Source organism: Mus caroli, unplaced genomic scaffold, assembly GCF_978045245.1.
Source record: "Mus caroli unplaced genomic scaffold, Mus_caroli_1 scaffold_2, whole genome shotgun sequence".
Classification (NCBI taxonomy): Eukaryota; Metazoa; Chordata; class Mammalia; order Rodentia; family Muridae; genus Mus; species Mus caroli.
The window spans coordinates 107,189,961-107,478,318 of record NW_028227257.1 but is presented as its reverse complement, the minus strand read 5'-3'; the positions used below and the strand labels follow the sequence as shown (position 1 = coordinate 107,478,318).

Genomic DNA, 288,358 nt, shown 5'->3' with positions numbered 1-288,358 from the left:
TTGGTTTAAATAAGCAAATGTATGCAGCCATTTCATTTTTGTTTCTGAATAGTTTTAAAGGTATAAATATATTTTATATGTCTTGGTTATAGATTGTTGGCTCATAAGTTATTGGTTATGATTAAAAATTTGTACCATTGGTTTCAGAAAGTTGGCTTAAAACTGGTAACTCTGGGTTGGAGTAATTTAGAACTACAACATGCAGCATGAGACACCCTAGGAAACAGGTCTCTAAAAGATACACCTAAATTGGGTAATACTCTATGTAATTCTTATCCTAGAAACCAGACTTATAAAAGATAGGATTTAGGGCAGTGTCTTTTTGAAGTATTGGGGGCTGCACCTTCTTGCATTTGTGTGCAGGAATAGGCAGCCAAACTTTGTAGCAAGTAATGTTTTTCGTGTTGATTTTTAAAGAAAATAGATTGCTTACACTGGTAAAATTGGGTTTTGCTTCCCAAAATTGTGGTTGTGCTCTGGTGTTACAAGAGAAATCAAAGTGAAGGCTTCTCCCAAATCGGAGCCACCAGCTAATCCATTGGCTCCACTACCTCCCCCTTATCCACAGCCTCAACACCCACCACAGGCCTTTGCGATGCTTTGTTTTAAACAGTCAGATTCCCCCAGTCCGCACCAGTTCTAAGTCAGCTGCTAGCTCACGCCTATGGGACGGGTGAAGGGGAAGGGAGAGGGCAAGGTCTTGGGGCCTGTGCCAGCACCCACTGGGCTCCCTGGGAGCGGCCTGGACATCCACCGCAGCTGAGGCCATCCATGGGAAGGGCCCAGCTCGCGTCCAGAGTTGCTACTGCACATTCCCCCCACCCACCCCCAGTGTCAAGGTGCTGAATCCCTCAGGGTGGCGGGAGGCAGACCTGCTGGGAGTACACTGAGCCAGAGAATGCAGAGTCCAGACAGACTCCAGTGTACCCGCCCAACCTTCAACCCCTTCAGTACTGGTCATTTTCCTCTGCTGATCTTATAACTGGGAAACTAACCACCCCCTTTTCTCAGAGGATCCCCAATGCCTCATAGTGTTGGTGGAGTCCCTTATGTTCTCTCATCGGCCTACTTGGGATGATTGTCAGCAGATGTTGCAGATGTTCTTCACAACCAAAAAGCAAGAGAGAATTCTGTTAGAGGCTAGAAAAAATATCCCGGGAGCCTACACAGCTACAAACTGAGATCGACATGGGATTCCCTTTGACTCGCCCCAGTTGGGACTACAACATGGCTAAAGGTAGGGAGAGCTTGAAATCCTATCGCCAGGCTCTGGTCTCCAAGGCTCCTCAAAACAGCCCACTAATTTGGCTAAGGTAAGAGAGGGTATATTACAAGAGGGAGACAGTTACATGATCCAGTGAAAGAGGCAGAAGAAAGAGAGGCAGGAGGCAGAAGAAAGAAAAAAACAGGAGGGATCATAGACAAGAAAGAAATTTAACTAGAATTTTGGCCGCAGTGGTAGGAGAGAAAAGACAAAACCTAGACAGATAGGGAACCTGGGCAACAGAAGACCAAAGTGCTTAACAGAGTTAAGTGAGTTGGGGTACCAAGCCTCAGCTAAAAAGGCTCAGCTGTGTCAGACTGAAATTACTTATTTGGGATACACCCTTTGAGACAGTAAGCAGTGGCTAAAGGAAGCCAGAAAAAAAAAAGACTGTAACTCAGATTCCCATCCCAACTACAACAAGGCAAGTAAGAAAATTCTTGGACACCGCTGGCTTCTGCAGGCTCTGGATACCTGGGTTTTGTGACCTTAGCTGCCCCGTTGTACCCACTAACCAAGGAAGGGGAGGTGTTTGTGTGGACTCCAGATCACCAGAAAGCCTTTGAAGAAGTTAGACCCTGTTGCTAGCGGGTAGTTTTCTTGCCTGAAAGCTATTGCTGCAGTAGCATTACTTGTCAAAGATGCTGATAATCTCACTCTGGGAAAGTAAATAACTGTCGTGGCACCCTATGCTTTTGAAAGCATTATCCGACAGCCCCCTGACCGATGGATGACCGATGCTCATATGACACATTATCAGAGCCTTTGTTGACTGAACGAGGGATCTTTGCTTCCCCTGCTGTCCTCAATCCCGCTACCCTACTGCCTGAGACTGCTCACTCTTCACCTACTCATCACTGCACTGACATCTGGCAGATCTGAAGGATCAGCCTTGGCCTGGGAGTCCGAGCTGGTACGGGGATGGCAGTAGCTTCCTCGTTAAAGGTAAGCAGAAGGCAGAGGCAGCAGTGGTGGACAGGAAGCAAGTGATCTGGGCCACCAGCCTCCCTGAAGGGACGTCAACCCAGAAAGCTGAACTTGTGGCTTTGATACAAGCTCTACGAATGACAAAGGGGAAAGTCTATCAACATTTACACTGACAGCAGGTATGCTTTTGCCACTGCAAGGAGCAATATACAGACAAAGAGGGCTGTTGACATCTGCAGAGGAAGACCTAAGGTGCTATGGCTAAAGGGAATCAGATGGCAGACCTAACCACCAGGCAGGCAGCCCAGAGTGTTAACCTTCTTCCTGTAGCAGAAAAGTCCAAAACCCCAGGACGTGAGTGGCAGTACACCCTGGAAGACTGGCAAGAAATAAAAAAAATAGACCAATTCTCTAGAATCCCAGAGGGGACTTGCTAAACCTCAGAAGGAAAGAAGGTCCTACCCTACAAAAAGGACTAGAATATATCCAACAGATGCATTGTCCAACCCACCTAAGAGCTAAACATCTGCAGAGACTTGTTAGAACATCCCCTTATCATGTTCTGAGATTACCGGGAGTGGCTGACTAGGTCCTCAAACTTTGTGTGCCTTGCCAGCTGGTTAATGCTCATCCTTCCAGGATGCCTCCTGAGAGAAGACTGAGGTGAAGCCAGCCAAGTAGGGTAACAAGTACTTATTAGTGTTTATAGACAGCTTTTCAAGCTGGGTAGAAGCTTTTCCTACCAGGACTGAGATGGCCAATGTGATGGCCAAAAAGATCCTAGAAGAAATCTTCCCGAGATTTGGGATACCCAAGGTAATAGGGTCTGATAATGGACCTGCCTTTGTTGCCCAGGTAAGCCAGGGACTGGTAAAAGATATTGGAGATTGATTAGAAGTTACATTGTACATACAGGCCCCAAAGCTCAGAACAGGTAGAGAGGATGAATAAAACCATTAAAGAAACCCTTACCAAATTGACAGTGGAGACTGGCACTAACGATTGGATAGCTCTCCTACCCTTTGTGCTCTTCAGGGTTAGAAACACCCCTGGACAGTTTGGACTGACCCCCCTATGAATTACTCTACGGCCCCCCCCCCTCCACTGGTAAAAATAGCCTCTGTACATAGTGCTGACATGCTGCTTTCCCAGCCTTTGTTCTCTAGGATCAAGGTTCTCGAGTGGGTGAGACAGCTCCAGAAGGCCTACTCAAGAGAAGGAGACCTGCAAACCCCACATCACTTCCAAGTTAGAGATTTGGTCTACATTAGATGTCGCCGTGCAGAAAACTTTGAGATTCGGTGGAAAGGCCCTTTTCTTGTATTCTTGACCACCCTAATTTCTACTGTTATGGGACCCCTTTTGATTTTGCTTCTGCTTTTAATTATATGTCCATGTGTGTTAGAGAGCAAGAATTAGTGCAGTGCAGCTTTTAGTTTTGAGACAACAATACCATGCCCTAAAGGAACAAGTGTGTCAGGGAGAAGATAGTGTCTAGTTGCAAGATTAGAACTACTAACAAGTAGAAGTGGGGAATGAAAAAAACAAAAAAAATGCTGGGGCGTGGTGGCACATGCCTTTAATCCCAGCACTTGGGAGGCAGATACAGGAGGATTTCTGAGTTCGAGGCCAGCCTGGTCTACAAACTGAGCTCCAGGACAGCCAGGGCTATACAGAGAAACCCTGTCTCGAAAAACCAAAAAAAAAAAAAAAAAAAAAAAAAAAAATTCTAGGCCTTTAGGCCCAGGTTTGAGAATGTGACCTTTATGACTTAATGCTCCAATGTATGCTAATCATAAAACAGATAGAGACATCCCTCCACCCACTCGCTTCCTGGGTTCAGGGAGTGTTCCTTCAAAGAAAGTCACCCTGACCCACTCTGACCATTGCTGGAACCCACTATGCAAATGTGCTATTGTGAGAGACTCTGTGGCCAAACTCAGAGAAAGGTTAGGAAAATGAAAATGAGAGCGAGAAGCTAATGAAGCATGGTTTGAAGGTTGGTTCACAAAATCCCCATGGATGACTACTTTACTCTCTGCCCTCATGGGCCCCTTATTAGTTTTGCTTCTTTTATTTACTATAGGTCCCTGCATAATTAACAAGCTAATGACTTTCGTCAGATAGCTGGTCAGTGCTGTACAGCTTCTTATGTTAAGCCAACAATATCAAAATGTAGAACAGGCTGATATAGGCTGTACTGAGTCAGAGGTTTAATTTTTCTAGTTCTATGACTAGAACTATTTACTAGAAGGAGTGGGGAATGTAAGACCCCAACTCAATGTGTTTCTTAGACCCCTAGAAACGAAGCCCAGCATGGAGTTCTGTGTTCTTTAGCCTTCAGTCTGAGAGATGGGCTGTAACTCACCATCCCCATTCTTATGATGTTTACTCAGCTTCCCCATTCTTTGTGGTCTTATCCTCCCCTCACTTTGCGGTTTATTCTTTAAAAACCCTCGACTGCAACTGCTGCGGGTTGATCTCCTCTGACCCTGTGTGGGTTATGAGCTCGGCCTCAGCATGCTGATACTCGAATAAACCTCATGCAATATTGCATCAAGAACGGTTTCTCTCGAGTTATTGGGGCGTCGGCTCATCTTGGGACTTAAGCCAGAGTCTCCCCAGAAACGGGCATCTTTCAGCAGAATGTGTTCAAATAGTACTCCCTGAGTCCTTTTTTGTAAGCAAGCTACTTTGTTAAAACTCCGGGTCCTTGTTGGCTCCATCTTACCCCAAACCACTCTTTGTCAGAGACTACAGGAACGAATAGGGGGCTTGCAAAGAGGATAGGTGATGCAGGCCCTGATTTCCTGCTTGGTATTATTTTTATGGGTTTTTATCTGGGAATTAGGAGCTGAAAATAGTTGATAACTTTTTGCCAGTGATAATAATTCAAATTTAAGTGCATATTGTGAAAATTTGTAAATCTCTGCTCCGGATTTCAAGACTTCTAGACTTTCAAACTGCAGCGTCTCTCAATTGTAGAAAATTGTCTTACTTGTCAGCAGATCAGGGAACTGATCTCAAACAGAACCAGTTTATAGAATATTCCTGGGAGACCTTTCAAGGGTTCTGAACTGTACCATGTCTGCGGAATGAGACCTCCCACAGCCTTCTTCTGCTCCACACACTATGACTGGGTCTGTGAGTGGTGTTCATTGTTTTTTATCCTGCTCAGAGTCTTCCTAGCCAACCTACACAAGCCCACCTCCTCCCCATTTCCCCTGGTTTCTCTTGTATCTTCATCTTTCACTTGGCTCAGCACTATCTCCAGATTTCCCAAGCACTGACTACCAAGGCCCGAGTGGATGGAGGTTCTGTCTGTAGCTATGTATTATAATGCTAAATTCTGTACCAGAAAGAAGGTCTAGTTGCCTACCAGAGAATTCACACGGTTACCAGCTTTTGTTGTACAAACCTTGTTCCTTAATTTAAAACTACTAGTTAAATAAAATGGTATAGCCATTTACTGGAGGGATTAGAGATAGGCAGGTTTTGAGTTACCTGGTTGAAGGTTGCAGAGGGAGCCAGGGAAGACTCAGAGAGAGGAGGAAGCTGCTATGGGAGGAGATGGACCATGAACACATGGCTGGGAGAAATAGCAAGTATTTGGAATACACCGCTGGGGAAGTAGCCAGGCCAGCAGTTAGAAAAGTAGGTTAGAGGCTAACCCCTAGTAATTGTCAAAGCCAAATAAAATGACCACAGTCTGAGTCTCATTCATTCGCAAGCTAGATAGGGATACGTTTTATTTGGTTCAACTACAGGAGTGTATGGCTCAAATTTCAACGTTCTCATGAAAGCAACCCACCTCCTTTTGACAGGCAGTGGCTTTATTCCCGGTTTCCCTATTAAGCAATTCTGCCTCCACAGGAAAAACTTTAGCCACTGATGCTTTAAAATCCAGATCATGAAAACAGTGATAATAAATGAAGCTGCTAACCCTGAATGTCGCTATCCCAGCTCACCAGACAATGAACAGTAAGTCCTTTCTTAGGAGGAAAAAAAAAGTTTAAAAAATAATGTCTTTACAAAGGAAAAAAAAAATGGCTTGCGATGTGAAGCAGCAAGAAACACTTCCCATTTCAAGCAAAAACAACTCAGCCCACTGAGCACTTTGGTGTTGCAATCATTGCTGCTTGTTAGGGACACCGGTTTATGGCCCCATCTTTGCTCAGATGCTCAGGTCCAAGGCTTGTTCCAGAAACAATCTATCCTGTTAAATTGCTGCAAGAAGTGGGAGCCCACATTTGCAGGCAGCCACAGCATGCCAACACCTCCTTCACTTGTCCCCGTGTTCATTTTTACCTGCTTCCTCTGGGCATCCCTGTATCTCACCATCACCCCAGCTGCAACCTTTAACAGTGAAGATGACGTGATGAAGTCGCTTGCCCACAGTTTGTGTATAGGGACTGGAATGGGGATGCAGCTTGGCTTTTGTTTGTTTGTTTGTTTGTTTGTTTGTTTTTCTAAACAGAGTATTTCTAGGTAGCCCTGGCTGTCCTGGAACTTGCTCTGGAAACCAGACTGCCCTCAAACTCTGAGAGCTGCCTGCCTCAGCCTCCTGAGTCCTGGGATTTAATGGTGTGCACCACCACATCCCAGTTCAACCTGGCGCTCTTGACGGTACTCTTTTGCCCAAAATTACTAGAATATAATCAAAAATTCATCGATCCACCAATGTCTCTCAGCAATACCCAGTCTCTCCCAAAGTCTCTTTCCTCTCCACACACAGCAGGGGAGACCTTATTGCTGTAGCTTCCATATTTGTCCAATGTCTCTTTTCCATCATTTGTGTGAGAGATGCCTGCCCTCCATAGAAGGCTGATATTCAAGTTACCAGGTAAGGCCACTGCCTAAGTAAAAGAGACACTGGCTTATTGCTGGATCAAGGACGAAACCCCTTCCCCCTGAAATATGTCCCATTAGCTGCAGGTTAGTGGAGATGGCAGGAGAATCTGAGAGCTCCTGTCAAGAGGCAGCTTATAGAGGGCAGGGGGGTGAACTCATGAAGGTAGACACACTAGAGAGGGAATAAGAGATGCTCAGAGAGCTGTAGACAGAGACAGGAGTGTTTGAAAATCAGGTTTGCCATCACCTTCATGTCCAGTCTTCTGCAACTTGTACATACAATGTGGAGAATATTATCAGAAATACAAAGCCAGTCAGACATGGCCTTGTTACCTATGTGTTCCTGGTAGAACAGACAAGTTTGCACTGCACAGTTGTTCCCGTTAAAGATATGACTGGAAAAACAGGTGTAGCCATTGGAAAGGAGGAGCAGTTATTTTCTCAGATTATAATTGTAAATTCTTAGCAGGCTGGTCTGAAGGACACCTAAGGTCACCTGTAGCTCAAGTGCTGATGTCAGCATCCAGTAGATGTGGCTGATGGGTAAGAGGGAGGTGGGCTATCGCTGCTGCTATCTCTGTTCAGGATCTGCTTCCTAGAGTCCTCCCACTTCTAAGTCTGGCCAGGGACCTTCTTATCACCATGTGTGTTAACAGCCATCCTAAAGAAGGCACAGGCATTTACCACGCAGTGGGGTTACGTGTTCTTTCAGGGCTTGGAGGGACCCTTGAAGAATTGGCAATTGAGTGCTACCCACTGGGAACAGCAGGCATTCTCACAGATTGCTTGGAGGTAACCCAGCCAATGCCTGGCCCTAGTCCAATCTGGCAACCGAGTCTGGAGGGAGTACTTGACTGTGGGCTGTGGGTGCTCACTGGTTCCTAGCACCAACAAAGCAAGAGCCTGGAGGTGGGTACATGGGAGAGGAATGTGTGACACTTGGGCTGCTGAAGACACAAATGAGGAAGTGTCCCCGACTTCTGTCCATTGGTTGGTTTTAAGTATACATCTGTCTCTGTCAGCTGCTTGTTGGGCCTCTAGGAGGACAGCCATGCTAGGCATTGATCTGTAAGCACACCATCCCATCAGTAATAGTGGAACCACGGCTTTTTCATTGCTACCAATCTGTTGCCAATTGATGAGGCAGCCATCCACACAGTCCCCTCCTAAAAGCGCCAGCTTCTATGTGGCAGGTGTGTTGTAATTAGGTAATCACACTGACTGAGCTTAGATCTGAAATCAGAGATTTCTCTGATCCTGGCTAAGTCCAGAAATGACTGCTTTTGACTTGGTAGAATACAGATGGCAAACAGCAGCCCATACATCATATGGGATTTGCTATGCTTGTTGGTTTGGGCTTTCCTCTATGGTAGGCAGGTCTGTCTGCACCCCTGACAGTGCTCTAAGGAGTCTGCAACTCCACGAGAGAACAATTCAATGAAATGGAAGACACATTCAAGGGGAAGGGGATTGGAGTTGGGGAGCGGCCTCTGAATTCTTAGATTGGTACTGGAGGGACTCTGAAAGGGTTTCTCAGATGTATTTGGGACAGAAAAGGAAAGAAATGCACCTAAGACAACTAACTATACCCCCTTCCTCGGAAAGTACTCGACACGGACAATAGGCCTAACTGTAAGATGCAAGTTATAAACTACAGAGGGAAGAACCATAAGAAAAACCCAGATGCTGGGCGTGGTGGCGCACGCCTTTAATCCCAGCACTCGGGAGGCAGAGGCAGGTGGATTTCTGAGTTTGAGGCCAGCCTGGTCTACAGAGTGAGTTCCAGGACAGCCAGGGCTACACAGAGAAACCCTGTCTCGAAAAACCAAAAAAAAAAGAAAAAAAAAAAAAAAAGAAAGAAAGAAAGACAAGACAAGACAAGACAAGAAAAGAAAAACCCAGATGGCCTTAGGCATGCTGGTCCCACGCGTGTCGCGTCTCCTCCCCCCCTCCTCCACACATTGCTCGTATAGTCCTCCTTTCCCCCTTGTTGTCCTCCCCAACCCCAGTCTTTCAAGACAGGGTTTCTCTGTGTAGCCCTGGTTGCCCTGGAACTCACTCAGTAAAACAGGTAAGCATCCAATTTAGAGATCCCCCCTCTCTCTCTCTCTGCCTCCCTAGGGCCAGAGTTAAAGGCTTTCACCACCACAGCCCATCTAGTGAGAGTTTTTAAATACAATACTGTAACAGTATACTTGATTACTGTACATAGAAAACCTAATCATTAGCAAAATATAAACATTTAAATAGATATTGCACTTGAAAGATGCAGTTAGGTGCGTCCTGAAGAAATGCAGATTGGGTGTGCGTCTAAAGGCCTACATAGATAAGAATGCTAAAGAATGGAAAGTTCCAGCCTGTTTTAAGGTGTGTTACTTAGAGATCTTGTGCTATTTGCTCTATGACCCGAGGCAAATGGTTAGGCCCTTACTGACTTGGCTTGGAGCCCCACCCCCCATGACTGTGATTTGGTTCAGCCTACCAACGGTGCCTGGGAGGAGCTAGAGACTTCTTTGTATAAGCAATTGGACTTTTGAGTGAGCGCTCTGTTTTGGCTTGGAAGAGCCTTTATGGATGGAGCTCCTAGTGAGAACCAATGATTGAGCTGGAGGGGTGGTTTAGCGGTTAAGAGCACTGACTGCTATTTTGAAGGCCCTGAGTTCAAATCCCAGAAACCACATGGTGGCTTATAACCATCCTCAATGAGATCTGACACCCTCTTCTGGTGTGACAGCTACAGTGTACTTAGATATAATAATAAATAAATCTTTTTTTTTAAAAAAAGAGAGAAATGGGGATTGTCTCTTTGGATTTACAGGAATAAGGGAATCAGCAGACAGGACACAAGTGAAACAGGGTTATATTTAAGAGAGCCAAGGAGTCATCTTGGATTTGAAGAGGCTCTAGAGAAAGGTAGACTAGCTCAGTCAAATGACACAGCGAGAAAGGTTTCTATAGAACTAGCAGCTTAGTTGTAGAATCAGGCGTGTAAATAGACATTTTGTATATACAGTTAAGAATATAAAGTTACCTCGTTGAGCTAGCAGGTTTCACCTCCCATGTCTTTATTGGTATAAATATTAGATAATTTAAATGGTTACACAGTACCACAGGCATCCATAACAGTAGGTTATTGTCCATCTGAGGGCTGGAGAGATGGCTCAGTGGTTAAGACTGCTCTTCCAGAGGTCCTGAGTTCCAGTCCCAGCAACCACATGGTGTCTCACAACCTTCTGAATGGGGTCTGATGCCCTTTTCTGATGTGTCTAAAGACAGCTACAGTGTACTCATATAAATAAAATAAATAAGTAGCATTCCTCCATGGCTTCTCCATGAATCCCTGCCTTCATGTTCCGGTCAAAGCACTTTAGTCAGGATTGTAAACTCAGTAAATGCCATCTCCCACAAGTAGATTTTTAATCTGTTGTTTATCACAGCAAATGAAACCAAACTAGAACAGCATCTTCTATAAAAGAAAGAACTGCTGTATGCTGTGGCTCACACCTTTAATCCAACTGCTTGGGAAGCAGAGGAAGACAAGATTTTTGAGTTCGAGGCCAGCCTGGTCTATATACCAAGCTCCCGGACAGGGCTACATAGAGATTCTCAAAACAAAAACAACAAAACCCCATTAGATTGCACTTTACTAAAATTCAAACATCTGTTCTTTAAAAGACACTGTCAAGACAAGGAGAAAACAAACCATAGTCCAGGAGAGAATATTTCCAAAAGAACATTATGAAAAACTATTATCCTCAACAATAAAAAGAAAGAAAACAAACCCAGTCTAACAATGGATCAAATGTCTTAACCAGCATCTACTAAAGACAAAATATAGATGACAAATAACCATAAGAAAAGCTGTCCCACAAATGCCAAAAGCGAAATGCAAAAATAGCAGAGTGTAGTGACTATGCTTTTAATCTCAGTACTCAGGAGGCAGAGGCAGGCAGATCTCTGAGTTCAAGGCCAGTCTGGTACACAGAGCGAGTTCTAGGACAGCCAGGGCTAAATATTGAGGCCCTGTCAATAAAACAAGCAGAGCCAATGAGAAGGAATGGAGGAAAAAACAAAGATATCCACACATTTATTCAAACAGGCAAATCCAGAACATCAAATGAGAGGGGAATAGCTGGAAGGCTCATTCCTTGCTTGTAAGGAATACAAAATGGCACAAACACCTTGGAAGGCAAGAGCAAACATTTTCCCACACACCCTACCAGTTGTATTTTCATGTGTACCCAAAGGATCTGAAAATCTGGGTCCATACCGAACCTTCACGCATATTGACAGTGGTCTTAGTTATAATTGTCTAAACTGGAAGCCAACTGTGATGTTCTTCATTCAGTAGGAGCCTTACCTGCATGTTAGTAAGTGAAAGAGGTGAATTTGAAAAGCCTACATTGTGTATGAGTGCAACTGTATGATGTTCTGGAAAAGCACAGACTATGAAATAGTTATAGATAGGTGGATGGATAGATAGATAGATAGATAGATAGATAGATAGATAGATAGATAATTTCTAGTGCGTAAGGAAGAGATGAATGATGCAGAACACACTTTGGAGGCATGAAAATGCTTTTTACAATGCTGTAATAATGGGTTTGTATTTATTGTCAAATCCTCAGAGTGCACAGTGTCAAGACTGGGTCCTCATGTAAACTTAGGGTGACCATGACCCATCAATGCAGCTTCCTCAGTTGTGACAAATATCACCAGGGAGGGGTTTTGACAGGGGAGGAGGTTCTGTCTAGGTGGGAGCATATGTACAGCTCTGTGCTTCCCTGTTTAATGTGCTGGGGCCCTACAATTACTCTAATAAAGTCTTTAAGACGGAATTTAGGGAAGCAATGCAACTTAGAGGCTTCTCATTCGAACCACTCACAGACGCAGTAAACAGTGCACTGGATACAAACCACAGAAAAAGCGAACTAAGGGCACTGACTGGTTCCTGTAATTACAAATGCAGAGGTAGCCTAGCCCTGGGGCGGAGCCTGTGACTCAGCACTCTCCTCTCGATCAGCTTCTTTCCGCCACTCCACTCTGCTAAACACTGCCTTGACCCCACTCTCCTGCTGGCCGGATCGCAGGCATTATGTGGTTGGCAGAAACCTTCAAGCCACAGGCTTCATCACTAGGTACTGTCTCTGCTCTACATTCCAAGCAAGCATTATCAGATTTACCCTGATTAGAGTCTATCTCAGGATCTTTTTTTTTTCTAGTATTGGACATCCAACCTGTTAAAAAAATCAGTTCTATTCTCAAAATATATTCAGAATTGAACCACTTCTCCACTGCTACTTGCCATTGTCAATTACAAACATCCCTCATCTGGATGATTGGAGTCACCCCTAAGCAGTCCCTTGGTATAGATTTAACCCGACAGTAGACTATGCTGAGTAGTATTGGTTTGCCTTGCCTTTCTTTCTTTCTTTCTTTCTTTCTTTCTTTCTTTCTTTCTTTCTTTCTTTCTTTCTTTCTTTCTTTCTTTCTCTCTCTCTCTCTCTCTTTCTTTCTTTCTTCTTTTTTTATTAGACATTTTCTTTATTTACATTTCAAATGGTATCCCGAAAGTTCCCTATACTCTTTCCCCACCCTGCTTCCTTACCCACCCACTCCCACTTCTTGGCCCTGGCATTCCCCTGTACTGGGGCATATAAAGTTTGCAAGACCAAGGGGCCTCTCTTCCCAATGATGGCCGACTAGGCCATCTTCTGCTACATATGCAGCTAGAGACACGAGCTCTGGGGTTACTGGTTAGTTCATATTGTTGTTCCACCTATAGGGTTGCAGACATCTCCTGCTCCTTGGGTGCTTTCTCTAGCTTCTCCATTTGCCATTCTTTTCTTGCTATCATTTGTCATGACTTCATAGACAGAAATGCACCAAAGAACTTCCGGTGGTGTCCTGGTGTGTTCTTGCAGCCCCCACGGCCGATTGGCTGAGCCTTGCAGTTTCTTCTAGATGGAACTGCCATCTCTAATTTATGAACAGTGTTTGTGAGTAGATTGAGCTACTGCTGCTAATTCCTGTGAAGTGAACTGCTGATATCCTGACGACTCAGACGGGATTCGCTCCAAAGAACTAAACAGGTCTACCTCCCACTTTGCCCTATTAACCTTTCCTGTTCACTGCCACTGGTGGGCTAGAAGGGAGGTTAAGGCACTTAAGTACACTTAAATATTTGAAAAATATAAACCTGCAAAGTACACTTATTAAAGTGAGAAGGCTAGGCTGACTCCGTGACTAGGCCTAAATCTCTGAGGAACTCCTGGCAAGTCCAGGCCTCTTGAAGCTACCTGACGCCTGGCCCGAGGCAAGGACAATGGGTCAGCAGCTGTTTCCAGACGTCCCCAGCAAGTTTCCAGCCCCTACACCTGGGTAATGGAATGTCCCTAGATATGGACCAAATAGATTAACATACAGGTCACCTACTCTGGAATTCTCTAATGACTTTAAATCAGGCCTGCGAGCTCACTTGGGTGTCTTTCAGTCTTGGTAATGGGAGACCCAGCGTGTTGGACTTCTGCACAATGAAACACTCTTTGCCTTCGCATACTATTTGAGTCCAAGGTGTCATTCTTCCATGAATCATGGACCCTTACAAAAGTAGGATTTGAAAAATGCAAGCCTACACATCCAGTTTTTGGATTTGAGTTAATTCCAGATGTAGTCAAGTTAACAACCAAGAATAGCCTTCTCACAATCACATCCTAGGGTTGGTTCCATGCTCAGGAGCAGTTGGCTAATACCAAACAATCTCCATCTTTTCCTTAGTTTCTCACTGGTTTTTTGGGTTTTGTTTGTTTGGTTGGTTTTACTGTTTTGTTGTTGTTGTTGTTTTGTTTTGTTTTGCTTGTTTGACTTTTGTTTATGTGTAGGTGTTTGGGTTTTATGGTTATTTGTATATTTGTTTTTGTTTTTTGAAAGAATATAAAATTCTTTTGGGAAACTGGTGGGGAGAATCTGGGAGTTGAGGAAAAGGGGAAAACATAATCTAAATATATGAAAAAAATAAGAAAAAACAAGAAAATAGAGTTTCAACATACACATACACACACACACACACACACACACACACACACACACACACACACGCGCGCGCGCGCGCGCGCGCGCGCGCGCGCGCCATTGCTCAAAACTCTTCAATGGCTCCCTGTCTCAGAATAGAAGCCAATGATCTTGGTATGCCCTTGTAAGAGACAATAGAATCCCTTATAACCTTTCTTTTTATTCCCCCTGATAGGTTAGTTCTCCTTCACCAAAATGAGCCAATTCAAACCAGATTAGATTATATTAAAGGCAGGTTTATTGGGAAACTGCATCCGGGCAAGTTCACTGGCCCAAGGACCAAGGCCAGGGGAGTAACCACAGGAAAAGGGGTAGGGTGGGGTGGGGGAGAGAGGGGAGCTCCAATGAAGAGAGAGAAGAGAGAAGGAGGAGGAGGAAGAAGAGAAGGTGGAGGAAGGAGAGGAAGAGGAGGAGGAGGAAGGAGAGAGACCAAAAATGTCTGGATTATATAGGGAGGAGCCTCTGGGGAGAAGGGCAGCCCAGGCCTGGACTGGAAAGTGGAGGGTTGGGGGCAGAGTATGCCAGGTAGGGAGTGAGGGATGCTGGGAGAACCTGGAGTCCAGGCCTTACTTTTTTTTTTTTTTTTTAACTCAACATTCATTTCACTTAATTTACCAAGTCGTATGGCTCAAAAGAACACAAACAAATCAGAAAACTTCGACTTAAACTAGTCTAAGTGGCTGGGCCAAGCTCCAGCCGTTTCCACATCCTCTGTGTCTGCAGAGCCAGGCCTGCCTGAGGCTCTGATTCCTGCTGTGTGTACACTTTTGCCTTTCCTGTTGAACATGAATAAATTTCTCTGAACATAAATTAATTTCTCTGAACCGACAAAGACGTGAACTATTACAGGATATGGGCACTTTATGTTTCCAGTTTTAAAAATCAGCCAAGCAAAAACTATTTGATAGAAGTAACTGACCAAAGACCATGTTAGCTGCTCTGGCTTTAAGATGTAAGAGACATGTTCTGATGAAAATAGGGTCAAGCAGGTAAAGCAAACAAGATTATCTGGGATTGATGGTCATATTTGCTTTAAAAAGAAAAGAAAAGAAGAGAAAAAGGAGGAAGGAAGAAAATGACTTCTTGAATCCAACTTAAAGTTCCTTCAAAAATACTTAAAAGAAAAAAAAACAAAAACAAACAAAATCAGGCTTGGGTGATTCCTCCATCCATCAGAACTAAGATTAGTCTGGGGTCTGTGCAAATCCTTGATGAGCAAGACAGGGATGCTGGAGGTAATATATACCAGAGTGTGGTTAAGAGAACCGAGGCATAGCAATGACCTTAACATCACAGAAAGGTTTCTTGGATTTTGAGGTGAGGGTGAGGGGGAGAAGAGGGGAGGGTGGAAATAAACCAACATCTGGGGAATGCTTTTCTGGGACTGGCTAAGAAACAAATAGAGAACCAATAATTTTGTCACTAGACAAGAGTCACAAGGTCATTTGTCTAACTCTGACGTGTAAACAGTCCTCAGAACTGTCTGTGTTAGTTAGCTAGGGCTGTTGTAAGAAAATACCATAGACTTGAGGGCTTGGACAATTTGCTGTGTCACCGTGCTGTAGGCTGGAAGTCCGAGATGAAGGTTATCAGTAGAGTTAGCTCTTGACAGACAACTGTGAGAAAAAAAAAAATCTCTTCCTTGCCTTGTCCCACATTGTCGGGTTTGCAGCAAATTTTGGCTTAGAGATCATCACCCACTCTCTGCCTCCTCTTCACATGGAGACCATCCTCTTGTGTGTCTATGTCTGTAAGGAACAAGATGTAAGGGGACGATACCATGGATGGATGTAACTATGGAAACCAAGCCTGGAGTGTGTGGATGAGTATGATAACATTGAAGTAAGGTAAACGCCCGTTGAGGTAATATGTGAATGCCTAAATTATGATTGGCTAAGAGTAGCTTAAATACCCGAGGCTGACCAGCGAGACTCACTGGCTCCCAGAGTCCCATAGAGATGCTGATAGATCCGAGTCCACCGACCCGACCCTTAAACCCTCGGCCGGGCCGAACAGGATGAGCCAGCACCTCCGACTGAGCTCCAGCTGAACCGGAAAGCAGAAGGACACATTGAGAACCTTACCTGGCACACCGCCATCAAGCCAGGCTATGACATCGGGCCAGACCGGAGGTTGGTGGACTGTGTGTGTGTGCATGAGAAAGAATATGATCCCATTTCGCTATTTGCTATTTATGAATAAAGTTGTTATAACCTGACCTCTGAGTCTGAGGCTTCCTTCTTGCCTCTGTCCTCAATCCCAATTCTCGACAACACCCAACTTTTTCTTTCCATGAGGAAAACTCACCAGCAGTCATATTGAAACCAGATCCATTCTACTTACGTCTGATCTTGCTCATCTTATCTAATTACATCTGCAATGACTGGATTTCCCAAGAAATTTATTTTCTTTAAAAAGAAAAACCCACATTAATTTTAATCTTTTTTTTATTTGTATGAGTGTTTTGCTTGCACGTACGACTGTGAACCATGCGCATGCTTGGTGCTGAAGAAGTACAGAAGGCTACCAGATCCCTTGAAACTGAAGTTACAAAGTGATTCCCCATGTGGGAGGGGAATCAAACTTAGGCCTTCCGCAAGAGCAGCACATGATCCCAACCTCTGAGCCATCTCTCTACCCCCTGATAAATTTATTTCCTAAAGTACTAGGGGCTAAGATTTCATCATGTGAATTTGAGAGTCATAGAATACCCATTTCTCTTTTCATATATGTGTATGCACACACACACACACACACACACACACACACACAGACGCACACATATATGTTTGCTTGCTTATTTTGGTTGGTTTGTTTTTCTGAGACAGGGATTCTGTGTATCCATGGCTGTCCTGGAATTAGCTCTGTAGACCAGGCTGGCCTTGAACTCACAGAGATCCGCCTGCCTCTATCTTCTGAGTGCTGACTGGGGATCAAACGTGTTCACCAACACACCTAGTTCTCTTTTCATATTTTGAGATCTTCAAACAACTTCCGAGGTTGGAGGTATGGCACTCTCCTGGCTTGTGGAAGGCTCTAGTTTCCATCTCAGACAAAACAAAGAGAACTGAAGTTATGCTGGTCATTTTCTAGCTAATAGGATGTTGTTGTTGTTGTTGTTTTAAGCACCTAGGATTTAGCAGTAAGGGGCCTGGAGAAATCACATGAATTTCTTGGTTAATTGAGTATAAATGTCTGTGGTGGTTTGTATAAGCTTGGTTCATGGAAATGGCACTATTAAGAGGTGTGGCCATCAGGAGGTGTGGCCTTGTTAAAATAGGCATGGCCTTGGAGGAAGTGTGTCAGTGTGTAGGTGGGCTTTGAGGTCTTATGCTCAGGCTCTGCCCTCTGCAGAAGAGAGCGGCCTCCTAACTGTGGTGAGTCAATCTCCTCCTGCCTACCTTCAATATATAGAACTCTTGGCTCCTCCAGCACCATGTCTGCCTGTTTGTTGCCATGCTTTCCACCATGGTGATAATGGACAGAATCTCTGAGATTGTAGGGCAGCCCCAGTTAAATGTTTTTCTTTAAGAGTTGCTTCGGGGAAACCCGGAGCTCTAGCCTGAGATCCGCGATGTCGGGTGAAGACGTCCCGCACCGGGCAGAGTCCTCCGAAGCCCGTGCGGCTGCGGTCAGCGACATCCAGGAGCTGATGCGACGCAAGGAGGAGATTGAGGCGGAGATCAAGGCTAATTACGATGTCCTGGAGAGCCAAAAAGGAATTGGCATGAACGAGCCGCTGGTGGACTGTGAGGGCTATCCCCGGGCAGATGTGGACTTGTACCAGGTCCGAACAGCAAGGCACAACATCATCTGTCTCCAGAATGATCACAAGGCACTGATGAAGCAAGTGGAGGAGGCCCTGCACCAGCTACATGCTCGGGACAAAGAGAAGCAGGCTTGGGATATGGCTGAAGCCCGAGAAGAGGCCATGAACCCCAGGCTGGCCTCCAACAGCCCTGCCTTGCCCCAGGCCTTTGCCAGAGTGAACAGTATCAGCCCTGGTTCCCCAGCCAGTATTGCGGGCCTGCAAGTGGATGACGAAATTGTGGAGTTCGGCTCCGTGAACACCCAAAACTTCCAGTCACTGCAGAACGTGGGTACTGTGGTGCAGCATAGCGAGGGGCTGCAACATTATTCCTCTCCAGAGATGACTGTTTCCTGGGATCTGCGGGAAAGCTGCCTCGGCTGGCCCTGGGCTTGGGCCTGGAGGGGTTTCCTCATTCTCTAGGCTCCCTCAAGTGTAAGGATCTGGAGGAGAATGGTCGAAGCCTGGGCATCGGGTGGAAGAGACGCTTTGGCTGCCTGATGTAATCTCTGGGTTGAGGCATTATTAAAAGTGTGATTTGTGCCTAGCTACGTCTTGTGCAAATTAGGCCATAGCCTGTCTGGGAATTCTCTAGATTATGAGCCCGTGAGTGCGGATGACTCTGGCGAGTAATGATTTGATGTCATTTTCTTGTTTTTTGGTTTTGGTTTTTTTTTTTTTTTTTTTTTTTTTTTTTGGTTTTTCGAGACAGGGTTTCTCTGTATAGCCCTGGCTGTCCTGGAACTCACTTTGTAGACCTGGCTGGCCTCGAACTCAGAAATCCGCCTGCCTCTGCCTCCCAAGTGCTGGGATTAAAGGCGAGCGCCACCACCACCCGGCTTGATGTCATTTTCTTTTTGGAGACAGGGACTCAGTGTGTAATTCTGACTATCCTGGAACTCCCTGTGTAGACCAGGCTGGCCTTGAGCTGACAGAGATCCCCCTGCCTCTGCCTCATTAGTATTGGGATTAGAGGCATATACTGACATGGCTGGCTAGGCTCTGAGGAATATGTATTATACATATATAATTTATACTTATTTTTGAGAATTTCGTACATGCACATAGTACATTTCTATATTTCCTGTCATCTCAAGTCCCTCTCAGACCTCCCCTCATACCCACTTCCCAGGTTCTTGCCCTCTTTTGTTCTTTTTCTTTTTAAATAAATAACCTACTAAGTGCCAAAAAAAAAAAAAAAAAAAAAAGAGTTGCTTCGGTCATGGTGTCTGCTCACAGCAGAAAAACCCTAAGACAATATTCTTATTCTGAACTGGTATTTTATTCATTTATGAATGTTCAGTGAGTCCCATACCATGCAACAGCCCCAGAGAACCTAGTCACTCTTCACACTGACAGTGTGAGGTCTGCAGACCACAGATCTTCCCCATTAAGCTCTATTATTGTTTGTATTTCTCCAAGATTCGAGATTCAGGAACTTAACCCCCAAATTTCTGCTTATTAGCCTTTGGAAGTAGGGAAACACGTCTGACAAATAATCAGGTTGAGATGAGGGTGAGTCTCCATGACGGCAGTGGTGACTTGAGAAGAAAAGAGACTGAGCTTGCATGCATGCTGTGTTTGTCACATGGTGTGGACTCCCCTCCATCCTGTGATGATGCAAAAATACCATCCTCACCAGATGTCAATGTCTTGTTCTTGGATTTCACAACCTCTAGAATGCTAACCCAGATAGACCCTGTGTGATGGCTATTCCAGGTTGTCAACCTGACTATCTGGAATGAACTACAGTCCAGAATTGGAGGGCTCATCCATGATCCAGATCTTGAGGCTGAAAGTTTCTGACCTGGATCTTGACATGGAGATCTTGAGGTATAGTGGCCTAGAAAAGCTTAGTCTCAGACAAAGATTAAAGGCATATACTAATATGCCTTTGATTCCAGGAAAATGAGGCAAGGAGATCTCTGAGTTCAAGGTCAGTCTGGGATAAAGCAAGTCCCAGATACAAACATGGTACACACCTTTAATCTGGGCCACACCTTCTGTTGGATGCTTACATAAGGACATTGGGAGAAGGAAGACTCACTCTTCTTCGCCTGCTTGCACTTACTTGCCAGCACATCTGTCGGAAGCTACTTCTATAGAAGACCGGCTGAAACAACTAGCCTTGTGGGACTGAGCAAGTACTAGATTCTTAGACTCCCATTGACAGCTGACCATTGTTGGGGAGTTGGATTACAGACTGTAAGTCATCACAATAAATTCCCTCAATATAGAAAGACATTCCGTAAATTCTGTGACTCTAGAGAACCCTGACTAATACACACTGTTACCCTGTATTAGTTACTATCCCTGATACCCTGATAAAATATACTAACAATAGCAACATGAGAGAGAAAGGGTTCACAATTCAAAGCCCTTGGTGGCATGGGAGTCACTGCAGCAGAGGCAGAAGCAGCTGGTCACATTGTATCTATCAACAGACAAGAAGCAGAGAGCAAGGAAAGCTTACACTCACCTTCCACTATTTTATGCATTTCAGGACCCCACTCCAGGTCTTGGTACCTCCTACTCTGAGCAGAACTTCCCACTTCAAGTCACCTACAGGATTAATACCCCAAAACCATGACCAGAGGCAGGCTGTGTGGTCCCAGATCTCATCAGTTAACAATTGAGGTTAACCATCACAAATCCACCCCTTGTCAACTTGAAACCCAAACACATTGCTTTCAATCCTAACCTTCTATCACTCATCCTCAAAGTCTCCTATTCATCCTGTAATGCAGAGGACAACCCAGCTTGGAAAGTCCCCCATAGTCATTCGCGATTACAACAGTTTAAAAGCCCAAAGTCCGCATCTCATTTGAGACTCAAGACAGTTTTGTAACTGTGAGTTCCCATAAACTTAAAAAACAAATTACACACTTGAACGTACAATGACACAGAATAAATATTCTCATTCTAAAGTCTCCAGGGCATAGTAAGGAATAAGCAGAACAGAGCAAACCCGAGTTCCAGCAAGACAAACACCAAAACCTGCAGCTCTGTGCCTGGCGCCTGGGACTCTCATGATGAAACTAGCTTGGCTCCACATGCCTTAGGGAGTCTTATTCCTCCAGCTCTGCTGCTGCCCGAAACACACACACATAGCTTCTCTTTTAGGCTAATTCCATTCCATGCCTGAAGCTTTCCACCGTTGCTGTCCCATGGTGCTGTAGATATTCTACAATCCTGGATTTTCACTGAAACTTGATTCACCTTCACAGTTTCACACAGTGCCCTGTCAGGGCCTCTTTGAAGGGTCTCTGACCTGCCATGGATTGCCTGGCTTCTGTTGCTCTCTGAAACAGAATCAAGGTTCCATGACATGTCAACCTTTCATGGCTTCAAAACTAATAATACTGCATGTGGTGACACTGCAAGTTCTGCCGCCTGCATGAGATGTAGCCTGGCCTCCTTTGACCAGATATGTGCTGACTCACACATCTTGGTTCATGGAAATGACACTATTAGGACGTGTGGCCTTGGCAGCTAGGCTGCTGCTTTAGAGAGTTCTCTTTCTTTCTTTCTTTCTTTCTTTCTTTCTTTCTTTCTTTCTTTCTTTCTTTCTTTCTTTCTTTCTTTCTTTCTTTCTTTGGTTTTTCGAGACAGGGTTTCTCTGTATAGCTCTAGCTGTCCTGGAACTCACTTTGTAGAGTTGCTGGCCTCGAACTCAGAAATCCGCCTGCCTCTGCCTTCCGAGTGCTGGGATTAAAGGCGTGCACCACCATGCCTGGCAGTCTTTATTTTTTTATTGTATTTAAAGATTTATTTATTATTATACATAAGTACACTGTAGCTGTCTTCAGACACACCAGAAGAGGGTGTCATATTTCATTAAGGGTGGTTGTGAGCCACCATCTGGTTGCTGGGATTTGAACTCAGGACCTTCTGAAGAACAGTCAGTGCTCTTACTCGCTGAGCCATCTCTCACCAGCCTTGGTTCTCAGTCTTTAAATCAGTTCAGATCTTCACAAGATGGACCTTCTGCTGGGCAGAGTTTTGTCTTCAAGGCGTTGTTCCTATTGTCTCAGCACAGCACAGCACAAGAGGTTTCTCTTGGGTGATGATGTCTTTTTTTTTTTTTTTTTTAAGTCCCAGCCGGAATATTCTGCTGGCTTGAAATATCCTCTGCCAAACAAGTTAGTCTGTTACCCTCAAGTTCAACTTCATTCAGTTTCTCAGCGTGAGAACAGGATGGGACCAGACCCTTTGCTTGGCTTGTTTTCCTCTTTTTGCACAGTTCAGGAGCCTCATCCTAGGGAATCACTCTCCACTTCAATGAACCCAGTCAAGATGAGTACCACAGAGGCAGACCCAAGGGCCCATCTCCCAGATGACACTAGATCTCTTAAGTTGTCTACTGAGATTTACCATCACAAGAAGGAAATAGGCGAAGAAAGGCCCTGTGTGTAGAATTGATTGGCTTCTCTCTATGGCATTATTGGTACCTCTCTATAACCACAAAAGGAAACTCCATCTTAGAAAATTCATAAAAAAGAGCACTCAGGAGATATGCCACAGTGCACATCTCTCACTAACCCCTAGTCTCCAGAATCTCTGCCTTTTAAGGCTTTCCACCTAACACCCTTAGAAATGAAATCTATCACAGGAAGTGCCCTCAATTAAGAGGATAGAGGTAGGATCCTTAACTTTTCTTTTCTTTTCTTTTTTGAAACAGGATTTCTAAATGTAGCCTTAGCTGGAACTCAATTGGTAGACCAGGCTGACCTTAAACTCAGAGATCCGCCTGCCTCTGCCTCCCAGGTGCTGGGATTAAAGGCGTGCTCAAACATAGACAGAGATCCTCAGTGTGTAAATGATTTATTCTTAGATTTACGTTTGTGTGTGTGTGTGCTTGTGAGTGTGTATATGTGTTAGTGTGTATATGAGTGTGTATATGTGTGTGATGTGAGTGTGTATATGCGTGTTTGAGTGTGTGTGTGTGTGTGTGTGTGTGTGTGTGTGTGTATATACAGATGTACGTGTAGGTGTCCATGAAGTCCAGAGGGCAGGATCCCTTACTTCTGGAGCGCCAGGCAGTCGGCAGCTGCCTGACATGATGCTGAGAACCAGCCCTCCAATCCTCTGGCAGAGCAGCTTGCACTCTCAGTGCTGACTCACTCAGCCCAGCCCTCAGAGGTGTCACAGCTGATGATCCCCCATCCACTGGCCCCACCAACCCAGAACAATAGGATTCCCGAAAAGGGATAAACTCCGTAGAGCTCAGCCTACAGACCAGGTTACATAAGCTACCAACCTAGGAAAACCTGGCTTTATTCTGCTGTCTGGCAGGATACTGCTCCACCCCCACCACACCACACACACACACACACACACACACACACACACACACACACCTTTCAAGTCTGGAATCCCTAGTGAAGAGAAAGAAGGTCTTAGTTTCAACCTAAGTATTCTTTCTTGCCATATCCTTTTCTGCCTCCACCAAATACCTTTCAAGTTCTGTGTGGTGGAGAAAATACATTGCTACTACTTAAAGGGAGGTTCTTAGAGTCGGCTAACATTGTCCTGTGCTAGGAAAAATGTTTCTTTAGATTAGCTTAGACACTCTCACAGTCTGTCTCCTTGTTTTATCTACAGGAAAGGACATGCTCTAAAGGCTTTAAATTGGCTCAGGGATGGCTGATTAAATACGTAACGTGAACTTTGTGGGCCATTAGCACCAAGTGTAAGCCTGAGACCTTTAGATACAGGCCAGGTATCTTTAACACTCAAACCATAAAAGCCAAAGCTTAACTGCCCTGAGATTTCCAAACGCTACTGGTGGACCCAGAAATGCAATCCAACATCATATTACTACACTAGAAGCTCCCTTCTCAAAGCCCTGCCGAGCCAGCTCTGCGTGAACCGACATCTTCCATTTTCCTCCAGCATCACTGATGCCAGTGTGCATCCCAGAGCCAGGAGACTGCTTTTAATACAGCCATTTCCAAATTCCAGGCTTTTTTACCAATTTAGTAGAGTAGGAATACACTTACTGGGTCACGACTAGTGCTTAAAAACGAATACAGAACACCTGGGCTGTGTGTCTAACGCCACTTGTTTTTCTAAGACACGTTAATGTTATTACTTTGCACGGTGAAATATGAATACAAAAAAAAAAAACCCTCAACAACAAAACAACTTCAAATTATGAAAATGAAGTTAAGTGCTTTGAGAGGGCTCCATAAAAGCAGGCAGGCCCCTTAAAAACTAAAGAATACAAGCCCTTGTCAAATTATTCATAGACTACATAACTATAAAAGATTAGGAAAACAAATTTCAAAGCCTAAAATAACTCAGTACTGGTATTGCAGTTCTCCACTTCCTATAAGAAAGCAAAACAAGATGGCTCCGTGGTTAAGAGCACTAGTTGCTCTTCCAGAGAGCCTGGGGTTGATTCCCAGCACCCACTAGGTAGTTTACCACAATCTGTAACTCTAGTCCCAGGGGATCCAAATGCTGTCTTCTGGCCTCCATGAGCACAGGATCAAATAAATACATTTTAAAGAAAAAAAAAGAAAAAGGCTAGAAATCGCTAACCAGTGTATCAAGAGTGGGGCAAATTCACCACATACACACACACACACATACACAGACACCAGTTAATTTTAAAATGCCAAAGGCTTGCTCAAAGGCTGGGCAGTTCTAATCCTCCCTGCAGCTAGCACACATTTCCCTCCTGTAATCCCGGTTTAACACTCTCTAATTCTATATTTTATCTTTGTTGCCCTGGCTCCTTCTGGGTGGCTCCTTAGTCTTTGCTGCCCAAGACGCTTCTGGGCACCGCATTCCTTCTCACCTACATTTTGGATGATTTTCCTTCTGCAGCTCTAAAACTAATCCATCTCCCCCTGAGATATGGCAATCTCTCCTTCTTCCTCTCTTCCAGTTCCTAGCCCACCCAGAGCTAAAGGTCCTGCCTCAGTCTGCCTGCCCAGCCATTGGCCGTTGGCTCTTTATTGATCAATCAAAAACCAACTGGGGACAAGGACCTTCAGTGTTTGGACATACAGATTTCTGATTGGGAGGGGGGTGGATTAATTCAAAGCATTGGAACCAATCCCCAACTCCTGGGAGTGAGTATAATTATCCACCTGGTTTAAAAAGGAATGGTTAATGTCCAAATCTGATAAAAGCCCGATTTTTTAATATGCTCAATTTTAAAAATGCAGTAGGATAAGATGAATTCTTTTTTTTTTTTGGTTTTTCAAGACAGGGTTTCTCTATGTAGCCCTGGCTGTCCTGACGCTCACTCTGTAGACCAGGCTGGCCTCGAACTCAGAAATCCACCTGCCTCTGCCTCCCGAGTGCTGGGATTAAAGGCGTGCGCCACCAACGCCCGGCTGATAAGATGAATTCTAATTCAATAATTTGAGTTGGGTAGTAGTGGTGCAAGCTTTTAATCCCAGCACCGGGGATCTATCTCTGTGAGTTCGAAACCAGTCTGGACTATATAATGAGCTCCAGGATAGCCAAGGCTACACAGAGGAATCCAGACTAATTAATTAATTATAATTAGTTAAATGATTTGAATGTTATAAACTTATTGCATTGATTAATGAAGAAAAGTATCACAAAGTATGTCCTTAGTTTGTTAAAAATTACAACCAGATGGCTAGTATTCTAACTGGATTAGGACAAAGCATGAAAATGTGTCTCATGTTAGGAAGAACTACATACTTAAAAACACTGAAGATTCACCATCAACCCAGAGAACTAGCCATCAATTAAGCATTTCCTGCCTCTTTGCCCAGTCCTGTCTCTCTGCCTCCTCCCAGTAGATTCTCTGTGCCTGTCTTCAGTAAATTCCTGAGACAATTTCTTCTATGTCTCCTTGCACAAGAGTGTCCACCCTGAGCTTTAGGCCCTCTGTGGAGTCCCTGGCATCAGCACAAGGCCTGAGTCAGTTGATAGGACATTTTTGTTGAGGAGATGATCCTGTATACAGACTAAGCAACACGTCCTAATTTTCAATATAAATGGAAGGTAAGTTTGAAGTAAATGGTAAATTTGGAATTTTTTTTTCCTTCTTTTTCTAGTACTAAGGGTCAAACCCAGAGTTTCATACGTGGCAGGCAAGCACTCTACCATTTGGCTATAAACCCACTTAAGAAACTTTGAAAAAGTAACACGGTAATGTAAATGATTGCTACCCTAGAACCCCTCAACCCATTTTGCCTTTCTGGATTTAACAGGAACCTTCTAGGATTTTGATCCCTTGTCTTAGATACTTTTGAAAGAGTGTTTTATCTTTGGTCTTTGACAATTCCGTACATGTATACAATGTACATTGATCATATATACCCCTGTTCTCACTTCCCACTCCTGCCCAATATCTTGGCACTTTAAAGAAACTCTCCTTAGATGGGAAAGATACTGTACCTAGTATAAACGAGGTGTCTTTATCCTCCAAACAGCAACAGAGTGACTTCCTAGTATAAATCAGTAAGGACTGGCTGAGCTCAAAAAACAGTGAAGTTTTAGAAATCTTCTAAGGACATTTTTTGCCCTCTAAAGGCCTTTACATCCCTCACTATCAAAAATAAGGTCTCTCTCTCTCTCTCTCTCTCTCACAAACACACACACACACCTGTATATGGATACATAAATACATATATGAAGATAAATAATTTGAAGTAGTTTTCCAAAGCAACATTTAAAGTAGGTTGGGAAAGGACCAAAAGTGATAAGACAGAAAGTGGGGAACATTTGCCACAGCTCTACTACACTGTGACAGCCGCTATTATTGTCAGCCTGCTCTCTTTCAATTTTATTTCTTAAAGTTTACATACTTGAGATTTTTTTTTTTCTTTCGAGACAGGGTTTCTCTGTATAGCCCAGGCTGTCCTGGAACTCACTTTGTAGACCAGGCTGGCCTTGAACTCAGAAATCTGCCTGCCTCTGCCTCCCAAGTGCTGGGATCAAAGGCGTGCGCTACCACACCCGGCTCATACTTGAGATTTCCATACACGGTAAACGCACTTGTGTGCCTCTAAATTAGCAAGGCACTTCACATATTGTTTTCTTCAATCCATCTCGCCTGGTAAAGAATTTTCCATAACTCTGAAATTCCTATAAAAACCTTTCTCTCGATATCTGTGAGCTTTTCATGACCATTTTGTCTTAGGAGCCAGGGCCAAATAAGGGATTAGGTGTGGAGGTTGTGTGTTTACGAATGGATGAATGTCCTTATCTCGGAAGCGTTGTGATATAAAACTGAGCCAGACCCTGATGTCCCTCTGTTCTCTTGTTTTGTCCTTATGCCTTCTGCTATGGAGTGACACAGCTCTCAGTCTCTTGCAACATGCCTGTGGCTTCACATCTTTCAGAACCTTGGGCAGACCAGCCCCTCTTCTCTTATAAACTACCCGGTATCGCATTGCAAAACAGTCTAAAACTCTAAATAAACTCTACTTGAATCATTCCGGTTAACCTTCCAGTAAAGCTTGTGAGGTAGACACTATTTTTACTCTCCTCACTTGATAACAGGGGAATGAGTAACTTCCAGGAAGGGCTGAGAACTAGTGTGAACCAGAGCTCCGATTTGACTCCTAAAGTCTTTCTCCAGAGGTGGGCTGCTAACTGTGACTTCTGTGTGATGTCCCGAGGCCCTGAGGAAGTATCCAATCCTTTGTCACTAGAAACAAACTTCCGAGTCTGCAATCTGGACTCACAAGCAGTGAGTGAGGGGTAAGAGGAGAGTGTGTTTCTCTAACAACGAATCTCAGTGTCTCCAAGGGCAGGGCGGGAACAGAAGGCGCTCTCTGGAGCAGTCTGACCACCTCAGCACGTCAGTCACGATGCAAGACTGAGCTTTGCTGTGAATCACAGGCCTTATGGACCCCAGCAGAACAGTCAGTGCCTCTGCAGGTACTTCAAACTTCACACCCCCAACATGGAACTTTGGAGAGAGCGATGCCGGAGCCTAAGACCTTCATCCTTCGTGGGTGTTCACTCCAGCGAGCACCACTAAGGACAGATTTCCACAGTCCCCTTCCTCTAGTTATGAAGCAAGACCCACTTTCAGAAGAAGGGACTTTTTGGAAGGGTTGATGAAAGAATCTGACCCACCACCCACCCACCCAGACCTTTCATAACAAAACCCCAGGAATTCTCTTGATCTTTGTTTTCTAAGGCGGGGCCTGACCTCACTCAGCCCACAGCCCAGTAGGGTCCCGTCGCCCCCAGCTGTGTGCACCACAGGGCTGGCGTGAGCTGACCTGTCCTAGGCGCAGTCCTCCCTGGGTCTCGTCCCACCCCGGAGCGCCCAGCAGAGAGGGCCGCAGGGTCAGCGCTGTGCCTTCCTGGGACTGACTTGTTGAGCCCAGGCCCACCCCCACGCTCTGGAGGAGGCTCCAAGGCAAGATGAGCCAAGCACAGGAGGGGCGCCTCCCAGCCAACGGGAATATCTGCGGTAGTATGCAGCACCCCCACTCCCTGAAAAATGTGACGCAGTTGGGCAGACGTGGAAAGAGCAGAAAGACTTGGACGAGGGGGGGTGGGTGGGGAGTCAGACCCCATTGCACAATGTGAAGGATTTCTTGGTGCTTCTGTGTGGCCCCATGATGGCCCTGGCGTGTGCTGCGGGCTGTCGATGACTGAGAACCTTGGTTAACATTTTTTCCTGGGGTCCTCAAGGCTTCACTGTCCTCAGACAGTGACAGGAATGATTGCTAGTTTGAGGAGTTGAGAATAAAGTCCCGATAGGAATTTACAGGCAACATTCTAACTTAACTACAATGGGAAATCTAGATAATGTGATCAAAAAACCACATCACCTCTCTCTGTCTCTCTCTGTCTCTGTCTCTCTGTTTCTCAATCTCTCTGTCTGTCTCTCTGTCTGTCTGTCTGTCTGTCTCTCTCTCTCTCTCTCTCTCACACACACACACACACACACACACACACACACACACACACATACACACACGTTGGAAGTCCCATAACAGAGTAATTTCCCTGTACTTAGAGTTACTATGGGGGGGAATTGAGATAATGCATTCCGTAAAAAACAGTTAATACAAATTACAAATATAAGCCATCACCTCATCATCAGAGATCTGTGAAAGAAAGAAAGAAAGAAAGAAAGAAAGAAAGAAGAGAAGAGAAGAGAAGAGAAGAGAAGAGAAGAGAAGAGAAGAGAAGAGAAGAGAAAAGAAAAGAAAAGAAAAGAAAAGAAAAGAAAAGAAAAGAAAAGAAAAGAAAAGAAAAGAGAAAAACAGCAGGACTGCATCGCTTCGACAGTGGTTTTCCCAAGCTGATTTTGACACGGGGAGAGACCAGGAGTCCACTGGACTGTCCAAACATTCTTGCAAAATTGTCTTAAACCACGATACTGTTAGTTCACTGTCATTAAAAAAACAAACAAAAAACAAAAAACAAAAAAAAACTAGCTTGCTGAATTTTACTAAAATATATCTGGGAAGAGGGATGTTACAAAATCAAACATCAAATACTGGGTGTCAAAATAATGAGAAAGGAAATGATTAGGAAACCCTCGGTTAAATGGGGTAAAACAGGGTACCAGGATCTTGGTTGGTTTACTACAGAACCTCCAGAGCCTAGGCTATGTGCACTTTGACCCTGAACCATGCCTGTCCTTACTCATTGTCCTCCCAGCAGCTTGGACTGATCTCCTATTAGGGTGCCTGGAACTTCAGGCCACCTGCACACAGTATCACGTCAACTTCTCAGGGTTAAGACCAGGGTAAGGATGTCCTATCTGGCCTCTATGAGCTCAGTATATATACCATACTCATATCCTACGCTATACCACACACACACACACACACACACACACACACACACACTCTATGATAATAGTATGTGCTGACATCTCTAGGAAAAGGTCTCACTATTTCAATTATAATTTCTGTGATGACTATAATTTCATCAGACTACTGTATTTTAGCTTATTTATAAAAAAAACAAACGGCTCTTTTTTTTTTTTTTTGGTTTTTCGAGACAGGGTTTCTCTTTATAGCTCTGGCTGTCCTGGAGCTCACTTTGTAGACCAGGCTGGCCTCGAACTCAAATCCGCCTGCCTCTGCCTCCCGAGTGCTGGGATTAAAGGCGTGCGCCACCACGCCCGGCTCAAACGGCTCTTACAAGCATAAAAAACTTGAAGTTCTTCAAAAGCAAATGAATGTAAAGCTTTGCTAAATAAAAAAAAAATAAATAAATGCTGTTTAATGAGATAGCAGGATGGCACATCTGGTAAAGGCTCTTGTTAGTACACATAAACTGATACAATTGCTGGTCCCATTTTGAGACTGTTGCCCACTGCAGTTTGTGTTCACTTGGCCCATATATCAACCAGTTACATTTTGGTTTGGATTTCTAAGGAACTGAAAGCAAAGATGTTAAGGGTGAAGAGGAACCCACTCCTGTCCAGCCGCTGATGCTATCATGGTGGCTGAGGGTTCTTCAGGGAGACCACAAACCAAAGAAAAGCAATTGATCTACTTGGTCGAGACTGAATTAGCCAGGATGCAGAGATCAGACGTCAATGAGCCCAGGAGGTAGCCAGCCAACAGAATGGCCTCAGAGGATCCCTGTAAAACAGGAGCATGAGGGATGGACCTTCTACATACCGATGCCTGTTCTGTGTGATTCTGCTCATTTCCAGTACTGGAGGATGAGTGTGAACATGCTATGCCTACAAGTGAAAAAGAAATCCTTTAAAGGGCTGGCTGGCTGTTAGCCCCAAATCTAAGGCTAGATATAAGATTGTGTGACTGTTTATCAATAAAAAAAGAAAATAAGCCAGGCAGTGGTGGTGCACACCTTTAATCCCAGAACTGGAGAGGCAGAGGCAGGAGAATTTCTGAGTTCAAGGCCAGCCTGGTCTACAGAGTGAGTTCCAGGACAGCCAGGGCAACACAGAGAAACCCTGTCTTGAACACCCCACCCTCACCCCCCAACCCCCGCAAAACAGAGAAAGGAAATAATATTTAAACACCTCAGCTTCTTGGGAGCTTGAGGCAAGAGGGTTGTAAATTTGAGGCCAGCCTAGGCTACTTAGAGTCCCCTTGTCTTAAATAAACACAATAAAGTTGCCCCCAATTTGTCTCTCAATTAATAAACAGACAAATGATTCTGGGTTTTGTTTTGTTTTTAAAAAGGAATAAGGTGCAGATATAGAGTACAACATGGAGAACCTTAAAAATATTATGCAAAGGTAACTGAAGGTCATAAATATATCATGAAGGTCTAGAATAGGCAAACCTGTGGACACAGACGATTAATGTTAGCTAGAGCTGATAATGGCTCTGAGAAGTTTAATTGGTACATATTTTCTGTTGGAATGATAAAAATACTCAAGAATGAAATAGTGGTGATGGTTACAGTCCTGGGACTAAACTAAACATCGCCAAATGTTGCTCTTTAAAATGATTAGCAAGAGCACTTACTTTTCTTTTCTTTCCTCTTTCCTTCCTCCTTCCTCCTCCTCTTCCTCCTCCTCCTCCTTGTCCTTTTGAGACAAGATCTCAATGTATAGTCCAGGCTGGCCTCAAATATCCGCCTCCTACCTTAGCTGTTCAGGCCCTGGGATTACAAACACCGTTAGGCCCAGTTCATGATTTTTATATTAATGTGAATTTGCCACAGTTAAAAACAATCTTTCTTTTGTTGAAAGAAAAAAGAAGCTAACCCTTGTTTCATTCTTTTCTTCCTGGATGAGGTCATCCAAGCCTGTAGTTTCTAGTGCTATCTGGACTACCAGAATGGTGAACTCTGAGTCAGTGTGTTCAGACGTATAAGTTCCCTGAGGCAAAGCCTCGGTGAGGAATGACAAGATGATTGCTGACCCAGGTACGGAAACAGCTCCCAGCATCCGGGAGGGGACTTGAAAAAGACTGGCCAAGTAGCACGTAGAGATGGAGACTTTTTAAATCCTAGGCTGTGAGCCAATTTGGTCCTACCCACATGTAAATGAGGCACTGAGTTAAGACTAATGGAGTTGGCTAATTTGAATGGATGTGGGGAATTCTGATTGGCTGATGGTCAGCTTGTGCCTTGGCTTTTCTTTGTCCTTCTACCATTGGGCAGTACTTCCATAAAAGAGAATGATAATAAAAGGAGATTGTGGGTTCTGAAAAAGTGAGTAGAGAAGGCTGGCTTTAAAGACAGAGGGGGAAGTAGAAACAAAACAGAAGTTGTCTCCCCCCTTCCCCCCCTTAAAGCTTAAAATAGAATAACTTGTTAAGCCAGCTAACGCGGCTTGTTTGGGAATTTGACTATTAACTTCTTATTTCTCCTGATTTCTCTGAAGGTCAGATAATTCCCCAGTGAGAAACTCCGGCATACTCTTTGGTCAACTGGGCCTAGTGCAGATGGCCAGAGTAAATGAATGGCCCAATAGAGACATTATTTTTAAAACCTTGACACAAAAAGGGCTCTGTCTTTCTTATTATAAAAAAAACAAAAACAAAAGCAAAACCACCCCAACCTGGCTGGAGTCTTCAGTGGCTAAGAGCACTGACTGCATTTCTAGAGGTCCCGAGTTCAATCCCCAGCAACCACATGGTGGCTCACAACGATCTGTAATGAGATCCGATGCCTTCTTCTGGTATGCCTGAAGACAGCTACAGTGTGCTCACATACATAAAATAAATAATTCTTAAAAAAAAAAATTCTCACCTAAGGACCCTTTGAGGAGTACCAGGCTTCACACAGGTTGCCAACTCACTCATCTGAACTGTAGGCACTTTCTCTGCACACTCATTGTTTGTCCTCCCCCTCCAGATGGCTCTTATTCAAAACTTCATCCTTGCTTTCTCAAGCACCTTGCTTTTCATCCTTGGGACCCTCGAGAACCCTAATGGTTGCCAACAGTAAGCATGTGAATGTCCCTTAATGCTACGTGGGTCTGCTGTCAGGGTTAGTAGTGTCCCCTGCATCCTAACAGTTCTGTCATTTACTCTGCTGGTCCCACGAAACAAGTCCCTCACTGGCCATTTGGACCTTATGCATCAACAGGAGGCAAACGGGACCCGAGAAAGTCTGCCTCAGCCATCATTCTCTACCCTGGAGGAAAAAGATGTTAGCAAACCAGGACAGTCATCAAAGTTCTTAGGAGTCTGTCATGATGGTGCACGCCTTTAATCCCAGCACTCAGAAGGCAGAGGCAAATGGATCTCTGTGTGTTTGAGGTCAGCTTATTCTACAAAGCAAGTTCCAGGACAGTCAGGGTTACACAGAGAAACTCTGTCTTGAACAAAACAAACAAGCAAACAAACAAAAGTAAGTATGAATTTGAAGTTGATATCCCTTCTTCCTTTCTAAAGACTGAAATCATATGATCTTAACCAGCTATACCAACAGTTCTCAACCTGTGGGTCTCGAGTCCTTTGTGGGTTGACTAACTCTTTCACAGGGGATGCATGTCAGATATCCTGCACAGCAGATGTTTACATTACAATGTATAAAAGTAGCACAGTTAAGGTCTGGAGAGATGGCTCAGTGCTTAAGAGCACTGACTGCTCTCCCAGAGGACCTGTGTTTAATTCCCAGCACCTCATGGCAGCGCACAACTTTCGGAAACTTTTGTTCTTGGGGTCTGTATTAGTTAGGGTTTTACTGCTGTGAACAGACACCATGACCAAGGCAAGTCTTATAAAAAACAACATTTAATTGGGGCTGGTTTATAGGTTCAGAGGTTCATTCAGTCCATTATCATCCAGGTGGGAGCGTGGTAGTATCCAGGCAGGCATGGCAAAGGAGGAGCTGAGAGTTCTATGTCTTCATCCAAAGGCTGATACTGGAAGACTGACTTCTAGGCAAATAGGGTGAGGATCTTATGCCCACACCCACAGAACCAGGTTCCATTCCAACCAGAACCCATTCCAACCAGGTCACACCTATTCCAACAAGACCACACCTTCAGATGGTGCCACTCCCTGGTCCAAGGATATACAAACCATCACATTCCACTCCCTGGTCCCCATAGACTTGTTCAAAAACATGAGTCTATGGGAGCCATACTTAAACATAGCATAAAGCAAAATGCATTTAGTCCAACTTTCAAAGTCCTCATAGTCTATAGCAGTCGCAAAAATGTTAAAAGGCCAAAGTTCAAGGTCTCTTCTGAGATTCATTCAACTTAATTAACTGTAATCTCCAAAGCAAGGCAGGAAACCAGCTGGGCAAACTCCAAACTCTGCATCTCCATGGCTGATGTCAAAGTGGTCTTCAAATATCCACTCATTTTTCATCTTTGTTGACTGCAACAAACTGCTTTCTCCTGGGCTGTTTCCACTCCCTGTTAGCAGCTTTCCTCAGCATGTATCCCATGGCTCTGACATCTTTAACATCTTTGAGACTCCAAGGCAATTTCAATGTTACAGCTTCTTGTTTCAGTGTCTGGGATTCCACTTGATCTTTTGGACTCCTCCTAAGGGCTGACATCACTTTTCCAGCTCTGCCCTCTGTAGCACTCTAAACTCAGGTTGATCCACTCCACTATGGCTGCAGTTCTTGGTGATCACTCCATGGTACTGACATCTCCAATACACTGGGGTATTCCACTCCAACTAGGCTTCACCAATAGCCTCTCATAGGCTCTCTTCAGGGTGCCAAGCCTCAAATCCTTCACTGCCTAAGCTTGGCTATCCTGGTTCTTGCTCTGTAGATTGACCTTGAATGCAGAGATCAGCATGCCTGTCTCCTGAGATTAAAGGTATGTACCACCATGCCTGGATTTAATTTAGCTGTGTAGGATCTTGCCCCAAGGTTCCACTCCCTTAATCTGTTATCTCCTAGAACACAGGAATTTGTTCCATTTCACTTCCTGGTACCCCTTTAATACTCGAACCATATATTTTATATTTTTCCTTTCTAAGCTTGCTATGCTTGTTCAAACTTCTCTTCATAAGACTTAACCAGAGAACAAAGTCTCTGCTGGTCTTTTTTTGAAACTTCTTTTGTCAATGCAATTAAACCAAGTCTCTTCACCTTAGCCTCAGGCAAACTTTTCAGACAAGGGCAAAAAGTAGCCACATTCTTCACCAAAATACCACAAAACCAGTCTTTATGCCACATTCTGAAATTCTTCTCCTTTGAAAAATCTCTTGGGCCAGGTCAACACAGTTCAAATTACTCCCAGCAACTAAGTCTTCCATATTCCTACTAGGATGACCCATTAAGTCCCATTTAAAGCATTCCATTGCTTTCCAAATACAAAGTCCCCAAATCCACATTCTTTCAAATAAAAGCATGGTCAGGCCTATCACAGCAATACCCTACTCCTGGTACCAACTTCTGTATTAGTTAGGGTTTTACTGCTGTGAACAGACACCATGACTAAGGCAAGTCTTATAAAAAAAAAAACAACAACATTTAATTGGGGCTGGCTTACAGGTTCAGAGGTTCAGTCCATTATCATCAAGGTGGGAGTGTGGCAGTATCCAGGCAGGCATGGCACAGGAGGAGCTGAGAGTTCTATGTCTTCATCCAAAGGCTGCCAGTGGAAGACTGACTTCCAGGCAAATGGGGTGAGGATCTTATGCCCACACCCACAGTGATACACCCATCCCAACCAGGTCACACCTATTCCAACAAGACCACACCTTCAGATGGTGCCACTCACTGGTCCAAGGATATACAAACCATCACAGGGTCCAACACCCTCACACAAACATATATCATACATGCAGGCACAACACCAATGCATGTTATATATATGTATGTGTGTGTGTGTGTGTGTATATATATATATATATATATAAACAAAAGAGTTACAGTTACGAAGTAGCAGTGAGAATGGTTGGGGGTCACCACACCACACCGTGGGGAACTATTTAAAAGGTCACAGCATTAGGAAGGTTGAAAACCACCAAGCTGTGCCTTTGAACTTCACAGAATGTTTTAAAAGATTTCTTTATCTTAAGCACATGAATATTTTGCCTGCATGTATGTGAGTGTTCCATCTGCAGGCAGTACCCACAGAGGCCAGAAGAGGATTGTAGATACCCCAGAGCTATGAGCTGCCACAGGGGTAGTGGAAACTCAGCTCTAGGTCTCTGCAATAGCAGGAATAAGAGCTCTCAAGGCTGAGGAATCTTTCCAGCCTCTTAAGTTTCATAGCTTCTTATGGAAGGAAACAAGATAGTAACCAGAGGTTTTTGTCCGCAATAGTAGTAATAATGACAAAACAGTAATTGATAACTCTAAGTGCTTCCTGTATGCCAAATTATGCTAAGTGATTTGTGGGTAATTCTTTTTTCTTTTTGAGATAGGGTTTCTCTGTGTAGCCTTGGCTGTTCTGGAACTCACACTGTAAAGTAGGTTGGCCTCAAACTCAAGAGCTCTGCCTGCCTCTGCCTCCTGAGTGCTGGGATTAAAGGTGTCACCATCACAGCCCAGCAACCCTGGGTAACCTCACTTTTCCGATGTGACAATGATGCAGATTTTCACTGAAGATACACAGCAACCAGTTCCCACCCAGAATCCATTGGACACCAGAAATAGGGCATCTTTGTTACCATCAGTGAAGTTCTGGGTAAAGAAGGGACAGCTCTCCACTGTCACCCTTAGGGTTGGAGGAGCGTTGCCTTAGGCCAAACCAGGGCTGTGGCTTGGACATTGAAAAGAATTTCAGGACCAGCCATTTTATGAAGTCAAGTTGTAACTTTTATTAACGATATTAAGCATGAAGGTTGGGAAAGGCAGGTTGGGTGGGACTGGGAGGAGCAAAGTCCATCCAAGCCTGCATAGGGCTCCTCACAGGAAGAGGCAGGGTCGTTGCTTTGACAATCCTCCTATAAGGAAGTTGAAATCTTATCAATGGCTGGTTTCTGGGGACATCTGATAGGATTAAGACTGATAAAGTAAGCATCCACCCCAATGGGTTCTAGTGAAGCAGGCAGTTCTACAGTAAACAGGCTGGATAGCAGCTATTTTCTTATACAGGTCTGCGAATGGAAGGGAGATTAACCGTATCAGAAACCTTGACAGCTGATGGTGCTGGGGCTTTGTTTCCTTGCTTGTGAGAGGCTTCAAAGCAGACTCTGGGGTGGGGTTCTTCTACTTTCTTGTGATTCCACAATATCCCTGTCTTTGTTTCCTACCTCAATGTGACAAGCATGAAGCTGGCTTCATCTCTGTTTACATTTAATTCTTGAAGCCACCGCATAAAGAACCATACATCTTTTACACAGAAGATGTGGGCTTACATAGGCAAGTTGCCCAATGCTACATAATTTTTATGTGCTAGGAACAGGGACAATTGGGCTTTCTATCACTTAGACTATTGCTCCTAAGAAAAGGGTCTGATCCAGGGTTTAAACAAACTCTCTAGCACAGCAGTGGGGAAAATTTAAATGCCCTGGGAGGTCCTCTGAGAAACAAGACATTCTAGGATTTCAAACAGCAGGGTATGAAAATACATGATAGACTTGTCAAATTCCATTCTGACCGAAAGTAAAACAGTGCTCAAAACACACACACACACACACACACACACACACACACACACACACACACACACACATACACATGCATATACACATGCACACACAAACAATTCACATACACATTCACACACTCACACACACATGCATATACATATGCACACATAAACACATTCACACACACATTCATACATGCACGCATGCTCACATGCACACATATACTGAAGTACAGAAAGATATTTTTTAAGTGGGTGAAGTCATATTAAAGGCCACTGAAAAGCAGGGTATGGATTACACGTGTAAGTTAACACTTGGAAGCAGGAGGATTGCTGTAGGTTCAAGGCCACTATGGGATATATAGCAAAATCAGTCTCACCTGGGCTACCGAGTGATACCCTGTCTCAACAAATCAAAACAAAAAGCCACAGGAGCAAACATGAAAAAGCTTTCAAATACCCATTGTTAAAATGATGTGAGCAATAAAATAAGGGTAGTAATATATTATGATAAGGATATTCTAGCCTAAAGGATAAAATAATTATTTGCCGGTACACATTGATATAAGTAAATGATTGGGTAAACAAATAAATGAGTATAAAAGCCAGAATGCTCTTCCAGATTATAAATATAGACCAGATCAGAAGACCCACCACCACAGTGGTCTGTGGGCAAAATTCATGCATGCACTCGAAAATTAGCAGTGCAGAAATACTGTGCAGCTTCAAAATAGCTACCCTAAATATGAGTGCGCACACATGCATATATACATCTATCCTGCAGATATCATGTACCCCCCAGTGTGTTGCCAAGAGAAGAGCAGTTCCCCTCTAGGCTAAGCCTGAGAAACTATCAGACCCAAGAAGAAAGAGTAAGAATACAATGAAACCCTGTGTGTTGTCCTGAATTGGAGTCTGAGACTAAAAGAATGAGGAGACTGGCGAAATTTAAATTGTTTAGGTTAAACTATTAAGTCTATCCTTTCACATCATCCAGGGAGGTAGCACACATCTATAGTTCCAGCTCTTATGAGGCCCAGGTAAGAAAACCACAAGTTCAAGGCCAGCTTGGGCTACAGAGCAACCAGGGTCAAAGATAGAGCTTGTATACCTGCCCTGCAGAATGGCAACAACAAATGAAATTTCACATCAATGTAGTCTCTAGTCTCTCAGAATTTATAACGGAGCCCTGGCTATGTAGGATATTAACATCAAGGGAGCTGAATGGAAGTCTAAGGGCATTCTTAGTGATGGTTTTGGGAGGAGGGGGCCACAAGTTGAGAGCTGTCATATTAGTCAGTTTTATCCTGAAACAACTAAAGAGAGAAAAAGATTGGCTTTGGCTCACTGTTTCAGAGGGCTGTGTCCAGGGTCCCTTGGCCCCATTTGATTGGGCAGGGCAGCCTCAGGAGCATGTAACAAGGAATGTTTCCATTTTGTCACAGACGAGAAGTAGAGAAAACGGACAAGAAGGGGCCAGGGACAGACAATATACGTCAAGAACCTGCACCAGTGATCCATTTCCACTACCTGGCTTCTACCTCCTCAGGTTTACAGAATTCCCCACAATAATTTCTAGCTGCCGTCCAAGTGCCCAACACTTAGACCTTTGTGGGGTGAGAGTGGGGTCCCTCATAATCCAACTGCAGCAGCCAGGAGGAAGCTACTGAGCAGGTTTGACCTTTGTCAAGTGTCTCCTAACTGTCCGATGCTTTGATATGTTTTGTTCTTTTTCAGACCCTTCATTCTCCAGATTTGGGATTTCCTTCCCATCATCCTAGAAGGAGATTAGAGAAGACAGCTAGCTGGATATGGATAAGGGAGACACGTAGACAAATCCAGTTACTGGGGAAAAAAAAAAAACCAACAAGATAATTGGAATTAATAATTCGGACCTCAGTTAATCATGTATCATTGTTAGTATACTAGTTATAATTCATGTCCCACAATTGTGTCAAATTCTAATAATAGAAAAAAATTAGCTATGGGGCACGCAGTGTTATTGTCTTTAAATTACTTCCTATTTTGAAATAGGCTATTCATAAAAGAAATTGTCCCATCCCTGAGGTAAACAGAGGGGCTGCCCTGGTTTGTTCTGGCTCCAAAGGACTTGGAGCGTATCCAGGGAGAATACAGAGGAAACACAGAGAAACAAAGGACAGAGTGGTGGGCACAGGACCCTTCCTAGACAAGCAGGAAAGGGAAAGGACAGAAGGACAGAGGAGAGACACCAAACAAATCCTTGTTTGTCCCCTGACCTGACCCCTCTGCTAACTCTGTACCTCTTAGCTGTTTGTTACTGGCACCCCTTCCCTTCTCATAGTATGGAGGACTGTGTTACATCCTCTGTCCCTCTGGGTTCACTATGCTTCACCCTGCTTCTGGCTCCCCTGGGGCTTGGCAGGTGGAAGGCAGGAACAGGAGCATTGGGAAGGGATGAGAATAGCCATGGAGTCTGTAGGACCCTTATCCATCAGCATGCTCCTAGGTGAGCATGTCTCTAACGGAAACCATAGTTCCGAGGGTCAGCTTTGTCCCAGCAGTTTTAACTGTCCCTGCTTTTGCCCTGTCAGGGCTGGAGAACAACTGGGCCCAGCTCCACTCCTTGATGCTCTCCTTAATTGCTGCTGTTGGTGATTCCCCCCATTATGAACGTCTTAATTACTTGGAGCTTGTCATTAGTTCCCAGCCTGGACCATAACTATTAGCAAAAGCACCTTACTATTATGATGGCTAGTGCTTTTGCTAGTGTCCTGATCTACTCAGCTTTAAATTTTTTTCTTCTTCCAGAGGACATAACCCTCAGGAGGCAGAGATACTGAAAACTTTGTTCACTGTCTCGGCATGGTATAAATAGCTGTGAAATAGAGAGAGCCTTGAATTTATGTTGTCTCATACTGTTGTCACTAGCTGCATGTGGCACATGAAATGTGACTAGTGAGAATGGAAAAGTTTTTTGGATGGAGTCATGCCATGTAGCCCCAGATGGACTCACATGACTGATTCTCCTGCCTCACTCTCTGGTGCTGGGATTATAAGCATGCACCACCATGCCTAGCTTCAATTTCTCTCTCACCCTTCCTTCCTTCCTTCCTTCCTTCCTTCCTTCCTTCCTTCCTTCCTTCCTTCCTTCCTTCCTTCCTTCCTTTTTTATTTCATTTTAACTTTTTTTTTTTTTTTTTTTGGTTTTTTTTGAGACAGGGTCTCTCTGTGTAGCCCTGGCTGTCCTGGAACTCACTCTGTAGACCAGGCTGGCCTCGAACTCAGAAATCCGCCTGCCTCTGCCTCCCGAGTGCTGGGATTAAAGGCATGTGTCACCACTGCCCCACTTCATTTTAACTTTTTAAAAGATGTATTTTTAAACTCATTTATTTTGTGTGTTTTGCTTGCACTAATGTCTGAGCACCACTCGAAAGGCTGCTTGGTGCCTGAGGCGGTCAGAACAGGTCATCAGATCCCCTGGAACTGGAGCTACGGACAGTTGTGAGTTGCCATGCGGGTGCTGAGAATCAAGCCTGCGATACTCTGCAAGGACCACCAGTGCTCTTAACTGCTGGCTGGCTTCCACCTCTACATACAGAGCACCTATGCTAATGGTTACGATGCCTGTCTGAGTCCCTGTCTCCATTTTTAAGGTAATTGGATCACTTCTAAAGCTCACTTTACCCCACTAGGGGTTAAGACCACTGTTCAAGGCTGAGGCAGCAAAAATAACTATCTGGTTATGGTGGTTTCTATTCTCCTTAGGAACTGGGATGCTGGGCTTTCTGAGATCTCTTTGGATCCGCACATTTGAGAGGTGGTGTCCTACGTTTAAGCATTTCCATTTTAAAATGATCGACCAGCCCCAGTGTGCTCACTAGGCCTTAAAAACTTGCAGCTTCTCGGAGCTCTGGCCTCAGGCCAGTGGAGCCTCCAGCTGCTGACCGACCCTGCCTGGAAAGTCAACTTGGAAGAGGCACAACCGCCCTAATCCTCTTGCAAACCACTCTAAGAAGGTTTAGCCAGTGACCTGTAAAACGAAATTAGTAAAAGGGACACTTTAATTCCAGCTCGTTAGGGAGCTTCTAAAATCTTTAAGAAAGCCAGCGCAGCAGATTCTGTGCTGGGGGAAGGGGGACGAAGACATGCCTCCCACTTTCAGAGGCAAAATATCCTTGCTTTTCAATGGTGATTCTGCACACTGACTTTTTTTTTTTTTTTTTAGGCCTTTCTTAGGAATCTCAGCGAAGGTGGGAAGCGAGTTTTGAGAACAGGATGACAGCCCAACAGGGTCAAACGAGCCCATCTCACCCCACCACCAAATTGGGCCAAGTCCAGAGGCACTCTGGCCTAACTACAGGAGCCTGCCTATTCTCACCACTCTTACAACATCTCCCTGGAGCTGGCCTATTGCACAATACCAGGAAACAGCCCATATGAAACCTTGGCCCGCAGAGTGTACATGTTCTGGTTTTTATTCTGCAGCTCTTTTATAATACGTGTTTTCCTTTCCCATAATGTCATCTGGAAGCAATTCCTCCCAACAGCTGGATCTGCTTTCAGAATTGGTAAACACGTAAAATGGAAGGCTGTGGAAGATTCAGAGACTCGGCAGAGGAGCTGCGTCTCCGCCTGCTTGGCTCGCGTTCTGAGGCTTATCTGGGGTCTCCTCACAAGGCTCATCAAAACCCAGAGTGTCTTCAAACAGGCAACCCGCGCCGCATTCCCATCTTCAGAGGGTCAACATGTTCTCTGGTGGAGAAATTTTCTGAATGCCTTGCTGATAAAATTGATCAGATGCAGGCCAGATCGCCAGTTGCCAAGACCTGCAGGCTCCACGTGGAAGCCAGCCCAGCAGAACATTCCCAGCATCCCCACACCTTCCTGCGGCCAGCATCTTAGGGTCTCCTGGGATATCTTCCCAAGAGCACAGCTTTCCGGTGTCGCTGTCACCAACGCCCATCAAGCGAGGACCAGAGCCAAAGACTAAGTGGGTCATTAAAGGGGACCATCCCACTTAATGTGATTGATCCTCAGCAACAAGTTTCCACGCAAACACAAGACGAGACCTACCCGGCTATGGAAAGGAGCCCAAGAACTCAGCTGTCCACCCTGGGTTCTCTCTCTCTCTCTCTCTCTCTCTCTCTCTCTCTCCCTCCCTCCCTCCCTCCCTCCCCCTCCCATTCCCCCACCTCCACCCCCAGGGAGCAGGGGCTCACTAGCATTGCTAGTTCTGGGCCAGGGAGTCCAGGGGCATGTGTCAGCCTGAATACAGTAAAGGGGACAAAGTTTAGGCTCTGTATCTTCTACAGAAATGCAACTCTTTTGATGGACATTTCCAACATGGGGAGAGGGGGGACGTCGGGACGATGACAAGCTGAACACATGGTCCACTTTCAGAGGGAAATGGAAAAGTATGCCTGTGAACACCTGTCCAGCTGCAGAGAAGGTCACACACAGGGCTGGTCCTCTTCTGGGCTGGTACAAGATCACTTTGAATTAGAGGCTAGCTTTGTCTGGGAGGCTATTTTCCAGCCAACCAAGACTATATAGCAAGACCTTATCTCATAAAACAAAATAAAATAAAATAAAATAAAACAAAAATCTGTAGAAAAATAAGTAACTAGAAGCTAGTAGCTAAGCTAAGCGAACAAGAAACATGCCTGCTTTTGTTTCTCTCTGCTGGTCACAATCTTGACTGTGTTTTCACCTTGACTTCTGGCTACGATGGACTGTAACCTGGGCTTATGATCTAAAAAAACAAACCCTTCTCCGCTAAGTTGATTTTGTCAGGAAATTTGTCACAAAGAGAAACAAAACCAGAATAGATGGGCGGTCCTTCCCATTGTTCAGGGACCACGGTCAGCAGGAAATTCTAAGGAACATGACTTCCCAGCTCTGCAGCACCAACCACAAACTGCTTCCTCCAGAGAAACCGCGGGGTCGACACCTACAGAGCGCATTTGCTCTGCCTAACTCTCCGGTGCCCCGCTCCTGTCCCCTACTCTGGCCTGGTAGAAGTCCAGGAACAGAAACAACTTCCCAAGTTTTGTTTTGTTTTGTTTTGTTTTTATTTCCCAGATTTCATGGCTTCTTGCCTGGACCTTGAAAATCCAGGAGATTTGAGTTTCATGCCAAAGCTCGCTCCCTCGGGCCCTGGCTTTTCTGGGTCTGACTTTGTGGATTACTGGGAGGGGCTTGAAGACTGAAGCTTAGGATAGGGTGATGATGGGAGCGTGAAGGCAGCCACTTGGTTAATACTGCAATCTGATTGCTCAAGGAGCCAGAGACAAAGCAGACACGTGCAATATGGAAACCTTTTTTGGATCCTAATTTAAACCAACTGTGAGAAGATATTTTGAGATGATCAGGAAATTTAAAATTGGGACAGTATATTAAAAATATTTTGAGATCATTAAGTTGTGTGTGTATGATAACGCTATTAGGATTGTGCAAGACAAAGGCTTTTGAAAGGCATATGTGCAGGGCTGGAGGTGACTCAGTGGTTTAAGCATGTGCTGCTCTCCCAGAGGACCAGATTTGGGGTTCCAAAATATGCATCAAGTGTCCCATAACCACTTGTAACTCCTGATCCAGGAGACCTGACACCTTCTAGCCTTCCTGGGTGCTTGTATGTGTTCACGTGCACATACACAGCCAAGAAATACACACATATATGCATACTTTTTAAAATAAAATGTTTTTAAAAGAGTGTGTGTGAAAATATTTGACGATGAACTACAATGTCTGAAGTCTGTTTTTAAACGTTTCAGGAATTAACAACAACAAGAGATAAAGTGAGAAGTCCGTGGTGGCGACCGGACGATCTGATGAGAGAAGGCTCTTTGGCAGCCGTCTCTCCGTGTTTATGTACCATGAAAATGTTTTCATCATAGAGTTTCGACTACAGTCTTATAGAGAACTACACACCTGTCTCTGAGCTTCTGTGGTAACTGAATTCTGCACTTGGGTTTACACTACTGAGTGACAACCGAGTAAGGTTGCTCTATTGCTGTCACACCCCAAGACCTCTGCACTGTCCCATCAGTGTGCTGACTGCCATCTCCACTGACTTACTCAACAGACCATCCTCCAAGAACAGCCAGATGCTCACCTTCTGCCAGTTCAGATGGAGGCTGGAAGCTGTTTTTCCAGGGTCACAGAGAAGGCTTCTTGCTAGAAGTATTAAAGCCATGCCTGGCACACACGTCTTCTGTCTTCCCTCCCTGGTCTCAGCACCGTCTCTCACTTCCACTCTAGTTTGGTCTGTGGCCTAGTCAGAAGGATCAGCCTCTCTGGTATCTTCAAGCCTTTCTCTGAAAGCTTCAGTTAAGAGCTAGGCTTACTGTTATTTTTCTTTTTCTTTTTTCTTTTTTTTTTTTTTTTTAGAATATGAACTAGTTATCAATGGACAAGCACTTGAGGGTCCAGATACAATACACAGAAGGAGACTGGCGAGGGTGAATGAATGAACTTCAGAGGTGAGAGATATTTGAAAGCCAAATTCAGCAGCTTGGTGTGATAGTGAGCTTGGAATGTTAACGCGTGAGGTGGGAGATGATCCATCATCACGTAGAGGGGCTGAGGTAGGAGATCCAGGCCACAGGTTCCGTTTCTACTTCTTTTAAAGCCAAATTTATAAATGTTGAAACTGCTGGCCAGCCCTCACTAGACTGCAAGTCCTTGCAGGGATAAGTACATTGTATACATTGCCAGAGCTCAGTGCCTAGGGATGTGGCGCATGCGCAGATTTACTAGATGGATGTTCTGAGGAGCCTTAAAATGTCCACTGCACCCCGTGTTGTCGCTGCTATCTTTTACTCGAAGGCCAGATCTTTTTTAAAAGCAGAAATAAATTTCTTTCTTAGGATACATACCTCAAGAAAATTATCTAATTTAGCTAATAAGTAAGCAATTTGAAAAACAACATCTCAGTTAGGCCATGAGAATCACCATGGCTCATATAGAAGAAATGTGTGATTTCTAGGCCTCCCGGGGAGGCTGTAAGGACTAAGTGGAAGGGAAGTAAATTTTCTGCCCCAGAAATCTAGCAAAAGACCTCATCTGAGGATTGAAAACTCAGAGACAAGACCTAAGGAAGGAGGCAGAGAAGGGGCAGTCTTTCCTGGGGCTCAGAGATTAGGAGTATTTAGACCCTACTTAGGAAAAACACCTGATAGTGTCTGGGTTTGTGCTTTAGTTTGACCGTGTCCTTGTCAACGTGCTGACAGAAGGTCAGAAGGCCCAGTGATCACCACTGGACAGATTCAGAGGCATTATGCTCTACTCCCAATTGAAGAGAGAACAAGTTCCGTTTTCCACGACTTGGTGCAACTTCTTTTGAAGTGTGCCATTGTCAAATCAAAAAGGGGATGGAGTCTGAATTTTATAACAAATGAAAGTGAAATAAAAGGAGCTCCATGTCCTCTTAATGAAAGCACATGCCACCCGAGCAGGCTCCCTGGCTCGTCCCATGGCATTGGTGACTCAATGCTGAGAGTTACGGGTTTGTTAAAGAAGATGGGTTTTGATCAAGTGTCACATCTGTGTGACAATGATGTGACCTGCTCTTTATCATGGCAAAGGAAGATGGGGGCCATGGGAGCTTTATAGTTAGTTCCCAACATAAATTAGGAGTCTTGTGGAATGGGCGCTTTTGCAACTGACCTTGACCTTTCAAGGGCCCAATGGACATGTGTAAGCAAGGATCCGCACACATGTGCGAGTACGTTTGGAGAGATGGCAGAAAAGGCCATTTCCTAGCCTGTGCTAATGGGCTGGTTTCCCCTCTCAGCTTATTATTGTCTCACAAGCCTGTGGTGCTAAACTTAACCTTGTTCTTGAAGTGCCAGACAAAGGTCTCCATGCCTTTTGCTCCTTTGGGATGTCAGTCAGGGTTGCCACTGCATAGATCCAAAGATGGAAAACAGAAGGAAGCACTTGAGGTGCCTGGTACCATTTCTATGGGGGGAAGGAGTGGTGAGGAGGGGAACGGTTGATGTTGGAGTCTCGCCAATAGGCAACACGCCTTCAGGTGTGAATTCTGATGAATTTGGAGCAATGACAGTGGAGGGAGAATGCAACACACAAACACCCAAGGCTGTCCTGGAGTGGTCACAAGACAAGCAGACGGGATGATCAATGGTCAAGGAGAATATCCCCTAAGAGGCAGCCCCCACCTAGTGCCATGCCCATGTCCAGAGTAATCGTCCCACAGTGTCATTTTTACTGGGTGATGGCCCATTCAACAATTTTTTTCAATGCTCACACAGGAACTCCACCCTGGCACTATCGGCCCATCCTGGGCACTGTTCAACCCAACTGTCTTCTCGCTGTCTCTCAAACGCCCAACTATGGGCCTTGCCCAGGTCACTCCCTACCTGGAAAACTGCTCTGTTTCTCTTCCCTGTGGTGGTGGTGGGGCTACTCATCTTCCCTAGGCTGGAGTCCCATTCCTGTCTCAGGGAGGACCAAACGCCCACTGCTGTAATCTTAACCCCCTTTCTTTAAAGCAGAAGATGAACTGGGAGCCTGCTGGGCATGGGTCAGGGCAAAGCAGATCAGGACGTCTGCTTTCAAGAAGGCCATCTGTAGTCCTGGGGGTGGGGGATACTGACAGCAAGCTGAAACAGAATGAAGAAGCAGGTTGGGATGTAACTGAGACTTGTCAGGGAAATGGAGAGAGAGCGGGAGCTCAGATAGTGTGGGGCAGAGGCGGCTGCAGGGTAGGAACCTATTGACCTCCAGGGAGGCTGTAAAGTCAGCCAATCAAACACCTAGGAAGGAGAGGAGTAAATCTGGGGCAAAGCACGGGCCTCAACGGTTTTCAGGTCTCTCGAGGATACCCCCTCTGGGTTCTGGTCTTTGAAAGCTGTGGTGATTTGAATGATAGAGGCTCATGCGTTTGAATGCTTGGTCCTTAGTTTGGTGGAACTGTTTGGGAAGGATTGGGAGAAATCCTTGTGGCCTTGCTGTAGGTCATTGGGGGTGGGCTTTGAGGTTTCAGAAGCCCACCTCAGCCTAGCCTCACTCACTCCCTTTCTGCCTTCTGCCTGCAGCTCAGCATGGAAGCTCCCAGCTACTGCTCCAGTGCGATGCCTGTCTGCCCGCTGCCATGCTCCACGCCATAATGGTCATGGACTCTAATGCTCTGTGACTGTGAACCCCAATAAACTCGTTCTTTTATAAGTTGCCTCAGTCATAGTGTCTCTTCATAACAGTGCAAAAGTAGCTAAGCCAGGAGGAGCAGAAGTCTTTTTCTTTGATTTCTTCTCCTGGGAACTCTACAGTCAGCTAGGGTCTGGAAAAGGGTGTAGCTTAGGAAAAGAAAACGAAAACCTTTTTAGTTGAATACTGAGTACAAAGGTGTATATGGTGTGTGTGTGTGTGTGTGTGTGTGTGTGTCCATACTCCCACACACACATACAGATATACATCCCTTAGCTTTTACTTTGTTGACCTATCACCCCCGACCCTAAGAAGCCACTAAGAAACACCACCTGTTGCTATTAACCATCTTCCTGGACAGTTCCCCAGCCTTCCTCTCCCTCAGATGCCATCTACCCTTAAGAGTCTGGATCCCACAGGGCAGTAGTGGTGCACACCTTTAATCCCAGCACTCGGGAGGCAGAGGCAGGTGGATTTCTGAGTTCGAGGCCAGCCTGGTCTACAGAGTGAGTTCCAGGACAGCCAGGGATCACAGAGAAATCCTGTCTCAAAAACAAACAAACAAACAAACAAAAAGAGTCTGGATCCCTATTCCTTACTTCCTCCCCTCGTGACCATGGACACGTTCTTTAGCCAGTCAGGGTGCCAGCTGGCTCATCTGTAAAATGGGTGAGCATTCTGTTGTTCTGTGATTCACTTCAGATAATCCATGAATAGTACTGGGCACAGGGCCTAGTACATCTGTGATCCCATACAACTGCCTGGGGAGCGCTCCTCCTCCTGAGTTTCGTGACCCTGCTGCAAATGGCTGCCTTCCTCTTTTTGCCAGGCGTGCCCCCTTCGATGCTTCTGCCCTCCCCACACGTGGTATTGTTTCCTGTGGTTCTGGCTTCTCCTTCTGACCACACTTCCTCTTCTTAGCCACTCCCCATTTGTATCAGTTGCTGCCACCTAATTTCTCTTATCCAGCCACCTCCCCTCCTCCCACTTCTCTCTACTTCCCAGTATCCACTAACCCAGGGGATCAGTGCCTCCATGCAAGCCAGCCTCCTTGACCTCACCTTCGCCCCTCCTCCTACCCTTCTCCTGTTCCTGTCTAGTGTTCCCACAGAGACTGGTTCCAGGGGATTCCAAAGAGTCTGTGGAGGTTCAAATCCTACGTATCAGATGCTCATTGCATACACGCCAAGCACATCTTTCCATACACTTTAAATCGCCTCTCAATTACTCGTATTACCCAATACGCTGTAAGTGCTCCATCAATAGTTGTGTTCTACTTGAGGAGGGAATGACCAGGAAGAAGAAAGTCTGGGAGTTTCTGTTTGGCGTAGATGCAACCCTCAGCCTGCCAAGGAGGCCTGGAGAGTAACTGAAGATCTACAAAATACTGAGCCTGGATGACAGGATATTCCTACACAGAGCTGTGTCCATGGGTTTCAGCTTAATGTTTGCATCCTAGGACCTTGAGTTCTGCCTTCTGGAATTTTTTTTTCCTGGGTGTTTCCATTGGAGGTAGGTCATATCCATGGGTTCAGGCCCTGGAGCCTCGAAAGTGCTAATTGTGAGCCCTGTCCGCCGATTCCCTTCATCTTGCCGTTTCTCTCTATTACTGATCCAAACCCTGGAGCATCTGCAGCACTGCTACCAACGTCCTTAAGAAGTGCTCCCTCGGGCTGGAGAGATGGCTCAGCAGTTACAAGCACTGACTGTTCTTACAGAGGTCCTGAGCTCAAGTCCCAGCAACCACAGGGTGGCTCACAACCATCTGAAATGGGGATTCAGTGCCCTCTTCTGGTGTGTCTGAAGACAGCGACAGTGTACTCATATACATAAAATAAATAAAAATAAATCTTTAATAAGCAGCTGCTCTCATGGATATGCAGGTGTCCCATCCCATATCTTGGATACCTCAGGGATCTCCCAGGGCAAAGAGGAAAATAATTTGACAACAGCTAGAACGGGCATTAGGCTAGGAGGTAGGTAGAGAGAGGCTTGCCTAGCTCTAGGCTCAGGAGTTGTTTCCAAACAGGGCTGGAGGAGCCCAGGCAGGATTGCAATAGCCATGAACCAGAATAAGCAGCCGAGGGGTGGACTGGAGAACTCCTAACTAGACATGCATTGCTCAGGAAAGGAGACCAAGAACTTGGTTTGCAAGGTCTACTCTCACTCAGCCTCTCTCCCCTTCCAGCAGCCATTAAATAAATGCACACCAGTTCCGCTACCAGTCTTACATCATCATATTCCTGATCCTGTGAGCCTTCATCTAGGTTTTTTTGTTTGTTTGTTTTTTGTTTTTTTGGCTTTTCGAGACACGGCTTCTCTGTGTAGCCCTGGCTGTCCTGGAACTCACTTTGTAGACCAGGCTGGCCTCAAACTTAGAAATCCGCCTGCCTCTGCCTCCCAAGTGCTGGGATGAAAGGCGTGCGCCACCACCACCTGGCTCATCTAGCTTTACTTTAACATTATTTGACTACCAAAATAAAACCAACTAATAATAAGCACTGACTATGATTTCTTCCAAGGTCATAGATAAAAAAAAATCTAAGCATCAGATTTTTACTAAATGTAATATGAAATGTTTGTGTACTCAAAGCTAGTAAGTAAGGATGTTCAGCTGGACAGAGTGATCTAGCCTGTAATCCCACTACGTGAGAGGCAGGAGAATCATGAGTTCAAGGCTATCCTGGGCTACATAGCAAGTTTGAGCCAACATGGGCTACTGAGACCTTGTCTTAAGAACCACACAGAAGCAGACTACGGCTACTGGAGAAATGTACATTTTATGCCTCTGAAGCAAATACTCCTAATTTCAGCTTTGCTGTGTGCTTTGGAGCTGAGTCTCTTCGAAGCCCATTTCAGGTGTTTCTGTGGGAACCAGGTGGGCTTGCTGTCCTGCCGGGAAGCTTAAAGGAGCTTAGGTGCCTGAGCTTAGGACTGTGCTTGTGTCTGTCAGGCTGTAGGAAGGGTCATGGAGGAAAAGTTAAAGCCGATGGAAGACATGTTGGCATGAGCCTATCAACTCAAGAGTACTAGAAGAACCCCTAAGAGAAGTTGTCTAGGGGACTGTTGATGAGGGAGAAGAGGTCCCGAGGATAACCCACAACTGTTATATGAGTAGTGACAGACAAGCATGGTGTGGACTTCTGAAGAGCCAACACAAGACCTCCTCTACCACTCTTGGGAAGGCATGACCATCCATCACTCCACAGAATACATAAAACTGTGCCGCAGTTAGGGAGGTGAAGGGACTGATCCAGGGTCACACAGATATAGGTCACGGCACTCCACCCTACTGAGAAACTTTCAGTTTGGAAGATGGGATGAAACGGGAAGGCTTACAGAAGAAACAGTTCCATAGAAAATGCCTAGGATTTTCATTGTCATGGAGAAAAAGCCACCAGACAAGAAGGAGGACCTGTAGAGGACCTGCCGGAGATGCCTTGGGGAGGGTGGAAGGAGGACAGACAGAGCTGTGACTGAGAGGCCTCTAACGTGGCCCTGGAAACCTTTGCACACCCAGAGGTAACTCAGTGTGGCTCTTCCAAGGTGAAAGGAATGCCTGAGGCTGCCTTGCCGTCGTCTCTTTCCCCAAGCTGGGTGTCACTGCTCCTGCTGCGCCCCCACCAAATTGTCTGTGGCCCAGAGTAGCTCAGGATTGGGGGTCCCTAGTGAGGACAGGGTCAGGACAGTAAGTTCAATGAGGGACAAGAGATAGATTTTTAAAGTTTAGCAGAAACATGTCTTTCAAGCTGCTCAGCTGGAAGGAAATGAGGAAGAATGCTGCCTGGAGGGGGGCAGTATGTCAGGGACCTCCCCAACCTGAAAGAACCTCAGCCCAGGACCTGATAATAGAGCAAAAAGGATGTTGAACTCACCCAGTTACCCACCCCGGTGTCTTGCCTACTGTATCAACCACCAACTGTAAAGTCCAGCCCAAATTCCCTATATTCCACCTCTCTGCTTCCTCAAGAAGTGACCTTGAAGAAAGAAGGGAGCCAGGTAGGCAGTTTGTCCAAAATAATGCTGTTGGCACACATGCAATGTGACATTAGGTAACCAAAGTACAGTCTGCTGAGGGTGTGGGGACCCAGCACAGTCTGAGGGCATAGCTTTCCAAGCTGCCTTTTAAGCAGAAAGCATTTGTGAGGTTCACATACATGGCTTGCTCTCTGAAAATTCTCTTCTTTACCAAAGCAACATCAGTTTCTTTGAAAGCCTGTCTAACAAAAAACTAAAATTGAGCCGTTAAGGGCATGTACTGCCCTGGCAGAGAATCCGAATTCTTTACCCAATGCTACTATTGGGTGTCTCACAACTGCCTGTAACTCCAATCCCAGGAGACCCAATATCCTCTTCTGGCTTTCATGGGCACTTGTGTTCATGTATATTCTGCGCACACGCACACACAAATAAAACAAAATCTTTAACAATTTAAAAACACGAATCTTCAAGCTCATAGGCGATGTTCCCCACGCATGCGTGCATGTGTGCTGACTTAGGTAGGAAGCAAGCTTGCTTCTCATACTCTTTACAGTGCATTCAGAAAACACACTTCTATAAAGAAATCCACTTTCCTTGACTGAGCCGTTAAGGGTATGTACTGCCTTGGCAGAGAATCTGAATTCTTTTCCAGTGCTAATAGTGGGTGTCTCACAACTGCCTGTATCCGATCCCAGGGGACCCTTCTGTGTAAATAGCACCCACCTCATCATCAGAACCGATATCGTCAGAACCTACTCGAGGGTGTTCGCCCTCCTGCCTTCCCACCCCGCGGGTTGGTTTTGTGAATGGCTTCATTAGAATTGTCGTTTCCTGGATTACCGAGGAACCGACTGTTTGTCCAGGTCTTAGAGAATGCACTGTAGTTCCTCTTTCAACAGTCCTCATCTTAGGTTCTTTGTCCAGGAAATGTTCGGCTCTTAAGCAATGTCTACTTTAGCTATAGTGTGTTTGCTCTTCTACAGGCTTGCCTGACAATCCAAAGTCTGCCGTTACCCCTCTCCGCCTGGAAGCAGCATGGTGCCTCTCTAGGTGACACCTGGCAGGAGTCACTTTTCAGTGAGTGGCAGAGCTGAGCCTACATAGATAGACCCTGATGTTCGTTCAGTGTCTATGAGAATTACAGAAATAGGTCACTGAACCTTTCAAAAAATAGAATTGACGCATTTCAGGAAAGAACTTTTTTTTTTTCTGCTGAGACAGCATACAGTACAAAGTGAAACAATCTTGAGGAGAAGTAGAATTTTTAAAACCTTTTTTTTTTCAGTTTTATTTACACTGTGTGCTTTACTGTGTGCACGGATGCGTGGTGTGTATGTGTGCCACAAGTGGGCCTGGTGCTAGAGGAGGCTGGAAGACAGTGTCAGGTGCTCTGGAGTTGTGGGTGGTTATGAGTCATTTTGTGGGTGCTAGAAACTGGTTGAGCCCAGGTCCTCTGCAAGAGCAACAGGTGCTTGTAACCATTCCGCAGCCCCCAAAAGTAGAATTTAGGCACTTGGCTGTTTTGTTTTGTTTTTTGGTTTTTTGAGACAGGGTTTCTCTGTATAGCCCTGGCTATCCTGGAACTCACTTTGTAGACCAGGCTGGCCTTGATCTCAGAAATCCGCCTGCCTCTGCCTCCCAAGTGCTGGGATTAAAGGCGTGCGCCACCATCACCCCGGCTTTTTTTTTTAAGATTTGTTTTTTATTGTATGTGCATTGGTGAGTTTTGCCTATGGCCTATGTGTATTTCTACAAGAGTCAGGTTGTCAGATCTCCTGAAGCTGGAGTCACAGACTATTTTGAGCTGCCATTGGGTGCTAGCATTGAACATGAGTCTTCCGGAAGAGTAGCCAGTACTCTTTACCACTAAACCATCACTCTAGCCCAAAATTTAAACATTCATTTTTTAAAAAATAGTTATTTATTTTTATTGTATGTGCTTTAGTGAATGTGCCTTCGTGTATGTCTGTGTGAGGGTGTCAGACCTTGTAGTTGTGAGCTGCCATGTGGGTGCTGGAAATTGAACCCTGGTCCTCTGGAAGAGCAGTGAGTGCTCTTAACCACTGAGCCATCTCTTCAGGTCCCAATTTAAACATTCTTAATGACAGTGACATACAGTTTCCCCACTGTGTCTTTGCTAAGAACCTATACAGCCGCCTTGGCAGCTGAGCCAGCTCTGAGGCATGAACAAGTCCTTATGAACCCCTGCCCAGCCATTTGGCAATGGTTTTTGATGGAAAAGAAAAGCCACACCATCAACTGTTGGCAGTACTTGCTCTCTTGCCAAAGTCAAGATCTTCATCTTACTTGGGTTTGCCTTCTTCCCGTGAAGTTACATCACAGTCCCCCAGATAAAGCTTGGGCAATTATCAAACACACAGCAGCTTTCTAAGACACAAGGCGACCATATCACCATCAAATAGCATCATTTCAACTCTTCCAAGCACTTAGCTTATCATGGTTGGGACAGTCATACTCTGTTTTGCCCAAGGCTCCTTAAGACCAGCTGAAGTCCCAGTTCTGTTCTGTGGGAGGCTGTGTGTGACTTGCTCCTGAGCCATCTTTAGAAAGCTCTCTCCAGCTGTTACCCGCTCCCACCTCACAGCAGTATCTCTGTTTCATTCAAAAGCCCTCAGCTTCAGGGGGGAACTCAGGTCTCCTCTGGATCTCTAAGGAGCTGCTCACATCTCTATACTTGAGTCTGATGCAGAGATGAGCATTGTCCACTGATTAGGAAAGCCAAGCCTCTGGTGACCCCGAGAAAGGTGTTAATTTCAAGAACAGCAGGAGAAGGCACAAGAGGGACTCAGCTGTCCCAGGAGAAGGAAGTGAGCATGAGTGAGGCTGGTTGCAGGCTGGAGCAAGGTGGTGTACTGTTCCTAGCATGATATTCAAGCAGCAGCCAACCAAAGCACAAAATTAAGGGTTTTGAGTTCGAGGCCAGCCTGGTCTACAAAGTAAGTCCCAGGACAGCCATGGCTATACAGAGAAACCCTATCTCGAACCCCCTCCCCACCCCACCCCCAAAAAGAAATAGAACAAGGAGAGGCTCCGGGACCAGCCGGCTCCTTTTCTCAGGGTTATGGTTCTTATGCACCTGGACCCATGAACCGCTTCTGCCATATGAAATCGCAGGAAGGAAGGGTTGGCGAGGTAAGCGAAGCTCAGCAAGGACACTCTCCTAGGGCCCGTCAGCGGCTCTTCTTGAGGTAGCCTGTTTTCTCCAAAGGTTGGGTTTGTTCTTCTTTTCTTTTTTCCTTTTTCTTTTTTCTTTTTTTTATTTTCTTTTTTTGTTTTTTGGTTTTTTTTTGTTTGTTTGTTTTTGTTTTTCGAGACATGGTTTCTCTGTGTAGCCCAGGCTGTCCTGGAACTCACTCTGTAGACCAGGCTGGCCTCAAACTCAGAAATCTGCCTGCCTCTGCCTCCCAAGTGCTGGGATTAAAGGCATACACCACCACGCCTGGCTGGGTTTGTTTTTCATAAAAGGATAGAGGTGCAAAATTGGCCTTTTAAACAGGAATCACCCTTTAGTCAGCACATATATATATTACACACATACATACATATATATACACATACATATATATTCCATATATTTTTATATATTCCATATATTCCATATATATTCCATATTCAAGAGAGACACACTTATACAGGACAAAACATAATATAATGATGGGAAAACACGTTTGTACAGTGCCTCTTACATTACAACACAGGGATCATTTTATCCCTTCCACATGCTTTGCACTCAGGCTGGGCAGACGTTGCCCCATTTTATTTATGGGGAATCTAAAGGGCAGGTGGCCAAGCAGATGCCTGCAGTAACTGGGCCAGCTGGTAACTACCCTGAAATGGAAGCCTACATTTTGTCATTCCCAGCTCCAGCCTCCTCAGAAGTTCAGGGCAGGGCAGTTAGCATAGTTATTCCTTCTTATCTTCTCTATCCCCTGGGCCTGGTGACATCCCTGCAGGGCAGTGTCCACACACTGTGGCCCTTGTGGCCCTCTGGTGGGAATGAAGGTGTCGGGGCAAAACCTTTCCAGTGTGGGGAGAGAAACACGGAGCTTCCCTGCAGAATCTAAGGCTCTTACGATGAGGGGAATGTTCCAGAATGGCTTCCTCTCGATCTAAGGCTCTTACGATGAGGGGAATGTTCCGGAATGGCTTCCTCTCGGTCAGTTACACCTAGAGTCATTTCCTTTATCTTTGAAGACTTAGATTTCTTGTCAACTTCTGCAGAAACGAACCTGAAGGACCGCCACCTAGTGGCCTGCACCGTAAGGACTGACACTCATTCCCCCCACCCCCCACCCCCCACCCTCAGTTCCATGGGGTCACCTTGCCTAGAAAGCTGGGTCCATAGGTCTTGCCGTTCACCAGGATAAAGTCCTAATGGACCAGGAGTCCTGATGTGAAACATGAAACCATACAAACGTTAGGGCACACTTGGGTGGATTTATTTATATCCTGGGCGTCGGGGAAGTTCATGACTCAAAGTCTGTGTGTGAATCAGGGGCATTTTGGACACCTGTCAGTCCAGATTACAGGGATGACCTGGCGTGACCTGAGGTACATCCTCTCTAATCAGCGCTAAGCTCCCCAGTCTAGGCTCACTTCCTTCGAAAAGGAAATGAGATGAAAAACCAACTATGCCGGTTGGGCCGGCTCCACACATCGCCTCTTCAGCAGGTTAAAAAAATACACCTTATTGTTGTGCCTATCAAAGGGAGACTGTTTGTTGGGAATGGTGATACACAGTCTCATCAGAGGACACTGAGGCAGGGTCGGAAGTTTGACAATGAGCACTGTAGAGAAACCTCTTCGTGAGTGGAAAAGAAAAAAGGTACAATCTCCGCAGGAAGAATTTGGAAATATTTAGTAAAACCATTGTGTGTTTACCTTTGAACCCAGCAATCCTAACTCAAGGAATTTACCTTGCAAGTGTGTGTCCACAAAGTAAGAGATCTTCAAGGTTGCCATTTGTCACAACAAAATGTTGCAAGCAACCTAGGTGCTTGGTCTAATTGAAGTAAATGACGCCATGTTCCCGTCATGAAGAGCCCCACAGCTGGAAGGGGCAGATGATACAGTGCTTGTAAGGTGCAGTAAGTGGAGGAAAATCGAATCAAGAGCAGATGTAGCACACTAATTTCATACAAACAAAAGATATACAGGAAAAATAAACTAGAACTCCAAATGTCTCTATAAGACCCACTTCTTTGTACAATAATTATAAGCTAGTTAAAAAAAAAAAACTTAAAGGAATAAACAAAAACCCAGTGAAGTTGGTTGCATGTAGGGATTGGTAGGGACCTTGGTGGCATGTAGGGATTGGTAGGGACCCAGTTGGGAGGAAGGGCTGAGGCTGTAAGGAAGGCTAGTGAGGACACCTTTAAATTTACATAAAATATAAAAGTTTCCCATATTTGAAATTATTCTCTTGTGGACTTAAAAAAAAGATTCATTTTATGATTTCTTTTTAAATTTAGTATGCATGCCTAAGTCTGTGTGCAGATATTAGCATGCGATAGCCCACGTCCATGGAAGCCAGATGCATAGGATTCCCCAACCCTGGCGTCTGCAGTTACAGGCAGTGGTGAGCCACTGGACGTGGGTGCTGGGAACTGAACTCACATCCTCAACAAGAGCTTCATCCCCCATGTTCTAAATTATCTAAAATGTAAAAGATGCAAAAGAAAATAAGAAGACCATAACACTAAGTGAAAATAAAACACAAGGGATATAATTGTATGCGAGATCGATTATGAAACCACACAGGAGAAGAGCAGTAACACATAGCTTGAGAACACAGCATTCTGACGTCACGCCTTTGTGAGGTCTGTGCGCAGAACAAACAGAAATACAGCATTCCGGATGTTTGGGGCTTGGGTGTTTAGTTTTGTTTTCAAGACAGGGTTTCTCTACGTGGCCCTGGCTGACCTGGAACTCTCTCTGTAGATCAGGCTGGCCTGGAGCTCAGAGATTTACCTGCCTCTGTCTCTCAGCATCAGGATTAAAGGCCTGTGGCACCATGCCCGGCTTGAATGTTCTTAGAAGGTATTGATAGTATTGGAGTCATAATTCTGAAAATGTTTAGGGCAATTACAGGCTAGAGTGAAAGATTAAATATTTTTAGGAAGCAGGGTTGTCACTGTGGAGGGAAGTTGTCGAATATAGAATGGGAGGGTGAGGGAAGAAACCATAAACTGGATTTGAACTGGAGGAAGTCTCTCTACAAAAAAAGCACCTTCTTACTTATCTATTTGTCTTTATGGAATGCATCTCCTGTGTCTATACACTTACAGGGTCTGTAAGCTATGACATCCAGGTGGCAATGAGCACACCTCTGAGAGTCTCCTGCTAAAATAAGCCTTGGAGACATGGCTGGTCGCAGCTCTGGCACAGGGAAAATAAGGACACCAGTCAGACATCAGGTCAGACTGTAGTGCATCAGAAAGTAAGGACACCTACAGATGTCACATTGAAGGAGCCTCCACTAACTAGTTATGGGGCAACCGGGATATCAAACACGGCGGTGATGTCGGTATGGAGGTGCCACTTAGCGATAGAATATTTGCCTCACATACTGTAGACCCAGGCTCTATCCCCAGCATCACTAATAACAACACAGACAATAATAGCAAAAATCGGGAAAGCACCCACACTGGAACTGAGCGGGAAGTTCCCCCCGCCCCCCCAGCTGGGCAACATAGCCAGAAGTGCATGCAGGCTGCTGGGGGGAGAAAGTCTAACCCAGTGTGACCCTGGAGAGCTGCAGCATGACCTTGCCAGCTAGGGTGTGCCCACTGTGCACTAGCAACTTGAACATCCTGCTTAGCCAGCCGGGAGGAGCCTTCCAGCTCAGCTCTAGTTTTCTTTTATGCCCTGCAACCATGGTTGTCTTGCAAAAAGTTCTTATCATCTAGTCATGGCAAGCAAGTCAAAATAGTTGCAATGGCCCATGCTTGTGCTGTTTCTTTTTTGGGGGGTGTGGTCTCTGAAGCCTCCCAATCAATAAGGAGGATTCTACAGCTAACACTGGGATTTTCATTTAGTTGTCAATAGATTTTGGGAGCAACATCCTGTCTCCTGTACCCATGCAGAATCTCTGTTTTCAAAATTGTCTTGTCTTCTTCTTCTTCTTCTTCTTCTTCTTCTTCTTCTTCTTCTTCTTCTTCTTCTTCTTCTTCTTCTTCTTCTTCTTCTTCTTCTTCTAATTTTAATTTACTTTTACATTTTAAATTATCTTCAAAATAATAGGTCTCCATATGGCTTTTTCTCATTGATCCTTGTTTCAGTTAACCTAGTATACCCCTCTCTAGTTTTATATGGCATGGCATATTTCATGTCACACTATGCATTTCCCCTCAAGGCCTCCTCCTCCCACCCCAGGGGTCCCTCTCTAGCTTCCTGGACTCTACAGACACTCCAATCAAGCACACAGGTCTAAAACTCTGAAACAAGGATCTTCAAAGAAGAGAGAACACATGATGGTTTATCCTTATCGTAATTTTTATACCTTACTCAGTATAAAATGTCCAAGTTCCACCCATTTTATTGCAGGTTTTATTTTTATTTACAACCAAATAAAACTCCTTTGTTTATGTGCACCGCGTTTTCATTATCTGTTAATCATCTGCTGAATGTCTGCTGTAGAGCAGCTACACACAATATTCCATACATTTGAGTTATTCTACTCTCTGGAACAAGTCCAACTCACACTGAAGGAAGAAGGACACAAAAGGTGTAAATTCCACCGTCCCAGGATCATGGACCACACCACTCACCATGGAACAGGCTGGCATTATGTACCTCCAGGTACAACAGCACTAGAAAATATACATCACCAGCTATGTAGTGAAGTGGAAACTTTAAGGGGTTCTTTGGAATGTCGGTGGGATGGTGTTTTGCTGGACAAACACGTGAAGGAGTGTTTTCCTGAAGTGGACACTGGTGAAAGACTAAGGCAGACTCGTGAAGGAATGTTTAGCTGAAGCAGAAACAGGAGAGAGGATGTTCTGCTAAAGCAAGCACGTGAAAGGACAGACCTGGACTCCAAGTCTTACACTGTTACTTCCTGGTTGTGCAACTTTGGGGAGGTTACAAAACTTCTCTGACCCTCGGTTTTGTCATTTACTAAAGGAGGAGTGATGGTGCCCACTCTGCATGACTGTGGTAGTGTCCCAAGTAGATACTTTCTCTTAGGCCACTTCCCATACTTTGGATTCATCCACACATCATTTTGCTGTGTGTGCTTGGGGAAGCATACACGGATGAGCCAAGTCACTCCAAGGAACTCCAGCCATCAACTGGGAGAGGGAATCCATTTGGTCAGTGCTAAAAGGGAAGTGCTGGGATTTTATGCAGTGAGGACATCACGGAAGGTTTCACGGAAGGCTGTGGAGTTGCGCTGTCTGCAGTCACGTGAGTTTGGTGGCCTGTGCTGTTGAGAGAAGAGAGTGTGCTGTGGCAGAGACACTCCGGGACAAATGTATTAGTACTTTAAGCATCCAGCAGGTGGCTAGACCTCCTTGGAAAAAGAGCTAGGCCAGTGGGCAGGGCCATGGTAAGGAAATGGGTCACAGGCAAGTAGTATCAGGCTTTAAAGAAACTTTCCGAAGGCCATGTGCTCCCGATGTGGTAGCCGTGAAGTCTGATTTAGAAAGCAGTCGGTGTTGGGACGTGGGTATGTTATATTGATAGAGGAGCATGCGATAATTGATAACTAGAAGGAAATGCTGGGCCTTAACCTTCTCCCAGCCTTCTTCCCAAAAGGGGAAGAGAAAGCCAGGCTGGGAACCAGGCCCAACACTAGCAGGTGCGGAGGGAGGCTTGTAGTCATCTTGCTACTGTTTCATCTGGTCCATTCCCCACGGTGGGCGCCTAAAGCCCCATCCACACCGCGCACGCGCGCTGCAGAGGTCTCAGTATTTTGAGGTTACTCTTTTTTTTTTTAAGTGTAGTTTTATTAAGTACAGTATGACAAACCTACACAAGAATGCAATATATCAAACCAGGTAGCCTGGCGGTTTGTTTTTGGGTGTGTGTCTTTTGACTTTGTTTTTTGAGGTGCTTGGGATGGCACCAGGGCCTCGTGCATGCCAGCTCGGCCCTCGGCACAGAGCTCCATCCTCAGCACCCCAGCCAGTCATATAAAAACACTGATACTAGAATCTACTCACACCTCTGGTGAAATTACCCAGCCTCCTTCTATCCTGCCCACTACACGGTATGAAAGAAATTCTGATCACACGTTTCTAGTATACGTTTTTATCACAAGTATACATGACATTTGATTTGACTTTTTAAAAAGATTTATTTAGTTTATGTCTGAGTGGTCTATCTGCATGTACACCTGCGTGCCAGAAGAGGGCACCGGATCCCATTATAGATGGTTGTAAGCCACCATGTGGTTGCTGGGGATTGAACTCAGGACCTCTGGAAGAGCAGACAGCGCTCTTAACTAACTACTGAGTCATCATTCTAACCCCTGGTTTGTTTTGTTTGTTTGTTTGTTTATCTTTTAAAATATTTCCATTATTTTAGTGTGTGTGTGTGTGTGTGTGTGTGTGTGTGTGTGTGTGTAACTAGAGTTATAGGTGGATGTGAGTAACCCCACGTGGGTGCTGGAAATAGAACTCAGGTCTTCTGGATGAACAGTAGGCTCTCTTGATCCACCCCATGTCCTCAGCCCCTGATGGTTACATTTTCTTTTTTAAAGGCAAAGGAGCCAGAACTCCATCATCCAGGTCCCATAGCAAACTAAGTGTATCTTCTTCCTAGGATCTCTTTCCTGCTTGCATGACCCACCATGGCGCTCCATGTCTTCTTTCCATTTCTAGAAAACAAGAAAGAGAAGATAGCATCCTGGTGGCTTTGAGCAGGCCAATAGGACACCAGACCTATGTCAGCCCTTGGCTGAGAGCTCAGTGCTCCCTGTCACCAGGGACCTGGCCTCGTGGACCAGGGAGTCTCAGCCTTGCCCACTGCACACATGCCTGTTGCCTCGTTCCAAATCGTTTTTTTCTAAGAACAAATATATGCACAAATAAGTATTTCCATCTTTATTTCAAATTCTAGGTTTCAACGGCAATATTAGTGCTCCTCCGCAGTGCTGTAATAATATATCGTTATTTCTATTTTACAGTTCTTTCCTTAAAGGAGCAAAGCGAATGTTTAAAACAGCAAAACTCGCAGCCCCACAATTCCCCATTCAGGCTCAGAATCTGTACTCCCCTTTCAGAATCGCTCATAATTGAAAACAATGCAGCCCCCTGATGTGCTAAATGCCGCAGTCATTAAAGCATTTTTTTTTAAAAATAATTTTGGGGGGATAAAAGATCGTTCTTGTGGTTGGGGTTATTATTTATTTATTTTTAGAAACCCCAAACAGGCTTGCTTCCTGTTCCCAGACTGACATCTGCTGGGGACCACAGGCTGGAGGACTTGGGAGGCAGGCCCGCAGCCGGCTGCCACTCGGCGCCCTGGGGCTCATCAGAGCCATCCGGTGAGCCTGCTCGCCGCTGGGGTGGGATCCAAGTTCAGCAACCGCCCGGGGAACCCACTTTCTCCGCACTTTCTAGCAGCTGAGATAAGGCCCAGAATGACACAGTCTTGACACAGGAACTCCAGGTTAGTGACTCTGGCAGGGAATTGGTTGGACAGGAATAGGAGCTTGGGCAGGATGTGTGACCCCAACGTATGATCCTCGTCCTGGTGTCACTGGGCCAGTGAATTGTTTCCTGCCTCCTTCAGGATGTGTCTGCGTGTATGGCTCCTTTTTTGCATTGGTTCCTCTGCTCTGCGCATTCAGTCCTATAAGGGAGATCCCCGTTCCACTCTCTTCGTATTTTACAACCAGGAGCCAATATTCCTTTGCAGAAGGAGGTCAGAGAGGGCCCTGGCCTATTTCTCATTCTTCTTCTTCTTCTTAATTTATAGCAGCCTGGCTCCTCCCACCACTTGACTCTAGGTCTGTCCCCTCCCCACCTTGGGAGTGAGGCTTAGAAGGCTTTCAGTGTGGAAATTTCTTTTGCCCTCCTCATGCCCACACTGCAGTGGGCCGGATTCCCTGGCAGTCTCCTGTTACCTACATCAGACCAGCCCAACCCTCCTGTCTCTAACCTCTTACGGAAATGTTCCTCTTCCTTCTGAAAAACGATCTTTGTAAGATTTGTCTTTGTTATCTTTAACTGTAAGTATATGGGGGTGGGGTATGTGAATGCGAGTGCAAGTGTGGGGCCTTGACCCCCTTGGAACTGGAGGTTCAGGCAAGTGTGGTGCTGGGAACTGACTTCCTGCCCTCTGCAAGATCAGCAAGCACTGCAGTGCCAAGCCATCTCTCCAGCTCCTTCTGAACTATCTTGCAAGGCAGCCCCGAGCCCATTTAAGTACCTTTAGAGGAAACCCACAGACGTGGAAAGTCCCTTAGCCTGATGCTATGTCCCAACCCAGCAGATGGGGGTAGGTAGAGGGAGGGTGTGTCCCAATGCCTGGGAGCCCGTGGTGGGGACCAGGGAACCATTCAAGAGGTGATGATAAGGACTAACTATGGAATTACGGAGTAGGATGGCGAACGTGAGATGGGAAGTCTGGCTCGATGCTGTCTTTTGTTGTTGTTTAATTTTAGAATAGGGTTAGACTTAACAGAAATTTGCAAGTACATCCCATAGACTATTTTCTCCTTCGTTTGCACTGCTAGCCAAGGTGCTGAGCCCTCGCTGAAGGCTTGGGTGATACTCTGGCAGCATAGAGAACACTTCTGCAGAATGACCATGGCAGGGAGCAGCAGGGCTCTGGAGACACCTCGGGATGGTATCCAATGAGCACAGTTTCTGTCACCTTCTAGTTCTTGTAAGTGATTCTATACGCAGATGGAACACCAAAGAAGCCCCCAAAAGAAAGGGTTTGTGTAAGTTTGAGCAAACCATATGTACTCTTTATCCTGTTTGGCATCAATATTCATATCGGCCTCTGAGAGCGTTCATCCATTCTCTTGCCCTGCAGGGGTGTTCTCTGATGTAGGGAGAGCATCATACTTTATCATCTGCCTAAATAAGAAAAAAGTCTGTATTCCACACCACATCTGGCACTTTGAGCTTTCCATCCGTGACTGGAGTAGAAAGTTCCTTGTAAGAATACATTTAAGTAAAAAGAGCAAGCATTGCCCTGTGATCCAGTTGCAACTCCTTGGCTGGTATTTCTCTGTGAGATAGACCTTCATGCTCCCTCAAGCCAGACCTGCCGTCCCTAGCACAATAGGGCTTGCTCCTGCCCGAGGTCCTCACACATTCTGTTCTGTTTCCTTGAGGCTTCCTCTCTCTCCCTTCCCTGTTACTTCTGGGCTTCTTCTAATCTCTGCTCAGATCTATCCTTTCCAGGGAGTCTTATGTGGTCAGCTGTAAGGTCCCATGATTTGGGGTCAGTTGTCCCCTAATTAAGCTCACGGAGCTTAGTTGGAGTGAGCAGCGGCAGGCCACTCCATCCACTATTCTACGCCTCACAGCAACGCTGACAGTGTTGAGATCCCCTGGATCAAGCAATTGAGGGTCAGAAATAGAAGTTTCCTTCCCCAGGCTGCACGAGGCAGGAACTGTCAGGATTCCTTCACCCTTCCCTCTTACTCTCCACTACAAGGACTGAACACCATGTGAACATCACAGGGTTTCTGGGACAACAAGATGGTTGGGCAGGGCATTTTCAGAGTGCCACCCTGGGTACAGGAGCTGCCTGATCTGCTCTGTGGTTATGTCAGTCAGGTGCCCTGTAACAGGCTGTTCTCTGCCTCCCTATTCATTTTTATCTCTGCACTGGAATTCTCCTGTCTGGCCTAAGCTAGGCGAGGCTGACCTATGCTGTGTTAGACTCTGATCAGGGTTCACAGTCTGTGCCTCTTTTTATGAGCTCAGCAGAAATACGTTGCCAGCTTATGTTCTTTTATCTAGCATCCTGCACACGAACTGAACCAAGAGAACTTGATAAGCATGAGGGAAATAAATGATTGGATGGATGGATGGATAAATGGAAGGATGTGTGGATGGGTGGATGGATGGATGGATGGATGGATGGATGGATGGATGGATAGGTGGGTGGATGGGTGAGTGGATGGGTGGGTGGGTTGGATGGGTGGGTGGGTGGATGGATGGATGGAAAATAACAAGGAATCGACACATTTTTGTCCTTAGACATTTCTAACACATTTGACACGCCATGACTGAAAGAGAGTGAAAACTAACGCTTTCCAGATAATACTTCTCCAGCCAGATGTTCAGAGACGAAACAAAAAAGGGAAGAAGAAGAAAAAAATAACCCTTCACACTGCTTTGCATTCTGTGCCCACATCTCTAGAAGAATAATGTGGCAGTCATGTTCAACATGTACGGTCTGCACTTGGGACGAAATTAACTGGGATAGAATAAACACCATGGTCTACATGGTATAGAAACGCCAACAGCATCGAGGGAACAGCAGGTAGAAAAAGTGCCTGGCCAGGACCACACAGTCCAGATATGACAACTGCCACCTATCAGTGTTAGGGAAGTAGGTTCCTAAGGGAGAAGTGAAAAGATGGTCAAGTGCGGTCTGGAACCTTACATCTGTGCAGCTGTCCTCAGTAGCTGTGGGATCTGCATCCATGGCTGCAGTTAGTGGGAAGAAACTTGCTCTGTACTGCACATCGATGGCTTCTTCCTTGTGTGGACCCTACACAGCACAATAGTGTTTGCATAATATTAGACACTAATAATCTAGAGATGATTGAAAATACACAGGAGGGTAAGTGCAGGGTATATGCAGATTCCTGTCATTTTATCCGAGGGGTCTGAGTACACATGGGTCTTGGTGTCCACAAGGCTCCTTAGACCCAATCCCCATCAGACATAGATAGTCTGTATTCAGTGACTGTCATGGACATTCTGTTTATCAGAGTGTATATGGCCTTATCATTTCTACTTTTCTAAATTCATCAGTAGACAGATAACATGTTGACTAACGAGTCTCATTTACAAGCCAAAATGGCTACATATGGATGAGAGGACACTATTTTGCCAGAGGGTACAGACCAGCCTAAGAATCTAAGGACCTGTAGGCACTGCCATTTAAATTATAAGCTATTTATTTGTCTCCTTATTTACAATTAGCATCTGGTAATGTGCTGATCTTATGGAGGTGCTTAGGATCTGTTACCATGGTTACCACCAATGTAAATGCTACACTATATAAAAGAAACAATTTAGAAATGGCTGGCTATTAAGACGAGCCTATTTAACTGGTTTGGGAGATATTTTATTCTGGTGGAGTCCTTGCATTTGGGTCCCACTTCAAAGTCAACGCATTAAGTTTTTGATGGGCTTTAAGATGCTTTCAGAGCCTTGCGCTCGCACAGTAGGGAGCTGAATGTTTTTCAAAAGAGCCCTGAAGAAAGTGGTGCCTGGTAGAATACAAGTGCAATGGGTGGAGAGCCCGGCAATCTCACTTAAAAAGTGTTCAAACCGCCACCAAGAATAGCAACATCTCCTCCCACAAGCCCGCAGGCTCTCACTCCAGGCCCAGAGGTTTCCAGCAGCTGTGCCCAGGCCTTTTGTGCCCAGGCCTCCTGTGCCCATCCTCCAGTGGGGCAGACAGGAATGTGCAGATGAAAGGGTCTCCCACTGTCCTCCTTTCTGTCACCGGACTATAGGCTGTAAGGCCACCCTCTTGACATTCACCTGGCTTCTTAGTAGGCTATTAGGAAGCCATTTGCAGAACCACTAGACTATGACCCACAAAATGATTCCGTTAGTAGGATGGGTGACTGGCATTTTCCGATGTGACCACTCCACCTGTTTCTCAGTGTGTTTCTCCACGTAAGCAAGAGGAAGCACAGTGAGCACTGCTAGGGAAGCACAGTGAGCACTGCTAGGGAAGCACAGTGAGCACTGCTAGGGAAGCACAGTGAGCACTGCTAGGGAAGCACAGTGAGCACTGCTAGGGAAGCACAGTGAGCACTGCTAGGGAAGCACAGTGAGCACTGCTAGGGAAGCACAGTGAGCACTGCTAGGGAAGCACAGTGAGCACTGCTAGGGAAGCACAGTGAGCACTGCTAGGGAAGCACAGTGAGCACTGCTAGGGAAGCACAGTGAGCACTGCTAGGGAAGCACAGTGAGCACTGCTAGGGAAGCACAGTCAGCACTGCTAGGGAAGCACAGTGAGCACTGCTAGGGAAACACAGTGAGCACTGCTAGGGAAGCACAGTGAGCACTGCTAGGGAAGCACAGTGAGCACTGCTAGGGAAGCACAGTGAGCACTGCTAGGGAAGCACAGTGAGCACTGCTAGGGAAGCACAGTGAGCACTGCTAGGGAAGGTCTCTGCTGGGGCGGGAAACAAAGCAAACACTTGCTCCTGGCTTCTGTTTCCCAAACCCAAGTCCTCGGAGGAATTCAGGAAAAAGAGTTTGAAGAAAAGGGAAAGGAAAGGAGAGATGAAAGAAGGGGAGGGAAGCAGGGAAGGGGAGGGAGGGTCAGAAAGTGGGGAGGACAGGAGTGGAGGCTGTGGTTCAGCAGAGCCTCAGGCTGGCCTTTAAGGCAAATGCCAGGGAGATGGGGAAAGAGTCAGCAAGGCCACCTGGACCAGGGTTGCAATGTAAGGTCAGGCCGGATGGGTGACACTGGCCTGAGGGAGAGCAAGCAGTATGGCCTGGGTCTGGAGAGGGGGCTATTCCACCCAAAGCCAGAACACCCCCTTGGACTTGAACAGATTTCAAGAGGCAAGCCAGGGTCCCAGACCCGGCAGAGTCATGGGCAGGGATTTGGGGGGCATCTGATTAGTACCTATATGTGCTGAAAGGGAGAATAGGAGGGGACCCCAGAAGTTGGGCATAACCCTGGGGTAGATGAGAGAATTCCACTAAACAAGGAGCTGATTACGGTCTTTCCCCCATTAGTCTGGTGAAAGGCACTTCCAATCAAATATTAGTTTCTCATAGATTTCAGTCTCTGGGCAGGGACTTGCGTTCATGTCATGTGTTTGGAAAATGCTTATTTTAGAAAGTCACCCAAAGTTCTTTATTGTAGGATTTCTCAGAAATTTAATATTTGAAAATATTCCCTTCCGGGTCTTCAAGAAAGGCGTTTAGTAGATCACTGGTGTGCTGGCAAATGATTAATAACCAACTTGAGAATTAAATCAAGGCTTAAAAGCCTTGATTTATAGTGTCACAACTCCCATGTTGTAAACCGAGAAGTCATTCCAGTTTCAGAGTGTCCCTCAGGGCTGCAGAGGACTTTGTTATTCTGTTAATCTGTGATGCCAGTCCCAGGCTGACATCCTAACAAGCAGGGATGATCCAGAGGGCTCCTCTTCAGGACAGAGTCAATGAGCTCACATGCTAAACTCTACCTTGGAGATGCCTGCCAGGAACGTGGCTCCAAGTCCCTGTGCTCACATCTACCAAACCACCAGCATGTTGGCTTACTACAGTATTTCCACAGAAGTGTTGGTTTGCTGGGAAACGCTTTCACTGCATAGACACACTGGTCTTGAACTCCTGCGGTCACAGCCTCTGGAGTGATGGAATGGCAGGCATAGAACACCATGGAGTTAGGTTCTTCTAAGTGATCATACTCATTCAGACATGAATGAAGAAAATCCAGGCGGTGATAACACACACCTTCAATCTTAGACACTGGGAGGCAGAGGCAGGTGAATCTGTGAGTTGGAAACCAGCCTACTCTAACAGAGTGAGTTCCAAGACAGCCCGAGCTACACAGAGAAACTCTGTCAAAACAAACAAAGCAAAAGAAAACCAAAGAATCCAGAAAGGACTGGATTCCTGTGTCCAGTTGACTATGGGGGTCTCCAAGGACCCTCACGTAATTCCTGTGTACCGGTGGTCATGCCTCTGCTGAGGGCTGTGCAGCCAACAAGATGGTTGGAAAAGGGTGTGCGACTTTGAGGCCTACACAGCATGAAAGACATGCTTGTTCTTGCCTTGTTCTTTCTTGGGCTCTCTCAAGGCAGGTCGGGATGCCTGTCACACTTGAGTGTCTCCTGGAATAGAGCTCTGGAGCCCAGGTGGCAAGAACCTAACCAGGAGGCTCAATTTGTCTCTATGCAGACGACCCCACCCCCGCCCTAGAAGCCGAGCCTCTGGCTCAGTCGAGCCCATCCATGGCTGCAGCACAACCACGCTGGAGCTCCGGGCTCAGAGAAACTGCTAGATAATGTTGTTTTAAGATGCTAAATTTGGGGGGTAATTTGTTACGCCACATGATATAATTAATGCAGAACCCAATCTGTAGGAGGAACGTTTTAACTTAAAAGGGAAGAAAAGATGAAACTGTATATAGAGAAATATACAGTGAAACCAAGCAGTGTGTGGATAATTACAGACTGATTGTTACCGAGTTCTGAGAAATGGGGTGGGGGAGGGGCGGGGAGGGGGGAGGACGCAGAGGGGGCTGTAGCACGGGGAAACAAGAGGCTTATTTAGGAAGAGTTTCAGAGGTTAATTTAGAAGGAAAGGGAGCCTGAAGACAGGCAAGACCACATCTCTCCTTTGAGGACAAACCAGAACTTGGGTTCATCCAAATGGTCTTTGCAAAAATGGAAACTCACTTGGAAATCAAGAGTCTATCTCAAAGTCCGGCATGGTGGCACAACCCTGTCGCTTCACTAACTTGGGGAGCAGAAGAGGAGGAGGATCATGTGAGCTCAGGTGTGGGAGTGGATGAAGTCCTGAGTTAACAACATATGTTGTTGATGTGAGTGCAGCCGTGTCAAGGACCCTAATGCCTCAGACCCATGGGAATAGGTGAGCCCCAGTGAGGTGCAGAGGGATGGGAAAGTCTTCCTCTGGTTCAAGTACCAGTGTTTACAAAGACTGACCAGTGGGAACAAGAACTAGCAGTTCAGTTGTCTCCTGGATGACCGGGGGACTGCTCCCTGAGAGACCTCCCACCCAGGTTAGCTAACCTTCCTCCTGTGCTTTGCGTAATAACCTCCATCACTACGTTTCCGCGTTGTATGTCTGGTGCCCCCTTTGAAAATGAGCACAGCCTAGCTGGTCCCAGCTTTCCTGTGTGTGTCTGTCATTTCTTCAGTAGCTGACATTTCTTCATTCCCAAAATGCCCTGTCAGGTTTCCGGGCACAAGCTGGGCAGGACCTAGCATTCAGAAGTTTAAAAGCAGCCCGTACACCACCATGTGATTCTGTGCTACTAAACAAAATGTGAATAAGTGGCTGGGAGATAACAGCCAGGCCAGCATGGGCACCAGACTTCCAGGGCGCTGGCAGTGAGATGGGAGGAGAATGCCTAGAAGAAACCTGGTTGGTCTTGAATACTTGGGGCAGACAACAGAACAGTGTGCCTACTGTGTGGAAGGTGAAGGCTGCATTAGGAATTGCTCTCCTACCTCCACAAGAGAGCCACGGGAGGGTCTCTATCTCTCTGCCTCTCTTGTCTGTCTGTCTGTTCCTCTCTCTCTCTCTCTCTCTCTCTCTCTCTCTCTCTCTCACACACACACACACACACACACACACACACACACACACCAGATCCAGATCTTTGGAACAATAGATGAAGAGTCAACTTTTTTTTTTTTTTTAAATTAAGTCATCCAGACTTTAAAAATTATCTAAAATTAAAAAGCGGTTTACCAGTCTGTAATCTATCACCACTGAAGCTGGGCAGAGGAAAGCGGGGTAATTATTAGGTTGGCTTAAATCACAGAATCAGAAGATTCAGGGCTTGGGGAGTTGGTTTCCACTCTGGGAAAATAGATGCTGTTTAGCTGAAAGCAACAAACAGACAAACCAAAGCCCCCCAGCCAACCAGAGGAAATCCATGCCTTTCCACAGCCTCAGCAAAATGTCCGCTTTGCTTTATCAAGGAGGTTTAGACCCCTGGTAGAAGTCAGGGTGGTGTGGAGGGGCTGGCTGCAACAGTGCTCCCACAACAAACAGTGCTCCCACTACAGTGTTCCCGCAACAGTGCTCCCACAAAACCTTCTCTTTACTCTTACTCAATGCCGTGGGGAAGCTAAGTCGAATAGAAAATTAAAGGGCAAGGATAGGCAGCCTAAAGAAACAGGTTAATATGTAAAAGGCACAGCCAGCCTTACCACTAGTTACAGAAGCACAGAATAAATAAATGCAAGGAGATTGAATTTCTAAAAACTTTCTAGATGGGCAAGGTCTAAAAGGTTGTTAGTCCTCAGCGGTGGGAGGCAGGGACGCGGGCAAGTCACAGGCAGCTGAGATTGAGCTGGCAGAACCATTTCGGATATCCAAGAACCCTTAGTACGATGTTCCGTGCACACGCCCCTTGTTCTAGCAATTGTGTTCCTTGTGCTTTCTCCTTGCTATGATTGTACAAGGAAGTGCAAGTTCAGGACATTTTCTTTAGCCATTTGGGAAATCATATAAAAGTTAGACATGTCAATGTATACAATATGAGGTCAGCTAGAAAAACAAATGGTAGCAAACACATGTAATGTTAGCTTATTTTCTATATAGTTATGAAATGGTGAGATCTCTCAGTAGCCCTTAAAGTTGATTCCATCTTGTCTTATGATGGAGCAGGCATAAAAAGAAATACCACTCAGCCAGCAAAAAGCTCAGAGGTAGGTCTACACGTGAACACACAAAGAGCACTCATAACATAGGAAAGTTTCAGGCAAGGACAATCTTATAAAATAGTTTCCCATAACAATATGCAGACATATATATTTATATTTAAGCAAAAAATGTTTGCTGCAGAGATGGACTAGAAATAAGCAGCTAACAGAAAAACCACAGAGGGAGGAAGAATATTACTTTGTTTATTATGTATTTCTTTATTCTTTAGTAATGTTCAGAGTTAGGCCATTTGTAAAGGCTGAAGTCAGAGTTTTCAAGCCTGCTTTCTTCCTACACAAATCACGTGCCTGGGGTTTTAGTCAGACCTTTCTGACACAAATAAATTATGGGACGAAAACTTATGGTTTCAGAGGCTCATGGTTGCTGGGCCCATGTGCTTGAGCAGTGCAGTGTATCATAGCATCAGGAGTTTATAAAAAGGGGCCTTCTTCACCACTGAACAGGGCTAGGGAACAGGGACAGTTTTCAAAGTCATGACCCACAAATGAGGGACCTCTTGTCGTCAGCTGGACCCCATTCTTTAAAGTTTACAGAACCTTCTAAAATAGCAGGGACTAAGTGTTCGACACATGAACCTGTGGAGAATGTTTCATATACTCCATAAAGGAGTGTGCGTGTGTGTGTGTGTGTGTGTGTGTGTGTGTGTGTGTGTGTTGGGGGGACGGGCTGGAGAGATGGCTCAGGGGTTAAGAGCACTGACTGCTCTTCCAGAGGTCCCAAGTTCAATTCCCAGCAACCATGAGGTGGCTCACAGCCATTTGAAATGGGATCTGATGCCCTCTTCTGGTGTGTCTGAAGAGAGTGACAATATTCTCACATATATTAAATAAATAAATAAATAAATAAATAAATCTTAAAAAAAAAAAAGGAGACTGTGGGAACTAACCTCAGTCTCCCAGGGTTTCAGGACAGACATCATGACCACAGCAACTCTCATAAAGGGAAGCATTTAATAGGGTTGGCTTGCAGTTTCAGCTTTAGCCTACTACCATAATGGTGGGAACATGGTCGCATTCAGGCAGACATTGGTGCTGGAGAAGTAGCTGAGAGTTACCCATGCAGATCCTCAGACAGCAGGAAGAGAGAGTGACACTGGGCCTGGCTTGAGCATCTGAAACCTCAGCGCCCACCCCTAGTGACATACTTCCTCCAACAAGGCCACACCCACTTCATAAGGCCACACCTCACAATAGTGCCTCTCCCTAGGAGTCATGGGGCCATTTTCATTCAAACACCACCGCACCTTGGATAATTCACTAAAGAGACACACTGAGCTCATCAAGAGCTACACACTCATACTTCTAGTTTGTTCTGGGGAGAAGATAAAGATAGACATCAGAAGAGATGCATACCACAATGTCTGAGACACTGTCTTTTGTGTGTCCTGTAGGCTTGTTGTTCCAGGGTCTGGGCAAATGTTTGATTATGAGTGCTTTGCTCATTTCAAAACCTCAGGGCTCTCTGAAGTTGCTTTCTTCCCCAATTATCTTAATTGTGCAGGCAGAGATGAAAACTGAAAACCCAGCAGGCTGAGAACACCCATTTGGTAGTTGATTGAGTAAACCTTCATGGTGTTGTCTCTTAAACCAACCTAGTAGTCACTAAGTTTGGCTGTGTTCCCACATTTACAGGGACACAATGAAAGGATGCAAATGGGCTAAAAAGAAAAAGCTAATGAAAATATTATATACAGTCCTGACTGATACATCCTAAGGATCATAGGGCAGCATGCACACCCATGTTGCATTTACTGCTGCATGCTCACAACAGCCAAGATAGGGGGCCAGCCTAGAGGTCATCCAGCAGGTGATCAACACACACACACACACACACACACACCACACATCATTTTGTCCTAACTTGGCCTTCCATTGACCCTTTGCCTCCCTAACCCAACTCTTTTAGTTAAGCACACACACATCTGGGCACATGTACATGTGCATGCATGTGTGTGCACAGGAAGGCAGAAAGGGAACTTTAAGCAGGGAAAAGGTGATCTGGAAGGAAGGCGAGAGGGGACCCGAGCAGGGAATGAATGTGTATCCATGTGATATGAACAGAAGGAGGGATTACTTGAGGAGGAAGGAGCATTGAGGAAAGAAGGGTGAGAAGGACGGGGTGGGGGTGGGGTGGGGCAGTAAAAGGATAAGTATGTGTGTGAAAACACTACAGTGGAAAGTATTACTTTATGTGTCACCTAAGAACTAAAAATAAAGTAATATAGAACACACTTAAGCCGGGCGTGGTGGCGCACACCTTTAATCCCAGCACTCGGGAGGCAGAGGCAGGCGGATTTCTGAGTTCGAGGCCAGCCTGGTCTACAAAGTGAGTGCCAGGACAGCCAGGGCTACACAGAGAAACCCTGTCTCGAAAAAAAACCAAAAAAAAAAAAAAAAAAAAAAAAGAACACACTTAAGCCTCTAGATATGAAGTGGCCAACATACTAAAGCTATAGACAAGAAGAACGGAACAGACACCAAGTCTTAAAGATCAGCGGTGCTCTGGTTTTGACAGTACAGATATGGTCATACAACAGTGAAGAGGAAGCCTGACTTGGGCACTAGCAGAGGTTACCACTAGTGGCTTTCTAATATTTCCCAAAGGCTGACTCAAGAACTCAAATTCCACTGGGCATGGTGGCGCACGCCTTTAATGCCAGCACTCGGGAGGCAGAGGCAGGTGGATTTCTGAGTTCGAGGCCAGCCTGGTCTACAAAGTGAGTTCTAGGACAGCCAGGGCTACACAGAGAAACCCTGTCTAGAAAAACCAAAAACCAAAAACCAAAAACAAAAAAACAAAAAAAAAAAAAACAAAAACAAAAAAACAAACCTCAAATTCCAGACTAGAAAGCTAAAACAAAAACAAACCCAAAAAGCAGAAAACCAAAACACTGTAAAGATGAGAGCTCTGGACTGTCTCTAAAGGGACACTGGTGCCCTTCTTGTGCAGGTGACTGGCTAAGCATCATCTGTTTATGACACTCTATTTAGTCTACATGTGGGAGCAAATTGGAGAAATGAAAACACCTCTCCCTTCAACAGCACTCTTGGCTATTCAATGTACTTAACAAGCAGTTAAGGAACCGGGGCTTGACAAGCCAAGCGGTGGCCAGAGAATTGTTCTCAGAGAAGCAGGTCGCAGAGCGATAGTTAGGGGCCCTGTAAGTTCTGTGGAGTCAGGTGTGCAAGGAGGGTTTCAACTGCAAATGACAGAGTACTCAGCTAAAAGTGGCTTCAGTAATGAGGGTGCTTAATTCTAACACAAAACAAGAAGTCTGTTGGGAGACAGCTTCATGCTGCGAACTACATACTTACAGTCTGGAGCTGCCTCTGTCCTAAGCCTGCTTTTCTTTCCCAGAACTCCAGAGATAGTTCCTCACTTACCCATCCCACACACCCCCCCCCTTCTTCCTTCAGTTCACAAGCCTTCCTAGCACTGACCTCCAGCCCTGCCTCCAGCCATCTATTTTCAAACAAAAGACAGAATGTCCAGAGAGTTCTAGGATTCAAGTCTTTACAGGAGGAGAAGAGAGAGTATGATATCTTTCATCAGGGAGGGAAAGTTTTCTCCAAAGTCCTTCCCGGACCCCTCTCCAGGTCTCCCATCTCAGGCTGGAGCAGGCTCATCAACCTTGCCTGCCCCTGGCAAGGACAGGGTAGAGTTATTAGGAGCTGGGTGTACTCACTCACAGAATGAGATTCGGTGAGCAAAGAAACAGGTAATATGTAAGTGAGGTGGTTCGGGGCAAGCAATCACCAGAGTTGGTAACATTTAGAGGCATTAGCTCAAGAAAAGTGAGACACTGGTCCCAAAGCTGTGTGGGACCGTGAAAGGCAGCCTGCTTTCAGGTCGAGCTAGGTTTAAACCCCGGAGACCCAGCAGATAACTCTGCAAGAGATGGAAGGCCCATTTGCCATGCTCCCAAACATAGGCTCCTGATAGGAGGCCACCGGGCTTCATAATTCTGTGGTCATCAGTCATGTAGGCTGTCCAGACTCCACCCCTGCAGCTACCTGGCAACAGCCAGGTATGATCCACCCCACAGTTACCTGGCAACAGCCAGATAGCCCCAGTCCATTATAAAAGGAACTGCTTCCCCCTCCCCCCACCCCTTTCTCCCTCTTTTACCCTCTTGTTCTTACTCTTGCCTTCCTTCTCCCCCTTCCTTCTTCCCTCTCTCCACGTGGCCATGGCTGCCCTCAGCTTCTCTACTCTCTCCCTCTCTCTGCCTTTCTACAACAAACTGCTTAAAACCATGGACTGCCTCTTATCAGACTCACCACGCTGGAGCAATGGAGCAGGTTTACCTCCTTCCTCGACATACTGCAGCATATGGGATGTGCGAGAGTGAGAACCTGTCGTCCCTGGCCTCCGTGCAGCCCAGAGACCCCAGAACTGGCTCTTCTGCGGTGCCCAGCGGTCTGTGGTGCCCGAGAGTCGGAGCCCAACTCTGGCAGTTCCTCTGGGACCCCGGACTGTACCCTTTCCTCAACCTCAGAGCAGAATCCTACGGCTTCTCACAGTCCAATGCCTGTCCAGAGGTTCTGTGGGGTCCGAGGCACAGTCAACCCCCCTGCATGTGCCTCGCCCAGCAGCCCTAGTTCCGAGTGGACACGGGACCCCACTTTTCTTACCCCACAAAGCTGGAGCTACTCATTACTGTTCAAAGACAGAATAGGGCAAGACCTTTCATTTGTTGTATTGTTTAAAGTAGCTGAAGACCTCAAGCCTAGCACATATCCTGTGAAGCGTAGTGAGAATTTTAGTTCTTAAAAAAAGAACCCAGTTATATCATATGAACAGGTTTTTGTTTTAATCCCAGGTGTGGGATACAGGACTGGTTTAGATTGTCCACAGCAGCTGACTATGATTTATCTCATGTTCTGGTGGGGGCATGATTCTGCCAGCTGAAGATAGTTTATGTTTGGAATTCTGGGAACTCTTGAGAAGGTATATGAAAGACCAGAGCCGTGAGAGAGGCGGCGGCAGCTGCTGCTCCTCTCGCTGCTCCCTCTGCTGCTGCTGGTTCCCTCTGCTGCTATTGGTTCTCACTCCTGCTGGTTCCCTCTGCTGCTGGTTCCCTCTGCTGCTGGTTCCTTCTCCTGCTGGTTCCCCCTGCTGTTGGTTCCCTCTCCTGCTGGTTCCCTCTGCTGCTGGTTCCTTCGCCTGCTGGTTCCCTCTGCTGCTCTTGGTTCTCACTCCTGCTGGTTCCCTCTGCTGCTGGTTCCTTCGCCTGCTGGTTCCCCCTGCTGCTGGTTCCTGCTGTTACGTGTACTGCTTTGGCTGTTTGCTGAGTTGCTGGTTGGATGACAAGATTGGACTTGCCCCTAGGAACCTGATGCCCCTTACCAGCAGGAAATGGTCTAAAGAAATCAGTGCCCTTCCTTCCCTTTAACCTTCTTTCTTGCCAACCTAGTGTTGGGTTGGAAGGCATTGGAGTGGATGAGGGTGGTAGGTCTAAGAACCCAATAAGGTCGCCAAAATATACAGTTACAGTGAAGGCTACATTTATGTTTTAAGTTAAAAATTACTGTGCTTAAGAGATCTATAAAACAAAAGACCTCTAACCTGTAAGTCCCACTTGCCCAAGGACAGATGACTTCCTGGAATGTTGGGGCTGCTGTTCATGGTAGATAGCAAGCCACATGTTTTCACTTCAGTAAACAAGCTTTGTTGCCCCAACTACATAGGATGTGCTTGATCACATGTAGGCAGGAAGTACATCAAGACATGTGCATGCCCCAGATTGGATGAAGCGGGGAAGTAAGTAGCATTGCAGGGTTTGCCTTTATAAGCACAGGACTAATGCAATTCAGCCATTCTCTGGAGACCCCAGGTATGGACCTGGCAGAGTCTATTGTCCTAGTCACTATTTCATGAAGCTTGCTTCAAATTTGGCTCAAAAATTATGTTAATGATCTTATTCTCACCCATCGGGATTAACAGTAGCTTATGGTTTTAGGGGAGTTAAAGAAAGATAGACTTGGGAATTTACCTTGCAAGGTCTGTTCCTTAGAAATAGAATTCTTCATTAAATCTATTTTCAAGCTTAAAAAAAAAAAAAGAGGATTTCTCACATGGGGGATGACCGGAGTTGTATTCGCCTGCCTGGCACAGCTAGGAACAGTATTTTACCTGTTCTGTGCTGTGTTTCCAAGCCTGTCATTTGTGAGTCATAGATTTCTGGCTGTGCCAAGCAAACAGCCAAGACTCCAAATGCTGGAAAAATCGGCTAAGTTCAGAAAATTCAGGTTGTTTAGAACAGAACTCGCTGCTGGAATTTATCTTAATTATTCACTCCTGATAAATAAACGGGACAACTGATTGGTGTCCCTGTAATGTTAGGATAATTTGTAGTGCGACTCGAGCAAATGTGCATTTCCCAAAATAAAAGATACCCAAAAATAGTATGCAGGAGCTGGTTATGTTTTGCTGTGTATCTTGTGTTCATTGTAAAACAATTGTTCTAATGCACCTGCAATACATAAATAAATGAATAATGTTCCAAAGTCCCTGAAATAGACTCTCAAATGATAGATACAAAAGCCAACTGGCTGAAAGCACTAACCCACAACTTTTGACCAAAGTAAATAAGCTTGCTCTCACCCTGTGTTCAGAGAAGTAGAAGAGGGGAGGCTTTGAAGCCATGAAAACACTGGATTCTAAATCAAGGGTTCTTAGAGCTGGAAGGGAGATATCAGTAAATAGGGATGAGTTAGTCCACCTGGGCCAGAGACTCTCCAGTTCAAGGGGTGGTCTCTTTCATCGGCGATTTCTTGGGATTTCACAGGATTGGAAGGCAAGGCTGTGGTGGCTCACACACACAATCTGTGGCCTTGATGGCAGCAGCTAGACTGTTTAGATTATAGCAACAAGCGACTGACTCTTTTTGAATAGTGACTGGTGATTTGAAGATGCCAGGCACTATTAGGAGATGTGGCCTTTTAAAAGTAGGTGTGTCCTTGTTGGAGGAAGTGTGTCACCATGGGGGGTAGGCTTTGAGATCTTCCTCCTGGCTGTTCGTGAGCCAGACTTCTGTTCGCTTTCAGGGCAAGATGTAGAACTCTCAGCTCCTCTAGCACCATGGCTGCCTGGATGCTGCTGTTTCCTGCCATGATGATAACGGACAAAACCTCTGAACCTGTAAGCCAGTCCCAATTAAATATTGTCCTTTATGAGAATCACCTTGGTCATGATATGTGCTCACAGCAGTAAAAACCTAACTAAGACAGTGATCCCCAAAGCTCTCGGATTTGAAGGGCTCTTGAGAACAAGAACACGGAGCTAGGAAGATAAGAAGTGGAACCGACTGAGAGGTCGCCTTGACCAGGAGTATCACTGAGAGAGGCTGGTGGACGCTGGGCGGTCAGAGCTCATTTCTGGGCAGCTCATTGTCTAGGATAATGAAGTATGATCCAGCATCTCCCACCATCCAGGAACTAAAGGGTTAGTGAATGGAGGTGCGTGGGGTTCCGAGGCAGCTGTTGGACCTTAGTCAAATAGCCGAACTGGAGCTAGCTGAAGAGGGCCTCATTATGCTGCCACTGCCTCTTCAGACTCTTGTTGCCAAGGGTTTTAGCTGAAACTTCACCTAGAAACAGCAGCTACCTTCTTACCACCACCCCTCCCCCATGCCCGTCCTTCCCTGGCAGAGGAAGCACTTGAGAAAGGCCAAGGCTGCATGGCCTCTGCCCCTGCAGCTCTCTCTGCTCTCTAGGCTGTTGGCCCTGAGCTCTATTCTTAAAAGCAGGTTTTATCAACATCCGAATGTGCTCGGCACTCTCCAGTCCATGAACTAACTCAACGGAACAGCAAAACCCCTTTTGCTCCCGCAGTTCCTGGCAGCTTCTCCCAGTCAACCCTATCTCTGTGTGATCGACCTTCCCAAGGGTATTGGAATCTTTTCCTTGGTGAAGCAACTTGCGATGCGTGATGTCTTTCGATGGCTGGTTAGCCCAGCTTTCTTCCTGTCTCACAACGTCGCTCCAGCCGCCTGCTCACAGGCCGCCTTTTTTTAGATGCCTTTGCACCAGGCAACTTCCCACTATCTTTCCATTTGTTCTAGACCAGAGGTTCACAACCTGTGGGCCTCAATCCCTTTCAGGGGTGGGGGAGTTGAATAACCCTTTTACAAGGGTCAGTCGCCTAAGACCATTGGAAAACACAGATATTTACATTACAATTCAAAGCAGTAGCAAATGACAGTTGTGAAATAGCAATAAAAATAAACTTATGGTTGGGGGTCACTGCAACACGATGAACTATTTTAAAGGGTCCAAGAAAGCATTGGGCCACATTGTTCTCGACCTTGCCCTTGTCCAGCCCTCAGATTGTGAATACTATCCCTTGAGTACTGATTCTGAGAGCATATACCTTCATTCTCAGACCTCTGAATTTCTTATGCATGTATCTAATGGACAACTTGGTATCTACACAGGGTGTTTAGTGGCCACTCTGAGCCTTCATTCAAAGCTTTTGAAAACAGGGGTGGGGGTGTAGTTTGTTGTTTCCTTATCAGCTTTTAAGAGTCTGTATATTTGGAGGAGTAGTTCAGACACAATCTTTACAAGACACAGCGCAAACATTTTCTTCCCATCTGTTGTCTTCTCACGTTCTTGACGGTACCCTAATGTTTCTGTAGTTTCAGCTATCAATCCTTTCTCTCAGGGACCACGACTTTGGCGTTGGATCTGAAATGTCACCTAGGCTTTCTCTTACCCCCTGGCTCTGTTGTTTTGTGTTATATATATAGGACTATTATGCATTTTGAGATTTAAGTGAATTTTTGAGAAGGGTGTTTAGATCTTTTTTAAAAAAAGATTTATTTAACATATATGAGTACAGTGTACACTGTCTTCAGACACACCAGAAGAGGGCATCAGATCCCATTACAAATGGTTGTGAGCCACCATTGTGGTTGCTGGGAATTGAACTCAGGACCTCTGGAAGAGCAGACAGTGCTCTTAACCGCTGAGCCATCTCTCCAGCCTGTGTTTAGATATTTTATTTTATTTTTCCAGTCCAGTTGTTCCAGTACCATTTGTCAAAGAGTTTTGCAGTTGTTTGTTTGAGATAAGGTAGCCCTGGCTGTCCTGGAATTCACTTTGTAGACCAAGATGGCCTCAGACTCAGAGATCCACCTGCCTCTGCCTCCTGCATGCTGGGATTAAAGGTATAAGCCACCATACCTGGCTGTCCTGTAGTAGATGCTAGAAACAAACAACAAAAACAATCAAACAAACAAAACCCCAAAACAGTTGACTAGTTATTGGCTGTGAACTTGAGAGGAACTAGAGTCCAGGAGAGAAGTCACTGGGCATGTCAGTGTTGACTAGTTATTGGCTGTGAACTTGAGAGGATCTAGAGTCCAGGAGAGAAGTCACTGGGCATGTCAGTGAGGGAGTTTCCAGAATGGGAGCAGAAGCTGAGCTATTGGGATAGAAGAGATACCTTGACTGTGGTAGGCTGGATCAATAGGCTGAGGTCTCAGACTGAGTACAGGAGAACTTGAGCGGTGCACCAGCATCTGCCCTGGCTTGGGACTACACATGGAACGTGAACGGATGCTGCCTCAAACTCCCGCAATCGTGTTTCCATGACAGACTGTAGCCTATCCTCACAGCAAGAGCCAAAGCAAATCTTTCCTTCAAAACAACATATCCTCTGCTGGGGGCAGCGGTGGCGCACGCCTTTAATCTCATCACTTGTGAGGCAGAGGCAAGCAGATCCCTAATGTAAGGCCAGCCTGGTCTATACAGTGAGCTCTAGGACAGCCAGGGAAAAACGGAGAAACCCTATCCCAAAAAACAAGACAAATGGACAAAAATATCTTATTGTATTTTATGTGTACGGGTTTTTGCCAGCGTGTATAGTCTGTGTACTACTTGTATGCCTAAGGACTTCAGGGGCTGGAAGAGAGCGCTGTATCCCTTGGAACTGTAGTAATGGTTGGTTGTGAGCTGACACGTGGGTGCTGGAAATTGAACAAGGGTCCTCTGGAAGAACAGCCAGTGCTCTTAACCGCTGCCTCAACTCTTCAGCCCTAAACCCTTTCTTTGAGCTGTCAAGGCAACCAGAAAAAGTAACTAGCTCAGGTGGATCTGTGTCTGGGTTTGATTTTAAGTCTTTCCTGCATCAATACCATACTGCCACGAACCATAAGTCTTAAAAGGAAACAGCCAGTCTGGGGAATGTATTTCTGATGAGATGTGGAGGCCAAGTGTGGCTGAGGGCGCAAGTTAAAGTCCTTTGGAGGGAAGGTAAAGCCCTGGCCTTACACAGTCTCATACGACGGAGCTACTGAGCACTGGGAATGTACCCGGCATGTTGTGCAGTGTGGGGTGGGATCTGAAGGGCTTAGCACAGTAGCCCTTATCTGAAGTACTTAGGACCACAGGTGTTTCAGATTACAGAGTTCCTCAGAGTTAGGAATATTTGCATAGACCTCACTTGATTGAACATTTCTAACCCTTAAATCCCAAATGGTTCAAACCCAAATGCCTTTCACATCAGTGCTCAAAACATTTTGGATTAGGGGTGCTTACATTGTGTGAAAGGAAAACATCTAAAACATATTAGTGATTTTAAGGTTGGTCACACATTGAAATAACAGCTTGGGTATCCTTGGTTAAATAAGAGACATTATAAAGATGAATTTTGTTTCTTTAAAAATGTGGCTAGTAGCCAGGTATGGTGGAATACACGTGCAATTCCTGCACCTGTGGTTGTCAAAGACAGGAGGATTCCCAAGTTTGAAGCTAGCCTGGTCCTTAGAGTGAGTTTCAAGTCAGGCCGGGCTACACAGTGAGATCATGTCTCAAAATCCGAAATAATCAGAGCCAAAGTGGCTGTTAGAAACAGACACCACCCCCCACCACTTCTTTTGGATAGTCAGCTGCAGTTCTGGCCTCTGGCAGCCTGCTTCCTGCTCCCTCCTCCTTCCTGTGGCTCTTCTGCACCATGACCAGCCTGCTCTGGGCTGGGAGCACAAGGCATAACAGCAGATGGGGCAGTGTGCCAGCCGACCTTTTAAAATCTACATCACAATGCATGGCTTGTTTGAAAACTAAGGGCTTTCCACTTGAGCCAGAGTGAGATGCAAAGTCCTGACTCCCGTGGAGGTCCTCCTCAGTACACCCTAGCCAGCCACCCGCAGCTGCTGTTCCACAGGGCACCGGGCTCTTGTCAGAGCCTCTGCATTTCCTGTTGTGTGACTGCCTAGTTACTCCTGCCGTTTTTTATTTCAATATTATTAATTTATGGTTTTAATATTATTTTAGTAAAGCACCTACATTTTTGCACTGACAGCTGCATCCTTTCTCTCTTCAGGTCTTGGCTTACACACATGCAGGTATGTCCTCAGACATAATGTAGTTCTAGACAGTTTTACATTGCTTTCAAATGGGCCCTTCAGTGAGAAAGTCACCTGATAATATGTATGAGATGGTCTCATTTATGCAAAAATATATGTAGAATTAGTCATACATGTAAACTCACGGTTAACTATTCAGGAGGACACATACCACACAGTTAACTGAAGTTTCCTCTGGGGTCCTTCTCCACACATTGTTCTGTGACTTCTCTCACAAAGCAATACGAATGAGCAATTTCTCCATGCCAGCTCATATAGATGTACTTTTATTCTTTTTAATGGCTTAAGGCACCCTTTTGTATGGGTGCATTATAATTCACTTTGCCATTTTCCTAAATTGATAGATATTTTAAATTGTTTCCAATTGTTTTTGCCGTTACAATTGAATCTTATTACAGCTGACCAGATTTCAATTCTTTGGACCCCAGAAAATAATTTCGTTTCTATGGGAAGCAGTCCTTTATCATAGCTTCTGAAATGACACATACAGTTAATTCAGTTGTGAAATGTGGCTGGCTTAAGTACTAGCAAGTTTTCATAGGCAGCTTGTATGTTGTGATCTTTACCATAACTGACATGTTTACAGTATTAAAGCTCATGACTATTTCCTGAAGACCTACTATGCATAATAATGTATGGATAATAGCTCTACCAATTGCTTGAAAATGCAGTTTTCTTTTTAAAACTGAGGTATAACATTTATGGTAAAGTGCACAAATGTTGATTAATTATGTGTGTGTGTGTGTGTGTCTGAATGCACGTGCCCACGGAGATCAGAAGAGTGTCAGCTTCCCAGGAGCTAGAGGACAGGCTGGAATGAGCAGCCTGATGTGGGTGCTGAGAACTGAATGTGGGTCTTCTCCAAGATCTGACCTCAGAGCCATCTTTCCAGAATGTGTGCTGTGAAGAAATAATGTTTGGGTATACACATATGTAATATACGTATGTTTAATACACACACACATACCCGAGTAACAGTTTCACAGATAAAAATATTTAACATTTTTCATATTATTTGAGGAGCAGATTTTTTGGTTTTTGTTTTCTTTTTTTGGAGGATGGGATCTCTGGTGTCCAGGCTGACCTTACATTCATGTGCTCAAGCCTTCAGTGTGCTGAGACAACAGCAGGTCTAGACAGGTACAGTACATTTTAAGTAGGACACTTTAAAAAGTTTTCTTCCTTTAAATTTCCAGTTCATATTCTTGGGACAACTTCTTCTTTATGATTCTATGGTTCCAAGTTTGGAGAGTCAGGACATTCACTTTATGTCCTGATCACAGCCCCTCCCTTCTCTCCTCCCACTCTTACTGCTATAAATCCCTCCTCACTTTCTCCCTAGGGAAGGTGAGCCCTGCTGGGTACCTCCCTACTCTGTGGGATCTAGTGCTAGCAGGACTAGGCACATCCTCTCCCACTGAGACAAAACCAGGCAGTCCAAGACAAGGCAGCACACCCAATGTCAGAGAACAGACAGCCCCCATGCCACTTGTTAGGGGAACCACAGGAACAACAAGCTGCACATTTGCTACAAATATGTAGGGCCTAGGTCCAGCTCCTGCATGATCCTTGGTGTCTTTAACATTTAATTGGGCTTTCAGGTTCAGAGGTTTAGTCCATTATCATCAAGGGATCCACAAGGATGTTCATAATTTCTAAAAGTCTACATAGCTTTTTTAAAGGGCTGCTGACAGGCAGCCGAATGGGAAATCCTGTTTTGCCAAAGCCTTTCAAATTTATCCAACCAAAATCAATGGAATTCTCATTGTAGTCTCTCAAATGTGATACTTACCCTTGGAAGGGCCATTCAGTGCAAACAGTTCCTGTTCTGCACTAGTTTTAAAATTTTATAAATATAACAGGAACTAGTGAGCTGTGTATGCAATTTTGGTTAGGGAATGTAATTCTGTCTGTACAAGAAAGAGCCATGGAAGAGATAACAGCAGATGGCCTCCATCACTGAGCTGAGAATTTGAGACTCTGTTTCTTGTCCTGGCTGCTGAGGGCCCCTTCATTACCACAGTAGCATTAATGTTGAATAAAATTTTGGAGGTACCCTAGAAGTGCTGCCTCAATTTCAAGTGATAAAATTAACTCTAATTTTCAAATACTAAGCTATAAACTTTGGAATACAACTTATTAGTTCATAATAAACTAATTCTGGGTAGCTTCTGTAGGACAGATCTTTAGGGAATCATAGAAAAATATATTCCATAATTCTCTTCTGTGTGCACTACATACAGGTCTGTTTTGGACACTGAGTGGCTCTCTCCCCAGCCCTTCCACAGGAAGCCATTTAACCTATTAGTGAACCAGTGTTATTTGGTTACACCTACAAAGACCCCGAGGCTGGAAGAGTAACTGGCATAGGCTGACATCTAAGTGGAATCCAGATCTGATCAAAAGTCCACTCCATTCTATTGCACTGCATTCACAGTATAGACCAGGAGCAGCAATGCAGCCAAGGCAAGGAGCTAGACTGTTACTGCACAGATATTAGCTCAGACACAATAGCTTACACTCATTTTTCTTTTCATGGTAAGCAGCCAGAGTAGATGGACACCCCGTGAGATGCAGGTTCCTGCCATATTGCTCCACTGTTCGCTAGGGCAGTAGTTCTTAACCTTCCTAACCCCGTGACCCTTTAATATAGCTTCTCATGTTGTGGTGACCCCAACCATAATATTACTTCATTGCTACTTTAGAACTGTAATCTTGCTGTTACGAATCGTAATGTAAATGTGTTTTGATGGTCTTGGGCGATCCTATAGGTTGAGAACTGCTGCCTCAGGGTGTTGACCTTGTGCGTATGATTAATGAGTCCTCTCAAAGGAAGAGCAGGGAACACACATCCAAGTTGCAAATAACCGCCTTTCAGCAGCAGCAGGCAGCTCTGACCCCAGAGTAGCTTTTTAATGGTACTGCACAGAGGACTAGGAAAGTATGAATAGGACATAACTTATAGATGTGACATGTTGTTGACACTCAGAGGCTACTAAGATGGCACGTCACCAGACTCACTTCCACCTCTAAAAGAAAAAAGCAATATGCACAGAAGAGCAAAAGAGTCAAAGAACACAAATATCATTGTCCTTTTCTCCCATATTTGGTGACAACAGGATGTATGACTTTCCTGGCTGGCCTTTGGACCTTCAATCACAGCTCATATACTGTCCCCAACCTAAAGGCTTCTTCCTTAGCTGCTTGACACAGTGTGAAGGAACTTGTCCCTTCACAATATGAAAGCAAAGACATGCATTGGAGATGGCTCTGGAATAAAACCTTCTTAGCTTGGGACATAAACACAAGAGTGAAAAAGACAGATCTGAGGACCCCAACTCCACGACAGACGGGGTTCCTCCTGCTTCGTTAGGAAATCTGCCTCACCCCAGAGCCATCTTCTGATGCCAAGCAGGCGGTGTTGGCTCTCTCTGTGCCTTTTGAAAAGATATCTGTAATTATCTGTGTACACCACTTCACTGTGACCTTCTAATGGCGAGGTTAATAAACTGACTTACTGATCAAGACAAATGCGTCCTTACTAGAGAGCACCTACTCACCTCATTTCCAGCTCTACCTGTACCAGCAATCCCCTATTGCATAACTTTGTTGAGTGGATGTGGACACAACAAAGTATTCTAATGATAAAAACTGCTAATGCCAGCAAAAACTTGTTAGGTACTGAGTGGTGTGTGACATTTTACCATCTAAATTCAACACTCACAAAAGGCCTACATTGATTTAGACTGATTAAGGAACTAACTTGTCTAACCAAGGTCATATCACACAAGTTGGAAGCAGAATGTACAGCCAGGATGCAAACCCAATCTGGCTTCCTTAGGCCAAGGACCAGGTCATGTTTTGGGGGGGGTGTGTGTGTGTTGTGTGTGTGTATTTATTTTCAGTTTCCTATTTGTAACCCAGGGCTTTTCACTGAGATGCTAATTTTTAAGTGGTTCAGGGTATTTATAGATCACTCAGGTAATCCAAGAACTGCCAATGACTCTTGTTTTTCGAGACAGGATCTTATTCTATAGCCCGGGCTGGTCTCACACTTGTGTACCACCCAACCCAGAAGGAACTGCCAATAAAACTTTCATTTGTGTGTGTGTGTGTGTGTGTGTGTGTGTGTGTGTGTGAGAGAGAGAGAGAGAGAGAGAGAGAGAGAGAGAGAGAGAGAGAAAGAGAGATCATGCATGTAGGGCCCAGAGGACAACTTACAGTAAGCAGCTGTTTTTTCTTTACATCTTATGGGTTCCAAGGACTGCACATGTTTTGCCAGATTTGGCAGCAAGTAATCTTTCCCTCAGAGTCATCTTTCCAGCCCAGAACTGCCAGTTTTTATAAGGGGCCCCCAAGCAATTTAAGGAGGAAAAAAAGAAAATCACTCAAAAGCCAAATCCTTCTTTTAAGATATTGTGTTTCTACAAGCTTAAAAATATGTCAAGATTCTTTTTTTCTAATATGAAGGATCAGTCATAAGATCCAACATGTCTGAAGGGTCAGAAAAAATGTTAAATGAGTAGACTAGTAAGAAAACATGACACAGTAAGAGATTTTGCCCTGTGACACAGGGTGTCTGAGGCAGAGTCACAATCAGAACGCTGAGACCATCATAGGGCCAGCAAGAGTGGTCAGCAGTGTGGCATCTTAATACCGGAAGTTGATAAATCACTTGGAGGGACGCTGACTCCAGCATGATGCTGGCAAGTTATATGAGAAAAGAACCTTTATTCAGAACTAGATAAGTCATGAGCCATGAAGAAGACTTGGCTTCCTCAGAAGCCCTGGTTCTGATCCAAGCCATGCTCAGCACAATGCAAAAGTCAGAAAGGCAACATGAGAAAATTCAACCAAAGGCTATCAAAACATTTCTCCAAGCTTTTGGCACATATCAGATCCCTTGAGTACAAATTTGAGATGAACCTAGAGGCGCAAAAACATTTACTTAAAATTTTAAAACCATATAACCTATAGTTTATACATATACACCAGTGAAAACATTTCAAGGGCCTTTTGATCGATAGGCAACAGTTCCTAGAAGCCTCGATTTGTGTACAACACACAATTTTGTACATTGCACATTTTTAACATCTAATTTTAGCCTTAACAAATGCAGTTATCTTGGATGGTCTCCTTTCTCCCATAGTGTGCAGCCATCACATTAGAAGCTAGACAGCTGAGTTTGATCATCTTCAAGCTTTTAAACATACTGATGCATGTACCCAAATGCAGACACAGTAAGGGCTTCTCAGAGCAGGTGTGGCCAACAGCACATGTGGCTCTGCTCCACTGCAGTCACCACATGGTTCCAAGTCCTATCCACTACCCCACAGTACCCCTATCTATTGCTTATTTATAATTCTCTAGCCCAGGCTGCCTGTAGTATCACTGCACAGTCTTGGCTGACTCCCTGATTTCTACCGTCCTCCCACGTGCCGGTGGTGAGCTACCAAGTCCGGCTTCACTCTGTTTTTTGAGACAGGGTCTCGCTTTGTTGCTCAGGAGGGCCTTGAGTTCACCATCCTCCTGCCTCAGACCCTGAGTGCTGGGACTACAGGCCTGTACTACCATGCCAGGTAATGGAGTCTGCTTTAAAATCTTTCCTCTGGGCAGCTGGATCTCCATAAGAAATACCATTCCTCTCCTTTTGGGTCGCACAGGACACCCTAGTACAGTAAGCGTGATGGCTGATCCGGGTATGAACCTTCATTTCATGCAGATGGCAGATGGTTCTATTGCACTGTGGAGCACAGAAGGGCTCACCAGAATGTTAACACGGAGGCAAAGGGTTATTCAGGAAGGAAGGAGTTGAGGATATCTCTGTCTTGGGAGGGGAGTGGCATGGCAGATGACCCAGAGGTCACTGAGTGGCCAGCACTTGCTCACCTGCTATGCTATGAGTCTACAGGTTCCTGACTCATACATATGCCCAATTTTCAACTGGCTGCAAATATTTCAACAGCAAAGGAAGTTTAAAAACGATCAAAGTTGAATTATTTTTCAGTATTAGAATCAGCATACGAATCAGAATTGAAATAAAGAAGCAACCCCTTAGAAACGAAATGGTCAGTTTTTACAATTTAATAATTTTAAAGAAAAGTGAGAAAAATGGCTTCCACTTGGTCAGAGAACTAACAACAATCAGAATTCACTGGCGTTGGAGACAAAATGGTTTTCTTTCTGACCAGAGTCATCTGTTCTCCAACCTCTGCAGTATCACTGCTGTCATCTTTCAATAAATGTCCATCTACAAATTAATTAACTTTTCTGAGACAATCCCAGGCATACTCTTCTTCTAATTCCCATGAAAGACTCACTTTTAAGATACAATTGCAGCTGCCCCGCACTGCCAGTTCCTGCGTCACACACACGCCTTAAAATTCTGTAATCAGCAGCCAGCAGGTGCCATATCGCATTCAACACACCACAGTCAGTCAATACAGACATCCCCAAACACACCAAGGCTGGTTTTGTCAAATGTTTTATTGAGTGTAGACATCTGGAGTACTGTAAAACATGCATTATCTTTAGATTCAAAAAGGAGCAAGCCACATTGTCTTCACTGTCAAACGTGTCAGGCCTGGCATACATGATGGAGATTAATGAAGCATCAGGAGAGTAATATGGCTTGAAAAGCCTCTACAGTGTGCAGTAGGGTCTTAATCACGTGAGAAAGCAAAGCTCTTCACGCTTAGTAACTTGCATTTCATTGGAGGTACATAGTATTTTACAATCTTAAAACAAATAAAAATAATTTGTTTGTAGAAGATTCCCATTCCTAACTTTGTCTCTTTAGACTTCAGAAACTTTAATTTAAAAAACACCCACCCCCCAAGCCCCAATATATGCATTTTAGAAGTTGTACGTCGATCTGAGCAATAACTGAATTTATTTCTTTTTTGGTTGCTGAGGTGTATTAAATTTGAAGAAGATAATATCTCCATCTTCAACAATATAATTCCTGCCTTGTTGTCTGTATTTTCCAGCAGCCTGCAAATAGGAAAAACAGGAAATGGCTTATTACTTATAACCAAATACATAGGAACAAGAGAGGAACTGGCTTATTGCTTATAACCAAAATACACAGGACAAGCAGGAGAAATAAATGGCTTATTACTTATATCTAAACTCTCAGGAAAAACAGGAGAAATAAATGGAAGGAAATATTCCTGGGTTATGTTAAAGACATAATGAAAAAGAAGAGATGTATAGGAAAGCATACAAGTCCTTAAGAAAAAAAAGATAAGCAAAATCCTTCTGGTTTGGACAGGACTAGGCTTCCACATATGTGTACCAATCATACTGCATTCTCACTAACTGTTGACACACGGATGTAAATCATACCAATGTCATTAAATTTCATTACATGGTACCTTTCTGAGGTGTCTGCAAACACCCAGCAAGTCACTGTAAGAGACTGATCAAATGAGGCAGAAAAAGCCACACGTGCTTTGTTTGCTTAAAGAAATTCTTTGGTGACCCTAGTGATGTCTTAAAGACAGTTTGCTCTAAGAAAAACTGCTCAACTGTGCTGCACGCGTTTGAATTTCCTGACATTGGCACTGGCATCTGTGGATCCTGAATGTTATCTTGGAAGTTCTCAGACAGTGCTGCTTCCAAGCAGACTCTTACAGGTTGGACCTGCAGACAGACATTTTCCCACTTGTCAATCAGTCAGCAAAGAAATGATTCCACCTGCCAGTGTGCAGATCTAGACATGCTCTTGAAAATTCCACACAAACAAAGCAGGTTCACCCATGGCACGGCACACACTTTGGGCTCCTGGGCACTCACACTTACCATGCACACAATTATCAGCCTCCTGTGGCCCCGGCACCAACCATTCAACAATGGGTACCCAAATTCTCAGAAGTGTTTTTCTTGAGAGCATGAAAACTTTATTCTCAAGAAATTTAAGATTACCACTTCCCTTTGACAATAGTGAAAGAAAGATCAAAGTCAAGTGAAATTATATTTATCAGTAATAGAAACACTAACAAAGATCATACATCTGAAGTGTGAATCAACAAACCAGATTGAAGAATCCTCCTAAGCATATTTTTGATACAAAGGATTTTTGCTAAATAGCAATATGCTATTAACAGGAAGTTTATCTTAAAAAGACAATGTACTCCCTCATTCTAAAAGACATACTAAATAAATAGAGAGTCACATGATTTTTGTAAAGATGTAATGTACTGAAAGCCATATGGTACTTACCTCTAGGATCTAAGCCTACTATTATAAAACTATACATACAAGTTAAATGAAATACACATTGACATGACATATTAGTGTAAGTTTATATACTTTATTACACTCAAGTTTACTATTAATAGTGACAGTGTTTCTTTAAATTCTCTAGAGACCATTTAATCCATTTCCACTGCTATCAGAAATACTGGTTGAAAAAAAATCAATACCCATTTGTGAATCTTGAGTATGTATTAAACAAGACACGTCTAACCAGTTCATTTGCACTTGAAAGCAGCCATCTGTAGAAGGCAGCTTTGCCTAAGCAGATATGATTGCTAATAGTGTGATATCCCTGTAGACTACAAAGCCCAAAGCTATTCAGTATATAGCTCACAGCACTGCACTGAATTAGCTATGCTGCACTGGTGGTAGAAATAAACACACATGCACACGCGCACACACACACACACACACACACACACACACGTACACATGGTCCTGTTTGCAACCTCAAACCTCCTTATCATGTACAAGTAAACACTGCTGGATAAGGAGCACAAAGCAGTTCATAAATTCTTCATTTATCCAGAGTTCAAAATTTAAACATCAGTTTTGGAAGTTAAAAATAAATGAGGTATTTAGTGGTACTCTAGAAAAAGCCAGAAGCTGATCTTTCTTAGTTTATGATATAAAGTACTCAGCCTTACATATTATTATAGGCAGGAAACATTATTGTACTGGAAATTATAGTTTCTGGACTGTTAAAGTATTTACAATCCGTCTTCTCTTAGGTTTATTGTAACAAAATAAACTAAGGTTTGTAAAAATTGACTCAGCATATATAAGTATGACAAGCTTCCATCTCTGGATTCTACAAACAGAATTTCTTCATTTTAATTTTTTATATGAAAAGATATATGCTAACATGATATAACAAGTTGACAAAAGAAATCAGATATTCTCCAAGTCTAGTTAGCATTCCTGATGGTGTTCACCTTCAGTCTCTGCATACCTATCTATATCAATACAGATGACACCAGTGAAAGCAATGCATTTCTTTAGTTGCACACTCTTAACTTTTTTTTGGCAGGGGTTGGGGGAGTCATAATGGCTCTCAATCAGTATCTAACCAATTATATGGACATGTTTTCCTTTCTGGTTCCAAGGTTCCAACAGTCCCATCAAAGTCCCACTGTTCTAATAATACTGGCAAGAAAAAACCAAACTTGAAATATCTTTCACATTCCTTTCAAATTAGGAAATAGTCAAGATATGAGTTCTGTTTGAATCTCTTAACATTTTCTATGACAGTCTTTAAATTAAATTAAAGAAGCTTCCTACAAGGTCAACTTTGAGTGAGGTGAATTACCTACTTCCTGGATATTAACAAGTTTGAATTTTGCAGTGGAACTTAGATGAAATCATTTGGTAGTAATATTTAACAATGCTTCACTGTGAGTGTCTGCAAATCAAATTCCGTTATTAGCTAAAATAGAGCACAATTTTGGACCTGCCCTCTAGTGTTGAAAAAGCAAATCAAATTTCCAAAGATCTTTTAAAAAAAAAAAAAAAGGAAACCCATAAAGTTTCAGCACCCACAGGTCTGTCTAACCAGGCACCATTCTGTTTACCCGACTCCCCTATACTGTGATTTCTATTCACAGATGCAAAGGCGTCACTATGACTTTTCATTAGCTACTAGTGAAAAAATTGTATTTTGTGTAACTTAGAAGTTTATTTTTATTTTCAGATAGAGAGAAAAAAAAAAAACCAACAACAACAAAAAAAACCAAAACCCCAAACAAAAAACCCCTCCATACAGCTATTTAAAATTGACTTGAGACGAGAGCACATGAACACAGATAGTGCCTCATCAGTGCACTACGTTGGTCCTAACAAGCTGACAGCGTGCAGTTTAAAGACAGCTACAGTCTACCATGCGCATCTTCATGTGAGTGCTAAAATTATAAAATTTGCAAGTAACAAAATATCATTCCTTACCTTGACTGCGTTTTCAGAACCCTCGTCTTTAAAGTCTTCATACTTCATTACTTCAGCCATAATGAATCCCTTTTCGAAATCTGTGTGAATCTTTCCTGCAGCCTGAGGAGCCTTCGTTCCTTTCTTTGAAAAGGACCAGAGAAAACTAATTGCATTTAGAATGACTGATCGTAAGCATCGAGTTTCTTTTCTCTCATCTGCAGTTGCCTCAACTCAAACTTAAGTTTAATGGGAGTTAGGAAGTCTGCTACACAATTAGTGCGTTTTCACCAGAGGACACTGCCTGTGCAGCAGACTGAGCAGGCACATCAGCAGGTGTTAAGGAGCACAGCCGAGAGCTTTGTTTTTCCTAACAGTCATCTACGGTTTTATTGATTGAGATGCAGTGGTCTGGTTTGGTGTGGGTTTCACTTCGATTTTCTATTCTTCACAGTGGAAAAAAATAAAGATTTTTAAAGTAACTTTCAAGTTGAATTATCAAAGGTTTAAAAAAGATAAAAAGTCCCCCAAAATTCAGCTCATCTAAACATATAAAAATTGATATATAAAGGGACATTTCTAGCAAATCAGATGAGCTACAGTCCAGTCGGCAAGCAATTCTGAAATAATCAAGAAATGTTAACAGTAAGATTTAAAAAAAAACAAAAAAACACTTTGCATAATACAGCTTGCTTCTAACAATCTATGAAGGAAATTCAAGTCAAGATAGTAAGAGAAATGTCTTGTAATTACCCCATATGTAAAATTACAGGAACATACATTCCAGACACACACAACCACAGAAAGAAATCTGAGAAATAATGGTAACCTATAGGCTGCTTAATAAAGCATGTTAAAGTGATAAGGACTCTGACAGCACATAGCACAGTTTTTACAATAAAAGATGTATCGGGTCAATGTGGCTACTCCCTGATGCTCACCTGACTGAGTGTCTTACACATTAAGTCATGGCACTAACAATCAGTCTTAAGAGAAACCAACTTTCACATTTCAAACCTAGCGATGCTCTTCCCTGCTTTGCACACTTCAGTTTGAAGTTTTAAGACTCTCAGTTACATCTTTAAAATATATAGTAACAATAAACACTGACGATTTGTTTACTGACTTAGAATTGCTTTGACATTATTTTTAAAATTTATAGGAAAGGCCGGTGTTAGAAGACAATGAAACACTTCTTACAAAGGGGGCAGATAAAAGGGAAGTGAGTCTCGCTCGGGTTCATGAGGTGTATCTAATTGTGCTGACCACCTTCATGTTCCTTTTATTGATACTAAATAAAAATAAATGTAACAGCAGCACTGAAAACACAAGTCAGGATGGACAGCACTGAGCTCAGCACAAAGCATGTACTTCAAACAGCATACTACAAGACTCCCCGAGACACTGAATCTAAAAAGTTCTGACCTTTTTATATTCTGTAATATATAGTTTAGGACTACATATATTTCAAAGTATTTTTCAATAGGAACTACTATATTACTATAATATATTTACATTCAAAAGCAAACCATTGTATTTCAGTCTATTGTCTTCTGGGAATAAATTAGTTATTCTCCCTAATCACATTCAGTATACACTAATGTTTAAAATATGTCACAGTCTTGAAGAAGTTGAACACGTAACAGTAAAAAATAAACATCACTTCTATGAATTCAATAGAAAGGAATGAATTATTACACATCGAGTTTAGCTTTTTGAGCCTGTGTGTCTATGAAAAGCATAATGATGTCATATTGCTTTTATTGCTGAAAATGTAATCCGAGCAAAGCAAGGGAGGAAAGAACCACCCGCAACCCAAACAAACTTAGCGACTACAAAATGAAAAGCAACATCAATTTCACTGCAGACAAACCCAGTCACACAGATTAAGCAAGCACAATACTGGTGCGTCTTATCTCTGACCACAGGAGGAGGGTAGACAGATTCTACAGGATGAAGAAATTCAGACTATGTAATAGGCAGAATCAATTGTTACCTGCCTCAATCAATGCCGCTCCACTTTCACTGTTCAGCAGATCACAAATAATTAAAGTTATCCTGGACAAAAACCTCATCTGTAATGACTAGCTAACCGCCACCATGACAAACTTCAAAGTCAGTGATATCAATCTGAATTCAATAGTGTGGAACTGGGGAGAGCTGATGAATAAGTATGAAGCTTACCCTGATGGTCCATGCACGCACTTCATCTGGGCCTGCAGTGAAAAAGTATTCTAGTTGGAGTGCTGCAAATCCAGCCTTAATGATCTTTGGCAAAGCACTGAAATAAAATGAAACAAATTCACTCAACATTTAAGTTGACTCTGCCAGGGATCCATCTAGAACTAAAATTATTCATCTCAAGCAGATAATGGTGAAGATATTAGTAAATGACCATTCATCTTTCACAGCACACTGGAAGAGGTCAGGCAGCAGGGGCTATTTCTTAAAAGACCCCTTCTAAAATCAGTTTTAATTGTATTAGCCTGAAGCATTTTCAACTGTTTACTACTTAAAAAGAAAATTTATATCTTCTGGGCCTATGACTATTTTCAACCAATATTAATTATTCCAGAACTTGAGCCATGGAAGCAAAATTATTTGATTGAAACCCAATCTTCTAACAATATATTATTGTTACTCAGAAAAAAATTATGGCAAGTGATTCACCCTTTCCCCTCCCCCACTGAACATGACGAAAGAGTTTTGGCGATCATCCCTCCTCAAAAATATACATAACTAATACCTATGTTATAATTAAAACACTGTACGGAGATGACAGATGACAGTTAAAAACTTAATTTAAAATAAATCTTTTCACTCTGTCTCATGGTAAAGAAAGGAGAAGATTCCCTCTTTATAATGGTAATTACTCTGTCATTTATTATTCTATCAGCGCAAGCAATTAAATTACTGCAAGGAAATAGTTGATAATAAAGTGTAGGGAAAATGAATGCTAATTAACCTTTGTGTCATGTTCGCTTCCAGATACTTCTGTCTCTCCTCAGCACTCAATTCTTGCAACTTGAGTTCCAAGGCCCCACTAAAAGGAATGACCAAGGCGCCTGGGTCATACTTGTCCACCCACTCTTTAATTTTTATCAACCTGTAGACAAAAAAGGGCACAACATTATCTTGTAGTGCATGCATGACTGTACCACATTCATTATTATCAAGTAGCACATACATATTCATAAGAACTGCACGGTTTTATGATGCCATCTTTTTGTGTATAGCTTTCCAAGGTCAAGGCATTAGCAGGCAGCAATTTCTTCAGGTACATGCTGGAATTTTCTATTACAGTCTAGTTTTAGTTTAGCATATTACCTATAGGAACTGTATTACAAATATTATCAACTTTTAAAAGTTAAATTGAATTTGTTCAGTATGAAAACCTGGACCGCTGAATAATACTATTTTATAATGTTAATGTCCTTTACAAAATAAGTTTTAGAAAATAGAACTCATAAGGCTGCTTATACAGGAATCACAATTAGAAATGCCAACTAATTTCTGAAGCATCTCTGAAACATACATAATTTGCCCCATCCAGATGTCTACTGACTGGGCTAGCTTCTTCCTGAATGAACAGAACCAACAGTTGCCATTAGTTTCAAGGGAAGCTTCTGCTCACATTAGCAACAACAATAACAAAAATGCAATTCTTCCAGATTTATAAATATAGTCAATTGGGTACAGGCTGTTCTTATAAATCCAGATTATTATAGGATCATGAATAGAAATGCAGAGGAAATAAATTCCTTTAATCATAAAAGTTATGGGAAGCCAAATCCACTAAGAAACATCCTAGATGCTGCCTAGAAAGGCACTATTGAGTTATTCTCCCTCTTCTAAAGGGAAGGCTTGGAAAAGCAGTCATTAGAATTTAAGTGACACAAAGGCAGCAAATATAATTAAAAGGTTCTGCTCATAGTTTCTTATTGCTGGGTAGGTACCTGTTTCTAAGCCTGCCTCCCCATTTGCAAGAATGGAAATAATAACAGTACATATTATATTGTAAAGAACCTAGGGAAACTATACAGACAGTAAACGGGTAACACCTGCCTCCCTCTCAGATCGTCACAGCATGTTCCCTCTGGTCATGGTTTACCCAGGTCTGTTACAGGTCTGGATAGCGACAAATGTAACTGGGGCCTAACAGCATCCTATTAGTATGTGTGCTTTACATTGGTTTTTATTTGTGCGCACAGACTTGTACCCACATGCCATGGAGGTCAGAGGACAACATGAAGGAGTCAGGACTCTCCTTCCACCATGTAGGCTCTAGGAACTGAACTCAGGCCATTACGCTGTCAATACACACTTTTTCCTACTGGGCCATCTCACTGGCCCTAGACTCTTGTAATCTGACTGAAGTTTAATAGGCATTATGGCAAAATAATGCAGGAGAAATCTGTTAAATCAACAATGTTTTAAGTTACTTTTAAAAGTAAAGAAAAGGAAAAATTAAAGACAAAATTCATCAAAACTCAAATGTCAAAAAAAAATGATGAGAATTCAAATAGCTATTAGAAAGTTAAGAATATAGCCCAATGATAATGGCACATGCCTTGATCCCAGCATACTTGGGAGGCAGAGGCAGGTAGATCTCTGTGGTTGGGGCCAGCTTGGTCTACAGAGTGAGTTCCTGGAGAGCCAAGGCTACACAGAGAAACCCTGTCTTGAAAAAAAACATTAAAAAAAAAAAAAAAAAAAAGACTATGATCAGTTGTACAGGATTCAAGATAGAAAAAGAAACAAAAATTCACCCAGCCATTTGCACATGTTTCCATGCAAAGGTAATCGTCTATTTAATATATTAGTGACTTCTTTTTTTAATAAAAGATTTATTTTTTTTATTTTATGTATATGAGTACACCATTGCTCTCTTCAGACACCCCAGGAGAGGGCATCAGATCCCAGGAGAGATGGTTGTGAGCCACCATGTGGTTGCTGGGAATTGAACTCAGGCCTTCTGAAGAGTAGTCAGTGCTCTTAACTGCTGAGCCATGCTCTAGCCCCTTATTAGTGACTTCTGATCATAATATTTGTATCCTTTTATTTATATTCTAAAAAATATACTAAGCCCTAAGATTTAGTTTAGAATAAAGTATATGGCCTTAAATTATGATTAAAACTTGGTATTTTCTTGTAGAAAAATTATGAAGGATATAATGAGTTTTTGCCTATAGTAACATCATGGAATTTTAAGTTACTTTATAGACATTATTCAAATCTGTATATTAAAATGTTATCATTAATGGCCTTTATAATACATGTTAGAGTCAAATATATCATTTAACAAAGCACAGGAAATATAGTTTCAGTGAAAGGGAAATAGAACAAACCCATGTGCTAGGATAATGAAAAATGTCATACATCTATCTTGCAAGTATGATCAATATAACCAATAAAGCTAAAACTGTTAGGAAACAAGATAAGAAATAATTACTTTGGTTAAAACCTCCGTTCAGAATAACATTAGTTTTACCCTGCCATTTCACAGCCTTTCCTGCAGAGCCTTTCCTCAGAGGGGTTATTTGCATTCCTCAGGTGTTCTATTGTACAATTCAGATGAATAAAGACTTACAAATCATTCCTCTACCACCAAAGTAAGGCTTTGATCTGGTGAATACACCATTGTACCGTAACTATAATTGGCAAAAAACCTGACAGTGCAGAGCATCACACGCATAATAAGAAAGGGGATCTCAGAGTGTTGACAGATGATCTTCATAATGCAGAAGCAGAGCGGGCACATTTTAGCGGTAAATGAGCACTGAGGTCTAAAGGTCTCTAAAGTGACTGACATCAGACCTGCTACAGCCTCACTGAAGAAAAAGGTACCGTCACACTCTCCGTAAAGTGAGTTCCGCTCTTTTCCTGCCAGCTTCACTTTTGTGACTTTCACTGTCACAGACAACACAGGGAAGATGAAAAGTGACTTCGGTTCTTTGGCTGCCTGCTTTACTTTTGTGACTTTCACTGTCAAACAAAAGTGAGAAATGTCCCAAAGTGATTTTTAATTGCATATTTGAAATAAGCCTTGGGTAATTAAAAAATTAAACTTAATTTAAGATTACAGATGAAATACATATAACATGCCTATTAGGTCTGATGGTTTCAAAAGTGTCATAATGAGGCTAAGATCACAAGTTTGAGCCCCATAGGAACCTTCTGCAGAAAGAAATGTCTATTCTCTTGCTGCAATCTAGGCCCCAAGCCATAGCCAGCCGTCTAGAAAATGCATGCTATCGGCACCTGATGGACCCAGAAAATCCAAAGTGGAGCTCAGTTGTCACCACTCAAACACATTTCCAAAGAGCCTAAACCATAAACTGTCTGGTCAAATGGGGGGCTGGCGGGGGAGGGCAGCAAGCACCAGTCACAGCACCCGAGCCATCAAATCCCCTGTGCAGATTACCGCATGGGATCTAAGCTCTGATAAAGAATCCAATGGCTTAACTTCTTCCAAATCCTACTGGTGCGGGAAGAGATGCAGTTACAGGCACTGTGCCCTGTCAGTCATCACACAGCAAGTGGACAAGGACGGGGCCACAAGAGTTGAGCCTACAAGGGCAAGGCCTTGACACACACCATCAGGCCGTCACCTGTCAGAGTAAGCTTTCCAGATTTAAATTAGCATTTAGACTAAAATCTACCTCTTATATTATAACTTAATCTTCTTATTTCCATGCTGAAATTCTAGGTTCCAAAATTTGAATTTCCCCTGGGTTACCTTTATACTACTTAAAACGACTTTTCCTAGATATTAGTTTTATTCTTTTGTAATGATGGTGGTGCTGGGCACTGAACCTAGGGCCCTTGTGCAGTAAGGCAGATATTCCACCACTGTGCTACAATATCTGTTTTAATTTGGGGGTGGGAGGAAGATATTGTTGTTTACTAAATTAATTGTTCCTTTCAACATAAAAATTCCTCCAAATTCCTATTTACATCTCGCAGTCAACTTCTAAGGGAGTATGGCGGTTGGTCCCTGGAGTGAGAGGCATCTATGGTGTAGTAGTTTCGATTTTTTTAAGAAGAGACTCCTTGAGCTAGATGGCTCAGGTTTAAGAGGACCAGATGATCTTCCAGAAGTTCTGAGTTCAAATCCCAGAAACTACATGGAGACTGACAGCCATTTGTAATGGAATCTTTTACCTTCTTCTAGTGTGCATGAAGACAGAGCACTCATATACATAAAGTAAACAAACAAACAAATAAATCTTTAAAAGAAAAAAGAAAAGATCCCTTGGAAGTCCCAGGCTTGAGGTCAGGTTGGGTTTTTTTTAAAGGTTTATTTCATTTTATTAGGTGCATGAGTACTTTGCCATGTATGTATGCATGCATGTATGCAATCATGTGCGTGCCTGGTGCCTGGGGAAGTCAGAAGGTGTTGGATCTTCTAGAAGTGTGGAGTTACAAATGATTGTGAGCCATGTAATAAGTTCACATGCTCCACTATGTTCATAGCAGTCATATTTATAATAACCAGAAGCTGGAAGCAACCCAGATGGCCCTCAACCGAGGAATGGATACAGAAAATGTGGTACATTTACACAGTGGAGGATTACTCAGCTATTAAAAATAACGACTTCATGAAATTCGCAGGCAAATGAATGGAATTTGAGAATATCCTGATTGTGAGGTGACTCAGTCACAAAGGAACAAACACGGTATGTACTCACTGATAAGTGGATATTAGCCCAAAAGTTCAGAATACCCAAGATCCAATTGACAGACCATATGAAGCCTAAGAAGAAGGAAGACCAAAATGTGGATGCTTCAGTGCTTTTTAGAAGGGTGAACAAAATACTCACAGAAGGAAACATGGAGACAAAGTGTGGAGCAGAGACTGAAGGAAAGGCCATCCAGAGACTGCCCCACCTGGGTATCCATTCCATATACAGCCACCAAACCCAGACATTATGATAGATGCAGAGAAGTGCTTGCTGATGGAAGCCTGATATGTCTGTCTCCTGAAAGGCTCTGCCAGAGCCTGGCAAATACAGACACAGAAGCTTGCAGCCAACCATTAGACTGAGCTGGGGGGAGGGGGTATCCCCAATAGAGGAGTTGGAGAAGGGACTGGAGGAGCTTAGGGGGTTTGTAGCCCCATGGAGGGAGCAACAGTATTAACAGGCCAGACACCCTGGAGCTTCCTGGGACTGGACCACCAACCCAAAAATACACATGGAGGGACCCATGGCACTGGTTGCATATGTGGCAGAGGATGGCCTTGCTGGACATCAGTGGGAGGAGAGGCACTTGGACCTGAGGGTATTCCATGCCCCAGTGTAGGGGAATGCCAGTATGGGAGGGTGGGAGTGGGAAGGTGGGTGAGCACCCTCAAAGAGGCAGGGGAAGGGGGGATGTGAAACCTGGAAAGGGGAAAACATTTGAAATGTAAATGAAAATATCCTATCAATAAATAAATAAATAAATAAATAAATAATTGTGAGCTACCATGTGGGTGCTGGGAACTAAACTCAGGTCCTTTGCAATAACAAGTGCTCTTCACCACTGAGCTATCTTCCTAGCCCCGGCTTTTCATTTTAAAGCTTAGTGTTTCTGTACTTGGCTATGGGCAATGTCTCTTTGGGTACAGGCCAAGTGTCAAGTTACTGAGCTCTTGTTTAGAAGAGGTGAGGCTACCTCCTAGTACCTGGCTGTAGAAGGTCACCATCTTCCAGCTTTGTATGTGAGCTGACTGATCCAGTGAGGACTGTGCACTGTTACTTGTGCCCCTATTGTCACTGAGCTGCTTTTTTGGTATTGGTTCCTAGAGTCCCAGTTTTCTTTTCTTTTTTTTTTTTTAATTTTTAATATTTTTATTATATATTTTCCTCAATTACATTTCCAATGTTATCCCAAAAGTCCCCCATAGCGCCCCCCACTTCCCTACCCACCCATTCCCATTCTTTTGGCCCTGGCATTCCCCTATATTGGGGCATATAAAGTTTGCAAGTCCAATGGGCCTCTCTTTCCATTGATGGCTGACTAGGCCATCTTTCGATACATATGCAGCTAGAGACAAGAGCTCCGGGGTTCTGGTTAGTACATCATGTTGTTCCAACAATAGGGTTGCAGATCCCTTTAGCTCCTTGGGTACTTTCTCTAGCTTCTCCATTGGTAGCCCTGTGATACATCCAATAGCTGACTGTGAACATCCACTCCTGTGTTTGCTAGGCCCCGGCATCGTCTCACAAGAGACAGCTATATTTGGGTCCTTTCAGCAAAATCTTGCTAGTGTATGCAATGGTGTCAGCGTTTAGAAGCTGCTTATGGGATGGATCCCTGGATACGGCAGTCTCTAAATGGTCCATCCTTTCATCACAGCTCCGAACTTTGTCTCTGTAACTCCTTCCCTGGGTGTTTTGTTCCCAATTGAAAGAAGGGGCACAGTGTCCACACTTTGGTCTTCATTCTTCTTGAGTTTCATGCGTTTAGCAAATTGTATCTCATATCTTGGGTATCCTAAGTTTTGGGCTAATATCCACTTATCAGTGAATACATATTGTGTGAGTTCTTTTGTGATTGTGTTACTTCACTCAAGATGATGCCCTCCAGGTCCATCCATTTGGCTAGGAATTTCATAAATTCATTCTTTTTAATAGCTGAGTAGTACTCCATTGTGTAAATGTACCATAATTTCTGTATCCATTCCTCTGTTGAGGGACATCTGGGTTCTTTCCAGCTTCTGGCTATTATAAATAGGGCTGCTATGAACATAGTGGAGCATGTGTCCTTTTTACCGGTTGGGACATCTTCTGGATATATGCCCAGGAGAGGTATTGCTGGATCCTCCGGTAGTACTATGTCCAATTTTATGAGGAACCGCCAAACTGATTTCCAGAGTGGTTGTACAAGCTTGCAATCCCACCAACAATGGAGGAGTGTTGCTCTTTCTCCACATCCTCGCCAGCATCTGCTGTCACCTGAATTTTTGATCTTAGCCATTCTGACTGGTGTGAGGTGGAATCTCAGGGTTGTTTTGATTTGCATTTCCCTGATGATTAAGGATGTTGAACATTTTTTCAGGTGCTTCTCTGCCATTCGGTATTCCTCAGGTGAGAATTCTTTGTTCAGTTCTGAGCCCCATTTTTTAATGGGGTTATTTGACTTTCTGGAGTCCACCTTCTTGAGTTCTTTATATATATTGGATATTAGTCCCTTATCTGATTTAGGATAGGTGAAGATCCTTTCCCAATCTGTTGGTGGTTTTTTTGTCTTATTGATGGTGTCTTTAGCCTTGCAGAAGCTTTGCAGTTTCATGAGGTCCCACTTGTCAATTCTCGATCTTACAGCACAAGCCATTACTGTTCTATTCAGGAATTTTTCCCCTGTGCCCATATCTTCAAGGCTTTTCCCCACTTTCTCCTCTATAAGTTTCAGTGTCTCTGGTTTTATGTGAAGTTCCTTGATCCACTTAGACTTGACCTTAGTACAAGGAGATAGGAATGGATCGATTCGCATTCTTCTACATGTTAACAACCAGTTGTGCCAGCACCATTTGTTGAAAATGCTGTCTTTCTTCCACTGGATGTTTTTAGCTCCCTTGTCGAAGATCAAGTGACCGTAGGTGTGTGGGTTCATTTCTGGGTCTTCAATTCTATTCCATTGGTCTATTTGTCTGTCACTATACCAGTACCATGCAGTTTTTATCACAATTGCTCTGTAGTAAAGCTTTAGGTCCGGCATGGTGATTCCACCAGAGGTTCTTTTATCCTTGAGAAGAGTTTTTGCTATCCTAGGTTTTTTGTTATTCCAGATGAATTTGCAGATTGCACTTTGAGTCCCAGTTTTCATCTTCAAGTTCTTCTGTGTGCTCTAAAACCAACAAAACACTCCTACTCGTCCCTTTATTTTATACAGGATGAAAGTATATATATACTTAGGGCTGGCCTTAAACTTGAGATTCTCCTTCCTCACCTTCCTGAGTAGTAGTGTTGTGAGCACACGCCACTCTGTGACTGAAAACTCTAGACTACACACTCATTTCACAGTGCTCTAACACCACAGCCTCAGGTTTGGCCGTGCTGGAACTTGCTATCTAGACTAGGCTGGCCTTGAACTCACAAGAGGTCTTTGCCTCCTAAGCTGGGATTAAACACACCACTGTGCCTGGCCCAAGCTATTCTTAATGCCAACATTAAGAAACTTATTTAAACATGGAGTACTGAGATACTCTTTATATGTCCAAATGGAGGACTCACAAACAATGCTTTTCCTTAAAATAGAGGAATAGGAGGGTCTCAATCATATTATTTGATAGTTTCCATTAAAGTAAAATTCTTGCAACTTGAAACGTTCCTGAGATAGTCTTCTCTAGCATATTTTAGTAAGGATTTTATCTTCTTTTCTAGAACTCAGATCCCTGTAGCTTTTCAACTCCCTCCAGCCCATTCAAATTCAGATTGTATTTTCTGAAAATACCTGAGATCAGCCCAGCCAAATTATATTGCCAATTATCACATCTTTGCTGAACACCAGAACTTCCTAAATTTCTTATTATACGTCACAATATCAAAGTTTATTTAATTTAAAAAAAAATGTAACAATCACTCATACTAGTGCCTCAACCTATGGGTTCCCAACCTACAGGGGCAACATATCAGGTATCTACATTATGGTTCATTATAGTTACGAAGTCGCAATGACAGTAATTTCATGGTGTGGGGGTCACCACGACATGAGGATCCGTATTAAGGGCTGCAGCATTAGGAAGGTTGAAAAACCACTGCCTCATATAGTTTGTTTATGAACTTATGTCTTTTAAAAAAAGATAACACCCTACTTCTGACACAAAATAATGGTAGTGAGAACCCAGGCCAACAATCAGAAAACGCTGCTGTTAGAAAGGAGAGTGCAGCGACTCGTGTGGCCAGGGCTCTGCCAGCTCCAGGTACCCTCAGCACGGAGGTGCTGCTCACGCAGGCACTGGCAAACATGGAGGTCATCCCGGCGCCCACCTGCAGCTTCTATTACTGCTCTTACTCATCTCAGAGTCCCAAAGCATGCCTTCACACAAGACTGTCCCTTCCACGCTCAGACAGGACCACTGCAAAAAGGCTTTTTACTGGTGTTCTAAAGCCAGAAAAAGACAAGGGCCATTATTAAAAGGTGAAGTTATTTTCCTATGCAATATTTTTAAACAAAAGACAACACACTGGGTCTGCAATCTGATTTGTACAAGCAATATAAAAATTTGAAATGTGTTATGTATTTATGACATGTGACTTTTAAAGTTAAAGACTTAGCTCTAGAGATTCAGACATTAGCTTTCCCAAAACTTCTATCTAAGTAAAATTACTCAAGGATGACTTGGTAAGCAAATGGAGGCTGCCAAGGAAGTCTGTAACTGAGCCTGGTGACACGGGTCTGTAACTCATGGTACTCGGGAGGCTGAAGCAGGAGTTCAGGGCCAACTTGGGCAACAGAGTGAATGCCTAGCTCAAAAGAAAAGTATGAAAATTAGTGGTAGAACTAATTTTCTAGCCTAGCACGTGTGACTCTTTGGGTTTGAGTTTTAGCATTGAAAAAACTACTACTACTACTATGTAATTGAAGTCTTTAGTTTGAAAAATGGTAGGGAGGAAGAAAGAAGAAATAGAAAGTAAATTCTAGTTTTGACCAGGGCATAGAAAAAGTCTACATAGTGCCTGAAAACTCACATCCTCTTCTTAAAGAGGGTCTCATGTTGTCATAGGAAGTTTTGATGTTGTGGCCGGACTTTATGGGGCTGTAAGGGTAACAATGACAATTGTGACTCCATCACTTAAGTGGCATGTTGAGAAGGCAGAATCTGCATTTTAATATGACATCCATGTCATACTACATTTTCAGTAGCACTGAAACTAAGGATTTGAAAATAAGAGCATTTAATCCAATGTATGAGACGATGTAGAGCAACAAACAAGGCAGCCAGACCAACAGCCATCCCAGCACAGCACAGGAATGACAGGTGAATTCCTGCTGATCTGTCTCCTGGGTTCAAAACCAAAACAGAAACAGTCACTGGTACTTCAAGAAGTCTAAGAAAAGTGTTCTGTCTGAAGCCCATGGCATGTCAAGCACGTTTCAGATTCACAGTTAAAATGATGACCCCATTCAGACACAGGGATGGTGAGCAGTCTGTCCTCTGTTGAGACACAATTATATGCCTTTCATCTCCTAAGAGCCTCAATACCTGGAACAACATCTGCAGTACATTAGCTTTTGGGTCCAGATTCTTTTAGTAGTGATTTCAGCCAAAGCGATTTCATTTGGTGAAACAAAAGGAATACTGCTACAAATTGTTTCCTAAGACTTCATGTGTGTATGCTTGTGCATGTTAATTTAAATCAACAAATTCTATAGAAATCGGTGTTCATTTTGCAGCAAATAAAAGTCCATTTTGATTCCCTTTTCAAGGATAATAGGCCCTTTGACTCTACGAACAACTAGAAGGCTATCACAATAATCAAATAAATTAAAGGTGTTAGGATCAGCAGGCAACTATAAAAAGCAAGCAGAAAAAATTAGAATATGCTTATCCTAAGCCTTTGACTTCACTATGACTCCAGGATTCAGCTATCCCTCAATAAACTTAAAAAGTTTGTGATGGCCTTGTAACTGATGTTTGAAAGTAGTTTCTTAGTTTAGCAAAAAGGCTACATTAAAAAAAGTTCTTCGATGGTTTTGTGGTTAATAGACTTGCTGCTCTTCTGGAGAACTGGAGTTTGGCTCCGAGTACCCACACCGTGCAGCTCACAACTCTCCGTAACATCAGCTCTGGGGACCCAAAGCCACTGGCCTCCAAGGGCACTTGCACACACTGGCACATAACCACAGATAGGCATATACACCTGCACATAATTTTACAAAGTTCCTAGCAGTTAGTAAGCAAACAGAAAATACCACAGTAAATTCAAATCAACTCTAGCCGGTCAAAGCTCTGACTTCTGAGTACACACAAGCGCGTGCACATACATACATACATACATACATACATACATACACACACACATACACACACACACACACACACTCTCACACTCCTAGAAAAGCCAACCAGAGAGCTTCAAGACAAGGTTTCAAAATATTCATAAAGCTCTTGAAAACAGAAAAGTCGTTCTCTGAGGGGGGGGGGTGTCACTGATTGGGATCTCACCACTTAGGCACACTAGAAACTATCATGTGAAGGGGGGTGACTTGATACTTGGTCTTGACAGCACAAGACCACTGAAGGAACTCTCTCAAGATACAAACTATGTTTGGTCTTCCTCTATCAGGACAGTACTCATGTGTGCTGGTCAGCGCCCTGATACTGCTGCTTCCTAAGGAATTCCCCTTATTCAAGTGACTACAGGACTCTGAAGCAGAGTAATTTTAATGTATTCTTTAAGAGATATTCCTCCTTTCAACAAGTTTCCATGTGAGTAAGAGCTAGCTCACCATTTATTTTGCCCCTTTCCTTGTCTCCCACTATAGAAAAACGATTGAGGAGAGGGGCAAGGTCTTGTTATGCAGCCCAGGTTGGTATCAAACTTGTGATCCTCCCCTCCCAAGTGCTGGGATTACAAGTGTATGCCATCAAACTTGGCTTCAGATGCCCCCACACCCTTAGAAGGAATTGAACAAAAGGCTTCATTGCAATAAATAAACACACAATTTACCACTGAGTTATATTATAAGCCCTTTCTTTTTTGAGACCTGGTCTTATTAAGTTTCCCAAGCAGCACTTGAACTTCTTGAGTAACTGAGATCAGACATGTACCATAGGCAAGGTTAGGAAACACTTAAGGTTAGAACTGGGTCTTTGTGTCTTGCCACCTCTACCTAAGCACAGTACCTGGCACACAATGGATATTAAAATAGTCATATCAGGCTCTGATATCCAAACCTTTTGAGTTCCATGATGCTCAGAAAGTTTCAGGACGACGAGCACTTTAGATTTTGGATTAGGGATGTTTAATCAGTTTCTACAAATATAACAAATCTGAAAAACTCTGAAATCTAAAAGCACCTTGAGAGTTTGGGTCTCAAGCATTTTCATTAAGGGCTACTCACCTTCTAAACAGTTGAGTGACTCCAGGGCTGTCTAATATTAAATATTAAACCATTCTGAAGTTCACTGATGAATGAACTCCTTCAGATGGAAACCTCTGTTGAGCCAGGCCTGAGCCTGGGGTATGGAGGAGACAGCACTGACATCTTCAAGCACTTCTTTCCCATTTCTGCTCAAGTGCACTTTCCCAGCATCTTTTAAAATAGCCTCTTTCCCCTTTCTGCCACCCTCTACACCCACACCTTGACTTATTTCTCTTTACTGCACTTACACTGTGCCCTTGATAATTTATTCTTATATCCAGCATTGTTGGATCCATTTGTACAGTTATTAAAGCCAGGAAAATTTTGAATATTTCATTAGTTATCGTTAACATCACCTGGAAAAGTGCCTATCACAAGATCTTCAATAAATGTGGGTGAACCAATCAATAGAAATTAATTAAACTTTTTTCTAAGAAAAAAGAAAAGAAAAGAAAAGAGTAAGAGCTGAGGAGATGCTCTGTAGATGAAAGTACTCTGTGTTCAAGAATGGGGGTGGGGCCTGAGTCTGGATCCCTAGCACCCATCTAAAAGCCATGTGACTGTTAGCACCAGCCAGGGTGGTGTGGTAGTGTACACAAGAAGATCACAGGAGCCAAAATACAATGAGTTCCAGGGTCAATGAAGAGACCCTTTCTCAAGGCAGGAGAGTCGCACAAGATATATCTTCCTTTGACTTTCATAGTGATACACTGGTACAGTCAACTACATATACATACATGTGCAAACACATGCACACACATGAACAACTAAAATAATATTCTGAAGGATACATAATTCCTACAGATTTTATTTAGCTATCTTCTGAAAAATTAATGCTTAGAAAATATTAAGCTATAATTGGAGGTAGGTTTGTTTTCCAGCTAGAATGTTAAGTGAAAATCACAGCAGAACAGGTTAACTAATTGCTTGAGGCTCTATCAACAAAAACAGATCCTTAGAGCCACTTTGTGAAAAGATGAAGACTAAACAGTTGTCTATGTTGTCAACTTCCTAAGTTTGTCCATAGAGAGCCTTTAAGTAGGAGAGTTAGAAACAGAATCTCTTTTCTTCTCTCTCTCCCCTTATCTAAGGTGATCAAAACAATACTACCGATAAGACAGACACTCACTCGTGAATTCCTGTGTATGTTACTGGAATCCCAACACTTTCGAGGTGGCAATCTTCTAGAAGTATGCTCAACTAGAGGTTTCTTCTTTGCTCATGAGAGCTTTGACCTTTAGTGAGTACGTTTATGAGATATGCCTGGGCTGGTCAAACAGGAAGGACAGCCTTTTAGATACCTGTCTATAGAGACAAATGTGAATCAAGGAAAAGCAGTTGTGAGAAAATCCATAGCAGAGAAGTACCAATCTCTATTAGATCGAGCCTGGCTTTTAGCAAGATTATTATGTAAAACTGTATCATTACGCTACACAGGCTCTTCCTCTTCCTGCTCCTATGGCTTACACAGTGTGCCCTCTAAATGCCACTGTATATTGGGAAACCTCTTGAAGAGCCAGAGTGCTCCAATTTTAAGAAGAGGATCTTCTTCCAAGTCTGGAAAGTTGAAAGCAATAACCTTCAGACCATTTAGACTGAGCTGGTCCAGACAAAACACAAAAGTAGATTCTCCACTGGAAAGCCTAGGAGAAATGAAAACTAATGTAGAGAAACAAACAAGACGTGCCATCCTCATCTCTACTGAGATGAAGAACAAAACCATCAGAAGAGAGCAGAGCGGTACCTCTGTGAAGACAAGATGAATGTGGAGCTGGAAGGGATGGCGATGAAGACAGAAGAAGAACAAAGAGCTGGCGTGGTTCAAGGATGAGGAAGAGGCCGAGCAAGGCGAGGATGAAGACACGGTGTGGTGCTAATGGCGATGTGCCTCTCAAGCTTAGATTCAGAAAGCTTACGCCACTATTTCTGTACCTTGCTTCCAGTCCCTCCATGTGCTCACTGATTTTCCTGCACCTAATTCCTTTTTATTTCTTTTCATTTTGTTAGTAGTTTTGTTAAGTCTTACCCTGTAATTTTTGCCTCGTTATGACTTAATAAAAAAAGATGTTGGCCTTTATTTTATACTAGAATAGGCCAGGCAGTACATGCCTTTAATCCTGGCACTCAGTAGGAAGGGACAGGCAAACTTCTGAGTTCAAGGCCAGCCTGGTCTACAAAGCAAGTTCCAGGACAGTCAGCGCTACACAGAGAAACCCTGTCTCAAAAACAAACAAACACAAACCCCCAAACAACAACAAGAGAAGTAGAACAGCAGGGTCAAATCCATTCCTAGTCTATGTCTGCAGTTGGAATCATCAAGTTACTAACCATATTCTCTCACTGCGCACGTATCAGAAGGAACAGTTGGTTACCGGCTGTGTGCTTTGCATGGACTTCAGTGATGGGCTGACTGGGGCACTGTACAGAAAAACTGGGTTCAGGTGGACCGGGCTCCTGGACTGAGAAACCTCAGCACTCCAGAGGGCTTAGCATGATTATTATAGACTGTCAATGTATATATAATAGGAAGTGGGGTTATTGCATACAGCTGAAGAAAGAGGTCGGATTATTACATACAGATCAATAGCGAGGAGGGTTTCTGGGATAAAGCTGGATCAGGTAGCTAGGCTTAGCTAATTTTGTAGGAGCAGTCTTAGTCAACACTCAGAGAGAGAAAGCTAAGGTGGGCATTTTCTGCATAAACTATCAACAGCCACACTCAGACCCTGTACAATGGCTTTGCCATGTCACTAAGCCTTGTGGAGCATGCTGATGCTCTGCCACTTTTCCTGCAGTACTTGGTGGCCACGCCCATCCCAACAGCACACACTTTCTCAGGGCTTCCTCCACTCTACAGTCCTGAAGTTACGATCTGTGTTGATCATTAGTGACCCTCAGAAAAGCACATTTTGAGACTTAGGGGTGTTTCTCAAAATAGTTTGTCTACAACCCGTGAAATAGTGGGATTTAAAAATTATCTAAAGTTATAATCTATCAAAGTAAGAATTTTTAAAACTTTGTTCTGTGGTGTGTGAGAGGCACTACTGAGTCTGTATTTTGTTTGCAATATTATACTCTAATTTTAAATATTACCTATAGATCAGTTCTACAATCACAGTTGTCATGAGTTATGAAACCCATATTTATACGATGAAACTAAAATACCCTGTTAGTTATAAGAAATTTTCCAACTATGGTATAACCTTATATAGGATAAAACTATTTTCAGCTCTGTTGCCCCTGATTAAACCTCTCCAACCTTTCAAAGAAGTACAGTGCTAGGATATACAAAGAACTTTTATTGTTATAATTTAACAATAAAAGACAGAACCTGAACAAATACAGGCATGAGACTGAATAGACATTTCTCCAAGGAGCATATATACACAACAACTAGCAATGCAAATACCATCAACACTAGTTATTACAAGAACATAAACTGAAACCTTCATGAGCCACGACCTCACAGCTAGGAGGAGAATACAAATAAAAGCTTTGAGAACAACAAGGAGCACACCTAGAAGAAACAGTATTATTAGACAACAAGAGAAATGAATTATTTTAATACATGCCACAATACAGATGAATACTGACTGAAACAGTATACTAAGTAAAATGAGCAACATAATGTATGATTCCAATAACATGAACTAGGCTTACTAGCTGAGTTCAAATAGGCAGAGAGTAGGTGAGCGGCCGCAGGCAGCACTGGAAAAGGTGATGGGAATCGCTTGCTGATGGGCATGGGCTTCTTTTCAGTGCTATCAAACTGTCTGGATGGCGAAACATTGTGAGAACACCAAAACTTCAATAAACCATGTACTTTCAGAGAGAATTGTGAGTTTGTAGATTATATGTGTATAATTCACATACATACATACGAGATAGATTTTAAAAAATCCTAAAAGTAGACAAAACTGCTCCGAAGATTTAAAAAAGTTATAGGAGCTCCATATTATGATTCTATGTTGGACTTCACGTGGAAACAGTACAGTCCTGTCAACAAGAACGCCACAGATCTGAAGGAAGGCAAATGGCAGTTCAAATTATAGTTCAACTACATAGTAACTATGGGATCCTGGGAACATCATTTAAGGTTTCTGACCCTCAGTCTAGTTGCCTACTACAAAAATAACATCTACCTTTGTAGGCCAAATTAGTGATAAAGTGTACTTTCATAACCGAGCCTCTAGTATCAGTGGCGTGGGTCACTCTAGTTACTGGAGAGTTAAAAATACTGTTAGATTGCCCACAGGTAAAGAGTGGGAACTGTTTTTAACCAGGTTCACACTTCTAAGAGAGCTTGCCTAATGAATCTGTATAGAAAGAAAGGTGGCTAGTTGAAAATAGAAATATATGTTGAACAATTATGTATAATAAACAAACATTATGCCAGAGCTTGGTGAATACAACTTTGAGAAACAAATGTAGGGAGCATGGACAAAAAATATGCAAGAAACTGCAAAAAAGCATGCTAAGTTTAGGACAGGGGCAGTAAGGTACCTGAGGTATAGAGAGGGGAAGCAGCACACAGAGAATTGAACCAACAAATGTAGTGATCCTCTCAATTACATACTTAAAACACCGAGGTTAGATATGAAAAGCAGCAGCAGCAGTAATAATAATAATAAATTAAACAAAAACAAGCTAGAATTTTATGGGGCCAGGAATAAAGTAAGGAAAACTAAAGGAAAAATAACTGAGTATTCTTTCCCTGAGATTCCCTAAGTCAACCACTAAGATGGTTCCTCACTCTGACCCACACATGCACACCCTCTACTGACAATGGGTCATCTAGGAGCTCCATAAACAGTAGACACAACAGTGCAGCTTGTGATACAACATTCAGTTGCTTCTGAAAGATGAGTTAGTCTCAAATAGGAACTTTTGTCTTCATTTAGTACATATGTACATGTACAGTACCAACTGGTATGTAACGAAAAATTGTGACAAAAGAAAAAAATCATTGGGAAATACATAGAAGAATCCTAGTTACCAAAGGTCTTAGTTTATAGTTTATCTGTTTTATTGGAGATACTAAATAAAAAATAAGAATTTATAAATAAAATGAAAATTTATTTTTTTCCCTAAAATTTTATTTTATTTGTACTAGAGTTCTGCCTGCATTTAAGTCTATGCACCATGTGCATGCCTGGTGCTAGAGAGGTCAGAAGAAGTGTGGCCTTGTTGGTGGAAGTGTGCTACTTGGGGAGGAATTTTGAAACTCAAGCCAGGCCCAATGGCGGGTGTCTCTCTCCTCCCCCCAACCTACCTGCTGTCTGAGGATCCCAATGTAGAACTCTCAGCTACTCTCTATCATCATGCCTGCCTATGTATCACCATGCTCCCCACCAAGACAACAATGCACTAAACTTCTAAGACTGTAAATAAGCCCTAATGAAATGCTTTCTTTTATAAGAGTTGCTGTGATCATGGAGTCTCTTCACAGTAAGAGTCAGTTTGCAGAGGAGAAGTATACAATATGTAGCTGCAGAGCAGGGCTAGACAGAGAAGCCATGCTGGTTACCTCGGGGAGCCTTCTGAAACCTCAGCTCATGTAGACAGACAGACATCTATCTGCTTCACAGAACAGATGCCAAGATTAAATGAGAAAGTACATACACTCTGACAAAATGGAAATCCTTAACGCATAGTAGGCATTACTTCTTATAAAGAAAGGATGGCTTTGTTTTTTCAGAACACAATTTCTTGCATATCTGTCTCATATCTACTTGTGACCTGATAATAATCAGGTTTATTTGAGAAGGCAAGTCACAGCACTATCAACTTCAAAAGCATTTTTTTACTCCTTTGTTTTTTTCTGCTGCATAGACAAATGCAGAATTAAGCTATTTCTTAAAAAATGCAGGTCACTCTCTCTTCCTGTAAGCAGTCAGAGGTGACCTGTGAAGATGGTTCGCTACTCTCTTGACCCAGAAAACCCCACAAAATCATACAAATCAAGAGGTTCAAACCTTCATGTTCACTTTTAGAACTGTCCAGGCCATCAAGGGTATGCATATCCGCAAAGCTACCAAGTATCTGAAGGATGCCACTTTAAAGAAGCAATGTGTGCCATTCCAGCAGTATAATGGTGGAGTCGGTAGGTGTGCCCAGGCCAAACAGTGGGGCTGGACACAGGGATGGTGGCCAAAAAAAAGGGCTGAATTTTTGCTGCACATGCTTAAAAATGCAGAGAGTAATGCTGACCTTAATGGTTTAGATGTAGATTCTCTAGTCACTGAGCACATCCAGGTGAACAAGTCACCTAAGATTCGCCAACAAACCTACAGAGCTCATGGCCGGATTAACCCATACATGAGCTCCCCCTGACACATTGAGATGATCCTCACTGAGAAGGAACAGATCGTTCCAAAGCCAGAAGGGGAGGCTGCACAGAAGAAAAAGATATCCCAGAAGAAACCGAAGAAACAAAAACTCATGGCACGGGGATAAATTCAGCATAAAATAAATGCAGATAAAGTAAAAAAAAAAAAATGCAGGTCAAGTGTGCTGAACAAGACTTGGGGGTTGTGCCATCTTCAGTTACATAATGCTTGAGGTTAGTCTGAGCTACATGAGACCCTGTCTCAAAAGACCCAAAATCATAAAAATAACACCTTTTTTTTCTAATGAAAAAAAGTAATGAACTTTTAAAAAGGTTTTATGATTTATTTATTTATATTTCTTATTTTATGTGCATTGGTGTTTGTCTGCATGTATGTCTGTGTGAGGGTGTCACATCCCCTGGACCTGGAATTATAGACAGCTGTGAGCAGCCATGTACGTGCTGGAATTGAACCCAGGCCATTTGGAAGAACAGCCAGTGTTCTTAGCCACTGAGCCCTCTTTCTAATCCCCCAAATAATGAATTAATAAAAAAGGAAATCAGGGGGATGGAGAGGTGGCTCAACAGGTAAGAGCACTGACTGCTCTTCTGAAGGTCCTGAGTTCAATTCCCAGCAACCACATGGTGGCTCACAACCACCTGTGATGAGATCTGATGCTCTCTTCTGGTGCATCTGAAGACAGCTACAGTGTACTTACATATAATAATAAATAAATAAATAAATAAACAAAAAAAAAAGGAAATCAGGAAAGAAATTCCACTCACAACAGTTTCAAAACAGAAGAAACAAAATGCCTCAGTACTCATTTAAAAAGCCAGGCGTCTGTGATGGTGCACTCTTGTAATCCCAGTGTTGAAAGGTAGACAGACGGATCCCAGGGCTTCTTGGCTACTTGGCCAGGCTTACCAGCAAGCCCAGGTTCCAGTGGTTAGCTGGTTTCTACACCATCCCACTCACTCAACCACATCAAAAATCCCAGCTGGGGAGAAGACTCATGAATTAAGAATATTTGTTTTTCTAGTATGGGACTCAATTTTGTTTCCCAGAACCCACAAGGCAGCTCAGTAACTGTCCATGTTGTTCCAGTTCCAGGGGGTTCAGTGCCCTTTCCTGACCGCTGTGGATGCCAGGCATGCCCCCAGCCCTGCTTGAGCTCGCAAGCGTGCACACACTTGAGGATTACATGTGATCTTGATTCAAATGTGTATGTATCTAGAAGTGGTCGTGTGTGGGGGTAGTGGAAAGGGTACTATGGGAGGGAGAGGACATCTTCAAAGAGTTCTGAAGGGGAGAAGATGATACTGGGATCTATGTGACATGGGAGCAGAAGGGAAATGAGGTGGTGAAGGGGAGGAAGCAGGAAGGATAGGTGTGTCTTGCTCTAGTTAATGTTCTAGTACAGTGAAGAGACACCATGGCTAAGGCAGTTCTCATAAAAGGAAGCTTTAATTGGAGGTTTGCTTAGTTTCAGAGGTTTGTCCATTATCACCATGGTAGGGAGCAGACAGGCATGGTGCTGGAGCAGCAGCCAAGAACGTCACATTCTCATCCCGGCAGCAGACAGACACTGGGCCCGGGGTGGAGTTTTTAAAGCACAAAGCTCACCCCCAGTGTCACACCTCTTCTAACAAGCTACAATTCTTAATCCTTTCTAAACAGTGCATCCCCTGTGGACTAATATATAAGCCCCTGGGGACCATCTTCATTCAAACCACCACAGTGGGGAAAGGGATGAATAAGAAAGAAGTATAACAACACATGTATGAAAATGTCATGAAACTTTCACTTTATATGTGAGCACAGAAAATAATTAAAATAAAAATGTTCCTAAAAATATTCTTAAAGCTTCTAAAAAGAAGCTTTAAGAACTAGCCTGGAGTTACAAATACCATACAAGAAAGAGTTGGGACAAATCCGTAGGAAGTTCACTTGATTTTGTTCCATGTCCTGATACAGCATCACTCAGTACCATCTGCTACTGATTCTGTGCACCAAGAGTGGTTTCCTACATCCTATTCTGTTTCCATTCCTGGTGCAAAGATGTCACTCTACACAGTCCTAGGGTTTCTATGCTGTGATAAAAACAGGACTACCTAAAAGCAACTTAAGGTTTATTTTACCTTAAAGTTCTACATCATAGTTCATCCTTGAGGAAAGTCAGAGCAGGAGCTCAAAGCAGGCCACGGAGGAATGCTGCATCCTGACTTGCTCTGGATAGCCTGTTCAGGCTGCTTTTCACCTAGCACCCAGGACCACCTTCCCAGGGTGACAGCACTCACAGTGAGCAGGTTCCTCCTACACCAATCCAAGAAAATGCACCAGAAGCTTGGTACAGGTCCCTCTTCCCAAATGACTGTAGCTTGTGACAAGCTGACATAAAACTAGCCAGCACTACTATCCTGTTACACTGCCTCTCACTAACTCAACTGAAAAGCAACTGCCAAAAAACGTTGTACTGAGATATATTATAATGAAATGAATATTCTTAGGTGATTTCTCTTTCTGTAACATTTCCACTTAAAATGATAACAAAATAATAACAAATGAGAAATGCTATGCAATTAACTTAAATTCATTTAAAACTTTTTTCTCCCTAGTAGAGGCACAGAACAGATTTCCATCTTTTAATAATTTATATTACAGTTATTAAACATACCATCTCTCCTTTGTGGTCCGATAAACAATAACAAAGCAACATATGATTGCATGTCTACTTGGTAAAGATGAAGACAGCAACAATTCCCAGCACTACGCGGGGCTGGGGCCAAAGCATTTTCTTGAACAGCCACACGACATTATTTAGTACACTTTGTTTTTAAGGGGAAAAGTAAGAAAGAAAAGCACGGGAAGACTTGAATAAATACAGTACCTTAGTGTACTACCTACCACACAGCAGTCATACACAGTACTACTGAGAATATTCAGCCACACTGTCATTTACTGTTAATTCTATATGTCAGACATTATGCTAACCAAAGACAGTGTCTTTTCTCCATGAAGGTTACCCATCTACCCACAGGACTATACATCATACATTCTCAGTTTGTAGAAATCCATTCTGTGTTTGCAAGCAATGAAATTGCCTAGCTACACTTTCCTCAGAATGTCTCCATTGCTATGCCATGCATGACTGTGTATTTACACAGATGTGACAGAAACATTTCTTTTTAAAATTATTTTAATTTGAGGCAGAATTAACAAAGATTTAAAATGCAAATATCCTAGATCTTCAGTTTGATTAATTATATACATATACATATATACATACACACACACACAACTTGTCCCATAAAAAATTACACAGACCATTTTCTCTTTCCAGTATGTTTTCCTAAGGCCCACCTGCAGTTCCCACCACTCTCTATGCTCTCAGAACCATGCTCTGTAAGGAGAAAAACATCTCCTGCAAGTTGTCCACACACACACTATATTGCCCTCCACAGAACACAAATACATACATAGATAAGTAAATGTATAAATGTTTTTGTTTTTAATATGAAAAAAAATCCCACAATCTTTTTGTTTGTTTTTGTTTTATTTTTTTCTCACCTGGGTTTCTCTGTGTAACCCCAGCTGACATGGAACTCACTCTGCAGAGCAAGCTGGCCTTGAACTTACAGAGATTCCCCTGGCTCCTGAGCGAGTGCAGTCCCTGCCCAGCTAAGACCCCATGGCTTACCTACTGTACTGATGAGTACACATGCTGTTCCTAGTTTGGGGATATTACAATGAAGTTGTTCTTCATAGTCTTAGACAGACAATAAAAACATCCATTTTGTATAAGTACATACCGAAAGTGCAAAGCTGGAGTCACTGCCTCACAGTGTAGGCACATGCTCACTTGAAAGAAACTGTACACTTTCTAAGGTGCCTGTGCTCTTATTTATTCCCAACAATTTGTGACCCTTCTCCCTGTCCTCAAAGCCAAACAGAACAAAATGCCATGAAGTTTGAGTTTGATTTATTCTGAGAAAGAGACAAGTATCAGAAGTACTCCTTTATCCACAATGTACTTTGCATACTAGCACTAATAATACAGATACACAGTGATGTAATAACATTGATTTGAAAGGGAAGAGCTGATAGTTTTTTTTTTTAAAGATTTATTTATTATATGTAAGTACACTGTAGCTGTCTTCAGACACACCAGAAGAGAGCGTCAGATCTCATTATGGATGGTTGTGAGTCACCATGTGGTTGCTGGGATTTGAACTCAGGGCCTTTGGAAGAGCAGTCAGTGCTCTTAACTGCTGAATATCTTTCCAGCCCTGAACTGATAGTTTCTTATCTTTGTAATTTAATATAAATATTATATTACTAATTATATTGTTTAGATAATAATGGTGGGGGGGAAAAGGTTTATACATGTTTGCTAGAGATACAATTTAAAAAATATATATGTATATATATATATATACATATATATATATACATATATATATGTATATATATATATATATTTGAGACAGGGTTTCTTGTGTAGCCTTGGCTATTTTAGAACTAGCTCTGTAGATTATTCCGGCCTTGAACTCACAGAGATTCATCTACCTGCCTCTGCCTCCCTCCCAAATGCTGAGATTAAAGGCACGCACCACCACTGCCTAGCTTAAAAAATAGATTTTTAAAAATCTATTTTATGTAATTCATAGGTAGAAAATACAGATAGGGAAAGGAACTGTAGTGTAAAAGACAAGTGAGGTTAAAACAAATTTTTCCAAAAAAACTGGCAAAGTAGGGTCATGGTTACATGCTTCATGAAAACGTCTAAGGAAGGAGCCGATGATTCAGAAAGCCATTCAGTAGATGAACGAATGGGGTCACAGCATCCCAGGCATGACAGAAAGGCTAGTTATGGCTAGGAGTAACTTGGAGCTAGCAAATCACGGCAATGTTTTGTTTTGTTTTGAACACATTATTAAATGGCTTCTTAAAGAAAACAATAATTTATGCCAGTAATTACATGATCTTCACTCAAATTTCAGGACCTATAAATGTAATTTTGTTGGAACAACGGTATGTCTGCTGGTTCCATGCTGTCTATTACTGCTTTCACTTTACAATGACAAGGCTGAGAAGCTGGAGTGGACACAACATGGTCCTCAAAGCTGAGAAGATTACTCTCTGACTCACTGGAGAGAATAGACTTTGCCTTGTGTTTTAAGCCTTAGATCTATCTAAACAGAACAGACTAACTCCAAGTCATCTAGACAGTTTATTAATGAAGGCTGAGAATGAGTGTTGATATGTCTACATCACATCCCTCCCCTCAAAGCTCAGAGGATCTACTCAAAAGATGGGGCACAAAGAGCCAGAGGTGGTGGCTGACTTCAAGGACACAGCAGGGCAGATGCACATGTGAGCGCAGAGATCATGACAGCATGCATAAGACCTACACAAGCTCAAGAGAGACAAAGTCGCAGCATGGAGGAAGGGAGGTGGGTAGGAGGCCCTCGACCTAGCTGGGGAGCTACTGGCAGTTGACTACCACCTGGGAGAGGGCAAGTGGAGTTTTCTTCAATGGAGACTATGATGTTAGGTAATCAGGAAGATGAAGGAGGATCTGGGAGGAATTGGGAAAAGGAGGTGAATATGACCAAAATTCATTGTATGAAATTCTCAAACAGCAAATAAAATATTCCTCTTAAAAAAGTGTTGAAATAAAGGAAGAAACAATGGATTTTTGGCTGAGTGTGGTGGCGCATACCTTTAATTCTAGCACTTGAGACAGAGGCAGAGACAGGGACAGAAGGTATAACAGTGAATTCCAGGCTACCCATGGTTACATAGCAAGACCTTGTCTCAAACAAACAAACAAACAAACAAACAAACAAACAAACTACCAAAATCAGTGGGGTTTTGGTCATTTTTCATTCATTCATTACTTACTGAGTTCATCGCCAAGCACCGGAAATATAAAACAAACAAGCAATCTCCCCCTATTCAGAGATAGACACAAGACAACTAAGCAAGATCATATTGCTGTGATAAAGGTTCCAAAGAAAACACACATGAAACCATGATGGACAGGGAGCTTAGGAGGACTCTAAATACCTCTTTTGAGGAAGCACTGGGAACCAGCCTATGGCTTTGCTAAAGCTGACAATTCAGTATTCTTAGACTTCCACAGACACAGAAGCAACCCAAAAGAAATGACACTGTAAGGAGCACATGTTCAGACTACCTCCCCGTACTTTTTCAGTGGTATTTCCTACTACAAAGTACACATGAGTGTAATTATGTGATAGGTTCAAATGGTTCAGAAACAAAATAAAAATAATAAAAAGTGCAGCATCATATCATCACTTTATTACTGAGCAACAGGCTTGGTTCCAGAACGCCATTTCCATTCACTGTGTTCTATGGCAACAGTTAGTTTTTTCCTACAGTGGGAAAAACATTCTGCTCAGTATAAAATGTAGGACCCTGGTAAATCAAACACGTCAAATGAAATTTAAGTAGAAAGTATTGCTTAAAGTAAAATTAGGCTTTCCTTCTTTTACACTATAAACACAACACAACAATTAAATAAAAAAATAACCATAAAAGGTAAATAATTCTAGAAACAGTAGGACATTCTTTCGTTGTACTCAGTGCAGCCTAACGCACAGCTGATGCAGGTTAATGTACCAGTTGAAGCTTGAAAAAAAATGATAAGCTATAAACTCTGGAACATGAGCTGCTGTCATTTGGTCATATTCCAATATAACTTGAAAATAGAATCCATACATTTTCTAAGTTGCCTCTGCAGTCTGTTTTATGCCTAAAAATAATTTAGAGTACAAATAACTTTCTATTTAAAATTTAAGCAAGTTGAAGTAACATGAAAATCAACTGTTCGGTAATCTTTTAGACATTTTTAAAATAATCAGGCAATTCTAGTTGATTTTTCCTTATGAAATGTGAGAAAACATGATTACCAATCCATTGAAAAGCCAGATACAGGTCTATCAAAATGTAAGGTAGAGTTCAATGTAATGATTCATAGTGTCTCTAATAGAAAGATTCAGCAGTTCTCAATCGAGGCCTTTATTTCTTCTCTGAATAAATGATGCCTGAAATTTTTATTCTTGTTCTAATGGAATTTCAATGGCCTTCACTGCAAATCTACTGGAAATTTTTGCATATTAAGTGGAAAAAATTAAATGATGTTAACCACATTTTAATGTGATTAAGGCTGACAGGGTCATTATTTCTGCTAATCACTCAGTTTAAAAAGCTCAAACAAAACTTTATAACAGACAAGGTTTTTAATTTTATGTATATCTTGTTGAAATTAAAAAAAAAACTGTAGAAGAAGAGGGAAAACCCCCATAGAAAACACAGTCTTAGAAGAAAGGAAACCAATGAGCAGCTCTCTGTTTGCAGATGGGTTTCATTATACTTAATCTGTGATGTAAAAACAAAAATGCAAAACAATCTCATGCCGCACATGCCCCTCTGGTCTCTTTCCTTTTAAACACGGAGTGGGTAAGAAATGTACTTTGTAGAATTTTGAGTTCTGTGTTTCCTATTTGCTGCTAAATGGAAACAAATATCATTTTTTCCCTTAGATCTTATAGCAAACTAAAAACAGAATTAATGCATAATACCACCTCAAACAATTCTTCATGTTCTGTATTTTATTTTAATCTATTCCATACATCATGAATATTTCAGATATATACAGATAAACTAAAAACCACTGATACAAATCTCCAGGAGGAGTGACACTAATTGCTATCAGCAGAATAACAGGGATTTTAATGACCAACAGTATGTACAGATAATTTGTCTTTTCTACTTTCTGGTACAAAATTTACTTTTCTTACTGGTCATTCTATACTAGAAGCCAAATACTAAACTAATCCTTAAAGTTCATGGGCATATGGAGTAACTTTGGGGCTCCATTTACAAAAGGACAGTTATGATGTGACAGCACATCATAATATTCCCAAGAAAAATGAGTAGGAGCCAAGCTCAAGTAACTTTCCAAGCATTTCAGTATTCTCCATAAGAAGTAACCTGTAGCTAGGTACGTAACACATCCAACTACACAGGCTGCACTGATACGCACTACCTCTTTTGTTGGCTGTAAACCGCTTAACCAATACTGGTTGCTGAAGATTACCTTTCAATTACTAACAATACTAAATTGGTAATTTCAACGAACGGTCTGGGGAATATGACTCATCTTGAGATATAAATGCAATGTGAGCAGCCTTAACCTTGGAGTTATAATTTTTACTGAAATAGATTTAGCTTTTAGAAGACTGTGATGAGAAAGTGGTTTTTGAAAAGAAACCCACACCTGGAGTTCAAGCAGTCTCATTCTTCTGACTCACCTCAATCGAGTAAACTCACATCAAATTCATTAAACTAAAAACAAACATCTCATGCACAAAAAGATTAGATACATTTTGCATTGTAGTTTCTTAAAGCATTATGATCATATCCAATAACAAAGCAGTAATTATAAAAAGTCAGCTACAGGTGCAGTACCTTATCAAACATCGATTGTCCCTTTCAAGGCAAATTACTCAATTGCATGCAAATAGAAAACTGAGTTTACCTCAGTGATCACACTCTAACAAAAGCAGAGAGCCTGGCCATGTGTTAGTCCTCGGAAGGTAATTTATGCTAATGTCTGAAAAACTGCTCTTCTACTTTCCTATTAAAAACCACTAACAACTACTCCTCAGTAAGAAGCTCAGACTTCTGCCCACAGAAGTGATTAAAGTCTGAGTAGATTATATAAATATCGAGAAAAAAATTCAACTTGAGTGCTGCACTGTGCCGTAATCCTTCTTGTCCACAGAAAGAATTAATATCGTTGAACTTTTTTAGAGTGATGCTATGCACTGGTGCATCAACTAATAACCCTCCAGCCTGTCTCTGCTCATCTAAGAAGAGTCCCTGCTGAATGTTCTAATGCATCTTATTGTGAGTCTTCAGCAAATAAAACTTCATGTATGAGCTCATGATGTGCTCTGCTGCCGGAAAGTCGCAGGCTCTGTGGGAAGCTCTTTATCTTCCCAGCAGTCAGTTCTCCGAGAACATCAGTGCAGCGACTGTAGTTACCTGTAGCCGAATTACTTGTATTTTCTCACATCTGTGTCCAGCAATCTAAGCCATGATGATAAAGGGTCATTAGGTTTTGAGTGAGGAAGGGGGTGGACTAGACAATTTGCTCTGATAAGCTCCTTGTTGGGAGCTCCCGTTTAGAATGTGAAATGTCGGAGATACACAGTTTTACACGAAAAGGGAAAAGAATTTCACTTTTCTGCACAAACAATTAAAAACAGAGCAGTTTAATGCCTCATTATAGTCTGCTGACTTTCATTTTACTTAGGTGTTTCTCAATTAAAGGCATTTAAGACAAATAATTTTCTGCTTTTAAAATAGAAATCCACACTCTATTAGCCACAAAGAATTCGGGTACAATTACTAAGATAACTGCTGTTTGGTGCACAGCAAAGCAATTTCCCACAGTGGGACTTACAGTTCAATTTACCAGTTGGGCAAATATTTTGTGCTCTGTAGTGGCCTAGAGAGTTAAAAGCCATAGGTAACGTCAAGAAGTGTTATACTTGGAGAAAAGTTTCTTCAATACAAATAGATGCTTTAGATTTCAAAGTATCAAGGATATTCTAAAAAAAAAAAAGAAAAAAAAATCCCCCAAATTAATAGTTAAATTTAAAAAGTACCACAAGACACAACTGTTACATACACTACCTAACACAAAGGCTGCAAATGTAAAACTCACTAAGGATAATGTTATTTTCCTGTTTGCAGTGGGCTCTAAATCATTCTATACTTAATCATATTTTCGCAGTAATCAGCTCATAGAATGTTACAGTCTTGATTAGATTATGAAATAAGAATGCTAATTACTTAATTTTAAATGGTTTAGAATAATTGTGTCAAATTATAGGAATACGTGTTTAAAAGTTTGTTCTATCACCGTCCTTTAGATAACTATGCACAGAGAGAGATGAAACGGAGATACATATTGCTTGATGAAGATATAGTCCGCTGGAGCACTAACTTACTACTGCTAGCTAGGTCTGATTACTTCAAGGCACTGTTATGTCTCCTTCTGAAAGGCTATTGTAAGAGAAAACAGTGACTGGTATAAATAAAGTGCTGCCAGCCTCAAGGAACTACACTAGAACAACAAAAGTATGGGAATAAAAGCATACAATTTCTTTTTTAAATGAAACATCAAGTAGTGACTTGAGGCTTTGGGGGGGTTAGTCTAAAAATGGTATTTATTTGGATTGTTTGAAGGTTTTCCAATGTTGCTGGAGAAAAAAATAAAAATACTATTTTCAAGGTCACTTGCTAGCATTAAACACAAGCAAGCAATATTTTCTAAGATTAAAAACAAACATTTAAAAACTCTCATTCTGTCTTTAAATACACAAATTACCAAAAAACCCTCTCACCAAAGCTGGAGTATAGGATACTATCACCAGTGTACAGACATTTCCTAAAATAAAGATGGTCAGAAAATGTAACATTCTGGGGAAGAAACACTAACATCCCAAGGCACTGTGAGAACACAAATCCATGATAATTATTCATGCACCAAGCCACTGTAAACCTACATCATTTCTCAGACCTGGATGTGTCAGGAACTTTGACAATTATGACTGGAGCCAGGAAACTGTAGCACTGCAGAATTTCTTATGAATTTCTCCAGTTACTTTTTATAAATGCTGTCTTGGATGACAGCTTAATGTGTACCACATGCAATATTTATTCTTCTTCAGTGTCAGACTGTCTAGCCATCCCAGGGAATACAAAGAATGTCACTTATTAGGATAAAAGCACAAGGAAGGTAATCAAGGACACATGTAACATCAGCCAATCATGCCCCATTTCCACAGCCTCCTCCATTCATAACAGTTCAACAATTATTTGCTTGCTGATAACTTGCTTTCAGGCTGTTTGCGTTCACCATAATGGTGGTTTGCATTTATTTTGCTCTTTAGAATTGGACACTTGCTGTGCCATACGTATTTGTCAAAACTTTATATCTTCTGTCAGAAATGGATTAGAATATAAAATAATTTCTGTTTGTCAGGAACCACTAAGACAACAGTCAGTAACCCTTGATGTCAATAGGCCACTAAAATAAACTATAAAACTGCAAACCACTACTATTAAATATTTCATAGGGAAGACAGTCCCTAAGTGATACCCTGTAAGAAGGCAGGGATTCCCAGCTGAGCCACTCGCACACCTCCGGCACAGGGCTAAGGACGCAGACGAGCCTTGCTTTTCCTTTTGTTTCACTTTCCACAGCTTATGAAGCTTACAGAATCTGCCAATCTAATTCAGTGATTTTGAAGCTATATATTCTAAATGTCCAAGTAATAAGTCACAGTGAAGTATAAATATTTGACAGTCCATACGTACTTTAATTAATAACATTTGAAATAAAATATCCTAGCACTACAATAATCATGCTTTGTGTAATTAAAAAAACACATAATTCCTAAACCACATTTAGTTCAAAAGCTGTATTTACTCAGATATGGTTTTGCAGCTGTATTATAATAGCCTTTAAAAGCTCTTGCTGCAGACAACCACATGTTATCTCTGAATATAGAAAAGAAAACAAATGGTTGCTATCACTGTATTCTCTTGTTTTGTTCCCTTTTGTCTCTGTTATAGATCTGGCCTGAATTAGCTTAAAGCTCTATGATATAAGAAATTGTTATGTAAACTGTTCTATATAACTCCTTAAGATATAATTGGGGGGAGCACCCATTTCCAAATAATAACGTATGCTTACAGATTTCTCTTCTGCAGTCTCTATTTAAGAACTGTCTTGTAACATAATTTAGTTATTTAATGTATTAGGCGATTTACTTATGGTTATACAGTCATACAACATAGCTACTGACTAAAAATGAAAATATACAGGACAGAGTCTCAAAACTCCACTTGGTTAGAAATGTATAGGGACAAATCTTAATGAGTGAAAATGGAGACAGAGCAAGATTTTCTAAAGGCTGCCATTCTGGGTAAGTCCTGAACATCTATAGGACAGTAAGATTCAGCTTAGCATTCTGTCTAGGCAAGGACTGGCTCAGGGGAATTTACTACGTAAGGCAGGGTCGGGCATTGAGTAATTACTTTACTTATGTTATACACACACGTGTGCTTTTCTTACAGAATTAGAAAGACTGCATAAAATCACACTTAAAGTGAACCTATTATATCATAGAACAGTTCAACTTAGTATGCTGGACATAGTATTACACTTACTTTTGACAGATCTTTAAGAAAAGCACTCTGACAGGTGAAGGGCTGTAAGAAAGCTAACCAGACTGTGTTGCCATTCTTTCTAAATTTCACAATTACATGTGTTCTCTGGCAGATATGAATTTTTGTATAATTTTCAGTAGAATTTAAGCAACATAGAAAATTCTTTGCATGGTTTTTTGCATTAAAATGTGCTATAATGCAAAAACATTTTATACTTTATTTCCTGAGATCAAACTAAAAGAAATGTTGCAAATATTTAACTAGGTTTCTTATTTTACTTCTCTAAGTCTTAAGCTGTCCTAACTAACAGGTTGTATTTTGTCTTATGAGGCTGTTAGAAAGATGAAACACAACAAAGTACATATGTAAATGCCCCTAAGTCAGGTACATAATAAGCTTTTAATTAATGGTAGTTATTTCTCCCAGTCTCTCCCATTCATTCATACACACACACACACACACACACACAACACACACAACACACACAATGTTCTTTTCAATATACTGCTATGTAGTAAAATAGCAATTACCCAGAGCAATACACAAATCATCCACTTGTAAAAGAGACACACAAAGTCAGACAGACTTGAATCACTATTTTTTTTTTTTTTTTTTTTTGGTTTTTTGAGACAGGGTTTCTCTGTGTAGCCCTGGCTGTCCTGGAACGCACTTTGTAGACCAGGCTGGCCTCAAACTCAGAAATCCACCTGCCTCTGCCTCCCGAGTGCTGGGGTTAAAGGCGTGCGCCACCACACCCGGCATTTGAATCACTATTTTTAAAGTAGTTCTCTAAAGCAAACCCTTACTAATGATGAGAATGGAAGTAGTTGAGCAACGGTTGGTTAATACCAAGTAATCAGCCCAGAAAACATACACTGAAACAAACTGCACAGTCTGTGTTATGTACTAAGGAATGTGTGTGTGCAGGCATGCACACACACACGTATGTAACAATTAATGGCAGATGAGAAGATGATGCCATGATTTGAAAGCGAGCAAGGAGGAGTAATGGAAACCTCTGAAGGGAGGAAAAGGAAGGGGTAAACAATGTCATTATATTATAATCTCAGAAATAAATTAACTAAAAATAAAATAGGAAGACAAATCCTTATTGAGAATGTAATGAATACAGTGAATTCGCATGTAGTTCCAAGCATGGGCTGGGGGCAGTTTGATGGTAGAGCAGCCCTGTGGCCTGGGTTTGAACCCAGGTCCTCTGTGTGTGTAACAAATACCTTAACCACTGAGTTGACATTCTAGCCTGAAAGCAGATGTCTCAAAAAGTGAGTAAAGACATATTTTCCACATAGAAACAGATAAACTATTTTAATGTTTGTCTCTGTAAAGGCTGTTAAATTGGAAAAGTTTCAGAGGTAAGTCCATAATATACATTTTTTATGTTCTTTTCAGTTGCACTTCCTAATTGTGTTATGGTAAATATCTTAATCTCAAATTTTGTTTAAATCTCTCTGTGTGTATACCTTGTATGTGCAGATGCCCACAGGAGCCAGGACACATGGGAGTTAGGAACTGAGCTTGGGTTCTCTGGAGAAGAACAGATGCTCTAGCTGCTGGATCACTTCGCCAACTGTGTGTATAAGGTGAGTTGTCCAACAATAATAAAGCTTTACTGACAAAAGGTGCAGGACAGGACCAGGTTGGCATGGTACATATTTTCAGGTCCTGTTACCTTGGCAGCACTCCTGACGGTCTGCCGCTGTCACTGGATGACACGGCTGTGAGAGAATGAGTGGGCTCTGCGGACGAGCGTCTTAGGTTTCGATCCTAACACTACCCGGTGCTAGAAACTCTGGTCATCTTCAGTAATTCCCTATGTACGTGTTTTCTTTTTCCAAAGGGAGTGGTAACAGTATCTACTGTATAAGGTTGTTGGAGCTCAAATACAAGCGGAATGTAGTTAGTGTAGACTGGCATGATATCCACTCCCAGATCAATATTAGGCATACAAATTATTTGCTATAACTTTAGTTGGTAGTATTTTCTCCTACAACTTGCTCAATCTGGCAGTAAAGCATTGTTTTTAACAGACAATAGCTTGCTATTTTTAAAAAAGGGTCAAGTATTTTTTTTTTAATATTTTCTTTATTACGTATTTTCCTCAATTACATTTCCAATGCTATCCCAAAAGTCCCCCACACCCTCCCCCTCACTTCCCTACCCACCCATTCCCATTTTTTGGCCCTGGTGTTCCCCTGTACTGGGGCATATAAAGTTTGCGTGTCGAATGGGCCTCTCTTTCCAGTGATGGCCAACTAGGCCATCTTTTGATACATATGCAGCTAGAGTCAAGAGCTCTGGGGTACTGGTTAGTTCATAATATTGTTGCACCTACAGGGTTGCAGATCTCTTTAGCTCCTTGGATACTTTCTCTAGCTCCTCCATTGGGGGCCCTGTGATCCATCCAATAGCTGACTGTGAGCATCCACTTCTGTGTTTGCTAGGCCCTGGCCTAGTCTCACAAGAGACAGCTATATCAGGGTCCTTGCAGCAAACGCTTGCTAGTGTAGGCAATGGTGTCGTTTGGACGCTAATTATGGGATGGATCCCTGGATATGGCAGTCTCTAGATGGTCCATCCTTTTGTCTCAGCTCCAAACTTTGTCTCTGTAACTCCTTCCATGGGTGATTGTTCCCAATTCTAAGAAGGGGAAGTATTTGTTTTTTTAAAACTGATTTAGGAAATATTTCCTTATCAAAAACATTAGTCTACAAGAAGAACTACAGAACCTCTCCCCAGCAGCTGAGCAAGATGCCCAAAGGGAAGAAAGCCAAGGGGAAGAACCCCGTCGTCAAGAAACAGGAGGCCAAGAAGGTGGTCAACCCTCTGTTTGAGAAGAGGCCCAAGAACTTCCGCATTGGACAGGACATCCAGCCCAAAAGAGATTTAACGCGCTTCATCAAATGGTCCTGCTACATCAGGCTGCAGCGGCAAAGAGCTATCCTCTACAAGCGGCTCAAAGTCCCTCCTGCCATTAACCAGTTCACCCAGGCGCTGGACAGGCAGACAGCTACTCAGCTGCTTAAGCTTGCCCACAAGTACAAGCCAGAGACAAAGCAAGAGAAGAAGCAAAGGCTACTGGCCCATGCTGAGAAGAAAGCTGCTGGCAAAGGCGACACCCCAACTAAGAGACCGCCTGTCCTCTGAGCAGGAGTCAATAGAGTCACCACCTTGGTGGAGAACAAGAAGGCTCAGCTGGTGGTGATTGCCCATGATGTAGACCCCATTGAGCTGGTGGTTTTCCTACCTGACCTGTGTCCAAAGATGGGGGTGTCCTACTGCATCATCAAGGGAAAGGCCAGGCTGGGGCGCCTGGTTCACAGAAAGACATGCACTACTGTTGCCTTCACACAGGTTAACTTGGAAGACAAGGGTGCTCTGGCTAAGCTGGTGGAAGCTATTAGGGCCAATTATAATGACAGATATGACGAGATCCGTCGCCACTGGGGAGGCAACGTCCTGGGTCCTAAGTCTGTGGCTCGCATTGCCAAGCTGGAAAAAGCAAAGGCTAAAGAACTCGCCACTAAATTGGGTTAAATGTACACTAAATTTTCTGTACCTAAATATAATTACAAAATTAAAAAAAAAAAGAATTACAGAAGCTTTGTTAACTTGTATTGTAGTAGAAATAATACAGTTAGCACAGACATACTTTCATATCTGTGCCCATTGCTGTTACTAGTTTTTACTTCTGCTGGAAGATAGGTTCATCTCAATATATAAAAACTAGACTGTTATATTTTGTGGAAGTCTATACTGTGACAACACCAATTATTTTAGATTTGGCAATTTTATACAATTTTTAGTTTTTGGTAGTATCCACAGAGTTTTCTCTACCTGAACTTTATAGCACATGCCTACGAATGGATGCTAAAATATACTGCTTTTGCCTCTTAGCAGTAAGGTATTGGATAATTAATAAATGTACAAGGCAAAGGTAAACCCAGCAGCCACAGAAACATATCCTAGGAGGGGCACACAGTTCTCAGGTTGGTGGGAATTTGTAATGCATACTGTACATGCCACCTGGCTTGCAGCTATCACACATGAAACAGGCATAAATATTCAAATCAGCTGGACTTATTTTATCACACACACACACACACTCAAGTATATAGGCATATTCTGTTATCTTTCCAACTGTCCTATCTATAAAATGTGCATAATATTATAATTTATATAAGCTTCACGTTTTTTATTAACATCTTAGCAATTTCTGAGCTTCAAGTGCCTGTCACACAGCAGGAACTTAAACAAATGATGATCTACTGTGTGTCTTTTGGTTTGGCATAGGAAAAGCTAACCAATGACAGTAAATGTAGGAAAAAAATAAAGAATTAAATTTTAGAATGCATATATTTAAAGTTTATTGAATTGCAGTATCTTTAAATAAGAACCCCTAAGTTGGGCTGGAGAGATGTCTCTGCAGTCAAGAGCACTGACTACTCTTCCAGAGGTCCTGAGTTCAATTCCCAGCAACTACATGGTGGCTCACAATCATCTGTAATCGGGTCTGATGCCCCCTTCTGGTGTGCCTGAAGACAGCAACAGTGTACTCATATATATTAAACAAACAAACAAACAAAAGCCCTAAGTTCTTTTAAGTAGTTTCTTGAAGCTCTGTAAGATAATAAAATGTAGTCTCACACTGCCTCCTAGTTAACTTGCCCCATGCTGCCCCACACATTCTCTGTCCCTGTTCAGATCCTCGGTACGCCCTTTCTTCCTGAGCCTGAGGCCTTCCTACCTATGTTAGCTAAGATAGCATCACCATCTGCTTTGCTTTTATTCAGTGTTCTAATCACTTCTTGACATTATGTCTAATGTCTTGTTGAAGGCTATTTCCATAAGACAATAGCCTTATGCGAACAAGGGCCTTTTCTATTCATAATCTATACAGCTATAAGAATCACAGAAGGCATCAATAATTGCTTAGAAAAGGAGTTGGAGCTACAATTGGGTCTGAGCCTTCCCCATTAGGGACTCATCTCTCACTTTCTGGAAGAACACCAAGCACTCTTAGACCTTAGTCATCTTTCCCCTTCACTAAATATCCATTTTTTTTTTTTTTTTGTTTTCGAGATAGGGTTTCTCTGTGTAGCCCTGGCTGTCCTGGAACTCACTCTGTAGACCAGGCTGGCCTCGAACTCAGAAATCCACCTGCCTCTGCCTCCCAAGTGCTGGGATCAAAGGCATGCACCACCACTGCCTGGCTCACTAAATATTCTTAATGATACTTTTAATGAAATTAATGTTCTCATTGCTATATTAAAGTATTTTTTAAAAGACAGAATGGATACCTCCCAATCTTATAAAACTTTGAGGGTGAACTCAAAGTTTTTATGTCAACTATCTCAGAATATATTTTTGAGCAGAAAAACTGGTAACAAAAATGGACACAGACACCAAAGCATGTCTCACTTAAACTGAACTGTCTGCTACAATGTAAATTAAAAAAAAAAAAAAGCTTTTATGGTGTATATCACGGCATTAATGTTTCTGATAAAAAGATCCTTTCTTGGAAACTTAAGAGAACACAATAGGTAGTATTACTAGTCTTGACTATTGATATGCCAATTCTACATGTGTATTTTATTTTCACATACACACATTTCTCCAATTATAGCCAAATCAACCACTTCCCACCTTGAGGGGAGATGGTAGGACTCAGGACAACAGGAGTAGGGGAAAGTCAGGGCTTCTCTCCAGCCTTGCGAGAAAAGGTGCCCCTACGCTGGGTGATCAGCCTACAAAACACTCCATGAAATGCCAGCCAGGGAAATTTCTACAAACCAGAATGTGAAGATGCAGAACCACTGGATATCTGCACAAACACGATTTTTGTTTTGTAAATTTATAGTATTTCATTTAAAAATCATAAAATGTAGAGGCTATATAGCTTAGTAATAGAGCACACGCTTTGCACATGCTAAGCAGAAGTGAAAGAAAGCAGAATATTCTACTGTGGGAAGGCGTGGCTCTTCAGGGAATCCCCTCCACGCAGCATGCAGGGATTGAATCCTTCATCCTTAGCCTTCACTGCAAGCAGAACCAAACACACGCAGAGACACAGAGAGATGTTTTAAAAGGGCTTTTAATAGAACACATTCCTAATATATTTTTAAGACAATTTTAATGCAATGACAATTTTTAAAATTATACTAATGGAAGCTAAGCAGCAACAATAAGGTCGTTTACAAACAGTAAAGCTGTAGGGCCACGAGATGACTGTGAAACTTGGAGTCTCACTGAGCTCATGAACACCCATGACATGGGATGCAGTTTGCTCCCTTACTCATGCAACAGAAGAAAAACTAAGGAACACATCTAGGATCCAGAAGACAACTCAGGACAAACAAGTCCCTTTTCCTGTTACTAGATATCTTTTGAGTTATGATAATTAAGTCTGGAGAATTTTGTTTATATGGAATACATTTTATATGAACAATAGAATGAACTGCTCTCTATCAGGTGGCTTATGTAATTTGCATAAGTAAAAGCCAAACCAAACCAAACCAAACAACAAAATACTGAGTAGCAGAGTCCACAATATTAGTACTTCAAATTGTACTTTCCTTTTGTTTTTCTTCCTGGAGACAGTCTTTCCATGTTTCTCTGGCTGGTTGCACAGAGATCTACCTCTGCCTCTGTCTCTCTAGTTCTGGAATTAAAGGTGTCTGCCACACTTGGCAAAGCAATGTTTTTCTTAATAAATCAAACTTCTTGTAAAAGCTATTCCCTCGTTTAGAACTAAAGCATATTCTTGGCCTTTCTCAGAGTCCACTCTCCTGCTAGATACGTTACTAATGGTCCATTCTCCTGCTAGATACGTTACTAATGGTAGATAGCCATTTTGGGTTAGCCTTCAAAAAGTCTGGTGAACTACAACTGTAAATGTACACCTAGAGAATATGCAGCACGAGGGCAAAGGTCAGAGAAAGTAATTCTTTCTCTTTTCCTGCACAGATCGGGCAAAATGAACAAAATACTGAAATAGTCCAAAGTAGTGTTCTCCTTTGTGTTGCCCCAGGCAAACGTGTACACCGTCTAAGATGCCACGCTAGTCACACAAGGCTGTGTCAATTCCAACAGTCTTAAATTTTCTGAACTTCAAAATTCTCCTCCACTTCTACCAACCACTAGTCAGATTCCATTTTTTATTATTGTTACTATTTTTTAATGTGCATGGGGTTTTCCCTATATGCATGTCTGTGTACTGTGTGCATGCCTGATGCCAACAGAGGCCAGCAGAGTGTTGGATCCCCTAGGACTGGACTTACAGATGGTTTTGAGCCACCACCATGTAGGTGCTGCTGGGAACAGAATCCAGGGCCTCTGGAAAAGCAGCCAGTGCTCTTCACCTCTGAATCATCTCTGCTGTCCCTAGAATTCCCATTCTTGACTATAGCTTATCTTAAGCCATTGTTTTGGAAACAAAATCAGATCTGAGGCCATTAGTCTCTAATGTATGGGTTTTAAAGGAATTTGCCTTGAATTACTCTCTAGTGAGTAGGGACAGGCATCAGGGGGTTCTTCATGAACCAGTGGTAATTTGAAGAGCACTGCAGAATTATAAACAAAATTCCTTCATTTTTTTAGATCGCATGTGTATGTCTGTGTATGACAATGGTTCTCAGCCTGTGGGTCACAACCCCTTGGGGGTCAAATGACCCTTTTACAGGAGTCACCTAAGGCCATCAGAGTACACAGATATTTACATTATGACTCATAAGAGTAGCAAAATTTCAGTTAGGAAGTAGCAATGAAAATAATTTTATGGTTATGCCTCACCACATCATGAGGAGCTATATTAAAGGGTCATAGCATTAGGAAGATTGAGAACCACTAGTATATGAGGAAATGCATAAATAAATCATTTGAGAGAATTCTATAAAATACCTGCTGTCTTTAAATAGGGCTTAAACTGTTTATTCTCTTGAAGCTAAAAAAAATTATTTAGTGCTTATTGTTTATAGAAAAAAACAATCCTATACATTTGATGAATTATATCACTCAGGAATCACTCTTAGGAGATGATGCTCATGGAAATGACAACGGATGCTCCTAACATAGTATTTTTTTAATTTACCCTACAAAGAGAAATAATGAGCCATAAATCACATTGAACAAAACAGGCAACCAGGCTTTCACATATGCATTTATTGTGGGGCAATAGTCTTTTCCTTACAAAGAAAGATACGCTTCTATAATCATCGTCCTCATGATGTGCACTAGTATACTATTGCCACTTGATAAGAACTTGAAATTGCTGAAAGAGTAACCAAAAACCAATTAATGAAAACCAAACGGAAGTCTGGCTCACTCGTACATAATCCCTGGGCCTTGATGAGGCAAGAGGGTTGCTTCAAGTTCAAGGCCAATCTTGGTTTCATCAAAGAACAACCACCACAAACAAAACAAACCCAGAAATTCACAAATATTATTACACGAAAACACACACATACATGTGAAATATGATTCAGAGGCTGGTGAGGTGGCTCACTGGGTAAAGACACTTGCCACCAGCCTTCATAACCTGAATTCCATCCCAGGATTCATATGGTGGAAGGCAAGAAATTAAGCTGTTCTCTGATGACCACAAACATGCTCTAGCATGTACTATGTACATACATATGCAAATGAATCAATTACATTTATATTAAAAATAATTTGGTAAAGTAGGAAAAGAATAAATCTATTCCATGATTTTCCCTACACCAGGTTACACAATATATATCATTTTGAATTTATTTTTGGTTTCGTAACAAACATCAAAAACTAACAAAAGCAGAAAGTTGGGCAGAAAAAAACCTGAATCAATGACTGATGTGGTGGAGCACACCTTTAATCCTAGTGCTAAGGAGCCAGAGGCAGGCAGATCTCTAAGTTTGAGGCCAGCCTAGTCTGTCTACAAGTTCCAAGAAAGCCTGGATTATACAAAGAAACAATGTCATGAAAAGCTAAAAATCAAAACACAAAATGAAACAAAAATAAAAAAACTGAATCATACATAATATGTATACGGTTTAATAATAATGTTTTTGTGAGTTTAAAATTTTGTGACCTTGACATAATCTGATTGTTCTAAAGCTTGAAAAGATTCCCAAATATTTTTCTATGAATCTCAAAACAATTTCATTATTTAAAATGATTCACTTATTAACCAAGATCTATGTAAAAAGTGTGCCTGTTTTAAATTTTATTTGTATTTTTAGATAAACATCTAATAGACAAGACCTAACTGTCCTTATCAGTAGTTTAAAGAACGGTCAGGACAGGGAAACACATGAGCGAAACATAATTGGTAGCTCTTAGGTGTAAAAATATCTAAAATTAGTTTGTTCTACTGATTCCGTAATTGGACAGCATATATTACTAACAGAGCCGCAAAGGTACAAAGATTGAAATTTAAACCTCCAATTAAGCAGTGGTTTGACAGTTTGAATGTACCATACCTGCTTGACACCATGACTCACTAAGCAATCTAAAGTGAAAGTTAACACTGGGAATAATCTTGCTTGTAACAACTGATCATGTTTAGAAATTGAAGTGTTCAAAAATCACTAGCAACCACCAAAATCAACAAAAATTTCCACATAGTTTTACTCATTCATTTGTAATTATAACACTAATGTTTTCTCTAGAGTCTGTTCCAGTATCTTGATTACTGTCATCTGATCATAACACAACTACTGCCAACTTAGCTGCCACACCAGCTTCTCTTCAGGACTTAGGTCTTACTCACCCATCAATGAACTAATGAATTCAGCACTGTTAACACAGTGGACAATCAGACCCAGTCTAGCTTTTACCTTTCAAAAGGTCAGTTCGTATACAATAGCCTTATCTACCAAAACGCTTTTTTTTTAAAACAAAGCTTAGAATTAAAAATATAATACTCTACCATTTAATGTGGATTTTAGCCAGTAACCAAAAATGTTTATCGCTCTAGAAATGTGACCTGAAATACAGTCTTCCTCTTGGGGTCAAAGTCACAGACCTTTCTTGATCTTTTCTAACCACCAAAAATAGTTTTCTACATGTGAAACACAGGGGTGTGTGTGTGTGTGTGTGTGTGTGTGTGCGCGCACACACACGCGCATGCACGTGTATCACTTCTTTTCCTTTTGGTGCTGGAGACAACCCAGGGCCCTATACAAGTTAGGCAAGTGCTTTACTCCCGAGCACCTTTATTACTGCTCCTGTGAGTACACTTACTACTGTACTGCTTCCCACATCAGTCCTATTTGCTACAGTAATATCACATGCTAACCTTAAAACAAGTTTGTTTGCTTTCTTGTTTGCAGGGCATGTAAGGGAGCAACTGATGCAACTGGGGCTTAGAAACAAACATTATCAAGAAGCAAGATGCTAACAGAAGCAAATGGATTTAAGAATTACAATGAATTTTAACTATTTACATTTGCTTGCAGTATTATGCACGATGAAAACCTAGTGTGTTTATCTTTCATAATAAAAACTCCTTCTGTGCTTTAATATGAAGGCTATGTTACATAAACAGAGGATTTAAAGCTGCAGCCAAGTGCCTGGATGGAAGGAGAGCGGCAATCTTTCTGGCTCCAGTAGATGCCATTCCCTATCACACAGTGTTTCCCACTCATAAATACATGACAAATACTTCCTCAATCATGTTTTACGAGCAGGGATGCACAGGGGGTAGTCAATGGCTAGCTTGAGGGAAAATAGGAACAGCAGGCGGCAGAAACTGTACAGAAAATGGCTATGTGGTAAATTCTCTTCTGGAACATCACTCAGTTACCCAGTCTTTGATCTTTCAGCTACAATTACACTAACTTCCACAAGATCTGGACACCTCCCCCCAACACACATATCCCAACGTCAGACCAGATCATTAGCTATACATAAAACCTACAAAAATTTGGTTTTATAAATAGAACCATTCATACATCTACGTTGTTACAAATTAAAATTTGTTCTTTAGACAAGAGCAGTTTCAATGGCTATAACCATCTCATCATCACAACTGGTCTCACAAGAAACATGGGGTGTCTGGCGACAGCTAAATCACAGACTGGCGTCTCCTAAGCAGTCTGTCTACCATTAGGGTCTGGGAAATGGTATTTACTATACAATTAGAGCCAGGGAGTTCTACCTGTAATCATCGAAATACAGGTGTGAGAAGCCCCTTTGGGCAAGGAAACTGACTCATCCCTTTTCATGTAAACTTTGATGTCTGTATTGTTCTACCCAGCCTCAGGAGAAGTTACCATTCATACTTCCATGACAAGATTTATTAACTGAAGTCAAATAATAAATTTTAAAATTCTTTCTTAAAGCAAACAATTTTTAACACATTAATCATCAAATTTATTAGAGTTTGAAACAAGATGGAACTGATTATATTTTAAAGTTAGTTACTTTTTAGAGGACAATGACCAGCCTGAACAACATTTTTATGCTAAAGTATTCTTTTTAGAACATTGCCAATAAAGAGGTTAAACTCAGCTTCCTATCAGGGACACAGAATGTCTTACAGTAATATCAACAGGGCATTTTTAGTTGCAGTAATTTCACAGAATTTATTCTAATGATTTATTGGAGTTAACCATCTGACATTAATTATTGTTTTGGCTTCCAGTCTATGAATGTTTATTTTTCAGTTTAAAGCCTTCTCACTCTTTGATATCATATGGAAATGAGAATTTTTAATGGAAAATTGAAACCATGTGCATCTAAGTACTTAATGAAGTACAGGGAGAAACCGACAATATATTTTAGGAGAATTCAGATCTTTTTCTTTGTATAGTTTTGATTTGTTTCTATGACTTAATAGTATAAACTGCTGAGGGTCTAGTGAGGCAAGTCAAAGCGAGCACTATGCCAGATGCCTCCATGTCCACACCAGCACAAGAGCTGTCTCTGAGCTAACTGTAAGCAAGGGTGATAAGTCGCGCACATTTTAGTTACATATTAGAATGGCAACACACAAATGCAGCTTTTACCTTGATACACTTTGGAAGTTTCAAGCCAGTATCTCAATCTTTTCTACACCTAAGTTTTGTGTCTGTCTGTCTCTCTCTCAAACTATTCAATTTGGGTTTTAAAATGTTATGTCCAGCTGCAATCCCTAGTAGTGGTCTTAGGGCCACCTGCAGTATTAATGAGGCTACAAGATCTCAGCTTCAAACACTTTACTGCACCAAATACATTTACTCTCATTTTGTAACAAAACTAAACAAAATATTTTAAAAAGTTAAATTTGATAAGTAAATATGTATGATTCAAAATTTCCCAATTTAATTCAGTTTGTATTGTTCTCTTAGTGTAAATCATTTAGGAGACTTACCTTTTAAATGTAACACAAGACAAAACTTTCTAATTTTAACATTTTCTGAGGAAAAGATATTAAAATCAAACACATTATTCACACATACCTATATGCTTCTGTTAGTGATACATATGTGGGAGTATCCAGGGAAAAAAAACTTACCATTTGTTTTTCTTTCTTATATAGTCTTTTTCAGAAAGATTCACCAAGTAGACCATTGGTTTTGAAGTCAAAAATAAGTGTTTATTCAACACTTCAATCTAGAGTAGGAGACAGAGAAAGAACCCTTTTAAAAAGCTTATAGTAAATATGGAGTAAAACATTGAATAATTTGAACATGAAAACTCTGAATAAACATTTTCATTTTTATAATACTTTTGTTTATAAAGGGTTAGATGTTATGAAATATTTAAAGTGGGAGATTGGAAAAGGGAAAAAAGCTTAGGAATTTACACTGGCTGACAGAAATAAAAGTAACTAGATATTACTAAGTATAAGATACTGAGCAGCCCAATGTGCTCTCTAAGCAATCAGAGCTCAGGCAGTAACAGACACAGTATTTACACGTACCTCCTTGTCATTCCAGTCATGATAGAAGCGAACAGGTTTCTTTTGATCTATAACCCAAGACTTGACTTTGCACATTATGTCCTGTACACAATGAAGGGAAAAGTAAATACAAAATGAGCAGTAAGTGCTGGACACTAAGTGCTAAAAGTTTTAAGTCCTGAAAATAAAGATAACACTTGCAATGAACAGAAATACATGTTTTGTATCGCAAATGAAAACCGATGAAATACTGATGGAACATGAAATTCTGAGTGTACAAAGTCAGCAAAATTAGTTAACGTAACAACATGAAAAACTGCAAGACAACTCAATCACATCAAAGATAAAATCTCAGAGTCAATGTTATCTAGTGATGTTACATGCTAGTATGAAATGGGGAGTATCCTGAAGAGAGGCTAAAGTACAGCTTTTCCTTAAAAATATAAACAAAATAACTAATTGAACCTATGACTGATTATTTACTACAAAATATTAAATGAACTGACCCAAACCTTTTTTTCTTCTGAATTAATTTTTTTGCCAACCCCTTCTCCCTGTCACTTCTCCACTGCTCCCCCCACCCCAACCTGCCAAAGCCTCCATTACACAATGGCAAGAGCCCTGCACTGGTGACCTCCAACCAGCTGCATTCACTTTCAGAACATCTCTCTCTGCTGGAAATCTAAAGGCCTTTTAGTTAGCAAGCTAGTGTGCATTCAGAAGGAGGAACTGCGGGAAGAGGCCGGCGGGCTTTGTTTCTCTGGCCTTTCTTCACAGAAAGATTAATCATCTGTGAAATGGAAACGCCAAACAGCAAGTGACACAAACTGAACCCTTCAAGCCTGTCCTCATCAGTTCTGTGGGTCTGAATCTAAGAGCTGCGTGTGGCAAGGGGCTCCTTACAGGCAGGTGTTAATAAAAGGCTCTCGGGGCTGAAAGGTCAAACTGAGCTCTTCCAGAAGAGGCATATTTGAGAATCATCTGGGCCTTCTGTTTTGAGGAAAATTTTTTGTTTTGTTTTTGTAAAGATAATTTATGGACCTGCTTTAAATATTCATTTCTTAAAATTTGTTGCAACACAATTATTAGTAATAGATTTCCTGAGAGTATTTTTATATTACTATGACCAGTTATTCTGTTGTAAGTGTCCATTTGTATAAATTATCTCTATATTTAGTATACCTTCATTGCAAATCTTACTGTTACCAACAAGAAAAATAAAGAAAAGGCCCTATATCCTTCGATCCTGATTTGAAGCCCCCCAGGGAAAGGACTTCCCATGGATTTTAACAAGGAAGGGGCAAGACGAAAACTTTTAATGAAATTGAACATGTTCTGCTTAAGAATAATCACTTTTACTCTTCTATAACTGAATTTCACTCATAAATGTTTAAAAGTGGCTAATGTAACACCATTTCCTACAAGGAGAAGATCAAAGTGCTATATTACAAATGCATTATGATTAAAAAAGCCCTGTGCAGCCTTGCTATTAACTGTTCTTTAAACCCTAAAAGGCTTCCCATAGATCTCACTTGGCACTGCATATACAACCTTTGACAAGTAATGTAGACCATTTTTATTCATTGCCTAAAATTGTAGGCAATTATGTGCGTCACACTGGCCACCTGCAAATCCTGAATGCCTGCTGCAGTTGTCAGTGCAAAAAACTAATGTCGGAGGGGATTAATCTAGGGGGAGAGAGTCCTCTTTAATGGCTCCAGCAGGTGAAATGGCCCAGCTGGTTACTATGATGAGTGGCCAGAACAGCTTATGTAGAGACATGCAACAAGATTATACAAAGGAAGGAAACAGAGGTACCATCTTATACTTCCTTCCATTCATCCTTTTCAATTAAAAAAAGAAAATAGACAAAAGAAAGCCAATTCAAAATAAGAAAGGGAATTAAATTTTAATCATATAAAAAGTATAAAATACTTTTGTGACAATAAACATTTTCACAAAGCCACAGGGCCTCAATGAGTGCTGATCACTAGTGAAGGAATTTCAGGGTTTCTCTTCATTTAAAAGTAACTCAATTCTTGCTTCAGGCACAGAGGCTGTATCACCGAGGTATTTTGGCATCCGTTTTTTTTGTTTTGTTTTGTTTTTCCTTTCATACTATAAACTAGGAACACTGCAGTTTTACCTAAAGAGAACCAAGTCATACTGAAGTCCACCAACAGTATTTTCCTTAGAAGCTACTGTTGTTTTAGATTACTGAAAGATGCCAGTTTTATCTAAGACAAACCAGAAGTAGGTTGCAGTCAGATAAGATTATCTCATGTAAATATTCAGTAGATGCTATATTTTCAGTATGTTCTTTTCTTATATACAAGAAAAATTAATTCTAGTAAAAAATTAAAATCCTACAGTTGATCTGAAAAACATCTAATTGGAGCAAAAGGGGGTTATCTAGATATAATAAATTATAGGCTAAGTAAATGTTTCTCTTATGGTTGCATACGTAAGCATACATATTAATAGATATAATATATTAATAATACATATAAAAACGAGCAGTCAAAACTTCCACTTAAATATATTTAGTTGAAAAATATATACTTTACTTACTTTCGGCACAAATGAGTAAAAACATTCTAATCCCTTTGCATTAATCTTTAATACATTTTAGCCATTTGAGATTTTATATTTCTTTTTAAAGATTTCTATTCATGCGTGTCGGCTATGTCTGCCATATGTGTGCAGCTGCCTACAGAGGGCAGAAGAGGGCATCGGATCTCCGGGATCCAGCAGTTGTGAGCCTCCTGATGTTTGTACTGGGGCTGCATTCAAGTAGTCTGGGAGAGCAGCAAATACTCGTAACCACGGAACCATCTTTCTAGCCCCTGAGATGTCATAGTTCTTATTTATGAGTACTTTGCCTGCATGTGTGTCTGTGTGATATGTGTGTGTGGTGCCCATGGAGGTCAGAAGAGGACATCAGATCCTTTGGAACTAGAGTTACAGATGGTTATGAGTCACCACAGCGGGTGCTGAGATCTGAACTCAGTCCTCTGTAAGAGCAGTAGTGCTCTTCACCATTGAGCCACCTCTCCCACTAAAGACCTCATACATTATAAAGAAATGCAGATTTTGGAACATGAACCTGGACTGCTTATGAAACCATCTAACATTACTAACTCAGAACCCCTAGATCTCTCAGACACAAAGCCACCAACCAGGCAGCATACACAAGCTGGTCTGAGGCTCCTGCCACATATATAGCAGAGGACTGCTTGGTCTGGCCTCAGTAGAAGATGCACCTAACCCTTGAGAGACTTGAGGCCCCAGGGAGCCGGGAGACCTGGTGGGGGCCGGGGGGGGGGCACATCCTCTTAGAGATGGGGGCTGAGGGAGAGGAGGAATGGGATGAGGAACTGTGGGAGGGCAGACCAGGAAGAGGACAACACCTGGACTGTAAAAACATAAAAGTAATAAAAAATATGAAAAATATATTCTCTGTATTATAAAGGATAAACCTGTCTGAATTTTATATTAGCTTGTAGTTTTATGGGCATTCTAATCATAGATCTAACAATCTAATGCTTAAGTATGGAAACAAATCCTAGGTGTAGTGTTTATGATGCAAAGAAAAGGATTAAGGATTACCAGGAGAAGCTGGGATGGAGCTCAGAGGTAATGACTGGTTAGTGTACACAGGACCCTGGGTTTGAGCTGGCACATTCACTAGGAAATAATGGAGAAGGTTGGGTTGAGGCAGTGCTCTTGCACTTGGATTTGGATACACTACCATGATATGTTTGAAAACCCAAGAGGAATCAGCCAGGAATTAAATATACTCATTTGGAGCTCAAAGGCTAGATCAAGGCTAGGGATACAAACTTAGAATTTACCTATATTTAGACAATTAATTCTAGCCATGGATAGGGATTCTACCACATAGGGAAAGCTGTTATGATTTAAATGTGAAACATCTCCCACAGGTTCTCGTCTTTAAACACCTGGTTCCTAGCCTACCAGTGTTGCTATCTGAGAGACTGTGAACTATCAGAAGGTGGAGCCTCCCTGGGGGAAGTGGGTCATCAGGAGAAGGTCTTACAGTTTTATAGCCCAGATGTGCTTCCTGTCCTCTGTTTCCTTCCTGCTGCACAAAGCTGTAAGTAGCCTCCACTCCTGCCAGTGTGGCCTGGAGCTGGTCCTGCTGCCACACTGCCCCCATTATCACAGAACTAAAATAAATTCTTAAAGTTGTTTCTTCTCAGGGTTTTGACTAAAGCTTTAACAAAAGTAATCAGTACACAAAATTGCCTCATCATGTAATCCGTAAGTATTTGGAACCAGTTTACAGAAGAAATGAGGAAGAGTTCAGAGCTGCAGGCTAAAGCAGGGTTCCTAAGACTTCTCCCATTAATAACCTCGTTATACCTGAGCAAGTTTTAATGGCCCTGTGTATAGAGGTATATGAAATATGCAAATGAACCAAGTATTTACTGATAATAAATTATACAAATTTTATTTTAAAATCATTTTTGAATGCATATATTACCATTTATTAGAAACTAGAGCAACTTGCATACTATGAGATGGGGGTTTACATAAAGAATTAAATGCCGGCTGAATCTTTGATACTGCCGAATGTACAGCACCTTCAGTGTTTCAGAGTTGACTGCCAATGCTGAGAAGACCCTTCACAAAAATACAAGTACAAGATGGCAGAAGTCACTTTAGGGCCATTTCTTTCTTTTTTTTTTTTTCCGAGACAGGGTTTCTCTGTGTAGACCTGGCTGTCCTGGAACTCACTCTGTAAACCAGGCTGGCCTCGAACTCAGAAATCCACCTGCCTCTGCCTCCCAAGTGCTGGGATTAAAGGTGTGCGCCACCACCGCCTGGCTGGGCCATTTCAAAAAAAGTTTAAAATTCTGTCTTAATTCCAAGCCCAAACTCTTCATTTGATAAAAAACAAAAACAAACAAAAAAACTACAAAAAAACCCCCACCTTTCAGCCAGCAAGCTGAACAATTTAAAATCAAACAGGCGAATGCTGTCAGAAACACCTTGTATTCATTACATGTTTAATCATGAATAAATTTTTGGCTGCCACACACTTAGAAATCTTTTTAATGTTGCCATGTTTTTCACAATTCTCTATGTTCAGTTATGAGGGTTGTGATTTGTCAGGCATGGTGCGTGCCTTTATTCCCTGCACTAGGGAGGCAGAGGCTAATGGACCTTTTTGAGTTTGAGAGCAGCCCAGTCTACAGAGCAAGTTACAGAACAGCAAAGGCAAATAGAATCCCTATCTCAAAAACACAAAAGTCATCACCATCGTCATCCTCACAGCCACTCATCATCTGTGAGGTACATAACCCTAGCATAGACCTTAGTGGGCCATTCTGGTGGGAGTCAGGCTGATAAATGTGGACCACAATGATCATGCTAATCAGACTGGACAAAGAAACCAAAATCTATTGGAAACTAAACTTTACTGGTTAAAGGTCAGGTCTCTTAATATCTTCCTCCTAGCTCTTAAAAACTTGAGTTCGGCTGAATTCAAGTCATAGACAGTAAGCAACCGTGCAGGTTGTGGCAGTAGTGCAGCCATGAAGACTGTAGCAATAGTGCAACCATGCAGGCTGTGGCAGTAGTGCAGCCATGCAGGCTGTGGCAGTAGTTTCTGTTCACGGCTTTTAGTCAGGGTTACGGAAAAGAAGGCAACAAATAGAAGAGACATATATATTAAAAACAAAAAGCTAAACAAAAACAAAAACAAACCCCTCCAGTTTCATGCCAGGTGAGGAAGAACATGGATATAAAGTTGCTATGAGGTAGGGTGCAGAGTATTTGTAAATGTTAAAGAAATTGCTACCATTAAAGACTGTAGATACCACTAACTTTCTCAGAAGTATTTAATGATCGTAAAGAAAAGGCAGTTGTGTCATCAAGATGGCTTGAAGCCTGGAGAGCTGAATCCCAGCTCCAGAAGCAGTTAGAGGTGGATGAGAGAACTGACTTCACAAAGGGGTCTCCTGACCTTCACATGCAACCCTGTAGCATGAGCATCCTCACACACACAGTGACAATGAGTAAAAATTTAAAATATACATGTAATTGAGGGAGTACTTAGAAAGTTGTAGCACCAAACTTTTTATTTGACAATGAAAAATCTGGAAGCTGCTTAAAAAAATCTAGTTTGATAGAGACAAATATTATATAAAACTGAGAATTCTGTGCTAGGCATAGTGCCACACACCTTTAATCCCAGACAGAGGCAGGAAAATCTCTGAATTCCAGGCTAGCCTGGTCTACAGAGAACATTCCAAGACAGCCAGGGCTGTACAGAGAAACCCTGTGTAGGGGGACGGGAATAAGGGTGTGGGAGGTTGGAGGGTGGGAGGCATAAAACAAACAAAACCATTGAGAATTCCCAATTCCAAAAACCTGGAGACCTCCACAACCTCCATCTTTCTGAATAATGACATGAGTCCACAAGTGAGAAACCCCACATCTGATCTCATGGGACTAGTGGCAGTCAGAATGAAGGAGTTCTAATGAAGGACTGCATTAGACTGTCATTACACCATAAGCATATACGCATATACACTATATAGGAAACATAAATGGGTCTGTGTTTAGAATTTGGATCCTATGCTCAAAATATAACAAGAGGCATGTGCAAATAATGAAGAATAAGAAAAACAGTCCACATCAGAAGCACTTCTGCTCCAGTAATTTTAGATACAATGTAAGCAATCTGTACAGGGAAGGAGGGAGGGAGGGACAGATGGGAGGAGGCAGGGACAGACAGAGGGAAGGAAGGGGTATTGCTGGACAAAACATAATTTTACAAATATACTAAAAGTCCATTGAAATGTATACTTTTAAAGTGCCAATATTCTAGTATATAGTTGAACTGTCTAAAAAATGGTTTAAAAGCAACAGAAAAAAAAAGTGTATGGCAGATAAGAAGAGTAAGTCAGCTTCAGGTTTGGTTGGTGGAAAATAAAATTATTTCTGTCTGCAGATTTTTATCTTGGTCTTTGGAGTTGGGGGCAAGGTCATCTGGTAGAGGTAAAGAATGCATGGAATTACAGAGTGAGCACAGTAACAGGTTTGGGGAGCATAGGGGAACAGCTACAACAGAGCAGAGCAGAGAAGCTAGATACTGCTAAGGGCCATGGAGATCATATGCACAGGAATGTCTTCTTAAAAGTCTTTTCTGTGTTTGGCAGGGTATTGGAAAAGAAAAGGTGAATAGATAGATAACAGACAGACAGATAGATAGATTGATAGATATTGTGTGTGTGTGTGAACATCTATGTGTGGAGATCAGAGATCAATGATGGGTATGTTCCTTGATTGTTCTCCATCACCAAACACAGCTGTCATATTGGTGCTGGGAATCCAAACTCAAGTCCTCAAGTTTGCCAGTAGGCATTTTACAAGGTAGGTTATTTTCCCAGCCACAATCTAACTCTCAGCTATCATTTATTGTTTGTTTATCTTTAACAAGTTCCCATGCTGTAGAATAGGCTACCTAAGCTTGTGATTACCCTGCCCCTATTGCCCGTGCACTGGAAGCACAGGTGTGAGCTAGCATGCCTCTGGTTTTTATTTTTAATTTTTCCTGCTGTTTTGGAGACAGGGTCTCACTATGTACTCCTACATGGCCTTGAACTACAGGCATATACCACCAAGCCCAGCTCTGGATGGAGCCGCTGTTTTTGATGCCTATACATCCTAGACAAGTGTTCTACCACTGGTGTATATGTGTGTATGTGTGTGTGTATGCATATGTATATGTATGCATATACCAGTGACATATCTAGCCTTTTCTATCAGTTCTTAGATGAATTTACTTCTCTCTTACGTGCTATACCAACTGGTGACCCCAAATCAGTCTAATCTTTGCTTTATCTTGAGAGGAGTCAAATACCTTTGCACTTTCCAACTTCTATCCTCAAATCGAGAACAGGGTGCACTAAGACTCATACCATTTATGCAGTATACGGAACACACTATCCACCATGCTACTGGACTCTTAATCCTTTTCCAAAGTAATGTGGCTCAGTCCACAACTTCTGTTGAGATTAATCCCAATGCAGTGGTGTCCTGTAAGAGCTCTACCAAAATGGGGGTAAAGGCAATGGGATGCTCATGCTCGACTTTGGATCATAAAATATACAGAGGAAACATAGAAACCACGTGAAAAATACAGAAAGAATACAAATAAACCTCCTGAAACTGAGCAAGCTTAATTAAGTAAAAAAAAAAAAAAAAAAAAAAAAAAGCAAAAGTCAGAAATAAAAATAATACATAAGGCAAGATGTAAATCCTAGCAGCAATAGAAGGAAGGAAGGTTCTCTGTGGTGGCAGAGAAACAGCACAGCTGGTCTATGATCGGCAGAGTGCCAGAGAGAGAGGTGCACAGTGCTAAGTCCTGGAGCTGCTCTGGCATGGCTTACAATCCAACTCCAAAAGGCATGTGACTATACAACAAACCGTTCTCAAATATTTTCTTTATTTCATTGTATTTACTGCCTTGTATTTTAAGAATAATACCCATTTCTTAAAATAATATTGAGCTGAACCTGCCCCTTACAAATAAAAGCTTCAATTTAAAAGTAAAAGAAAATTTCTGAGAGTAAATGACAGAAGTTTTTCTTCTCTAGCAATTTTTAGGTTTATATGCTTATATGCTTATATGACCAAATATGAAGTCACTTTATTCTCTAAAACCTAACAATAGATCTTTCCTAAATATGACTGTAAATTAAGTAAAATATAGTGTTAAGAAGATTATTTGCTTAATTGTAGTCGTAGTCAGTTATGCAGAGGTTCTCATGCATAAAGCAAAAAGGGAAAACTAGCTCAACCCTCAACCTTTTCCACTGCTGCTTAAAAGCATCACTTTTCAAAGCCCTCATCAGTATTTAGAATAATTACTGCTGGACCCATGAAGTAGTTCAACCTACCATAGTATGGTGGTCTAAATGAGAATGGCCATAAGCTCATGTATTTGAATGCTCAGTCCATGGTTGGTGGAATGGTCTTGGGAAGGATTAGGAGGTGTGGCCTTGTTGGCTTTCAAAAGCCCACACCATTTCTAGTTCGTCTCTGCCTTCAAGTTGTGGATAAGATGTAAGCTATCAGCTACAGCTCCTGCACCATGCCTGCCTAAAACCTATTCTGCCATGATGATCATGAATTAACTCTCTGAAACTGTGAACAAGCCCCTCCAATTAAATGTTTTCTTTTATAAGTTGCCTTAGTCATGGTGTTTCTTCATGGCAATAGACAAGTAGGACACAAAGTTTGAGTCCCACATTATCACATCAAATTAAGAATTTTATCATCCTCATTTTAAAATATTATCTTTTAAAACCTTTTGAATATATTATATACTTTTGAATTTATATATTATTTGAATGTATGTGTTATGTACATTCAAATAATAAACCATAATAATCTATCTACATTCCTGATTAATACACATTTTTTCAAAAAAGGTGTGTGTGTGTGTATCCATGTATGTAAGTGCCTGCAGAAGTTAGAAGGCGGCACTGGGTCCCCACAAGGTGGCTGCTGGACATGAGTGTTGGGAACTTCTCAAAGAGCAATAGGCATTCTTTATGACTGAGCCATCTCTCCAGGCTCATCACTCTTCTCTATGTGTGTTTCTGCTCATGTAAGTGTTCATGTGATGGCCAGAGGACAAACTCAGTGTCATTCTTCAGGAGCCTGGAGCTTACCACATAGGCTGGGCTGGTTGGCCAGTAAGTCGGAAGAATTCTGCTGCCTCTGTCTCTGTAGTACAGGGAATATAAATGTGCTAGAACACCCTGCTTTTATATGTAGCTTCTGGGGATCAAACTTAGGACCTCTTATAAGCATTTTGCCAATTTAGCTATCTTCCTAGTCTATGCATTGTGAAGTTTTAAACTGATTGATCTACTGAAGTGTTTATTTAACTTTAGGTTTTGATTTCTATAAACTTACTTTATAGTAGCTATAAAGGGTCTAGAGCAGTGGCTCAGAGGTTAACAGTACTTGCTGCTCTTACAGAGAGTTCAGTTCCCACTCATATGCTGCTCGTGTCTAGTTACAGGCGGTTCTGAGACTTTCTTCAGGCCTTTATAGGTACCAGGCACTCACATAATACACATACACATAAGCAGGCACTCACACACACACATAAAAATAAATACACAAATAAAAGGATAAAAAAGTAGAAGCTTACCTAAGCATCTGACATTCTTAATGTATTATTTTAATGTAATAAGCCAAATAGAAAAGAATAAATACCATATAATTATATTTTATAAGACATCTAGGCTAGAGAGGGCTCAAAGGTTAAGAGCACTGACTGTTCTTCCAGAGGTCCTGAGTTCAATTCCCAGCAACAACATGGTGGCTCACAACCATCTGTAATGGGGTCTGATGCCCTCTTCTGGTGTGCCTGAAGACAGCAACAGTGTACTACTCATATACATTAAATGGATAAATAAATCTTTAAAAACAACAACAAAAAAGACATCTAGAATAGGCAAATCTTTGGAGACAGAAAGGAAAACAATAGCTATCAGTAGAAAGTAGGAAATCACTGTCATTTGTTTGAAGACAGGGTTTTCTATGTAGCTCAGGCTGTCCTGGCTCACTTAACAGACCATGCTGGTCTCCAACTCACAGGCAGCCCCGCCTCTGCCTCCCAAATCTCTGGGCAGAGGAAGGCGTCACTAATGCTACCTCACGGAAAGTCACTGTTTAAAGTCTACAGAATCTCGCTAGGAAAAATTCAAGGGAGGACTACTCAATACCACTGAATTATATACCTAAAACTGGTTAATAGTGAATGTTATACTATGTATAATTTAACATGATAAATGCCATTTTTAGAGCAGGAATCTTCTACTTCAGCACTTATCTTAATGGATAACTAAGACATTGACTGTGGGGCAAGATGGTACGTGCCTGCAATTCCAGCACTCAAGAGATGGAGATATCAAAAAAAAAAAAAAAAAGCCAGGTGTGGTGGCGCACGCCTTTAATCCCAGCACTTGGGAGGCAGAGGCAGGCAAATTTCTGAGTTCGAGGCTAGCCTGGTCTACAGAGTGAGTTCCAGGACAGCCAGGGCTACACAGAGAAACCCTGTCTTGAAAAACCAAAAAAAAAAAAAAAAAAAGAGAGAGAGAGAGAGAGATGGAGACAGGAGGTTACTGTGCTGTTACTGTACAGCCTGGCCAGTACAGAGGAGTGGGGAGAAGGACAAGAAAAATGGAGTATGGTGGCTCACACCTGTAATTTTAGCACCCAGAAGGCTGAGGTGGAAAAATTACCATGAGTGTGAAACCAGGTAAGTCATGAGTTCCAGGACAGCCCGGACTACAGGAACAGACATGGGTTTCATTTTAAACAGCTTGCCTTCGTTAACTGGAGATTGTACAGGAAAATGAAAGGACACTCTTCAGCATCAATAACTACTTCTCCTCATATCTTTTCCTTTAGAAATGATGGTTTTAGGGGCTGAAGAGCTAAGTCAGATGGCAACATGATAGCCTAGCATGAGCAGAATTGTGGGTTCTATGCCAAGCAGAACATAAAGCCAGATGCAGAGGCACACCTCTGAAATCCCCAAACTTGGAAGATGGAAATAGGAGGATCAAGAATTAAGTGCATCCTTGGCTCAGAGTTTGAGATATATAATCATTTAAGACTATTCCTAGCTTAAGCCAGGTATGTTTTTACATACCAAAAATCCCAGCACTTGGAAAGCCAAGAGCAGGATGATCACAGTTCAAAGTCAGCCTGGGCTTCACGTTTCAGGAATGTCTCGAATTCATCCTTCAAGAAATTCTATTTTGGGCCTGGAGAGATGGTTCAGTGGTTAAGAGCACTGACTGCTCTTCCAGAGGTCCTGAGTTTAATTCCCAGCAACCACATGGTGGCTCACGGCCATCTAATGAGATCTGATGCTTTTTTCTGGTGTGTCTGAAGACAGCTACAGTGTACTCATATAAAATAAATAAATAAATCTAATAAATAAATAAATAAATAAATTCTATCCCCGCCCCCAGACTTAGTTAAAATAAGGCCACAGTAGAGTAGAGTGGGTCTTTAGTATGACTGGCAACATTTTAGCAAGCGTGCTGTTAGGACAGAGGGGACAGAGGAAACGCAACTATATAAAGGCTATGATAAACGGGATCACCACTGTTGCTCCTTGTGATGGTTTGTATTTGCTTGGCCTAGGGAGTGGCACTGTTAGGAGGTGTGTTCTTGTGAGAGTAAGTGTGTCACTGTGGGCATGGGCTTTAAGACCCTCATCCTAGCTGCCTGGAAGCCAGTATTCTGTTAGCAGCCTTCAGATGAAGATGTAGAACTCTCAGCTCCTCCTGTACCAAGCCTCCCTGGATGTTGCCATGTTCCCACCTTGATGATAATGGACTGAACCTCTGAACCTGTAAGCCAGCCCCAATTAAATGTTGTCCTTATAAGAGTTGCCTTGGTCATGGTGTCTGTTCACCATGACCAAGGCAACTCACTCTTCTAAGGACAACAGTAAAACTCCTGTACACTGTGCTATCATCTGCTAATCCTCATCAAACAGCTGAGATACCACAGAGCTCTTTGAATTATGACCAAGGGAACATTCATTGGAGTAGGAAGAGAATTATTTTAGAGGGTGTTGACATTCCAAATGAGGGACAGAATCTAACTGAATAACTACTCGAACACTACTAAAAACAATATAAATCTCAGACAGATTGCAAACTTAAATGTGAAAGGTTAACAATAAAGCTTGTATAAGACAAGATAGGAGATATTTCAAACATATATTTATGCACATAATGGTGTGTGTGCCACTTTCTACAGAGCACATGTGGTCAGAAGACAACTATGTTAGTTAGGTTTCTTTCTCTCACCAAGTGGACTCTGGGGAATCAAACTCAGACCGTTAGACTTGGGTGGCCTTGTCTAATGAGCCACCTCACCACCCCATTTTATTTATGAGACAGTTTCTCTTGCAATGAGTGAGGCTGGTCTTTAACTCCTTATCTTCCTGCCTTGGCCTCTCAAGTACATTACAGGTATCTGCCACCATGCCTGGCATCTGTGCATGTGTGTGCTAGGGATATACATTCATGTGTGAGGGTGTACATATATGTGTGTACATGTGCTAAGCAAGCAGTCTACTATTAAGAACTATCCTTATCCACAGGAATGCTATTTTTGTGTCCTTCATAGTGTTTTTCAACATATTTTATATATTTTATTAATTCTTTCAATAACTCATACAATGTATTTTGATCATAGTTACCTTAACTCCTTTCAGATCAACCACCGCAATTTTGTGTCTTTTTTTTTTTAAATAAATAACCCACCAAGTCACTTTGTATCGTCAGTTTGGATCATCCACCAGAGCACAGTCAACCCGACAAGAGATAGACCATTAACTATAACATGACTCTTCCTTCCCCAGAAGCTGTTAAATGTCAACATCACTTCACCTGGGGTGCAGGCTTGCGAGCCCTTCCATGCTCCATGCTGGAACACAGACTGGCTTCATCACGTACAGGTCTTGTGCCACAGCTGCTGTGAGCTAATGAGTACAGCTTTCCTGTCATGTCCAGAAGACACTGCCTCACACCAGTCCTCTCTCCCAACCCAAGGAATATTTTTATACCCATTTTCCATTTTCTTCTCTATTCTAACCCTCATGTGACTTCATTAGCTACCTCTCCATTCTCTGCCATGTATAAATAGGAAGTGAGCATAGGAAATAGGAAGTATAGTACACAAAGGAAACGGGCAGCGCACATTTCTTCCAGTCCCAAGTCAAACTGTTTTTACTGTTACTTGTTGATTGTGTCCCCAAATTCAGAAGGCAAGTGTAGGATCTTTCTTTCCTTCCTTCTCAAGAAAAGTCAAAGTTTATTAAAAGAAGACAATTGTATTAGAGTTTAAAAGAATACCCCCAAGGTAGGCAGCTGTGAATCTCAGCAGCCGCCTGGAGGAAGAGAACACAGGAGAGAAACAAAAGACGTCACAGAAATCAGCTGCATGGCAGAAAGGGGAGCTTAAGAGGAAGTAAGAAAGCCCAGAGTTTCAGTAAAGGCCTGCTTACATCAGATATACAAAAAAGAAACATGCTCTTTTGAGAAACTCAGAAGAGCAGGCAGACTCAGGAAGCAGCATGGCTGTGCCTCTGCAGACTACTGCTGCTTTCTTTCTAAGTAGTGTAGTTTTATAAACACTGAAAATAAATGTGGGAGGGTGAAATGGCATAATCAGTTTCTGAAAACTAAAACAAATATTTGCAATAAAAATTAACACAAAGCCAGGCGGTGGTGGCACACACCTTTAATCCCAGCACTTGGGAGGCAGAGGCAGGCGGATTTCTGAGTTTGAGGCCAGCCTGGTCTACAAAGTGGCCAGGGCTACAGAGAAACCCTGTCTTGAAAAACCAAAACAAACAAACAAACAAAAAACATAAAAATAGAAAAATTTCTACAACAAAGTTGCATATAAAGCAAGAACAGTTACTAGAAGATGTTATTATGCATCTCTTTTTTAAATGAGAAGTACATATAAAACTTCGAAACTGACATTTAAGCATCTACCATAATGCTATAAATAATAATTCACTAGTGTGATTAAAAATATATCTGAGTAGTGGAATAATGGTGGCTATTTCCTCTCCATAAAAATTAAATTTTTGTCTACCTGAAAAATGTGTTCATTTGTGGCTGGAGAGATGGCTCAGAGGTTTAAAGCACTGGTTAAGGTCCTGAGTTCAAGTCCCAACAACTACATGGTAGTTGACAACCATCTGTAATGGGATCTGGTCTTCTGGAGTAGCTGAAGACAGCGAGAGTGTACGTATACAGAAAATAAGTAAATAAATATTTAAAGAAAAAAAACATACCCAGGAAGAAAAGAACCTTCTAAAAAAAAGTATATTCATTCAAAGGTGGCATGGTAGCTCATCTCTGTAATTCCAGTGCTTAGGAGGCTGAAGGCAGGAGGACCACAGCTAGTTTGAGAGCTGCTTGGGTTACTTGGTAACTCTGATGCCACACTAGCTTACAAACTAAGACCTTAGAGATGGCTCACTAGGTAAAGTGCTTACTACGGAAGCATGCAGCCTCAAAGTCAAATCCCTAGAAGCACAAAAAGCAATGCATAGTGGATAAACATCTGTAGTCCCTGTGCGCACGCGAGAGAGCGAGAGCCAGAGCCAGAGAGGGAGGGGGGGGGCGGGAGAGAGAGAGAGAGAGAGAGAGAGAGAGAGAGAGAGAGAGAGAGAGAGAGAGAGAGAATGAGAATGAGAATGAGAATGAGAATGAGAATGAGAATGAATGAATATCCCCTGAAGTGGATGGGCCAGCTAGCCTGGCACATAAAATGGCAAACAGCTAAAGACCTGGTTTTAAAGAAAATGGAAAAAGAGCACCCTTGAAGTTTTCCCCTGACCTCCACAAATGGAACTTCTCCAAAATAAAACAAACAAAAAACTTCAACAGAAATAAATTTTTATTCTAAAATTCAATAACAATATAAAATAGTTTATGTGCTTACTTTTAAACCGAGAAAAGCATACGTAAGTATTTCCTTCGAGCTAGCTGTAAATGCTTACTTACATACTCGGGCTTCAGTTTCTTGTCGCCTCCCCTCACGGCCACCTTCTCCAGTTTGTCTAGAATGGGCCCGATCGCCTCCTCGTCCTTCAGCTGAAGCTCCTCATGGATTATCTCTATGTCTCGGATGGGATCCACGCTTCCTTCAACGTGCGTGATATCGTCATCTTCAAAAGCACCTAAAACAATGAAGAATGGATTCAACTAACAGATGATACACAAGGTGATTGTAATCACAGTAAACAGAGTGGAGGACTTTTAGACAGTGCGGAAACAGCTCCAGAGTTCTTAACTCTCTTCAAGCAGAACACAGCACTTCTCTCCATTGAGTAAAACTTAACAAATAACCACAGACATGGTAGTTCAAGAGCGTCAACATTTAAAAAACTGATACAGACAAGTAAAATAGGAAAACAAAATTTTATTCCAGAACTACTGGTTGCTCTCAAGTTTGGCATATAAGAGATACTGAATGCAAGGCACGAAAGCCTCAAGTTTTAAACTGCACTATTAGGGTTTCCAAGGGAAACCAGATTTGGGGGGGTGGGGGGCTCAAATCATCTGGCAGACCTCTTCTCTGCTTCAATCTACTTTATCACTGTGGTTCTGACGGTGATTAGATAATGAACCACTCAGACACACAATTTACACAGCAGCTAATTTCATCGGCCTGATTTGAGGGTATGGTTTTTAGGGGGCTATCAAAGAAGCAGATGAAGGTGCATTTGTCATATATGAGTGACAACCATTCACACTATCTGAACAAAATGGTGCTGGCCCTTATTAGAAACACATGCTATTATCACATATTTAAAGTGCAGTTGAAGCCGTAATTTCAAATTGCCAACTAGAAACATAAGGGTAAAACAACCGGATATTACTGAAGCATGTGTACTGACTTTATGCCCTTCTGAAGACATAATGTGGCAACATAATTCTATTGGGATTTACTCAAATTACCAGATAAAGAACAGTATCACATAAAAAATGCATAAATGCTATGAAATATTATAAACAGAAATCAGTGATACAGGTACAAAACAATAAATACTTATAAACAAATTAATTTCATAAAAATCATCTACTTGATTATATGACCTAAGAGGTATTTTAGACAGAAGTATTATAGAAATCATGAGTTAGCATAAATTTGATAAAGAAACAACAGCAAATATAGTTAATTTTTATGCAACATAGACTAGGATATTCTTGTTATGAGTTATAAAGTGTTCTAAATTGCAACTGCTTAGTTTTAAAAGTCATTTTTAATACTAATGTGGACTGTTCAGTAGTAAGCCATAAAATATAGGTATTTAAATATTTAAGTGCTTTAAGTATTGAACTGGTGTATTAGATGATGTCAAATTCATATGAACAAAATAATCAAAAAACAAAAACAAAAACTAAAAGTCTCCTAACTTGGTGTATTTCTTACTAAACACAACACATACGCCCTACCCGCCCGCCTGCCCACGGGCACAATGCTCTTTCTTGCCATGATTGACTTTACAAAGAGACAAGAGGGCAGCACATGCAGCACCCATCTCAGAGACAGACGGCAGAGGCACGCAGGAAGCCCTGGTTTGCTGCTCAAGAGTGCTTAAACTAGGTGTATTGGGACACACCTGCGACCTTAGTACTCATGGGGCAGAAATAAGAACATCAAAGGTTCAAGGTCATGTCTAAGGACACAGTAAAAGAAGAACTAACTGTATCTTCTAGCAGAGTGAGAAGTACCCTGAACAGCTGTCTTTCTATAGAGGCTGACAACTGCACTGATTCAACAACACCTCAAAAAGCTGAGCACCCAGTGTCGACAGCACAGGGGTGCAATAGGCATACAAGAGCATTTCCTACTTTACTGCAGGAAGAAGGAAATGTTGTATGAAAACTAAAGTGGTAGCTGGACCTTCACAAATGCCAAGTGTGTTTACCAGAGTGGGGTGGGATGAGATGCACACAAGCAGGGGAGACAGGCTTGAAATGAAGATGTTATTAAAGCAAACATGACAGGATTGCTGGGTAAGAAATCCTTGTGGTGGAATCCAATTTAGACCTAGTTTTAAAAATGGAGATTTGTTGTATTTAATATTTCAGACTCACCCGCCTCCCCCTCTCTACACACACACACACACACACACACACACACACACACAGTTGGGCACAACATACAGATATTATGATTTTTCTTGTTCTGGCTAATTACTGTAAGATCAAAATTGTAACCAAACTTAAGATACTATTTTGAAAATTAAACTTCTTTATTGTGTTTTAGAAAAGAGTAGCTTGTTTTTATAAAAACTGTTCTTTGTGGAAAGTTTAAGTGAGAAAAACTGATAAAGCAGCTTAAATTAACATTGATCCTATGCTTCTAACAGAATTTCAAACACCAGGTTCCTCTCCAGGATCTGCTTGGATAAAACTGAGGGTTGTAATTAAGAAAGTACCATTGAAACTCTCCTAATGCATTTACTGGAGGGATGTTGTTAAGTAATCACTCTAGTTACTGGCCTCTGTAGAAATAGACAATTGTATAAGACATTTTTCACTGAGTAGGCCCCTCCCTCTCTTCCTGTAAATGTTTGCTCCCCAGACTTCCTTTTACTTATCAAGACCATAAGCTATTATGTCTCTCTCCTGTATTAGTACTTCTACCATTTCAAGAATTCTTTCCCTTAAACATTTCAGTAAATTTAAAATTCTCTATTAAATCAAATATGTCACTCATTCCAGGACATTAATTTCATTCTAGTTACAGCTTTCCTTCCCCTAGTTCAGAGCCAAACATTCTGAAAGCACTGTCTATGACTGCTAATCCTCCACGTCTTAACCTTCTTGTCATTCAAACCATGTGCCTCCATTACAGCAAGGATCACAGGCACTGGCCAGGAACAGCAGCAACCCATGGATTCCTAGTATTTGAGAAATGGAAACAGAAGGTATGAGTTTGAGGTTCTGACTGCTCTGCCAGAGGACCCAGATTCAATTCTCGGCACCCACATGGCAGCTCACACCTGTCTGTAAGTCCAGTTCCAGAGCTTCTGACACCTCACACAGACATACACACAGGCAAAACACCAATGCACACGAAATGAAAATAAATTATTTTAAAAATGAAAGTTGAAATGAACAATACTTAGTGACAAGAAGTTATTCTGAAGAATAGAAGATAAGCATTTGCTTCTCAGATAGAGGGAGATCATAGGAGTTATAGATAGATATCAGGGTCAAGCATGGACTTCGTTGTCAGTCAGCAGGAAGTCAGCATGGCTCTTATGCCAGTGAGTGATGAGTGTGAAGAACACTGTTAAAGACTAACCAGGAATAGGAACTGCACTCCAAACACTATAAGAATCTCAATGGATATTTAGAGGACGTGTAAAGTGACAGATACAGAAAACAACTTCATCTGGACAAGAACAGTAATGGAGTAGGTGGAAGGCAGAAAGAAGAGAGATCACTATGAAGTTTCAAGCCAGAGGATTTTTATGTGAATTACTGTAAAGCCAATATATATATAAATTTAAATGCTTAAACCAGGTACAAAGCCAAAAGGTATTATATAACCAAAATGCATACTTGCAAGGACAGCAGTTCTCAACCTGTGGGTCACAACTCTTTTGGCAATCCTCAGTCTTCAAAACTATTTACAATTCATGGCAGTAGCAAAATTACAGCTCTGAAGTAGCAACGAAAATAATGTTACGGTTGGGGTCAGCACACCATGAGGAACCGTATGAAAGGGTGCAGCACAGGAAGGTTGAGAAGCAAAAAGAAACACACACAGCATATAGTCCTATTAAATCAACATCAAGACATTTGTACACTGGACTGTTTCACTTTACATTCCAGGTTCTTTCAAAGTAATTAGCAAGTGTCCTAAAAAAAATCTACATTCTGATTCATTCCTAATAAAACCACTAGAAATTATGAAGCCACACTTTGAAAGGTTAAGAAGACATATTACAAAAATGCTTTTATTTTTAAGTCAACATATAAAGTGATGAGCTCATTATAGTACTGTGGTCCCCTGCCTGCTTACAGTTTTCTCATGCTTTCATTTATTATTTGTATATGAGTGAGGGCACATAGACGCCACAGTACACATGTGGCAGTAAGGGATAAATCTGTGGAGCAAGTCCTCTCTTTCCACCATCACATGCTACATTAGTTAATTTCCTATAGCTGTAAGGAAACACCACAACCACAACAACCCACAGTTTCAGAAAGATGAGAGTTCGTTAACTTGCTAGCAGGGAATTGTGGCAATAGCAGGCATGATGACTAGAGCAGCAAGCTCAGAGCTCACATCTTAAACCACAATCACAATGCAGAAAGAGTGACCCAGGAATGGCATCTGGCCTTGTAACTCTCAAAGCCTGCCTTTAGTGAGACACTTTCTCCAACAAGACCACACCTCTTAATCTTCCCCAAACTGCATTACCAACTTAGAACAAGTAGTCAAATGTCAGGGACTATGGGGGACATTTCTCCTTTAAATTATCACACATGGGTTCTGGAGATCAAAGTTATGTTACCAGGCTTACCAACAAGTGATTTTACCCATTGAGCCATCTCACTGGCCATAGCTTTGTAACTGTTTTGATCAGTTTTAGGAATCAAACCCAGGGCCTCTGCATGCTGGGCAAGAGCCCCACTACTGTATTACTAGCCTTTCAGCTTAACTTTCATCTTGGGATCTTGAGCATACTAGGCAAGTATCTATCATTGAGCTACAGCGCCAGCCTTTTAAAGCAGATTTCTCATTAAATATAAAGTTGGAAATCAAGACAAGAATATAATTTTTAAATTTTATCTTTTCAAATTTCTAATCACATCTTCAAAATTCCATGTATGTCAAACCTCCATTTACAACTTCTTTATACTCTTTTCATTCTTTCTATCCTGGAACTCACTTTTGCCGAAGTTGGACTCAAACTCTTGCATTCCACAGAAACACCCCCTCCTTAGGCTTCTGAGTAGCACAGTTAATAAACACTACAAGGCAGCGGCTTTTGTTCTTGTTTGTTTGATGGTACTAGGATCGAACCCAGAGAGACTCGCATATTCCAGGAGGGCAAGTGCTCGGAGAGAGGTAAGCTTGTATGGGCAATTCTCTCACATTTTTATGGCTTTATTCACAAACACTGGAAATGCAAGGTACCATTTATTTCTCATAAATAACACAACAAAAGTGCTTCATTGAATAGGAGAGGAGAGGTAGTTGGGGGTAGGAGCAGTGAGCTATTTAGTGCATACTCTAAATGTTCTGACTTTAGAAGTGCAGTTTAAACCCCAGCTTAGAGGTCCACTGAAATTCTAGCCATGATCTATGGAAAGGACCCACCTTGACAAGAAAGCAGATTGTAATTTACAGCTAGACCTCAGAAATTGTAATTCTTAACTATGGATTACATAAAATAACTATTTTAAATTACAAAAGGAAAGACAAGCACTTTAATGTGTTCTGTTTACTTTTAAAAGCCCACTCATGGGGCTGGAAAGAGCCCAGCACATAAAGTGCTTGCTGCTTGAGTGTGAGAGCTTGAGTTCAGATTCCCAGCACTTAGGTGAAAGCGGGACATAGCTGCACCTGCCTGTGACTATGTGCAAGCCAGGAGGAAATGGGAGAGGAGATGGACCCCATAGTCTTGCTGGCTAACTAGTCTAACCAACACTACAAGCTCCAAGTTCAGTGAGAGATCATACCTCAAAAAATAAGGTGGAGAATGATCAGGAAGGACACCTGACAGCAACCTTTAACCTCCACATTGGAAACACATGCATACACTCACATGTGAATATGTACACATACATATTAATAAATAAGTAGCTCATTTGTCTTATTTAAGAATATCAGGGAACAAAACAAAGAAATAAAGAAGATTAACAAAATTCTCTTTTAAATGCAATTTTAAGTCTTAATCTTCAAGGTCTAAAATACTTGAAAATTTGTGTCACTCAAATTATAATTACTTTGGATAGCTATATTTATAATCTTTGAAAACGAAAATATTTTGTAACCAGAAACATAAAGTCAAGTAATAAACTGCTAATCACTTAACACAAAAGCATGCATGGAGCAGCATAACTGGGTTGGATGGGTTGTCCTTAGGCAAAATAACCAACAAAGGATGGGAGATAAGACTCCAGTCTGCCTGCTCTGCAAAAAGCCCTGGGTTTGAGCCCCTGCATCTCGTAACTCTTTCATTTTCCACGGGGAAAACCTATTATTTGAGATCCTGCAAAAAGTTTGTGCACATAAGACATGAACACAAGCACAAACGTCTACTGTCTACACTACAGGTTAACTACTCTCTGGTGGGACAGGAATTCCAACTGTTGGTAGCTGGAGTAAGGTGCACTTGCCTGAGTTCTTTCTTCTTACTCTTGTCTCTCTTCCAGCATAGGGAAAAGATCTAAAACCAAATGTTGGCAAGGAGGAAGAAAATTATCACTTCACTTACATATTCAAGAACTGATACGAGTTCTCAAAACCCTTTGTAATGGAGCTGGAGAGATGGCTCAGTGTATAAGAGCACTGGCTGCTCTTGCAGGTGACACATTTGGTTCTCAGCACCCACATGGCTTACAACTGTCTGTAACTCCAGTTCCAGGGGATTTGATGCCCTCTTCTGACTTCTGAAGGTACCAGGCACTCACATGGTACACATACACACATGCAGGCAAAACACTCAAACACATAAATTGAAGTAAAACATTACAATCCATAACACAAGTTTTCAGATGTACAGAACACCAGAAAATTCTGCCTAACAGTTAAACTAGTACTATACTTATACTGTAGATAATTATACAATCACACTATTTAAGAAATCCTTAAAGTCGCTTGAAAGTTATGAATCATAATTCAGAGTCAACACCTGTAGTTAATTATGCTCAAGGGCTTTACATGTTTAGTTGCTGTAACACAGCAACTCTTTCCAAAAAAGGAGACAGAAAAGAAGTTCCTTAATGAGGACAGGACTCGCTCCTCAGCAAGACTCCCTGCCTGCTCTACAACATATTACTAGATACTTTACATGTACAGCAGTAGACTTGGTATTTTACGGAGCGTCACCTGACTTCCAATGCTGGGCTACTTTTGCTCTACTGAACCATTCCACTAGCTTCCTAACTTCTAAAACACATGTGTCTTCTCTCTGTAGAAAAAGCCTCTCTAAAACTTTATCTTCACCATCTTCAAATCCTCAGCTGAAGCCAAACTCTTGGATCAGACAGACTCCTTAATCCTGAGAGTCCCTCAGGTTTGTCCCTGTGTCTCTCTCCTCCTGCTCCTCCTGAGCAGCTTACTGTCTTCTAGTCATATTCTGCTAAACATCAGATATTTTTAACTGTTACACATTTCCAATTGGATAACCGGCCACATTTCCCCCTCAATTTAATATCATTTTTCTTACCCACTAACCAAAGTCTTTGTAAACTCAACTTTATTTAACACCTGACTATTTTCATGTCATCTTAAATGAGAGCCTAAGTGCTCAATTGTGATCATTAAGTCTCCCAAGCTACAAGTCAGGGTTGGTAGAGAGCTCTCAGGTAGAGGAACATGGAGCTACTTAACTTAAGAATGGGTGTAGCCTGGTTTTGATGCAAGCTTGCATGGATCATTCAGACAGAGTGTAAGTGAGCAAGTGAGAAAAACCACAAGAGCACTTCTGTGGAAGTATACACAGGTGTTTTATAATCTAAGAGATTATAACCCAGCACTACCAGTCAAAAAATTCAAAGGTGAGGAGAAATTACAAGGACTTTGGTGAATCTACTAATTTATGTGTTTGATATGCTTAGCAACTGGCTTCCTTGTAATATTTGTTAAATATTTTAATGTGTGCTACAAATTTTATCTTTTGCTGTTTTAGCTTCTAACATTTATAGTTCTGCTTTGGGATTATTTATTTATTCTCAATATGAATAACTGCATTAAGAATTTGTTCATTCATTGATTCTCTAATTCATTATTTTACCTTTTACAAAGTGTCTGTATGTCAGCTCTGACCAAGACACAGGTGAAAAGTGGAAAGACAGTCAACATGCAATCTTCAAAATCAGGTAGCTAGGAATAGAACCATATGCTTCAATATTTAATGTGCATGTTACAAGTGATAGGAATAGAATGGGCATATTCTTATAGTGATTTAAATAAAGGGTATGGCCAGAGAAAGCACTGTTGTGGAGATTTCATTTCAGTGAGACTAAGGCTAAGAAAAATACTGTGTGGATTTGCTGTGGCAGGTTAGAAGAGAAAGAATATTCTCAGCAGAAACATGAATTAGAGTGTAGAAAATGAAGGATGGGAAGGCTGAGTTTCAAAGTGGGCTACTATGGCACCAACGCTAGAAAATGTACCACTCAGATTTGCTGCTCAGTCTATTTACAGAATGGCAGGCAGTTCCTGTGGCCTCTTTATTCACTGTACACAGAAATGGCAGTAAAAAACCTATTTCCACTTCTACTGCTTTTTTCTCCACCTTAGAATATCACTCATCAGAAGTATTTAAAACTGATTTTCTCAGAAGCCATAGTTAGAATATGGCTTAGGACAGTTTACTCAAAAATTATTTTATTGCATTTTATTCCAAGTAAATCTCCATAATTCTTTTGTGAGTCAGAGATAGTAGAGAATTCTTAGATCTGAATTCTTCCAGGATTGCCTTGCTGCTGAGGGGGATCAAGCTATGCATTTTAAGGATGAATGTGACTTTTTTGTTTTGTTTTGATTCTCATGTCTACAGCCTGCGTGCTGGGATGGTATATGTGTACCATCATAAAAATACACATCTTAAAAGATATTTTTTTCTACAACTGCCTATTGGATAGTGGGCAAAAAGAGTACCAGAAGCTAAAGGCACTTCTCCAAGACAAGGACTGGAGTAGGCACTGCCAAGCAGCTTCCGTGACTCTGAACTAGTCATTTCACAAGTGTAGACCTCAAAAAAAGTACACAAGGTAACCAAGAGCACAGGGTAAGATGAGGCACAGAGCCCAGACAATGAGAAATTCCATGAGAAACGATCCAATCCGAACTACCCCAACTATGAAACTAAACTACAGGAGTGTTTAAGAATGAATGGCCCCTCAAGTTCACCAAAACAAAGGCAGGAACACACAATGGAAAAGAAGTTGAGAAATGTCCAAGCTACCATGAAGAAAACAGCTTCCAAGAAGAGCTCAGTCCCCTTTTTTCTCCTTTGCATAATAAAACCTTTATAGAAAGGAGGAAAAAAACTGATAACAATTTCTGCTCTTCGAGATATTTACAATCGAATAGGAAAAACAGACCAGCACATAAATGTAAGATAGTAAATTTAGGATCAAGGATAACAAGGAAGAATCAGTGTGGACTACAAGTTGATAGCGAAAAACAACCTCAAGGTTTCAAACTGGAAAACAAGTATTATATGGATGCAATATAAAATTTAGATTCAGATTCTTAAACTGGTTTTGAAGGAAGTACAAATTATTTTTAGTGCCACATTTAAATGTATTGATGCTGTGAGAAGAGAGAAAATATTGTTGCCATTGAAATTTGAAGCCAGTGTTTAAATGCTTGAAAATGTAAACATGTAATAGCTAGTAATAAAAAAATGGCTCCCTATTAATTTTAAAAACAGGTATTTTACAGCATTTATTCAAAATATCAATGACTTTAAACTCAGTTTTCTAGTATTTGGCAGGGGGAATAGAGGAAAGAAACACACCGTTTACTTGGTATTGGAACAGGATGACGACGACCATATCTACCTTACTTGGGTCCAAACAAAAAAGCACCATGAAAGTAGTAGATATCCCCAAACCAGGCAACATATATCAAAAAATAATTGTAGCCTTGGATACATGACTCACAGTTACAAACTGGTAAATGAAACACAGGAGGAAGAGTAAAGACTAAAGAGACTAGGGACAATAAAGCAAGTGTGTCTTTTGGAAGCCAACTGTGTAAGTTGACATTCCCAATAGTCTTCCAACATAAACTCAAATCCCCACTCAAATTGGCCCAACAAGTAGGTACTGACTACTTGAGAGATTTCTAGAAGCCTACTCTGTGAGATCTCACAAAAAAACCAGTCATTACCACTGATTGTTAAGCCAAAGCAAGTACTCACCACCAGGTGGTGCCAAATCAAAGCCAGTACCAGAGCGACTCAGAAGGGTCTGTACCTTGTGACATCATCGCCCTCTCTAGCTAGTTCTACAGGTCTACCTCTGCTATTTCATACATTCGCACAGCAAAAAAAGGTCTCCATATTTTATGCAACTGGCACTTGTGGGCCCATATAGCACATCAAGGCACAGAAGGGGCATTCGTGTATTATACTTTTGGAGGATAACAGTACAACTGGGCTTACTGAAGAGTAGTTATATGAATATGTAGTTTACAAAAATTGTACTCTATTCTACTTCATATGCAGCCTTTAACATAATTAGGGAGCTATAAATAAGACCATCGGGTACAAACATTCTGGAATAACCAAGACTTCCATTAGTTAGATATGAATACAACGAAGACTTCAAGCTTTCCCCAATGGCTGCAGTAAAAACTATGATCTCCATTCACTTTAGGGTCTTCAAAAATGAGAGGACACAACAGTGACCACATTGAAAAGGGTTAAATACCCAAATTTCTACAGCACAAAACAGGGAGCTCTAGTGATAAAAGATTTTTTCCACTTGCCCCCAAAGTGGGGGAATACAAATGTTTTTTCTGAATTCCTTCAAAAGTTAGCTCAAATTTTCCAACGAAAGACTCTATGGCAAACGTGCTGACCTCCATGTCTATCCTATCCCCCCACCGTGAGATTTTTAGCACTGTCTGTAAGTTATACCTGTCAAGATCTGATGACTGTATGTTATGTATTCATCTGAACAGAACCACTACACTTAGTTACAGGCTATCATCAACCAATTCATTCTCTTGCTAAAATCAAGTCATCCAATTACTCCTTGACTAATCAAGGCTGTTTTGGCTTTTTCTTTTTTCAAAAGGTACTCAACAGCATAAACAGTTCACTTACAAGAAATGGAAAGGGGCTAATCAGCAGAATTATTGTTTTGCTGCTACAATTTGCAGTATTTAAATTTAGTTGCTGATTGGACTGAAAGTTTTATGATATAGCATATGAAACTAGTTTAAAACAACTGATGCTGTGTGGCTATATTGTCTTGCCATGTCCATACTGGTCTACTCTGTAGGAAACATTACCTAGTGTCTTTAAAAATAAGGATATTTAAGTTAGGTTTCAGTGCACTTTTGCACATAGACTGGTTTTAAAAATAAAGGTGCCTGAAGAATTAATACCTGAGCATTATCCTAAACTTTGCAACTATGTCTATCTACTCTTATAAACGTGTTTGTTACAGTGAATAAAAAAACCCAATCACAAGGAATATCCAATTACATTTATTTGACTTTACAAACTAAGATAACATCATTTGGTTATTATTTAAGAAAATAAAGTATCTAAAATAAGTATATATTTTAAATAACTATGTTATCTACATAAAAGTGAACACAGCATTTATAAAATGAAGAGTACTTTGTTAAAACTCTAGATGCACAGAAATTATAAAAAGACAAACATTAATACTGCTATACTTATCAGTATAAAAATTCCAAGAGAGTACCTAACAAGATGATTAACGCAGAACTCTAACACATAATTTTAAATAGTTTTATATTATGGTTTTACTCATTGTAAGTTATTTTCAGAAAAAGTATTTTTACCCCTCAGATTTCGAAAGAAATAGTAAAAAGATTTTATGAGATGCAATGAGATACATTAACCAAAGTGACAAATTTTCTTTTGTCATTTTGCTGTTAGGCATTATTTTAACTATAAAATAATTGTTATTTTCTAAAATGCTGTTACTTAAAAATGGCTAGTTTATTTTTTAAAAATCCCAACAGTAAACAAATTCTCTATACATTAAAACAATATTTATACTAATCATCAACTAGAACATAAACCACAGAAAGGGGAGGGAAAGCATACTGACAGAATTAAAACAAGTTCTGAGTTTTCTGTGTGTGCACATATAAGAAGACCATCGCATACACAATGCTAGCTAGGAAATCATTCCATATGGAATTATAAAAGCTGTAATTCCAGCCCATGTACTATAGGGTCAGCTAACTCAGACATAAAGATTTCAGAAAAGTCTTCATTTCATAAATGTGCTGACAAGATCTGTAAGTACTAGCACATTTCAAATGAACTATTTATATATTTTTTAAATGTTACAATTTTAATATATTTTAATTAAATCTGATTATGTTGAAATTCAAGGGAGCAAATAAATTTAAAAGCAGAGTAAATTAACAACAGAGCACTAATATTCTTTAACGATGAACAATTCTGAGAGCGGGCACACCTGCCAATACATTAAGAAAAGTAAAATCAACCACCAAGTGTAAATCAAATGCACAGCAGCCCTGACTTCTCAGGCCGCATTTCCAGAGTCCTTTGTGCTTTGTTTGGCGCCACAGCCCTTTAAGTTTTGTCTTCATAAAGCCCTAACTAGTTGTAATCATTTGCAGCCTAATTGTGGACATTTATCTGCTTTTCTTATGCATAGAACATAGCTATTAAAGCTGAATGGTGATGGTGTGAAGTATAGGTTAAATTGGGTGAAATTAAAGCAAATTACTCCGGGATGTGGAAATCTGAAAATAGAAACCACCAATGATTTGCAACCCTCTTGATGATCAGCTTCACAGAACCCTAAACGACAAGAAAACTTACATATTTTAAAGTTAACTAGGTTTTTAAAAATAATATGTATAAATGTATTTTTAACTGCATGTACTACTTATAATGGTGAAAAGATTATTTGTTTAACTCAGCTGCAATGTGAAAAAGATCTCAGACTCCTATTTTAAATAGCGCAGTTCATCTTTCAAATAAGGTTTCCTTTCCTTTATATAAATCTGTACTTATAAAATATGCTTAATTATATCAAATATGATACCATATTATTGTCAGCTAGGGATTAGCCTTAGATAAAAGTATTTATACTGGAGACAATATAAAATTGAAGTCATAATAACAAATGCAAATTAACAATGTAAGTACAAATGTATCTCTATCCTGCTGTACATATGCCAAATATAAATCGGCATGTGACTAGCATGAAGCCCTGCATGTGGAAGCCCAACAATGCCTGTAAAAGGTTAAAATATAAAAATTACATTTTCACTTATCTAAACTGACTTGCAATGCTCTCTTAGGCAGCAAGGTAAATCAGTACAAAAATTCTACCGTGTCACAGTTTATACCAGCTTACTTTAAAGCAGAAACAAGCATGAGCAATGAAACTGATGTCATCTGATACTGAAGCTCAGTAAGAAGCACACTGTAGGCGTCTGGAGAGAGAAGTAAACAGCACGATGCACACTTTCAAGACACTAACAGTCTAGGCAGGGAAATCAGAATAGGTACACATGGAACAGAGACACGGCTGCATGAATGAGCCTTCCTAAAGAGGGGTTCTGAACTCCCAGATAGGAAGGAGAGGGCAAAAGCGGGGCAGAGAAAGCAGTTCACAGAACACATGGCCCCTGCAGGAGAAAATGGTGCTGCAGCTAAGCCAAGACAAGGGTGGAATGGACAAGGTACAATCAAGACACAAAGGTTCTGTCTCAGGAAATCCAGAACTGAAGAGTATGCTAGAAAAAACATTCATTCTTAACAAGAAAGAGCCTTAAAAACTATAAAGAAATAGGAACTCCAGGAAGGTGTGAGGCAGTAGCATAACCAAGTGCAATGACTTCAAATGGTGATCCCTCTAATTCTCAACGCTCTATAGCAATTAAAGGTGATTAACACAAAAATTCTGGTGTCCTGGAATATTAGCTATATTCCCAGATGAGGTCTTTCCTTTTCTCTGTCTCATACCAAGTATGAAATTACTGCTCTCTATTTAATACATGTATGCTCATGTACTCATTATCTTTGTCTTACAGTCAGCAGAGTTAAGCTCAATAGTCATTATAATAATAGTCAGCTACTGCTAGATTTTCATTTGTGTATATTTTAAAGCATACAACAATATATCCTTCTAAAGATTATTAGAAACACATAATTTACTTTCTGAAAAACAGGGTTCTCCCCAACCCTACCAGAGTCTGGGACCAAACTTCCTGGACAGAATTCATTATGATGCGACATAAAAACTGTTGAGAACTGGAGCTAAAGAGATGTCTTGGTGGTTAAGAGCTGTGTCTGAAACCATGTTAGTGTTTGTGGGAGGGGTGTGGGGATGGGAGCTGTCCCTGCCCCTTAATGACAAGGGAGAGCTGCCCCAGCCTCTCTCCAGCCACTGCACAGCTCTCTCTTCAGTTGATGGCTTCTGGAGTGGATGCAGGTGGAGACTTATCCTGCCTGGGGGGCTGGCCTCTAGGAATCTGATCATGCTCCAGAGAGTACATGAGCAACATAAAATGAACTTATTTTTCTTTCTTCATATTTTTGGAGGGAGGGTGTGTGTGAAATCTCAGGGGGTGGGGGGCATACATGGAAAGCCTGGGAGGTTAGCACAATCACACTGCATGATGTGAGACTCTGCAAATAATCCATTAAAAACAAAAACAAAAACAAAAACAAAAAAAACTGCACTGACTGCTCTTTCAGAGGTCCCAGGTTCAATTCCTAATTCCCACAAGGTACTCACAACCATCTGTAACTCCAGTCCCAAGGGATCCAAAACCCTTTTTTGGCTTCCAAGGGCACTGTACATGCACAGTGCACAGACATACATGCTTATAAAACACGTACATACACACACAAAATAACAAAATAAAAACAAAGTTTGAAAAGAATGGCCGAGCTCTTGCTCCTGATTCTGAGTCCTCCCATCAGCCGACAGCTTGCCTGTCAGCCCTCCTCCTGCTTTAGGACTGCTAGGCTGTCCCGTGAGATTCTGTGTTAGAGAGTATGTCTGTGAGACAGACAATTCTGGATCACACTGATTAGAGAGAACTCAGTAACACTGTATCACTAAATCAGTTAAGTGGTAGTAGAAATACAATAATAAAAAGACTAACAGAACAAGATGACCCACCACCATAGCAGCCACACACAAGAACACATGAAGTCTTGTGTGCAAGGTTATCACGAGGCTTTTCTCCCTCTTTTAGAGTGCAAAACTACTTCATTTAACCAAATAAAGACTAAAAATAATTAGATTCGAACTATGTCATCCTTTAATGATATAGACAGCTCAGAACCAGAACCAACTAGTTCTGAGACCAGGGAGCCTTGAATACCACTCTGTTTTATGTTTGGTTGTCCCACAAAAGGATGTCTCTCAGCCATTTTCATGAACAATGGACTTTACTACATAGTTAATGAAGAGGAAATATTTTTATTACAATTCTAACAATGAAACTTCATCAGAATTATACTGCTTCAACTTTCATAATAATATCTTTTATACCAGTATTATGTTGTACTACCATGACAAGAAAGATATTTTCCAGTTATTTATTTATTTATTATGGTTTTTTTGAGAAAGGGTCTTTTTACATAGTCCTGGTTTTCACTCTGTAGACCAGGCTTGTCTTGAACTCAGAGATCTACCTAATTCTGCCTCCTGAGTGCAACACTACACCTGGCTTTAATTTCTAAGACACAGTTTGCTTTCTAAGTCAGCACAGCACTCAAGTTTGGCAATGGCGTGTACTGATGGGCTGTTAACTCCCCAGCTTAGCCTCTCCAGGCACTCAAGCAGTTCTTACTAAGTGACGGTTTCACATTAGATTATCCTATCTTCCTACAGTGACTACTCAAGAACCAGGCCTGAGACTTAGCCTATCTATAGTGGAGTAAGTTTACTAGGATGGAAAAGACAAAGTCATTCTTCCAAGATAGAGATGTGAACTAAAAACTCTGTGGCTAACGAGAAGCCATTGTGTATTTGCTTTGTTTTTTTTTTTTAATTAGATATTTTCTTCATTTATATTTCAAATGCTATCCCAAAAGTCCCCTATACACCCCCGCGACCCCCACCCTGCTCCCCTACTCATTCACTCCTATTTCTTGACCCTGGCATTCCCCTGTACTGGGGCATATAAAGTTTGCAAGACCAAGGGGCCTCTCTTCCCAATGATGGCCAATCTTTTTCTACATATGCAGCTAGAGACACGAGCTCTGGGGGTGCTGGTTAGTTCATATTGTTGTTCCACCTACAGGGTTGCAGATCCCTTCAGCTCCTTGGGTACTTTCTCTAGCTCCTCCATTGGGGGCTCTGTGTTCCATCCAATAGCTGACTGTGAGCATCCACTTCTGTATTTGCCAGGCACTGGCATAGCCTCACACGAGACAGCTGTATCAGGGTCCTTTCAGCAAAATCTTGCTGTCATATGCAATAGTGTCTGCGTTTGGTGGCTGATTATGGGATGGACCCACAGGTGGGGCAATCTCTGGATGGTCCATCCTTCTGTCTTAGCTCTAAACTTTGTCTCTGCAACTCCTTCCATTGTATTCCCTATTCTAGGGAGGAATGAAGTATCCACACATTGGTCTTCCTTCTTCTTGATTTTCTTGTGTTTTGGAAATTGTACCCTGGGGATTCTAGGTTTCTGGGCTAATATCCACTTATCAGTGAGTGCATATCATGTGTGTTCTTTTGCGATTGGGTTACCTCACTCAGGATGATATCCTACAGATACATCCATTTGCCTAAGAATTTCATAAATTCATTGTTTTTAATAGCTGAATAGTACTCCATCGTATAAATGTACCACATTTTCTGTATCCATTCCTCTGTTGAGGGACACCTGGATTCTTTCCAGCTTGTACAACCACTCTGGAAATCAGTCTGGAGGATCCTCAGAAAACTGGACATAGTATTACTGGCAGATCCAGCAATACCTCTCCTGGGCATATACCCAGAAGATGTTCCAACTGGGAATAAGGACACATTGTGTATTTGTTGAGTGTACCCACTCAGAGTCTGGTTCATGATTTTGAGCAGGGGGCCAATGTTGGCAGCACAGTTCAACAAGGAGGTTGACAAGCTTTTCCTGTCTTTGGAAGGAACATAACTAAAGCCAGGAATTTATGCCAATGAAAAGTTAAAGGGAAAGGAAAGAGCCAGAAAAAAAAAAAAATGAAGGAAACCCCTAAAGTTAGTGTCTTTGACTCCTATTAGAACCAGGGATAAGAAAGGCAGACTCAATGCAGATCAGTGACAGAGAGTATGAAGTGAGGCTGGAGCCACCTCCTAAGATGAGAACTGACAATCTAAGACCAATTTCTTTTTTTTTTTTTTAATTTTTTATTAGGTATTTTCCTCATTTACATTTCCAATGCTATCCCAAAAGTCCCCCATACCCTCCCCCCCATTCCCCTACCCACCCACTCCCCCTTTTTGGCCCTGGCATTCCCCTGTACTGGGGCATATAAAGTTTGCAAGTCCAATGGGCCTCTCTTTCCAGTGATGGCCGACTAGGCCATCTTTTGATACATATGCAGCTAGAGACAAGAGCTCCGGGGTACTGGTTAGTTCATATTGTTGTTCCACCTATAGGGTTGTAGATCCCTTTAGCTCCTTGGGTATTTTCTCTAGCACCTCCATTGGGGGCCCTGTGATCTATTCAATAGCATCCACTCCTGTGTTTGCTAGGCCCCCGCATAGTCTCACAAGAGACAGCCATATCTGGGTCCTTTCAGCAAAATCTTGCTAGTGTATGCAATGGTGTCAGCGTTTGGAAGCTGATTATGGGATGGATCCCTGGATATGGCAATCACTAGATGGTCCATCCTTCGTCACAGCTCAAAATTTTGTCTCTGTAACTCCTTCCATGGGTGTTTTGTTCCCAATTCTAAGAAGGGGCAAAGTGTCCACACTTTGGTCTTCGTTCTTCTTGAGTTTCATGTGTTTAGCAAAATGTATCTTATATCTTGGGTATTCTAAGTTTCTGGGCTAATATCCACTTATCAGTGAGTACATATTGTGTGAGTTCCTTTGTGATTGGGTTACCTCACTCAGGATGATGCCCTCCAGGTCCATCCATTTGCCTAGGAATTTCATAAATTCATTCTTTTTAATAGCTGAGTAGTACTCCATTGTGTAAATGTACCACATTTTTTGTATCCATTCCTCTGTTGAGGGGCATCTGGGTTCTTTCCAGCTTCTGGCTATTATAAATAAGGCTGCTATGAACATAGTGGAGTATGTGTCCTTCTTACCGGTTGGGACATCTTCTGGATATATGCCCAGGAGAGGTGTTGCTGGATCCTCCGGTAGTACTATGTCCAATTTTCTGAGGAACCACCAGACTGATTTCCAGAGTGGTTGTACAAGCTTGCAATCCCACCAACAATGGAGGAGTGTTCCTCTTTCTCCACTTCCTCGCCAGCATCTGCTGTCACCTGAATTTTTGATCTTAGCCATTCTGACTGGTGTGAGGTGGAATCTCAGGGGTGTTTTGATTTGCATTTCCCTGATGATTAAGGATGTTGAACATTTTTTCAGGTGCTTCTCTGCCATTCGGTATTCCTCAGGTGAGAATTCTTTGTTCAGCTCTGAGCCCCATTTTTTAATGGGGTTATTTGATTTTATGGAGTCCACCTTCTTGAGTTCTTTATATATATTGGATATTAGTCCCCTATCAGATTTGGGATAGGTAAAGATCCTTTTCCAATCTGTTGGTGGTCTTTTTGTCTTATTGACTGTGTCTTTTGCCTTGCAGAAGCTTTGCAATTTTATGAGGTCCCATTTATCGATTCTCGATCTTACAGCACAAGCCATTGCTGTTCTATTCAGGAATTTTTCCCCTGTACCCATATCTTCAAGGCTTTTCCCTACTTTCTCCTCTATAAGTTTCAGTGTCTCTGGTTTTATGTGGAGTTCCTTAATCCACTTAGATTTGACCTTAGTACAGGAGATAGAAATGGATCAATTCGCACTAAGACCAATTTCTAACCTACACAAGAAAGCATCACATACTGGAGAGAAACAATAGGGAATTATAATATTCAAAACAGCCAGGTACAGTCCAAAACTGCCTGTGGGAGGCCAGGCTTGTTATTTTATTTTTTTTAAATATTTTTATTAGATATTTTTCCATTTACATTTCAAATGTTATCCCCTTTCCTAGTTTCCTCTCCAAAAATCCCCTATACCCTCCACCCTCCCCCTGCTCCCCAACCCACCCACTCCCGCTTCCTGGCCCTCCCATTCCCCTATACTGGCATGTTATTAAGAGAAAAGAAAATGAATGAGATTGAATTTGGAGATGATCTAAATACTGGTAGCTTAAATTTTTTAAAATGTCCCTTGAATTTCAATGTATCTTCAATAAATCATGTACAGAACGAGCAAAAATATTCACATCCCCATTAGACAATAAGAGAGAGAGGTAGAGGAGAGAGGAAACGGAATCACAGATAAAATATCTTTAAGGAAAGATCAACATTAACAGACAGAATGATGACTGCAGAGTGACTGTTCACTCAGATGAGCAGAAGCAATGGTTTAATACAGACGAATAAAACTGACTAAAAATGAACAGAGTTCCAGTAACTACAAGACGATGACCTAATGCAACCAACTGGAGACCTAGGAGAGGAAAAAAGCATGGTAAAAAATGTTTTTTTTGAAGAATTAATAAATAAAAAATGGCCCAATTTATTCCACTAACATAATTATATATTGAAGTGCAGTAACTATTAAGAATAAACTCAAAAAACAAAGTTACAAATACAAAGAGTGAAAATGGTAATAAAAAATACCAATTTATAGCTGACATGTCATCAGAAACTAAGGTGGCAAAGACAGTAAAATTTTAAGTGCAGAAAGAAAAAAAAAAGAACCCATTAACCAAAAATATTTTCTTGGTTAAAGTATGTTTCTGAATGATTGGAAATGAATACATTTCAGATGAAAGCCGACTGAGAACCCATTGCTAACAGCCTTCTGCTAAGGGCTGCCAGGGTTAAGAGAATGGTGGTAGAGCAGACTTGTAATGCAAATACAAAAGTAGTATGACAGATTTAGGAAAGTTGCTTATGGGATGCACTAAGTGTCACCAAACGAGCACCCTTTTGAAATATGAATGGCCATGAGTTTAATCTCAATGCTTTAAATTGTATAGCTTGGGATATATATATACTTAGTATAACTACATCATAAAGAACAGACAGAAAATGGGCTTAAGGAAACGTTCAAGTGTTCTATATTTTATATGAAGTGATACAATATAAATTATTAAAAAAAAGTTAAGGACATCTGTCACAAACTAAGAAGTTGAGACAGATTATAACACTGGTGGAACTTCTAAAAATGGATGTACAAATACAGTCAATTAGCAAAATTAATATTAAGATCATAAGATATTTAAATAACCAAAAAGTACCAGACAGACAGACAAGAGAAAAAAAAAACCCTTAAGAATAAAGCATGGTGGGGAGTGTATTGGGGACTTTTTGGATAGCATTGGAAATGTAATTGAGGAAATTACCTAATAAAAAAAAATTAATTAATTAAAAAAAAAAGAATAAAGCATGGTAACAAAGCAAAACACCCACATATCAAAACTATAAATAAGACTATTAAACAACAGGCCACAGTTGAGGTTATAAGCATACATTAGGCCAGGGGCTTAATCTTCAGAATTGGTAAGGGGGAGGGGAGGAGGAATATCGATGGAGAGAACTGATATAACCATATACTGTGTACAAGATACAATCTTGGAGCTGGAGAGATGGCTCAGTGGTTAACAACACCAACTGGTCCTGAGTTCAATTCCCAGTAACCACATAGTGGCTCACGACAATCTATATAGGGATCTGATGCCTTCTTTTGGAATGTAGGTGGACATACAGACAGAGCACTCTTACATTAAAAAAATTCACCAATAAAAATTTTTAAAAAGATACAATCTAAGCATACAAGATATGCACAGACAGGGATAAGCAGATAGAAGACAGTAAGCATGAGACTACTACAACAGCTCTGTTAATCAGATAAAAACGATTTCAAAATAAAAATACTGCCAGAATAAGCATGATAAATAGAGGGATTGATATTGCCCACACTTTTAGGCACTCATAAGGGTTCTGGAAAGCATTCCTATTAGATAAGGACTGCTACTGAACATCAGCAAGAGGGGCTGCCATTGCTCTCAAACCGATTGTTTTAGAACATCAAGAAGAAATGCTAGAAACTAGGCCAAGAAAGTGAAAGACCCAATAAAGAAGTCTGGGAACAAGGCGGAAGAGAAGTGGTCCAAGGGCAATGGATGTTCAGGACAAGCTCAACAACCAAGTCCTGTTTCATAAAGCAATATATGACAAACCCTGTGGTAAGCTCTCAGATGTCTCCATTCACTGGGCCCTCTGAAATGTGCTGCTCCCTGGCCAGGCCAGCTCTTCGGGAGCTCTTCAGTAAAGGATTCACTAAACTGGTTTCTGAGCACAGAGTTCAAGTAATAACTTACACCAGAAATACAGGAGTGGAGACATCCCAGCTGCTGGCAAAGAGGCACAATCAGGTCCAATGGATAGTAGTAGTAGTTTACTTGGGGGGGGGGGGGGGGGAGAGGTCAGGAGGAACAAAAGTAAACTGACTGGGAATATACAAAGGCAGAACATGTATAGGTACCTAAGAATACTTTCAAAATATAGGACACTTGTTGTAGTATATTTGATTGATTGTGAACCCCAAGACTGTGAACTGGAAAAACCTGTTTCTTGTTGTGGTTTGGTTCAGCCCTAACACACACCTTTAATCTAAGAGCTTTCTGTTTACTCTTAACAAGGCGCTGTGGTGTGGCTCAGTCCTAGCACACACAAGAGCTTTCTGCAAACAAGAGCTAAAGTCAACAATAGGACAAGAGGCTCCGCATCCGCAAGCAAACCAGTTGACAGGGTCTCTCAAAAAGATCAGTAAAGCTGGGTAGTGGTGATGGACTTAGTCCTAGCACTCTGGCGGCAGAGGCAGGCAGATCTCTGAGTTCAAGGTCAATCTGGTCTATAGAAGGAGTTCTAGAACAGCCAGAGCTACACAGGGAAACCCTGCCTCGAAAAACCAAAAAGAAAAAAAATAATTAATTAATTAATTAGGCTGCAGAAACATTAATCAAGAAAGAACAAAAGGTGGGCTGGAGAGATGGCTCAGCAGTTAAGTCACTGGCCACTCTTCCACAGGTCCTGAGTTCAATTCCCAGAAACCACATGGGGGCTCACAACCACCTGTTATGAAATCTAATGCCCTCTTCTGATATGTCTGAAGACAGCTACAATGTACTCATATACGTAAAATGAATAATAAATAACTTTAAAAAAAGAAAGGGCAAAAGGTAAAAATTATGTCTTGCTCCAATGTCAGGACTGAAAGAGGATACATTACTGTAAGCTATACTATAACAAATAATAGATTAATAACTTTATACTAATAAATTCAACAATCTAGCTAAAACAATAAAAATTCTAGAAACAAATGAACAGTGAACAAAAAAATATAAATTTATCTTGTATCAATTCAAACTGAATTTGAAATAGAAACTTCACCACAAATAAAAAAACAAACATAAAGAAATAAACAAATGCAGGCCTTGAAATGGCTCATCTGGTAAATTCTTTCTATCATTCAAGAGGTAATGAACAAAGACCTCCAGCAAACCCACCAGAAAGTCACCTACTAATTCACAAGGCTAGTGTTATCCTAGTGTGAGATCAGATAAAGACTACAAGAAAACCAAACAAGTGACATGCCTTCAAGAACACTCATGAAAAACAAAGTCTTTAACATCTTAGCAAACCAAAGTGCAATGATCTAAAGGTATGCTATCACAATGAAAATGATCTAAAGGTAGGTACCCTATCACAATGAAACTAGTTATTCTGCAGACTAAAACATTAGGAAGAAACATATCTGCAACAAAAATGAAAGTACAAATTTAACTAGTCTGTATATTAACCTCAAAATATAATGATGGCTAGTTACCCATGACTACCAGAAATTCTAATGGTATATGCTTAAATTTCATGAAACAAAGGTCAATAAAAATAGCAATCTTATAAAAATCAAAAATAACTTAAGCCAGCAAATTTGTAACTTGTATATAAACAAACAAAAAACTAGGGAAGTCTAAAATTCTGTAAAGAAGGTCATCCTGGCAGAGTTTATATTAGAAGCACAGTGACTTCCCATCCATACCTGTCTATATACAGTTCTCAGCAGGTGTCAGACAAGATACAGAGGGCCTGGAACTCACATGCCCGGTGAAGCCTGTTACAGCCACTTTGAAAACCAGTGTGGTAATGTTTTGGAGCTAAATACACATTTTCCACACTCTTCCAACAACCTTATTTCTATGTACTTAGCCCCACCAAAAACCAGAAATTTATGTTCACATAAACACTTGTACACAGATTTCTATAAGAGTAAAAGCCTGGGAACAAATCACAAGTCATCAACTCATAAATGGATGGGCACATTGTGATATTAAGTTATGATACTGTGTGTTAAAGGCTCTCTGGCAATAAAACATCAACAGGCAAACAAACTATGCACAAACTGCAAAGTGTGCTTGCTGGTGAAGTGAAACACATATACAAACACTATATGCCATGTGACATTACATGAAATTCTAAAGTGATAAAACTGCATTGAGGGACAGTGGAAGGGATCAACAGCGACTAAACATGAAACGCAAAACAGAACATGAAAACCTTGTGTATCTTGATCCATGACAGTGGGTACATAAAACTGCACACCATATATATCTGACTTTAATGGTGTTTGGAGAAAACACCCCACAAAGAAACTTGATATACAAATGTCTTTCAGGAGGTTTAATATATGTTTACCTAAGCTTAACATTACTGACTCTTATCAAGCAGTCGATGTAATTTATTTTAAAAATTTACCGAGAGTATTGCAGTTTACTAAGTGATCATATAAATTTCAAAAACTGTTCCATTAAGTTTCTAGAAGTAAAAGTTGGTTCTGAATATTTAATTTAGTAAAAACATAAAAATCAATTTGAAGCACTGCTACAAATACATATGAGAAACAATCTGCTATGGAAAAGAAATCACATTCATTGGAAAGCATCCTAAACTTGTTCTCAATGGTGTGTAGTCTTTTCTACATGCCTCGGGTGCTCCTCCAGTTCTGAAAAGGCTATTGACAATGTGACCCTCACCATGGTGTAAAGCCTAGGACCTTAAGAGATACAGAGCATTCTACCACCAACATGTACAGGGGATTAACAAAACAAACCAAGAAACCATACTTCTATAACATTTTTATTTCCAAAAGAGACCATTTTGTTTTGACACTAAACTCACTGGTGCAAAATCTTGTTTTCAAAAGGCTTCCTCAACAAAGCAGTTTGTTCTGAGCTGCACAGTTCACTGTATTACAAGCACCAGGCTGAACAAACCTGGACTGAGAGAATCGCCTTATGCACATTGCTGTTGTCCCACATCCCTCAGAACAAACCTTTTTAGATCGCTAACTACCACAGGAGTGCTGATTACACAGGCACCAGCAATTTCCTAACCAATGACCACCTGAACAATGATGTGTTCAGCTTCTCAGACCCTGCAGCCTTTCAAAGGTGAATCATTTCACAGTTTGGAACAAGATCTCCATAGCAACTTCCCTTTGAGGGTTTTAGAATCACCATCCAGTAATTCTATGATCATCAAGCCCAACCATTCCCAATGGTTCTTTTCACAGCAGATGGGAAAGGATGCCTTGAAATTTTACAGTCTATTTCAAGCAATTCATCTGGCAGCCTATTAGAATTCAAAATATTTCGACCTTCAATCACAAAGCATGTTATCTGAGGCTGTGGTGATCTCAAGTCAAGACAAGCAGACGTTTTAGTCTAATCATCCATGATGAGAAGAGACTGACAAAAACTCTTAATTCAACCACCATCAAAATGCTTATTTTAACTGCATGAAAGTCTTTCAACAGGCAATGAAAACACACCACGCACCATTTTATCACAACCTCTGTGCAAGAAAAATATGAATTCTGAATATTGACATGGATCTCAGCACTTCTTAGAACACTTAGAAAAAGGGCATTCTTTAAGTTAGCCTAAATCCAACTGAAGAGCACTAGTATTCTCTGCCAGAAACCAGACAAATTGGTAGTGCACCTTAGGTCAGTCAGCCTAATAAAATCAAGAATTATTTGCATTTTTTGTTTTTTTAAGTACACTTCATCACAAACAATAAAAGATTAATGTCAATTCCTCAGAAAATTAATTTTGATTTATAAAAAGGCATATTCTAAACAAAAAATCGTAATTTATACAATGTTAGTAACCTTGTAACCGTTCCCCAATTACATTAATTCCCAAATAATTCCAAAATATATGAACTTGCCTATGTTTAAAATACTAGATTTAACCACTTGCTCCTAAGCTGTACTTAGTTATTTATCTAAACCCTCTGGAAGTTGGAAGTTCAACTATAAAGTAATAGGTTCATTAATCAATTTGCAGCATTAACAAGTACCAATTATAGGTATTTATTTCCAATATTTGGGTTGTTTGGCTGTTTTTCCCCAAAATTGTTTTGTTTTATGAGACATGTTCTCCTTAGGGCCCTCAAACAGCCTCTAAATTGGTGGGGTATTAGGCACACACCACACCTGGAGGTGTGTTTATTAGATATTCAGTGGGGCTCTGACGCCTATCTATGCAGAAACAACTTATTCTGTAGTTAAGCTGAATCACAATTCCTGCTGAATAAGCCGACTTTAAGAATATAAGAACTCATAAACAAGACAATTAATCTACCTCTTTCATATAGGTGCACAATAAACTGGCACCACTCTCAAGTTCCAATGATTTAGAAACATGAGATCTAAACTTAAACACAACATGAACAAAAATAAAACATTCTACCTCCTTAAGCATACACATACCTCACACAATCAAATCATGAAATTTATTTTCCAAGCAAAGTGTGCCACTAACTTCAACTTGTAATTGGACCTCAGTCTGCAGGGTAAATGTATAAGTGAACTGTTTACAATTTTCCATACGAGCTTTGCATTTGGTTTAAATGATCACAACACAAGACGGCTGCAAAATTATCTAATGCTATAAAACTGAGAACAATAAGAAAAATATAAAATCTAGATATACTGACTTCTGAAAACTAAGTAAAAACTCTGAATGAGAACAAAACTGATAATTATGTCAATGAGGTCAACCTTAAAATTTGCTTCTTCATACTACTTTTTGTTTTCAAAAGTTAACTCCCACCAGAATGAATGCAGCAATAAAGATACGCTGAGGGAGGCAAGGCAAGTCTGCACAATAATTCTGTGGCAGCCGATGCAGGAGGACTGCTGAGGTCAAGGCCACCCTGGCTTACATAAGAAGAGACACTGGGAAAGCAAAGGGAGAAACAGGGAAGAAAAGGGAAAGGACCGGGCAGAAGAGAGGAAAAGGGTCAATCGTAGTATGTTTTACTTCGAATTGGCTTACGATCTGAGCTATGTAACTTAGATTAAAATCAATTTATATATAAAGAACAAAGTAATGATAAGTAGAAATTTAAACAAAGGATAATGTTTATATTAAAATAAAGAGTAAAAAATTGCATACGTATTTTACTTTACGTTTAGGGACATATAACTAAGGAAGCAAAAATTAAAAATAATTTTAAAAAATAGCTCACTTTTGAAATTCTAATTCCCAAGTTTTATGAATATGTCAGTGTGAATAATTTCTATTACTATCATAAATCAAAGTTTAAATAAACAGAAACTTCTTAAAATGGTTACACACAGCTTTCTTTTTCCTTGAGTCTAGTTTATTAAACCAAACCATGTCCATACACTGGCTATTCAAATATATTGCCCTAAAGGTTCACTTGTGGGAACTCTATATTAACTTTGTTTTTTTTTTTTTTCAAAATACTGGTCATAATTTATTATTTTAGAGTCAATAACATCAAGAAACACAGAGAACAATCTATTTTTAAATTCTTATAGCATTCTCAAGTTAAATATGTCTGCACATATTCTTTTTTTTTAATTTTTAATATTTTTATTACATATTTTCCTCAATTACATTTCCAATGCTATCCCAAAAGTCCCCCATAGCGCCCCCCACTTCCCTACCCACCCATTCCCATTCTTTTGCCCCTGGCCCTATATTGGGGCATATAAAGTTTGCAAGTCCAATGGGCCTCTCTTTCCAGTGATGGCCGACTAGGCCATCTTTCGATACATATGCAGCTAGAAACAAGAGCTCCGGGGTTCTGGTTAGTACATCATGTTGTTCCAACAATAGGGTTGCAGATCCCTTTAGCTCCTTGGGTACTTTCTCTAGCTTCTCCATTGGGAGCCCTGTGATACATCCAATAGCTGACTGTGAGCATCCACTCCTGTGTTTGCTAGGCCCCGGCATCGTCTCACAAGAGACAGCTATAGTTGGGTCCTTTCAGCAAAATCTTGCTAGTGTATGCAATGGTGTCAGCGTTTGGAAGCTGATTATGGGATGGATCCCTGGATACGGCAGTCTCTAAATGGTCCATCCTTTCATCACAGCTACGAACTTTGTCTCTGTAACTCCTTCCCTGGGTGTTTTGTTCCCAATTCTAAGAAGGGGCACAGTGTCCACACTTTGGTCTTCATTCTTCTTGAGTTTCATGCGTTTAGCAAATTGTATCTTATATCTTGGGTATCCTAAGTTTTGGGCTAATATCCACTTATCAGTGAATACATATTGTGTGAGTTCTTTTGTGATTGTGTTACCTCACTCAAGATGATGCCCTCCAGGTCCATCCATTTGGCTAGGAATTTCATAAATTCATTCTTTTTAATAGCTGAGTAGTACTCCATTGTGTAAATGTACCATAATTTCTGTATCCATTCCTCTGTTGAGGGACATCTGGGTTCTTTCCAGCTTCTGGCTATTATAAATAGGGCTGCTATGAACATAGTGGAGCATGTGTCCTTTTTACCGGTTGGGACATCTTCTGGATATATGCCCAGGAGAGGTATTGCTGGATCCTCCGGTAGTACTATGTCCAATTTTCTGAGGAACCGCCAGACTGATTTCCAGAGTGGTTGTACAAGCTTGCAATCCCACCAACAATGGAGGAGTGTTCCTCTTTCTCCACATCCTCGCCAGCATCTGCTGTCACCTGAATTTTTGATCTTAGCCATTCTGACTGGTGTGAGGTGGAATCTCAGGGGTGTTTTGATTTGCATTTCCCTGATGATTAAGGATGTTGAACATTTTTTCAGGTGCTTCTCTGCCATTCGGTATTCCTCAGGTGAGAATTCTTTGTTCAGTTCTGAGCCCCATTTTTTAATGGGGTTATTTGACTTTCTGGAGTCCACCTTCTTGAGTTCTTTATATATATTGGATATTAGTCCCTTATCTGATTTAGGATAGGTAAAGATCCTTTCCCAATCTGTTGGTGGTTTTTTTGTCTTATTGATGGTGTCTTTTGCCTTGCAGAAGCTTTGCAGTTTCATGAGGTCCCACTTGTCAATTCTTGATCTTACAGCACAAGCCATTGCTGTTCTATTCAAGAATTTTCCCCCTGTGCCCATATCTTCAAGGCTTTTCCCCACTTTCTCCTCTATAAGTTTCAGTGTCTCTGGTTTTATGTGAAGTTCCTTGATCCACTTAGACTTGACCTTAGTACAAGGAGATAGGAATGGATCGATTCGCATTCTTCTACATGTTAACAACCAGTTGTGCCAGCACCATTTGTTGAAAATGCTGTCTTTCTTCCACTGGATGTTTTTAGCTCCCTTGTCGAAGATCAAGTGACCATAGGTGTGTGGGTTCATTTCTGGGTCTTCAATTCTATTCCATTGGTCTATTTGTCTGTCACTATACCAGTACCATGCAGTTTTTATCACAATTGCTCTGTAGTAGAGCTTTAGGTCCGGCATGGTGATTCCACCAGAGGTTCTTTTATCCTTGAGAAGAGTTTTTGCTATCCTAGGTTTTTTGTTATTCCAGATGAATTTGCAGATTGCACTTTCTAATTCGTTGAAGAATTGAGTTGGAATTTTGATGGGGATTGCATTGAATCTGTAGATTGCTTTTGGCAAAATAGCCATTTTTACAATGTTGATCCTGCCAATCCATGAGCATGGGAGATCTTTCCATCTTCTGAGATCTTCTATAATTTCTTTCTTCAGAGACTTGAAGTTTTTATTATACAGATCTTTCACTTCCTTAGTTAGAGTCACGCCAAGATATTTTATATTATTTGTGACTATTGAGAAGGGTGTTGTTTCCCTAATTTCTTTCTCAGCCTGTTTATTCTTTGTGTAGAGAAAGGCCATTGATTTGTTTGAGTTAATTTTACATCCAGCTACTTAACCGAAGCTGTTTATCAGGTTTAGGAGTTCTCTGGTGGAATTTTTAGGGTCACTTATATATACTATCATATCATCTGCAAAAAGTGATATTTTGACTTCATCTTTTCCAATTTGTATCCCTTTGATCTCCTTTTGTTGTCGAATTGCTCTGGCTAGGACTTCAAGTACAATGTTGAATAGGTATGAAGAAAGTGGACAACCTTGTCTAGTCCCTGATTTTAGAGGGATTGCTTCAAGCTTCTCACCATTTACTTTGATGTTGGCAACTGGTTTGCTGTAGATTGCTTTTATCATGTTTAGGTATGGGCTTTGAATTCCTGATCTTTCCAAGACTTTTATCATGAATGGGTGTTGGATCTTGTCAAATGCTTTTTCCGCATCTAACGAGATGACCATGTGGTTTTTGTCTTTGAGTTTGTTTATATACTGGATTACGTTGATGGATTTCCGTATATTGAACCAGCCCTGCATCCCTGGGATGAAACCTACTTGGTCAGGATGGATGATTGTTTTGATGTGTTCTTGGATTCGGTTAGCAAGAACTTTATTGAGGATTTTTGCATCAATATTCATAAGGGATATTGGTCTGAAGTTTTCTATCTTTGTTGGGTCTTTTTGTGGTTTAGGTATCAGAGTAATTGTGGCTTCATAGAAGGAGTTGGGTAGAGTACCTTCTGTTTCTATTTTGTGGAATAGTTTGTGAAGAACTGGGATTAGATCTTCTTTGAAGGTCTGATAGAACTCTGCACTAAACCCATCTGGTCCTGGGCTTTTTTTAGTTGGGAGACTATTAATGACTGCTTCTATTTCTTTGGGGGATATAGGGCTGTTTAGATCATTAACCTGATCTTGATTCAACTTTGGTACCTGGTATCTGTCTAGGAACTTCTCCATTTCATCCAGGTTCTCCAGTTTTGTTGAGTATAGCCTTTGGTAGAAGGATCTGATGGTGTTTTGGATGTCTTCAGGATCTGTTGTTATGTCTCCTTTTTCATTTCTGATTTTTTTAATTAGGATGCTTTCCCTGTGCCCTCTAGTGAGTCTGGCTAAGGGTTTATCTATCTTGTTGATTTTCTCAAAGAACCAGCTCCTTGATTGGTTGATTCTTTGAATAGTTCTTCTTGTTTCCACTTGGTTGATTTCGCCCCTGAGTTTGATTATTTCCTGCCGTCTACTCCTCTTGGGTGAATTTGCTTCCTTTTGTTCTAGTGCTTTTAGGTATGTTGTCAAGCTGCTAATGTGTGCTCTCTCTAGTTTCCTTTTGGAGGCACTCAGAGCTATGAGTTTTCCTCTTAGAAATGCTTTCATTGCGTCCCATAAGTTTGGGTATGTTGTGGCTTCATTTTCATTGAACTCTAAAAAGTCCTTAATTTCTTTCTTTATTCCTTCCTTGACCAAGGTATCATTGAGAAGAGTGTTGTTCAGTTTCCACGTGAAGGTTGGCTTTCTATTATTTATTTTGTTATTGAAGATCAGCCTTAGTCCATGGTGATCTGATAGGATGCATGGGACAATTTCAATATTTTTGTATCTGTTAAGGCCTGTTTTGTGACCAATTATGTGGTCAATTTTGGAGAAGGTACCATGAGGTGCTGAGAAGAAGGTATATCCTTTTGTTTTAGGATAGAATGTTCTGTAGATATCTGCCAGATCCATTTGATTCATAATTTCTGTTAGTTTCACTGTGTCCCTGTTTAGTTTCTGTTTCCATGATCTGTCCATTGGTGAAAGTGGTGTGTTGAAGTCTCCCACTATTATTGTATGAGGTGCAATGTGTGCTTTGAGCTTTACTAAAGTTTCTTTAATGAATGTGGCTGCCTTTGTATTTGGAGCATAGATATTCAGGATTGATAGTTCCTCTTGGAGGATTTTACCTTTGATGAGTATGAAGTGCCCCTCCCTGTCTTTTTTGATGACTTTGGGTTGGAAGTCAATCTTATCAGATATTAGAATGGCTACTCCAGCTTGTTTCTTCATACCATTTGCTTGGAAAATTGGTTTCCAGCCTTTCATTCTGAGGTAGTGTCTATCTTTTTCTCTGAGATGAGTTTCCTGGTGGGTGTCAGCCGACCCTGCGCTCTAGCTACCCTGGTGCTGGTCCGGCCGGAAGAGGCCTGTGGTCCTACTCAGGCCGGTTTTCTGCTTCCCTAACTAATGCAGTCTCAGGTCCCGAGCGCAATTGGATTGGAGCAGAAGCTGTTTTCCACTCACCAGAAGTCTTAAGGTCCTGTGGCGGGTGTTATGGGTAGCTGGCGAGTGTCAGCCGACCCTGCGCCCTAGCTACCCTGGTGCTTTTCTGACCGGAAGAGGCTTGTGGCCCTACTCAGGCCGGATTTCTGCCTCCCCAGTCAAAGCAGTCTCAGGTCCCGAGTGATTGGACTGGAGCAGAAGTTGTGTTCCACTCACCAGCAGTCTCAAAATCCTGTGGCGGGGGTCGTGGGTAGCTGGCGGGTGTCAGCCGACCCTGCGCTCTAGCTACCCTGGTGCTGGTCCGGGCTACCCTGGTGCTGATCCGGCCGGAAGAGCCTATATTAACTTTGGAATACTCTAAAACACTTCTTTATCAATAATAGAACTTATCAATTATTTTGATTAGTTATTTGTCAAACAGGAGCCTAAATGGAATAAACATGTTATAGGTACCTCTATTGATGGTAGCAATATTATAATAACCAAAATAAAACAACACATACCTTAGACTACTATAAGGTCTACTTACTAATTCTGAGTTATAATGACTTTTATAACTTATCATATTCTCCTCTTTTTGAACTTTTAAGGAGAGCTATTATTAATTTTATTAACCTGGAGCTTCCATATGACATCAGTTACTCAATAAATGCTGCTCGCAATTATTAGACAATAATAGTAGCTACCTCATGTTTCTGAAACATTCTGCACAGGCAATTAAATTTATAATTAATTTCTTGTTATACAATAAGAATAAGAAATACAAAGAGATTAATTTAATGAGATAATAGACAATGTTTTCGCATTATCTTCATTTTTTACTTATACCTTCCCCTCCCTCAAAAAATATGCACGAAATCTGCCCCTAACAGTGAGTTACCCCACAAAGTACTTTATCTAAGTGCCTAGAATAACCTTAAATTTACTTTGTAACATATAATCAAGTAACATACTGTAATTGAAGCACACTGAAAACAGCAGTTACTACTAATTATCATTAATGGAAACATTTCCCTCAATGAAGATTTTTATACTCCACAATAAAAGTTTGTTATGAATATATTTGTTATGAAAAACAATTTTATACTTGATATATCACTAGTACAATTTTTAAAAATACATTCATTTTTATTTTTATTAACAGTTTCTACATTTGACCACCAACTGCTGGAAACATTAGACTTCTCAGATTTAAATAAACATCAGAAATCCAGCCATAGAACCAGACTACAAGAGGTTGGATGCATGTGTGCTTGTGTTGTGTTTCTTCAATCAATACATAGGGTAGCTACCACAGTGCATGGCCAGACTAGCACAAAAATCTAAAGCTAGTGAGGTGGGGAGTGGAAAAGGACAACTAACATGAAAATACCTTTGAGAAAGTCATGTGGGAAGCCTCGTATTGCAGAAGCATGCATATGCATATACATATTTTGCTTAGTTATTTACCAATAACTAAATATAAATGTATATAAAACATATACATCATGGTGTTTTAGATATGCTCAGTCCATAACAAGTGCTACTACCATTGGGAGGAAGTACATCACTGTGCGTGCAGTGGGCTTTGAAGGCCTCTGGTGCTCAAGCTCCACCCCCTGGGAGATACTGCCTCCTGGTTGCCCTCAGATCAAGATGCGCTCCTTCTCCGGCACAGTGCCTGTCTGGACACTGCCATGCCTCCTGCCATAATAAAAATGAACTGAACCTCCTACACTGTAGGACATCCTCAATTCAATGTCGTCTTTATAAGAGCTGCCTTGGTCATGGCATCTCTTCACGGCATAGAAACCCTGCCTAAGACACATATATACATCGCATACATATACATATAATGATGGAGACAGAGAAGGAAAGGGGGAAGAGAGAGGGAGGGAGGTAAGAACCTATTGAAGAATCATGGACGATGGAGAAATCAAGTGATAATGACCTGGAGGTTTCACCCCCTACTGGTGGTCAACTTTCACAGTGCTAGAAGTTGCTGTCCACACCAGCAGAGAAAAAAAAATCAATAATAAATCTTATACAGCTGTGAATCCTGCAAGCTACAATAATCGCTGACCTAGCAGGATATGCCCACTGTGTAATAGTGGCACAATTATTATGAGAGTAATCAAATGACTTTTTGACAAGACTTAAAGCCCATTTCATAAGACATGACCATATGTCTGACCATAACCAGCGGCAAAACTCTGGCTACACAGACACCTTGGAGAGAACGTATTACTGTTATTCTGCTAAACGGACACAGTATTAAACCAATTCCTAACGACTTGTCATTACACCCAAAGATTGGTGAACCTCATTATTGAAGCTTTTTTGTATGCAGTAGATAGCATGTAATACAGTGACCCACAACTGGTAACATGAGAAAAAGACTGCAGGAGTGCTCAGCCCTAAACAACATCATACTACTACCTCCTCTCGAAGCACAGAGATCCTTATAGAAAAGGGAACAAAGATTTTAAGAACCTGAAAGAGTGAACTACTATAATAGAATCGTGTTTTCAGGACCCAACAGAACAACTGCACATATGAACTTACAGTGATTGTGAATATTTTGCACAAGATTTGTGCAAAATCAAGCCAGATAAAATCCCAGCATTGGAGGAAGAGAAGTTGGCCATGAGGTCCAACGCCTAGATAAGAAGCTAATGGCAACTGATAACAGCTAGGAGAGGGACAGCCGGTTTTTCTCTAGCAGGGGATGGGAGGAGAGGGGAAGGAAGGAAGTAGAGACAGAAACAAAGAGAAAGACAGAGAATCACAGAGATACATAGACACAGAGAGAGACACACAGATGGACAGAGACAGAGAGAGAGAGAGCACAAACAAATGAACACATAAAGTTAGAAGGAGGAACTGGGATGAATAGAGGTTGGACTTAATTTTAAAGAAATTTTCATTAAATTTAAAACTTTTTTTAAAAATTGGACAGGCAGTGCAGGGAAACCACTCACACACACAAAATGAAAATAATAAACTTTAAAAAAATTTATATATGTGCACCATGTGTGTGCTGTGCCTGTGAGAGCCAGTAAAGGGCTTCTATTAGTATGTTTTCCCTGGTCTCTTATGCCTCATAATTTTCTACTGGAAAAAAATACCCTGTAGGAAACAGCACAAACTGAAACACTTTTCATATGCCTTACACAGAGTAGATTTTTTTTATAATTTTTACTCTATATTTATGATGTGTGTGTATGTGTGTGTGTGTACATGTGTGTGTACCACTGCACACATGCAGAGTCAGAGGCTGTGAACTTCAAATTCCTAAAGAGGACTTGGTTAGGATGCAGTTTGGTTTATTAGTACTGTCCATCCTATTGTGCGCTGACATCTTTCCTTCGCACTGTGACTACTCTTTTTCCCTCTACGTAACTCATTAGAAACATGTTACTTTGATGGTAAACAGCAGTTGGAAGGTGAACTACGCTGTTATTCTCACCATGTTTCTACCTTGGCCATGGAACTCTGAGCTGAGAATGCATCTTTTTGAACTATCTTCATATCACTAAAGACACAGCTGTGAACCTAACAAACTCCTTAGAAAGTGTATTCCACCCACCCCAACTTTCAGCAGCCGCAATGAATTTTTACCACTGTCCTAAAGCCTTAGGGTATTCCTTTAATAACAAGAGGCAGAAGGATCCTGACTCTACCATCTTCTCTTTGGTGAACAACACACACTTGAGGGACGCTTCCCATCCTCCATCTCCATGGGTTCTCACCCTACTGCTGGAGCTGAAGAAGGTGACAAGGAACCCTGACTGTGCCACTTTCACAGACTTCACTGCAGCAGCCAGTACTCGGCTTCACTAGGCTGTGGGAAGCGCAGACAGAGCAGTCTTACCCTCTTACCTTGCCCAGCGACGTCTAGCCAGGAGAGCACCTCCACTCCCTACATCAGTGCTCATGCCCTCACATTCTGGAGTCAGTCAGGCCTTTTCACTCTCAGGAATGATACTCCTACCAGCTGTCTACACCCCAGGATATAAACTCAAAGTCCTTATAACTTTTTTAAAAGTTTGTTTTCTTTACAGCAAAGTATACTTGCTCAACAACAATGATACATTTTAGAATTATAACATATAGTAGGGGAAATGTTTTCAAACTCATAGCAAAAATTGATTTTTGAAATTTAGAATATTTCCATAAATTAAATTTTTTGATTATTTTAAACATACTTATAACAATCTTCATACAACTATTTAAATAACTAAAATTACTTTTTTAAAGAATAAAATATAGGGCTGGAGAGATAGCTCAGCAGTTAAGAGCACTGACTGCTCTTCTAGAAGTCCTGAGTTCAATTCCCAGCAACTACATAGTGGCTCACAACCATCCATAATGTGATCTGATGCCCTCTTCTGGTGTGTAGGAAGACAGCTTCAGTGTACTCACATAAATAAAATTAAAAATCTTAACAACAACAACAAACCTTAAGTAAATATTTTTTAAAAGAATAAAGTATACTGTTTGGTAAATTTGCAAAGAACTGCAGCCTAGAGAATATTGAAATAATGAAAACTATAAAATTCAGATCTCAGTCAAGTAGTGTAGGTGGTAGCACACGCCTTTAATCCCAGCACTCGGGAGGCAGAGGCAAGTGGATCTCTGAGTTCAAGGACAGCCTGGTCTATAGAGCAAGTTCCAGGACAGCCAGGGCTTCACAGAGAAACCCTTTCTTAAAAAATAAAAAATAAAATAAAATAAAATTTAAAAATTAAATAAGACTCAGATCTCCCAGTAAGGTAATATCTCCTCGTAGAAGTCCACGTGGACACTGCCCATTTAATGACTTGTTGAGCAGTGAAATTAAGGGTGATTTTTAAAACACAAAATGCATACTAATGAGTTCACACATGTATGTAATTCAACTTTCTCTGTGTCTACTCTCCCTCACCCCACTCCATCTAGGTTCCAGAGGCACCTACCTATAGTCTTGCTCTTCTTAGACATCTTATCTGCATCTAGGCATCTGGCCTCCATCTACATTTCCCTTGTTCTAAAGCCTGTATTTTATAAGACATTAACACCTATGTGTCTGCAATGTAAAACTCTTACCATAAACAACAAGTCGAAGACAAGAAGTAGTTGAAGTTAACTTACATATTGCCATTTTCCTGTATTTCTAGTCTCAAGTGTCATTACTGTAACTCTACTATTTAGATATCGCCAGCACAAATATTCCAGTTCCATGAATAAAAAAAATTTCATATGCTGTCTTCATACAGTGAGTGTGCCAAAATAGAGAACTATCCTTGTAGCAACTCAAGTCTCAGGAACAGATGCACTGATTGGAGATCTCAGAGCATAATTCGGGCTGTCTCTGGGGCCTTCTAAGCAGATGTTGTTCCTATGACTCATTTAGCCATTCTGAACCAACGTCCACTATATTACACCACTCACATCACAGCAGCCAAGGAGCCAAAAGCAAATCTTACATTTTGCCCATGTAAATAATAAGGCTTCCATGTGGATTTAGCTCGCTTCTAAAAGGATAACAAGTCTTGGTTGCGAGTGCTTTCTGTCTTTGAATCATTGAAGGCGTGTGGTTTCTATACAGGGACCAGTGCTGCAGCTTACAAAGTCTAATACATCATAAGGACACAGCACTAGCTATTATTAACATATGCCCTTATTCTGAATTAACCTTTCACAATTTATTACAATAAAAGCTAAATACTGGGGGCTGGAGAGATGGCTCAGTCATTAAGAGCACTGACTGCTCTTCCAGAGGTCCTGAGTTCAATTCCCAGCAACCACACAGTGGCTCACAACCATCTGTAATGGGATCCAATGCCCTCTTCTAGTGTGTCTGTAAACAGCTACAGTGTACTCATATATATAAAATAAGTAATTCTTTAAAAAAAAAAAAAGCTAAATACTGACATTCTTAAGGTTTTTTTAAACAAAGTACAAGCAATCAATTAATATAAAATTAACTAAGCAATTTTCAATTATTTCTAAAACCTGTTCACTGAAATAATTATCTGAAGAAAATACTTGTAAATTTAAATAATGTTAATATTCTAAGGTTCTTAACAATGCAAATAAATTAAAACCAGAATTATTTAACAAATCAAGCGAGAAATTCAGATTCAAAAAAGACATTGGTAAAGTCTCTACCCATGTAGACTGCAATGCAGAGTTAATGTTGGTGCAAGTATAAAAGAAGGTAGCTAACAGTCTAAATATTATTCCAACATCAATCTTAAACCTTAATTGAATAGTTATACTACTCTGTTTTCCCTACCAGGGGAAAAGGAATAAAAATCACTGCAGCACATTTTAGCAGACATTTGAAAATTAGAACAATACCATTAAAATGATAGTGAATGTTTGTTTAAAGCAGTAAACCCATCAGAAATCAAACTGTACAACTGAAGAATATTTCACATATGCATGTTTATAATCTGAATGAAGATCAACTTTAAAATTAGAAAAATAGGGCTGGTGAGATGGCTCAGTGGGTAAGAGCACCCGACTGCTCTTCCGAAGGTCCAGAGTTCAAATCCCAGCAACCACATGGTGGCTCACAACCATCCGTATCGAGATCTGGTGCCCTCTTCTGGAGTGTCTGAAGACAGCTACAGTGTACTTACATATAATAAATAAATAAATCTTAAAAAAAAAATTAGAAAAATATAAATAGAATAAATGTAAATATACAATATATATAAATATAAACCATGTTTTTACTTGCTACCAAAATTAGAGAATTGTTTAATAAATCTATCATGTTAAATAGCAGTCAACAGCTACATACATTTAGTCAACAAATTTGGGTCCTTCCATTTAGTGGTTGCAACTGATATTCTAGTGTGTAATACTTTAATTGTATAAAACAAAGCTGGTATCACAAATACAAAGGAACATCTTACAAAACAAGCACAAGTCACTTCTGTCCTTGCCCCAGTGACTGACAAGGGATGAGCATTTTGCTCGAATGTATACACTATGCACATAACACAACAGGTAGCTATAGAAATAAACATAAAGAGAAGCCTTTATCACTTCATAATCAACATTTTTATAATATAATTTCTCAGAATATTTGCTGTAATCTTTACACAATGAAACATCTCATGAACAGAGAAATACAGTATTCTCAGCCTACAAAAGAAAAGGCAAAACAGACCAACCAGAGTTAACTCCTGGGATAAAAGTACTTGTATGAGATAGTGTATTGACATATGCCAAATAGTCTATAATAATTCAGGCTGCATATACAAATGTTTAAAAACCACAGGAAAAGTAGCCATGTAGAGAAGTTCGAGGCCAGCTTCAACTGTAAACTCACAGCCAAACTGGGCTATGTAAGATACTGTCTCAAACCAAGTATGCTGGTGCACGCTTTTGATCCCAGCAGTCGGGATGCAGAAGCGGGTGGATCTCAGTGAGATCAAGGCCAGCCTGGTCCACATAGCAAGTTTCAGAACAGCCAGAGATATTACACAGGAAAACAACCCTGGAGAGAGGGAGGGAAGAAGGGAGGAAAGGAGGGAGGGAGGGAGAGAGGTAGAGAGGGAGGGGTTAGACGGATGGAAGGACAGACAGACAGACTCTGACTGTCTCATAAAACCAAAAACGTTAATTAACTAGTATCCGCATGCTGTTACTGGTGCTGGACGAAGCCTTCCTTTTAAAGCAAAGGAACTGGGGAGGTGGAGTAGGTATAAAGTACTTGCTGTATAAGCCTAAGGACCTGAGTGCAGATTCTCGGCAACCACATAAAGTCTAAGAGGACATGGAGACCCAGCTATATCCCAGCCTCCTGTAGGCAGGGATGGGATTCCCAGAGCAAGTTCTAGTGGAACTACATGAATAGGTAAGCTGTGGGCTCAAGTAAGAGACCCTGCCTCAACATGCAAGATAAAGAACAATCAAAGAAGACATCGATGTCAACCTGTAGCCCCAACACAAATGTGGGGATATATGCATGCCCTTCTGCACACACCCATGGGCTCATATACATAGGACCATGAATTCACATATGAGTGTACACACACAGACACAATAACAAACAAGCAAAACAAACAAACAAACAAGACAATCATAAGCATGGCCCAGCTGGAAGAGCAGCCCCGGGTAGAGCAGCAGACTTTGAAAGGGAAAGAGGTGCTATTCATCACATTAGGGACCAGGGGGACAAGAGGGTAGGGTTGCCCAGAGAAATATCAAGAAAGGATTTACAGCCTCCCCCACACTCCCTTGTGCCAGAACCCCAAGAACACTGAGGCTATAAGGACCCCTTCCCAACAAAAGCACCTGCAGCCTGTTAGAGACAGAGGGATCTGAGAACTTCACATTTTTCAGCTCAGTGAAGGAATGCCAGCAACTCAGTCTGTAAGTGTCTCTATTTTATTTCCACTCTTACATACATCTCATGGTGCTCGCTCCTGTTTGCATGCTGCTCAATTAGGTTTTAAGACTGTTGCTTATGGTTTCCACACCTTGTTTACTAGAAGGCCTTTTCAGCTGCCTCTTTCCTGCCTTCCTCATCTTGATCCACTCTGTTTTTACTTCTTAATTAAAACATTATACAACTTTAGCAACCTCTAAACCATGTTTCCTAAAAGTACCCAGCACTCCCCTCCCAGCTACTTTACCCATCTGAAATATTTTTTCTTTGCAGAGTCAATCTAATAGTTAATCCTTATTTTACCCACTATACTTCCCTTTCATACTCATCTTACTAACTAAAATCTCAATCTACTCCACCATTGGTAATCTGTTACCGCCAGCTACTTGAATCAAGGGACCACTCTAATTACTTACTACTAGAGACATCTGCAAAATGGTAATGCCAAGCAGTGTAGTTGGTCTTGAAGTCAGTGTCACCACTGCTGTAGGAGAATCACACTTAGCCCACAAAGGAGAGCTGAACGCACCCATGGGAAGTTTACAAAAGTACAGGTTACAGAGGTTGATTCCATTCACTCAAGTATAACAACTACAGACGGCACTGATTATCAAAACCAAGCCTGTTCCTGACCTAACCAATGACAGAGTTCTGACAACCAAGAAAAATGTGGTTCAAAACTTGATGCTTGAGGATCAAGAGATTCTCCTGGATGTTAGAAGCTGTTCCCACATCCCTGATGAATTGAAACTCATTACTGATACAAGAGTTACAAAGTGACCCCTACAGTTGGCTATTTTGGGCAGAGGACAGGAAATGAAACCTCCAAGTTATGTCAGAAAATATATTCAAGAAAAATAAGAACGCTCCAATCACCTAAAATATAAGATATAAGACCACCAAGGATATAAAAATATATCCAATTAAACTGCAAATCGCTAGTAGACTAAACAGTTTCATACAGCCTTGCAATTTAAAGCAGGAGAAACTATTTCTGCTATAGTATTTCCCATAGTAAACAGAGGCTGGTTACTAGAATTCCTTGTGTATGTAGATGAGAACTACTGCAGAATTATTGATTCCATTGAATTGTTCTGAAGAAACAAAGAAAACATATGGGGTTTTGTCAAATTATTTGCTGAAGTCTAATACTAGATTAATTTAATAAATACTGATGAAAAAGATAATTATAGAACCCAAGGGGGAAAACTCCATTATTTTAGAATACAATCAAAGACAACTTTATATTGGCAATTTGTGTCTAGGCAAAAATGTGTGATTCATTTAAAACTTCTAAATGACAAGCTTATGAAGGGGAGAAGGTGGGCTCTTGAAAACAGAAATTTATGTTCATGGTAATTAAAGGTGATTTACTAACATATAAACACCTAACTTAACCTAAGGGGGTAGGGCAATTGAATGAAGGCAGTTTTACCTTCTCATTTAGCAGTTCTATAAAGCAGTGGTGCCTTGAGGGCTGTAACACCAAATAAACTAAAAAGGCAACTTAAATCTGGAGCCCCACCTTCAGCTCTGTTTAGCCGAGTGCCCACAACAAAACTAACGGAGTTCTCTGGAACTGTGTTGCTAACGCTCTAACTAAACAATTGTGACATATGAAATTCAAACAGATATAGGGAACTAGTGATATAAAACAGAAAGAAGACACATCTGCCATTAATAATTCAGGAGAAAGGAAAAGGGCCTTTACTTCCCCTTGCCAAAACTTCTAACCATTTGCACAGAAACCATCTTTACATGATCTGATCTTAGCTCTGTGACCATAAGAACTGGGCTGACCAGCTGAAGAGGGGGAAAAACCAAGAGAAGTCTACTTAGCAAATGCTTGCAATCCTATTTGGAGAGGAAAGTGTTTTCTAAGGATTAAGACTGCATATTCAGAAACATAAAGAAACAGCAACAAAAGCCCAAGGCACAGGCAGGTAGTGGCAGTGCACACCTTTAATCTGGGAACATTTGGGAGGCAGAAGCAGGTGGATCTGGTCTAGATAAGGAGTTCCGGGAAAACTACCTAATAGGGAGAGCCTGTCATTATCTAAATAACTAACTAATTAATTAAAGCTACATGGCAAAACTGGCAGTTATTCTAAAATCTGAAATGCTATATTTCCTAAAATAGACTCTTACTTTATGAAATAAGCACTGAAAATAAAATTAAAAAGAATAAATTACTGGCCAAAAAGAAGTCTTGAGCTTAGTATTATAATTATTATGATATAATAAAAGCATTTCTATGTTCCAAAACTGGCACACTCTACATTCGAAGGGACACCCAGCATTGTACTGACACCCCAGCCCTCTGTGATCTGTGTAGCACTGGGGAGAGTGGAGAGGAGCTTGCCACTGAGAGGAGGAACAGAAAGCACTCAAATGGCCATCTCTGAGCTTAACACCTCTATCACCCCACCACCACCATCTTCCTTCTCCCACAAGGGGAATCTGAATTTTCTTTGCTGGCTTCAAACCTGTGTACTGCAGCTCTCTCCAATTAGCTACATCACACTACACAGCAAATGTCTGCCATCCATGGCTTTCATCCTCCCAGCTCAAAAACAATCTTTTTAAAGATTTGAAAAATGAGGATAATAGTAATGTTTCAAAACTCAAACGCTGTGGCAAAACCTGGGGGCTTCTCATCAACTTTTCACTCAAGTCTGAGCTGTGGAGCCCCCTCCCTCGCTCCCTCCTTCCCTTCCTTCCTTTCCTTTCTTCCTTCCTTCCTTCCCTCCTTCCTATCTTGAGCCTCCACACTGACTGCTGATGTTAACTGTTCATCCACTTTTAGTTTTCTTCCATCAAGTGTCTTTACATTCCTTTACATGCTTGTGAGGGCAAGAATAATGCATCCGTTACTTTAAAATATAAGTTTATTCTTTAATCTTGATATTCACATAACCTAATCCATTTTCTTTGTAACTTATTTTGATATTTTTGTCATTAATTTTATGTGGCATTAAGTTGACACTTATTACAGGCACATTTTCTGATTTTTCCTTTCGTTTTAGGTGTGTGTGTGTGTCTGTGTGTGTGTATTAAATTATGAAGGGTCTACCAGATATAATAACTAAATTCCTGTCACCTCCTCCAACTTCCTTCTCCCACAAGAGGAATACAAATTTTCTTTGCTGGCTTTTAAACCTGTGTACTGCAGCTCTCTCCATTAGCTACATCACACTACACAGCAAATGTCTTTGCCATTCATGGCTTGCATGCCCCCTTGCCCGCTGCATGCACATTCAGAGATCAGAAGCTGAGAGATGCCCTGTGCTTCTTCTCTCACCCTCTACTCTGTGTGTGTGTGTGTGTATGTGAGTGAGTGTGTGAGTGTGTGTGTGTTGCTGTAGGTATATGTAGGTATATGTGTATGCTGGTTCACATGCGTGTATGTGAGGACAGAGGCTACAGTGGGTATTTTTCCTCAATTACTCTCAACTTTTTACTTTTTAGAAAGGGACCTTGAAGCTCACTGACTCCTCTAGATTAGCCAGAAGGCAAATGAGCTTCAGGGGTCTGCTTCAAGACACTGAAAAAGGAAATCAAAAAGGATGGAAAGACATCCCGTGTTCCTAGATTCACAGAATGCTTGGGGGGGGGGGGGGTCCTATACTACCAGAGTCAATTTACTTATTTAAACTCTAATGTCACCTTTCACAGATTTAAAAAAAACAACTCAGGAATTCCTATGGAACCACAAAAAAAACATGAATAACCAAAGGTAGGAACACTGCTAAGGTATTATAATACCTGGCCTCTATTAGACTACAGAGCTACAGTGACAAAGACAACCTGGTACTGGTATAAAAATGGATGGGTAGGCAAATGGATCACACTAGAGGACCCAAAACTGAAACAACCAAGAAAGTTATGCCCACATAATTTTGACAAAGGAGACAAAAACATATGCTGGATAAAGACAGCCTATTAAATAGTACTGGCAAAGCGTGATTTCTTTCACCTTGTACAATCAATTCAAAATTAATCAAGGACCTTAATTTAAAACCTGAAATGCTGAAACTTCTAGAAATCCAAAGAAGTTTCTTCAAGACACAGAAGAAGGCAAGAAATTCCTAAGCAGAAGATGTAGCCCAGGAGCCAGCCTAAACTATAAACAGATGAGACTGCAGTGGGAACTGGAAAATGGCACAGCAGTCAAGAGCCTATACTGCATGAAGGAACTCTAGAACAGAGGTCAGCACACTAACAGTTTTAGATTATGACCCTAAGCTAGAGTGACATTTGTACCTTTCAAGCATTACAAACACACATAACATACACATACTCTCTAGTACACATAAACACAATATACAATGGAACAATGTATTTACTAACTAGGCATTACAGAAAGTTTCCCAATAAATGTTCTCCTGAGAAGCAGGAGAGACTACACATGGCTCAACTGCCAGGATGCTTGCCTAACATGCACAGAATCCTACCTCTGATCCCCAGCATAGCACACACCAGGAGTCTAGAATCCCATGCACTCACAAAGTGAAAAGGATCAGAAGTTCAGGGTCATCTTTGGCTATAGATTGAGTTCAAAGCCAGCTTGGAGCTATATGACTGTCAACCTTGAAAAAACACAAAATCAAAAAAACAAAACCCCAGGAAGCTATTGAGAAGCATTAACAGGGGAGAGGATAGGGGATTTTCGGAGGGAAAAGTAGAAAAGAAGATAACATTTGAAATGTAAGTAAAGAAAATATCTAATAAAAAAAAAAAAAGAAGCATTAGGTATAAAAGTTAAAAAACAAAAATCATAAAGTAAATTAGAACAATATTTACTTTCAATTTGTAATCAATGTATATCTATATACCCTACTATTATAGATTTTAAACCTTTTATATATTTTACAAAAATTTGTATTAGAAAATTAAAACTCTCATAGGAGTAGAAAAAGAGCCTAGATATGCCTATCAGAATTTAAATGTGTATTATATCCCTCACAAATCTTTCTGCTTGCTAAGTCTCTCTTTGAGAAATATCAAAGATATATACAAAGAAGGCAGCCATGATAACAATATTCATTAGCAACAACATCTGCAATTTTTAAAAGTTATACATAATAAATAATAGGAAGCTATTCAGCAACCCATGAACAATGATGTAGTAGTTAAATAATAATGAAATAAGTCAGTCTCAAAAGGAGGAAATACTGTATGATCCATTGACTTGAGATACTTAAGTCAAATTCAGCCTGGCAATGGTGGTACTTGCCTTTAATCCCAACAGAGACAGGTGAATCTCTGAATTTGAGGCCAGTCTAATCTACAGATTGAGTTCCAAGACAGCCAGGACTACACAGGGAAACCCTGTCTCAGAAAAAAACAAAAAACAAAAAAACAAAACAAAAAAAAAAAACAAAAGGCAATCAAATTCAGAGACAGCAGGGCAGTGAGGCTGGAGCTGGAGCGAGTAAGTACACTGTGGAGTGCTGTTGAAAAGGTGCTTAGCTTCAGTCTAAGAAGATTAAGAAGTCCCTTAAAGGGGCTGGAGAGATGGCTCATTGGTTAAGGCCATTTACTGCTCTTGCAGTGGACAGGGTTGGTTCCTAACACTCATATGGAGGTTCAAAAGCATCTGTACTCCAGGTCTAGAAGAGCTGCCACCCTCTTGTGACCTCTGTGGTCAACAGGCAATGTCTGTGGTCAACGCATGATATATGATATGTATAGGTGTTTGACCTTCATATATATATGAAGGTCAAACACCTATACAGATAAAAAGTAAAATTTGGGCGTTAGAGAAATGGCTCATCAAGTAGAAGCAGTGCTGCTCCTGCAGAGAACCTGAGTCTGACCCCTGGCACTGACACGGCAGCACATAACCACGTGTACCTGAGGTCCAGGGGCTCTAATGCTGGCTTCTGACCTCCATGAACCAAGCAACCATACAGACACAGACAGACAATGTAAGCAAAATATGCATCTTAAAAAAATCTAGAAGCATAATTAGCATGAATATTTTCTTAAAGTCTCAAAAAATGGATGGTGATACTGGTTATCTAACAATTGGAACACACTTAATACAATGAACTTCACTCATAACAGTGATTAAAAATAGCAAATATTATGCATATTAGCACAATTTTTAATACTGGGAAAAGAGAAAATATATGTCATTTAAAATCTACATTTATGCATGAGAATGGTGGCATATGCCTTTAATCCCAGCATTCAGAAGACAAGACCTCCATTCAAGACCAGCCTGATCTACATAGCGAGTTTCAAACCAGTTAGAGCTACATGGTTAAGACCATATCTCAAAAAATATATAAAATAAAACCTATACTCACAAAAAAGCAGCATTATAAACAATAGTTTATGTGTGCTAACATAAGACACCTCTTATTTCAACTACTAAATGACTATGTAGATAGTGTAGCACTGCTACACTTATTTTACATGGAAAATTATGGTTCAGAAATGCAGATTTTATTTTCAGTTTTATAACTACTAGTGGGAATCAATAGTAACAATCAGTTTGATTCTAAAACACATACTTAAGCTGAGAGGATCAGAGTATGGGCCAGTGGTAGGACTAGCATGCAGTGGCCTAGGATCAATCAGATCCCTTGATATCTCTCTCTCTCTCTCTCTCTCTCTCTCTCTCTCTCTCTCTTACATACACACTGTTCATTCAAACTATTTTATCCTCAAATGTAACTATCAGGATCATCATTTCCTTTTCATGGCATCTTTAACCGACCTTTCTTGGAGCTGGAGCAGGCCTCCCTGAGCCCCTAAACAGTTATCTTATGGAACTACTTCAAAAACTGCTCTGAATCACTTGTATTTCTGCCTCAAAGTAAATGAAGGAGTTGGCAATTTATTTTACTTTAAAAAGCTGCTTCAGTTCATGTAAATGACTAACCTAAAAAGGCATTTTGGATAATTAGCTTCAAAAGATTTAAAAATAAACAAACTGGTACAAACAGATGTTCCCAACAATAAAATCTTCCACAAAAGTAATATACACTAAGCATAAGAGACACTTATTTTATTTTCAAAAGCAGTTTAATCTACTAAATAATTCTTTGAAATAAGAATTTCAAGTGTTTTTTTATAACTACCAGACACTTTTCTTTGGGGGTAGGGCACTGCTGGGGACAAAACATAGTTTTTGGACATTCTAGGCAAATTCCCTACCACCAAGCTATATACCCATCCCTAATAAGAATTATTTTGATTTGGTTTTGGTTTTGGTGTTGTGTGTTTCTAAGATTTATCCTATTTTTAATTATGTGCATATATGCACGTATCTGTGTATGAGATCAGAGGTGTCAGATCACCTGGAACTAGAGTTGCAGGTGGCTGTAAGCAACCAGATGTAGGTTCTAGGAACCAAACGAGGGTCCTCTGAAGATCAGTACATGTCCTGAACTGCTGAACCATCTCTCCAGACCCCCAATATGAGTTTTTAATAAACCAGCATCTCCTTTAATGATTGCACATAAAGTAAACAGGCAGTCTGAATGTTTATGTGTGTATACTGGTATGTGTGCACACTTGTGGTAAGTGTTCATGTGTGTGAGGTTCCTATATAAGGCCAGTGTGTGTAAAAGCCGGAAGCTGACATCAGACAGCCTCTTCAGTCATGCTCTACCTTCTTTCTTGGATAAGGTCTCTCACTGAACCGAAAGCTCACTGACTGGCTGCAGTGGCTGTCACCCAAAAATTATGTCTGTCACCATGGCGCCAGCACAGGACATAGGCTCACACCATAGTCCTAAACCCATAAAATTATCAAATCTCATGGGTTTTGGGGGGTCTTTTTTGTCTTTTTTCTTTTTTTGGATTTTTAAGATGTGTGCATGTTTATATGTATGTATGCCACATGTGTGAAGGTGCCTGTGGACGCCAGATGAAGGCCCCAGATGCTCTAGAGCTAGATAACTGGAAGTTCTTAGGCACCGGATACGAGTGCTGTGACCCAATCTCAGGTCCTCTGAAAGAACAGAAGCACACTTAACCTCTGAGCCATCTCTCCAGCCTAAGTCATACAGGTTTCATTCCGCAACACAAATGACATAAAACAGTACACCTAACAGGACTTAAAGACTCAAAACATTGTATTTTAGCCCAAATCTCCAAAGTTTGTGTGCCATGGACCTGGCACAGACACTGAATGAAAGTGTAGTACCAAGGGTTATGCTGGTGTCTAGGACGCTATCTTCAACATCTCAACCTCAGAGCATAACAGCAAAACCCCTCGCAAGAACCCCTGCCACTACTGAACTGAAATGTTAAGGAAAGCCTTGTACAGAGCTCTTCTTACCCAAGTCATGCACAGTTCTGGGCTCAAACCAGCACAATTTTTAAAAAGTCAAAATGCCTTGATAATCCCCAAGTCAGTTCACACAGAAACACACCTCAGTTCTCTAATTCAGAACAAGGGATAACCTTCAACCAGATTGTATCATGCACTTGCTATTCAGGAACCTTATGGAGAAACGACAGGGATATTAAAGTTAGAAACAGTAAACAAATTTATGATTCAACTTGCAAAACAAAGTTATCTTCTATAAACCACTCACTTCTATTTGTGCAATATAGAAAAAATATTATCTTAATAAAGAACTGTACTTACGTGTTAGATGAAAAATCCCATCACAGGCACTAATATGAGATAAAAAGGCATTCCCCAAGCCCTGCCCATTGTGAGCTCCTTTTACAAGGCCAGCAATATCCACTACATTTAGGAAAGCAGGAATCTTGCTGAAATACAAAAGATAATTTTATTATAAAGAACCTGCTTATCAACTAACTGAATTCTCCAAACATTTCACATAGATTAACTATTTGCTTCTTGAAACAAAGTTTGGAGCATACATAATAATAACTTAACAAATTAATAGCCCCCATATAAAAAACATTATGTTGTGTCTTCTTTTACTTACTACATTATTACTTGTGTGGGGGTATGGTTGGGGGTGTACATGTGCCACAGCTCACTCTGGAGGTCAGAGAACAAACTGCAGAAGTCAGTCCTCTCCCCCCACTATGTGGGTCCTGGGGATGGAATTTAGGTTAGGCTTCATGGCAGCCTCCTTTACCTACTGAGTCATCTCACTGGTCCTCTAGATTATGTGTGTGTGTGTGTGCCTTCAAATGCATGTAGTAGCTCAAGTTTACATAGGCAGTCTTCCTCAATCATTGTCTATCATTGTGTACCTTACTCATTCAGAAAGGTCACTCAAAAAACAAACAAAAATCAAAAAACAAAACAAAAACAAAAACACAGAACTCATAGACATGGCCAGCTTCCTCGAGGGATTCCCAGTCTCTGCCTTCAATGCGCTGTTTGCATGAGTGCTGGAGATCCAACTCCAGTCCTTTCACCTGGGTGACTAACTTTACTCACTGAGCCATCTCCTGTGACCTTCCTTTTTTGTGAACATGAGTATGCATGTGTGTTTGTGAGTGTCCACATGTGTATGTAACCTCTGAAAGCCAGAGGTCATATTTCAGTATTATTCTTCAGCTATCATCCACCTTTCCTTCTTTTCTTCTTTCTTTCTTTCTTTTTTTAAGATTTATTTATTTATTAAATGTAAGTACACTGTAGCTGTCTTCAGACACCCCAAAAGAGGGCATCAGGTCTCATTACGGATGGTTGTGAGCCACCATGTGGTTGCTGGGATTTGAATTCAGGACCTTCAAAAGAGCAGTCAGCACTCTTAACCGCTAAGCCATCTCTCCAGCCAATCCAACTTGTTTCTTGAGACAGAGGGTTTTCTTTTATATGATCTGGGGCTTGCCTACTAGGCTAGGCTAGTGACCAGCAAGACCCAGAAATCCCTGTCTCTGCCACCGACTGCTGGGATTACAATTGCACCTCGTAGTGCCCAGCTTTTGCTTTGTTTTGTTTTTTTGAGACAGGGTTTCTCTGTGCAACTCTGCCTGTCCTGGCTGGAACTTGCTCTGTAGACCAGAATGACCTTCAACTCAGAGATCCACATGCCTCTGCCTCCCGGGTGCTGGGATCAAAGGTATGCATCATCACTGCCCAGCTGTGCATCACCACTGCCCAGCTGCGTCCAGCTTTTTTTTAATGTAAGTTCAGGAGGCTGAACTTGGGTGTTCACGCTTGCATGGCAAGCATCTTACCCACTGGCCATTTCCACAGCCCACATTAAGAACGTCTTACCTAGGGAAATGAGGGAGGAAACTATTTTATTTCTGAAATTGAAACTCCCATCAGTAATATTGCTAAAAATTCCATTGGCACATGCACATATCAAGTACCAAAATCAAGACGTACTTAGGATTCAGCAGAAGCTAAGGTTAAAAACGGAAACCTGATATTTATCAGCAGTTCAAAATAGTGAATAAAAATGTTTTATGAGTCAATACAATAGTGCATGAAAAGTTAGGGAAAAGTTAGAAGGTAACAAAAATGATAGTTTTAATTTGTATTGTTAATCTAGAAAGTCATTTTTTTTTTTTTTTTTTTTTTTTGGTTTTTCGAGACAGGGTTTCTCTGTATAGCCCTGGCTGTCCTGGCACTCACTTTGTAGACCAGGCTGGCCTCGAACTCAGAAATCCGCCTGCCTCTGCCTCCCGAGTGCTGGGATTAAAGGCGTGCGCCACCACGCCCCGCTAGAAAGTCATTTTTTAAGTATGCCTTTTATCTTTAATTAGAAAAAAGGAAATCTTATGAAGGCGAAAATAACATAATGCATTATAGGATATGGGGACAAAAAAGCAGATAACATGATGAGAAGTGAAAGCTATCTCTTCTCCCTGTACTCTGACAAAACAGGACTATCTACATCAAGAGGTATATTCTTCTCTACTGTATGCTGACTGTGTACACAGAAGCATGGGATATGTGCTTTTGCTAGAGTATGAATAACTTCCTGTATTATTTCTGAGCATATACACAGGACACCAGCTCTCTCTAACCCTGCCCAGCACTGTAGAGTTGAAGCTGCCTCTCTCCTTATCGTATTTGCCCCTCTCTCCTCCAACACTGAGACTCCTGGTTCCAGTGATCCTCCTTATGTCCCAGTGTGTGCTGAATCCCTCTTTATAGTCCTCCTCTTGACTCCATCAGATCGCCATCTAATTTGCAGACCTCGTTTGTCTCTGGCTATTGTAAGGCTGTGCTTCTGACAACAGGCAGTCCTTGTAGGCCCAGCAGCTGCCATGCTGCCATCTTGCCCCACTGTATTCCCCCCTAGTATAGACCCCTAGTATAGTATAGACTATATGGCCATGTGACACTGCTGAAAATTTCAAAGATATGGAGATACAATAAATCTTTTGAATTTCAAATCTGTTGGTATTAAAGGTATGAATTCCTAAAAAAAAAAAAAAAAATCCTTGTTTTCCTTTACTAAAAAAAATAATAATAATAATAATTGATCAATGGACCTTATGGAAATAAAGAAATTGAACAGAAGCCTATCTTCTGAAGTTCAGAAGGTCAAAATACTACTTGTATGAAAACACAATAGTAGAACTAAGTTAGAACCAGGTGTAGTGGTACACACATTTAATCCCAGCACTCAGAAGGCAGAGCCAAGCTGACCTCTGTAAATGTGAGGCCAACCTGGTCTATCTACACAGTGAGTTCTAGGCCAGCCAAGGCTGTATAGTGAGACCCTGTCTCAAAACCAAAACCAAACAAAATCAGCATTATACAAGCTCACATTCGACCAAGCACAGATCAAAAAAGTATCCACAAGAAAGAAACCACAACTGTAAAGAGTATGCAAGTTGATTTCTTGTCATTTTCCCTATACAATAAATTGTACCTATTTAGATAACAGTTAAGTTACCTGTGTAAGTAAACTAGAGAGGACATGAAATATATAGGAGATGGTACAAAGGCTATAAGCATGAAATAATTACAGCACTTTAGGTGAGCAGCTTTTGATATCTCTAGAGTCTAAGAACCAATTCCCCATTCATGGATACCAAGGAATTACTGATTAGTAAAAATCACCTCAAACAGCTGTAAATTCCAGGCTAAGGCAAGAAGAGTACGGGTTCAAGGCCAGCCTGGGCTACATAGGCAAACCTTGTGTTAAATAAAAAACCAAAAGAAACAAAACTCGTCTAAAAAATTCCACTACCCAGAAATTACTGCCAATAAATTCGAGATTTTCTTTACACACGTCTTCCTATGTATACTGCTTGTATATCCTTACAATATTACATGATGAAATCATCTAACATAAGCTAACTGCATTAACAAAGAAGACCCCCCTGCTTCCTTTTCTATTGTACACTGCTTTTATAATCATCCGAAGTAATGCTGCACTAAGTTTGGAAGAAACTTGATTCTGAACATATCAAATACATATATTTCCCCATCTATGAGCAAATAAGTAATTCTGTAATGTATTCCTTACCTTGCTGGTTTGTGATACTGGCAAAGAAAGTCGAACCTCTCATCTGGCACAGGCACTCTGCTCTCATTAGGATCAATAGTGCAGAATGGGAAGTTTTCTGCTGACGCCTGACTATTAGTTAATACATTGAAGAAGGTAGACTTCCTAAAATAAAGGAAAGCACTTTCAGTCAATTCTTAAATTGCAACAAAAAAAAAAAAAACCACACCTGAGGCTAAATTCAGAGTGCAGTATTTATAAGAACAAATCTGGGAAAGCGGAAGAAACATTTTTACTAACACAAAATATGAGATTTGATAATTTAAGTTTATTGGTTATATTCCCTATTTTAGTCTATTTAGAATTTGAAAAGAATGTTCTCAAAGAACCTTTGAAATAGAAGATATCTGGAGTTCCATATACTGTCACAAAACATATTCTTCCACAATGTACCATTATCATATGCCAGTATCATTTCACCCATATCTAACGTGACTTCCCTAACATGACACACTGAAAGCCAGCACGACTGTTCCCAAAGCATTCCAAATTGAGGAGCGGATACTATTGTCTCTGAAGAAATAGGTCAGAGCTCATGCTAACTTCTAATTTGAGGATTACTGGTAATCCTCAAATATGAATTATAAAAGTAAATATAAGACTTTTTTGCTATATGATTTAAATCAAGGTAAAGGTGCATTCATATGGATAATTTTTCAATTATCTGATACATATCATGATATGTACTCAGAAGATGATGCCAACCCATAGAACAGCCGTCATGCAGAGTTTTTACAAAGTGGAGTAAAGTCTGAAACAAAATGGGACTTTTAAGGATTTTGCTGATTTGCTTTGGACTACTATAGAGACCTCACTATAGTACCTTTCCCTTGCTTCAAAGAGAGGGCACAAGAAATTTAAAGTGAGAATTAATGTTCTACAATGGTTTTTAGAATTGAGGAAGTAGCTAAGGATCAGTCAGTAATTATAAAGCCAGCACTTACAAACTCTGGTTAGATGTGATTATGTAAAAATGTTTGCATATGGACTAAATTTCATAAAACAATACTCAAAAAGTATAATCGTTGCGTTACTATGTGACTTAAAGATGATGATTCTTCCTACCCTCCCCCCACAAAATTTTAAAGTGAAACTGTCTCGTCAAATGAGGTCTAATTATCTTATATTCATCAGGGAAAAAAACCATCTTAACCACAGCACATCAGATTAAACTTTTAAACCAAGGAACCAGTCTTTTTTATTTAATTCTGAGAGCCCTATATAAACAGGATGAAAAGAAAGTAACAATGGAAGCTCATCTTAGTGCTACTAGTAAGAAGTGTGTTTTAACAACAAGATACTGAACGATACCTACCTATCAGTCTTTAAATACTGAGCTTACATCACATTCAGACTAAACATTTCAGAGTCAAGTAGAAACGTGTGCCAAAATAGACACAAATTACTGCTGCTAGCAACACCACTAGTCAAATCAGTGGCTTTCAAATGCCTTGCTGTATTGCATTACAGAGGGTAACAGTGGGCACTGTCAGGCCTATTACAAGATCTACTGGTATTCAAGTCCATGTTCTAAATATGTTCAGATACATGTTATAAAGTCAAGGTTTAGAGATATGGGGCTAGATTCATGCTCAGCTAAACAACTACAAATTAATGGTGACTTCTGAAGGATTTATAGTGGCAACCTGTAACAACCTAGCAGAAGATACCCTGAATGAATGTGTATTGTTGACACCCACATAGCCATGGTAAGTAAAGATCAAGGCTTGAACCCACAGGTAAACTGACAGGCCTGTCCCTACATGGGCCAGGCTCTGTAGGATGGGAAAGCTTTCCTTGGGGGTCCAAGTGCAGAATGACCACTGTGTACAAAAATTAGCCACTACAGCTTCCTCTTCCTGAATGCTTACAGCCTGAGACCCCTGCCCCTGTGCTGAGGTTCCAGGTTTCTGAAGTAGTAGGTGTGACTCCATCAAAACACACGCCCCACCTGACCCCAGCTTCTCCTATCCACATGTGTGTTGTTTCTTTATTGTTCCTGTCCTTTCTTCATTCCCTTGTCACCCCTAGTCAGAGTTCCAGGGCCCAGGCCTTGTGAGACACAGTGCTAGGAACAACTTCAAAGCTCTAGGAATAAAATGAATCAGAGAAAATGACTGGCCTCTTTTATAGAAGTGTCCTTTAAGTTCAGTCTTAGAAAGACAGATGTCATACTACTTAATTTAAAAAGGTATAAGCCGGGCGTGGTGGCACACGCCTTTAATCCCAGCACTCAGAAGGCAGAGGCAGGTGAATTTCTGAGTTCGAGGCCAGCCTGGTCTACAGAGTGAGTTCCAGGACAGCCAGGGCTACACAGAGAAACCCTGTCTCAAAAACCCAAATTAAATAAATAAATAAATAAATAAATAAATAAATAAAATAAAAAGGTATGTATATTTATAAATATATAATCCATTTACATCCAAAAAAGATGGTAAGGCTTGAGCCAGGGAGAAGGCTCAACAAGTAGAGTGGCCTGCCACAGAACCCTGGCAACCTGACTAATTCTGGCACCATTTGTTAAGATGGATGGCAAGAACTTACCCCATAAAGTTGTTCTCTGACCTCTACACACTCACCAGGGCATGCACACACTTCCACACACATACCACATACATATATGTACAATAATACATATTTTAATTTTTAAGAGTATAAAAGAACATAATTTAAAATATTAATATAAAGACACAGAGAGCAGAGACTTTTAAGAGAATCTGCATTTGCATTATGGCCTTTAAATGTCATGCCTATTAAACATGGTCAAGACTTCTCAGAGAAAAAGCCAGTTTCAGATCTGGCACCAAAACACAAACAAACAAACAAACAAAATGTAAGATGAACTGAGTACAGCCTATCAGCCTGCTAGCACCTTCCAGGTTAAGGCAGAAGGATCTTGAGTTTGTTTGCTGTCTCAAACAAACAAGAAACAACAAAAAATAACCTGGAATCTCAACTTTTCCACAAAACAGGAAGAAGCTATTAATAGTCATGGAGCCCTATCAAAATAAATGTATGTCTGCTGTCTCAACTATTTCAGGAAGCTGAGGCAGGAGGATAGCTGATGCCCAGGAGTTAGAAACCAACCTTGATAATACAACATAATCAAGGTTAAAGAGAAAAAGAGAGAAAGGAAAAGCTATTCTGGAGCAATTGAAATGGCTGAGCAGGCAAAGGCCCATCAAGCCAATCAAAATAGCAAACCCATTTTTTTAACAAGTCAAATAATTTTAATATTCATATACTATAAATAAACCTCAAAAATATACTCATTGTCCACATATTAAAGATGCTACGAGAGACTCTGATATCACTCAGTGGCATGTACCATGACAAGACTCTGAATTCAATCCTCAGCATCACAAAAAGAAAAAAAATGTAAACTTTATCATTTAAGCCATATACCGAAATATACACCAGAAGAAACGATTAGGAACATATTCACACTCAACTTGAAACTTGAAAGACAATTCCCCATTTCTATAGACCATCTCATCTTACATAGGTTTCAAATTTAGAAACCCCAGTAATTCTACAGGCACGAAATAGGAAATACAGAAGTAGGAGACAGATGTCTAAAGATTACTGCTGCAGACTTGAGGAAAGCCTAAAGAATCCATGTCTTCCAATTTCTTTGTATGCACAAAACAGAAGAAAGGGGGGGGAGGGGAGAGAGGGAGGGAGGGAAATGAGGAGGAACTAGAAAGTAATTTAAGATTATTACTATGGACTTCAGTGGCAACTTAAGACATTTTTGATCTATTTAAATCTATTCAACCAATGCCTTTTAGAAGCAAAGAATTTAGTTTCAGCCTAAGATTGATGTGTTAAAAACCCATAGGTTTTTATATATACATATACATTTATATCCCATAAGGTTACTATTAAGGCTTAAAACAAGAGAAAGACTCAAAATTATAGCAAGTTCAAACAAGAATGGGCATGAAGGGCTGGAGAACTGGCTTAGGAGTTAACAGCACCTGTTCTGTTCTGTTGCAGAAGACCCGGGTTTGATTCCCAGTACTCACACGTTGGCTCGTGGCATCCAACTATGTGTAACTCCAGGACCAGGGACGCTCCTTTCTCTGTCCTCAATGAGCACAGTGAGCACAGGTATATTTGTACTGCACACACACATACACTCACACACACACACACACATAAAAATAAATAACCTAAACAAAAAATTGGTTTGTACAAAGGACTCTGTCAGCAATAATGAGACTTGAAGAAACACTGTCTAGTGACATATGCCTGTAATCTACAACTCAGGGGGATTTACAAACTAGCCTGAGCTACACAGTGATTTAAGGCCTGCGTGTGCTACAGAGAAAACACTATCTTAGAACAAAACCACAAACAGAAGACAATAACTAGACTTAATGTGTAGGCCTCTACTTAAGACATACAAATTTCACTTTGGAAAAAACATCTTAGTACATCAAAAAAAAATCTAATTGAATAGGTTTTAACTAAAATCTTTATGAAAATTTCAGTAGGTAAGAGAAAATATGAACACTAATGCAAATTTCCACAGCATACTGAATTAACCATTTATACCACACACTCTAGCACAGATAAAGCAGCAGATTTTTCAAACTTTTCTTTCCGTAACTATGGAAAGCCTGCACATGTGGAGGTTAGGGACAATGCCTCCCACCATGTGGGTCCTGGGACTGACTTCAGGCGCCTTTACCTGCTGGGTTACCTCATATATATATATATATATATATATATATATATATATATATATATATATATATATATATTCCCTACCTATTTTGTAAAGGAACCTAAATTCAGTAACACACGCAGGAACAATGATGATACCTAGAGATCAGATCTTTAGTCTCTTAATACCATTCTTGAATTTCAAAGAAGGGGGCAGTCTTCTGGACACAAGACCAGGACAAAAAAGAAAATGGCCTAAAAGTAATTTTTTCCTTTTGTTTTTATATATTTCTTTATTCTGAAAACAGGTGAGAGGCTGGGCCAAAGGTTCACTTGGTAAAGTCCTTGCCATACAAGCAGCGGACCTGAGTTTAGATCTCCCGAGCCCATATGAAGAGTGGGGTGTCCCTTGGCTGTAATCCCAGTGCAGGAGAGGTGGGAACAGCCCTTCTAGCTAGTTCCCCAACACAGTTAAGGGAAGCTAACACAAAACAAACTCAATTTTATTTTTGGAGAATTTTGTCTCATAATATTTATGTGGTCATTTTTTTACCTTAGGGTCTCTTGCTAATATATGGTTTCCAATTTTGTGTTTTTATGGTGTGTCTGTGTATATGTGTGTGTGTGTTTGTATGTGTGTGTGTATGTGTCTCAGTATGTATTCCTGTATATGAACACAAAGTGTTTTCTTTGACTTTTTTTCTGTTTTGTTTTATTCTGGCTTGTTTTGCCTGTTGGACCTCTAAAGAGAGAGAGAGAGAGAGAGAGAGAAGGCATGGAGTTGGATGGGTGGAGGAGGTTGGGAGGAGATAGGAGGAGATAAGGAAGGAGAAACCAGGATCAGGATATATTGTATGAAAAAAATGTATTTTCAAATTTAAAAAAAAAGGTGGAAATCAACTAAGGCAGACACTCTCCCTACATTAACTTCTGGCTTGTGTGTGTGTGTCTGTGTGTGAGTGTGTGTGTGTGTGTGTGTGTATGTGTTTGTGTATTCGTTCTAACCTTCCTTGCAACTAAATACTGCAGTTTAAAGGAAAATGCTGCTAGATTATTTGATACTTTGGGTAACCAACTGTAGGGAATTCATAGCAACCTAGGCCATAGGAAAAGGTCACAATTCTAGGGACTGCTGAGCTATACGCTGAGAAGAATCGGGGTTCCCTAAGACTATCATACAGAAGGTCCACTATGACTAAAGAACCCATTTTTGACTACAAAATGCACTTTTATTTTATTGTGTGCAAAACAAACAAACCAAGGTTATATAGAATAGTCTAACCTCCATAACTCAGTCTAATGCTACACAAGAAGATCTATCCTTGATACAAGTCTAAAACTCTAAGTAGTTTCCCCCAAGAGCTTCTAAACCTTACATTAACAATAACACACTGGTCTAACTAAAGGCAATTTACAAAGGACCGCTGAGGTAAAAAACAGAAGTAGAAACCAAGTTGCCATACTCTTACCATGATACTCTTTTTTCTGCATTAAAACATGTCTCTTTATCACTAAGCCTACATACAGTTATCAAAGATTATCCTATTCACAAATAATTACTACCTTACATAAGTAATTATTGGGTTTTCACTATTTACTAACACCAGTCTAGGCACTAGAAATATGTCAATAAACAGGAACAACACAATCACTTCCTTTTTGGACTGAAAGTCTAACCATGGATGCTAAATAGCTAATTCAATGTACAACACTCAGAACAGAGACTTGCAGATAGTACTGTTCAGTAAGTACCAGATTAGCTTTCTGGGCAAAGGTATTTACTCCTGTAGTCCTAGCATTCCGTAGGCTCAGGCAGTAAGATCCTTGGGAACTCAAGGACAGCTTGGGCTACCTAGTATTCTACATCAGCATGGGCTACAGAACAAGACTGTCACAAATGACACATGACATCAGATAATGGCACATGCCTTTAATCCCAGCATTCAAGAGGTAGAAGCAGGAAATCTCTGTGGGTTTGAGGCTAGCCTGGTCTACAGAGTGAATTCCAGAACAGCCAGGGCTACATACTGAGACCCCACATCAAAAAACAAACAAAAATATAAAAAACAGCTTAGCTATGAATATGACCATTTAGTTTCTAGTAATTAGCAGATACATACTAAAAAAGCAAGTTTACTTAACTCTCTAATATCACGAGATTCTTCAGATGGTTTCTGCCTGGTTAGTTTTATGCCAACTTGACACAAGCTGGAGCCACCTGAGAGGAAGGGACTTCAATTGAAAAACTGCCTCTATAACTGTAAGCAAGACTGCACAGTATTTTCTTAATTAGTGTTTGACAGGGGTGGGCCCAGCTCACTGTGAGTGGGGACATGCCTGGGTAGGTGGTCCTTGGTTCTACAAAAAAGCAAGCTGAGCAAAGCCATCTAAAGCAGGCCAGTAAGCAGCACCCCTGCATGGTCCCTGCATCAGCTCCCGCCTCCAGGTTCCCATCTAGTTTGTGTTCACACTGGCTTCTCTCAGTAGACTGCGATTCAGAATACATAACCCAAGTAAACCCTTTCCTCCATAAGTTGGTTTTGGTCGTGGTAGTTCATCAGCACGGCAGCAACCCTAACTAGAACAATTTCTAAATTGACTGCCCTTATTGCAACCAGTGGACTATCCTTAAGAAAACTACCCCGAACCTCCAATCTATTTCCTGTAAACCCATCCAAAGCTAGACAGATCTAACTGGCCTTTCTTGCTCAGGAATCTGTACAACAGAATAAGTATCCCAGATAAGAATCATGCAGGTCAAGAGCTGGTGTAGCTGAGTTCCACGTGGAATGACTGATCCACGCCTGCCTCACCTGAGCTCTTAGCCTTCTGATATCTAGCTGTTCGCTCCTTCAATTCTTCCAGTAATCCTCTTTTTTGTTTAAAAGATTTGTGTTTCATACAGTCAACTCTACCTGATACAGTTTAAAGAAAGATCATTCTATAAAAAAATGAATTTTACAACCAAACACAATTGCCAAAATTGAGTAAACTACTGCATTAAAATAAATGAATTTTCACGTAAGCCCTGAATTAAATCTTCTGGACCTTCTTATCAAAAATGAGAGAATTCAAGCCGGCAGGACAGCTAAGCAAGTAAAAATACCATCCACCAAGTCTGATGGGCTGCATTCAACCCCCTAAACCTAAGCCCACATGATGGGAGAACTACCTTCCACAAGTTGTCCTCTAATCTCCAATATTTGTGTCATCACCCACAAACAAAATAAATAAAATGTAATTCAAGGGGCTGGAGAAATAGTTCAGTGGTTGAGAGCACTGGCTGCTTTCCTAGAGAATTGGGGTTCAATCCCCAGCACCCACATGACAGCTCACAACTGCCTGAGACCTGACACCCTCATACAGTCATGAATGCAGACAAAACAATGACAGCAACAACAACAACAAAAACAAAAACCAAGGCATATAAAAATGTAATTCAAAATATTTTTAAATGTTATTGTGTTTAACATACCCCAGTAAAACTGAAGAGGAGGACTACTTTGAAGCTGAAAGTACTAATCACTATATTCTATTCTGTAACCCCCAAAAGACTTACACTAAAATAACACTTAGGATTTCAGATAGCCCTTTTCAATTAGTCCCATCTGAAGTAGAGATGGTGTGAATACACGGATTCCAAAGAGACGAATGCTAATATCTAAAATCCTTCTACTGGGGCAGAAAAACTCCCTGCAAACATTATGATCAGATCTTTGCTCTCAACTTACTGGCAGTACCCTACAATACTTGGCTTGATTATTTGTTTTGCTATATTTATATTTCCACTCTTTATTATTACTCTACAAGTAGACTTTAGCACAGAAGGAAGCCCCTTCAAACTATAACCCACTCTAGAAGAGGCTGAAATTCAGATAACCACACTTGTTCATGTCTTATACTTCAAGAATCCCAGAGCCGGGCATGGTGGCGCACGCCTTTAATCCCAGCACTCGGGAGGCAGAGGCAGGCGGATTTCTGAGTTCGAGGCCAGCCTGGTCTACAAAGTGAGTGCCAGGACAGCCAGGGCTACACAGAGAAACCCTGTCTCGAAAAATCAAAAAAAAAAAAAAGAATCCCAGAACTGGGAAGCTTGAGCACACCGTGCTGCAGTCACTGAGGACTTTGTAACAGGAGCTCCAGCAGGCACACAGAGCACCACAGTTGTTTTATATACCCCTGATGTAAACATCTAAAAGTACATCCCAAAATGCCCCAGTGAGCATCATAAACCCATGCTGTATCTATTACCTTAATCACTGAGAGAGAGACAGAGAGACAGAGAGACAGAGAGAGAGATTGATTGATTGATTGCTTGACTGACTGAATCTTGGTTCTGAGAAGAGGTTTTTCTGTAGCCCAAGCTAGCCTCAATCTCACAGGACTGCTCTTGCATTAGCCCCCAAAGTGCTAGGATAAAGATGTGAAGTGCCATGCCTGGCTAAGATAGTTTAAAAAAATGAAAAGAACCGGGTGTGTAGGCACACACCTTTAATCCCAGCACTTGGGATGCAGAGGCAGGTGGATTTCTGAGTTCGAGGCCAGCCTGGTCTACAAAGTGAGTGCCAGGACAGCCAGGGCTACACAGAGAAACCCAGTCTCAAAAAACCAAAAAAAAAACAAACAAGAAAGTAACCAACACTGAACATTTAAGTTACATGTGTACACAATTGTAAGATTAATCCCACATAATATCTTCTATCATTGTCTTCTGTGCAACTATATGGTATGTATGTATGGTTAACTTTAAAGACATGATAAAACCCTGTACTTTGTTTTCAGAATTCCCAAGTTTAAACACCTTTTGTGTGCACACATGCGTGGCATCCATGTGCCTGTTCAGATGTGTGCAGACACAGGTGCATGCGTGTGTGCTCATGGCAGCCCAATGCTGGGGTCAAGTGTCTTCCTCAGCTGCACACCACCTCACGTATAAAGCAGGGTCTGCTGCTGAACTCGGAGCTCACCACTGTGGCTAGACTGGCTTGCCAGCGTGTTCTGTGGATTCCGTTTTGGCTTTTAAATCTGCAGAAACAGGAACCCTTTACCTACCTTCTAACAAAATATTCAAAGCAGTTACTTCTTTCTCCAGTAAAATCTCACCTGCCAGATAACCCTCTGCTCTCAAGAGCTTTTAAAAAAGGTTTTTAAAACTATTTCCTACACTGTCCTACTGTGAGGTTGCTAGTAACACCCTAGGTAGGAAGTACAGCCCAAGCAAACAGAATATTATGCTTCTCCTAACTTTTCAAGCAACTGTAGCTGATTTACCTCATTAATATTTTAACTCTCACGGCATCTTCCTGAGTTTAGCAAAACAATGTAAATAACTCACTCCAATGTGTGCAAAAAAATTAAAATCAAGTATATAAACACATGTAAGTTAACATCTAGTTTTGTAACAATATTCTAGCCCCTTCAATTTGAATTCTTATTGCCTTGTGAGTTTCTATTTCTATAACAGGACACAAAGTTTACAAAATCAAAATAAGAAAAGTCCCAATTTCTACTTACCCAACATTCGGCAATCCAACGATACCAATTTTCAATGAGGTTCCAAATCTTCCAATAATTGGAGGTGGCTTAATTCCATCTCCTCCCTTTTTCGGGGGCATCTAAAATATCAAAATGAACTTTTAAGACTCCCCCTATAAACAAAACACATGTCTGTATACAGAATATATTACTGGGTAGTAGACAAGAAAACCTACTGTATACACCAATCCACAACTAAAATATGGGCAAAACCCATACTTTTTTTGAGGGGAGGGTCTCTGTAAACAAATCTGATTCTAAAATTTGTACATGCATCACTTCTGAGTAGTCCCAGAAACACTGCAGCAGCAGGAATCAAAGATAAACATAAAACTTAGTTCCAATCCTCCATGCTGGCTGCGGACAACCGCCTTCTTAACCTGTCATAGTATTTGAAGGAAAGCATTTGGAAGCAGGAGCAGAGACAGAAGTCAAAGGAAGCCCATTACAGAAACACCAGCAACCAAGTCACCAATCATTCCTCCACCACTTGGAACCCACCACTCTCCACAACTCAGCGTTCACCACACTGATGGTCACCACTAGGCCTGGAGGGCCTTCGAAGCCAGACCTTTTTGCCTTTGACACTGTAGGTAAGCTAACCGTCAGTCCTTATTAAACAGTTTTTGAAACCCACACTCTACACTGGATACTTTGAAGGCACTCACCTTGTTGTGGCTTTTCAAGATCCAACCAAGAGCCTTCATGTATGCTAAAAGCAATACCAGTAGGCTATATACAGCCCCATTTCAAATACTTTCAACCTTTTGATTGACAAGTCCAAACTTTCTGTCTTTTCTTGCTTGTCCTGGCTCCAAGGTCCACTGTGCAAAATTGATCTCACTTTTAACACTGCAACAGGAACCTACGAGGAACTGCAACCTTGCGCGTCTTAGAACCTGGAAACTAAAACTGTCCCTGCCTTCTGGCTGGTTGGACCTCCTAGAGCCACGCTGCTCCTCCCTCCTTCTCCCCACTCCGCCCGCTCCAGAAGTGATACTCCAACATGTAATCCCAGACCGGGAGGCCAAGGATCTCCCTTTTTGGGGATCCTGACACCTGTTCCGGGCCTCCAATGAACAGCTGCATGGGGAGAGCCCGTCCAGTCCTGGGGCCTACAAGGGGTGACCTACAAGGGGTGCCCCCGCAGTCCAGCCAAGCAGGACCCCCGCACACCACCCTTCCCCTCCTGACCCGGCATTGGCGTCCCGCCCTGAGGCAAGACTTTCCCCTAGACTGCGGCGAGGGCCAATCTCGTGGCCGCGCGGCCTAGTCCGAGGGTGCCTCATTCATCCACATGCCCCAAGCTGTCCGCTGCCCTCAGCCCGTACCGGCGGCCGGTCTCCGGCCTAGCGCCAGCCTCGGAACCACTGGCCCGGGAGCCCACGGGCTCCTTCGGGGACTCACCGTGCACCGGGCTAACGATCGCACGGGGTCCCGGACTGCAAAGACCGGTGTCGCCGGCAGCCGGAGGTGGGGAAGAAGGCGGAGAGAGCGCAAGCCCGGCCCTCCGCGGAGCCGCACGCACGACGGCAGAGGCGACGGAACGGGCGGGCCGGGGCGGCACCTGTGCGCAGGCCACGCCCCCACAGGGTCACGCCCATTGGCCCGGATGCCCGGGCCCGGATGGGCGGGGCCTGCGAGGAGGAGGGCGCTCAGCCGCACTGGGTTTCTGCGTCTCTCTACACGTGGGCTTCCACCGAGCCTCCAGGTTTCTTTCAGCTCCATTGCTCTGGTTCCGGGCTCCTGCTTCGTCTGGGATCTCTCTTGTCCCTAACTGATCGTGCCCAGATCAGCCTTCGCTACCTGCACGGAGCCGCCCTTCTCCCCTTTCCAGTAACTTCTTTCAGATGGGTTAATGGTGAGAGGCCATTAAACTTTCTTCAAGGGAAAAATGGACCAAGGAAAATTTCGGATCCAAGACGCACTTAACAGCCACAGAAGTGCATAAAACATTTAAAGAGTCATCATGTTCTTCCTCTGCGAGGTTAAGAACTATGAGAAGGAAACATGATTTCTTCCTGGTTCTAAAATGAGACTACTGCGATCCATCTCACGAGGTTATTGGTAGGATTAAATCAAATAATATGTATAAAGTCACCTTCTAACTTCACTATGAGCTCCACTGGGACAAAAAGGTGTTTATTAGGTTTTCTCCAATGACTTTCAAGTATTTGTTACAGTGAATGTCCAGAAATTATAATTTTTTTTTCAAACATACCAGTTGCAAATAAAAGGAAAGAGTGTGAATTGGTGTCTAATCCCCAATTTGCAGATGACAGAATAGTATCAGAAAAGTATCAGGCAAAGTTACACAACTAAACTAGTGACAGAAGACACATGTCAAACCCTGATCTCTCTGCAAAAATCTGAGTTGTTTATTTTTTAATTATGTTTATTGCCTATTGTATGTGTGCTTGTGTGGATTAGCTCTTGTATACAACAGTTCTAGTGAAGTCAAAGAACAGCTTGGAGTCAGTTCTTTCGTACTTTGCAGGTTCTAAGAATGAAACTCAGATTCATAAGGCTTAGCAGCAAGCACCTCTCCGGACTGAGCCATCTCACAGATCTAGATAGAACTGATCACTTTCTGTCAGAAACTTTTTTGAATGGTGTGACTGACAAGCAACAGCTGAGCCACTGTTTGTAATAAAATTGCATTAAGGTTTTTCTGTCACCCCGTGAGAGTGATCTTAGGAAAGCTTTAGAGCTCTTTTGATAAATTTTAAAGACAGGGTCTTTGTCTTTAGTTTTGCTATTGGTTAAAGATCGTTACTGTCAGAGCAGTCACGTAAGTCCTTACTTTATACAGTTACTAATGCACTACACACTCAGCCTAGTATCCTTGTCATCAATGTATGTGTAAAATAGACCCCAGGGATAAGCAGTACACAGCTTGTAGCTGCCATCGAGCTAATGCACACAAACAGCACAGAGGTCTGACACATTCAAAAATAACACTATTTTCAATTACTCTGATTTCCCCCCACACACACACATATCATGGCTTTATTATGTAGCTGTGCCTTCCTCTGCTCTCATCCCCTAGCTAACAACCAAAAGCCAACTGTAGCTCTAGACACCACTAAAATGTTAGGGGTAGAAGAGGAGGAAGCATGTCATCTAGTGGACCCCTAGGAAAAACAGGCAGCATGTCTCAGAAGCCTCTAGCTGACATCTTCTGTTTCACTGGGCAAAACTAGGTGGATCCTTCATGAGTCACAGGTGAGGGGTGTTTGGAGTGTGGCGGTGCTAGGCAACAAGATAAATGAGTTACGTGCAAGGCAGGATAGAATAAGACAGCACAAGATTGCCTAATTTTCTTCAGAATGACATGATTTAAAACTTGGCAATTAAGCCGGACATGGTGGCACATACCTTTAATCCCAGCACTCGGGAGGCAGAGGCATGGGGATTTCTGAGTTCGAGGCCAGCCTGGTCTACAAAGTGAGTTCCAGAACAGCCAGGGCTATACAGAGAAACCCTGTCTCGAAAAACCAAAAAAAAAAAAAAAAAAAAAAAAAAAAACTTGGCAATTAGTTATTTCTGGAATTTTCCATATAATAAAACCATGGAAAGTAAAACCACAAGTAAGGGCATGGGGCTATAGTACTAGAATCACCATGTCCCATTTAGGGGTATAATGGCTCAGTGGACCCAGGTTCGATTCCCAGTACCCACTTGATAGGTCAAAACTGTAACTCTGGTCCCATAGAATCCAATGCCTTCTTCTAGCCTCTGAGGGCATCAGACAGCCATACGGTGCACAGACATCTAGACATAACACCCATGTACATCAAAACAAAACTTAGAGGAAAAAAATTCTTCCCTTTTAAAAAAATATATGTATATGTTTAGGTAGGTGTGTGTATGTGTACATGATGTGTGTATGAAGGCCAAAGATTAGCCACCTTTTTTTTTTTTTTTGGACAGAATATCTTACTGGGACCTGGGGCTCACTCATCAGGCAAGGCTGGCTAACCAGTGAGCCCTGGTCTTCCTGACGCCACATTCCCACCACAGGGATTATGAACACATAACCTCCATGCCTGGCTTTTTGTATGGGTACTGAGGATCAGACTCAGGCTCATCCTTGCACATCGCATATTTTACCAAGTGAGCCACCTCCCAGCCCTTCTCTTTCAAAGACATAGTCCCACTGTTTAGACCAGGCTGGCCTCAAACTCATAGTCTACTTACCTCGGCTACCTGAGTGTTGGGATTACAGATATGCAACACCGTATTTACATAGACTGCCCTCAAGCCTTGCTGTTTGTAGCACATGAACTTTCTGCCCATAACATATTGGACCTGGGATCTCAAATCCAAGCTGAAGAAATCAAGATTCTTTTCCTTTCTGGAAGTTGGAGTCAAGCCATAATAACAAATGCTATTGGTTGCTTAAAGGAGAACATAAAATCGGGGCTAAGGACTATGTTAGGCACTTTTTTTTTTTTTTAACAGAAGGCTATTCTAAAGAAAGAAAAATAAGGCAGAAAAGGGTCAAGCAATCATAAGATGGTCCTGGAGAAACTGAAAGAGGAGAGAGCAATCACAAGTTCTAAGTGTCCAATTCCAATTGTCTAATCCATCGAATGGCCTGTTTACTTTTTAACCCCAGGCTCTCTGATAACCTTGCTTTCTGCCGAGAGCTTCCATTTTCTGTTTAAATTGGTTTACAGTGGATTTCTAATAGCCAAGCAGTATTTGCAGTGGCCAAGGCAGACAAGAACTTATAGCCTCCTAAGAACTATCATAATGTATGTCGGAGGCACGTCATCCCTCTTACCTGCAGTCTTATACTATACAACAGTTTCCCAGAGTGTGCTCTGTGTAACTGGGATTCTCCAAGAAGCTCTGTTGAATAAGGGATGCAGGATCAGATGAGTTCCAGCAGCACTACATAATCTTTTGGGAGACTGATATAATACTTTAGACAATGATTGGTTTTGTTGTTTTAGGATTGGTATAAAAATACCTCCATTTTTATTTTACTTATTGTATGTGTTTGCGTGTTTTGCCTGTATGTTTGTTGTCTTAGTTAGGGTTTTACTGCTGTGAACAGACACCATGACCAAGGCAACTCTTATAAGGACAACTCTTATAAATTGGAGCTGGCTTACAGGTTCAGAGGTTCAGTCCATTATCATCAAGTCAGGAACATGGCAGCATCCAGGCAGACATGGTGCAGAAGAAGCTGAGAGTTCTACATCTTCATCTGAAGGCTGCTAGTGGAAGACTGCTTCCAGGCAGTTAGGATGAGGGTCTTAAAGCCCACACCCACAGTGACACACCTACTCTAACAGGGCCACACCTTTTAAATAGTGTACTCCCTGGGCCAAGCATATACAAATCATTATATATGTCTATGTACCACATGTATGCCTGCGGCCCACAGAGGCCAGGAAACAGTGTCAGACCCATCTCCTGGGGCTGGAGTTTATGGATGGTTGTGGGCTGGCATGTCGATACTAAAAATTGAACCCCTGCCCACTGGAAGAGCAGCCAGTACATGCTTTTAACTGCTGAGACATCTACCCAGACCCATAAACAAACAAACAAACCCAAAAACCAAAACTCACCTATTAAATCTCAAAAGCTGGCTCAGCAAGTAAAGACACCATCAAGCCGGACCACTTGAGTTTGATCCTCAGAATTCTCATGGTCAAAGCAGAGAACCAGCTTCCATAACTTATCTTGTGCCCACTACACACATGTGCACACACATGCTCATATGTGGACATAACACATGAGAATAAGCATCAAGATGTGGTAGCACATGACTTTAATTTCAGCACTCAAGAGGCAGAGAGATCCCTATAAACTCATGATCAGCTTGATCTATTCAGCCAGTTCCTGGCCAGGCATGGATTCATAGTGAGAGCCTGCCTCAGAAAAAAAGAGAAAGAGAAGAAAGAAGCTGTCAGGAAGAAACAATATTCAGGGAACTTGAGTCAGAAGAGCCATTCCAAAAGCACTGTGTAAGTCCAAGTCTATAACATTGTGGAAAGGCACAAAGGAAGAAGGGCAGAGGGACCCAAGGCGGCTAAGGGTTGGACAGAGAGCGGGAGGGGTAACTGAACACACAGGGCATTCGAGCAATGAGATGTCCTTGCATAACGCTATAAAATAGCTGCTATACATCTATCCTAAGCCAAGGATTTACAACCCCAAAGTAAACTCTAGAGCATGGACTTTGGAGGGTAGGTGTCAAAGTTCACCAGCTGTAATAAGTATAGTGTTCCAACAGGGAGCATGGTAATGAGAATCCATGAATTGTAGGGAAAGGTGGGGCATGAAAAATCTCTGTACCTTCCTCTCCACTTTGCTATGAACCTAAGACCACTCTTTAAAAAAAAAAAAAAAAGCTATTGAAAAGAAGTGTGGAGCAGAGCAGTGGTAATGCACGCCTTTAATCCCAGCACTCTGGAGGGAGGCAGGTGGATCTCTGAGTTTGAGGCCAGCCTGGTCTAAGAAGTAGTTTTAGGACAGCAAGGGCTATTCAGAGAAACCCTGTCTCAAAACAAAAACACCCCCCCCAAAAAAAACAAGAAAGAAATAAACAAACAAAGATGTGTATGGGTGTTCTTACAGAATCAAAAATTATTTTAAATATTTTATGTATAGACATCAACTTCAAAGAGGATGTTTGGCTGGAATTTCTTTTCTTTAATCATGACCATTTCAGTTTTGTGAATGTGATTATTAACTATTGAAAGACATATCCACTCCCAGTGGTATACTTCTTCCAATAAGGCCACACCTGCTAGTTCTTTCAAATAGTGCCACTTCCTAGTGGCCAAGAATTCAATTCTATGAACCTGTGAGGACCATTCTCATTCAAACCACCACACTGAGATAAGACACCATGTCGAAGGCAACTTACAGAAACAAGAGTTTATTTGGAGCTTACAGTTTCAGAAGGTTAGAGTCCATGAGCATCATGGTGGGAAAAATGGCAACAGCCAGGCGGGCAACGTGCTAGAGCAGTAGCTCAGAGCTTACATCCTGAGACACCACTACAAGACAGAGAAAATTATTTAGGCTTGGAAACCTCAAAGCCTGCTCCCAGTGACACACCTCATCCAGCAAGGCCAGACCTCCTAATCCTTCCCAAACAGTTCCACAAACTGGGGACCAAAGAACATAATCAGTTGTTTATGGGGGCATAATCAGTCAAACCACCAAACCTCCTGTTGTGACAGCAATAGAATTCTGTAGTGCCAAAGAGATATTCCTGTTAAAGAAGTTAAAACTGAATCTAGAACCATTGGTTCTAACTCCCAGTTTACAAGAAATAGAGTGAATTAGAAGGATGAGTTAATGACGCTATGAAAAAGCAATCATCCATATCCAACAAAAGACTCACATGATTTTGTCAACATATCGATGGCACAAAAAAAAGAAGGGGCAGCAGCCAGGTAACCCAGCAGGTGAACGCCCTTGCTGCCAAAGCTGAGTCGGATCCCAGGAGTCCGCAGGTAAAAGACCGAACCAACTGCTAAAAATTGACCTCTGACCTCCACAAATGGGCTGTGCTATGCTGCGGGCGCTTTGAAACAAAAAGAGCAGTAGTCCACACCTGTAGTGCCAGGGCTCCGGAGGCGGGTGCAGGGGGATCTCTGTGAGTTTGAGGCTAATCTGCTCTACATAGAGAGTTCCAGGACCATCAGAGCTACAGAACAGAGAGACTGTCTCCAAGGAAAGAAATGTTTGTCCTAGCACCTACATGGGTGGCTTACAACCATCTTTCACTCCAGTTCCAGGGGCTCCAATGCCCTCTTCTGACCTCTTAGGGCACAAGATAAATGTGATACACCAACATACACACAGATAAAACAAACATAAACATAAAATAAGTACAAAAAAATATTAAATTCAATTTCTAGTAATAAAAAATACACACACACTGAACGTGTGGGCATACAATGTTCCCAGCACTGGGGAGGCAGAGGCAGACAGATTACTGTGTATCCAAAGCCTGCCTGATCTTCACAGTGAGTTTTAGGCCAGGCAAGCTATGACTGCATTGTGAGACAGACCCTGTCTAAAGATAATGATAAATAAATCATTTGTGGTATATGATAACCTGAAAGAATATAGATTTTTAACTACCTCCCAGAGTTCATCATAACAGCATAAATATCTCTGAGTCTTTGTAAGTCACTCAATAAACCTTATTGGTTGATTTATTTATTTGTAGACAGGGTCTCTCTACATAGCTCTGAGTGCTCTGGAACTCACTCTGTAGACCAGTCTGACGAACTCACAGAGATCCACCTGCCTCTACTTCCTGATGGCTGGGATGAAAGGCGTGCACCACATTACTTGGTCACTAGAGCTCCTTAAAAGAAGACATAAAATCATGTTTTCTTGTTGTGCCCCCTGAAGGTGCCTTTCTACAACTTGGCTTCCCCCCTCCTCTAAGATCAGCAGTCTTCCCTTTAACCATATTCTGCTCTGACAAGGGAAATGAAGTTGAATAATATGTAATTCATCACTCAACAGTTCCTTAACGCAGCATGGAAGAGAGACAGGAGCCAGTGTGCGAATGAGCCTTACAGTATCGACAAGTAGGTCTCCTAGTACCAGACTGAGGAGAACTATATCCTGAAGTGGGGAGCAATGGTAAGATGGGATTCACTGAGATGGCTGGGGGGAGTCTTAGAGAAACAAGCATTCCGTCTCCTCACAGTAAACAGCTGCACGCAGCCAGAACAGAGTATGGGGTGTCTCCTGCCTATGGACAGATGTGAGGTCCTAAAAGGACTTGCCTACCTGAATCTTCCCTCTGCTGTTGTCCCTACCACTCCTGCTAACAAATTCAATTAAGGCGTAATAAAGTCCTGACCAACTGAAAAAAATAACCATAAAGCAGGCCAAAGTGTGTGATGGCTCCGAGAAGATGGATAAAAAGACCTGATTTGCTTCCAATCCATTGTTCACATTTATATGAAACTATCCTTCTAAGACAGGCTGCGAGGTCTTTGTATAGAATTCTTAGCTAAATTTAACTACCTACTAATCTGTGAATAAACTGGAATGAGCTATCTAGGGAGAGTATAGAATTTTCACTATTCTTTAACCATAGCTTTCATCTTCGGTGTGAGGCTTTGAAGGTGTTTCATGCAGCTTGTTTTTTTTTTTTTTTTTTTTTTAATGTTCATCATCCATATTCTTTCCCTAAAAGTCAAACTTTCAGAAATGTGCCTGTCATGTGCATTTGTCTTCTGCTGCACTTAGAGAAACTTCAAAGAAAGTCTAATTCTGTGAATCGTTTCTTCACTTCATTCAACAGTGTAAAGCCAGCCGAAGACTCTCCCGAGTAACAAGATTTTCTCTTAGAAATAACGATAACAATTTGATACTGAAATAAGCAACAAAGCAAATGTCCTGTTTGTCTTAGTTGGGTTCCTATTGCTGTGATGAGACACCATAACTGAAAACACCTTGGGGAGGAAAGGGTTTATTTTGCTTACACTTCCACCTCACAGACATCATGGAAAGAAGTCAAGGCAGGAACCTGGAGGCACAAATTCCTGCAGAGGCTGTGGAGGAGGCTGTTTACTGCCTTACTCCTTGGGACTTGCTCGCTGGCTTTCTTAGAGAACCTATGACCAGTAGCCCAGGATGGCACTGTCCACAGGGAGCTTGGCCCTCCCATCTGAATCATCAATCAAGAAAAGGCCCTGCAGACTTGCCTATAGACCAGTCCTATGGAGGCACTGATAAAGATTTCTTCTTTACAGACGACCTTAGTTTCTGTCAGGTTGACATATAAACTCGCCAAGACACTATTATCAGATTATTCACACAAAAAGAAGAAATTAAGACCAATGAAAGTCTCGACACTTGAGAAAGTAAAGATTTGGAGAGATATATCCAAATAAAGCATATACATATTACCAACATACACATTACATAGTAGTATATGTTAAATAAGGATTTATTTCTACTTAAGAATATATAAGATTTTTAGAATAGGGCTCTTTAAAATTATAGATTGTGTTTTTCTCTCTGTTAAACTTTAAAATTTTTCTATTGATGTATTGGTGAATATTCTGTTGCCTTAGAACGAATAAGAGCTTTGGACCCAGACTGAATTCAAGTATTACCAATTACTGCATTACTATACAGTGTGCCCCAGGGAACTCGAAGAGATAGATGCAAAATTGTTACCTATTTGGCTAGCATTTGGAGTTTGCCATCTGGGGTCATTAACGAAGGCACCTAATTGTCCACCCATGTATCTCACACTCTGGTGACTAAAAGCATTTCAACAACAAGAGAAAGTAGAGGCTGTCCGTTTTCTTGGGTCACAGTCTAGAAAACCTGGACTCTAATATTGTCTACATTCTTTTGGTCAGCCAAGTAGAAGCAAGGAAGGGAAGTAAGTTTGATCTCTTGAGACGAGCAGGAGGAAATATATCCCACTAGAAGAAATATTTGGGGATGAGAGCAGAGGGTGATTAATCTTTAGAAACTAGCTAGTAGAGTCTACCCTCTGTCCACAGCAGTTTGCATCTCTCAATGTGAAAAATACACTCATCCCTTCTCAGACCCTGGAACGTACACCTATGGCATCAACTCAGATTCCAGAGTGATCTAAGTAAGAGTGAGAGTGAATTGGCCTCTTCTAGCAATCTCCGTGGTGCAGCAGCCTGAGCGTCAAGACCTGTGATCTAAAAGATCTAAATACCTGCTACATCCTGCAGTGAGAAATACCATGATGGAATAGAAACAAAATATCCACAACTGATACTTTAAAAGGGGAGACAATAATCAAAAGCATTGGACTCTAATCCACAGACCCTGTCCTTGTGTCCTGTTCATCCTCTCCTAAGGCCTTTCTCACCTCCGCCTTCCTGCTGGTCCCCAAACCAATGCCATGAGACTTAGATTTGTGTTACAGTGACCCCTAAGGTGAACCTAGTTTCCATGCTGTTATCTATTGCTATGTAAAAGCCCGAACTTTTAGTGACATAAAAACAACAGCAACTTTATCACTTCTCTTGAGCCTATGGATTGTTGGAGTGGAGTGGTTCTTGTTTGGGGTCTCTTATGTAGCTGCAATCAGAGCAACTGAGTTTTGTTATGGACTAAATATTTATGTCTGCCCAAATACAGATGTCTTAGTCCTACCACTCAAAAGGTTGGTATTATAAGGTGTGACCTTTGGAAAGTTATTACATCGTGAAGGTTAGAGACCTTATGAGTAGAATTAGAGCTTTTATAAAAGCTCTAACCCGGGCCTCAGTCAGTAAAGTGCTTGCTGCAGAACCGTAGAGACCCGAATAAGATACCCAGAACCCATGAAAACGACATGCTCACCTATAATCATAGGTGGAGGAGACAGACAGGAGGAGTCCTGGGGCTGGTCAACCAGGCTAGCTGAATCCAGGGAATGCAGAATTCAGTGAGAGACCCTGTCTCAAAAAGGACAGAAGCCAGGTGGTAAGGGCACACATCTTTAATCCTAGCACTGGGGAGAGAAAGGTAGCCTGGTCTACAGTACCAGAGTGAGTTCCAGGACAGGCAGGGCTACATAGAGAAACCCTGTCTCGAAAAAGCAAAAAAACAACTAAACAAAAACAAACAAACAAACAAAAAGAGGAAGGAGCGTGATTGAGGAAATAATACGACGACCTGCATATGATCAGACGTGTGTTATGTTGCGCGTGTATGTGTGAACCAGGAACATAAAGAATCTGAAAGGCCAGTATAAGAGCCCAGCTATGGCAACAAATAAGTCTAGAGCTACTCAGCTTGGTAAATTTGAAGAGAGACTTCTGGGCCCTTTTCATATGGCTGAGATTCATATGAAGACTTGGCTCTCAGAATTATGGAAACGGAAAAGTCCCATAGTCTAACTCCTGCAATTTGGAGACTCCGAGAAGCTGCTGCTGAAGTCCTGAGGACCAGAGGGATAATGGTATAAGTCTCAGAGGGCCGATGTCGCAGCCGGAGAACCCTGTCTGAGAAGGAGTTCTGTCCTGCACCTTTTTGTTCCACATCTGGCGATACCTCTGTTCATTTTCAACCATTCATCAATCGCCAGATAACTGGATTGTTTCTTCCCTTTGAGTCATTGTAATACCATGGACATTTATTTACAGCTTTATTCAATTTAAAGGAAGGGTTCTGTGGGATGTCTTCAATAAAGTGAATGTGTGTGTGCCTGGTGGGGGGTGTGGTTTGTGTGTTGTCTTCTTTCGGTTTTTAAGATTGGAATCCATATTTCAGCAAAGAAAGCCAGCTAGAAGAAAACTGATTTCTGGAGTGGGAAATTGGGGCAATAATGAATATTCAGATGGTGTGAAGTGAGGACAATGATGTATACTCAGAATGTATGAAGTGAAGCAATGATGAATACTCAGATGGTGTGAAGTGAGGACAATGATGTATACTCAGATGGTGTGAAGTGAGGACAATGATGAATACTCAGGCAGTGTGAAATGAAGCAATGATGAATACTCAGATGGTGTGAAGTGAAGCAATGATGTATACTCAGATGGTGTGAAGTGAGGACAATGATGAATACTCAGATAGTGTGAAGTGAGGACAATGAGGAATACTCAGATGGTGTGAAATTAGAAATCACGGGTCCACTGTGTTACTCCCACTTATAACCCCAGGAGGAGAACCAGAACATACAAGAGAGCCCATGCTATTTTTCAGGGCCGGGGGAATTTATATAAGAAAGCTTAAGTAAAAGTTCTCCTATTTCAAGATTTATAGGATGTATGAGCCAAATAAAATCGCCTTGTTCTGGAGATTGGTGTACAGAGCGCTTTCCTAGCCGGTTATTACTGTGGGGAGAGGTAGGCGCTCACCTCCCTATCCTGCTCTTGCTCTAAGAGTGTTTTTGTTTTTACATATAATTAATGGTCCCCAGATGTACTTGCTCTCCAGAACCCATCTTCTCACTTTCATCTTCCTCAGCTAGCAGAGGTTTTCAATATTTCCCCACACTTAAAAAGGCCCAAACAATAAAGCCGTGTTGACAGAGCTTTTAGGAAATGCTTCCTCTGGCCATAACACAAATAAATCTCTTCTGTGTCACTCGGCACATATCTCCTCTCCTCCTTTAGCAGTGACTTTAAGATGTGTCACTACTTCAGATGGCCCTTCCTCTGACATCTGCCACCAGCAACCTCATTTTTCTAGCCACTGAGCCATGTGGCCATTCATTCAGTGCATTCTCCCTTTGGATAGACCCTTAGTGCCTTAGGATTTTAGACGGAAGCCTCCTGGCTCCTTTCCTTCTTCTTATGCCTGGTCCCAAAAAGTCAGTCACCCTTTCACCCTCTCACCCTCAGCAGCTTCAGTGTTGGACTCAGATCTCTCAGGCTCTGTGCAAACAAAATTCAACTGTCCTGAACCGTAGTCCCCCAGGGCTACAGGGTAGGTCAGGAATTGCTTTCTTTCCTTCTTTCCTTTCTATTCATAGAGTCTGTCTTAAAGCTATGTTGCTTTTCTCCAGTCTCCAACACCAGTCCCTCAAGTAGAAGGAAAGGAAGGAAGGAAGGAAGGAAGGAAAGGAGGGGAGGGAGGGAGGGAGGAAGGAGGGAAGGAAGGAAGGAAGACACTCCTTTCTCTACTGTACACTTACCCACTAGACCCAGCACCGCAGACTATTCAAAGACATTTCATGATTTCAATTTTTCCAAGACCTACACCCCCAGGAGGAAATCTTCGTTAGTTTGGTGGGTAAGAACCTTAAACCTCTGAGCCCAGCCCATGTTACACTTTTGCTACAATAAACAATGATCTTATCATGCCCTTTCATGTCTTCAAGCCCCTGCAGACAGTGCTCTTTAGTATGTACTTAATGGTGTCTCCATCCAAATTCATATGTTAAAGTCTTAAAGCCCTGGTATCTGAGGATGTGCCTATATTTAGAGAGGAAGCATTTAAAGAGATAATTAAGGTGAATCGAGGTCATATAATGACTCACTCCATTTTGTGTTGCTACAACACAATACTTAATGTTGGGTCTTTTATAAAGTAAAAGAGGGCTTATTTGGCTCACAATTCTGGTGGCTGGAAAGTCCAAACAGCATGGCAGTCATGGAGATGATCCTTGGCGTTGCCATGAGGTCAGAGAAGTAGAAAGGGACCTGGCCACATGCACAAAGGACCAAGCTGGAGGGCGCTGCTCTTTAGAAAAGATGTTCCTCTGGGTGGTGGTAGCATTCGCCTGTAATCCCAGCACACAGGAGGCAGAGGCAGGTGGATCTCTGTGAGTTCCAGTCCAGCCTAGTCTACAGAGTGAGTTCCAGGGCAGACAGGACTACTACACAGAGAAACCCTATATTGAAAATCCAAAAAACAAAAAACAAAACAAAACACCCCCCAAATATATATATACATATACATATATATGTACATATATATACATTATATATATACACATATATGTATACATATACATACATATATATATATGTATATATACATATATTCATAATCCAAGGGCTTAAGTGGAACATAATCACTCTGTGCTAACACAATTGCCTAGCATGTAGCATGTGCAAGGTCATGGGCTCAATTCCAAGGTCTGAAAGAAGACCCTAAGATAAAGATTTACAACCATTGCCAGGCCGCTTAGAGTTATTTCGAGATTCCCAGAGCCATTTCCTCTAAGAGAGCAGTTTCTACAATAACAATGGAAACAGAATTCTGCTGCATGAGGTCCTGCTGCATGCCGAGTGAGGTCAGAGGAGTAAGAACGGGGGATCTGAGCCTGCAGCCACACTCCTTACAGCTGGAAAGCGCATCATAGGTAACACACCACAGAAGAGACTAGAGCGGGGAGGGTCAGTTCTAGCTTGAGGAAAGCTGGAGAGAGCAGGCTCTTGCTGCACAGCTTGAGGTTGGCATCACTCGCTGACATGCTCCAAGCATGTTTTTAGGGCAACTGATGGCTGTCAGCTATCTTGTGGTTCAGTTCTTATGTTTTAAAAGATACAAGAGTTTGGCAGACTTCAGTGGTAGAATGGAAGGGATGGCATACATTTTGCAGATTTAGAAGATAATACCCACAAAAGTCTCACCTGTAGAATCAAGGACGGAGAAGAGAATTGTGGAATAAGAGGGGCCACAGGTAGCAATCTGTGGGAGAATAAGCAGACCCAGGGTCATTTCTGCAGCAGTTAAGGAAAATGGCCCCCTTTCTTTGCCTGTGGTTACTGCTTTAAGTTACTGTCCTCTAGCCCTGCGTGATGGTATATGCCTTTAAACCTAGAACCCAGGAGGCAGAGGCAGGTAGATAGCTGAGTTTGAGAGACCGGGGTTCCAGGAGAGGCGATGCAGAGAAATCCTGTATCTTATAACAGGGAGTAAATAAATGGTTTTGATAGAAAAGCTTCACCCAGCTGGCTAAGCATCTCAGTCCTTGCCTTTCTACCCTCCTCACTAGTAATAAACCTCTTAATATATTGCCCAACTTTGAAGCTCAGTACTGTTTTTCAGATGAGTGAAAATATGCCCAGTTTTCCTACAGTTCTGGAAGGTACTTAGCAACATTGACAGAAGTGAATTGCTAGTCTGTGGGGGTAGAGAGTCCTCTAGGAAGAGGCTTTCTGTAACTGGAGGAGCCAAGAACTTTGTCAAGCTCTAACTGGGCTTTAACCGCACCCACTACTTAAATCTGAAAGAGCGTCTCACCATGAGAGGTGCTAGAAGATGCTTGGATGCCGGTGGGATGAGCCAGTAGACAAAAACTGATGAGAGGATACAATAGGAAAAACTTAGCAACAGCAGAAGAGTCCCACAGAAGGGTAAGGGCAACTCCACAGCCGAGTAGAAGAAAGAGTGTTCATAGAGATAGGGAGAGCTGCTGGCCTACTGCTGAGACGCATTGACTTCCTTTCAGAATGAGGGATGAGATGGGATGTAGGAACACAGGGCAACCAGCAGAGAAAGGCAACATCACGCTCTGGATGCCTCCAGTTAGTTGACAAATACATGCCTTGGCTATAGAATTATCATTTCTTCTTCCCACACCATGGACCTGAAGAGATACCATCATCTGAAGCTTGACCCGGGGCTAATGCATTGCTTGTTTACATGGTCCTTGGCAGAAGGCCTCAGTTACCATGGTGGTGGCTCGAGGCTTTAATCCCAGCATTCCAGAGGCAGAGGAAGGTGGGCCTCCAAGTTTGAGGTCACCCTGGTCTACAGAATGAGTTCTGGGACAGCCAGGGCTACACAGTGGAACCTTGGGGAAGGGGAAGAAGAAGGAGAAGGAAGAAGAAGAGGAGAAGGAGGAAAAGGAGGAGGAGAAGAAAAGGTAGCCTCAATTACTTGTATTGCTGTTCTTAGGGTTTTGGTTCCTTGCTTGTGGGCCTTTCCACAGGACTCCTGTGCCCCTGAGGAAATGCTGCCTTACTCACAGTGAATACTTCAAGAGAGCAAAGAAGAAACCTTAGAATCTTTCATAACTGATCATTTTCTTCATTATAATCTACTTCTCAATAAATCTAGCCAACATTCAAAGGGAGGATAATACAAATGCATGCTCTCTCTCTCTCTCTCTCTCTCTCTCTCTCCCCCCCCCTCCACTTTCCATTTTGAGACAAAGTCTTGCTGTGTAACCCGCTGTAACCCAATGTTGCTTTTCCATTGCTGTGATGAAACACCGTAACCAAGGCAACTTACAAAAGAAAGCATTTCATTGGACTTAGCATTTCAGAGGGTTAGTGTCCACAATGGCGGAGAAAAGGCATGGCAGAAGGAAGAGCTGAGAGCTCACGTCAGGCTCTACAAGCAGGAGACAGACACTAAAACTTCAAAGCCTGCCCCCAATGACACACATCCTCCAATGAAGTGGCTAATCCTCTCCAAGCAGGTCCACTGCAGAGTACTCAAACACGGGAGTCCAAGCAGATCCACCACAGAGTACTCAAACACGGGAGTCCAAGCAGGTCCACTGCAGAGTACTCAAACACGGGAGTCCAAGCAGATCCACCACAGAGTACTCAAACATGGGAGTCGGGGAAGTGGGGCGCATTCTTAATCCAACCACCGTCTCAACACTGAAATCTGTCTTAGTTTAACTTCTCCAGAGAGACCCTGCCTTTCCGCCAGTCTTCTGGAGGGTACTTGCAAAGAGCATGGGCTAACCGGCATTGCTGTCCCAGGCCTGCTTTGCCTTTCTATCCGTGGGCTGGAAACAATCCCCACCCTATGCCTCTTCCCCTCCATGCAGACTTTGCTTTGCCTTGGCAGCTTGTGAACTAGCTCAGTCCCTTGCAGTCCCACATGTTGTAGAGCTGTGGGAAGAGGGAAGGGACTTAGGGTGGGTGTCCCTTTTCCTCTGTCTTATACAGAGCTGTAGAAATGGTCATGATGCGTTGCTCCCCAGCCTTGTAAAACTAGAGGTCAGAACTCCATAAGACCAACAAATAAAGGATCATTTGCCTTTTAATGGCAAGACTGTGATAAAACTTTTGCACTATAACATTGGACTAAGTAGTCCACGTGATCACACACTTAAACTATTTATTTGAAATTTTGGAGTTATACAGGTACAGAAAAGACACAGCTACAGATTAGTAGGAACCCATGACACTTACACAGCTTCCGGAAATGTCTACACCCAGCGACAGGAAGCAAGGCTGACCCCCAGGCTGCCTGAGCTGACAGTCCAAAGGGGAGTGAGTGAGTGTACTTCAGGAATGAATCAAATCCTCATTTTTCTTCAAATGCCTATTGTCTGTTTTTATCAAAGATAGTTGATACAGACACAGGGCAAGCAATTGAGTCTCAATAAAATCCTTTCTTCACTTTCTACTACCTCATCTGCAGACTGTTGACATTTTCTTTCATTTCCGAACTGATGTTTCTCTTTTAAGCTGGGGGTCTCAACACTGATGTTGTAATTGCTTATCACACACAGCTGGCCCTGTTATGATGTCCTCATAGATGTCCCTTCATTTTCCTGATGGTCCTGTGATCCAATCTACAAACCATTTAAGAACAAAAACATTTCACATGCCGTTTTATGCTGTGGCTGTTTCCAAGTGTTCCATTCCGGCATCATTAATATTGATGTGGCCTATCCCCCTGCTTATTTCAGAAGATTTGTTGAAATTAATCTCCAGAATGTGCTGTGATTTGTTGCTGTTTTGTATGTCAGCCCCAGTACAACTTGTCTTGTTAATTTTGTTTTCCTTTATTTTTATGCGTATGCTACAGTCATTTCCCTACTTGTACAACTGGTGTGTGTTGGGTCCTTTATGGAAACCCAGTTTCATCTCTGCCTTTCACTGTGATTTTCCATCATTAGGGACCTCTTGAATAAAAATGTCACCCTTGTTGCTGAAAGAGTCTACGTTCCCTCTCTTTTCTTTCTGTGTGATTTTCCATCATTATGGTCCTTAAATTCCTTGAGTAATGACGTATACGATGAACAGATGGACAGAGCAGGAATGGCTTCTCCCGTGTTTCCAGGGTATCTGTTGGCTTTGAGGGTACACCGTGGCACTGCAGAATCTACTGTGTATGTAAGAGAATTTTTAAAATAGATTTCGTGGTCTGCTAGTGTCCGTACTATGGTGCATCAATAATTCACATTCGTGCTCATAGTATCTGCTTGTTAGAAGGCCGTTTTCACAGTGGCAGGTTGGCGAGTGGCTTTAGTCTGAATGTCTTTGAGAAATAGAAGTGCAAGGTTCTACGTGCTTTTCTTCTTTCCTGTAACATCTTCAAAGGTAACCAAGATTTTTCTTGCCTAAGAGTGCTGAATTGGAAATTGCAATCATTTAAAAAAGTGAGGCAGAAGGCCAAACTTTCCTCATTTGAGATTCTTTATGTTTTTTTTTTTTTTTCTGTTCGTTGTTTGTTTCTTTTTTGGTTTTTGTTTGGGGGGAGGTTGGTTTTGTTTTGTTTTGTTTTGTTTTGTTTTGTTTTGTTTTGTTTTGTTTTGTTTTGTTTAGACAAGGTCTTACTATGCATCCCTGGCTGGACTGGAACTTGCTATTTAGATAGGCTAGCCTCAAATGCACAGAGTTTCTGCCTCTTGTGTGCTGGGTTAGCCCGTGCCATCACACTCAGCTTTTATTGAGATTATTTTGTCTGTCAGGTTGAGTAACTTCACTGGTCGCTTCTGAATGATTCTAGTCACAAGCAGGCAAGGAGGCCTTATGGTCAATAGATGAGTGTTCTTACTAACGACTACAATTGACTAAAGTTAAGCCAATAAAAGCTATAAAATGGGAGTGTAAAATTGAAGATACTGGCCGTCCAATCACTGCTGGGAAAGAAGAGAAACCGATATTAAATTCATGCTAAAATAAGACATATAAAAATGACTGCTCACCGTTGGTTAAATATTACATCTACTTCTGGTTCCAAATACCAACTACCAACTGATATGGGCTCAAGCAGTTTGCCCTTTGAAAATGCTTTACATAGACGACCAGAAACTATAGAAAGGTAGCATTCTAAAGACCTGGGAAGTCGAGACAATTGTATCTAGAGTGCAAGTTCAGATTGCAGGTATATTTATATTGTCCCTATATAGAAAAAATTCTCTGATATTTCATCTGAGTGTATATATACATACATGCACACACATATATGTGTACACACACATGTATGTGTATATGTGTGTATATATATGTATATATATACACACATACACACATACGTACATACATACATACATACATACTTATATATACATACTTTAAAAGCCTTCTCAATGGAGTCTTACTATAAAGCTCTTCCTGGCCTGGAACTCAGTATTTAGCTCAGGCTAGCCCCCATCTCATAGCAATCCTCCTGTCTGAGCTTCAACCTGCTTTTCGGCTATGTACAATAAATGTCTGTATTGTTACAAGCATAGGTATACTATAGGCCTATCTATATAATATTGAGTGCCAGCTATCAGCCAAAGCAGAAAAGAAACACTATCTGGGGCTGGGAGATGACTTGGTGGTGAATCAAGTGCTTGATCTGTGAACATGAGTTCATTCCCTAGAACCCACTTGTGATGGTTTGTATATTCTTGCACCAGGGAGTGGCACCATTTGGAGGTGTGACCTGGTTGGAGTGGGTGTGTCACTGTGGGTATGGGCTTAATACTCTCACCCTAGTTACCTGGAAGTCAGTCTTCCACTAGCAGCCTTTGGATGAAGAAGTAGAACTCTCAGCTCCTTCTGTACCATGCCTGCCTGAATGCTGCCATGCTCCCACCTTGATGGTAATGGACTGAACCTCTGAATCTGCAAGCCAGACCCAATTAAATGTTGTTTTTATAAGACTTCCTTTGGTCATGGTATCTATTCAAAGCAATAAAACCCTAAGACAGAAGTTGGTACCAGAAGTGGGATATTGCTGTGATAGGCCTGACCATGTTTTATTTGAAAGAATGTGGATGTTGGGACTTTGGATTTGGAATGCAGTAGAATGCTTTAAATGTGGCTTAATGGATTATCCTAGTAGGAATATGGAAGACTTTGTTGCTGGGAGTAATTTGAACTGTGTTGACCTGGCCCAAGAGATTTCAAAGGAGAAGAATTTCAGTATGTGGCATAAAGACTGTTTTTGTGGTATTTTGGAGAAGAATGTGGCTACTTTTTGCCCTTGTCTGAAAAATCTGCCTGAGGCTAAGGTGAAGAGACTTGGATTCATTGCATTAATTGCATTGACAAAGGAAGTTTCAAAAAAGCCCAGCAGAGACTTTGTTCTCTGGTTAAGTCTCACAAAGAGAAGTTTGAACAAGCATAGCAAGCTTAGAAAGGAAAAATATAAAATATATGGTTCGAATATTAAAGGTGTACCAGGAAATGAAATGGAGCAAAATCCTTTGTTCTAGGAGATAACAGATTAAGGGAGTGGGACCTTGGGGCAAGATCCTACTCAGCTAAATTTAGATCCAGGCATGGTAGTACACACCTTTAATCCCAGGAGACAGGCATGCTGATCTCTGTATTCAAGGTCAATCTACAGAGCAAGACTCAGGATAGTCAATCTTAGGCAGTGAAGGATTTGGAAAACAGAAAGCCAGAGACAATGAAATAGTACAAGCGGGTCATGTTCTAATTCCTGCCAGCAGCAGAACTTGGCACCTTCAGCCATGTGGCTCTGGCTCTAGAGTTAAGAATGGAAGGAACTACTGGACAATTGATGCTGGTTATCTGGAGCAAGAAATTAGCAGTGATTATGAAGAGACCAGCATCACTGAGGTGAAATCTTCTGGGAAGTGTTTTCTGGGAGCACAAAGAAGCTGTGTTCCAGAGATAGCCAAGGTTGTACCTCGTGCTGCAGCTCGACTTGGTAATGTGTAAGAATCACTAAGGTGGTTTGAAAGCATGAAGGGGTTATGAAGAGCAGCTAAGGCTTGGGACTGTAAGAGGCCATGGAAGGCCATTAGTGAAGGTTCAGCCTCAGTTGTAGTTGATGGCTCAGGACTGAAGGGGTCATGCAAAGGATTTGAGGCTTGGCACCATGAAGAGAGTCTATGAGAGGCTATTGGTGAAGCCTAGTTGGAGTGGAACACCCCAGTGCATTGAAGATGCCAGTACCATGGGATGATCACCAAGAACAGCAGCCATAGTGGAGTGAAACAACCTGAGCTTAGAGTGCTATGGAGGGCAGAGATGGAGAAGTGATGCCAGCCCTTAGGAGGAGCCCAAAAGATAAAGTGGAATCCCACACTGAAACAAGAAGCTGTAACATTGAAATTGCCTTGGAGACTCAAAGATCTTAAAGATGCCAGAGCCATGGGATACATGCTGAAGAAAGCTGCTAACAGGGAGTAAAACCAGCCCAGGAGAAAACAGTTTGTTGCAGTCAACAAAGATGAAAAAGGAGTGGAGATCTGAAGACTGCTTTGACATCAGCCATGGAGATGCAGAGTTTGGAATTTGTCCAGCTGTTTTCCTGTCTTTCTTTGGGGATTACAGTTAAGTGATTGGATGAATCTCAGAAGAGGCCTTGAACTTTGGATTTTTAACATTGTTGAGACTGCTATAGACTATGAGGACTTTGAAAGTTGGACTAAATGCATTTTGCATTATGCTATGTTTAAGTATGGCCCCCCAATAGACTCATGTGTTTGAAAAAGTTATGGGGGCCAGGGAGTGGAATGTGATGGTTTGTATATTCTTGCACCAGGGAGTGGCACCATTTGGAGGTGTGACCTGGTTGGAGTGGGTGTGTCACTGTGGGTATGGGCTTAATACTCTCACCCTAGTTACCTGGAAGTCAGTCTTCCACTAGCAGCCTTTGGATGAAGAAGTAGAACTCTCAGCTCCTCCTGCACCATGCCTGCCTGGATGCTGCCATGCTCCCACCTTGATGATAATGGACTGAACCTCTGAATCTGTAAGCCAGCCTCCAATTAAATGTTGTTTTTTATAAGACTTGCCTTGGTCATGGTGTCTGTTCACAGCAATGGAAACCCTAAGATGAAAGGAGAGAATGGATGTCACAAAGTTGTTCTCTGACCTTCACACGCTTTCCCTGTGGCATACGTGTGCCTGCACTCCCACCTACACACACACACACACACACACACTAATAACAATAAATAAAAAATTTTGACAACAAAAGAAATGCCATACCTGACTCAAAGAGATCACTAAATTCTGATCAAATATAAGCAAAGTTTGCAACTTCCGACTTGGTCTTGAGAATTCTTGGATCTAAGCTATGTCATAAACCGGACAGAAAGAACCAGGACGTAGCAAGCCTGACCAGCTCACCATCCTTTGAAGTTCAGGAATGCTCTCCACTCGAATGTTGCATTCCTTTCTTCCTACTTCCAGCAGGCATGGTCATCAAATGAGCAAAGTCAATTCTGCTGAGCAGCTGCATTCTAGGGCTACCATCTGGGCCCATGCCTCTTGTCACAAGGTGGCAGATTCCCCATGGACACGCACCCGGCTACCAGAGCAGTTAGGTTCCCATCAACACACTCTCCTTCCGCTGTGTTCCGCCAAGTCGGAAGGGTTGCCGCTCCTTCCAGGCAGTCCTAGGAGCCGTCCACACTTTTCATTCCACCGAGGGCGCATGGGTCACCTTCCCACCAACGCAAATTTGTCCCTTGAAGGAACAATGTATGCAGAAAGTCTGAACACTGTAGTGATTTACATGACGTCGGTCCTTTCATCTACCACAAAAAGAGACTGCAGAGAGCCAGCAGCCGTCAAATTGCCATCTTATGTGGCACTTCAAAGGGGACAGGATAGTTGGGCGCAACTTCCAGAAATCCGGCCAAATCAATCCGTGGTCCTCACCCATCATCAAATGGATCTCCTGGACTCGCGTGCCTCCTGGATACAATCTTTGTGACAGCAGAAATAGAGAATGTGCAGGGAGCAATATATATTCATTATTCTTTAAAGAAAAGGCCTGCTGGGAAAGCAAGGGCTGCAGAACAGCTGTTTTCTCCCCAGTTTTACACATAAAAGAATCCTATATGTAAAACACCTGTAGAATGTGGATGGTCTAATATGTTTACCGTAGGCCCACTACCCAGCGTGCTACTTATCCTATTTTGAGTCCACTCAAACATCATAACAAATGTAATTCTGCTATTTGTAGACCTGCAGCCTAACCACTGCTGATGACCACATTCTCCAGTCTGGAAAGTCCCCACCATCATTCCTTTGATGTTGCCCATGGGAGAAGGGATTAGTTCTCTCCAGCCAGTAGAAAGAAGCCCAATTGGAAACAGGTTGGAGCTGGTGTTTACTGTTCCTCCTGGAGATGTTTAGGATACAGGAAACATTGTGGCAACTGGTTAGGAAGATAGGTCGTTTTATCTAGAAGAAGCAAATCTCTTCCTGCAAGGGACTTAACTTGAGGACTAAAGCATATCATTTTGGAGAGAGGACACACAGAAAGATGATGCAGCCATCCTCAAGGAGGCAGGCTTGGCTCATTTGATTTTTTTTTTTTCCTGTCCAAATGGGTCCTTGCAGGATGCCACCGTGTAAACAAAAGAAGAAATTCTATCTTTAATCACAGTGACTCTGCTCTAATCAGTGCCTTTAAGTCCCCCACCCTCTTGGAGCAAGACATGTCTCTCCTTCCCAGAATTTCCAGCTCATACATAATTCCTTATCTAAAACACCAGCATTCAGCTCCTCTTCACCTTCAACCAATGTAGACCTCTTCTATGTCCAGTCTGAGTTAAACACATGGTGAGGGTTAGGTTACTAGCTAAGGCAAGACCTAGGTAGACCCTACAACACCGAAACTCGCTATTCTTCATCTCACCCAGAAGCTGTCTGCCAGCCTTCATCGAAGGAGGAGAGCCCATCCTCCTGCTGGGGCTGCCAGCCACCTCATCTCATGGGTTCTGGTTTCTTGGAGTTTGATATTTAAGTCTTTTTGTCAAGTTAGATTTTGTTTGTAATATATGCTAAAGGTCCAAATTAAGGCTTTTTCATTCAAAAGTGTAGTTTTCAAAACACTGTTGGCATAACCATCCTTTGTTCTGTCACTGGGAACCCTTGGCATTCTGGTTAAAGGTTCATAGGCTTCCGCAGGGGTTTGTTTCCAAGCCCCTGTTCTGTCCCATTACTCTGTTTATCCCAGGCCAGAGTCACACTGCTTTGATTACTGCAGGTTTATAATGTGATACCTTCACGTTCATTTCTCTTTCCTGGGACACTTTGGTTGTTTGGAGTCTTTGATGGATTGATATGAACTTGAAGGTGTTTTTCTGTATCTACAAAGTATTTTAATGGGCTGCATTAAATTTATAAATTACTTCAGGCAACATAGACACTGTAGCAAAATTAACTCTTCCCAAAACATGTCTTTCCATTATTATTATTATTAATTACTATTATTATTTATCTTCCTTAAGTTCCCTCATGCAGGCTCTACAGTTTTCAGTGTATAAGTTTTGTCCCCTTGGTTCATTCCTAAGTACTTCATTGCCATTGCTATTGTCAATGGGGTTGTTTCTTTAACTTCCCTCTGAATTGTTTGTTGCTCTACAGAAAGGATGCTGCTTTTGAAAAGGTAAAGTCTTACTATATAGCCCAGAATAGCATGGATGTATGTAGCCAAGACTGGCCTTCAACCCACAGTCTCCCTGCCTCAGCAGTCTATGTGTTAGCACAGGTGTGCACTAGCACACACGGGTGCAAGTCATTTGATTGGTTGATTTTTGTCTCTTGTAACTTTACTGAATTCATTTATTCTAACTTTTTTTTGTGGAGCCTTTGAGAGTTTGTGTTTTATATAAAATTGTAGCATCTGCGGAGATAATTTTTCTTTCTGATTTGAATGCCTTTTATTAATTTCTTGCCTAGCAGCTCTGGCTGTTACTATATTGAATGCATGTGATCATAATGAGTAATAACAAATGGACTTATCAACACATAGCACTCATAGACGAATCACCAGAGGAGTCCTCTTGATGTTTGCTGGCCTTGGAGGCACTACACTGCACACGACATGCAAAGCACAGACAACAAAAGCAAAAGTGAACAGCTAAGGTTATGGCAAGCTGGAAAGCTTTTGAATAGCAGAGGAGGCATTTTAAAAACTAGAAACATAATCTATACCATTTGTAAGCCATCTATTTGACAGGAGACTAATATCTAAAATATCCAAGAAATTCTTGCAACTCAATAGCAAAAAATATAAAATTAAATAAAAGATAGATTTTAAAGTGGACCATAGCCAAAAAGATATCGCTCTATATCCATATCTATATTTACATCATCTATATCTATGTAGATGTATATCTATAGACAGAGATAAATATATGAACAGCCAACAGGCTTATGAAAAAGAGATTAACAGTTGACTACCAGAGATATGTAAACAAATGAGATGCTGCTTCACATCTATGAGCCATTATAAAAATTTAAAAAGTGAGGCTGGAGAGATAGCTCAGTAGTTAAGAGCACTGACTGCTCTTCCAGAGGACCTGGGTTCAATTCCCAGCACCCACATGTCAGCTCACACCTGTCTGTAACTCCAAGACCTGATATGCTCACATAGACATAATACATGCAGACAAAACACCAATGCACATAAAATACAATAAATAATTTTAAAACATTTTTAAAGTAACAAAGGTTGGTAACATGTAGAAAGGGAACCCTCACAAATGGTTAGGGGGAATGTAAACTGTCACGGTCCCCATTAAAAACAAAGCTAAACAACCACCATGGGATGTCTACTCCCATCCTGGAGATTAATGTCCATAGGAATAAAATAAATATCTCAAAATAATGTGTGTGCTTCTAGCATTAACCATTCAAACCAAGATGCAGAAGCAATCTAAATCTCAATCAAGAGAAGAAAGGGTACTACATGAAACAGAATGTTCCTCAGCTTATAAAAAGATATCCTGCCATCAGTGATGGTGTGACAAACCGAGATGGCATTGTGCTAGTGAAATAAGTCAGAGAAGGTCAAATACTTCATTCTTGGGGCTCTATGAAGAATTCTGAGTGGCAAACTCGTAAGAACAGAGAGTAGAGTGACAGGGACTGGAAGAAAGAAGAGATGGGAAGGTGTTTGCCAAAGTACACCAATTCCAAGCTGGACACCATGACAGTACTGGGGGCCTAATAGTGTACAGTGCCTATAGTTAACAATACTGTACCTCAAAAAACTACATTTATGTTCCTTACTCTTTAAATAGATAAATAAACGAGGTATAAAAAAGCTTATACAAGTCACAGCTATGTTTGAGTCATTGATTACGTTGGTGGCTTCACTGGTATACACCTATCAAATCTATCAAGATATAGATGTTTAAAATTATGCATCACATGTCTTTAAAAATTCCTAGCTGGTAAGGATGAGGGAGGGATACCCGTCTCCTCCTGGCCCCTTACTACCTATGGCTGTTGGGAGACCTGGCCTTTGGGTCATGAGAAAGAAGAGCTGACTCTGAGCCTCATCAGCTGGAGCACTCGGGAGAGAGTAACCCCTGCTCCTTGCCTGGGCAGCACAGTAGAGGTGGCCCTAGTGGCTGGAGCACAGGTGAACTGGCTCTGAGGGTGTGAGTGTAGGAGAGCTGGCCCCAACATTACCTGCCATGCAGTGACATGGGCAAAGGAGAGATGCACCTCTTAACCTTTGTCACCTATGGCTGGAAGGAGAGCTGGCCCTGAGGTTATCAGAGCTCGAGAGCCGGCCCTGCACCTCACCTGGGCAGCACAGAAGAGCTGACCCTGGATGGGTGTGAGAGGACCCTAGGGTGTGAGCTTGGGAGAGCTAAACCCACAACTTGTCTGTGATGTGGTGCAGCAGTGTGGTCGAGGACATGATTGTATATATCTCTAATTTCATCACTGGCTGAGGTAGGCCAGCCTGGAATTATATAGTGATGCCTTGTCTCAAGAGAAGAGGTAAACTTCTTTGGAGAAATCCTGTATGGACTGACTAGTTGTTTCTGTCACATTGATAAAGATGACCCTACACTTTTCTTCTTGGTTCCTTTGGAGTAGTGAGATTTGAAGGCTTTTAAGAGACATTTGCTTCTTCAGCAACTTCATGCATCCCAGCTTTTACACTGGGTATTCACACCAATCCAGGAAGAAGAACTCAGGATTTTTCAAGTTCAAGGTTCACGCCTCTGGGTTGGATCGTACATTCAGTTACTAGGTGCTGACCCTGAGAATTTCAAACTCTCCCTCATGTCCCTGGCAAAAATGAGAGACAAGTTTTGTTTTGTTTTGCTATGCTTTGTTTTAGTATAGAATAGAGTTTATTCAAGACATGGGGAGGGGAGTTCAGAGGGTAGTAGAGATAGAGAAAGGTGGTGGGTGGGGAGAGAGAGCAAGAGGGTACGGTGCAGGAACAGGAGAGCAATCAAGAGATGAGTTTTAAGCCTTCACTATTGCATCTGTGCACTGCTCTGTTTCTCTGAAGATCATCTCGCCAGGTGATACCGGCAAATTGCTTCTCTGAAGACATAAGGATCAAAGATTGATTCTTCCACATGCCCTAATAAAAATTAAGCAATGATACCAAGAAGATAGTCATATCATAAAGGATACCTGAAAAATAGGATGGCAGCAAGCAACAGATGAGTATTAAGGGTCTTGAAACTATGGTGGAGAACGTATATACAGGCTGACAAGGTGGCTCAGAGGGTAAGAGCACTGACTGCTTTCCGAAGGTCCTGAGTTCAAATCCCACAATCACATGGTGGCTCACAACCACCTGTAATGAGATCTGACACCCTCTTTTGGTGCATCTGAATTCAGCTACAGTGCACTAATGTATAATAGTAAATAAATCTTTGGGCAATGGTGGCCCACGCCTTTAATTCCAGCACTTTTGGGAGGCAGAGGCAGGTGGATTTCTGAGTTCAAGGCCACCCTGGTCTACAAAGTGAGTTCCAGGACAGCCAGGGCTACACAGAGAAACCCTGTCTCTAAAACAAACCAAACAAAACAAAAATAAAGTAATCAAAGCACTTGCTATATCGTGAAACTCAAGACCATCATTTGATACAGCTAATGAATACTGGACACCCAGAGCATACTGCACACCTGTGGACATACCTACAACTTAAAGAGCATCCTATATTTTTTAAAAAAATTATTGATTCTCTGTGAGTTTCACATCATGCACCCCAACCCTATTCATCTCCCCGTCCCTTCATATCTGCCCTACCCTTGCAACCTGCTCCCTCAAAGAAAACAAAAATAAATAAATTAATAAATTTAAAAAGATCTCTCGAGCTACCCACGACACCCGCCACAGGATCTTGAGACTTCTGGTGAGTGGAACACAGCTTCTGCTCCAGTCCAACCACGCGGGACCTGAGACTGCTTTGGTTGGGGAGGCAGAAATCCGGCCTGAGTAGGGCCACAAGCCTCTTCCAGTCAGAACAGCACCGGGGTAGCTAGGGCGCAGGGTCAGCTGACACTCGCCAGCTACCCATAACACCCGCCACAGGACCTTAAGACTTCTGGTGAGTGGAACACAGCTTCTGCTCCAGTCCAACCACGCGGGACCTGAGACTGCTTTGGTTGGGGAGGCAGAAATCCGGCCTGAGTAGGGCCACAAGCCTCATCCGGTCTGACCAGCACCGGGGTAGCTAGAGCGCAGGGTCGGCTGACACCCGCCAGCTACCCACGACACCTGCCACAGGATTTTGAGACTTCGGGTGAGTGGAACACAGAGTCTGCTCCAATCTTTAAACAGTGACAACGATAACAACTAACCCCAGAGATTACCAGATGGTGAAAGGTAAACGTAATAATCTTACTAACAGAAACCAAGATCACTCACCATCATCAGAACCCAGCACTCCCACTTCGCCCAGTCCAGGGCACCCCAACACACCTGAAAAGCTAGACACGGATCTAAAAGCATATCTCATGATGATGGTAGAGGACATCAAGAAGGACTTTAATAACTCACTTTAAGAATTACAGGAGAACATGGCTAAAGAGTTACAAGTCCTTAAAGAAAAACAGGATAACACAATCAAACAGGTAGAAGTCCTTAAAGAAAAACAGGATAACACAATCAAACAGGTAGAAGTCCTTAAAGAAAAACAGGAAAACACATCCAAACAGATGATGGAAATGAACAAAACCATACTAGACCTAAAAAGGGAAGTAGACACAATAAAGAAAACCCAAAATGAGGCAACACTGGAGATAGAAACCCTAGGAAAGAAATCTGGAACCATAGATACGAGCATCAGCAACAGAATACAAGAGATGGAAGAGAGAATCTCAGGTGCAGAAGATTCCATAGAGAACATCGGCACAACAATCAAGGAAAATGTAAAATGCAAAAAGATCCTAACTCAAAACATCCAAGAAATACAGGACACAATGAGAAGACCAAACCTACGGATAATAGGAGTGGATGAGAATGAAGATTTTCAACTCAAAGGACCAGCAAACATCTTCAACAAAATTATAGAAGAAAACTTCCTAAATCTAAAGAAAGAGATGCCCATGAACATACAAGAAGCCTACAGAACTCCAAATAGACTGGACCAGAAAAGAAATACCTCCCGACACATAATAATCACAACAACAAATGCACTAAATAAAGATAGAATACTAAAAGCAGAAGGGGAAAAAGGCCAAGTAACATATAAAGGCAAGCCTATCAGAATTACACCAGATTTTTCACCAGAGACTATGAAAGCCAGAAGATCCTGGACAGATGTTATACAGACACTAAAAGAACACAAATTCCAGCCCAGGCTACTATACCCAGCCAAACTCTCAATTAACATAGATGGAGAAACCAAAGTATTCCACGACAAAACCAAATTCACACATTATCTCTCCACGAATCCAGCCCTTCAAAGGATAATAACAGGAAAAAAACAATACAAGGACAGGAACCACGCCCTAGAAACAACAAGAAGGTAATCCCTCAACAAACCTAAAAGAAGACAGCCACAAGAACAGAATGCCAACTTTAACAACAAAAATAACAGGAAACAACAATTACTTTTCCTTAATATCTCTTAATATCAATGGACTCAACTCCCCGATAAAAAGACATAGACTAACAAACTGGCTACACAAACAAGACCCAACATTTTGCTGCTTACAGGAAACTCATCTCAGAGAAAAAGATAGACACTACCTCAGAATGAAAGGTTGGAAAACAATTTTCCAAGCAAATGGTATGAAGAAACAAGCTGGAGTAGCCATTCTAATATCTGATAAGATTGACTTCCAACCCAAAGTCATCAAAAAAGACAGGGAGGGGCACTTCATACTCATCAAAGGTAAAATCCTCCAAGAGGAACTATCAATCCTGAATATCTATGCTCCAAATACAAAGGCAGCCACATTCATTAAAGAAACTTTAGTAAAGCTCAAAGCACACATTGCACCTCATACAATAATAGTGGGAGACTTCAACACACCACTTTCACCAATGGACAGATCATGGAAACAGAAACTAAACAGAGACACAGTGAAACTAACAGAAGTTATGAATCAAATGGATCTGGCAGATATCTACAGAACATTCTATCCTAAAACAAAAGGATATACCTTCTTCTCAGCACCTCATGGTACCTTCTCCAAAATTGACCACATAATTGGTCACAAAACAGGCCTCAACAGATACAAAAATATTGAAATTGTCCCATGCATCCTATCAGATCACCATGGACTAAGGCTGATCTTCAATAACAAAATAAATAATAGAAAGCCAACCTTCACGTGGAAACTGAACAACACTCTTCTCAATGATACCTTGGTCAAGGAAGGAATAGAGAAAGAAATTAAGGACTTTTTAGAGTTCAATGAAAATGAAGCCACAACATACCCAAACTTATGGGACGCAATGAAAGCATTTCTAAGAGGAAAACTCATAGCTCTGAGTGCCTCCAAAAAGAAACTAGAGAAAGCACACATTAGCAGCTTGACAACACACCTAAATGCACTAGAACAAAAGGAAGCAAATTCACCCAAGAGGAGTAGACGGCAGGAAATAATCAAACTCAGGGGCGAAATCAACCAAGTGGAAACAAGAAGAACTATTCAAAGAATCAACCAATCAAGGAGCTGGTTCTTTGAGAAAATCAACAAGATAGATAAACCCTTAGCCAGACTCACTAGAGGGCACAGGGAAAGCATCCTAATTAACAAAATCAGAAATGAAAAAGGAGACATAACAACAGATCCTGAAGACATCCAAAACACCATCAGATCCTTCTACCAAAGACTATACTCAACAAAACTGGAGAACCTGGATGAAATGGAGCAGTTCCTAGACAGATACCAGGTACCAAAGTTGAATCAAGATCAGGTTAATGACCTAAACAGCCCTATATCCCCCAAAGAAATAGAAGCAGTCATTAATAGTCTCCCAACCAAAAAAAGCCCAGGACCAGATGGGTTTAGTGCAGAGTTCTATCAGACCTTCAAAGAAGATCTAATCCCAGTTCTTCACAAACTATTCCACAAAATAGAAACAGAAGGTACTCTACCCAACTCATTCTATGAAGCCACAATTATTCTGATACCTAAACCACAAAAAGACCCAACAAAGATAGAAAACTTCAGACCAATATCCCTTATGAATATTGATGCAAAAATCCTCAATAAAGTTCTTGCTAACCGAATCCAAGAACACATCAAAACAATCATCCATCCTGACCAAGTAGGTTTCAACCCAGGGATGCAGGGATGGTTCAATATACGGAAATCCATCAACGTAATCCAGTATATAAACAAACTCAAAGACAAAAACCACATGGTCATCTCGTTAGATGCGGAAAAAGCATTTGACAAGATCCAACACCCATTCATGATAAAAGTCTTGGAAAGATCAGGAATTCAAGGCCCATACCTAAACATGATAAAAGCAATCTACAGCAAACCAGTAGCCAACATCAAAGTAAATGGTGAGAAGCTTGAAGCAATCCCTCTAAAATCAGGGACTAGACAAGGCTGTCCACTTTCCCCATACCTATTCAACATTGTACTTGAAGTCCTAGCCAGAGCAATTCGACAACAAAAGGAGATCAAAGGGATACAAATTGGAAAAGATGAAGTCAAAATATCACTTTTTGCAGGTGATATGATAGTATATATAAGTGACCCTAAAAATTCCACCAGAGAACTCCTAAACCTGATAAACAGCTTCAGTGAAGTAGCTGGATATAAAATTAACTCAAACAAATCAATGGCCTTTCTCTACACAAAGAATAAACAGGCTGAGAAAGAAATTAGGGAAACAACACCCTTTTCAGTAGTCACAAATAATATAAAATATCTTGGCGTGACTCTAAGGAAGTGAAAGATCTGTATAATAAAAACTTCAAGTCTCTGAAGAAAGAAATTATAGAAGATCTCAGAAGATGGAAAGATCTCCCATGCTCATGGATTGGCAGGATCAACATTGTAAAAATGGCTATCTTGCCAAAAGCAATCTACAGATTCAATGCAATCCCCATCAAAATTCCAAATCAATTCTTCAACGAATTAGAAAGTGCAATCTGCAAATTCATCTGGAATAACAAAAAACCTAGGATAGCAAAAACTCTTCTCAAGGATAAAAGAACCTCTGGTGGAATCACCATGCCGGACCTAAAGCTTTACTACAGAGCAATTGTGATTAAAAACTGCGTGGTACTGTTATAGTGACAGACAAATAGACCAATGGAATAGAATTGAAGACCCAGAAATGAACCCACACACCTACGGTCACTTGATCTTCGACAAGGGAGCTAAAAACATCCAGTGGAAGAAAGACAGCATTTTCAACAAATGGTGCTGGCACAACTGGTTGTTTACATGTAGAAGAATGCGAATCGATCCATTCCTATCTCCTTGTACTAAGGTCAACTCTAAGTGGATCAAGGAACTTCACATAAAACCAGAGACACTGAAACTTATAGAGGAGAAAGTGGGGAAAAGCCTTGAAGATATGGGCACAGGGGAAAAATTCTTGAATAGAACAGCAATGGCTTGTGCTGTAAGATCGAGAATTGACAAGTGGGACCTCATGAAACTGCAAAGCTTCTGCAAGGCAAAAGACACCATCAATAAGACAAAAAAAAACACCAACAGATTGGGAAAGGATCTTTACCTATCCTAAATCAGATAAGGGACTAATATCCAATATATATAAAGAACTCAAGAAGGTGGACTCCAGAAAGTCAAATAACCCCATTAAAAAATGGGGCTCAGAGCTGAACAAAGAATTCTCACCTGAAGAATACCGAATGGCAGAGAAGCACCTGAAAAAATGTTCAACATCCTTAATCATCAGGGAAATGCAAATCAAAACAACCCTGAGATTCCACCTCACACCAGTCAGAATGGCTAAGATCAAAAATTCAGGTGACAGCAGATGCTGGTGAGGATGTGGAGAAAGAGGAACACTCCTCCATTGTTGGTGGGATTGCAAGCTTGTACAACCACTCTGGAAATCAGTCTGGCGGTTCCTCAGAAAATTGGACATAGTACTACCGGAGGATCCAGCAATACCTCTCCTGGGCATATATCCAGAAGATGTCCCAACCGGTAAGAAGGACACATGCTCCACTATGTTCATAGCAGCCCCATTTATAATAGCCAGAAGCTGGAAAAAACCCAGATGTCCCTCAACAGAGGAATGGATACAGAAATTATGGTACATTTACACAATGGAGTACTACTCAGCTATTAAAAAGAATGAATTTATGAAATTCCTAGCCAAATGGATGGACCTGGAGGGCATCATCTTGAGTGAGGTAACACAATCACAAAGGAACTCACACAATATGTATTCACTGATAAGTGGATATTAGCCCAAAACTTAGGATACCCAAGATATAAGATACAATTTGCTAAACGCATGAAACTCAAGAAGAATGAAGACCAAAATGTGGACACTGTGCCCCTTCTTAGAATTGGGAACAAAACACCCATGGAAGGAGTTACAGAGACAAAGTTTGGAGCTGTGATGAAAGGATGGACCATCTAGAGACTGCCGTATCCAGGGATCCATCCCATAATCAGCTTCTAAACGCTGACACCATTGCATACACTAGCAAGATTTTGCTGAAAGGACCCAAATATAGCTGTCTCTTGTGAGACGATGCCGGGGCCTAGCAAACACAGGAGTGGATGCTCACAGTCAGCTATTGGATGTATCACAGGGCTCCCAATGGAGAAGCTAGAGAAAGTACCCAAGGAGCTAAAGGGATCTGCAACCCTATAGTTGGAACAACATGATGAACTAACCAGTACCCCGGAGCTCTTGTCTCTAGCTGCTTATGTATCGAAAGATGGCCTAGTCGGCCATCACTGGAAAGAGAGGTCCATTGGACTTGCAAACTTTATATGCCCCAATATAGGGGAATGCCAGGGCCAAAAGAATGGGAATGGGTGGGTAGGGAAGCGGGGGACGCTATGGAGGACTTTTGGGATAGCATTGGAAATGTAATTGAGGAAAATATGTAATAAAAAATATTAAAAATAAAAAAAAAGATCTCTCTGTGGAAGCTGCAGTGTGTCACAGTGTGTCACAGTGTGTCACACAGTCTACTCTTTTGCCCAAACAGCTTCACTTGCAAGTGCTCATTGCAATGAGTAATGCATTGGTCTGGTTCCAGGCCTCTGGCTTCTGCTACACTATCAGTACTGGATCCTCACTGGGACTCCTCTAGGATATGAGGTTGTTGGCCTATATCATGGATTTCCTGCAACTTTGGATCTGCAAGACCAGCCCATTCAAGTGCTCCTATAAGTTGTTTTGTTTTGTTTTTTTTTAATTAGATGCCAGGTACTGTGAACTTGACCTTCTTAGAGGCTGGGATATTTTTTTATGTTCCTATAAATATTCCTGAGCTCTGCTCTGAGACACAGCTAAGTCCCTGGAGAAAAGGTTTGATCTTTTCAGGTCTTGCTTTTAAGCTCATTAGTTGGGAGCCAAAGACTTACATCTATGGCTAATTTTATTCTACCACTAAAACAAGACCCTGCATAGTCTACATTCAGTGCCCCATGAATGACAAGATTTTTCCAGTCTAGACAGCAGGAATTGACTATTTGTAGCCCTGTGAGTGCTTACAGTTAGGTGAGTCCATTACCTACAGTAGTTTCACCCACTTCTGCGGCTGGTACACCACTGGATGCTTGAGAGAGGCCCTGGACATGTGGAGGGAGGCCCGACACCTCTCTCTCTCTCTCTCTCTCTCTCTCTCTCTCTCTCTCTCTCTCTCTCTCTCTCTTTCTCTCTCTCTCTTTCTCTCTCTCTCTCTCTCTCCTCTCTTCCTCCCTCCCTCCATTCCTCCCTTCCCATCCTCCCTCCCTCCCTCCCTAGAAGTTTATTCAATAAACTCCAGTGGTTTTCAGGTTTTCATCCCTCCCTGCTCTACCTTTTGATAGCCTCTTTTTGGAATTCCTCTGTGCTGCAGCCCTGGCCTGGAAACCTCCAAGCCCTAAGCCAGTACAGCCATTGAACAGTCTGAGTTCTCTTCATTCAGAGATGACTGCCATTCGTTGTTTCCTGTTCAGAGCCTTAAGAACTAGGGGAATGGCTTGGTGGGTACAAAGCACACATTCTGCAGGCCTAAGGACCTGAGTGCAGATCTCTAAAAACCTAGCAAAAATCAGCTGTGGTTTCACTAGGTCTGTATTGCCATCTCTCTGGCCGTGGAGTGGAGACAGGAGGGTAACTGGAGCTCACAAGGCTAGCAGCAGCCCAGCAGAAATATAACATGTTCCAGGTTCAATGAAAGACCCAGTCTCAAGCAAATAAGACACAGAAGAATAAGGCAGGACACTCAACATCCTTTTCTGCCTCCCACACTCCTATAATCTGCACACAGACGCACACATACACATAAAAGGGGAGGAGCAATTGTTTATTATATTTTGTGACTTTTTTTTCAGTTGTTTCAATGGGGTCAGGAGGGGATCTGGTCTTGTTTATCCCACCCCTGCTGAGAACAAGTGTGTGCTGTATTAAAGATTTTTAATTTCTCTGGAATTTATGGGTGTTAAACTTTCTGAGTTATTGAACTTCTGAAAATGACTATGCTTTGTTCTCCGCCTTTATTGAACATTCTGAATGGAAACAAAATTCTACACTTAAAGTCATTTTTATTCCAAATATTTTCACTTGCTTTCCAAGCATCCAATGTAACTGGTAAGAGGACTGGTGTTTGTTTAATTCTTTCTTTCTTTCTTTCTTTCTTTCTTTCTTTCTTTCTTTCTTTCTTTCTTTCTTTCTTTCTTTCTTCTCTCTCTCTCTCTCTCTCTCTCTCTCTCTCTCTCTCTCTCTCTCTCTCTCTCTCTCTCTCGTGTGTGTGTGTGTGTGTGTGCAGACAAAGGTGAGCTTCGCCTGTCATTCCTCTTATACTGCCCACTTTGGGTTTGGGTTTTGTTTTGTTTTGTTTTGCTTGTTGTTGTTGTTGGGGTTTTTGTTGTTTTGTTTTGTTTTGTTTTGTTTTGTTTTGTTTTGTTTTGTTTTGAGTCAGGGTCTCTCATACAGCAGATTAGGTTGACTGGCCTCTGAGCCCAGAGAGCTCTCTGCCTATTCTCTTCTACTCAGCACTTGAATCACAACACACAGCACCATGCCTGCCTTTTTGACTTTGGTTCTTGATTTCAGGTGCTTTTTTGGCAAACACCTTACTGACAGCCTAAACGGAGTTTACAAATACTTTACTATCTCCCTAGCCACAATTCTTGCTTCTTTTTTATAACCTTTTCTCTTCCTACAAAATTATAGAATCATCTTCTATGTCTCAGGTTCTGAAATGCAACAGTGATATGTGTAGTTATGAGTTAAAATCATATCTATGAAGTAAAGACTTTTGACCTATTTTTGTTTCTACTGCACAAAAATGAAAATACCACGATCGGGAGTAGAGGACACCCATGCCATCTGACATCATCTGAACTGCCATCCATGTTATCTCTATCAAATTTGGGAAACTTGGATTTGAACACAGAATTGGAAAAAAATTACAGCTGAAGGCTTGGAAGAGTTTGACTGGTGGCAGCTCCAGGTGCACTCTCAGTGGCGGTTTGTGTAGTTGTTTCGGATTATCTAGCTAGACATGGGTCAGCATTTTTGATTAGGTGATACTACATAAACCTTTGTAAGCTGTAGAAAATAATACACATTAATCTTCTCAACAGACATAATAATAACTGTGTTGGTGACAATGCAATTGACTACCATTGTGTGACAAAATGTCAAATATTGACCAGTTTCTCATCTTTAGAATTTTTCTGGAGCATCCTTTGTTTTGTTTTCTTTTGTTTCTTTTGTTTTGTTACTATGTATTGCAGGCTGGCTCTAACCTCCAGGTGTAGCCTAGAGTGAACTTGTTCTCTTAATTTCTTGCCTTGGCCTCCCAAATACTGGGATCTAGTAACACCATATCCTGGCTAATTTCATGTCAACTTGACACAAACTAAAGTCACTGAAGAGGAAGGAGCCTCAGTTGAGAAAATGTCTCCATAAGACCTGGCTTTTAAGGCAATTACTTAGCAATTGATGGGGAGGGCCCAGCCCATTGTGCGTGGTGTCAACCGTAGGCAGTGATCCTGGGTTCTGAAAGAAAGCAGACTGAGCAAGCCATGGAGAGCAAGCCAGTAAGGCAGCATCCCTCCATGGCCTCTCCATCAGCTCCTACATCCAGGTTTCTGCCCTGTTTGAGTTCCTGTCCTAACTTTCTGTGGGGATGAACGGTGATGTTAAAGTGTAAGCCAAATACCCCCATCCCCCAGATTGCTCTTGGTCATGGTCTTTCATCACAGCAACAGTAACCCTTGCTAAGACACACCATGTCCAGTTCCATTCAGCATTAGTTTGTTTTATCATTTAATTGTGTAGTCATTTGTTTTGAGACAAAGTCTTATTTTGTAGCTCAGGCTAACTGGAAACTCATGATATACTCATGATAAACTCATGATATACTCAGTTTTGCCTCGAACAGATAGTAATTCTCATGTCTTGGTCTCCCAAGTGCTGAGATTACACAAATGAGCCTCTACAACTGGTTCATGTCAGCATTATCAACTGCTATTACATTTCTTTATTCTTTTGTTTTTAAAGATTTATTTATTTATTTATTATATGTAAGTACACTGTAGCTGTCCTCAGACACTCCAGAAGAGGGAGTCAGATCTTGTTACGGATGGTTGTGAGCCACCATGTGGTTGCTGGGATTTGAACTCAGAGCCTTTGGAAGAGCAGTCGGGTGCTCTTACCCACTGAACCATCTCACCAGCCCACATGTCTTTATTCTTGAACCCTTTCTTTGAACTTCTTCCCTTATTTTCTGTGATGATTGATAATCCAGTCTTTGATGCATTTTTATAGTTTGAATCTGAGATGTCTATATTTTCAGCATTGATCCCTGTTTTGTGGCGCTATCTGGGGAGGCTGTAGAACATTGGAAAGTACAGCCCAGCTGGCAGAAGTAGGTCAAGAGAGTTCAAACTTTGAAATTATGCCCAGACCCTGCTTGCTATTGTCCTCTGTGCTTCCTAATCCACCATGATGTGAACAGCCACTGACACAGGCGCCCACCACCATGACCTGAGCTGTTTTCCATGCCCTTCCTGCCATGCTACACTGAAGGTCTCAGAAAACACAAACCAAAGCAAACCCTTCTGTGATGGTTTGGATGCAATGTTCTAATAGTCACAGGTGTTTAAATAATTGGGCCCCAGTTGGTGGCACTGACTGGGCTATTTAGGAGGTGTGGACTTGCTGGAGGAAGTGTGTCACCAGGGCAGGCTTTGAGAGACGGACTCTTACTGTTCCCAGTTTGCTCTCTGCTTTCTGTTTGTGGTTTAAGATGTGAGCTCTCAGTTTTCTGTTCCAGTGACTAGGCCTACCCACTGCCTAGCTTCCCTACTAAGACAGTGATGACTCTCACCCTCTGGAACTGAGAGTCCAGATAAACACTTCCTTCTCTAAGTTACCTTGGCCATGGTGTTTCAGCACACCAGTAGGAAAGTGACTAATATATCCAAATCCCTTAAGTTGTCTGGGTCAGGCTTTTTGATTACACAATGTAACAGTAACTAATAGAGAAAATTGATACCAAGAATAAAGTCCTTGTTGTGGCTAAACCTGACTGTGTAATTCTTGGGCCTTTGGAACTGGTTTACAGGAGGAGTGTGTAAGAGTTTGAAGCCATACAATACAGAATCCTACAATGCTCTATGAAAAACAGTGGGAAATTCAAAAGAAGTTTTAAAATAAACTAGAATGTCAATAGAAAGGCAGGTGTTGATGTGAGACTGTACATATAACACAGGGCTATTGGAACTTGACTATAGGTCAGTCACAGATTTGAGGAAACAGAGCTGAGATCAACCACATAAGATACTGACTTAGTGAGTGTCTTAGTCAGGGTTTTACTGCTGTGAACAGACACCATGACCAAGGCAATTCCTATAAAGCACAACATTTAATTGGAGCTGGCTCACAGCTTCAGAGAGGTTCAGCCCATTATTTTCTTTTTTTAAAAAAATATTTATTTATTTATTACATGTAAGTACACTATAGCTGTCTTCAGACACACCAGAAGAGGGAGTCAGATCTTGTTACGGATGGTTGTGAGCCACCATGTGGTTGCTGGTATTTGAACTAAGGACCTTTGGAAGAGCAGTCGGGTGCTCTTACCTGCTGAGCCATCTCACCAGCCCAGTCCATTATTTTCAAGGCAGAAGCATGGCAGCATCCAGGCAGATGTGGGGCTGGAGGAGCTGAGAGTTCCTCCAAAGGCAGACAGGAGAAGACTGACTTCCAGGCAGCTAGGACGAGAGTCGTAAAACCCGTAAAACCCACGTCCACAGTGACACACCTACTCCAAAGACACACCTCCTAGTGGTGCCACACCCAAAGCCAAGCATATTCAAACCACCACAGTGAGGGTTTCTATTGCTGTGATAAAACACATGACCAAAGGGAATTTGGGGAAAGGGTTTATTTCACCTTACATGTCCCGATCACAGTTTATCATGAAGGGAAGTTGAGGCAGGAACCTACAGGCCATAGAGGAACGCTGTTGACCGGATGATCCTCATAGCTTACTCAACAAGCTTTCTTAGAGCATCCAGAATCACCAGCCCAGGAGTGCCACTGCCCACAGTGATCTAGGCCCTCCCACATCAATCATCAATTAAGGAACGCACCACAGACTTATCCACAGACCAGTCTTGGTGGGGGCATTTTCTTATCTGAGATTCTTCTAAAATGACCCTACCTTGTATCTAGTTGGCATGAAAACCAGCCAACATAATTGGCCTAATGTCAGCTTGATACACAAACACATTCAATTAGAACCTGTTATCATTCCATATCTTAAAAGTCTCAGTTTTTCAAAATCCAAACACTTCAGTCTCTTTTAAAAATCCAAAGTCTTGGGGCTGGTGAGATGGCTCAGCGGTTAAGAGCGCCGACTGCTCTTCCAAAGGTCCTGAGTTCAAATCCCAGCAATCATATGGTGGCTCACAGCCATCCGTAACAAAATCTGATGCTCTCTTCTGGAGTGTCTGAATACAGCTACAGTGTACTTACACATAATAAATAGATAAATAAATATTTTAAAAATGCAAAGTCTCACTGGGCAGTGGTTGTGTGTACCTTTAATCCCAACACTAGGGAGGTAGAGACAAGCAAATCTTTGAGTTTGGGGTCAGCCTGCTCTACAGAACAAGCTTCAGAACAGCCAGGACGACACAGAGAAACTCTGTCTCAAAATCAAACAAACAAAAAATATTTAGAATCTCTAAAATTGTCCCTCTAAGATTAAATGTCTCTTAACTGTTGGTTCCTGAAAAAAAAAAAAAAAGAAAGAAAGAAAGAAAGAAAGAAAGAAAGAAAGAGAGAGAGAGAGAGAAAGAAATGTCACATACTCTTATTCTAAGAGGGCATAGTCACATTGACCTAAACCAAAGGGCAAGGTGTAAAAAGTTCAGTGTCAGAGGACTCTGGGACTCACAGGCTTCCAGGTTTCTCAGGACTTCTCTGCATCACACATAGCATCTCACAGACTCAGGCTGCCTGTACTCTACACCTCCAGCTGTCCTTGGTGGTCGGCCCATTATACTGGCATCTCAAAAATGTTGGGAATTCCTGCTGCAACTAGGCTGTGCCTTCAATAATAGCCTCTTTTGGGCTCCCTTTAAGGACTGAGATTCTACCAAATGGTTCCAAGCCTAACTTCTATCCATAATCTCTTCAGTTTTGGAGCTTCTACTTCAACTGAGGCTGTACATTCACCAAAAGTTCCATCCAGACTCTCAGAGTACCATACCTCAGCTGCTCTCCCTGGCCCCTTCATGCCTTCAAAACTAGTAACACTTGGGAGACATTACTTGCACATTACAAAGGACAAGACACAACCTGAGCTTCCTCTGGAACAAGGCAAACCCTACACTTCTCCAGGCAGGCTTGGTTTGTCTTCGGTGAAGCTAATAATCCCTTTAACAAATGCAGCTGCTTTCACACTCAGCTTGTCTGCAACTTTAAATTCATTTCTTTCTTTTTCAAACTGGAGAGTTCTACTGTATCTTTTTGTTTTACTTGCTGGGCTTTCTCACTGTAGACCTAGGCAAGAGCATTGGCCAGAAACTTTAACACAGTCTAAATGCTATCCTGTTTTGAGATTTCTTTTCCTGAACAAGTTGGTCCATTATTTATTAAATTCAGCCTCATTCAAGTTTTCCAGACAGTGGCAGAATGTAGCCAGATTCTTTGACAATGTAACATGAATGGCTTCTATCCTAATCCCCAACAGAGTCCTCATAACTTCTGAAACATAACTGAGATAATGCTGCCCTTGTTTCTCTAAACAGTCTGGCTTTCTAAACCCCTACCCAAAACAAACCATTAAGCTAGGCTTAGAGAATTCTCAGGCTTTTCTAGCTCAAAGTTACTAACTATTCCACATTCTTTCTGCAAAGCATGTCCAACACATGATCACATGAAACACATGAAACACATGATCAAGTTTATCACGGCAATGTCCCCACTCCTGGTACTAATTTTCTGATTTAGTTTCTTGTTTTGTTCCTGTGGCCAAATACATGATAAGAAGCAACTTAAAGGCTTATTTTGACTTATATTTTGAGAGGAGTAGATCTATTGACTAGGTAAACATGGCAGCAGGAACCTAAGGTCACATTGCCTATATAGTCAGAAAGCAGAGAGCAGACAGAAGTGGGGCCAGACTATAAAACCTCAAAGGCTGTTACAATTTATTTTCTTCAGTAATGTCCCACCCCCTGAAGCTTTTACAACCTTCCAAACAGTGCCAGTAGCTGGAAACCAAGAGTCAAACATATGGATCTTTGGGAACATTTTGTATTTCAACGTATTTAAACCACAATGATGACCCATAAACTTATGAGTGAAAAGAAATGTTTCATGTGCCAAAGAGCAGGGGAAATGTCTAGTGATTTCTAACATGGAAACTTGGTTACTTCACGTTGTTTTATTTGAGGTGCTAGGGATTGAATCCAGGACTTTGTGAATGCTAGGCAAGCAAGCACTGTACCACTGGGCTACGTCTGGAATCCAGGCTGACTGCCCTGTGTGACAGTTTCCTGAGGGCTGCTGATCATACCCATGACAGCCATCAAAGTCACATTCATATGTAAATGTAACCCTTTTTGTGTCAGAACATTGTTAACTTGATTGACTCAGGTACACGCACAAGTAGATTTCCCATGAAATACTTAAACAGAATAAACAGCTCTTGGCCACAAAAATTATGTAACAGTATTATGAGAATTTTTTAAAGAAATGATTGCAAGTAATTGTAGTTCCATCTACAGAACCAGTTTTCATAATTGAGACCATTAGAACCAAAATGTTAGCATGACAAAAGGATTTGAGTCCCCACTGGTTAGCCTCCTATTTGGAAACAGTAGTTAATAGAACAAAATCTGAGTACTGCAAGAAAATGTGCTGTTCCTTGGGATTCTAACAAGAAGCGATGTGATTATACTGCAACATATTTTCCTCAAGGTAACTAAAAAGAGAATGACATTCTCTCCAGGGTGCTGGTGTTTCTCTCGTGGTTTTGAAGATGACTACGCCTCTGTTGTTTCCACTGTACTGAAAACTGCCATTCTGACATTTTAGGCTAGTCATGTATTTTGCTCTGGGACTGAGTTTTCTCATGAGAAACACGAGGTCACTGAATAACTATCCAATCTTTTCCATCCTCATGAGTATGTGTGAATTTCAGATTTTTTTCTTAGTTTTGCTTTGACCACTAATCATGTGTTTCTGGTCTATTATGTGCCAAGCATTTTACTCATCCTTGGAGATACAATAGCAAACATGGGCTCTGCACTCACATTAATAATAATAATAATAATAATGGCAGCAAGTATATCATCGAAGGTATCTAACATCATGCCATCACATACAGGTTCCAAAACATCTCACAGGTAGTTTTATACTTGAGCTTCATTGGAAGGCTGTTAGCCAATTAGGACAAATTATTTTTTTTCACCTTATCATCTGATCATGTTTGTGTGTATACGTGACCAGAGTGCATGTGGAGGCCAGAAGAGGTCATTGGATCATCCTTTCTCAAAGCATTTATTTTGTGCTAAGGAATGACGTTAGTTCCTTACTGTTCGTTTCCATTACTGGAGCAGAATGGCTAAGCTTGGCTGATTGATAAAGAAAAAGGCCCTTGCTTACAGTGTTGTAGGCTAAGAAGTCCAAGACAAAGGCATCAGGCTTGTCTATCTAAGGACACAGTCTCTGCTTCAAAGATGATGACTTGAAGGCTGAACCTACCAGCAGGATGCTCTTTCTCAAGTATCAGAAGAATAGTCCTACATGTTCTTTCCATGGTCTTAACCTGTGCTAAGTCTGTAGTAGCTACACACCCTCAGGAGCCCCTGTCAACACTGTTGCACTGAGGATGAGGCTTCTCACAGGAGCATTTAGAGGGGATACAAACTCTCTAACCATAGCACTCAGTTACAGAATGTCTAACCAGTGATGTGGTCACAAAGAAGGAAGCTTTCCTGCCACCTGCTGCAGCTAGAGAAGTAAGTCTAGAATTTGAGGTATTAGCTGATACTTTGAATTAAGCCTCTGGAGATGCTTAAGTGGAAAGAACATGTTTTCTTTGCTGACTAAAGTCCAAGAAGAGACATTAGATCCTTGATGATTACAGGGCAGGGGGGATAGGAGGGTGGGGGTACCTTGTCAGTTGTGGAGTAAGATTCTGTCCCCCAAACTTCAAAACCAATGCTACTTATCTTGGTTTCTGATTATTTTGGCACACACAGCTAAATTGATCATAACTGACAAGTATTTCTGCATAGTCCTTCCTTTGTGCTGGCTCTAGACACAGAAACATAGGTTAGCTCTGATAAATGTTCTTCACCTAATACAACATTAACTGAGACAGAGCCCATATGCTTTTCCCTGGAAACTGTCCTTGCTATATAATCAGTATCGTTTCTGCCATTTTAATTGATACGCTATCCAAATAGACCAATTGCTTGTCTGTTTGTTTGTTTGTTTGTTTGTTTGTTTGTTTGTTTTGAAAAAGGATTTCACTGTGAAGCTTTGGCTGTGCCAGAACTCACTCTGCAGACCAGGCTGGATCCTGCAGAGATCCACCTGCCTCTGCCTCCCAAGTTCTAGAATTAATGGTCTATGTCGCACTGCTTGGCAATTGCTTGTGTCATAAGAGAAACATTTTGTTGCTGGCCTGTTAAAAAGGATTTGAAAAAGATTGCAAGGAGCTGGGCTGGTGAGATGGCTCAGTGGGTAAGAGCACCCGACTGCTCTTCCGAAGGTCCGGAGTTCAAATCCCAGCAACCACATGGTGGCTCACAACCATCCGTAACAAGATCTGACTCCCTCTTCTATGGAATGTCTGAAGACAACTACAGTGTACTTACATATAATAAATAAATAAATCTAAAAAAAAAAAAAAGATTGCAAGGAGCTAAAATATCGAGAGTATCACAGAAACTGGATGCTAGAGCAAGCTGTCTAGTGAACTGCCTGAGATCTCTAAAACCACATCACTGATTTCAGACGGCTCTGGGTGAGTGTTACTGATGGATGCAGTCCTTGGTCTAAGATCACAACCCATGGACAGAAGAAGTTCAAATACTGTCAACAGTTCCAAACTTAAGAGGTTTTTCAAGTAAGTTTACAGCTGAGAGATCAACCCCTGATGATACAGTGAACTGGGACCACGGTACTAAAAAACTTAAACATGAGATGTTTGTTAAACGGACATCACGATATTTTCTAAATCTCTTCAAAAAAAAAAAAAGAAAAGAAAAGAAAAGAAAAAGGTCTTTGGTAACAAAGAAAGGGATTAAGGTTTCTTTCAAAGATGCAAGCAAGTTTCTAATATTCCAAACATTTAAGCGAGGTATAGGAGGAAAGCTCATTTTAAAAATGCACAGTATGGGCTGGAGAGATGGCTCAGTGGTTGAAAGCACTGACTACTCTTCCAGAGGACCCAGGTTCGATTCCCAGCATCCACATGGCAATTCACGACCATCTGGAACTCCAAGACTTGACACCCTCACACACACACACACACACACACACACACGTAGACAAAACACCAATGCACATAAAACAAATAATTAAAACAATAAACATGCACAATGAGGCCCTGGATCTGTTTGGTTTTTGTTTTGATTTTGTTTTGTTTTGCTTTGTTTTTGCTTTATTGAATACAGACTGTCTCACAGATTTGTATGTCATCCTTAGGTTGTAGTCGCAGCAAACTCTGCATCATTCCAATTCTGCCACAGTGGGCACAAATGTGCTGCTCAACTGACAAACATACAATATTTCTCTATTTAAAAAAAAAATCACTTGAAATCTATCAAGTCCACCTCTTTTTTCGGTGCTGAGGATTGAACATAGGGCCTTCCGTGTGTAGACAAGTGTTCTACCATTGAGCTACATACCCGGCATCCACTTGGCTTCAGTGAGATGTATGAGATAACATTCTCAACTCCAACATTGTTGCCCAGTGAGGGACCCTCAGGAACTCCAGACTTTCTACCATTCATCTGACCATAAGAACTGTTAAATTTTGCTATGTTGCTATATTACATGTGTGAGAGCATAATATTAATTAAAATACTGTAAATCAGGAGGCTAGGAAGATGTTTCAGTAGTTAAGACACTGGCTGCTCTTCCAGCGGACCCAGGTCTGAAGCCCAGCAACTGCATGGTCTGTTAACTGTCTGCAACTCCAGTTCTAGGGAATTTGAGGCCTTCTTCTGACCTTCTCATGAATCAGACAAGCCTCTGGTACACAGACAAAACACTCATACATAGATGATAAATAAATTTAAATAAGCATATAAAATAAAATTAAAAGATTGCGGTGAAGTGGGAATTTCTGGTTTTGTTGGAGACTCAGTTGTATCATGTGATATTTTTTCTGGATGTTTTGCTGAGAACAGGCGCATGGTGGTTTGTTTTTTTTTTTTTTTGTTTTTGGTTTTTTTTTTTTTTGGAAGCTGTCTGGTGAAAGGGCATGCGATGTTTTGCCAGAATGGATGCTTGAGAGGACATGTGATTTTTTTGGAACAAGTATAAGTATAACCCGGTAGACAGTGGACAATGCTCTGACAATGGTTCACCTTGCTGGCCTTGGTCGAACTTCGCTGATGACACCCTGGCATTGGTTCACCTTGCTTACTTCTTTGGTTTTCACTTGTCAAGACTTTGTAGAGAGAAATACACCAGAGGTCTTCTGGCTGTGCTCCAGCTGTATCTTGCAGCTTCAATGGCACTCTGGTCAGCGGGGCCTCATGGTTTCTTCTGAATTGAGCTGCTGCTGCTGGTTCAGGTTTGGTGTTTTGCTGGAATTGCCCCCAAAGAACTACTTCTAAGGAGATCCACATCCTCTTTGTCCTACTAGCCATCTTCCTTCCCTACTTTTGGTCACTGGGCTATAAGAGACATTAAAGTGTTTAAGAACCCTTATTAAAATATCTAATAAAAAATAGGTTTTGAAAAATATAAGCCTATAAAGTTGTAAGTGGAATTGTTAGTGGAAAATAATTCCAAGTAAAGAAAGCATGGAGAGGGCTGGTGAGATGGCTCAGTGGGTAAGAGCACCCGACTGCTCTTCCAAAGGTCCAGAGTTCAAATCCCAGCAACCACATGGTGGCTCACAACCATCCACAACGAGATCTGGCGCCCTCTTCTGGAGTGTCTGAAGACAGCTACAGTGTACTTATATATAATAAATAAATAAATCTTTAAAAAAAAAAAAGAGAAAGCATGGAGAATACTTTTTACTTCAGACTTTGAGAAAAGACTATAACTACCAGAAACAGTAAAGCATAATTCAGATGTCAATTCTCCCATTAAATGCATATACATAAGCCATTGCAGACTGTGTCTTCCAACAGTGGGTGAGACAGTATGGGCTATCCCAGTATTCTCCTCACAATTTCACCTTCATATTACTTCCATGGGAAGATGGAGTTTATGTACCCCCTCCTGAAACCTGGGCAAACATTTATGACTGCATCAACCGGCAGCATTCAGGGGAACGTTATTATATAAAGTTTGAGGCTAGACCACAAAAATGCAAAATGTTTCATGTTGGTCTCTTAGGACACTTGCCATAGGAGCTCAGTTGACTACTCTGAGGAAACTCAAATTAGCTTACTGGTGGGAAAGTGTCCCAGATAATGGCCACTGTCATCTGTGGGACATGTGTGCAGATGTCCTCAGTGACTCCAGCCCCGAGTTGTGTTCTCATGAACATACCTGGCACTTTGTATCTTCCTCTGAGGGTTCTGCGTCACAGAGCAAAGAGAAGGCATCCCATTGTCTCCTATCTCACAAGATCTGTGAGCATAATAAAATATTTTCAGTATCTATAACTTCCCAAGATAGAACCTGTTCTGGTTTGTTCTCTGGTGCTGTGATACACACTCTGACTGAAAGCAGCTTAGGGCAGGTAAAGGGTTAATTTGGCTTACATTTCCAAGTCACAGTGCATCACTGAGGGAAGGCAGACCAGGAACTCAAGTAGGACCATGAAGCAGAAAGCATGGAGGAACCCTGCCTGCTAACTCCTAGGTTTCCACTGAACTCTAGCTTTGTACAGCCCCTGCCTAGGCTGAGTGCCACCCACAGTGGATTGGGTCCTCCTGCATCAAATAATAATCAAGATGATCGCTTCCAGACATGCCCACAGATCAATCTGATGTAGGTAATCCCTCAATCCAGGCTTTTCTCTCAGGATGTGTCAAGTTGACAATCAAGGCTAACTAGAGGAGAACCATGTGATGTCAATCTGGCATCACCTAAGAGACATGCCAGGATCACCTAGGAGACAAGACTCCAGGCATGCCTGTGAGGTATTATCTAGCTACATTAAGTGAGATGGGAGGACCCACCCCAAATGTGGGCAACTTTGCTGCTCTCAAAACCAGCTAGCTCACCGTCTTCTTTGTAAATCTGAACCTTCTCAGGGAACAGAAAAAACAAATGATACCAGAATGTTAAAATGTGTTGAGGAGCTGGGCTGGTGGCACAGGCCTTTAATCCCAGCAGAGGCAGGTGTGTCTCTGAGTCCAAGGTCAGCCTGCTCTCCAAAGTGAGTACCAGGGCATGCAGTGCTCCGCAGAGAGACCCTGTCTCAAGAAGACAAAAAGCAAACAAAACAACCAATCCTGATGAATCTGGCGAAGAAAAACAAACAAACAAACAAACAAACAAACAAACAAATGCTTCTTTGTATGATTCTTACAATTGCCCTGAACATTTGAAATTAATTAAAAATTTAAAAGTTGCTGTCTGTGGCCATGCAAATCTTTAACCCCATCTCTCAGGAAGCAGAGGCAGGTGCACTCCTCTGAGTTCCAGCTTGGTCTATATAGTGAATTCCAGGCCAGCTCAAAAACAAACAAAAAGGAGGAGGAAGAGGAGGAAAGAAGAAAGGGAGGGAGGGATGAAGGAAGAAAGGAGGAAGGGAGAGAGGGAGAGGGAGAGAAGGAGGAGAGAGGGAGAGGGAGAGAAGGAAGAGGGAGGGGGAGGGGGAGGGAGAGGGGGAGAGGGAGTCAGTCCAGTTCTGGCCGTGGAGTTCTGCCTATCAGGAGTGAAACAGATTTCAGAAGAATCCTTCTCATTCCATCAGTTCTTCTCTCAAGCCAACCAACAGAATTTAGGTTTTCCTTTTTTCCTTTTCCTTTCTTTCTTTCTTTCTTTCTTTCTTTCTTTCTTTCTTTCTTTCTTTTCTTTTCTTTTTTGTCTTCCCAATATCCAGTTCTCTTTCCTAAGAGTTTCCTCTGGAGATTCATTCCTTTACATGGGGAGAATCTCACTTTGGGATGTGTTGCCATCTTGGGAATGGCCTCCCCACCAGCCATTTCCAGTTGATTCCACGGTAGGCTCTTGCCTCCTCCCCCTGTTAAGTCCCAACTAATCTAACGCTCTTCAACCACACCTCCTCTTGCTTTACTTTCGTCCCTTTCTTTTTAGTGAATGAAGCCTTTAGATTTATTTCAGTTGTTCTTCTCACCCAGCATAAAGGGGCCTGAAGGCACAGAACACCGAGACTACTTCTCCTGCTTTGCTCTTGGCATGCAGGATGGCTGCTGGCCTCGAACTTTTCCTGCTTTTTACTCCAAGAGAAGGATTGATACTCTCCTCATTTTGTCAGCTTGACCTGTGTTTGTAAAGAGCAACACCTGGACCCTCGCACATTGGGGCGTGGCATTGATGCTTGAAACACTGGGCTCTAGTTCTCTCCTCCTCACCCTCCGAGGTGCTGTCTTTGGGCATGGCTTACCCACCAGGGATTTCATGTGATTCCACAGTAGACTCTCACCCTTTTCTCTTGCATTCTTCCCCTTGTTCGGTCCCGAGGGACTGATCTGATGCTCTTTAACCATCCCTCCTGTTTTTTTTTGGTTTTTTTTTTTTTCTTTTTGTCCCCTTTCTTTTTAGTAAATGAAGCCCTTAGATTTGTTTTAGTCTCTCTTCTTAGCCAGCATCTCCACCGGCAGGTTGAGGCCCTTGTGTGGTATCTAGTGATCACTGCTGAACCCCATCCTTACTGGTATTTTCTCCTTGGAGGTGAAAAAAAAAATAAATGTTTTATAAAGCTCAAATTGGCCTTATCAAACAAAACATCTGCTAGATCAGTGAATGACTGGAGACAGCAGGAGACAGCAGTGCTGGCCTCTCCAATAGAAGTCACTGCAGTTAATGGAAGCTATTATGGGGAAAATTCTGGCAAGAAGTTTTCTTTTTCTTTTTTTCTCCTCCAGACAGCTAAAAAATTTTTAAGAGAAAAAAATGTATTCAGTTGCTAGGGTAACCTGTGGTTTCAAAACTACCGTAACAAAAGGCAGATATCACATATCAAAGTACCAAATTGTTAATTTGACTGGTATTTTAAAATAACTATTTGAAAGAGGTGTTTCCTCCTTATCTTGCTTCATAGTGCAAAGGAAAGTAGAGATTGCAGAGCGAATGAAGAAGAGGAGGAAGAAAATGGAATTTGGTAGGTTTCTCTGAGAGATCTTTTTATCTTATTAAATATTTGTTGGACATAAAAAATGTGCTCACATTACAGATAGAGGGGTGCACAGGAATTATTTAATCACGCAGAGTCTGGTCTCAATTTTTCTCTCCGAGTTTCAAGCCGTGACTGGTTTTGAAGTAACTGGTATTCTGTGGCTATCTGGTCAGTCTGATTACTGAGGGGAGCCATGCAGGCTCTGCAAGCCTGAGGTCACCCTGTGTCTGGCTTTTTCACCATTTGAGTTAAAGAGAGTGTAAGAAAGACAACTTAGCCCAGACGCAGCACTAAGGAGCCACAATCAAATTCTTTTTCTATTCATTTCTAAATTTCTCTGACCTCTCTGAGCTTCGTTTTCTTCATTTTAAAAATGAGTTACATAACCAATGACTCCTGTCAACAGATAAACTACCAGGAAAAAAATGAGTAAATCAGTGTTTAAAAAAAAAAAAGGAAGGGAGAGAGAGAGAGAGAGAGAGAGAAATTGAGGATAACCAGATTAAAACTGACTTAAATGGTAGTTAAACCCATCCTTGGGTGCATATTCCTTTAATCTCAGCACTTAGAAAGCAGGGGCAGGCAGATCTCTGCTTATTCTAGGCCAGCCTAGTCTACATAAAGAGTTCTAAGCTAACTAGGACTACATAGAGAGACCCTGTCTCAAAAACAAAAACAGAAACAAAACAAAAACCCCAGAAACTCCCAAACAAAGAGTCAATTAGCTATTGTGTAGGAATATCTTGACCTAACAAAAACAATTATAAAACATCATTTATAAGAGTCCAGGGGATGAGGCAGGGATGGTGGCACACGCCTTTAATCCCAGCACTGGGGAGGCAGAGGCAAGGGGATTTCTGAGTTCGAGGACAGCCAGAGCTACACAGAGAAACCCTGGGGGGGGGGGGGATAAAAATGACTGGCTCTTCCGAAGGTCCCAAGTTAAAATCCCAGCAACCACATGGTGGCTCACAACCAGCCATAATGAGATCTGATGCCCTCTTCTGGGGTGTCTGAAGACAGCTACACTGTACTTTAATAATAATAATAATAATAATAATAATAATAATAATAATAATAATAAAAAGAGAGTCCAGGGGATACTTGAACATTGATTAGATATTTGATACTATAGGGATGATTTCAAATGTGTTTAAATATGGTCACAACATGGTATTGTAAGTTTCTAAATGATCTTTTCTCATAAACATGTAATATAGAGAATTAACAGGCATCTGACATTTGATTTTTAAATGAAGCAAGTGGAGACAGAAATAGCAGAAGCACAAGCCTGGCCCCAAGATGACAATTGTTGATGCTGGATGCTGGACAGACTCTTCTCTCCTTTTCAGTATGTAGTCGATGCTGCTATATATAGCAATGGTTTAAAGAGAGAGATTGGGCTCACAATGGTTAAGAGCAATACAGAAGCTCTTCCAGCAGAACCCACATCGATTCCCAGCACCCTCATCAGGTGGCTCACAACTACACATAATCCCAGCTCCGGGACATCTGACACCTCTGGTCGCTGCAGGTACCTGCACCCATGTGTACACACACACACAATTAAAAAGAATCAACTTTTTGGGCATGGTGGTGCTCGCCTTTAATCCCAGCACTTGGGAGGCAGAGGCAGGCGGATTTCTGAGTTCGAGGCCAGCCTGGTCTACAGAGTGAGTTCCAGGACAGCCAGGGCTACACAGAGAAACCCTGTCTCATAAAACCAAAACCAAAAAAAAAAAAAAAAGAACTTTTCAAAATGAGAAAGAGATCATCAATAACATTCAGTGTTAAGATTAGTGTGGGATGAATGAGATGCTGTGTGTGAAGGATGTGCCAGAGCACCTGAGATATGATAAGTGCTCAATAAAGGTTAGTTGTTGTTCCGAGAAACAAGCCCTCCCATCTCTATGGGCAATACGGTGGAAGGTAAGGGATCCGAATGGTAGCATACTTATTTTGGTATGTTACTCCAAAAGGACTGCAAGGCTAGCCTGGGCCAAATAAGTGAGTCCCAGCCCAGCTCAAAACAAAATAAAATGAAACAAAACAAGGACTGGAAAGATGGCTCAGTACTTATGAACAGTTACAGTCCTTGCAGAGGACCTGGGTTTAGTTCCCAGCGTCCACACTGTGTGGTTCACCTATATGTCCAGCAGCACACACCTCTGGCCTCCTTGGGAATCCTGTACATGCCTATCCACAGACATACACATAATTAAAAATAAAATTAAAATAATCTTTAAAAATTTAAAACAAGCCAGGCATAGTGGCACACCCCTTTAGTCCCAGCACTCTGGGAAGCAGAGGGGGAGGCAGGGGCAGGTGGATCTCAGAGGTGGAGTTAGAGGCCAGTTTGATCTCCAAGACAGCCAAAACACACAGAGGGAGCAGGGAAGAAGAAGAAGAAGAAGAAGAAGAAGAAGAAGAAGAAGAAGAAGAAGAAGGAGGAGGAGGAGGAGGAGGAGGAGGAGGAGGAGGAGGAGGAGGAGGAGGAGGAGGAGGAGGAGGAGGAGGAGGAGGAGGAGGAGGAGGAATCTAAGAATCTACAACAAAGCCCACCAAACTAAACCAAACCAACCAACCAACCAACCAACCCTCGAACCCATGGAGAACTGACTTAATGCCTTGCAAAGAGGCAGGCAGCACTAGTTGCTAGGTTATATTGCTCACCTTCTTGGCTCAGATTCGCTGTGACCCCGTTGTAGGGTGGCCCTTGGCCCTGTTTTAATCTCAGTGTTTTAGCTGTGGGTGGTGTCTCCAACAGGGCAAGGCTTTTTTTTTTTTTTTTTTTTTTTAAGATTAATTCTCATTAAGCACTGAGGCATTGCCAAGACTTTCTCTGCCTAGTTTTATTTGGCCTTTACAACAATCCTTCAGAACTGCCATTCTTAGCTGCATTTTGGAGAACAGACAGCTCACAAATGTTTACACCTGGCCGGGATGAAAGCCTTAAGTGGTAGCCTACTCAACATGAGACTTCCAAAGGGTTTGTGTCCGCCCAGACTACCTTACCTACTACCTCCCCGCCCCACCCCACCCCAACCCCAGTTCCCAGGCCTCTTGTCCTAGCTGAAAATAACCACAACTCAGAAAAGGGCTAAGTTAACGTTTGCAATCTAAAACCCTATCCATCTACCCTGAGAAGCAGCGCTGGTGTGTGTCAGTGTGGCGAAAGATCTCCATATATGATAGAGGAGCCCACAGGCTTGAAAGTAGCTTTGGCCTGCAAACGGGAGGTTCAGAATGGGGTGGCAGAAAGAAAGGCTGTCTTTATTGAACTGACATTTGTGTTTAATTTCTCTCTTGTCGCAAGTGCTATTCAAGTCGTAAGGAAAGCCAAGAGAGGTACCTTATATAAGAAGTGCCCAGTTTCCCAAAATGAAAAACAGCAAGCTGCCACCCCATGCTGTGGGCCCCAACTCATTTCTCCCTTACAAGATAATCTAGTGGTTGCACTAATGCCCTAAACTTGCAAGTGGGGAGTTGACTTCAGAATTCTGCTTAAATAAAGCCAGACAATCTCCTGCAAGATGGGCGTCCGGTTATAACCGAAGCAGGAAAAAAAAAAAAAAATTCCCTGCAACAGAGTTGCCTAAGAAAATGTTAGTCTCCCAGACTTGAGGCTCAGCCTCTAAAGTCCCATTCCACAACCTCCTGGAAGATTTCCAGCTAACCCAGTCCAAAGCCACTCCCAAAGCCCAAAGACAGTTCCGCACCGGCCTTGGCCAAAGGAGACCGCCCATTTCTTGAGGCGAATTCCTAGTCTTCTAGCAGTCTCGGGGTTAGATCCTCTTAATTAGAAAACAATAGCTTCTTGGGCGCGAATAACCCGCGTTCTTCGCGCCCAAGCATAGCACACTGTCTTCGGCTCCAAACCTGGGGCAAAGAACTAGGCACGTCTAAGCCCCCCGGGCAGAAGCAGAGGACCGAGGCGCGCGTGGAGAGCGTGGAACAACCCGCCTCCAAGACCCCCCCCCCCGAGGACCCGCGGAGTAGGAAACCCCCTCCTCGCTGCGGCACATTTGGGGGGAGGGGTCCAGAAGCATTGCAAAGGATTCTGCAGCTGGAAGTTTAGGATTGTCCTGAGATCCACTTCAGGTTGTGGGGCCAGAACAAGACGCCAGTTGTCACCGCCAGTGAAGTCCCTTTGCTCTTATGGAGCTGCCCTGAACTCCTTGGAGGGTGGAGATTCTCGGGTTCCCTCCCCCCTGCTGCCCTCGGGTCGGAGAAAAGATGTGGAATTAGGATCGAGTGAAAATTCCGCAAGCTCTGTAATTACGCACACCCTGAATGTGGAGCGTTGACTTCAGTTACTTGGCGCTTCGAGGGCTGGGGCCCTGCATATTGATGAAATGCAGCCTCTGTTTACCTAAACAATAAATGTAGAGATTAGCAACATTCACTTGATCACAATAACGGGTTGACAATTAAGGGGCAATGCATCCCAGATGGAACCCAGCCTACTGAGGGCGTGCACAACGGGTGGCGGGCTCCTGCAAGGGGGCGCTGGGCGGGAGCAGGGGTGCACGGAGATACTCTGTATAGTCCAGTGAAGGATGCTGAGCCGGGTGCCAAGAGGTGGAGGAGAGGCCCAGCCCTTACTGCCACAAGCCATTCGGCTAGACTTCTAGAGGGTTTTGAGAGATCTAAGCGTCTGGGACCGGAAACCGCAGGGGTGTTTCTGGAGCTCTGAGTCTGACTCTCTATGTTGTCACCTGCCTTAAGGCCATCCCGCTTGACTGATGCATGGTTGGAAACTAAAATGGGCGTCCCTGGCATGTGCTCGACGAGTGTGTCAGTGTCAGCAAGTCAGCAAGAGTATCTTTTGCTACGGTGCTAGGAAGGAGGGAAGAAGCAAGATGCCGGTGCCTAAAGCGAGTGGAGCCTCTCTCTACCCCCATGCCATTCAATACCAGGGAGAAAGTGAGACTCAAGCGCCTCTCACCGTGCTCTAAGGACACAGGATGTACAATGAATGGGTGGTGAAACAGAAGGCCGGCCCACCAGGATTGGGCTCTAGACTGGCTGGAATCCAGAAGCATGGATTTGTCTGGGCAATGTCACAGGGGCACTTGAGTCCTCGCGGGGAATCTCATGGCCTACACAATCAGCCTCCCTCCTCCCCCTTCTCTGCCTCTCTTGGAGTTGCAGGTCCTTGAGAAGAGATTCCAGGCAGGAGAGGACTGAAGGAACTCCTGAGAGAACTCAGCAGGGTGCCATCTGGAGAAATAAGGTCAGAGAGCCTCTGGAAGTGTCTCTGTGTGTGTGTGTGTGTGTGTGTGTAGGGGCTGGGGGTTGGGAGAGGATGGGATCCATTTAGGTTTTCCAAATCCTGGGCTCCCATAGAACATTGGCTACAAAAGACACGTGCCTGTTGTTTCTCTGTCCTTTCTTCCACACCATCAGCAATGCCAAAGACATCTGAGTCCATTCTAGACACTCCAAACCAAGATGAGGTAGGGGATATAGCCAGCCCAGGCTCTAGGGACAGGAGGTGGGGACAGAACTGGGCTAAGAAGAGGATCTGGGGGAGCCGAGAGCCAGAGAGACTGGGAAAAGGGAGAGCGGAGAGGAGAAGGTGGAGGAGGGGATGAACCAGCAGGGGCAAAGTTAGATTTGGGTGTGAGATGTTCAAACTTAGAATCTGGCCCCCTTAGCCGGGCGTGGTGGCGCACGCCTTTAATCCCAGCACTCGGGAGGCAGAGGCAGGCGGATTTCTTTCTGAGTTCGAGGCCAGCCTGGTCTACAAAGTGAGTGCCAGGACAGCCAGGGCTACACAGAGAAACCCTGTCTCGAAAAAACCAAAAAAAAAAAAAAAAAAAAGAATCTGGCCCCCTGGTCTCCCCCTCCATTGTCTAGCTGAAGGTGCACCAGAAGTAGGGGGTCAAACAAAGGGAATCTTCTGTCCTCTCCTTTCAGGCCAGGGTGGGATGGGGTGGGGCAGGAATTTCCTCATCATGAGAAGCTGATGAGTGTCTGTGGCAAGTAGACAACTACAAACAGACTTTGGACCAGGCAGAGGAGGGCGGCCTTGATCACTTCAGCTCTGTTGTAATTTTGTCTTCGATGTGTAGATTAGCTGGAAGAGTCAGCCCTAACAAGGATTTCCCTCCCTCCTCCTCTTCCAAAGGCACCATCCTTCCAGAGCAGGGCTGCTGCTCCTCCCCAGTCTGAAATTTCAAGGGCTAATGGTGTGTGTTCCTGCAGTAATTAGGGGGCCATGCAGCAATCCAACATTCGTTAAACAAATATGCAAGTCATCCTCGTGGGGGGAGGCTGAGGAGGGGAGGCAGCTGGGACCCCTGCTGCTGGTGTCCTAGGCTAGGGGTGTGGCAGCTCTGTGACCCTCTGCTGAGGCAGCCCTTAGTCTTCTTCACTCTTCCTTAGAATGAAGACACACAGGCAGAGAGCACACATCGCATCTCGCCACCCACTGGACAAGCTGAGGAACCTGTGTCCCTGCTTGAAAAGTTGTCTAAGTCACTGGTGGCTCTAAGCTGAGATGAGCAGGATCTGGGTCCCCCACTCTGCACAGCAGGGCCATGGATATAAAGGCCATGGAGCCATCTTCCCCACCTCTTTCTTTTCGCCATTATAAATCAGCCATATAAATCATTCACATTGTTTAAGGTACATTGATCCATCTAATGGCTTGTAATAGGTTCCTAATTGTCATGTGCAGAAGCCTGCAGGCTCACAAGGGTCTCAATGCCAACTCAGTCCACCTTAAGCCCCAGGCTGGTCAGTACCAAACCCAAAAGAAGCACCCTGCCACTCCAACCTCTGTGCCCAGAAGAGGGAGTATTGCTAAGGGTAGTTGCTACAAACCCGCGCGCGTGCGCGCGCACGCGCGCGCGCGCGCACACACACACACACACACACAGAGAGAGAGAGAGAGAGAGAGAGAGAGAGAGAGAGAGAGAGAGAGAGAGAGAGAGAGAGTTAACTTCCAAATCACCATTTCAGTGATAAGCAAAGTCTAGCCTGCAATCTATTGATTATTGTGAACCAAAACACATTTTGTCAATCTCAGAAACCTTCTGGATTTAAAGCCTCTGCATTTATATTTACAGTAAAAAACTTGTTAGTCACAAACCAATATGCTCTTGGTCATATCTTTTTGTTTTCTTTCCTTATTTTTATTTATTTATTTTTTCAATAATGATAAGGAGTCTCTTGAAGGGACTTGTTAAAGAAAGGGACAGAGGAGCTTTTTCCAGGACAGCTTTGAGTTATACTTCTCAAAGTTGGAGTGTTTCCCTCCTCTGAGCCTTGGATGAAGGAGGAAAGAGCTGGAAGTTGGAAATCTCTCAAGCTGTCTAGGAAGTGGTTAAACTGAAGAAACTGGTGGGCAATGTATGTGTATCGTTTGGGTAGCTCTTCTCTTAAAAAGAGAAAACCCGATACTGACTCTGGCTGGTCAACTGGCTTAGGTCTGGGACTCCTCCACAGTGTCTGGTGAGGGAGGACAGTACAGCTCCAAGCCAAACAACCCACCCCCCACCCCCACCCCATAGTTTCCTAGTGATGCAGTAAACAGACCTATGATGCTTGTTGAATAATCTGCCAATAATTGCAGTCATTAAAATCATCACAGTCTCCAGTTGCCTTCCTTCCTTTGACATACCAGTGTCTCCTTTAATTGTTAATGCATTTTTGGCTCAGATAAACAGAGCAGGGCAAGCTTAGACTATAAGGTCCACTCACATCTAGCAGCAGACAGTTGGCTGTACAGCAAAGGCATGGACTGTTCTCCACAGACCAGGGCTTTTCAGTTTCTGCTGGAGACCTTCAAGAGGTTAGAATGCATTGCGCCTCTAAATAGGAGTGCCACCTTTGAGGTAGGGTATAATTTTTTAAAAAGATGGAAATCTCATTGGCCTATTGATTCTTCTTGACTTTTTTATTTGTAAGGGTTTGTAAAATGAGTATTAAATAAAAGTGCCACAGAAATCATGGGAGAGTCTCTCAGTTTTCAATTAATTTTCTTGATCTATTTGAACTCAGGGCTGGTGCTTTTAAAGACATAAATACATGTTCACTATAAAAGATTCCCATCTAATCAAAGGCTGGGTTTCATTTTTCAGTCACACTGACAAACTCCAACTGCGGAAAGGATTCACCATACTCAACAGGCACTAAAGGCTGCACTGGGCTTCCTTGCCCAGAGCTCCAGGCAGGCAGCAACCAGCATTCAGGCAGCATTTTTTTTTTTTTTTTTTAAGAAAAACTGAAGTTATTATGTTTCTTCCCCAACTCCCACACGGCACTGACCTGATAATCACTGCTCTGGTGTAGATCATGCAAATGAAAAGCATAATTAATTGCACAAATGATTCAAAACGGGAGCCTCTGTGGCTTAGCAAATAAATAAATAAATAAATAGAGACAGGTGGGAGGACAGGTCAGACAAATGCTTTAATGGGTCCCCCCTCCCGCCCCCAGTCCCCCCCCCCGCCCCAATCCTGATTCTAGTGGCCCAGCCTTCCCCTGCAACCAGCCTCACCAATTTTGAGAACTGTAGAACTGTTCGCTTCCTCCCAGCCCAACGCCTCCCCTCCTGCCCATATCTTGAGTCTACACCTTACCCCACCTCAGTGTGGTAGGTCCGCTGCTAACTCCCGTGGAGAATGGGTAGCTACAGTATGGAGTACAGTTTACTCAGCTACAGTACGGAGGAAGGGGTTCAGAAAATAACTGGTCTTGAGGATCACCACCCTGCTTCGTGCGTCAGCGAGAAAGCATTTCATCTGGGTATGCTCAGGAACAGGGATGGGTGCTCAAGATGAAATTGTTTCCCCGAGCTTTGCCTCTGAAACACTACAAACTTGAACAGTTGCTCAGCTCACATCAGAGCCCTTCGGAGAGGCAAGATGGGAGGAACAATATTTGCTCAAAGCCAGTGAACTCTTCCCTTTAATTACTCTATTCTTTATTGGGCTTCGTATAGAATTTTTTTTTTTTTTTTTTTTTTTTTTTTTTTTTTTTTTGCAAAACATCATGTTGATTTAACCATAGTGTATTTACGATGTAAATATATGCCAAGATGAAAACGTCACGGATCAATTGTAAAGGACCCGGATACATAATTTTAAAAAATCAGTTTCAGTGTATATGAGGTTCTCACCCCACTTTCTCTGCTCAGTCAGATTTGTTTATGCAGAATCGACATTTAATAGTGCTAATTGCACTCCAGTTAAATTGCCCTGATTGCAGAAAGGGAAGCAATTTTCGTGCTCTCTGTCTGGGTTTGGAAGAAATTGTTTTATATTCACCTCTTTATAAAGAAGTGGAGATAAGGCACCGGGGCCTTTGCACAAATTGCACTTAGGGGCTGACTGGCACCATTCAGGCGCTATAATAGAGCATTATTTGGCCGTTTTGAATAATGTAAAGCGTTTGCTGAAAGCTATTCTCCTGAAAATTGCTTTAACTTTTAAAAGGGTGATGATTCACTCCAAACCAGGCCTTTGTTACATTGTCATTATTTCCCCAAATGTTTTAACAGTCAGCTCAACACTTTAGCATAACACATTGATCTTTGTTTAAAAACTAGATTTTTTAGAAGATGAAAAAAATCTGTCAGACGGAAGGGGGAAAAAACTGGACCCCCCCCCCAAGATTTCCTTTGAGCCCCACCTTAGAGTTGAACCGGTCCGGATTGTTGAATTGTCTGTATTCCTTTGGAAGACTTCCCTAACTTTTATTGTGATGAGGACGCGTGTGTCTAGGAATATGCGAAAGCCCACGTCCAGAGTCTGACAGCTGGAACTGCAAGGAAAACAGCGAGAGGGGGAGGGGACTGCTGGAGGAGGAGGAGGAGGAGGAGGAGGAGGAGGAGGAGGAGGAGGAGGAGGAGGAGGAGGAGGAGGAGGAGGAGGAGGAGGAATAGAGGAACCGGGTGCCGCGAGCCCGAGACGCCTGTGAGAACTGTTTAAATGGTGGGCTTAAAAATGTTACCAGTGCCAAGTGGCTTTTCCGATTGTCTTATTTATTACTTGGTCAGGTTTCCTTAAGAAGAGGGTGGGTTGGGGAGGAGAAGTCGTGGGGAACCCTCTGCACTTCTCCTCCCGGGGCTGCCCAGGGTGAATCGGAAACGCCTCGCTGCCACTTAACAATCCATCTATTAGTAAATCGACGCGAGGACCCTACGGGAAGCCAAGGGCCAGCCTCTCCTTCCAGGGCAGAAATCACCTGTTGGGAACAGCTCCCGGGTCCCCCCTGCTGGGCTTTCTGGCTTGGTCCTGCAGCCTGGTAGCCCGCCCCCCTTCCACCGCGTTGTCTTTCTTTACACACACCCCCCCCCCTCAGATTTTTATCTCGGTCACCTAGGACGCAGAGCTTCCTTCCTAGCTGATCAGCTCATCCTTCTCTTTTCTCCTTTTCCGCCATCATTTTCCTCTTTGTCTTTTGTCACCTTAAAGTTTTCTTTTAAAGGCATTCTGAGCAAAAATAGTCTAGGGAAAGGCGACGTCCACATAAGCTCTCCCCATTCACGAAGAGCCGGTGCTTGCAGGCCTGGTCTTCCACCTTAAGGTGAGAGAGAAATCTTGCGGTGGACTTACTTTTGGGCCTAGAGATCTTGCAAATGAACTCAACCTGGAAACAAAACTTCACACCCTCCTGACTTGTCGTTCCCCGACAAATTGTCTTTTGCACCCGACCATTTAGGGTTGGGAGTTACTATTTTAAAGAGCGGGATGTGGTTTGGAGGGGGAACGTGCTTACACGTTTAAGTATCCAGACCTGCCTGAGGGCTCTGGTATTTCTAGTTCAAAAGCTGCCTCTGGCTACCCTGGAAAAGACAAAGTAAAGCCCAGAAACAGGAAACCCTCCAGCGGCGGCGCCTTGCGATGCGTGAGGACACCTCTTTTTACACTAAGGTCCAGAGAGGCTTTGAAGATGCTTCCAGCTTGCAGAACGCGGAGGCGCCCACGTGTGGCCTGGCTTTCGCAGACTCTCTCGGTGAAGGCTCCGGAGAGGTCCTTCGAAGGCTGTGTCAGCAGGGTGCCTGATGAAGATGAGCCTTCCTTTGGAGTCCCTTGGCCCTGAAGACGGAGTTTCTAGGCCCTGGCAGTCTGCAGTGGAGATAGTTTGAATCTGAAGCAAGAAAAATGACTCTATAAACATCCCCTAAAACTCGACTTCAACCTGAAATCCGACATGCAAATCTCCACCGGGTTAAACAAACAGCGGTGCAAGCTGCAGCTTCAGCGGGGGCGGCGGTGGGGGGGGGGGCGGACGCCGCTCGCGCCGGTCTCCGTTTCCAAAGTTGTTACAATGTGAAAATAAGCGGCTTCGTGCAGAGTGTTGTATGGGCTGATGCTTCCCACCCCCACGCCAGCCCCCAGCAAAACCTGGCAGATAATCAGCACGTCCCACTGTTTAGTCATATTTGACAACTGGGTTAACCTGGTATCTAGGCGCTGGCGAAGCCATACAAAGGGTGCCCTCAATTACCACCAGGAGCTTCTGGCGTGATAGGCACTTGTATTACCCCCTGGGTCAGAGGCCAGAGCGACAATTAGGAAGTCACTTAGACCGCTGGACGGAAATGGCGGGATGCAGCAGGCTCTGGGCTCTCCTAACAAGTCTGTGGGTGTAGACCTGCCTGGAGAGGCCCAGCTGTCCTTTGCGTCCTCTGCTCAATAGGACTCTGAGTATAAAAATGAATACGGTGGGAGCAGGAATCTGGGAAAACGACCACGACAAGGATAAATCCATCGGAAGAGTGATGGCTACAAGTTCAAGTTCTTCGCAGCAACAACGTGTACACACAAAGTGAACGCAGACCATTTCCACTTGTGCCCTAGGCCGGGATGTCCCTCTCCTGCTTCTTTCCCACAAGTGGAGAGTGAAGACTGTCAGCCCTAAGTAGCAAGGTGGCCAGGGTGGTGGGAGTGGTGGGGGGCCTGCGGCTTGATCTCAACAGTTCTTAAACCTGGCTTGGTACGTGAGTGTGTGTAAATTTTTAATTGCACTGTAATTTCTTCTGTCCCTAGCCCGCCCCCCTCCCACCCACGCCCGCAGACTTGACTGGCACGCGCCAGGAGCCCGGGCTCGGGCCCCTCGGAGCGTCTGATTGGCTGCGGGGCAGCTCCCGTCTGCTCTGCCTGCGCCCTCATTGGGCGAGAGGCGCAGCCAGCGGCACTTCAAAGCGGGTGCTCCTCGCACTTAGGCTGAGTTTTGCCGGCGGGAGCCCAGAGTCCGCTCGGCGCGAGCGCGGGACGCGGGAGCCGCGCGGGACCTGAATCGTGATTCCCAGGAGCCGCCAGGCTTAACACTGCTCCGGGCCTCGCCGCGCAGCCCAAAGACCTGCTATGGCCACGTCTATACTTGGGGTAAGTGAAAAAGCGCTCGCTGCAAAGGCTTTGCTCATTTTTGTTTGTTTTGTTTTTGTGTTGTTGGTGGTGGTTTTTTGTTTTTGTTTTGTTTTCTTATGGCTTCTCTGGGTCAGAATCTCTCAAGAAACTGTTGCTATACCACAGCTCTGGTTTCCTTTTAGCATTTTCTACATTTCCGGAACCGATCTTTTCAAGTTATTGGAACCTGGGACCTTTTGCCTTTGCAAGAAAAGAATGTCTTAAGCAAGTTCCCTTTTAACTGGTTTTTGAGGCAAAGCCGAATGTTTCTTTTCTTCCCTTCTTGGTTTTAACATCACTCCCCCACCCCCAACCCACGCCACTCGGTTTGGGGGTTGTTGCATTACATTACAGTGTTTTCTGGAAAGTCTTGTTTTGCAGGCCACGCAGTTACATTAATAAACACTTACATTAGCGTGGCTCCCCAGTTTGCCCTTGACTTTGAAAGCCACTTATACTTGGATTCTTTTTGTAATCGTGTGCGTTGTGTAAATATCAACACTACGTTTCTGAACTATAAAAGAAAATAGCCAAGTCGTAGCCACTCATTCGAGGAATGTTCTAAGAGTTTCTTCCAGCACTGGGTGGCTGTTTTGGCCACCCCCCGCCCTCACCCGTTATTTCTTGTGTGTGTTTACCTTCGTGCTACACCCGGAAGGGCGACTTGGGGGCTTCTGGGAGAAGAGCGGGCTTGTGGCGTCAACCCAAGTCTGATTCTAGACAAGGGTGGCAGCGAACGAGGTGGCGAAAACTGAGGCATTTCTGATCTATAGTCTCACTGAGGAACAACTTTCCTCCTCGCTCGTGATCGCCTCTGTCCTGCGCGGGGCGCGGGGCGTCCCCCGCCAGCGTGCGGGGAGGAGGCGCGAGCCAGGGTGCCAGGGCCCTCCGGGATCTGCACGGGGGAACGAGGCTGCTCACCGGTGCACTTTGTGTCTTCCCCCACTTCTCCCTGCCCTCCTCCTCCTCCTCGCTTCCTCCCTCACCCCACCCACTCCAGGAAGAGCCACGCTTCGGAACAACCCCGTTGGCCATGCTGGCGGCGACCTGCAACAAGATCGGCAACACGAGCCCCCTGACGACCCTGCCGGAGTCCAGCGCCTTCGCCAAAGGCGGCTTCCACCCCTGGAAGCGCTCCTCGTCCAGCTGCAACCTCGGCTCCAGTCTCTCTGGCTTCGCTGTGGCCACGGGCGGCCGCGGCTCGGGCAGCCTGGCGGGTGGCTCGGGAGCCGCCAACAGCGCCTTCTGCCTGGCCTCCACGTCCCCCACGTCGTCCGCCTTCAGCAGCGACTATGGCGGCCTTTTCTCCAACTCGGCGGCGGCGGCGGCCGCGGCGGCCGGCGTGTCCCCGCAGGAGGCGGGCGGCCAGTCGGCCTTCATCTCCAAGGTGCACACGACGGCGGCCGACGGTCTGTACCCGCGCGTGGGCATGGCGCACCCGTACGAGTCGTGGTACAAGTCAGGCTTCCACTCCACGCTGGCGGCGGGCGAGGTGACCAACGGCGCGGCGTCGTCGTGGTGGGACGTGCACAGCAGCCCCGGGTCCTGGCTGGAGGTGCAGAACCCCGCCGGGGGGCTGCAGAGCTCGCTGCACTCGGGCGCCCCCCAGGCTTCGCTGCACTCTCAGCTGGGCACCTACAACCCCGACTTCAGCTCGCTCACGCACTCGGCCTTCAGCTCCACCGGCCTCGGCTCATCGGCCGCCGCCGCCTCGCACCTGCTCTCCACCAGCCAGCACCTGCTGGCCCAGGACGGCTTCAAGCCGGTGCTGCCCTCTTACTCGGACTCCAGCGCCGCGGTGGCCGCGGCGGCCGCCAGCGCTATGATCTCGGGCGCCGCGGCGGCCGCCGCCGGGGGCAGCTCGGCGCGCTCTGCCCGTCGCTACTCGGGCCGCGCCACCTGCGACTGCCCCAACTGCCAGGAGGCCGAGCGGCTGGGTCCGGCCGGGGCGAGCCTACGCCGCAAGGGGCTGCACAGCTGTCACATCCCGGGCTGCGGCAAGGTGTACGGCAAGACATCGCACCTGAAGGCGCACCTGCGCTGGCACACGGGCGAGCGGCCCTTCGTGTGCAACTGGCTCTTCTGCGGCAAGCGCTTCACGCGCTCGGACGAGCTGCAGCGGCACCTGCGGACTCACACGGGCGAGAAGCGCTTCGCCTGCCCGGTGTGCAACAAGCGTTTCATGCGCAGCGACCACCTGAGCAAACACATTAAGACGCACAACGGGGGCGGCGGGGGCAAAAAGGGCAGCGACAGTGACACGGACGCCAGCAACCTGGAGACACCCCGCTCCGAGTCCCCGGACCTCATCCTGCACGATTCCGGCGTCAGTGCAGCCCGGGCGGCTGCGGCGGCAGCAGCAGCGGCGGCGGCGGCAGCAGCAGCAGCAGCGGCTTCGGCGGGAGGCAAGGAAGCTGCGACCGGTCCCAACGACTCCTAGAGGTTGGCGGAGAGGCGCGAGCGAGCAAGTAGAGACACCCAGAGCGAGCAAGCGAGCGAGCGAGAGGTTCGGAGGGCGAGCGAGTGGGCGCACGGGAGGGCAGGGGCTCCAGAGAAGCCCCCGGAGCCCAGGCTGGGAGCGAGGTGGAGCAGCGCGGAACCCCGGGCGGTGGCTTGCTGGCGGCGCCGGAGTTGCCCTCAACCCGTTGCGCCCAGATGAGAATCGATCTCGAGGTCCAGAAACAAAAGCGAGCCATCCTCCGACATAAGTGCAGGTTCAAAACTACACACACACACACACACACACACACACACCACCCCGGAGACCCACAAACGCAAGAACTCACACTCCCGCGCGCGCACTCACAGGCACCCACTCGAACAAACTTCTCCAGAGAAGAGCAATACACAGAAATGTCCCCTCCCCCCACTGCCCACTCCCCCCCACCATCCTTCTCTGTCCTTTTCTCAAAAACAAAAAACAAAAACTAGCTACCACTCAGCAAAGGACTGTCAGAACTTTCGAATGAAAACAAACGAGACCTATAAAAACAGACCCTTTGTGTGGATTATATTATATATAAAATCTCCAAGTCCTGCTTGATGTCTACTTACAATGAGACTTTTTTTTTTTTCTAAAAAAGGAAGCATCAAAAAAGGCTTAAGGTGAGATATTCAACTGGAAGTCTAGCAACAGTTTCTCTGTATTTCATAACATCTGTATAAATAGGGTTCAAAGGATTGTGTTCTCTTTTATTTTCTTGTAAATGTTCATTCGAATAGTTTTTTGTGAATTCCTGAAATTCAGGGAGTTTCTTTTTAATTTTCTGATGCACTTTGTGAAAGTCAGTATATATGTAAAAGATATTTAAAATGTTGAGTTACCATTTCACTCAAACACGTAAGTTAAGGTCATCTAAAGAAATTAAATGCGTTTATCTGTATGAAGAGAATCTTGACATCATATTTTCATTTTGGTGTTATTAAAGGACTCTAAACAACACTCCTCCTTTTAAAAAAAATCCTGTTTCCCCCTCAATAATCTTTAATGTGGAATCAACTATTTTTTTGTTGGGAAACAAATTCCTTTAATGTTAGTTGTAGGCAATGAAGTTTATGTGGGTTGCAAAAGCCATAACACACATACATTTTTTGAGAAGTCAAAATTATTTATTTGTATATTAACAGCATAAATTAAATCGGGTTATAAGAATGTGTAGTTGTATTACTTAATGGGAAGGCTTGCAAAAGGTGACATTTTAAATCTTTGGATCGCCTTTTTAAAAAGCCAGGGCTTTTGACAGTTTTAACTGGGGAGATACCTACCCATCTCCCGGAGGGTTCAGAAAAAAATTGGTGGGTTTGTTTTTTAAAACTGATTTTAAAACCATCTGTGGGAGAAAAAATCTTTCTAGGAAAAAAATATCTTTTAGTTTCTAAGGCCCTCTACGTTGGGAGGCATCTCTGGGGAATAAATCGCTAGAGTCAATACCCCGGAAAAGACATTTCATGCCTAAATGAAAATCTTGTTAAATGTTATTAATTTTGACTTAGAGCACACAGCAGCCCCCTGTGCCTTGTATTCCCTTATTAGGGATTCATGTCTTATCAAATATCTAATTAATCTCCTAGACATCATTTGTTCTGGCCAACTTTATCTCAGCTGGTCCACAGGGAAAACTCCAAATATTCTCTGTGACAAAGCTCCCTTGAAGATCTTTTTAATTGTCTAAATTAACTGCACCAAATTTGCATGTCAAACGGTAAAGGGCAACCTGAGATAAAATGTAAACGTTTTAAAAGCCCCAAACTAAGCACTTGATTTGATAACTAGGCTTTTTAATGTTATGGAAGACAACTGCTCCTTTCCTTTTCAAAGACGGCTGATCTATGCAAATAGTGAATTGGAAATGCCTAGGTCCCCTCGCCGTCAAATGGCCCTCGCAGGTTATTTGAATATCAGTGGCTGCTTCTGAAAAGGTTCAAGGATGCTCTCTGCCTTCTTTGTGATTACGCAGTGCGGCGTCTTATTCTGAAGAAAAAAAACTCAGGAATAATTAAAGGCTGGGATCAGGCCTGGGAACACATTTGGGACAGGAATCTCATTTAGACAGTCTCTTTCAAAATAAGGCACAGTTAAATTGACCAGAAGGCAATTATTGAAATGAAAATTATTTTCACTCTCTTTGTCTTCTGACCACCAACTTAACAGCCCCAGTTTAAAAGAGGGAGAAGGGAGAGAATGACGAAAGGAAAATTGGTAAATGAGACAATTTCGCAATTCGAAAAAAAAATGTTAGTTTGGAAAAAGAAAGTACATATTTACAGAATAAAAATATTTCTAAAAGACTTCTCACACAATAGAAACTGCAAGGGGAGTCAGCAGCTATAAATTTCCCCCTCTTTTTTTGATTACTGGCCTTGGAAACTTGAGTGAAGATTTTGATTCTTTGGAAAGAATAAATTATTGGTATTATTAACAGTCAACAAAAACTGCTCTGAAGAGCCAAATAGTAAGGCAACAAGAAACAGCAGGACGGTTCCCAGCGGGGAGTCTGCAGGGTGAGGTTCAGTGGCTTCTTCCTCTTTTTCTCGGAGCTCTTCTTCCTCCAGTTTTCCTTTACTTCGGTCATTTTCTCTCCCGGCTCATCCATTTCTGCCTGGGACGCCCCGCACCCCCAGCCCCAAGGCGTCTTCGGGTTTGGGTCTGGTCTTGAGGAGAAGCTGTGGCAGAGTACGCTTATCCTGGGGGGTTTGAGGCAGAGGCTCTGAGGTCTATAGGGCGTCCCGTGCGTCTAGGGTCTGCGGGCTGGAGGTGCGGAGGTGAGTGCGAGCTGGGGGTTCCTGAGGAATGAGGGCGCCGGGACGTCGGTCCCAGGCAGCTTTGTTTCTTGTTGATAATAAAGGCAGATCAAAGGGCCTGGCTGTGCAGGTCTCGCTCCCGGAGGGGCTCCCTCCGCAGGCCACTGATCAAGGCCTCTGCGCGCTGCCTCTGCCCCGCGGGTCAGCCAACGTCCATCACCGCGGCTCCGGTGAACCGCGGGCGGCAGCCCAGACCCCAGTGTCCAGCCAGACATCTTGGGCTCCAAGCTGAGCCAAGAGGGACCCGATCCCGCGCTCTTGTCGGAAACCCACCAGGGGAAACATCCCTGCCCCACTTCCCACCAGCTCTAGGCGTCCCGGGGAGACCTTGACCTCAGTAGGTGGTGACCGACTGAAGACCAACAAATGGAAGAGAGCGTGCTCGGGAGGCGAGGTCCACGAGCTAGGATACCAGCTGGGTCCCCAGGTGGGGTGCGGCTGCGCCTCCCCGGGGCCACCTCTGCATTCCCGCGGCTTGGGCCTAACTGGGTCCCGGGTAGAGTAGATGGGGAGGCCACGCTGCGAATGAAGGCTGCCGCCTGGAAGTGGATTTTGTGAAGCCAGGGCTGAGATCAGGGTCCTGGAGTCCCGCCCCCGCCGGGGTGAGGGGAAATGCAATTTCGTTTCAGCGAGTTTCCAGGGATTTCTTGTTTCCAACTTCCGCGCAGTAGATGAACCAAGACCAAGTTTGTTGGGCCTGCGCCTATCCCGGCCCAATCCACACCCTCCCCAGTATTTTTTTTCTTGGCATAATTTACCCCCAGTCTTTGGAGGACCCACCGGGTCCTACCTGATGAAGAAAAAGGAGTAGATTTTTTTTTTCCTTTCCTCAAGGACGTTTGAAAACATTTGGATGAGATTAGATTGTGCACCTGAACCGCGCGTCTGGACATTCCGTCAAATCGTCACCAGTCGTGTAAAATTGAATTTCTTTTTATTCACATGGAAACTTTATTTATTTTAACTCTAATCTTATTTGCATCTATTATCTGTATTCACCAAGGCTCTCTTCCACTACAAAAATGCAGATGAAGTAAATCTCACATAAATCCCGCCCATTTGTGTAATTGGTATACTAAGTGTTTATTTTAAGTGAGAATAATTTAGCTACAAATTTTCTTAAGGAATAACATTCTTAACACATTAAAAAAAACTGAAAACTCTGATTTGCTTTTATGTTTGACAGTAGCTCTTGATTCCCCCAAGAGGCGCACGGCGAGTGCGGCTCTCTGGCGCCATCTAGAGCTCCTGCATAGGAGTCCGCGCTGTCGGCCTGGCGCTTGGCTTTTAGCGCTTGGAGACCTGCTTCTGTCGAGAACTCCACAGCCAAGGAATCAGGCAAAGAAAAGCGAGGTTTAGTGTTTTAGCTGGGGACAAGCCCCGTTTTGAGGGGACATTGCCTAGCAATGGCTCCAAAGGAAGAGGATTATTTCTGGAACACACTTACTGAAAAATCCAAGCAAAACAGACTACCACCTCACTTGGCCCTGGACCCAGCTTTCTTTCATTGTCTCATTTAGCATTCTTTCCTAGGCGATTTCAGGGTCTTCCAGCACTCCTAGATGAGAAAGCTGAGCGTTGTAGGTAGCGGCAGCGACGTGCACCCTGGGTAGAGATCCCGCGGTGGGCACAGCTTGCCTCGCACACTTCACCCAGCGTCCTAGGGTCCAGGGCTGTGGGACCATCGGGTCTGCCTGGACTACCCAGGACGGGCGGGAACGCAGTTTACCACTAGGTCACCAAGACCTCCTCAGCTTCCCAGAACCCCTAGCACAGAAGAGAACGCCAGAGTCTCACAGCTATGACCAGCCTGGACCCACCGAGCACCTCAACAGACCTCTGCAGGGTCTCCGTGCTCTGGGAGGCGACCACTGCTCGAGTGGAGCGCAGCCGGCATAGGGCAGCTCGACGGGGCCCCAGAGGGCGACCAGGAGCCCCCAGAGCCCTCGCCCCAGGCCCTCCCGACCGGTGCGCACCCCCTCCCAGAACAGACCCACCCCTTTTGTCCTTGCCTTTTCGAAACCCAAATCTGAAATGAGATAACAGTTGGGGGCGTTGGCCAATTTTCTCTTCTCTGTGCATCGCCCTGCCTCCCGCCGCCCCCTTCCCTCCTCTTCCTAGTCCACTACCCCTCCCCCATCCACAAGCTTTAGAAGGCTTGTAGGGACTTTCTCCCCTCCCCCTTCAGCAGTTATTGTGTTTTAATTTAAAAAGCAACACCTTCCAACCCCGGCGCCCGCCCGAGGAGGAAAGAAACGCAGTCTCCTGAAGCTGTAAGAAAGGAGATGAGGCTCCGGGGTGCCCGGCTCCCCAAACTCAAGCCAGGGAAATGCAGCGCGCTTCTGGGAACTCAACAGCCACCTTTGTAGCGGGTACTCGGCTGGGTTTGTATTTGCTGTTTTAATACAAACCCCGCCGCACTGCCTATT

The 288,358-nt window shown here is 42.2% G+C and overlaps 2 protein-coding genes and 1 pseudogene across 2 annotated transcripts; 2 read left to right on the top strand and 1 right to left on the bottom strand.

The window, feature by feature from the left end:
* Positions 1 to 17,661: 17,661 nt before the first annotated feature.
* On the top strand, positions 17,662 to 18,468 carry LOC110306187 (26S proteasome non-ATPase regulatory subunit 9 pseudogene; annotated as a pseudogene).
* Positions 18,469 to 88,920: 70,452 nt separating this feature from the next.
* Positions 88,921 to 218,851, bottom strand: Ola1 (Obg like ATPase 1). Its single transcript, XM_021181910.2, has 11 exons — positions 218,724 to 218,851; positions 217,296 to 217,396; positions 207,072 to 207,215; positions 203,300 to 203,427; positions 154,788 to 154,963; positions 139,210 to 139,290; positions 138,802 to 138,899; positions 95,597 to 95,737; positions 94,816 to 94,912; positions 92,653 to 92,775; positions 88,921 to 89,445 (listed from the first exon to the last, which is right to left on the bottom strand). The coding sequence occupies exons 2-11, from the start codon at positions 217,394 to 217,396 to the stop codon at positions 89,344 to 89,346; spliced, it is 1,191 nt and encodes a 396-aa protein (XP_021037569.1). The 5' UTR covers positions 218,724 to 218,851; the 3' UTR covers positions 88,921 to 89,343.
* A 61,626-nt stretch (positions 218,852 to 280,477) lies between these two features.
* On the top strand, positions 280,478 to 283,068 carry Sp9 (Sp9 transcription factor). The gene is made up of 2 exons (XM_021156600.2): positions 280,478 to 280,607; positions 281,629 to 283,068. Exons 1-2 carry the CDS (start codon positions 280,587 to 280,589, stop codon positions 283,066 to 283,068), a joined length of 1,461 nt encoding a protein of 486 aa, XP_021012259.1. The 5' UTR covers positions 280,478 to 280,586.
* Positions 283,069 to 288,358: the final 5,290 nt, after the last annotated feature.

Coding starts and splice junctions, on each gene's coding strand:
- Ola1 (XM_021181910.2), bottom strand. CDS start 217,396: ATGCCCCCGAAAAAGGGAGGAGATGGAATTAAGCCACCTCCAATTATT. Junction 203,428..207,071: donor CAGTATCACAAACCAGCAAG/GTAAGGAATACA, acceptor TTTGTATTTCAG/CAAGATTCCTGCTTTCCTAA. Junction 138,900..139,209: donor ATGACTGGAATGACAAGGAG/GTACGTGTAAAT, acceptor CTCCTACTCTAG/ATTGAAGTGTTGAATAAACA.
- Sp9 (XM_021156600.2), top strand. CDS start 280,587: ATGGCCACGTCTATACTTGGG. Junction 280,608..281,628: donor TGGCCACGTCTATACTTGGG/GTAAGTGAAAAA, acceptor CACCCACTCCAG/GAAGAGCCACGCTTCGGAAC.